The sequence below is a fragment of the Drosophila kikkawai genome, chromosome 2R (assembly GCF_030179895.1).
Source record: "Drosophila kikkawai strain 14028-0561.14 chromosome 2R, DkikHiC1v2, whole genome shotgun sequence".
Taxonomy (NCBI): Eukaryota; Metazoa; Arthropoda; class Insecta; order Diptera; family Drosophilidae; genus Drosophila; species Drosophila kikkawai.
Genome location: NC_091729.1, coordinates 25,541,351 through 25,812,069, shown reverse-complemented (window position 1 = coordinate 25,812,069; position 270,719 = coordinate 25,541,351). Strand labels below are relative to the sequence as shown.

The following is a 270,719-nucleotide window of genomic DNA, read 5'->3' as shown; positions in this document are numbered from 1 at the left end:
CAGAGCCATGTACTACATGTGACATGTGTGTGCAGTACGCACACACAGGGAGAGCGAGACGGTCGCAGATAAAGATACAAACACACATTCTGGCGGATACAGATACAGATACAGGAAAACCGGCGGCAAGGAAAACATCTTAAGAACTCGCCGTTCGCGTCTGCGTCTGCGTTTTCGTCTGGAGGGTATCCGTCGAGGCCCCCTCCTGATCCCGCCTCTGCTTCTGACCATATGTGTTTACCTATAACATTTATTAATTCAATCGACGGGCATCAATTTAAGCGCTGTCAACAGTCACAATTGGCGCTGACAACTGTTTGCCGCGACCTCCGCCCCCTCCTGGAGACCAGAGAGAGAGGAACAAACTGGGAATGATGGATGTGGGCTGTTTGCTCGCCGAGGGATTAGCTTACAGAAAATGGAGGGAGACTGGTCTGGGAGCGAGGACACGGAGGCCACAGGAGCCGAGTTGTCACATTATCCGCCGTTTTGTGGGGCCAAACCCAGGGGAGAACAAACAGAATGGCGAGCATGTAGACAGGATTTTCTCAAGCTGCCTGATGGGATACTCTTACTAGTCTGGAGAACTGGCCATAAATTGGTTAGATCTTTAATATAATTCAAAAATATTAACAGAGATTTATAGATTTACTGTAAGGCAACTTTTTCTTTATATTTCCCTTAACAAAACCCAAAACAAAACCCCTCTCTAAATAGTTTTATACATATTTTTTTAGGCCTCTAACAAACCCCCCTTTAATAGTGCCTATACCCAAGTTGTTTTCCCAGCAATCAAGACTCAAACTGGGTGCGTCCTTTTGGCCAATTTGTAGAGCCAAGATGTCTTCGCTTTCGATATATATTGTGGCCACAATATGGGATCGCTGCAACAAGTAAATGTTAATGTCTATTTATACTTTTGCTGTTGTCGCTGTGGCAAGTCAGTTACGCGGAGGCACTTCGAGGGCTTCCTTCGATGGGCTCTCGGTTGTCGGTTCTCGGTTCTTGATTCTCCCTTTCTGGGCTCTGAGTTCTGGGTTCTGGGTTCTGGACTGCGTGGTCATTTGTGCATGAAAATGAAAACAAAATCTGAAATACGAACGCAGATCGAGTGGCAAGGGGCCGATTTGTTCAGGGTGTGCTAAGGTATTATGTTATTGGCTTGAGGATGGGATGGTGTCGCAACACTTTCGATGGCACAATAAACAAATAGCCTTAGCCCCGGCCAGACCCTTGTGTTATCGCCACGCTTGGTCTTTATGGGTTCCCATAAATTCGCATGGTCAATGATACAGCCGAAATTCGGTCGTAAAGGAAATGAAATTATCAAAACTGGGACCCAGTTCAGTCGGTCACGTGGTGGTGGTGGTGGAGCTTTATAGGGCCGAGTCCGTTGCCGGGCAGAGGGATCCCCCGTATCAGGTGTGTTTTACTATATCCCTGTTAAGCCGTTGCCGGGTTGCCGGGGCCATGATAAGCACTGAAATCTGGCGAAATAATCAATTAATTTATGGAGTCCAGAATGCCGTGACAGTAGTCTCCCGATTAGCAGGCAGTTAGCCAGGTTTATCTCTAAACATCATGCAATCTTGGCTGGAGTAAATCCCTGCAATAAGCTTGTTTGTCGTACTCTTTGGGGGATATGTCACTGGGGGTGCTTGGTTACAGAAGATCGCATCGCATCGCCTCGGATCTATCTTATCCAAGCTGCCAGCTAGCGGGTCCATGTAAGCATCCGCTTTATAGCCACGCGGCGGATCCGATTAGATAAAGGCCACGAAAAAATGGCGATTGCCAAGGCCAAGAGTTTGTTAGCCGCCGCAAGATGTGGACAAACAAGAAAAGCAATCAAAAAAATAGGCAAAAATCCACAGCACAATATGTACTTGTGGAGCAGGCACCTCATGTGCCTGGCATACGGAGGCTCCTCCTCCTGAGCCTCCATCTCCTCGCCGCTCCACTGTTCTTTTCTTTTTTGGAATACATAATTGCGAATTCTTCTTTGGCCAAGACAATCGATCTGCTGACGCACTCCTGGCCGTGGCATTGGCCATCGTCGTTCTTGACGTTTGACAATCCGCCTCCACCCACTGAACGCCAGCACCTGCCTCCCATCTGCACCCCCCTGACGGCCATCTGCCGATTGACGTCGATGTGATAAACAGCGAAAAGCCTTTCACACCACGCACCTTTTTGCAGATATCTGACAGATACATATGTATATAGTGGCGGCGCATTCAATAGCACCCGAAATGTTTGGGGAAAATAATAATAAATAAAGATGATCTGAGATAGTAGAGATAGGAAAAGCCTCTAAAGCAATTTAATTCAACTCAAAGGGAAGGGTTTAGCGATAAATATTATACTATAAAGTTGTTTTTAATATTTTTTATTATAATTTTCAAGTAAACTTAAGCCAGCAATGAACTTGTTTCTAATTTTCCCATCGACTAAAACCCCCCTGTAATTATATTCACAACCCGCACTGTGGCACCTGAGTACCCCAGTACAGGTGCAGCTCCTCCGGTTCAATTGTGCGGCTATCGCTCGGGGCACGTGACATTTATAAATAGATTTATCCATGCAAAGTGGTAAAAAATAACAAGAGGCAACCATGGGGGCGTATGCGCAATGCGAAGGCCATTCTCGCTTTTCGGGGTAAACACTTGCGTAACTTAACCATTACCCTCTCTTCGGTTTGTATCCACACTGATCCCATCCAGTCTTCTTGCGATCTTTCCAGGAAATGGCCACACAGCAGACCAAGTCCCAGGACGAGCTGGCCGCCAGTGCGCTGGTGTCCAAGCAACCGGACAACATTAAGGAAGAGAATGAAGATGGCGAGGAGGAGATCGACGAGGCTGCCGTGGTAGTGCCCCCGGACAGCGGCTGGGCCTGGGTGGTGATGGTGGCCTCCTTCCTCTGCTGCACGGTGATCGATGGCATAGTCTTCTGCTCGTCGCTCATCCAGGAGCAGCTGATGGCCGAGTTCAATGTGAGCAAGGGCTATGTGGCGTTCGTCTCGTCGCTGCTCAGTGGTTGCTACCTGATGGCCGGTCCCTTCGTGAGCGCCATGGCGAATCGCTTCGGCTTCCGGGCGGTGACCATTACGGGAGCCGTGTTCGCGGCCATCTGCTTCGGGCTGTCATACTTCGCCACCAGCGTGGAGTACCTGTTCCTAATCTATGGCGTCCTGGGCGGCATTGGCTTCTGCATGGTCTACATCCCGGCGGTGGTGATCATCGGCTTCTACTTTGAGAAGTGGCGTGCCCTGGCCACCGGCGTGGCCATGTGCGGCTCCGGCGTCGGCACCTTTGTGTTTGCCCCCGTGACCAACGCCCTGCTGAAGATAGGCTGGCGCGAGACCCTGGCCATTCAGGGAGTCATCGTCCTGTCCTGCGCCGTCTTCGGCCTGGCCTTCCGTCCCATCCAGCCCATCACACTGTCGGTGACCAACGAGGCGGGCGCAGACGAAAAGGAGAAGAGCAAGCTGAATGGCCACGGCAACACGGTGGCCCCCACGCCTCAGCTCCATCAGGCGGCCTTCACCAAGCCCCTGCCCGAGGGACGCTTCGCCTACTCGATGCCCAACTCCGCCCACAACACGTACATGGGTGCCTCGCAGCGCCACCACTACCCCACCGCCCAGGAGATCTTCAAGGGCATGAACCTGGAGCGCCGGCCCTCGGGCACCGCGGCGCAGAGCAGCAAGGGCACCGAGCTGAAGCAGCTGAGGAAGTCGCAGCCCACAACGCCCAACGGGGATCCCCAGCAGCTGACCTTCAACCTGCACAAGGAGCTGACGACCGTCGGCGAGAACGAGGAGGAGGCGGAGAACGATAACCTGTTGGAGACGGAGGCCAAGCCGGTGACCATCCAGGCGCGCAGGCACACAGTGTCCGGCCGCCGGCCCCAGGACATTGGCAAGCGATCCGCAGCAGCCGCCCACGATGCCCACCACGGCCAGTCGCAGTCGTCCTCGCGGCCCATGTACCGTGACGATATCTTCTTCACCGGATCGCTGACCAGGATTCCCCAGTACCAGTCGCAGACCTCCCTGGCCTACCACATGTCCGTGACCCGTCTGCCCACCAAACAGGACATGCTGGAGGATCGCCAGAAGGGCTGCCGCATCTGCCCGGAGGCAGTGCGTCGCACCCTGTCCACCATGCTGGACACCGAGCTGCTCAAGTCGCCCGCCTTCATGTGCCTGGCCTTCAGCGGCTTCCTGACGATGATGGGTTTCTTTGTGCCCTTCTCCTTCCTGGTGGAACGCGCCGTGGCCGGCGGTATGGACAAGGAATCGGCCCTCGGGGTGCTCGGTGGCATTGGACTGGTGAATACCGTGGCTAGGATCGTGTGTGGATCGATTAGCTCGTTCCCCAGCGTCAAGCCGCTCTGGCTGAACAACTTTGCCCTGACCGCCGGCGGCATCGCTACCATCTTCAGCGGCGTCGTGATCAACTCGGCCTCCCAGTGGACCTTTGCCTTGTTCTTTGGCGTCTGCATTGCCTGCTTCTCGGCGCTGCGCTCGCTGATCGCCGTGGAGCTGATCGGTCTGGAGAAGCTGACAAACGCCTACGGATTCCTGATGCTCTTCCAGGGCCTGGCAGCCACGGTGGGCACGCCCATAGCAGGTGGGTTATCTTAATCCCTGAGAGCTTTTAAGCTATACTAACTTGGTTTTTTTCTCGACTTGCAGGAAGCCTTTACGAGACGACCAAGAGCTACGACATGGCCTTCTACTTTGCTGGCGGCCTCATCCTGCTGTCGGCCTTCCTCTGCTACCCCCTGACCTGCGTCAGCCGGTGGGAGCAGCGTCGCAACGAGAAGAACACCCCCCTGCCGGCCGCCTAGGAGAGGCAGAGAACCCCTGCCAGACAGCCTGAACACCTTGTCAACTATATCCGGTGGTGCGTCCTTGGCCCCGAGGAGCGGAAGCTAGCTAGCGAGAGCGCGGAAGCCTGTTCCGGAGTACTTGATACGTTAAGATTAGACGTAAGCGTAATGTTGTGCCTTCGGAGGGAGAGAGGAGTGTACATTGATGTTTCTATAAGCTTTAAGGAGCAGCTAGGCTTAGGTTAACCGAACACATTATTAATACTATTACTTTGTAGCCCGTAAGCAGCTCCTGTGCACATGGCTATGGCTGGGCCAAAAGTCGACTGCCAAGAATCGTTTTGTTGAGTTGTTTATCACGAGAAGGGAGGAGGAGATAGCGGCAGGAGTTGAGCGCATTTGTTTACCTTTGTAAGACACTTCGTTACATAGCTTAGATAGATTTATCAATCGATCGATCGGGTCAGTGCCCCCGCCCGACGCAAAGAAAAGCAAACAAACAATCAGCCAGGCGATGGAGGCATCTATCTGGTTTCTATATATAGTATATATATTGTACGATACAACAGAGACCGCCACATACTCAACAACACAATTATTACACTGCAAGAGAACGATTTGTTTTACATTTACAACCAATGATGACATCACTTCATCCCACAATAAAGACGATTTCCGATTAATACAAACTAAACGATCGCTATCGGTTTATTACTTTCGGAGCACAAAGTAAGCTTAACTAAGTGGGGGGATTGGGCGGTGACTATGAACAGACATTTGAAATGTTTTAAATGTGTGCTTAAACTTAAACTTAAACACTTTTGAATAAGTAACGCCTCTCGATGATGTGTCTTTGGTCATGGCACACTCCACTCACTACTTTTCCTGATTCAGTGAATTGATGAACTCCTCCAGCTTCTCCTGGATCATCCGCACTTTGACTACGAGGGAAAACACTTGTAACTATAAGGAACTAATTCAAAGTTGGACAAAACTCACTTAGTTCCTCCGCCAGCAGCACACGCTTGCCGGTGAGCAGGTGCGCCTTCTTCTCTTCGTCGTCGCTGAACTCGTCCAGCACTGCCTTGATCTCCTTGTCAAGCCGCCGCGCCTCCCGATTGATTACCTGCTGCCTCAGGGCATTGCCCGTTATCTTTATCACCTGCTGGATGCGCCAGAAGAGCACCACATCGCTGCAGGAAATCTGCAATTCAAATAAGTTAGAGCTCGAGTTAAACCATCTTCCCAAGGTCATCTCACCTCGCACTCGGCTCCCTGCTGGGTGTACAGGTAATAGGCCTTGCGACAATCCTTTGCCCTCTGCAACGCCTGCTGCAGGAAGTGTCTGCAAAATAAAAAGAATTTCTTTAAAAACAACTCTAGCGAGCTACAAACACTCACTTTCTGTAGACTGGGAACCATGTCTGCCTTATATAGTCCGTGTCCACGTCCACGTTATCACGCTGCAGGTTCTTGCGCACCGTCGTCAGCTCATCGTAGCTCAGAGTGGGCAAATGTTTCTACAATCATAATTGAGAAATGTTATCATCACCCAAAGAACAAGCAATCACTCTCGAGAACTACTCGTCTTAACTCGCAACACGATTGTCAATTAAGATTGAAAAGAACACAGCTTATTTCAGGAATTATCTCTGTTACTTGGAATTGCTTTAATTGTATTATAAATTTCAATCACTTAAACTAGTTTCTTATTTCTATTTTTATTTGGAAATCATTAAAAAATTAAACTGATTTACGAGTGGTTTTAAGTAGAATTATTATACCCTTGCAGGGTATTAAAATTTTAGTCAGAAGCTAGCCACGTATTGAAGAAGTCATTTCCAACCCCATAAATCATATATATTCTTAATCAGAATTAACAGGCGAATCTTTCTAGATAAGTTTGAGAGCAAAAATTTTTTTTTGAATTTTAAAAAAAAAATTAAAGGGGTTACATCGTTAAATTTACTAAAATTAACAAAAATTTTGATTTTTTTAAATTTTAAATTTAGTTTAAAGATTGGTTAACATAGAAAAAACTAGCATATAAAATCTTTCCGAATAGAATTTGATGCATTTTTGACTTAGTTATGAGATTTTTAAGCTTTGATTTGTCCAAAAAACTTTAAAAAAATGTGGATAAATAAAGAATTCAAATATTTTCAGTCTTCTTGAAGGGTCTTATTGTTATATTAAGAGAAGCAGTCATTTCCGACCCTATAAACTATATATATTCTTGATCAGCATTAACAGGCGAAACTTTTTTGCCATGTTAGAAGAAAAATAAAATTTTTTAATTTTTTTGTTAAATTTTATATTTAAAATTTGATCATTAAGATTTTCAAAAAACAAAAAACAAGTTTGATTTCTTAAAATTGTAAATTTAGTAAGCAGATTTGTTAACCCTCTGAAAACTAACACAGAAAAGCTTTCCGAATTGAATTTGAGGCTTTTTTGGCTAAGTTATGATCTATTTTTGATTCGGTGCCAAGATCCTATGGCAATCTGAAAGGGTATATCAATTTCGGCTTTCCGCAGTAATCGTAAAGTTCAGATTAAACTCAGTTTAATCACAATTACCCTCCCAAATAATTTTCAAATGAATTAAACACTCACCGAGTCCGTTTTGAGTATCTTGTCCAGTTCCCCCTTGACATATCGCCGCTTCTGCTGGTCCTGGGTGAGGTACTGCCAGTGGGTGAGCCGCCGCATCTGTCCAGGGCCAAACATTTGTGCCAGCGTCTCCTCCGTTTGCACAAGCTTGGCGTTCACAGAAGTCTCTAGGAACTTGACCGCCGAATCCCACTCGGACTTGGTGTGCACGAACCGATCCTCCAGTGTGTTCAGCTGGATAACGCGCAGCATATCGATGGCCTTGTCCTCCCAGCTGTGCCGCCGTATGGCCTCGTCCACCACCGCGCCTTTAAGCTGATCGAATATGCCGTCGTGATCCTGGGACTTCTTGGAGCGCTCCATCAGCGAGATGAACTCCAGCTGAAGGGCCTCCCAGCCGGCCTCCACGGACTTGGCGGGCAGAGCCTGCTCGGCCCACTGCCTTAGCTTGATGTCCACCATGGTGTTGAAGGAGTCTATAAAGAGAGCATCATTCCAGTGGTTAGTTTGGCAGAATTGGCACATGGAACCACAGGTTTGTGTGTATGGGTAATGATGATGGTAAACAAAGCCACAAAACAGTCGCAATAATAGCAGCAATTTGATTCAATTAGCCTTTGATTTTAGCCCGAATTCATTGACCAAATTAACGGATCTGTCATAAAATGGTAAGCAAACACGGCTCCAAACTTGTTTAGGCACAAATCTGGTTTCGTTACGTTACACAGGGGCGCTCGTAAATCTCCATACTTTCCGGCAGCAGTCCCCCACATGACTCGCAGTCTGCTTAGTCACTTATAAAACGCTCTTAATGGCATCGAAATCGGAGGAGTACGCAGTAAATTTACACGCATGATTCAGGCTAAGAGTTGGACTCCCAGGAGGAGGCTTTCAAACCGGTTCGGGGCATGTGATTCCCTTGCTTCCACGATAATTGCAAACTCAAACAAGAGGCACACGTGAGCCAGGTGTGCTTTCCCTTCTCCATAAAACCCAGAACTACAACAACAACAACGCACACTGGACGAAGCACAAGGCGGCGGCGGGTGATGGACGTGCCTCCAACGATGACGTTAAAACCTACAACTTAGCACTACAAAATATTACTTTGAGAACCTGACTGAGCCGCCGGCAGGTAGATGTTCTCGAACACATAGTTGGACAGCTTCTCCCACAGCTTGGCGTTGAGGGCGTCGTCCCACTTCTTGGCCGAGATTTGCGACAGCGTCACCACCTCGTCCAGTATCTCGCCCTTGGCCTTGTCGAACAGCTCGTCGCGTCCGGACTCGCGCAGCCTGCAGGGAGAAAAGCTTGCTAAAAGGAGTGCTAATTGGCTTAATTTCTCGGCAGTTCTCACCTGGGGAAGTTGTTCTTCCACTCGGTCTCCAGATTGAATCTGGTGGCCTTAAATGCATCCGCCTGCTGCTCAATGGTCTCACGCACCATCTTCCAGAAGCGATCGGAGACGGCCAGGCTGAGATTCCGGCTGGTCACCTGGTGGGGCATGATCACACCTCGGCGACTACGAAGGATGCATGTTAGTTTATGTGGCTTCCAACTCCCCTTTCTCGTTACTCACTGGAACAGCTTCGAGTTCTTGAAAAAGTCCTCCTCGTACTGCCTGATGGCGTCTATGCTGTCGTCCTTTCGCCCACGTCCCGTCACCACAGCATAGTAGCCCAGCGCCTTCATGGGGAACAGCTTGCCGGAGAGAATCTTCCTTATCCTGTCCGGGTCGGCCAACTCCTCGGCCAGATCCACTTTCGTCAGCACGAAAATGGTTCGCCGGCCCAGAGGATCGCACTGCATGACCAGATCCGTGACATTGCTGCGCTCCGCGTCCACGGAACCGTCTTGGATGCACAGTATAATGGCGTTGGGGTTGCTCATGTAGTGCTTGGTCATCTGGTGGATCGAATCCTTGGTGTCCGAGGCCATGTCCACGGTCATAGTCTGCGGGAGAGGTGCTTTAGTATATGGAAAACAGGATCCCCTAAGAATACTCACCGAAATAATGCCGGGAAGATCGACTAGAACCATGCGCTGCAGCCCGGGTCCCTTGACCGTCATGGAAATGACTTCATTGCTCACCGTCTTCCCGCCGCGAACGGAGGCCCGCATCCGGAACTCCACCTCCTTGCGCAGATCGGCCAGATCCGACTCCTTGGTGAGGTCGTACTCCCTGTCCGAGTCCCTGAACTGGGCCACATGATAGGGTCCTTCTGCCAGCGTGACCTTGACGGGGGCCCGGGTCATCATCTCGCCACTGCCGCGGGGAAAGATGCGCGCCTTGGCAATGGACTCGAGGACCGAGGTCTTGCCGCTGCTCTGATCTCCCACCACGACCACGCGCGGCAGATGATCGGCCATGGTGTAGCCCGTATCGTAGCCCGAGAGCTCATCCAAAACCTCAGAGTACATGTCGATGAGGGACTTTTTGATCTTCTTGGCCGAGGTCTTCTTGTTGGTCTTGAGGATGAGGAACTGCTGGCGCAGGTCGCGGTTCTCCTTCTCCATCTTCTCCAACTCCTTCTGGTACTTGATCTGCACATTCATGATCTCTGTTTGCAGGGTCTCCACCTGGCTCTGGAGTTTCTCTGTGAAAGGGGTTGGGTTAAGAGGAGTTTCCTTGATAAAAGAGAGTTCTGCACTCACCATACTTCTTGCGGCTCTCGTCGGTGGTGATGCCCAGAGCCGCCACAGTGGTCTTGGCCTTTAGATCCTCCTTGGCTGCAACAGAGTGGGGAGTGTGTGGGGGAAATATAAGTCTCGATTACGATGGGCAGGGTTCTCTCACTTTAAATTTGGTTTTTTTTGGGGGGCTGGGAGGGCAACCTACTTTCGACAATCTGAACTCCTTGATAGTCGGCCGCCTCGATGGCATCGTCCAGGCGATTGTCGAACCAGCTGCGCCATTCCGACAACTTATCCTCGCCCAGCTGCTTGAGCTTCGGATCTACAACACAAGCAAATGCCGTCATTCAGTGATGCAGTAGTGAGAGAGTCAGAGAACGAAAACGGTGCCATGCTGGCCAGGATTAATAACGGATTAACTAAGCAACTAAATGGTCATTTAAAGTGAGAGAGTGAGAGAGATCTTCCCCGGTAGAGCCCGGGATTAGGCGCCGTTTCAACTCACCTATATCGATGGCATTCTTCACCAGGCCTCCCACCTCCATTATGTTGCGGGAGAAGGCGTTCCACCGCTCGCCCTGCGGCATGGCATCCTCCAGCCACTTCATGTCCGGCAGCCCGTCCTTCCAGTCCTCGTATTTCTATCCATAAAAAGCAACACAAACTCTCAGTTTTTGCAAAAAGTTATATAACACCGCCAACTCACTTTGCTCAGGGACACGCCCCCGCCAATGGCGCCGCCCAGGACGAGGTAGCGCAGCTTAAGCGCTCCCCGCAGGATGCGCACCACCAGCATGCCGTAGCCGCGCGAGGGCGGAGGCATTTGCCAGCCCCGCGCCGGATTGCCGGCGAGCAGAAACTCCTCGTGGTGGGGGCCATTCCTCGGCTGCTGCCGCTGCTCGTGGGGCGGCCCTCGGCGTGCATGGCTGGTGATGGCGCAGAGCGTGGAATGATTGCAGCAGGCAACCTTGGTGGTGGCGTAGACAACAGCCTTCCTCGCGGTGCGTCTGCAAGGGAAGAACACAGCGATTCAGAGATGCGGCACGATGACGAAATCGACCGAGAGACAGGGGCGAACCTTTGGCCCTCGCCGGCGCTCGAGAGGCGCCTCCTTACCGGGATGTATGCTGATAGATGCGCAACATGATCTCGCTGGTGGGGGCTACGACAGTTTTCGCGCTGTTGGCTTTGTTTGTTTACGAGAATTAATCAATTTTCTAAATTTTGCAACATTTTTTTCCGCTGACCGGGGCTGTGTGACCAGAGTCGTCCTATTGACCGTCTGGTCACACTTTGCTAAAAACAGCTGGCTCCTCTTATACTCTTATACAACAGAAGGGTTCGCGTCCAGACTGCTCTTATACTTCACTGGGCGCGGAGCTGCCACTTAGTTATGTTTTGGCAGGGTGGCAGCCTTGCCGAATTCCAATTCAAAATTAAGACCGTTAAAAGTACATTTATATCTCCAAAGTCATAGCCAAAGTTCGGCATTTGTTTTAAAATATAATTACTATATAGTTATTCTCTAAAATATAAAAAAATTTAAAATTAATTTAAATTTAAAATCTTAAAAATTAATTTTTTTATATTACCCCCTCTCCAATTTTTAAAAAATTGGGTAAGTTGTGATGATTCTCATCAAAAAAAAAAGTTAATACCCAAAGCACCCTGTATTTGTACCCCCTACCGGAAAGCTATAGATCGATTAATATAAGGCGATTTAGAGCGGCAATGAACCGCGTAATATTTAATATCTATATTTTTATATAAAAATTAACTCTGCTTTTAATGGCTTTTCATCAAAGTGGAGCAGCAGTCGCTTGCCAGAATGGAGGCCCAGCGAATGCTGCTCTTGATCTCCATACTCCCGATCGCAGTAAGAATCAGCATTATATAATACGATGGAAAGTGACCCCGTAACCCCACCAGCTCCATGGACACGTGGAATTCAACAACCTGCGCTGCGTGGAACGGGACAAGCTTTTTCTGACCTTTGAATACTGCTACCTCAAGTCCGTCAATCGCACCTACAAGTACGCCTCGCTGAAGAGCAAGATGCTACAACTGCCCATCGTTAACACCGTGGTAAGCTTCTGGCATCCCGATCCCTCCTGGGCACACATCCTCCTCATGCCCCCTCCCCCCTAGACCCTGTTCCAGGTGAGGCAGCGGGAGAACAAGCGGATCCTGTACAACTTCGACCTCAAGGTGGATGGCTGCAAGTTTATGAAGGACCGCAGCAACGTCCTCGCCAACTACGTATACCAGACCTGGGGGCCCTACTCGAACATCAACCACACCTGTCCCTACAATGTGAGTGTTGTCCTGGCTCTACATAGGATGTCCTCAAACATGATTCTGACCGATTTCAGCACGACATCATGGTGGACAAGCTGCCGGTGCAGCACGTGAACAGGCTCGTCCAGACGGTCATTCCCGATGGCAGATACTACATGAACAGCACCTGGCTGGTTGACAATATTCCGCGGGCCGAAATCGTCGTTTATTTCACTAAGAGTTGATTGTGAAGAGTCGCTATTCAGTTTATTAATTTAATTTATGCAAAGATATATATGAAGAGATTGTTTCATTGGTTTAGATTTCTTACAATCCAAACTCTAGGAGATCTGTGGGGAACAGCTTTAATATTTAACTTGTAAAGTGATCAAACGATCGCCACTACCAACGGTAGAGAGGTGTCAGAATGGACTTATTTTTTGCACAGCTGTCCGAGCTGTGGCCTGCACCTGTTGTCCTGTCAAGTGGCTGCTAATGCGATTAGGGAGGGGAAACGAAAACGGCATTGGGATTCGTCTTGGAATTGGAACCTAGGAACCTAGCAGCTGCCAATCACCCAGCTCAATGTATTCCAACCTCTACACTCATCGCAGTCACACCCAAGAAAAACAACCATAAATACACAAAATTCACCTAAACACAAGCTTAGATCCTGCTGAACCCACCAAGATGCCGGCGGACATAGTCACTACGCAGCAGGTTGCCGACCAGCGCGCCTTCATCGACAACATAAACAATTTGGCGCTGTCCTGGTGGAAGCGCCTCCCCTGGTATCCCCGGATGCAGGAGTGCCTCTACCGTCGCATCGACCAGATCTACCTGGAGAGTCGTCAAATGTACGGCGATGAGCACTTCCTGCGCTACGCCACCCGCCAGCGCCTGGCAAAGAAGCACAGGCTCACAGCGGCCGATGTGGAGAAGGAATTGGAAACACGCCGGACTCTTGAGAGCGATGGCTGCCTAAATCTAGCGGTGCCAAAGACCACGAACGGCGAGTACGGCCGCTTGAAGCCCACCAGCCTGCACTGGTGCTAGTCGGAGTCCACCTGGAGTTCCCCGAAGGGAGCAGACACTTGCAATTAAACTATCATCGTTCGCTGACAATGCAACTCTCAATGGCCGTCACTCGTTACGCGATTTTTGCATGACCGTGCGCATAATTAACAAGGTGAAAATGTCAGTTTAATTCTGTTTCCCCCCCGTTGGCCGAGTGATCTCAGCTTTCCTACGCCGGAAAGTTCGCACAGGTAATTAAGTGATCGCGTCTGTCCACTCGATGAGATGACTTGCCTCGTTTGCTTGTTGGCCTGGAAGCATTTCTTTTCAAATTCATTTTCATGGCGCCCATCTTATTAAGGGAAAATATTTCGCATTTAAGCATTTAGTTGCATTGGAATTAATGATTGAAATGAGAGGAAAATCTAAAGGAAATCATCTAAGTGCATGTTCTATCTACTCAAGATGCAAGTAGCGATATTATAAATGCTTTATTAATGCATCTTACAAACTATTAATACGATTACATATTTAAACACATTTAAAGCGCATTTACCTATAAATCTATATCACTAAAAGATCAAATTATTACCTGGAAAAGCATAAGATGAATACATGAAATATGATCTCATTTTTGGGTAAATAAGATTTAAATTTAAAATGTACTATAAATAAAAAGTCAGCAAGCTCTAAAAATATTCTTGTTCTGTGGCTTCTCCCTGAGGTAAGGAATCTCCCTGAGAATTACCTGACCATCCCAAACTATTACCTTGATAAATGTGTCCATTAAGACAGGTGCTCCTCCTCCTCCTCCTCATCCACCAAATTCCCGACGTAAGCACAGGTGTGATGGCAGAACTTTCGCGCAGTATGATTTAAAAAGTTCCATATGCAAATTACAGCCAAAGTTTCCCTCTGTCCATCGGAGTGCACTGGAAAAGCGGCGGCGGAAAATCGGTGCAAGGAAAAATGCCCATGCAAGTGTGCAAATTACACAAAGAGAACGCGAACTTCGGGCCAAGTTCTGAACTGGGCCAACGCGGGGCGACTCTCATTAGACACATGACAGCATTCACAGGCCACAGGCCAAAGGCACCGCGAGGGGGAGGCGGCGGCACAGGTGGAGCTGCCCACCTGCGAATGCGTGTGAAAAATCAGCCAGCAACGGCCCACAAAATCGCCGCAGCTCGCAATTAAACGGTAGCGGATAATTGCTATCGAAGCCATAATGATGGCCAGATCAGTACTTACACACACTCGATAGAGACACACACTCGCACAGGCCGGCCGGAGTGTGTCTTGATTTCTCCGCTCGATTCTGGAGAGCTTTTGTGCCTTTCTGGGCGGCTTTTTCATTGTTTGCACATTTTTCCCATCAGCATCGATGCGAACTTTTTGGTAACCATTAAGGTTTTTCTGTTTTTTCGTTGAATCATCCATCAGTTAGAGATCAGGCGGCAGTGACTTACACTCTGTTTTTGGCAGTGTTTTTGGGCCAAAAGAAAGGAGGAGAGCCAGAACAGAGAGTCTGCGTTGAGTTCCATTCAAAATAAATAAACACAGAGACACCTACGAGGAGGAGTGGATGCAGTTAGGAGCTGTGAGTAGGTATTAGCAATACACTTGAAGAAATTGGTAAAAATGAATTTGATATCTATCATAACAAAGCGAAAAATGCATTAATTTCAATTCGAAAAGAAGTTTTGTGTTAGTTTTTATTAGTTAAAAAAAAACTGCTTACTTAATTTGAAATTTAAAGATATCAAAATTTTTGTCAATTTTTTAGAATTTTAATAATGTTACCCCATATCAAATTTTGAAAAAAAATTTAAAAACAATACTTCTTTCCAATTATGGCTAGAAAGATTCTCCTTTTTATGCTGATCAAGAATATATATGATTTATAGGGTCGCAAATGACTACTTCATCAAATAAATAAGTAATTCAATCAAACTTGACATAATTCTTGAATAATTCTTCCCCAATTTCCCTAGGTGTAGTTGCTAAATGGGCTGGACTTCTCCTAGCAGAGGTCAGGGGTCAACCCCTTTTGCTTTGTCCAAAATAAACAACATTTGCTGACTTCACGCCAGGGCTCAGACAGCATTGCTGATCCTATTAGTGCTCGCCCAGGGACAATGGCCACGATTGACTGACTGGCGCCATGTCTCAGCAAGGACTCAGCTCTCGCCTCGTCTCTCTCTCTTGGCAGAATAAGTCCAGGGATTAGGGCGTAAAAGGGACTTAATCCAGTTTTGCATCGTTCTCTCTGCTCCTCGCAGGTAGCAGGCAACAGGTCCCGGACCCAGCCAGCACACAGGAAAAGCCAAATAAAATAATAAAGAACTAAATACGAGAGACGAAACATTAAATAAATAAAAGTCAACGCCAGAGAGCTGCTCATAAACGCCGTAGTCTCGGCTTTAACTTCAAATTAAAACGCCATTGGCGCTTTGGCACGCATAGACCGAGGATTGAGTTTGGAAATGGGACTGGACTGGGCTTGGGTTTGGGATTGAGACAGGGACTCCGTCCAGAGCTGGGTCGTCCATCAAACTCTTTTTGGTTTGCCGCCGCCAAGCCAATTTGCCAATTTCATAAACTCGGTTTGATTTGCCGCCAAAAAGCATAAATAAAAGAAACTGAGAAGACAAAACGGAGAACCGCAAAGGGAAACTGAAAATAAAACCCCAAAAACGCCCCCAGGCCGGGCAGACAAATTCCGACTACTTCCATTTGAGAGATGTGTGTTGTTTTGGCGGAAAAAGGTGGCCTAGACCTAGGAAGGTAGCTTGGCTTAGGTATTCATCAAAAAGCCTTCATCCGAAACCAAGGGCGTAGGTATGCAAGGGAAAATGTTTATAAAATTGTGTATGATATGGAAATACAAATAATTATATTTATTGAATTAATAAAACGTAGACTTCTTATTACAAAATATTTAGAATAATCTTCTCTTATTAGAAATTCATTTTAGGTTGAAATGAAAATGTTTAATGGCATATTTCTATGAAATAAATTAATAAATAAATAAAGGACATACCAAAGCCATTCTGGGATTACAACTTAAAACCTTTTCTTATTAAAAATCAACTTAAAAATTAGTTGAACCTACTGAATACATTTCTAAAGAAACCTTTGAAATATTTAAGCTAACTTGTAATGAGATCTTGCTAGATTTTCCCCTTAAAATAACCCCAAAAATAGACCCAAAACCCCCTTTTAGTCACACTGCAGACATTGTCTTTGGCTACGCCACTGGGCAAATTACACTTATGGCCATAATTCAATCAGCGCATTATCAATCACGGCGGCTACTTGTCTTGGCCAGTGAGTCAAGTCAATCAGGCATCGGTGCTCTCGCTCTGGCTGTTGCCCTCCCGCTCGCACTTGAGTGTGAAACACGTTTGAAAGTCATTAACTTAAATGATTCACTTTCTGAGCCATAAATTTCGCCACTAACTGGCGAGGAGCCAGATCCAGAGCCACAGCCAGAGAGCCAGCTCAGTGTGTGCGCGAAAATAACGTCGACAGAAATGTCTTAAAAAATTGCTAAATAATCGCCTTAAATGAGTCTATAAAAGTGAACACCCGAGCAGCAGTGACTAGAGATCGTAGCCCAAGTCCAGGAGGAGACTCTCCAGCAGCAGTAGCTCTGTCCAAAAACCCACCAAAGTGAATTTTCATTGCCAGCGGAAGTCGTAAATCAATTTTTTCCTCTGCCGAAAAGAAGCCCAAGAGTTAGGCCTAGAAATCTAGGCAGCGGCGGCGGCGCCCAATTCTGGAAGAGAGATAGAGAGAAATATCCATCCGCGATGGATGCCTCCTATACCAATTTCGGCTAAGACGACAGCCATAATGATAGGGGCCACTTTTGCCGCCGTCGAAGCCACGCACGCTATGGCCAACAGACGCAGGAAAAGGGGGAAGAAAACAGTGCTCTAAGGGGGCGAGGAGGACGGGCCTCGCAACGGAAGGGGCCAACTTGTCAGAGTCTCTCAGACATTGTGTATTTGTGTTTCATCTACGTTTCCGTTTCAATGTTTCTACCAAGACGCCATCATGACAATGTCAGCGGCGGAGGCAGCAACAAAACAACACAAAGAGACGACATCTCACGCAGCCAAGGAAGGGGAGTTGGGGAAGTATTGCTGCTAGGAGGGGGGTATTAGAAAAAAAGATGGAGGTAAAAGCTAACTTGGAGTATTCAAAAAGGTTTTTCAAATATTTTATATCAATTTATTTGCTTCATAACTAAATATTTGAGGGAATAACAAAAGTAATTTCCCACAGAATCTATATAATTTTTAAATTGCTTTTAATTTACATAAAGTAAACACACATCTGCTATTTTAAAATAAATGAAAACTGTGGAAAGAACCCAAAATAGTCTTAAGTTTTACCCCGAAATAAAGGGAAATCCCTGAGGGGAGCGTTTGCAGCAGCCAAGGGAGCCAACAACGCCTCTTCTGTCTGGCCGGGATTAGACAAAAGGAGGACCCATTCCTACTCGCAGAGCCGCTGCCAAATGGGATTATCTATGAGCTGTGAAATCCCTTTAGGCGGAAATGCCCAAGGAACCCACACACACGGCACTGGGACAATGCAACAAGTGTTGCGGCAGATTGAGCAACAAAGGACTCATAATTGTGGCAGCCACACAAAGCGACACATTCGGCCAGGCCGCAGGACGAGGGTCGGGACTATGGCTAATGAGTGGCCGCTAAACAAACCATAAAGCAGTCGCAGTCGCAGTCGCAGCCATCCGGCACGCTGATTTGGCGGCAACTTCTTTCAAGGCCCACTTGACACTTGACTAGGATCTACTCCTCCTCCTACTCCTTGTGGTTTTCCCTTTGAATTTATGTCTGACAATATTTGGGAAATTAAATCATTGCCGCGGACAGTTTTATAGTCCGAGGGCGTGACGACAGCCCGAATCGAGGAGCGAGGGAGGTTGTTTCTAACAATGACCTGTGGGCCTCCGGCTCCGCTTAACCCTCGACTGCCTGGGACTCACGGAATGGGGCAAATTGGAAAAATGTCAATTATGCGCAATTTTGCTCAAGCAATTGACATTTGTTGCTTGTTGTTTGTGGCGATTGCGCACGCATACTTGCGCAAATAAATTGACAAATAGGATTTGCGTTTCTCTACGATTTTTTGTTATTTTTTTCTGTATTTTTTGTTGTATTTTTTTTCCATTTTGAATTAATAAATTGCCGCCAATTTGCCGCTAGCCTTGCCAGCGTGGAAAATCAGACCCAAACGCGGATCTGGAGAATATATCAGAAAACAATTCTATTGCGTTGTCTGTAAAAAAGCATATATACCTGGTACAGATCCCTAAATATCCAGGTTATCATTCCGTTTTTTTCAAATCGAGAGTAATTACATTTAATTGCTTTTTTTGCAATTGATTTTGCTTTGATCTTTGCTTTTCTGCTGAATGGATTGGGGGGTCCAGTACGAACAGATATAGATCGGGAACTTGTTTTCAAATTGATATATGTAGTTAGTGGGTACTGCCAGTTGATGGAAGTCTCTCTGAGTCATGGAAATTATTGACTTTGTTGTTTAATTATGAGTTTTCCCCATCAGAATACTTGTATATTTTTATTTTATAAGGAAAATTACAGCACAATCTTTCTTGAATCTTCGTGGAAATTTCCTCTGCTTTTGTTGAAGCCCCAAATATTATTCAAGTGCAAACAAAGATTAGAGATTAAGCGGATTGAACGAAGTGGAGCACTTGGGTCCCACTCCCATTCCCATCCATCCGTGCAATCCATTCATGAATGACCTCGACCAAAAATCAGACCAAAAAGCCAAACCGAACTGAATCGAAAAACCTTTATCGCAAGCGGGCAATCGAAACGGAAGTGGCGTTCAATTTATGGGTGAAATTATCCACTGAGAAGATTTGCTGAGCTGTGTAAATAAATGGAGAGAGGTCTCCCTACGATCGCCCAATTGAATTAGAAGCAGGGGGACTGGGACTGGGACTGGGACTGGGCCTGGTCAGGACTCATGAATGGCCGGCCGAGCAGGGGAGAGACAAGACCAAAGACAGGCCATGAGATCAGCATGTTCGAGAGTCCGCGCAGACCACTGAACCCATTTTCTCACCTGTTAGGGCTGTAAAGAGACTCGAAAACAACAATTTATCGCTGTCGAGATCGTCGCCTGCCTTGCTCCTCCTCGAGAGGGCTTCACTTCGATTGGGGGAACTCCGACTCCGACTCGGACTCCGTCTCGGAATCCATCTCCGTGTCCGTTTCCATTGGACTTCGATTGCATCGACTTAAGTTTTGGGTCTCGTTCGGGCAGCGTCATACGATTTAATTGCTTCGATTGTGTCAGCAGTTTTATGTATCTATATAGTACATGTCTTCATCGCCATCGGTCAAAGCATTTTGTTGCGGAAGGGGGCGTTTTGGCCAGCCCCTCTCCAGTCTCCAGATCTCTGCCCATGGGCGCTCAATAATTTGATGATCATAATCAATGCCCCTTGACTGACATTTGCTGCCGCTCAACTTTGGTTTCTTTTCGGCAACAGAAATAATAATAACAAAAAAAGTGAGCCTAACAAAAGGCTCTGAAACTTGTTGAAAGCCGTTTGATCCTTATAAAGAGGCGCTCTCCTCTCCATTGATCCTACCCGTCGAAGATGATTTGGCTTGAAAGTCGAGTGTTTATTCAGCCGCTTGAAAGGATGCCGCCAATTTGTCCTTTCCCCTGGTTTTCCCCTCTATAAAAAAAACCAGGATAACAAGGCGTGGGAGTCACCAGTAACCAGCAGTAACTAGTTACCCATCACCAGTCACCTGGCTGATGAGTAAGGAAGTCTGTTTCTGTTTCTGTTACTGTTTCTGTTTTTGTTCTGTGATTTCTATTTCCATTTCCAGTCCGTTGTCTCCGTCTCTAACTTTAATGCTCGCATCGCATGCGTAGGTTTTCTATGACGATTAAAACCCTCATATGTCAACTTGGCCCATTCATCATCATCTGCCAGTTGGAGAGAGAGACGGACCCATAGCCAGACTCTGACTCCGACTCCGACTCCGACTTGCGACTCAGAGGTAGCAAACAGTCGCCAGACACTTGGCTGATGAGCTCAAATCTCATCAAGAAGTGTCTGGCTGGCGGTTCGTAAACATATATCTCTGTCTCGGCTTTGATTTTGGGGAACTTACAGCACCTACTTCACCTAGCCGAGACACCAAAAGCGACTCCAAAACCCGGGGCCTGATGACTTAATTTTCATTTCAGCTAGCACTGATGGAAATTTCTGTATTTCAGTTTATTGATAGTTACTAGTTACTAGAAAATGGTGTTTAATTTAAGATAAAATATTTTAGCCAAGCTCATGAAGGAAAAAGTCTTATTCGAGTCTGTAACTTATACCATTTTCCATCTTTTAAATGTTTCTAAATATATTTTCCTAGCCTAGAGTAGCCTATTTTCTCACAGTGCCCTAGAGACACCTTTAACCCAACATGATCAGGTGGCTCTGCCTTTGGCTTTCAGCCTCTCGTTGCTGCTGGAGCTGTAGCTGAAGCTGGATTTAGAGCTGGAGCCGGAGCCAGTCGACTACTTGAGCGTCACCGCAGTGACACACGCAAGTGCTTGGCCTGTCGCTGGTGTACAACTCCTCCTCTGGCTCCTCCAGCTCCTTCTGCCCCGGGTTCTTGAGGAACCCTCGTCATGATGCAGCGCTTTTTCGGAGTTGCAGCGGACGCTGGTGAAGAAGATGTTACCTTCTGGGACTCCATGGACTCGAGCTGCCGTTGACTATGAGTATTTGCTGTAATCATTCTGGTAGCGCCTGCCGCAGTCGCAGCCGGAATAGGATGATAAATCTATCTTTTATTAGCATTTCAAACACTCCAGCCACAAGTAAGTTGTTTTTGGCCTGGCCTAATCCCAATTAAAACCACATTTTTCATCGATCCCATAGGAGAGACTGCGAGTGAGGCCATTAATGAGTGGAAGTTGCGTTTTAGGGGCCTTTTGTTTTTCGTTTTCAGGGATTTATAGGGCACTCACGAGGGGCAATGGGCGATGGGCGAAGAAGGGCGGGCCCCGTTTCCTGGGTGTCGTATATAAATCGCGTGCTGCACTGGAGGTCTTCAGAAACGCTTACGAGTTGCTGCCCCGGGGCCAGGCTACAGCCACAGTCCGAGCTGGAGTCCGACTCCGAGTCAGAGCCACATCATCAGCATCCGACTCGGACCGGGACCCCACCATTCATTCGGAAGAAGCCGGGCTCCATCCTCGCCTGGGGTCATCGGGCAGCTCCTGTCTTCCCGTCTCTCTGGGAGATGGGGAGACCGACCTCGTCGGCTGCTAATGATTTCGGTATTTTTTTGGTATTCCGTATTTCGTGTGCCAAAACAAGATTGATTTCCTGAAATCGAAACCTTGAGACGAGCAAAGTCAGAGAGACACGCAAGGGGCCACGCAGTGATCGCAGTGATAATGATGTCGAGAGCCAGTTTTTTCCCCTCTTTTTCTTTGTGGATTTGGGGTGGTGGCTACAGCTATCATGGTCTGGGGTTCCGAGGTTCGCGTCCCCGCCAGCGAAATGCAAAAACAAATTGTTTGTGGGTCAAGCAAGAGCCTAACAAGGAGGAAAGGAGGAGGGGGCAGGAGAGGATGCGAGATGCGGAGGGCGTTTCGTTGTTTCAAGGAATTCTCCAAGGGAAGAAGCAGAAACAGAAAAAGGATGAGCGCACGAGGATGAGGAGGCTGGAGCCTGCCCGGAGGCGGGGAACGACCTCGTCTGGGGCCCAGCTCCATCTCCAACTCCTGGCCGGAGAGACAGCACACGGAAGCCTAATGCTTGCCGTGTGATTTGTGATTTGTGCTTTTGGGCCTGCGGTTTCCTTGGAAAACGCGCCATTCTAGTCCTAAGTTCTGTGGCAATGACAAAGCGCTGACCGCTCTGGACTGGAGCAACTGCAGCAGCAGCAGCTACATCAGAGGCTCGGCTCGACGCGGCACCAGCAGCATGCTAATTTATGAAGTAGCAACTCGCAGCGACATGGATGCAGTAATTATAGCTTGGTAACTTGTTGCCAGCCAGGCCCAGCTTCGGCTGCGGCCTCATGAATGGAGCCCCAGCCGAGCCAGTTTGCCGTTTGCCAGGCTAAAACAGAAGCTGTTCTACTGCAGCAGCGAACAGCATCAGCCGCGGAATCAGCAAGCGTCAGGTGAACGTGAATGTGGACGCGGACATGGACTTGGACGGGAACGCGCCCACTCGGTTTGTCCGCCATCCCACCAAGAACACACCAAACGGCCAACAAACAAAAATAAGATGAAGGCGAGATCCTAATGGTCGAAGCCAAGAGGACTCTATTAAATATATAAATTATTAGAATTAATTAAATATTATTTTATTTGACCTATTTGGGAATATTTTTAGTTATTTAAACTTAAAGATATCCCTTATTTAATTTACTAATTCGCTGAGTTGTTTACCCTTTTTTTAAATTAAATATCTATTAGTTAAAATATAAATATCTTATAGCACACATACCCCTCTTTAGGGTATCTGACTCTGGAAAAAAGCTAAGAAAAAGGTCCTACCCCGTGGCGATTTGGCTGTTGATGGGTTGGCTCTGCTGACTGCTTGCTTGGCAGCGGCGGAAACAGCAACAGCCGCAGCAATATGAGGCAGCAGCAGCAACATAGTTTACACACCTACCGAGGCTGGGCTCCTCCAACTCCAGCTCGAGCTACAGCTACAGCTACAGCTACAGTGCTCCGTCTGCCGAACCCTCTGGCCAGCAACATGCACTTAACTGGTAGCCACAATGCACTTTATAATACCCGGGAACATGGCTCGCATCTCGGCTGCGGCGGCTGCTGCCCCTCCTCCGCCACTTGCTTGATAGATGCTTGGACGCGGACAACCCGGAGCGATCTACCAGGGGGCGTTGCTGCTGTGCTGTGCGGTGCCGTGCTGCAGTGCATCGGGGATCAGGCAGCGCAGATCGGAGATGGAAGTTGCAAGATGGAGGGAAGCGGCGGCGGCACCGTTAGCTGACTTGTGAGCTTAGGCCTCATTTGCATCGGGCCATAAACTCGGTGGCCCAGTTCTCGCCGCTCTAACCCGAATCCGCACTCGCATCCGCATCCGCAGCAGCGGAGTCCCATTGCGAATGCGAATCCAATTGAGGCGAGGCGAGCTCTGAGCCGGCGCTAGGCATCGACCTTGGATTAGCCAAATCCGTAGAATCCGTTCGCCGTAATCCGTTCCTTCCTGCAGAGCGGGCAGAACAGCTCATTAGGCCACGACACCACCCACCCAGGTAGGCAGGCTCGGGGACTCGAGTCGAGTCAAGGGTTCGCAAGTGTTACCAAAATATAATTAGCCAACTCGGGCAAATCTCTTTTTAATGCAGGCCCAGATCAGCGGGGGTGTTGCTCTCCAAATTGGAGCGTATCGGACGGAAGGAAGGGCGAAAAGTGTGAAAAGTCAAAGTCGATGCAGATTTCCGAAAAACTGAAACTGAAACTGAGCCGTGAGTTGTGGAATTAAAAGCGCAGCCGCCTCTCATCATCATCAGCATCATCCTTAGTCTCCTCTCACGCACAGAGGGAATTAAGCCGAGTTCTGGGTTCTTAGTTTCTTAGTTTCCAGTTCCCCGTTCCCAGTTCCGAGACATTAAAGACACCGCCCGTTGCTGAGGATTCTGTCTGTGGCGCCGGCCAGGGAGACAGTATAAATCATATCACTGGCAAACAAAAGGCCAAAGGATGAGAGAGGGGAAGCTGGCACAGCCCCTCATCTCTCGGCCGCAGCCTTTGTTAATTAATTGTGCTGCTCCGATATATGAACACCTTTTCTCGGCTTTACATTTTCTTTAAAAAGAATCCAAACTTTGCATTTTCGGAGAGAGAAATAATAATATTTACAGAAATGTTTTTTAAATAATTTGTATTGTATTTAAAATTCACAAAGTATTTTTTACAGATCAAGTTTGTTGCCTAAGTCTTTTGTTTTCTCACCTTAAAAACATCTTAAGGGGGGATATACATGTAAACCAAAATTTTTTGGGCAAATTTTTTTTTTGGTTTAAAAAATAGTTTATTATTTAAAGAATATAGTGTGTAAGTTTCATTATCGAATTCCAACTCTAAGTGCCTCAAATCAAGTATGCACGCAAGGTTCACAAGTGTTAACGTGGGCGCATCAAAAACTTTAAACGTCTTTTTCTCAGCTCCTAATTTTTGCATTTCTACCTATGCTCTGGACACGATTCACAAAAAACTATGTAACATATCGGAGTGAATCAAAAATTATTATGATCAGCATAAAATTATCTTCTATTTGAACCTACATGGTTGTTATAAAACGGAGTATTACTATTTTTTAAGAGGGTGGGACGTGAAAACTTATCACCTGAAAATGACATTTTTTCCTTCAAATCAAAATTTATTTTTTTTTGTCTTGATTTCTTTTTGGTTTTTTAGGTTCAAATAGAAGATAAAGGTGTAATGAATACAAAAAAATTTAGTTTACGGATTTCGGACAGGAATTACGAGCTCTATCGTGTCCATAGCACGGCAACTCAAAGCTCGAGGCGCTACGGCATATGTTCCATAAGTCCGCCATTTTGTAAAATATTGTTTATAACTAATTTTTTTTATCATCTCTGAATCTACTTTTAACTATATCCAAAGTTTCACGACGATTGCTTGACTATTTCTTATAAAAAAAAATTCACGAAAAATGGCCAAATTTTGACCGCTTACATGTATATCCCCCCTTAAATCAAAGCAACCCTTGCCTTTTTTTTTGAGGAGTTGCCAAATTTTAAAATAAATACAGAACCCACAAGACCAATTTATAGAGAAACTTTTCCTCTGGTATCCATGATCATAGCACTCACTCAAAGACCTCGGTGGATACTCCTGCTGCTCCTCTGCCTGCCCCTGCAGGAGAATGAAGGCAGGCAGACAGGACTCTCGCTCCAGCACCAGCAATGCCATCTTCACGAGGAGATCTTCTCCCGAGCCTGGCAACCATCGCCTCAACCCCAGCAGAGTGTCACCGCCAGGAAGACGCAGCCACCCTGGTGGTTCACCCTTGCCGAGAGCCTCTTCCTGCTGCTGCTGGTGAAGCTGATCCAGTTGTAGCCTAAACCTTTTCTGTAATTGCTGCTGTTGATGGTGATGTAAGGCCGACAATGGAGGCGACAAATGTCACACATGCTGAGCCTAAAAATCACACTGGATGCGGTTTTTTTCTTTGTCCCCCACATGATAATTTGCCGCGGGTCTGCGGATGAGCGGATGGATAGCGTTGGGCTTAGGTGATTCTAATTAAATTGTTCGAATGTTTCCAAGCGCGCGCGTGGAAAATCGCTGACAAATGTTTCCGTCAAAACAGGGTAAAAGTTTTCATTTTGTTTTTGTGTGTCGAAATCCAGGCACAGTGGGGCGAAAGAAGATGTTTGGTACAAAATATATAAAATGTAAAAAATACAATTCTTTTTATGGAAATAGAGGGCTCTTTTATCTTAGAAAAACTAGATATATTTTATTATTTTAATACTTTCTCACCACTGTACAGGTAAGTACCTTAAGTACTAGGGTCAGGTCAAAAAACCCTCACCCCCTGGGCACCCTATTCTATGCTAAATTAAACCCTACCTTAGGACACTAGCCAAGTACCTTTACCGAAGCCTCGAAAATAATTTAAAACGAATTAAAAGCGCAGCCGTTTGAAACCTCCCGAAAATTCAGAAAAATATAACCAAACTCCACCGAACCGAAGGCGCCCAATTGAAAATAGCAACAAGTTAATTTGTTGAGCTTCCAGTTTTTGTGGCTCCTTTTTTTTTTTTTTTTGGAAAGTCATTAGAAAAAATGTCGGAGTCGGCAATTTGAATATTTCGATGGCAGAGCGACTGGCGGGGCGCAACTCTGTCGGTTAATTTAAGGTGATAATTGCTTTTTAATGTGACACAACTAAATTTTTCCCCATTTACATGCGGCTCTTGATGTTGTTGTTGTTGTTGTGCCGGAAGTTTTTCGGGCCTGCGCATGTGCAGCCAAAGGGGGCGGGGGCAGAGAGACACTTGTTACGTCGCAACAACAACAATAATAAAGTGTCAACAATTATTTTCAAATTTCCAAACATTTCATTTCATTCTTCGGTCGTTTTTTTTCGTCGGTTTTAAGTTTTTTGATGTTTTTTTCGGGGTTTTTGTTGGTGTTTTTTGTTGTTATTGTTTTGTTGTTCCTTTCGAGTGACGCTGCTTAAAAGGTTTCCCAAAGTGTGAAATTGGTGAAGCAATCGGTGGGGAGTTTCCAAGGGGTGGCCATTGGGAAGAAGATTTAAAGCTCATTGAAGTGGCTGAAATATTGATATAGAGAAAGGCACTACTGGGGTATATATTTATAAGCTTTATAAACAAATTAAATCATACAAAATATATTAAAGTCCTATTTTTGAAAATTTCCTATTAAATTTTGTTAGATAAACAAATTATTATACACTTGCAGGGTATTATAATTTCAGTCAGAAGTTTGCAATGCAGTGAAGGAGACCTTTCCGACCCTATAAAGTATATATATTCTTGATCAACATCAACAGGGGAATCATTCTAAATATGTCAGGAAGAAATCGATTTTTTGGCCATTTTTGCAAAATTTCATAAGGGGTTGTTACATCATTAAAATTTTTGATTTTGATAAAAAAATTGAATTTTCAAAATTTTTAAATGAAGTATGCTGATTTATTAACTGTAGAAAATCTTGCACAGAACAGTTTTTCGATTTAAAATTAATGCTCTTTTGGCCGAGTTATAATATTTTTAATTTAAAAAAAATTAAGAAGATTTTTTCAATATAAAAAATTCGATTTTATAATACAAAATAATATTTTTCTAAGTCAAGGAATCATTTCCGACCCCATAAACCATATATATTCTTGATCAGCATTAACATGCGAATCTTTCTAGACATGTCCAGAAGAAATCGATTTTTTGGCCATTTTTGCGAAATTTGATAAGGGGTTACATCATTAAAATTCTCAAAAATGACCAAAAATTTTGATTTCTTAAAATTTTAAATTTGGTATGCAGTTTTTTTAAATTAATAAAAACTAACACAAAACTGCTTTCCGAATCGAAATTAGTGCATTTTTGGCTTAGTTATGATATATTTTAATTGTTACCTGCAAGGGTATACAAACTTTGGCTGGCCAAAGTTAGCTTTCTTTCTTGTTTCTATACTAATCTTTAAAAAGTATATGTATTATAACTCTATAGAATTTTGTATATTAATTTCACTTCTTTCTATAATTTATTTTAGCTCAAGCCTTCTCCTTCTTCTAGATCATGTTCGTTGTTTGAGTCTTTTGTTTAAAGAAATATATTTTTTTTTTTATTTCTTAATTACCTTTACCTTGTAAGAATTCACTTACCCAACATTTATTTCATTAAAACCACTCAACAAAATTAACTAAAATTAAGTAAAATAATTTACCAATCTCAGAGCAATGAAGCCATCAACATTCAATGGCTGAAAACTCAATCGAAATTCCTGGCCAACGCGCCAACCAGTTTCCCCCGCTTCCCCTCATCCACTACTGCCATTTTCCGGCCTTTGTGTTTCGGTGGCTAATTGGCGCAGTTGGCATTTCTGCCCCGGAGATCCCAGCGCCGGATGGAGCCACCGTTTGATCCTAGAATTCAATGAATACATCAACACGGGGTTAGGTGAGAAACTGGAGGAGCCGTGATGGCTTGAAAATTTATTGGCCCCGGCCCATGCCGGTGCTGCCAATTAACGCCGGGGATGCGAGAGCCAACTGTCGAGAGCTTGGTGCCGTAGCCACCAGCGTTGATCTTTGAAGGAGGCCGCCTGCATCTGGCAGTGCAGAGAAACAAATATTTGGACTAAAAATATCACCTTGTTTTAAGGAATAATACCACACAACATCACTATTTTATTAACCAAATTAAAGTTTTGATCTTGAAAATTATCACTTCCTTTTCCATAACTTCTTAATTTTCTTGATAATTTAATATATTTATTTTAAACATTTTATATTAATTTATATCTTATATCACTACAGCACTCTTATATCAACCAAGTTTTTTCCTCAGTGCCCTTGCCCGCCGAGACTAAAGTGGGAAGTGACTGCGATGAAGTCGTTGGCTCTCTGCTGGGAGTCGTAAACTCTGATTTATTTCGAATTGAATGTCAATACAGGCTCACGGGGCTCCACAGCTCCAGCTCTGGATCTACAGAGCCGCCGAGCAGCCGAACCGCAGGCGGTCCTGACCCAATTTGGCGCCTGCTGTGGCGCTTTCATTAGCCTCCTCGTACATCATAAACAGATTCATAAACTGCACTTCTCGGACGATCGGTTTATGTTTATGGCGTTGAAAGGCGCATCGAATGGCCGTCTCTTCGGCTGTCCCAAGTTCGAGTGTTTCCCGTTTCCGTGGTGAGGTCAGCCTGTAGTTTGATTTTTGCTAGCCGAGAACTCGGCTGTGCTCCCCCCTTTGGCCATTTTCCCCTGGCCCTTAGCCATTCATCCCCTTTGGTTGTGGGACTCATTAAAATGTAATTTGAGCGAGCGCCTTGCCTCGCATTTCATTTGGTTGCACTTGAAAAATTTCAAAAACCATTTGGGATAAATACATTTTTCATTGAAAAACGCTTTAAATTTTATTTTTATATTTATTATATATTTTTATTGTATTAAAATGGTTTAAAGGAAGGATATCAATATAAAAGGGCTACTAAACTACGAGTCTCAAATCTTAATTTAAAATGATTTCCTAAAGTTTTTCCTATAGAAAACTAAATTAAAAGAAAGTACATTTACCAGAATGTAAAAATAGTAAATAACAACGAAACTTGCGCTATTTGAAGACCGATTTTCTCCCAGTGTACGGAGGCGGCGGTCAAGTGAGCAGGCCAGGCCATCAAATGCGGCTCGGCGGCGGAGTCAGTTTCCATTTCATTGAGCCAAGAGCACCGCAACAGCAGTTGTTGGTAGTTAGCAACCCCCAGAAGCTAGTCCTCGCTCTTTTTAGCCCTTTGCTGGCGTCTCTGTCTTTCCATAGCGTTTGATTGATTTATGCGCTGGCCCTCTCGCTTGCTCACTCTCGTCCCGTTCGTCCCGTCATTTGTGGCACATTATTATTTAAATGATAAATTGTACTTGGGTCTTTGGGTTTTTCGTTCTTTTCGTGGGTGTTTCCGTGCGCTTTTCCCTGCCTCCTGCCTCGACTCCATCTTTTGGCCTTCCAATTTTCCGTAGATTTTCCTTGCGCGCAGGTCTTTCGTCTTCTCGCCTGAGAATTAATCGTCTCATTTGTCCAAATGCCCATGCTGTTGGCTTTAATTCGGGAATTAATGTTATTTGGTAATAAAATCGATTTGGCTTCCGTATTTGCTTGCTTCTGGCAGTGATTTCTTTTGGCCGAAAAGTGAGATATCAAAATGGGAAAAGCTTAGGAGCTTGGCTTTGGCCTCTTCCTTTTCCGGTGGACTTGTGGCTTTAGGTGTATTAAATGTAATAAAGTGGAGAGAAAGCTAAATGGTAAGGTCTTAGAGGGTCAAAGGGAGTATTAGGAGGACTGGGTCAATATGGGTAAAAGTCAGCAAGCAAATGAAATTCTTTCATTAGGTAATTTTATTTTTGGGCTACTAATAAACATTTATCGAGGCTATGAAATGTATTTGGGTGTTTTTTGAGCTTAAGAGCCTTATATACTTTTTTAGTTGTTGCTAAAATAAAGTAACTAAAGATAATTTTACAAATCAATAAATGTTTGTTAATCAAAACATTATTAATCAGGTTAATTAAGGCCTAGAGAGGCTACTTGGTTAAGAAATCCCCCTACCTCGGTATTCCCGTATACTTTGCTCTACACCTGCATTACTTAACCCCCATTTAAGCAGTAGCTTCTCCCATCTGATTGATCTGTAACCCCATTGATCTTTAGCTCATCTGCGACAAGTTGATAGATAAATTAATTCGCGCCGCGTCTGATTGACTTGCAAACGTGTTTGTTTGACATATTTGCACGTGCCTCGTGCGGCGGTAATTTGATTTTGATTTATGGCCAATTAATCGCATGGCCCAAGAGCGGCTCGGCACAACCACACACACCCAAGATACACCTGTATATTCCTCACAAGCACCGTCACACACACACGCACACACACATTTTGAGTGGCAGCAGTAGCAGTGGCAGTGACGGTGGCCGCCACCGCCGCTTAGCTGGTAGTCTAATCATAATTTGCATTTAATAAATATTTCATTAAGTAATTGCCACAATTACGTGCATTTGAACTGTGTTCCCCGCGTTCCATGCGGCAGCGTTCCCTTTAAATTAAAGCCAGGTCAGGCCAGCAGAAAATGTGGCTTAAGCCCGGTGGTAGTGCTTTCCGGATCGAGGGATTAACATTTCAATTGGTTGTGGTCTATAAAATCCATGGGTTTAACTTTTGTAAATAACTTTTTGTTCGCTTTTTGCGGCACTCTCTGGTTAATTGCTCCGCCAGTCCATCCGTCCGTCGTCTCTGCTCCTCATGAATATGCATTTTCCGTTTAGCGGAAATCCTTCTCAGGTGACAATTCTTGGCTCTTGGCTCTCGCGGAAAAGTCCGCTGTTCTCCGTCTGGGCGAATGAATGAGAAAAACTTGTGAATGAGAAAAACTCCGCTCGAGCGGGCCAAGAGTTGTCGCTTTTCGGCCAAGAGCCACAAAGCGACACACAGGGTTGTTGTTTGAAAGGACGCCATTTTGAATTGCCTATGCGCGCGCTCTTCCGGTCTCGCTCTCCCTGCCTCTCTTGCTCTCTCTCTCGTGAAGGCAGTAAGGAGAGTGGGCGTGGCCAAGCCTCGCTCAGCAGGGGGCAGGGTTCTGGCGAGAGTGAGCTAGAGAGTGTGTGTGTGGCTTGACAGGTGAGCAGGTTGGCCCGTTAGACTGGTTTAGCTGCTGCCAAATGCGGACACTAGGTGGCGCCACTAGTACTATACCCGAAAAGGAGCCTTAAAGTCTCTCAAAGTGTTCGAAATTTAAAGTTAAAGCCTCTGTAAAAAGTAAAAAAAACTTACTAAACTTGTATATCAAGCCAAGTTGTAATTATAAATAGTCTAATTTAAGCCTTATAAATAAATCTGACCAGCTAAAACGTAAACAAATCATTAGCCTAACTAACCCGTTGATTACCGCTCTCGTTGGGGCGTCGTGCCTCGTTCGATTGAGCTAAAAATAACATAAACAGAGACGGCGGAACCGAAAGAAGCCAAAAATTACAGGTTCAACAATCAATTTAATAATTGAGACCTTTGCATTTAATCAACATTATTTAAAACGTCAAAATATTTGCACTTTCCAGGGGCAGTACCCCTTCTTCCGCTCCCTCACACTCTCCTGATATTTGCATACAAAATGCTGTGAGTCCCCCGAAAATCCCAGGCCACGCCCCGCCCGCCGCCCTAGACCTAGACCAAAAAAAAGAAAAACAGAGACTTCAGGCTAGAGGCAGGAGTGAGCTAGAGCGAGAGCCCCCCTGCGGATGGGATTTATGGTATTGGTACGGTCTCAACACCAACCGCACGCACACTCAGCCACTGGAAAAACCAGTTTCGAGCCCCCTGATTGGTCCCGGGAAGGGAGAGTGGCTTGTAGTAGTCGCGCTGAGCTAGGGTTGAGCCGCTCTGATGCAGGCTCAGCAGGCGGCAGCCATCCCGCTTGCACAGTACGGCCACAGAGCGGCAAAGCCGCAAAGCAACACTGAGCGCCGAGGCAGCGGCTGCGGCAGTCTCGCGCAACCGCGAAGCGAAAACCTCACCTAGTCGTATACGCACTTTGTTCGTGGGCAGTCGTCGTCGTCGTCGTCGTCGTTGCCGTTGCTGTCGTTTCCGCTGCCAACCGAATTCCGTCGTCGTTTCCGCGCAGCACCGCTCTGTCAAATCCGTCGCGAGCCTCGCCAGTGATTCGATCCGACTCGATTTGATTTCATTTGATTTTGATCTGATTCGATTCAGTTCGAAGGAAATACGTGTTTCACCAAATATTTGCAATGCAGAGAAAGCGTTTGCAAGAGTGTTGAGTGCCCCCAAGTGCCGATAAAAGTGACCCGCGCCAGGCTGAGCAAGGATTTACGTGCTCAACTCAGCTATATAAAATATAAAACACTATAGTTTAACATCAGCCATCAGACACAAGTTTTAAGGCGGATCATATACCCTTAAGTCCTTGAATTCCTCTCTGCGCGCATCCCCCCAAACGGCCTTCAAAATTCTTGATAAAGTGGCCTCGATAGGCGCCAACACGCTCAACTTTACGGACCTCGGGAGCCCCTACGAGGGGCCTCCCAGCACACCGCAGTCCGGCATGGACGCCCCCGATGCCCCGCACACGCCCAAGTACATGGACGGCGGCAATACGGCGGCCAGCGTCACGCCGGGCGTCAACCTGCCCGGCAAGTCCGCTTTCGTGGAGCTGCAGCAGCATGCCGCCGCCGGGTGAGTGTCGAGATCAGGGGATCCCGTAGTCTGCCCGAAACAACCAGGAAAATATCTTGGAAAGTGGTCTAGGAAACCAGCTACTCCCGCGCAGACTTCAATTTTATTTTGCCAGCCTCAGAGTTATCCGAAACTCAATCTAATTTGTGGCTTATTTGCCACTCCCGTGGAGTTATTCACAGGAGTTCCTAGCCAGGGCGTTCCCTTTAACAATGTAATACGGATCGCTTTATGTGGATCTTGTCACAGATATTTGTCAATTACAAACAATTTATAGATAGTGTTAGCAGAAAATTTAGGAAAACCTTTTTAGTGAGGAAGGTGAATTAATTTTTTAATAATATTTTAAATGTTACTATATGTTTCACATTAAAAGAGAAAATATAAAATATTGAAAAATTGATTTATTAAATAATCGAATTTAAAAAATTTTGAAAACGTCTTTACTTTAAAATAATTAAAAGAAATTAAATAGGTCTCAAAGTTGCTTATAAACAAAGTATTTAATAGTAAAATAGAAACGTGTAGATGTTGTGAATTATTTTTAAATTAAAATAATATGTAATGGCATTTATAATGTCATATTAAACTCTTTTAGAAAAATATTATAAACTTTGTGTGTTCTAAAAATATTCTTTTCAAACCATGGAAAATTGAATAGTTCTGTTTGTATTCTTAAATAAATCAGATTATATTTATCAAACACTCCTTAAGTTTCAGCTAAAGTTCTTCAGTATATATTTTAAAACTCAAAAATATATATTAATTGCTGAATATAAAGTCAAATTCTTTCCCCTAAAATATATATTCTATACAGAATATAATATTAATATCTGCTGATGCCTTCACAATTTCCCCTTAGTCGCCTCGCATTAATTAAAGCCCATTGAAAGCTTGATTCTACGACAGTTTTGGGGATCGAACCCGCGCCTGGGGCCTCTCGCTTTATTATTATTATTTTTGATTAAGAAAATCACTTCAGCTGCATTTTCCGGCTGGGCAGTTCATGCTGGTGGTACCTCCGCTGCGCTCGCCAAACGGAAGCCAAAAATAAATTCAATTAAGTATAGTTTGCTGCCGGTCCGCGTGTGCTAAATAAAGCCTCTGTCTCCGGACATTTGCCGGGGGTTCGAGTTCGTATTCGGCTTTCAAGTTCCGAGTTCGGGTACGGCGGTCCTATTTACCGTTGACTCTGCCAACTGTTTGCAGCCGCAAATTGTTTTTCCCGACGCACGATTCGATTTTTCATTATACATATTTCATTGCATTCCCGGCTCTTGCGGTTTTCCCCGTTCTACTCACGTATCTCTCTCTGTCATTTGTGCGTGTTGGGCCCTTGAGCTTGGAATGCTTGGCTGCGCCAGGCCCAGCCCTCGGGAGTTGTCTCTGTCTGAGTCCCGGGCTTCAGTCTTGGTCCCAGAGTCAGAGTCTCAGGCCACGGAATGACAGCCATATTGCCATATCTGCTATATATCATACGATGCATACCCCTTGCCCGCTGTCCGTTGGCTGTCCATTGCGGTTTCTGCTGCATTTCACCTGACGACTCTGGGCTTCCGTTTCCGTGTTCGGGCCAAGAGGGCGACACAGGCAGAGAGAGCATTGAATATTTCATGCAGTTGGCCGGGCCGGCAGGAGCGAACATAATGCATGGGAACTTGCTCAACTGTTTCGCCGGCAAAGTGTTAACAAAATATTTACCAGGACTACAGTCGAAACTGAAACTAAACTCTGACATTTGTATTGATTTTCCTTTGATGTATTAAGCCGCATCCAGTTAGGCTTTGGGTTCTGTTTCTGTGGCTGGTTTCTGGGTAAATGAAGTCGTGGCAAAAGTTTTCCTGCCTCAGCGCCTAATTTTTTGTTGTGAGAGAAAAAGTTTCCGTTTCGTCGCTTTTTGCATTAAACATGAAACACATTTTGGGACCATTTTTTTGTGTATTCCTTCCGTTGAATTTAATAGTGAAAAGTGTAGACAAAACACGCAAGGAGCTAGGAGAACTCGTGTCCCCGAACCGGGCACACGATTCATTCAGGGTTCCCTCTATTTTTACTGCCACACATATTGATTATTTCCCTTGCATTTTCTAGGTACGGCGGCATCCGGAGCACCTACCAGCACTTTGGGCCGCAGGGCGGCCAGGACTCTGGCTTCCCGAGTCCGCGCAGCGCCCTCGGCTATCCGTTCCCGCCCATGCACCAGAACTCCTACTCCGGCTATCACCTGGGCAGCTATGCCCCGCCCTGCGCCAGTCCGCCCAAGGATGGTAAGTAATCCGTAGTCTCTGTAGCCGGGGAAGCACCTCTCTTGAAGATCTCCCTGACCAGGGTCCACTTCCTCATCTACGAGTATGTTTTTTGGCGACACTTGAGCTCGAGAGCTCAGCGCTCGCTCGCTCCTCGAGTGCCATTGTTGTCGTCTTCTGCGGGTTTGTTGTTTGCTCGTTGACTTCGAGTCTCCTCTCGGTCTTGTCTCAATTAGGCTTCACCTGCAGCCAAGTACGAGCACACTGTGTCTGGAGGTGTCTTTCACTTTCATCAAATGTCAATTTCAATGTTTAGACTCGCATCGGTTATAAAATCCACTTGTAAGATAAGTTTGCAATGAAGAATATTATTTTATAGGATAAACTAAGCTCAGAACTAAGCTTCCATATATTTATTTTCCCTTTTCTTTAATATATCTATCATAATCTTATCCCTTTCCGTAAAGCCCATCCAACTTACTCTGTGTTTTCTGTGGGAGAACTGTGCAATCTTTTTGTTTCATATCCACGTACTTGCAATTTTCCCATTTTATTTATTTTTTATGTCTTTCCTTTTTGTTTTTGTACTCTTTTTGTGTGTTGTATCTTTTTTTTTTTTTGGTAATTTTTTTTCCCAGTCTCTGGCATAATTGCGCGCTTGACTGTGACAATTTTGTTGTAGCAGCGACTGCCTCTCGTATTTTGTTGAACAATTTTGTTGCTATTTCGATGCGTTTTGGTTGAGCAGTTTTCAGGTTTTTTCGCAGTGAGTGAAAAGCAATTCATTTTTTAGCCATTGTCGCTGGCTGTGAACAAAAAAAAAACAAACAAAAAACGCCAACGCCATAGCTACAGTCACAGCCACAGCAGCCTCAATTGCTATCTTTAACTTTCGTCGCTCATACGCAACGTGGGCCCAACTGACCTTGATGCACTTGCACTTGAAATCATCCAGGAGAACAGCTGATCGTTAATCGTTAGAAGGGGCCAGCAATGGTCTTCGGCGAGAAAGAAATCCCCGGATAATTCTTGCCGGTTGCCAGTTGTTGTTTGTAACGATAATTGCAGTGTAATTAGGCTTTCGTTTGCCGTAATTAATTGCACCGCCTGATGGATGGATTGTTGTGTGTGTGTGGCGATGGCCGAAATGGTCAGGAGGTACTCCAGGGAGCGGGTGTCCGGCTGACTAATGCCGCGACTTGCCATTTTGTCATTAAGCGAGTGCAGCACGTGCTGTCCCTGTTTGGGCGCAAAAAAAAAAAAAAAAAAGAAAAAATACACAGCGACAGATACAGATACAGATTGAGATACGGACACGGAGTGTTGGCTCCTCCACCTGTGGCCATATTTGGCATTTAATAATAGTTCGTTTTCGAACAATTAGCAGCGTCAACGGTCGCCCATTGAACTTGGGCCGATGATCATCATCATCGCCACATCATATCATATCGTAGTTTTATGAGACCGTTGGTGTGGAGTGCTTTGAACTTTCGCTCCGACAATTAACACTAATTCGCTGACATTTACAAGTTACTTAACGAATCGATATATCGGCTATATCGCTGCTCTGCGGCTGCCCCCGATTTCTAAGCGATGCGGCTGCAATTAACTCCAGGTCCATAAATGTAACAGTTTCATGCATTCCAGCGCGGTCCGCGGCGGGAATTCGCTCATAAATATGCATACTCGGAGCCAGGCAAGCAAAAAAGGGTTAAGCGTTCTGCCGGCCATAATTTCATAGCTGATTATAAATTCATCAGTGCTGCAGAGCAGTTCCTGCCATTTACAGAGACTCACCGCTGCTGTTGACTCTTCCTTTCAGACTTTTCAATCTCGGACAAGTGCGAGGACTCCGGCCTCCGCGTCAACGGCAAGGGCAAGAAGATGCGCAAGCCCCGCACCATCTACAGCTCGCTGCAGCTGCAGCAGTTGAACCGCCGCTTCCAGCGCACCCAATACCTGGCCCTGCCCGAGCGGGCCGAGCTGGCGGCGAGTCTGGGCCTCACGCAGACGCAGGTGAGTTCAAAGGGAGCATTTATATTATTTATTTGGATATACTTTGGGTTTATTCTTGGGGCTTAAAAGGGTCTAAACTTGATTTATTAAAGCTATAAGAGTTTGTTTATTTTTTAATATTTTAAGCAGTGAATATATATATTTTTAAGGCAGTATTCTAAATGGAAAAGATCTAACCGACATTAATACAATTTCTCCTTCTAAAGATATATTAATGGAATCCGAAAAGGATTCCCTGGGCTACTTTAACCCCTCGAGAGGATCCTTTGGTCCTTCTCCTGGGCTGCGCCCGCGGTTAGTTGGCATTTTGCAAATTGAATTGTTGACATGTCTCTAATGTTGACTGACAAACGAGCAAAGACAACGGCCGCTGAGACAACGACAACAGCCACAACGACGACGTAACAATAGCGACCTCCTACGCCTGTGACCCTCTCACTTGACAGACACAACCACACACGCCACTGGGGCGTATGTGCAATATTGTAATGTTCTTTTTGTGTGTGGTTGTTGTTCGTCGTTCCACGTGTGTCAATGTCAATTTCGTGAAAAGTTTTTCAGTTGCTATTTTTCGCTGTGTGTTTGGTTTTTTTTTCGCTTTTTTTTGCACGCGCTGCTGCCCACGAAAGGGAGGAGGTGGTTGCCATTGTCACAGGCAACACCCACCCGACGAGGGGCAAGTACTCGCGTCATACCCAGCATCGAGTACTTCTAGTTTCTAGACTGCTGCTGCTCCAGTTAGTGCCTTTTCCAGATGATGATCCGGAACATAAAGCCGGAGAGCTGTAGCTGGTCTCGTGCTGGCGAGAATTTATTGATAGTGGGCGTGGGCTTCCTAATTGAATTAGTGTGCCACGAAAGTTCATGTGCTTGCCCAGAGAAAACGCAGAGAGACAACCACCAGACAGGCAAAGAGGGACCAAGAAGCACACAATACGGAGAGCTCGGAGACCCCTCTATATATGTGAGTTTGTGAGGAAAACTAGTAAAACAAGTTGAAGACCCTGCACCAAAGGCCGCTGTATTGGTGGCGTGGGTGGTACGTTGTTTATCAAGATACGAGTACGAGTACCAGTATCGTGCTCGTATTCGTTTTCGTATTTGAATATCAGCGGAGGAGTCGAGGCTTGAGTCTAGAACGGGCGTGCCACACGGCGGCTGTGTAATAAATTCTCCTGCTGAGCCAGGCCATTGTTAGTCACCCGAAAAAAAAGCCCAGGGAGGAGCAGCAGCGGAGAGAGACCCTGATTTCCCAAAGTCTGCTGGCAGCTGTCAATCGAGGCAACTAAGCAAATAGCCACGCCCTCGGCGCCCCTCAAGCGACACAATCAATTTGGTCTATCTCTGTACTCCGACGCCGCCGGCTTTAAGGGGTTAAACCGTTTGGCCAAAGAGCCCGAATTTATGACTGCCCTTTGAGGGTGCTACCAACTTGAAAGACTCTGCAACAGTGCTGCCTTTTTGTCCTTATTTTTTGGCTAAGAAATATGTCAAGCTTGCGGCTTTTATAGTTACTATTTTCCTTGAATTTTATTATACCCTTGCAGGGTATTATAATTTCAGTCAGAAGTTTGCAACGCTGTGAAGGAGACGTTTCCGACCCTATAAAGTATATATATTCTTGATCAGCATCAACAGCCGAGTCGATCTAGCCATGTCCGTCTGTCCGTCTGTCCGTCTGTCCGTCTGTCCGTCTGTCCGTCTGTCCGTCTGTCCACCTGTCCGTTTCTACGCAAACTAGTCCCTCAGTTTTAAAGCTATCTGAATGAAACTTTGCATATAGTCTTCTATATACTCTCACTGCTATATATGTCGGAACGGGCCGGATCGGACGACTATATCATATAGCTGCCATACAAATGTTCGATAAATTTTTAGAAAAAAAATTATAACATTGTTGTTTTTCAATATTTTTGCACCATTTTTTAGATATGGCCATTTTATATTATTTCTAAATTTTGGTAAAAATTTTATGAAAATCGGACGACTATATGATATAGCTGCCATAGGAACGTTTGGGAAATTAATAGGAAAAAAATTATAGCTTCGTTGTTTTTCAACGTATTTTTATCTACTCTGAGATATAGGCTTTTTTTATTGTTCTAGAATTTTGGTATAAATTTCATAAAAATCGGACAAATATATCATATAGCTGCCATAGAAGCGATCGGTAATTGTATAAAATATGTAAAGCTGGGAATGTAAAACTGTAACTGTCAAACTGTAAACATAATAAGTATAGGTAAACTGTAATGAAACTCTGTTTTGTGAGTATTTTCAACATTTATATCTTTAATATGAACATCAAAACCAATCTGCAAGGGTATACAAACTTCGGCGTGCCGAAGTTAGCTTCCTTTCTTGTTTTTTATTATTTTAGAAATGAACCACTTTTTATGCAGATTTTATTACCAACCGTTTTGCATTTTAACAGAGGCTTGGTTTACTTTTATTTAATAACCATTTGAGTTACTGTCAATTAGCATATAAAGCCCAAGTTATACTTTAGTGTCTGTTTCAATTTATGGGAATATATATTAGGGGTTAATGAGTGTAATATAAAATTACACATTTGTTTATCGATTTATTAACTTGAAAATATGCCAAGAAATTCAGACAAACACTTAAGAATTAAAGCTAACTTGTACATGTCTTATGAAAGTTTCTTGTTTTATTAAATGTTTCCCGCTATTTCCCTACTGTTTTCTTTTTCAATATATTAACATTGTTTCATGGACAACACTGCAACTGTAAGCCTGGGCCGCTTTCGCTTTCCGCAGAGGGCAGGAAACTTTGGCCGCGTGTTAATTAAAACCGCCCTCGTCGTTTTGAGCAACGGAAGTTTTTTATTGATTTGGCCAGGAGCAGGAGCTCCTGCTGGCCAGGGGCTAGTCCCAGGTCCAAGTCCAAGTCAACTCCTAGTCCAAGTTTGGTGTACCCCGAACACGCCAATGTTTGCGACGTGCAAACAAACCATTGTGGTGCTAGGGCCCTAAGATTTATGCGTTGCACAAAGCCAACACCTAGCGGCCAAGACAAGACCAAGCCAAAGACTCTTGCCAACTTAATGGCCTTCGGTGTGTGTGTGTTGTTTTTTGTGGGGCGTGTGTTATACAATTCGGTCTTCGAGTCTTGACAGCAACTTGTCCGGCTCTCGGGAGACACGTTCTAACACCTGCCGATCCGAGCCGATCTGTTCCGTTGCGATCCCAGCTCTCCGCGCCTGCACGTAGTATATAGTTATAGTATGGAAATATTGCTGTGGCACATACTGCTCTGGCTGTTTTACAACTTTTTTACTTTTGTACTTTTTTTTTTTATAATTATGGTAATTTTATTATGATTTTTTAGCCGCTGCTTCTTCTTCAGCGGCAAAAACTCGTTTGCCAGTTGCATCTTTCACTCGGCCACTTGCTGTTCGGTTGATTTGAAAGTGCATCCGGTGACTGTTAATGAGCTCGAGCTGGAGTCCGAGCCGAGACTCGTATATACCTAAGCTATAGCCGCTTATTCGGAGAATAATTAAGTTTCAATTAGAGCAAATCCCGGCTACTGTTTCTCCCTATCTTGCCAGCCGACTAATTGAATAATTACATAGAACGTTAAACTGGATTGCCGAAAGTTTTCAATACCCCAAAAAATAAGGAAAAAAAGCGAGAGCGACTTTAAGCGACTTACGTGTATGTACAGTCCCCTTTCAACAGGCTGCGCCGATCTTTATACCCCGAAAAAAGGCAAAAAAGCAAAGGCAAACTTGAAATAAAATAATAAAAATACTTTTAAACTGCGTGTTTATGAGCTCATATCGGCACATTTTGATCTGGTTCCTCCGCACTCCGAGGAAAGGGCGGCCACAAAAGCCACGAAATATTTTGTAGGAGGCCACGCTGGCTGAAGACAAAGGATTTGGCAGACGAACTGCCAAAACGGCGCTTGTGGGAGCAAAAGATCGCAGAAACTGGCCTTTAAGCTGGGAGAAAAATGTTGGTAGTAAGGGAATTCGATGGTTTTTTATATAATTAAATCAAAGAGGTGTTTCTTAATACTCTTTAAATTAAATAAATTAATTTCTTGAGACTCTAATTTATTTTTCAGATTAATATTTTCCATATTTTGTTTAAAAATTCTGCTGACTTTAAAGTGATTTTGTTAATATTATTTTGGTTTTTAAATTTATAAATTTCCTTGAATTTCTGCTGGTTCTACCAATATTTCACTGTGGCTGTGCCACTCTGCCCTGGCCTGTCTTCAAAAGTCAACAACGCCTGTTTTATGAGTCCGCCCGTTCGCTAGTGTGTGTGCCAGTGTGTTTTTGGGCTGCTGCTGCTGCTGTTATTGTTGTTGTTCTTGGCAGACACAGATGCAGACTTGGTCGGATGACGACGACGCAGCAGCATCAGCATCAGCAGCAGCAGACGCAAACGCAGACGCATCGCCCACGGTGCACACCTTCGCTTTGTGGCCAGGGTTCCAGAGCTCCTCAGCGGAGATAAGTCTGCTTAGCTGCTCCACCCCTAACGTGAAACGTGGCCCAGGCTCCGACTCTGGCCTGGTACTGCTCCAAAGGTCATGGACTCCGCAGAGAAACCCAAAATGATACTTCGCTGGAATTTTTAGCAGGCCAGCCTCAGCCAGTAAATACTTGTAACCGAATTAAAATTAATTTCCACATCAAATACTACACACACACAAACGCACACACACGCAGCGCGTTTTTTATTGTATTAAAGAAAAAAACTAGCACAACTTGATTTAAATAATACAAGTGTCTAGTTAGTATCAACTACTAAGCGGCGACTAAGCGAGAAAAAATGAAAAACTGGCTGACCGCATTTAAATGCTCGCTCGGCTCACGTTCGTTTATGCTGCTGCTGTTGCTGGTGCGAAGCTGACCGCAGCAGCAGCAGCAGCAGCAACTACAAGCAGCCACAACACATCGTATATCAGTGATTGCCTGATTTACGCGAGCAATGTCAATTAAATTATGGCACATAATACACATAATACAATGTAAATGTAACCAAGCCAGGCTCACGTCTTGAACGCACACGCATATTGCAGCAACAGTCGCAGCAGCAGCCGCAGCAGCAGCAACATCAAGTGCCGCAGCAACAGCTTCCTTGCTGGTACCTCCCTCCCTATGTCGAAATTCGCGCAACAGGAACTTTGAATTAAGTTTGATCAGTGGTGATGCTGGTACTACAACAGCACCAGCACTAGTGCTAGTACCAGCCACACTACACAGAGAAAAAAACTGTGAACTGAAATATTATATATTTAAAAATATAATATTTTTCACATCTTTAAAGTCACAAAATCATAGGAAAAGTGTCAAGTCCTTTAATGATTTCCTCTTCAAATTATATTTCATTGACTTACTATATTTTTTCTCTCTGTGTAAGAGCTCAGCGACGACAACAAACAAGTTGCCATTAACAATGATGCATGGCCTGAGAGCCGAGTCTCGCTCGCGGAACATTAGCAGCAGCGGGCTCGTTCCTCAATTTCTCACCAGAGATCTTCTCCAGCTGGGATTCTCCCTTTTCCCCCCCTTTTCTCTGATTCTGCGCTGACCGCATTTGCATTCGGGCGGAGAAGAGCTCAATCTAACGCCATTCAAGAGCTCTACGGCTACGGACTCATGTGGAGATGAGGCGGATGAGGAGAAGCTCAACACACACACTCGAGTGTTTACGTGCCGCTTGTGCAATCTCGATTGCAGTTGACATAATTCCCCGTAACAGGTAGAGATCTCAGATCCGATTCAAGTCACAAATTGACCCACAAAGCGTGCCAAAAACTTGAGCTTAGAGATGGTCAGTGAAAGAATCTACTCTTAAGGATAGGAGGTTCTTTGGTACAGATAATGTTATGTAGTTCTTAAATGTAACTTCTAGAGTATTTTACAATTGCATATAAATAAAATACAACCAAAGAGTCAAAAAGAAAGGAAAGCTCAAGTTGAAGCTGGAAAAAGACCATTTCCAATCCCTGGGCACCGTTTACAGCCTCCTGTGGCCATTAGCATGTGCTCAGGCTGAGACCATCAGCATTCTCTTTTCCACCCAGCTGGAGGTCCCTGTGCTGAAAGCGAGTTTCGCATTTCATTCACAATATTGGCAGCGCTTTCAAAACGCTCGAAAACTGGCTTCCACCTCGACTCGGCTCCAGTTGCTGCCCCATCCGTCAAGAGTGTATTTTTTGTCGATCAAAATCGTACGCAACGCTCGGAGGAAATTACAAAATGCCCGGGCAAGGCACGAGGAACGGGGTTAGCAGGCAGGCCGGCAGGCCAGTTATTAGCCAGGTGAGAGTATTCAAATAAATAAAATTTTACGACTATTGCGCATAGCTAGGCACGAGTGCGGGTATATATCTCGCACGGTATTGACCAACGAAACGTGGGGGGCTGAGTGGGGTTAATTACGGTCTCATTTGTTGACACACGGCGGAAAGGTAAACAAGGCAAGAGAGTCGCTGCCAAGGATGCCCCATGGTTGGCCAAGATTTCTCCGTCGAGATTATAATAATTATTATTTTATTGCCAAGATGATGCGGTGGCTGCAACTGGTTTGCCAGGAGACCTCCATGCCCTTCCTAGGCTGTCCAGAGGGTGGCTCTCCCTTAAGGTCTCATGTTATAATTGGCTCTCAAATTCTATAGATATCGAACAAGGGTTGCGTTGCACTTGTTTTTGGCCTTGTAAATGCGATGCCAATTAGCAGGACTCGAATGTCCTGTGCTCGGTACTCTGACACCAATTAAAGCGGGATTTCCAAGAGCTGCCAGAGACTGGAGATGGGAACTTGGATTTTCCTTGGCGGGTTTCCCCCCCAGCGACTAACAATGAACTTTTAACGCTTGGTTAACTCCGACTGGGCTCTTTTTTCCTCCGCCACTCTTTTGTTGTTTTTCAGTCGCTATCATGATCTTGCCGCTGTGAAAATGCATAGGAAAACTAACTGAACACTGAAAACTGTGTGTAAGCGACAAATAATAGTCAGTTGACCATGATTTCATTTTGCCGACTCAAAAAAAAAAGCAGAGAGACAGGGAGACAGGGGAAGAGAAACAAATACCATAATATTTAAATTACTAGCCCCGAACAAAAACCGAACAAAAACAAACGCCGTGAAAAGAATGCGCTTATATAAATTGCACAATTAACCGCCACACTTTTTTGTTAACGTTTTTCTTCTCTCCCCTCGCTCAGTTTTATTTTGTTTATTATCTGGTCGATCTGACCACAGCGAGAGAGAGAGAGGGGTCACCTCCTCGTTTAATTTTTCTGAAACTGAATCTGAATCCGTGCGGAAAATGCCTTCCTTCCAGCTGCAGTTGGGGACCAGCCTTTCGGCTTGGTCAACGATCATTATAATTGGGCCATCTAATTGAGCTTGATGGGAATGGAAGTCTCGATGGTAATTGAAAGTGCACCCACATTAGAAGTAAGTTTCCTTTCCCAAGCTCTCGCCAGGAGGGACTCCCCCACTTAGCTATAAACGCCTATTGTTGCTGCGAATATATTTATATTTCTTTCAGAGGAATCGCATTAATATTAAACAAGCCGCAAGGGGTTTCCCCCTCTGGGTAGTTAGTTAAACTCACTAAACTCTAAACAGCTGTCTTGTGTCTTGTAGAATTAATGACACAACTATCTAAGAGCGTCACCAGCTGCACAGCCAAAAAAAAAAATTAATCTAGACATGACTAAGTTCCTGCCGCGGAGTGTAGGGCAAAAACTTGGCTTCAGAAAGTTGACTAAGTGAGCGGGGAGAGACTGGCTTAAAAAAAGCAATACTCGTATTTTCGAACACGCCCCTCCGCTACCGCCCCCTGGGGGAAACTGCACTTGCTCGTCGTCATGAGTCGCTAATACTCGGCATTGTTGTTGCTGGCTTCTACCTTTGTATCTGCTTAGAATCTCACCTTGACAATTGCTGATCAAATGCTGCCGCCGATTTATTGTTGAACAATTTTTGTACGTCAGTTGCGCTGCGACGTTGTTGCTGCTGCTACTGCGACGTTGCTGCTGCTGCTGCTGATTTATTTTTTTTCATCATAATTTTTGCCCCGGCTGATGGATTACAAAAGCTGAACTGAGTCAGTGTTTCAGCGGCGAATTAGAATTACAAAATTTCAAGGCTTTGCAGGTGAATCAAAAAAATAGCAACAGAAATTCTCATTCGCAGTCGCTCGGGCAATTCGCAATTCCACGGCACAGAGGGAAAAATAGGGGAGTATATTAAGCATATTTAAAGAAATAAATATGATTTTAAATATAATTTAAAAATTATACAGAACAGTACTTAAATTATAGTCTGAAAGCTATTTTTCTTGACTTCTTGACTTTAGGATTTCCAGTTTAATCCCAGTTTCTCTCAGTGCATTGCATGCCAGTCTGTCAGAACAACTTTGAACGTTGCTTTGGGGCGTTTTTTCAGCGATCAGTTGGCTTCGGTCCGCCCGTTGTTCGCTTTTCAATAGTTTCGCTGCGAAACATGGGAACAGTTTCCGGAATTGACAACACAACTCGGTACAGCAGCAGCAGCAGCAGTAGCTTTGTTGCACAATGCCAGCCCGGCCGATCGCGTTAAGAAGTCCGAATCCGAATCGGAATCCCAACCCGAATCCGGCCGGATGAGCGTCATTCCAGCTGATTCCCAGCCAGAGAGCAGGCCTCGGTAATTGCTTCCATGAAAGCCGGGTCCCAAAATGGCAAAGTGGCCAGCGAATGGCCAAGCAGGCACTAATTGAGTTAGTATAATGCTCGATTTGTCCTTGGCTCTGGCTAACTTTGGCCGCTGGCATGCGGCTGCACTTGTTGCTCCAACTTAGCCAGAATCTCCAGCTCCAACTGCAGGCTCCGTTCTCTACTCTGCCCCGTTAACAACATAATTAAATCATATTTAAGCTGAAGTTCAACTCGAAAGCTCTCTTTAGCGCCGAGGAAAGCTGGTAAAATGAGCATCCGGCGATTGAGCAATCATCGGTTGGGGATCGCAGCCATGTCTATATAGAAAATAGATCGATATCTTTATTTATATACCATATCGCCGTCGTGGTCGTCGTCTGTAAAATTGTTTCACTCGTCGCTCCGGCGTTTCTCATTAACGGCCAGCCGCCGATGGCATCGTTTCAGTGCCAGTCCCAGTCCCAGTCCCAGTCCCGTCCAGTCCAAGTTAATTGCTATTAGAGTGGCTATAGAACGAGGATGGGCTGCGCGATCAGCGATCTCCAAAGGGGGAAGATATGTGTCTTATATAAACAGCACTTGGCAGCGGCCATCGTCTGGCCTTGCTTAATTGCATATTTATTGTTTATTAAGCAGCGTCTCTCTCCACCGCTGCCGCCGGCAAAGTGGAGCTCATAACTGGAGAGCACCTCGTCCTCCACTCTTCACTCACTTTTTACGCACACTGCCTGCATATGCATAAATTAATGCATCTAGCCGCGATCGCTCCAAGCTTCATTCATGGCGAACTGGCGACTCTATCTATGTATGTCCCTGGCGGGTCCCGGTCCCGGCTCCATTGATAAAGATCAATGGCATAGCTGCGGACGACATGCGCGGCCCCCGGGGGAACTGATGGACGGTGACGGTGACCCAAAAATGGTCACTCGGCTGCATACTTTGCATCCCAATGGCCACTGAGTCCCAATGAGTCCCACTGAACTTTGAAATGTAGCCGATACTTACACTGTGCGGAAAAAACGAAACCTATTTCATGTTTTTCTAAACTTTAAATGTATTTCTAAGCTTAAAAATAAATGTGTTTTATGAAATGGTACCTCAAAGTGGACTTAGATCAAAAAAGATAAATTTTCCTTTGAGATCAAATCACATTTTCTCTTGTCACATTTTCCCAGTGTATGTCTAAACCCCCAAACGAGTGGAAAATTAATAGGAAATTAATTTGTTTGCATCCTAGACTGGGGCTCTGGCTCCCCGGTAGCAGGTCCACGTGCTGCTGGCACAAGTTCACAAGTTAGCCACGGGGTCAAAGCTGCAGCACGGTCTCCAGCCGCATCTCAGCATCGATTTGCTTTCAATTTGTTTGTGTTTCTGTTTGGCGGCATCCCGTCCAGCCGGTCTGGGGTCTGGACCCCAGGTCCGAATCGGCGGCCAGATCGGTCGGTGTTAACTTGCGTTCATTTGCTAGCAGCGATGGAGCCGGAGCTGGAGCTGAAGCTGAAGCTGGAGCTGGGACTGGTGCTTTGGCTGCAGATGGAGTTGGGGAGCGGATTCAAGGCGTTGTTGCGTTGTTGGCCTTGAAGCCTTGGAGCGTTTTTTGTTGAAACTCTGTTGCTGCTGCCGCTTTCCTTTCTACTGTTTTCGCTTTTTTGTTTTATTTTTTGTTTTTGGGGTTTTCGGGAAGGCGTTGCCCAAAACAGCCCGCAACGATTTTATTTGGAAATCACTTTGGCTTGCAAGTCTCCTGCCTGCTCTCTCTCTCTCTCTCTCTGGCTGGGCCTTTCCTGGGCGTCCTCCGTCTCGCTCTGGCGCGAGTTGCTAACAAGAACGAAAGACTTAGGCAGCGAACTTGAAATGCGGCGTTGGCTTTAATGAGCTGCTGCTGAGGCTGCGACCGAGGATGGAACCGAGTCTCTCCATGCGGCTTGGAGTGTGCGTGACACTTGACTCTAGGGCAGTTCCAGGCCCTGGCCGAGGGGGAGCTGCGCGGAAAACAACAGAAAGAAAACTTTTTGTAGCGTTTTTTTCTGTGTTTTTTGCCACGACATGGCATTGTTGTATATGTTTCGAAGTCATTGCCTGCCCGCGGCGCTGCTGCTGCCGCTGCTGTTGCATTCAAAATTATAAACAAATTTTTTGCTGTTGCTGTTGCTGTTGCCGTGGAGCGTATAAACAACAAACAATCGCATGCAATGTACAAATTTTCCAAGCACAATGAAAAAGAAGAGAGAAAAAAAAAAAAACAAAAACGCCACGCCGACAGCAACAACAATGCGAAGAGTTTATAATAACAATAATAAAATGAAAATGCTACGGCCGGCAAGTTGCGTAATCCGTCAACCATGGCAGTCAAAAGAGCATGGAGTCGGGCGAGGAGAAGAAATATGCTGATGTTGCCGAGCTGCTGCTGCTGCTGCTGCTGCTGCTGTGGGAAGGAGGATCTGCTGGCTGGCAAGAAAACTGAGGCTTCTTCTGGCCTTTTGGGGGTGGATCCTACTGCCTTTCAGCACACGCAACAGCTGCTGCAGCAACAATCACAGCCCACACAACAATCGCGAATTTGCAATCGTTTTGGGCCACAGCGAGCCATATATCTACATATATATTAAATGCGTTTTTGTTTGGCTTTTACTTTTTCGCTTTTTAACTGTTCAGAGATAAAGATCGGGCATGAACATGGGCTTACCAAAAATACAGAAAAGCAACAACGGCAACGGCAACAAAATCAAAAGTGCCACGCGGCCGCTGCTTTTATGAATGACTGACTGACCGATCGACCGACCGACGCTGAGTGAGTTATACTGGCCGAAAGCACTTGTTGCGCCAACAAACTTGTACAGCAGCTTCACACAGCCAGACACTGGGAGAAATAAAGGGTGGGATTTTGAGAAAGTGTCTTCACAGTTCCGGGAGTACTAAAAAATGTGTTATATAAACCTTTTAAAATCATTTTTACGGATAATAGAACAAGTCTTAAGTCTTCTTATAAAATGATTTGAGCCAGGGTAAATTGTACATAAAAAAAAATATTTAAAAAATATTATATAGGAATTTATTATAAATTTCGTATATAAATTGGTCTCGGTCATAAGATATATTTTCCTTTAAAGTTTAGATACTTTTAAATATTCTTATAAATATATTTAGTGCCCCCACTTCGCTCAGTGTACCCTAGCTACCTGCCGTCGCGCGGCTGTTGACGAACAACTTCAGCGACAAGATCATAAATCAAAATTTTATTTTATTTCGCGCAGCAGCTCAGATTTTTAGCCCCCCTCGTCTCTGTCCCTCTGCCTCCGCTGACTCTTGGCCTCTCTCTCTATCGTCTATTTAAATTTTTATGGTCTTTGTGTTTTTTTTTTTACGATTTTTCTTCACTTTTTTTTTTGCATAAATTAAAAATTGCCGCGCGCTCGCGCAACGCGGCTTGCACGCGTTTTGCTGGCGATTGCAGCGCGATTAAAGTCGTTCGCTGGCGCGTGCTCAAAGGAGGAAAGTTAGTGGCCAGCAGAGACTGTCCAAGAGTAGGAAATCAAATCAAACGAAAGTGATGGCTTAGATCTTGGCCTAATCGAGTTAGGAGCCTGCTTTTGGCGCCTGCAAATCGCTTCGATCGAGCCATTAATCAGGCTGGCTAAGACAATGCTCCCGAGGGATGTCGCGTAATTCAAAGGCAATGCAAAGAAGCCGCCCGAAAAGTGTTTTTCATGTTAACCGCTTTTGGGGCCAGCAAATTGAAATTTCTCGCACCAAAAATGTGGCTGCAAAAATGCTAAAATCTTGTTGCACGGAATTTATGAATGAAAACCAAGGCAGCCGCTTAAGATCAGAGGAAACGGAGGGAGCAGGCAGCCGGGAGCAGCGAACATAACAAGCAACAAGCTGAGAACAATGAGGGGAAAACTCGGCCTGGTAGCCATAAATTTGTGGCAGCTACAAAACTGAGACCATTTCCAGGCCTCGCCATTTGTTGTTGCCCCCAGTCGTTGGGTTGGGAAAAAGCCATAAACATTTTTTGGTATTTTTAATGGAAATGCATTTGCCAAAGGTAACCTTCGCCGCGGAGGAAGTTTGCATACACTGCACAATAATGGGTCTTATCTTCGACTTGTCTTTAGGGAAATTGATTTAAATTAGGGATCTAATGTAAATTAGATACTCCCAAACGACATGTGTAAATATATATTATCAAATTCCCATCAAGAAAACAAATATACCAGCTCCTTAGAACAGAGTGTGCCTCAGCCTCGTAAAAACCCAGAGGGGAGTCTCTCCCACTGGAGATCATCTCGTGGTTCGCTTTGGGGGCGTTGTGGGTGTCATTAAGCCCAGGCATCCGTGTCCAAGCCGTGTCTGTCTCCAGTATTTACTCAGCTCAGCCCGCCGCTTGGCTAATAAAGCTGTAAGCTTTTCGGGTGTAGCAGGGTCAGGCGAAGGAGGTGCCTCCTGGTTTATGACTTAACAGTGGGGCGGGCGAGACTCCAATTGCGCCATGATTTATCAGGGAAAATACCTACGAAGCGAAGTGTGTTTTCCGCGGAAAATAGCCTCTCCCAAGGCTGCCCTGCCAGGGATCCCACACAAATCAATCGATGGACGAAGCCAGTGCCCAGCTGTGGCTATTACGGTTCTCCGTTCGATTGGCTTATCTTTTCCCACGTTTTAAATGCTCAACTGTCAAATGAATTAGAGTCTGTCTGGCTCTGGGTCTGGCTTTGGGTAGGGGAAGCCGCCCGAGGCTTGGGACACATTTGGCAATGCCCCGCGGAACCAGTTACCAGAGGAGCCGGCTCTCTGTGGCCGAGGCAGTGCCTGTGGCGAGTAAGTTTTATCGCTCCAACGGCAAGTGCTCGCAATTAGAAAGCCCACAGCGAGAGGCAAGCATCTCCATCTCCAACTCCAGCTGCAGCTCTAGCTTCAGCTTCAGCTTCAGCTCTCCCGGTCAGCTGGAGAAGCGCCTGCCATCGTCATAAAACCCATCTGTAATCTGCCTCCGTCTCTAGCTCCATCCAGACTCCTGGCCAGTCATCAATTCTGCGTCTGACTGCATAAATTATATGGCAAGTGACATATTGCGGAAGTGATCAAGCAAGTGTTACTGCCGCTGCTGCTGGCCATCTGGGAGCTCTAGACTCCAAGTGGGTTAAAAGGATAATGCCAGAGCAGACAGGCTTCGACACAGTGACATGCTAATTTCTTGTTTCTCCTTTGTGTTTCTGTATTTTTGCCATATTTGTCCATGCGAAAGTGGTACAAATTCAGAGACACAACACGGGACAGCACAACATGGGGACAGCAGCATAAGGCTGATTGACACTTGACAGTCTGTCTCTTTTTTCACTTTTACTCTCGACCAAGGCGGTTTTTTATATATTTTCTAGAGGGGAACTTGTTGAGTTGATATTTCGCTTATTTTATTTTGCTAAGCTGACAATTGAGAGGCTGCTGACCATTAGTTTTGACACTTGCTCAGCCAGCACACTTTTGCATCAAATGTTTCTTAAATAAAAAGCTGCCAAAGCGTAACTATTTACGTATTTATATATTGAGACAAGAACCTCGACAATGTCTTATCATTGAGCGCAGATTTTGCGCTTGGCCTGCCTTGCGTAACACATCGCATATGTAGTACTTTATAAAAGCTAAAGAGTTACCAAGGAAGCTTCCTTCCTTCCGCCAGACTTGATTCAAGTTTTCAGTAGCCGAAAAAATGTATATTATAGTATATCTGACATAACGATTCGCGCTTGATTGAGCACTTAAATGAAATGGAAATGGAAATTCGCTCGTCGGTTTCTACTATTTTCGGCTACTGTGGCCCGGCGACGGCTCCCAATGTCAATGATCCGACAATGGGCGCTATTAGCTCAGCTCGGTAGCTATCGGCTAATTGAAATCGATGGTTTCGGCGCTGGGGAATGCACATAAAAGCCGAATCTCCTCAACAAAAAAAAAATACAGCCGATTTTATGGGCAAAAAAAAAAAAAAAAAAAACAGCAACTAAGACCCAAGCAAAGTCAGTGAAATTCGCCGAGCGCTCGAGCGGCGCTACAAAAATCCAACCAACCGCGAAGAACGACCTTGAGCAAGTCTGGCCCGGCACAAGTTTATAAAGCTTTATATATACATCCAGCTATATGCTTCAGTTTGGCTTGATACGGTGCAAGATTGCAGATGAAAAGTGCGCATAGACAGCATTAGATACGCGCTGTTACAGCCCGTATCTTTGGGGTTGTTCGGCAATGAAAAGGTTGAGATACAGAGCAACTAGCCAGGTTCTGTGACTAGTTTCGGGTCATTTCGATTAATAATGAGGTGAGTCAGCTCTCAAAAGTGAAGTGTGCTCCACTCACCGCCGCTCACAGCTCAGCGAACAATTAGTTCTGAACGGAAACCGAAAGTATCTCTTGGCTAAAACACTTTGCCAGCCCCGATTGAGACACCAATATGTGTCACACGCTGCCAAAATCCATAGTTTATAGAGCCATTTTCCTGCCAGCCGCTTTTCACGAGCGCTCACTCTTAATTTCAACTGAAAGGCTGTTTGAAAAGCTGCCTAGTATCTGTATCTGTATCAGCGGCGTAAATGCATCTGTTAGCGGGCTTCTGTCGCTTTGAATTACCCCGCTCCGTTTTCAAAAAAAAAAACTAAAATCAATGCTAATTCACACGCTAATCTGTGTGCTTGCAGGTGAAAATCTGGTTCCAGAATCGTCGCTCCAAGTACAAAAAGATGATGAAGGCGGCCCAGGGGCCGGGAACCAACAGCGGCATGCCTCTGGGCGGCGGTGGACCAAATCCCGGCCAGCACAGTCCCAATCAAATGCACAGTGGTGAGTTTTGGGTTGACTACAGACGCCTTATAGGTCTATAAACTAAATATTAATTTCACTTTTCAGGCGGTAATAACGGCGGTGGCTCGAACAGCGGCTCACCCTCACATTATCTACCTCCCGGACACAGTCCAACGCCATCGAGTACACCCGTGTCCGAGCTATCACCTGGTAAGTAGCCTTAAAGAGAGGTTATATTTTAGGTAATCTTTTCATTATGGTTTTTGCTTTGTTTTTTCTTCAACAGAATTCCCACCAACGGGTCTCAGTCCGCCAACGCAAGCGCCGTGGGATCAGAAGCCGCACTGGATCGACCACAAGCCGCCGCCACAAATGACGCCGCAGCCACCTCATCCCGCGGCAGCGCTACATCCGCAGACGCACCACCACAACCCGCCGCCGCAGATGGGCGGCTATGTGCCCCAGTATTGGTATCAGCCGGAGACGAATCCATCACTAGTGACGTAAGTGTGGCTATATTTTATGACTTGCTTATTAATTTTATTGTAAACTGCATCCTTAATCCTTATAAAATATATCCCAAACTAACCCTGTAATCCCTCTCTAATCCCCAGTGTTTGGCCGGCGGTCTAACAGCATCCGAACCAGCTGCCCGCGGCTGCCTGGACGCAGCACCAGCTGAACCTGAACCTGAATCTGGAGCGGGAGCGGGAGCAACAGCAGCACCAGTCCCTGCCACCGCAGCAGCAGCAGCAGCACCACCACCATCATCACTCCTGCCCGGAACTGGGGCTGCAGCAGCATTTGCAGCTCGAGCAGCAGGCGCTGGGGGCAGCGCAGGCGCAGCATCTCCTCCAGCAGCAGCGGCAGCAGGAGTTCGCCACCGGCGGCAGCTCGTCATTGGGTGCGGGCGGGGCAGTGCAGCACACAATTTCTTAGCCAATATAACAAGCAAACCATGATAGCAACCTGTAAAATATCCATGATAACTGGCAAGTTAAGCGTAAATTTTGTACATTTTAAACGTAATCTAAATACCATTACACCAGCGTGAATAAAGTCGTTCTAAATACAAAAAAAAAACAGTAGTCTAGCTAAGAACAAAACGATACAAAAAAACACAAGAAAAAAATACTTAAACCGAGAACAGAAAACATTCCTCAAATCACATGGAAACGTGTCCTTTAATTTTGTTTTTAATTTAGCTAATTAACTATGTATAAATCTATCTATATATATATAAACTACATGTAGTGAGCAACAACAACAAAATATATGAAAAGCGTAAAAGTACATCGTAAAAATAAAAAGAAGAAAATCAGCTGTTGATCTTAAAAGAGTTTCTCTTTCGCGTGTTTTTTGTTCTTCTGTGTAGAAACGAGGAAACCCAGAAAAATCAGTAAAATCCGATCTCAAAATGCAAAAAGAATAATATGTATGCTTTCCGATTCTTTAAATGTTTTTATTGTTCTTTTTTTGTTTGCACCTAGAAGAGGAGGAGGAGGTTCATTTCGTTCTTTTATTGTGCAATATATATAATTCCGCCTATTCCGCCACAGAAAATCAGTTGAATCTACCTGCTTGAATTGTAAATTTTTGTATAGACCGCATTTTATATAGAATACATTATATATCGTAGGACTCCCCGCGCAGAAGAAGAAAGAATCGAACATCAAATGTCAGGTGAAAAAGGCACAATTCGAAAGGCGAAATGCCGACATTCGCTGCGTAATTATGGATTAAACGTAAATCTAGTTTAAGCGGTAATTAGTGCGTGTGTTTCACTCTAGTTTAATTTATACCAACAGCAGCTAAAAGGAAATAATTGATAGTTTAACAACAACCACAAATCGGGGTGCAAGTGTGCGTATGAATGCCAGCGAGTGTGTGTGCGAGTGTGACTGTGTAATTATTTAATAACAATAAACACAAAATCAAATTTATAAAGCCCGAAAAACATAAGAAACAAAACATGAAGATGTGCTAGCATTTAATTAATTAGTTTTAATCTAGAAAATGGCAGAAGAAAAACAAAACAAAACAAACAAAAATCACAGAACAAAGCCTAGCGACTCCCCTTTCCCTTTTAATTTTTAGTAATTAATGTAATTTTTAAATCAAATCAAAACAAAAGAGAAAAAAAAAAACAACAAAAACAGCGAGAAAAACTCAATAAAAAATAAAGAAAATTTAAATATAAAAGCGGCTACTGTCTGTGTGTGTGTGGAGGCTGTCGAGGGCCACTTTCAGGGACATTGGCTGTGGTTTCGCCAGGACTCCGCGCGGGGGGTAAAAGGATAAGGGAAAGGACTGGTGTGTGTCTGCGGCACATTAATGCATTACACTTGAAAAAGTTAAGTGGCAGTGGCGGAAGGAAGCTGGAAAATCTGTTCCATTAATCATGAAAGAACGCAACAGGATATGCCTGACGACGACGACAGGCTTTTACAGGCGCAATGAATGGTTCCATTATGTCCTCGAAGCGACATCGTTTCACTGAGTGAGAAAAAGTGGAGGAAAACACTGATTTACTCGCCTCGAATTCGACTGTTCTGCGAGCGAGTGTCTCATTTGCAGCCAATTAATTAGCTGGAAATGAAACAGAGAAATGAGAAACCCCCTCTCGAGGCATTCGAATGTCAATCACCGCAGGGATTCTAGATTTAAGGCTGAAGATTCACTCAGGTTGTGTCCAGGCTTCTGCTTAAAGGACCGGAGCTCCTCAAACCTCATTAAATCAACACCTTTTCGCCCAAAGAGAAGACAATGGCCAGTGCTGGAATGCCAGCCTGCGGAGAATTTTGCATTTGTGAGCGCAGCGAGGAGCGCTCTTTTTTGCGATTTCAATTTAAAATTTCAGCGAACCCAGAGTCCTCGCTGGCTCGCTGCTCTCAATGGCTTCTAATTGAGAGGGGCCATCGAAGGTGCGCAGCTAGGACTGTACTTAGCGTGTTTACATAAATTAGCAGCAGGACAAGTCGAACCCGAAGGCAAGGGTCCAAGGAGTCGCAGTCACAAGTCAGAGCCAAAAGCCCGGCCAGACTCGGAGTCACAAAGTCTGAGGAATTTCCTTGTAAAAATGACGCATACCAAACTTAGACACAACGGGGACATCCAACGTTGTTGCTGCTGTCATTCGTATTCGTTGGCCCGCGTTCCGAAACTCAACAAGGTTTTGTGTCAACGCCAACTCCCAGCCACCAGCCACCAGCTACCAGATTCAGAATCAAAAGCAGATTCAGCCTCCGACTCGGATTCGAGACGACACTGGGAAAAATATAAAGTTTATAAATAAAATAGGACTTTTTAGAGGTAAAAAGGAAATAAACTTGGAGGTAGATACTTGGGAATTATAAGAACTACATTAAGAAAATATGGTTTAGAAAGAGAGAATCTTTAAATTTTTTGGTATTCGTTATCCCTCGATTCTTGGCAAGATTTTCTCTAGGTTCACCTGGCAGTCAACGACGAAATTGGTATTGGTGCATCCATGAGTCCCGGCCAAATACTCGTACAATAAATAACGCAGCCAGGCAGGAGCTGCTGGAAAATAAAAAAGAGCAGAACTGCAGCCGCAGTTGAAGTTATTTGTGAAATTCATCCGTCAAAGTCGCGGCCGGTCCTGGGATCCTCATCCGCAGCTCCAGCTCCAGCTTCGGGCTCAGCCCAAAGCCCAAGTCCAAGCCAAAAACTCAAGGCAAAGGCAGAGACATAAGGCAAAAGGCAAAAGCCCAGTCGCAGACATTGGGTCTTTGGCGTAAAACTTGAAAAGCGTTCCTTTCATGGCTTTGGCCCATTGTTTTGAACTCGGGCTACTGGTCATGCATAGCTCCCCCTGCTGTTCCTCCTCCACCGCCTCCCTCTGGAGGAGAGCTGCATTCCTGCGCACCGTCCGCTCGGAATGATGAACGATGTGTCGCTGATGACCTGATCAAAGTGGAGCATCTGCACGCATATCGATTGCAGAGCAACTCCAGAGCGCTCCTTGGTCCGCCAGGGGACATCGCAGCGTCGCGTCGCAGGACGCTCTCGTCGCTGGCCAGGCAATGTTTTCGGGGACATGACATTTTTTGTCGTACCGTTTGCTAAAATAACTTTGTTAAGATTTTTGCAACTGGCTTTGGGGACCATTCTGGCTTCCAGCGAGCAGCCAGCAGCTCCCGGAGAGCGAAAAGGGACGACAAATTTGATGTGGCAGGGGGCTCAAGGGTCGGTGGGTTCCCGTCCCTTGAATTGCATTTCCAATGAGCCACATAAATCTCTTGGCAGCGACCCGGGCCGAGGAGTAGCAGTAGTAGTCGTGCTGTCGCTGTCGCTGACCGATTTTATGACAAATGTATTTTATGAACTGTCAAAATAGGTGTTGAAAATGAATTAATTTTTCGCCAGCTCTCCGCCAACTCCGACTGACATTCGGCGGCAACATCAGACCGTTGCCGTAATGCGTGTAAGGTCGCCTGACATTTGTAACGGAGCCGGAGTTGGCTTGTGTAACGAGACCCGGTCCAGTCTGGAGGGGATTGGTAGGGGGGGGAAGCCTCATTTCAGCTGCGCCTGCGCTGAGCTCGGCTCTATGAACACAGAAAGCCAAATGCCGAAATGCCGAAATCCGAAACTGGCAATTACGGCCGGGCTTCAGCTTCAGCTATAGCTCCGTGCTCTCTCTCTCTGTCTCTGTCTCTATCGCGGCACATAAATCCGCTAATTTAATCAGTTGGAGGGGGCGTGGCACGTGAGGCACGTGACAAGCGGCGTTTGATCTGGCCAACTCGGCGGAAGCGGCAGGGGAAGAGAAACGCAGCTGCCTCGAGGAGAGCAGGGGTGTTGGATAAAACTATATAGGAAGGGTAGGAGGCAAGGACACCTCCCCTAATGCAGATCTAATTGCTCAGATTTCTGTTGCCTATATTCTGGCATATGATATATATCTATGTCAGAGGACATACCAACCAAGATCTTTTCCGAATTAAATGCACATTTATTAAGGCCATAAAAAATCGTTTCCTTTACCACTCTTTTTACACCAACATTTTATATTATAATCATATTTCAACACATTTTTTCCCCAAGCTTTCACTTCCCCCGCTGCCCTCGAACATCACCCCAATCTCTGGTAATTCAGAATTTTTATTGCGACACATTTTTAAAGCCAAGTGCTGCTGGCCACTGCAACTGGCCAAATGTTTATTCTATGAAAACTAATCTTTTATTTATAGAGCTGACATTAGGAGAGGGAGAGGATTGAGGGCTACACGGCATATGATTACCGCTGAGCCGAGTGATCGCATGACGTTCCATAAATACATAAATAAATCTTAAGGAGCTCGGCCCAAGAGCAACCAGTTGCGGTCTTTCCCAAGCTTCCAGGCCGGGCCAGAAGTCAGGGCGTGAAACGCGTTTTCTGTCCTCATGTTTAATGCGAGAGCTGCTCCGATCGATCGGATCAAGAGCAGGCCAGTTCGAATGTGTTGGCCGCGACACCTAACACAGGTTTGAGTTCCAGCTTGCGCAGCTTCCAGCTCCCAACTCCCAACTCCCAGCTGAAACTTATGCCTGGACTCTGGGGACCCTGTGTAGCATACGCAATAAACACATTAACGTGTTATTTAGTTGTCAACATGGTCAGGAAGCTGCCTCAGCTGGGCTTTGATTCCACCGCCTGGTTAGCGGGAGAAAGGCCACAATGGGGACTTTGACTTCCCATCGGATCTGCCTTGCTAAATTGACTAAATCTCGGAGTCAGCCCGCATGGAAATGCCTGGAATTCTCGCCAATTGTGGGTGACTCTGTTCCCGCAGAGTCCATTCAGCTGGAGACAAAAGGAGTTGGATTAGAGATGACAGAACTTTATAATATATATTATTATAGTAGCATTGAAATGGTAAATACTTTTGATTAATATTTCTGTTAAAATACTAAGTTATATTAGCCTTCAAATATATATACAGATATTAACGATATTTCAACGATTCCTAAGTACTTCAATCTGCAAGATTTTCGATCCTCTCAGATATATGTACATCCCTAATTTAAAGTTTGAAACAACTACAAGAGAGGGTTGAAGCACGCATAAGCGAAAACAATGCCACGTCTGGCTGGTGGACTGGTGAAGCACCCTGGTTCCCCAAGTTCCCAAGCTCTGGAAAGTGCCGCATCATCCCAGAGCCGCCTTGAGATCGGTCGAGTTCCCTCTGAGCTGCGGGGGGATATGTCATAAATTGATTGACCCAAGTGCCGGTGCCGGTCCAGAATCCAGCAACCAGCGAGGGAGGAAGGTGTGGGTATAGAGAGCTGTGGGCTCGAATTGTCTCCGTCTCAGAAAACTGATTTATGATTATTTCGCAGACAATTAAGACAAATAAAACGCAGCAACAAGCCAAATTCAATTAAATCCATTAACGGGGAGAGCGAGTGGGGACCTCTGGGCCTCCCCACAAAGATTCCCGGGCTCTGGGAGAAAGAAAACGTTCCATGGGGGTTCCAGTTTCAGTTCCAGCATTATTGTTATTATTAATCCCGCCGACTAACCGCAGCGACAAAAGGGAACAGCTTGACCTCTGGAGGTCAATTAAATTGACTCGATTTGCGGACAACTGCCGAGCGGCGCTGAAACAATTCGATTACCACAAGGGGTACACACAGCCAGAACAACAATAACCACTGAGGAAGGCATTCGTCGCTGTGGAGAGTGTTTGGGCTAATCAAGATGTGGCTCATGCAAACAACTTGAACCTAAGGTCACATGAACACTCACACTCGGAGCACTCGGTCCGGGCAGAGCTTATTGGGTTGACAAATCAAAGTGTTTGGATATCGTCGAGCTCAGGGGTTGACTCTCTGCGTTGGGCAATCAATGAATGAGCTTCAACCACTTTATTAGGCAATGAAACTGGGGAGAGAGAGGGGGATAACAATGAAGAATATTATGAAAATCATGGAAAACTTTTTAATTTAAAAAACACTAGAAAATAACACTGTAAGTTAAGCTACATGCAATAAAAATGTGTGTTAATCCTTTTGCGTTCTAAATATATTCATTTTCCTGCCGCTTCTTGCTTAAAACGTATTAATAGATTGACCCATTAAATCGTTTTATATAATAACCTTTAAACCAGTTGCCTCCCCTTCTCTGATTAACCCGTGAAATTTAGAATCTGCCGAGTTAAGTGGCAAACCATTGGCTTTGATATCCCTCATTAAATTGCAATGCCTAACCGCACTCGCACTATCGATGACACTCCATTTCCCAAATGACCTGCGACCTGCCATCACCCCTCCCCAGCCATGGGTTGACCACAAAAGTTTGTGCAAACAATAATGAGCAAAGGCATCATCTACTATCCCCTCTCCCCCGGACATACACACAGGAAGGAAATAACGTTTGCCATGTAATGTGGATGGATGATGTGTTTGAAATGAAAAACTTTTTGCATTTTCCACAAAGAAAAATAGCAAACTGAAAAGGCTGAAAGCGAGTGAATTAAACTACGTGATATCATTAAAAATGCAGTAACAAACAACAAACAGGCGGCGGCAGTAAATAAAAAGGTGTCGCCGCCTGTCAATCACTCGGAGCGGGAGATGAGGATGAGCCCTCGAATGCAGCCTCCGAAGAGGATGAGGCTGCTCTCGGCTGAGAGGTGTGAGCCCTGTGAGTGTGCCCCCCTGCTGGCAGGAGCACTAAACACAGATCCGATAATACAAATGCATCTGGATTTGGGTATTTGGTACTGAGTGCAGCCGACCACGCCCACTTGAGCAGCGTCTTTTGTTTGGCCCCGGCCATGTGCACTTTTTGCGGATTATCGATGTCGCACTTTCAGGTTCGTAATAGATCAATTTTCAATCAATATGCAATATGCAGGGAAGCAGCGGGAAGCCAGCACTCTCGAGGGTTACGAGGAGAGAGCACCTTTCCCTATAGGAAACCCTCAAGCTGCAATCTCCCACAGAGACAGTGGCCGTGAGAGAGAGACGAATGCAACCGTCTAATTGCAGTTGGAAGAAGCTGCGGCGGCCAGAAATCGATTAGGAGGGTCAGAAGGAGAGCGGCAGCTAGTATCTCAAGCTGGAGCTGGAGCTGGAGCAGAACCTGTCCCAGTCAAGCCCATTCAGCTGTTGCCGCTGTTGTTGCCGTTGTTTTATTATTATTGCCACTATCTATTGATGGGGATCGGGCGATCCGACGGGGCAACCTGTTGCTGCGATCGCTCGCATTTTGTAATTTAATGCTCGGCTTCTGGTTAATTGCCACTTTCATTGTTCAGCGGCACACACACACTGGGAGCCGGGGCATTTCATTGATTCAGCGCAGATTAACCCGCCGGTGGCCCCCAACAGATTCCCGATCCGATGTGTGAATGGGTTTTGAGCTTTGGCTCAGTTTTGATTAATTTCACCTGAACTGCTCGCTGGCCCCATGGCTTGGCCACGCTGATGTGGGTCTAGCTGTTGCTCTTTGGGGATCTGTGACAGTCGGAGGAGCTCTAATCGAATTCTCCGCGCTTGCCCCTAACTTCCAGGAAATATTAATAGGATTTTTTTATGATTTCAACCAAAAGCTGTGAAGCTGTGAAGATTCTATAATGAAAAGTATGAAATTCAAAGGGAAACGAATCGCATTTATAAACTTGTGTGGGTTTCTTTCAGAAGCAAGGTCAGTTTTGACTTTAATTCTAATGAAATATAGTATCAAATATCTTAAATATAACAATTTTAGAAAGAAGGAATTACTAGGTAGCTTGTCATGGGACCTAGAAGCTTGCTAAATAGTAGATATAGTATAAGTAATCTTATGAAATATATAGTCTCCAAGTGTTTTTATTCCTCCGACTTTAAAGTCTTCCATAAACCAACTGGTTTCCTGGTGACTCTGATTTCCAACTGTATCCATATCCTGCAGCTGCCTGCATCCGTTAGGTGCCTCCGCCAGATGCCAGAGGAGTTCCAGCAACAGTAAACTCCAGGATGGCCCAGCAATTGTAAGCAACACCCCGGGGCGAGAGTGGGTTTTGTCAAATGCTGGCAGTTGATCGAGATCGAGGGAGGATGGGATGGGGTTCGAGCTCAGTCCCGGCAAGGGGTAACCAGTAACCAGCAACCAGCAACCAGCAAGCACCCTTGAGTAAGCGGCCCTTGAGAGGGCGCAACAAATGTGGCAGTGGCGCGTTCACAAGTTCAAGGCTTTGTTTCCACGCCGACTTCCGGGTGACAATTCAAATTGGATTCTCAAGACGGAATCGTGCACCACAGAGCCCGACTGCCGCTGCTGCTGGGCGGAACTCGCCACTCGCCTGCTGCTAGTCCGGCGGCTACTCCTCTCCAGAAATCCGCTCACCTTTCGCTGGCCTGGCTGCCTTTATTGTGTAATCCAAAACGCGCCGGAAATCAGTTCAGCTCAGCAGCAGCAAAAAAATGTATATATATATATAAAACTGGAGAAGAAAGCGGCTACGAAATTGTATTTTTGGTCCACGCCCATTCGAGCGTTTCTTGAACAACAAAAAGAAAGAAAGGAAAAAAACTGAGCCCGGGCGGATAAAACAATTGCATAAAAAACAGCACTGAGAAGGTGCAGCCTCTCGCAGGAGAGGAAAATGTGTGTGTATCTGCAAGATACATGCGCAGTAAGTAACCCTAGAAGCCGAGGACCCTTTGTTCCAGCTACCCGCCTCCCTGCTCCCTCCGCATCCCTCTGCATCCCTCTATATCCTGTGATGAACTGATGGATTTCTGCTGTCTCCTGTCGCATGTAGTATTTATTTTTAGCTGGGTTTTTGCATCTCAATACGCAGCAATTGTTGGCTTTGTTCGCCGCTCTGTTGCCGCTGTGTCGGATCAGTCAATTACGCAATTAGAGCGGGATTCCTCCTGGTGGCTGGTCACAACTCTTCTCACCTTCCCCGATCTCTCTGCTCCGCTCCGATCCCCCCTGCCCCTAGATGGAGGCATTTCACTTTCAAGGTCACCAGACAGTCTATAATTTGCCTTTTTTGTGTGTGTCCCGTTCACCCATTTCGGCAAACATTAAATTATCGTGTTGGCTCGCCTTTTGTTGCTGTGTCTTGTTTTTATTTTTTGGCCAATTTGCAATTATGTTGTTGCTGTTGCATGGCGTATATTATTATTATTATTACTTTTTAGCAGGGCGATCGAACTTGGAACACATCGAAGAGCTGAAGAGTTGAAGACCCGAAGACCTGAAGAGGCCCCTAAAAGTGATTGACTTCTGATTGACTTGTTGAAATGCGGAACAGGTTAACCGGGCCTCATTTTTGTCTCAGGGATTCATGTTCCATTACTAAGCGGTTACCGGAGAAGACCTTAACCTTGTAATTAGCCAACACCCAGCACTTGTCGGTCAATTTCTATTGCAATTAGCCTTGAACATTGGGCCAACTTGGCAACGGCTAAATTGTGTAATATATCTACCATTATTCAGTGCTTGAAATAGGTCGAGTTTTAAGTATCAGCTTAAGCTTTTTATCATGTAATAACAGGTGCTAAAATGTAGGTGCTTTACTTGTTTTAAAAACAAGTCGTAGGCACATTACAGAAGATACCTTAAGGCTTGTTTGGGACTTGTAAAGAAATTGGGTTATTTTACAAATTTAATTACAAATGAATATCATAAGAGATACTGCTACTTATGTATACTTTATGTATACTTCTAAAAAATTATTTATTTTTCAAGAATAGGAAATTGTTTACCCCAAAAACTAGAGTAATTTTTCCTTTTGCATTCGCTACGCACTGCAGAATAGACTTTGAGAAACTCTTAAATTCTCTTAAAATGCGGGAAAGCCGTTTGCATCTCTCGCTCGGCAGCTCTTGTGGCGCCCAAATCGAAATCAAGTCACGTATTTGATTAAACATGGCGACCGGCCATGTTAGACGCTGCAAATTTGCTGCTGGCCAGGCTAACGAGGCGCGGCGACAATTGCAGGAGCCGGTGGTGCTGCTCCCAGAGCGGAGACTCTGCCGTCACCTCTGCACATCCACATCCGCCTCAAAAGCGGATCGCAGTCGGTGACGGACTTGGAGTCGGAGTTGGAGTCGGAGTCGGAGCTGACGAGAAGACCATCAATGGCCTAATTGCACTTATTATGGCCACGACGGACTCACTGGGGCTAAGAAGTCATTACGAAATTTCTCATCACACTTTCAATGGCGGCACCAGCTCCAACTCCAGCCCAAGTTGCTCGATTTATAAATTGAAATTTGAAAATTAATTGAAAATTTCATGGCAGCTAATTTGAAATAGTTTCAGAGAGCCTGAGAGCCTCGAAATTAGCTTTAATAATCACTATCTTTTCTGGGAGCTTTGCGTAGGCTGCAGCGAGAGACTACCAGTTGGTAGCTTAGATTATCCATTGTATTCTTTTTTAAGACTTTGTTGCCGCCAACTGCACTGGAAAAAAGGGGTAGTGGGGAATTGGGAAAATTAAAAATGTATAAAAGAAATGTTTTAACGAGAGAAACATTTACCTAGCTACAAAAATTTAATATAAGTATTACGTATAAGAAGTCTCTCTATACTATTCTCTTAATTCTTCCCCCAAAAGACATTTGTTTTTAAAGAATATACTTTAATTAAGTCTTTATAAAAGCGGCATTAAAATATAAACAGCTTCTAAGAATTTTCTATAAAACTATCGTCAGAAAAGATGCCTCCAGATTTTCTGAGCGAATCTCACAAGTTAATAAAGATACAAATTTGTAACGAATTTAGAGGTAATATCTGTGATGTTTAAATTTAGAAAATAATATCTAGCTTTAGGAAGTAATTCCAACTCCATTTTCCCAAAAAACCTGCAGTGTTTGACTTTAAATTCAAACTTTTTCGTGGAAATTCGGCTTTCTGCTTTCTTATAAGCTTAAGCGACATATAATATAGTTAATCGAACGATTTGTTAGCCCCAAAATTATCTTTATAAATCACAATCTTTTAGAGGAGTTTTGCGTAGGCCTCAGCCGCTTAGCAACTCAGCAACTCGGCAGCTCAGCAACTCGGCACCTCGCTGCAGCTTATATACAGTGTATATAATTTGCGAGACTTTGTTGCACTTAGAGCTCTGCGACTCCCCGGGATCAGCTACACCCTTCCTCCGCACCAAGAAGTGGGGGGTTTTTCCATGCATTTCAACCGCAAAGTCAGCCAAAGTTGCCTTTCAGTCTTGCCCCTCTCTCTCGGTGGCTGGATTTCGGCTGTTGGCTTGGGTGGCTTTGGCCATAAAGGCAACACCAGAAAAAAAAAGCATTATAGCCACAAGCGTTCGCGTCGGCCATAATGCGAGCGTGGCTGTGGAAGTTGAATGCGAATGCGAATGCGTTACGTGCCTACATATGTAACTCGACAGGCACACACACGCTTTCTGCACGCAACATCAGCAACATGGCGTCGCCACAGCACACACACACTCACACTCACACTCACCTGAGCCAAAGAGAGACAGAGAGAGAGAGTGAGAGGTAGAAAGAGGAGGATGCAATGCTTTCATCGGAATTTCGTTGCCTGCATTTTTTTCGTTTGCGGCATCTTCTTTGCCTCTTTTTTTGCATCTTTTCCAATGTTTTTTTGCGGTTTAACGTTTTGTAAGCTCTCAACATTGTTTTATATTTATTTTTTGCTTGCTTAACTAATGCAAATGTTTTTTATATTAAGCTGAAATTCCTAGAGAGTGTGCTGACGCATATTAAGTATACGCAGAGAGCACATCAAATATACGGCGGCCATTTATGAAATTAAACTTAAAACTTGAAGCAATTGAGTTATTTTTATTCAAAGAAACTAAGCTATAACCATACTTTTAAGCTTAATTGGTTTACATAATCAGAGAATTGAGCATTAAGGAACTCTAGATGCCTTGGGGGTACCTCCAATCCCATCTATGCTTTAACCCCAATCGCAGGTGTGTAATGTCTGCTTTAAGAAGTCAAAATTATAGGAATTTTCCACCTATCCCGGAATATCGTATAATCAACCCGTTATTCTCTTATCTGCCATTCGCCAGAGACCGACCATACATGACCCAACTATTAGGCCAACTATCGCCTGGTGGCCATCAGTTAGTACCTGCCTCCTCCTCCTCCCACTTCCACAACCAACTCTGGCCAAGTTGGCGACGATGAGCGTTTGGATGATGCAGTGACAGCCGCTCTCTCGGATTCAAATTCAGCTTCAGCTTTGGTGACTCTGATTCCGATTCCGATTCTGACGACGGAATGCCATGTTAGATGGCAGCAAACATGCCGCTCGATGGCAGGCCAACTTAATTGCATATTTGCATAGGCGCACAGCAGAAAAACACACGAAATGCAGCCCGGCACACACACTACACACTGCACACCGCACACACACTCCCGGTGTAAGTAGAACACGACAGCAAAAAAAAAGGCAGCGACGCTCGGGCGCCTGCCTCTTACGGAATGGCAGATTTCGAGGGTGTGGCTGCATCAGGGAGCGGGAGCGGGAGCGGGAGAAGGTGGAGCACAAAAGTGGGGAAACCAATTTGCATGCAGCACCAGTACCCAGCACCCAGCACCCAGCTCTCCATCACCAGAGCCAAAAGCCAGAGAAACTGCAGCGAAACTGCAGCGCAAAACCAAGGAAATATGCCACCTATTTGTGCTCTTTTTTTTTGTTGTTGCTCAGCTCAGCTCTCTTCACTTCTTGTTGGAAAACCAATACCAATCCAATTTGGCCCAAACCAGCCACATATCCGACCATCAATCCGGACCTCTGCATCTATCAATGCATCGGACAAGGCAGCAGCAGCAACAGAAAAAGCAAAAGCATTCGCCAATCCATTCATTTCCATAGAAATGTGCGAAGATTATATGTTTCGTCAAACGCGAAATTGCGCACGAATATGCCGGGGCCACCGACTGCACCCCCTCCAGGTTCTTTCCTGAGGAGGAGGAGGAGGAGGAGTATGAGGAGGGGGCTGGAGCTCCCCCTCCTTGGTGTCATGGTTGCTGGTCGGTGGTGCCCGAGTTTGTTGTTTTTCTTACTTGCCTCCTCTTGGTTTGGCGGCGAGGCTGCACTCGTTTGGCTGCCATTGTTGTAGTGTTCGCAGCCGAAAACGGGGCGTATGAGTGCTATTTCTGCATCTGCAGCATCTGCATCTTCCCCTGATGGCATTCCATTTAGGTTCTTTTTTGGGTTTGGCCGGAATCATTTCTAATGGGGGGTTGAGGTGTCTATAGGAAGGCTAGTGTAGTTCTTAACTTCTGGTAAAAATCTTATAATTATTAAAAATTTATTAAAAGACTTGAAATGTATCTAAAAGATTAAAATTTTTGCAAAAAAAATATAAATTATATACTTGAGAAAGTTTAAACAATATTCTAAGTATTTCTAGATTTTTACGAGATGGATTTAAGGTATCTTAGGCGGTTTTCTAATATTTTAAAAGGTATATTGTTATAAGAAACCAATTAAGAAATAAGAACTTACCATCTGGCAAAAGTTACAATACCTTCCTTAGGTAATTTTCCCAATCCTTAGCCTAGACTCGAGGCATCCGAAAATGCGAAATCGATTTACCTGGCAGTCTGTTATTACTTTGAAATATTAAAACGGATAATTCATAACCAATCCGGATGGTACAAAACGAATTAGAGTGGACAAGTCACATGGGGCCCTTGTTGTTAATATTTTATGCCAATTTATTTTTCAAATTGCCAAGAAACAGACACACACTCACAGCAGAGTGCAAAAAATGCTCATATTACCTGGTAACTGCTTTTCTCCTGGGCATCGCACTTTGCATACCTTCGAAGCCGGTGTCTTCCATGAACTGTGCTCCTCTTCGCCTCCCCAGGTGCTCCTCCCACAGTGCCATGTGCGATGATTGTTCCCTTTTGGATGTTACGACCTTTCTCGTCACTTTGTTTTCAAATGCTTTCCCCTTTCTCCTACTCCTGTGAGAGGTCCAACCCATTGTTTCTCTCTAGTTTTTTGCCCGTCGTCTCTGGGGCCTTAGTTATGGGTTTCGCCGCTGCTCTTCTTTCCTTTTTTTTTAGAGTAACAATTATTCCCTAACTGCACTTTAGCAGCACAAAATGTCAGGCCCACTGAATGTTCATTATAAAATTCCATCGCCAGTTTCTTCGTCGTCGTCGCTTTTCCCCAGCTCACAAAACGAAGAAAATACTTTAGTAACGTTCGATATGTGCCGCCACGGAGGGATGCATGGCAGGTATGTACATATGTATATGGGATGTACGATGTGTATGTTTGCACATACAGAACGTATGCAAAGAATAGAAAAATTTATGACTGTGGCGAGGGCATTACGTGTCTGTCAAACATTTCCGCCAGAGCCACAGCCAGAGCCAGAGGTTCCCTGCTCCATGATGTTCGCCATCACGAAATACGAACCAAATACAACAGCAAAAGCGTATTACAACGAGAGGGAAGGTTGAATTATAGAAGACGAACTTTAAATGCTCTGGCTTTAGTTACATCATCTAAAAAAATATATATATATTCGTATTCTAGGGACTTGAGATCAATATTAGTTTCAAATAAATATAACTAAGCCAATAATGCATCAAATTCAATTCGGAAAGCTGTTCTCAGTTAGTTTTTATAAGGTTAATAAATCTGCTTACTGCATTATACTTTTTTTTAATTTAAAAATTTTAAGAATTTTTCACAATTTTAACGATGTAACCCCTTATAAAATTTTGAAAAAATGTCAAAAATTATTTTTCTTTGTAAAATAGCTAGAAAGATTCGCCTTTGAATGCTGATCAAGAATATATATGGTTTATAAGGTCGGAAATGACTCCTTCAGTGCGTTACTAACTGCTGACTGAAATTATGATACTTGCAAGGGTATAAAAATAATGAAAATTAAAAACAATTTATTTTTCAGCTTTTCATTCTTTAAAAATCACCATTTATCGACTTAAAGAAAACCTCGTTTTACATAGCTCCCAAATATATATACACTTTATAGAATCATATAAAATACATTTCAAATCCATTAAAAAAGTAATAGTACCCTCTGGAAGGACATTAAAAAGCACAAAATGTACAAAAATGAACAAAAAGTTAAAACGAGTACAAAAAGTTCTTATCTCGGACGCGAGAGGCGCGCACACACAAGAAAAAGGAGTGCAAAAACTTCCAACCCAGGGCCAAAACCCAAAAACCTGGTCAAAAGGGGGTGTGCCGGGCTTCAGGGGGTTAACACAGTGGAGAGGGGGGAGGGGAGGGTGCGGGAGTGACGTTAACCCACCATGGCCGCCATCATCACAGCCCCGCACGAAGCACATTCGCGACTCACGTCCAATGCGCACACCGCGTTTTGATTCGTTTCGCTTTTTGCATGACTTGAGATCGTAAAATTCATATTTTTCCTTTGTGTTGTAGCTTTTCTCTCGTTTTTTTATTATTATTTTGTTGCCTTTGTTTTTGTTTGGCTTTTGTTGGCTGCGTATGAGAGGCGAGCCAGCGCTGGTCATAATATTTAACTCTGCCCCTCGCCTCACCCGGGGTTGCTTTTCATTAGGTCCTCTCCATAGCTCCGCCATGTTGCCTGGCTGCCTGCCTGAGTCGCAGGAGCTGGAGCTGGACGTGGCGGCGGGGACATCCACCATCTTGGCTCGCCTCATTTGGTTCGTTATTGCTCATTTCTTTCCCCGGCCCCGCCTGACCGCCTGCCAGATTAATGGCCGCGATAAGGTCGCCGGCTGGTAGGTAGGTGTAGCCCTGGCCCAAGTCCAGACGCCAAAAGGCATCCAAGTTCCAGCTCAATATGGTAGCCCGCATAAGCCGAGCAGTGGGCTTTCCCTTCATCGCCTTGGAATGCGCACCGAAAGCCAAAGGGCACTGGCACTGGCATCGGGCTCCTCCGACCATGGAATGCTTATCTGCCAGCGGAGATCTCCAGCCAATACCGCCCATCTTTTATGACTCACAGTTTAAGAGGAGCCAAAATTCAGGCAGTGAGGAATGCTCACTCTGGCCAAGATCAAACTCGTGGATTTTCTTAACTTGGTAACTTCAGAACTTCCAAAAAACATTGACAAATAGTTGCTATAAATATTTTTGTGAACCCGAGCAAGGTCTTCGGCCACATGTCTTCGGCACCTTGAGAAAAATCCGCACACTTGACCCACTCTGTGGGATCCATGCGTCATGGCAGGTGACCCTGATCCTTGTTTGCACAGCTGGAGCAGCCGTGCCTTTTGAGTTCCCGGTGATAAAAGCAGCAGACTCAAGAGCTGGCCAACTTAGTTAATCATGGAGCGACTTAGATACGGATACTTCCTAGGTCTGCTACTCCACCTAGCCTTCCTTGGTACCCAGGGACAGCGCATCCAGCCCAAAATTGTAGGTGGCACCACCACCTCGCTCTCCAATGTGGGTGGCTTCGTGGTGAACCTCCGCTACGATGGCACCTTCTACTGCGGCGGCTCCCTGGTGAGCAGCAGGTACGTGGTGACGGCAGCCCACTGCCTGAGTGGCAACCAGGCCAGCAGGATAACGGTCCAGGGCGGCGTCAGTCAGCTCAGTCAGACGGGCGTGGTCCGGAGCGTCGCCAAATACTGGATACACAGCGGCTACAGCAGCTCCAGCCTCAACTGGGACGTGGGCGTGATCCGCCTGCAGAGTGCCCTCACGGGCTCTGGGATCACCACAGTCTCGCTGTGCACGGTACAGTGGAACCCCGGCGACTATATGCGCGTCTCTGGCTGGGGCGTCACACGTTATGGCAACTCCAATCCCTCCAACCAACTGCGCACTGTGCAAATCCAACTGATCCGCAAGAAGGTCTGCCAGAATGCCTACCGCTATCGAGACACTCTGACCGCGAGCACCTTCTGTGCCAGATCCCCCGGCAAGGATAGCTGCACTGGAGACTCTGGTGGCGGTGTCATCTACAAGAGCCAGCTCTGTGGCATTGTCTCCTGGGGCCTGGGCTGCGCCAATGCCCAATATCCTGGGGTGTACACGAGTGTCCATCGGGTGCGCAACTTCATCACCAGCTGCATGTCGAAGAAGTGAGCTAGCTGGCCGCCGGATGCTGTTACCCACTGCCTATTAATAGTTAGTTAAAATATTAATTAAAAATCGTTAAGATCAAGTGCTGCCTGTTGATGGTCAGGAAGCCCTTGGCCCGGCCCCAAACCGGATGAGTGATGGGCGAATGGAGATATCAGATATCAGGCTGCACTGTGGCTGGAAGCTGTTAAGAAAATGTTGTTAAGATATATTGGTAGTTAGGGATAGGTAAATAAAATCCATACCATAAAAGTATCTATGAGATAAGCATCCCTAGTAAATGCAACTCTAACCACTGTTCCCCTTAGACAACAGCCAAGGGCCTGGGCCATCGATGAGTGGCCACTTCCGATTGTTGACTTTGTTGTCGCGCGCTAATTCCAAAAGCGATTGCTGCCTTGATTTGCATCTATTACTATGTATAAGGTCTGCCCAGGAACCTTTCCTGTGTGCGGCGGAAGGAAGCTGCACGCTGATCAGTGATCATTGACCACCGCCGTGGCACGGGTCAGCCAGGTAAACTTTCATATCCCGTCGCAGTCACCAACTGATTGCAGCTAATTTCAACTAAATTAAGTGCAGTTAAAGCGCCACTTAACACGTGCTGGACGCGGATCGCGGTGACAGCGAACGGGGACCCGGCGGATCCAGCGGTTCGCCTCATTTGCTTAATTGCCAGGAGGTCGTTGATATGGATACATTTAAGATAAAACTGCAATTAATAGCGCTATAATGTTGTCGAAGGCGATTTCCATAACGGAATGCCAATCAAACGCAGTTTCCAATGCATTTCTTAGCCGTAATGAGCTCTGCCGTTTGATTGAGCACTTTATGGCTTCGGAATTAATACTGTCCTCTAAAGCGGAGGCACCGGGGTTCCTGGCTGTGTCATTCAATTCAATTTGGCTAAGTAAATGCGGCCCAAGCCCAAAAATAAAGTGCTAATTGAGGCGACAATAGAAAAACTTTGACCAATTTGCCAGCCAAAAAGGTTTTTCCATCGACAGATTGACAGCCACAAATACACAAATTATCCGAGGTGGAAACTGCCGCCCGCCGTGGCCGCTAATCAGCTAACGAAATTATTATTATTAAACTCGTTCGCTCATGCCGGCCAATTAGCATTCTGACGGTTTCTGGCCAATACAGACAGAACCCATAACCAATAAAAGATTGAACGAAAACTTTGCCATCGACCAGGCATATCGACAATTGAAGTGCAATTAAGCCGCGGCCCAGGTGGGGCTGCGGTTGCTTATTAGTTTATTACATCAACAACAAATCTCAACAAACGCTAATTAAGACACAAATAATCGAACGTGCCAACACTGAAAGCCAATAATAAGGCGTATTGTGTGCCAAGGGGGTTGCCGCTCAAGGGAGCCAGAGCTTCTGGGGACAGAACGGGGTGGATCTGGCCAGGCCAGGCAGCGGTTGCTAATGGGGCGGCCCAATAAAGTTGTCCCGACCAGAAAGGACACTCGGGCAACTCGACAAAGGACTATGCAAACGTCTGGAGTTTGAAAGGTGATGAGAAATTGGCTTGAAGAGCTAGTTTTTGCTTAAATTATTTCCTTATATCTTAGACCTTGTGTTTAAGCTTATGTTAAACATAAACTCGAGTGTTTTGAATAAAGATAATGAAGAAAATAAAACATAAACTTAAGAGTTTAGACACCACTCTTACTCTCTTTTCTTTTCTATAAATTCAATTCAATAGTTTCCCTAAATTTGTAGGATTTCTTTTGTTAAAGCTTAAACCTTACGTTAACTTTAACTTCAACTTTAACCTGGAGCCTCCAAGAATCTCTTTCTAGCCAGCAAGCTTACTTTTGATAACTATAGTACTGGGGATTTCACTTTTTTAATGTCTAATCAGGGCTTATTAGTATTATTTCAAAAACCATAGCTAACTGATGGTTTAAGGTCGAAAATACTTTAATATTTCATCACTAAGTCTGAGTCCTAGCCTTTTTTCCAACTATTTTCCATATCAGACATCCCTGCCTGTCGTATCCCTCCGACTTTTTGGGACCTTTCAGGCTTGCGTGAGTAGTTCGTTCGTCTGGAACAGGGATTGCTTGTGGAGTTGGGCCGGGAGTTGGGCCACCCACGGCCTGCGGTATTTGAACGACACGCCCAAATTGTCCAACTTGTGTGTGTTGGCAAAAGACACACACACACACACTCTCTGCAGCGGGCAAAGCTACGGGAGGGAGTTGGCTGTAACCCTTAGAGGAAACCAACCACCGCGCACAGCGAGCGACCGCAGCCGCAACCTGTAAAAAGTAAACAGCAGTGGCGGGGGTGGCCAGGATGGAGGGTTGTGTGTGCGGTGTGTGTGTGTATGTGCGGCAAATGGCGCGGCGCAGTGGCATGAAAATGTAACCGCAAATGTGGCTGGGCTGGAAGCAGGAGCAGCGGTTTGCCGGGACGAGGTGTAACGGTGACAGGAACAGGCGTTTGCTTATGTAGTTGCCGCTGGCGCTGTCTCTCTGGTCCCTAGTCCCGTGTGTGTCCATGTCCTGGCAAGGGTCCTTTATGCCACAGTTCTGCTTTGCTTGAACCCAAATACACACACACACACTCGCACACACAGGGGCAGGAATCTTTAGCAGTTCTTTGGGGACCTCCGCCGGAACGGAAGTGAATGGCACATTATGTTGCCACTGTTGGACTGCTGTCGTCATCCGGCCCGGGGTCGAAAGGACGTCCCAACATGGCTTTTTGCGGGGCTGTAATTGGATGGGAGTTGGGCTCGAGCTCCGTCTAGGGCTCCCTTTCCTCCTCTACCTTCGCCATTATGTACTTGTACGCATTAGAGCGACATAATGTGAGCGCTCTCTCCTCGAGGAACATCCTCCGCCTCGGCCGTCATCGAGAAACTCTGTTTAAGAAGAACTTGAAGCACTCTCCACTGCGGTTAAAGTTTCCATCTGAGACTGCCTTTTTCGGAGCGACTATTCGACTGAAAGTGGAGCGTAGGGCAGGGAGGGGGTCCAACATTGTCATCATCAAAATCCCATTAGCAACGTATTCAAATGCGTTCGAGTGTAAAACAAGCCGCATTCAGTGCACGCACACACAGCACATTGGACACATTCGAGTGGAGTAGAGTTCGGCAGTCATTCATTTACACTGCCGCCTGGCGACTGCCGGCACATTACGCATCCGTTTGCCCAGGACTGCTCCTCCTCCTCCTACTCCTCTGGTTCATTCAATTTGCATGGAGTCGGGTAGATCCTTTAAAATCAATGGCAATCCTAGCCTACTTATAGGCCAGGCAGCAGAAACCCTAAACCCCCAGCCCCGAGTAGGAGATGGAGTCCAGTCCATCATCCAATCACCCGTTGTCCGTTGATTCCAATTACAAATCCAAATCCAAATTTCGTCGCCTCCTCCTTTCTGCTCCGCGTCCAAATGTGGAGCACTCAAATTAGCAGTTGCCTCTGGGAGGTGGAGCCCCAGTATCGGGTCTGGTGTGTGTGTGTGTGTGTGTGTGTGTGGAGGGGTGTTTGCACATATGCCCAATATTTTTACCATTTCCATTAACAGGATTTGTAGTCCAGTTCCAGCACTCCCTCTAATTTGTAAATTTGGTTATTATGCCAGGCCAAGTGCGTTGATTAGGTGTCGTGTTTTGGGAGGTTTTTAATGGGGATTCAGATAGGTGAGGAAATAGGAAAAGGGGAAACAGTCAGGAGAATAAAGAAAACTACATAGATTGAAAAATGAATAAGATATATCTGCAAGAAAATACTGAAGAAATACAAAAACAAAATAAAGGTAACGCTAAACATTATCATGCAAAAACCCAAATTTGTCTAAATATCAAAATGCTTTCCCCTGAAAACTCATATGAAAACAGAGAGTAAGTAAATAATAAGGATCATGCACTTTTGACAATCATAAAATAATAATAATAGCCTCGAGTACAAAGTAATAGTTATATATATATCTGAAATCCATCTGCGTTGAACAATATAATCGTTATTTCCAAAAAACATTCCTCGCAAATCAATTGAATGGATTACTTAACGATGGCATTGACGATGATTCCCTTGCTTGTGTGTGGATGTCGACACGGAGGCATTATTGCGACATCCAGCCAACGACCCTGAAAAGCTTTAAAGCGAATTAGCGGACCACACGCGGCAGCCTGCCTCAGCCCAACCCCCCTTTGGACCGCCCACTCACTCGCAGACACTGGGAGAAATTATTTATAAGTAAGTATTTATAAAGAATTTGTAATAAACTTAAATTCTGTAATGCATAATTTCATCACTGACACGAAAAACCTAGCTATTAATTTGTATAATTTTCTAATAAACACCAAATCGCCAATAATAAATCATACTTTTAGTTGGAAAATGAAACCTAATTAAAGGCTACAAATTAATATTTCCAAATCCAAGTCTCTTGACTTTTCTCCCTGTGCCTGGACCACCCCCTTGGCATCCACTGACGAGCAATTGTTGATTGCAGCATCCTCGCGGGCAGCGCAAAGGGGGAGTCAGGGAATCAGCAGGAGAGCATATGGCAAAGGTCCTTGAGAGGCGAAACTCTGCCCGCTCTCCACTCTCCCCTCTTCTCGCTCCTGGCATATGCGTGCGATTTTGATTTTTATTTGATTTGATTGCGGCGTCAACTTAATTAAGCGACCAACTACCAACAATGGGCAGCAAATTGAAACAGCAGTCGGGCATTTGAAGTTCCAGGATCAGCAGGAGCGGTAGCAGGATGAGGAGGAGGGTTCCAAGAGGGCAAGACATTTGTAATTCCTTTTATTTCGCTGCCGCCAAAAGTCATTGAAACGTGTAATCTGCAGCACGTGCGCAGCGATGCCGCGGCGGCTGCCTCAAAGGAGCACGAAATGCGATAGACGGATAGACGTTAGACGCAGTCCTGGCTCTGGACTTTCGACTTTAAAGGGACGCCCCCGCATAACTCTTAGATCTTCGAGGCGGAGGTGAAGGCGCAATTAGCCCGGCGGCACAGGTTGCCACCTACCGGATGAGCGGGCAAGCGGACGAGGATGCGCGCCAGGATGAGCAGGAATCCGGCTGTTACCGACGTGGCCGTTCGCCGCCGCCTCCGTGTAATTAGTGTCAGTTGCGAAGTCACATTTGGGTGCCTCTGCCTGTGTCGCTTCCTCCTCGGCCCCTGCCCCTGCCCCTTGTGGTTGTTACTGCACTTGGGCAACGCCCACAAAAAGGAAGGCCGGCTGGACAAGATGGACGCCTGGGATGTGGCAAGGACAAGCGAGCAGGACCTTCCCCGGCCCCGCTCTCGGTCCCTGCTCATTCATGCATCCGTCCAGATAATTATTATAATTACCTGCGTGAGTGTAGGTTACCATAGACAAAAAAACAAAAAACGAGAAAAAGAACCAAAAAATGTACGAAAACAGAAATTTCCCGCAGCAGCAGCAGGGCACAGTGGGACTAAGTTATTGTGTTATTTTGCTTAATTTTTATTTAATATATTAAAAAGGGTATAAAAAACGTTGCGTTGTATAAAAATAAGAAAGAAAGATATCTTAGACGAAGTTTACCATAAATTTGAATTTAGCATAACTAAGCCAAAAAAGCATTAATCTCGAATCGGAAAACAGTTCTGTGCTAGTTTTTATCAGGTTAATAAATCTGCATACTAAATAAAATATGTAAAAAAATTTAATTTTTTGGGCAATTAACGATGTAACCCCTTATCAAAATTTAAAATTTTGAAAAAAAATAAAATTTTTTGTTTTTTTTTCCGAGATGTCTAGAAATACTCGCCTGTTGATGCTGATCAAGAATATATATGATTTAAAGGGTTGGAAATGTCTCCTTCATTGCGAAACAAACTTCTGATCAAAATTATAAAAATATGACTAAATTCAAAGGTAACATAAATTCAACTTAACTTCAGACCAAGTATTAATTTAATATTCGTGGTATTAAAACCTTTTCATCAATTGACAGACAATAAAAATATATATAATATATCACAGATCTAAAACTAAACTTCCTCTATTGTTCTTCAATAAGATGATCTACCTTTTAGGCAATTTATCAGTTCCCAAACCCAAATTGCATAAACCCATGTTGGGTTTCCTCTTCCCTGAGTTCATCTTGAGAACACATCCTGAATATCCTGTAGATTTTATCTGATTTCTGACCACTGTTCCTTGGCGGCATGTAAACAAAGGTCCATTCCTGTCGCTGTGACCTTTGTCCCTCTCAACGCAGCCGCCCTCTCCCTCTCTCTCTGTCTCTCCCCCGCTGTCTGCCTGCGTGCACTTTGCGTTTCGCATCGCATGACCCACTGCCTCTAGGGGAGATTAGGGTAGGAGAAGGGCTAGGTGTGTGCGTGCCTATAATTATCTGCCGTTAATAATATTCAAATAGCTCCTAAATATATCCGCTGCGATAGGAAAGTGGGCTTAGTCGCTAAGCGCAGCCATTGTGTCTAATTGCCGAGTGCGGTCCGAGACCCAAAAAAAAAGATAAAACTCGGGCTGTGGGTCACAGACCCATGAGATCCAGATGCCGCCTGTGATAGCCACTGAACCCAGAATCCGGCCGCTCTATCTATGCCTATATCGGAGTATATTTGTCGCCAAAAAACAAGGTTAATAACCCAATTGGCAGGCGAACCTCAGTGTGACCTCTGCAAGCTGCAGGCAGCCAGGAACCGAGACACTGAGGAACTGAGGAACCGCTAACAAAGCGCGGAGGCACGAGAAATTCTTATCATGCCGCGGCACAGAGAGAAACGCCGGCGGAATCGTCAGCGTTCGCATTCGCATTCGCGTTCTCTGCTTTGATCTGCTGCCGCCGGAGAAGGAGGGAGAGGAGCTGGTGGGGCTGCTGGGGCAGGAGCTGCAGCTGGAGCGGGCCCAGAGAGATGAGATGTCAACGTGGCTAGCGCGACTCGCCTGACTGGCCCGAAATTATCGTGCCTCTTTTTGTGGAGTAGGAAAACGGGTATATTGGGTTTTAAAATAAAAAAATTAATGGGAAAAGATACTTTTTCAATGTCTTAAAATTAAATGTAGCTAGAAGAGGTCAGGAAAAATTCGGACCCACTCTCTCCCAATCGAAAGACCCCTCGAAAACCCAGGTATTCTATAGTCGATAGCATTCTATTCCCTCCTCTTTTCCTTCACCTGAAAACTGCAACTGAAAGTTTGCATTCCACTTGTTTGTTGTTAACAAAACGTCGTCCGCCGTCGGCCACAAAGGAAATTCCTATTCCCATTCCCACACACCCAGTCCCCCCTCCGTCCGGAGTCCGTACGTTTGATTGGGATTTGAAGCTGAAGTTGAGCGGCAGCTGGAGAAGATGCGAACTTGTTCCTCCTGAGCCTTGAATGAATGCTGGCTAAATAGCTTTCGACAGGCGTGAGTACATGCGAGCAGGAACAGCCCGGGAAGGGGGGAGGGGGCCAGGGAGCCAGAACACGACCGATCATCGTCGGAGTGGAGTTGGCTTTCGGCCGGGATTGTGACACCATTGACGGGGTACTCGAGGAGTGCCGAATTCTAAAGTTGGCTAGTGACTAGTGGCTAGTGACTAGCTGCTAGCTGGAAACTTCAATGGACTCCAACGCTGACGCTTTGGCATTTCTGCACGCCGCACATTTCCCGCGGCGACGCACACAAGGTTAGCTGTAACGGAGCTCCTCCTGCCCATCACTGCTCCTCCAGCGGAGTCTTTGTTCCCGCGGCAACATTTGAAAAATGTCACATAGTTCGCTGCGACTGCATGCCGTCCTGATCGCCGTGGGCCTCTCCTCCATCTCCATCCCCTTCCCGCCCAGCTAATGACTCTGTTCTTAGCCACAAACACCTGACCGGACTCGCTCCTTGAGGCTAATTTGTTCACACGCCAAAACAAAAAGCAGCGGCGCCGAGTGCAGGCCATCGGCATCAATTAAAGCGCATAATTAATTTATTAGCCGAGCGGCGAGAAGTCGGCCACAGATATTGGTGGCCTGGCCACTTAGTTGGCCAATTGGCAGGCAGGTGAGGTGCAAATAAAATTAAATTAGAGCAATTAATCGCACTAAAATAATGTTGATCTTAAAAGAGATAATCCAACAGGGCAATGCTCTGATTTGTTTTAAATGTTTTATGTTGCTTTTAGTTTATAACAAACACGATTTGAAGCTTAACAATTTTAAAAATTTTTAAGTACATTAAGAATAAAAGTAATTCAAATTAATTATAAAATAATTATATAAGAGAAATTATTTTCTTCAATCGGTGTTTTGATTTCAAATTTTTATAAAAAATCGGGAAAAAATTTTAAAAATAAAAATGCTACGTGAGTACATCCGGCCACTTATCCTTTAACAAATGCAATATAGTTTTTTGAAATCGGATGTTTTGGTGGACAGTTAGGATGTAGTACACCGAAAACCAACTTTTTCTAGGGGACCCTGGAGATTCCTTATACCTCGTAAAATTAAAAATATTTTTTAATACAACAATTTTTTAAAAATCATCCAAATGTTGTCTTATTTTATGATATTTAATTCATTGGACTAACTTTAGCCGTTTCGCCACAACATTTTTTTGAAAAGTGTCTATTTTTGCACTGAATATTTCCTTGTCCTACAAAAACTGCTTCAATGTGCCTAGGGCCTATCCACACTGCTTAAAACTGCTTGTTAACTGCTTGAATACTGCTTACATAAGGACTCGCTCTACAAGCAGTGCCAGCAAAGGCGCCAATTTCAAAACTGAAAATATTTTACCTCTGTCCTTTTGGCCGAAATGTAAAGCCAACTGATTTTAGGTTTTCAAAATAACACTTAAATCTTTATGAGTTTTTCTAATCAAATTAATTTCTTGTGCTTTTTGCCATTACTTTTTACGATCGAATCCTTTTAAGCTAATATATGGCTGTAGGAATTTAAAGCGGCATCGAGTATATACTAGCCGAAGGCAATTTCCTATAATTCCTAGAAAAACAAAAGAGCAGCCATAGGAAGTATTTGCACGTGACTTTTATTATGAAAATTATCAAAGGGAGGAAACTCGGAGGACAATGCAAATTACCATAATTGGGCGTCAATATTTGAACAAGTTTATGACTTCCCCGTATTATGAAATCCATGCCACTGCCTTTACCCACCTCCTTTCTTTCTTCCTTTGAACGGGAGGGACATGTACACACAATTGTTTCAATAATTCAGGCAAATTGAATTCGATTCCGACTGACTGATTGAAAGGACTACGCACTGCGGCGGCTAACGCGTCGCGGGAACTGCACCACCGGGTCCAAGGATCCCCGGAAAGGTATGCACTCTAAAAAATATTCTTAAAATCTTAGAATAAGGCTAAGCCCCAGAATTTATTATTTCTTTAAAGGAGTTTAACATTATTCAGGGATTCACTGGTTAAATTAATCAAATTAATTCCTAATCCTTGGTCTCATTTTCTCAGCGTGCATTTCTGGACTTATGTCAAGCGGTCTTTCGATCTGAATTATTCAAAATCCGCCAGAACTCGCTGGGACACCTGTCGTCCCAACTGCGGACCAGAGCACGACGAGTAATTATATCCACAAATGTCGAGTTGGATCCCATATGCATATTCATTCGATTGCGAACCAAGTCAAGGCAATTTACTAAATCGTCGTCAGGCGAAATTTTCGTTGACATTCTAATGAGTCGTCGTCGTCACCGAAACCGATTCCGATTCGATTCGCTGACGGCTTTTCTGTGACAGTTTCATAGTTTTTCTTTATTTTTTCTTGTACCGAAATAATTTCAGCAATTTCAGCTCTTTCTGGTTTTTGTTTTTGAACTCGTTTTGGCTCGGGCTTTCAGGGGGGATGATGCGTATGCAAAAAAGCCAACCATGAAATGATTGCAGCGCATCGAACGAGCTAAAGCGATCTTGAAGATCAGCCACTGCCACGGCAACCACAGGCCACTTTGGGCCAATCCCAATCACATTGGCCAAACTCCACTTAAGTGTAATCAGAGTCCAGAGTCGGGGATCCGGACGAGGAGTCGTGTGGCACACTCCAAAGCGCAGCAATTGCAGCTCATTACGATCGTCATCGTCGTCAGAGCATTATCATTATATCTTATTCGATCCTAAGCGGTGTCTGTTGGCAGGAGCAGGAGAGCAGGAGCTCCTCGTCCCGAAAGATTTGTAACACCAATAGAGACCAGTGGGAGAGGGAGAGGAAGCAGCATTTAAATTACTCTTGGCCTGGTTTTCGGCCTGTTTTTTGGTCGTTTTTTTTCATACCGAGGGAAGCCTCTCAATTGGCACTTGGCGCCAAATTTGATTCGAATTTCACTTTCCTTTCAATTGCCTTCAATTTTCGTAGGCTTATAGGTGCACTGGGAGAAAGACCTGGTCATGAAGGGGAGAATATATTAAATTAAATCATTTATTGTTCGAAAACAAGATTTTGGAGATAGTAACCTAATTAAACCTTTAAGTAATTAATATTTTGAGCCTATTTAAGTTCATTTTTACACCTTTCTGCCTATATTTTTAATAGTTTTCTTGATTTCTAATTTAATCTAAAGAATCTCTTGCGTGGGCCCCAAACTTTTGCTCTCGACCAGGCCTAATTGAGTCATTAGCTCGCTGGTGACCTCTTGCCACTCCATTGGCTACACCCACACACATGCTCCCCCAGCAAGCCAGCCAGCCATCCATCTAGTGAGCCATCTGCAGCTGCTTTGCTCTGCCTGGCGAAGATGACTTGGCAAATCAACACCTCATCGGGATCGGGCTCGGGTTCGGAATGGAGATCAGGTGGAGGCGCAACCAAATGATTTCTCACACATCAATTTCTCACGCACTAAGTGAGCCACTTAGCGCACATCAAAAATCAATAATCGATTAAATAATTAGAAAATTGTGCAAAATTACAGTAATTTGGAAATCAATTCGTTGCATGAATCCATGGAGATCGCTCGGGTGTCAAGCCAGAGAGCCGGAGCATAAATAATCACATTATAATAAAATAATGCAATGCCCTCGTCGCAGGAGGAGCAGAAAGAAGGCTTCTCCAGCGCAGGCTCCAACTCCAGATTCAATTTAAATGGAAAACACTTTCCTCCCAGCCGGAGATCGCTCCAATTAATATTCGCAGCGTGCCGCGATCACCGCGAGCTGATAAAGTGCGGCTCATATATTTTGTCATAAATTTCAAACGCGCTCGACAGCTGCTCGGACTCATCAATCAGCCGCAGTCCAGGCCCGGTCTCCTCGTGGAGCGTGCGGACTTTGGCAAACACTCGATTAAAATCAACTTCAATTTGTAATAAATCAAAAGTCCTATCAAAAACGGATCCGCGAGGCCTGCAAAGGGTTGGGTTGGGGGCCATGCGGTGGCGGAGGTTTGCCAATGAAGAAATTTGCAGCGCCCTGTATCCCACAGCCGGGGCTATGGATCCCGAGCTGCTCGCAGACCCAACCCCCACATGATGAATGGTTATTGATTCGAGGGAATCGAAGGTGCCCCCTGCCCTGGGTTTTTTTTCTGAGCCACAACTGGACATTAAGTAGATCAACGTTTTGTAAGGCTCTCAGCAGTCGTAGGTGGGCCATGTCCAAAAAAGTTGGCTTAAAGAGAGTCTAGAAAAGAGATGATGGAGGGTTTTAAATTTTTAAAAAAGATTCAAAATCGAAACTAATAAGAATCAATGCTTCAACTTCAATAGAAGATTTTAGATCGATAGGAAACTCTACTGAAAACTCCATCAGTACTCATGCTCTCCCTAGATAACTCACATTTTCTTAATTATTACTTTTAAAATACGTACATTATATTACCTATGATCTGTCAAGCTTGATTAAAGTCCCCTGAATGTGCCAAAACTATTACCAAGGTGCTTAATTAATTGCTACTTTCGGACCCAACAAACCCAAGCTAATTGAAAGGAATTCAGCATTTGAATACCGTGTGCATTTGCCCCTGATTATGACATGTGTAATGAGCTTGAGATGGAGATGGGGGAGATGCCCCGAGCTTCTGTCATACCTGGCTGGCCTGTGATTAACCCAAGCCGCTCTCATCCCACATCCGATCGCGGGGCCTCTAGGAATCAAACCTAGAATCGAATCACAGACGGAATCAGCATCAGAAACAGAAACCGAAACCTGTCGTGAGGAACAACTCGTCAAACAGACACTCAATAAAAATGTCAGAAGTTGTTATTGTTACTGTTATTATGTGTTGTTTTTTCATAGCAATACCCACCATGCTAGCATTCAGATACATTGGCTATATGGCCATAGAGCTGGGCTAAGCTGGCGTTGATTTGCGGACTGACTCTGGGTCGTGCTCCGAGCTGCGGGACTTTGCATTCGCATGACTCATGGAGCTCTGCGGCTTGTGTCGAGATGTCGTGAGTTATTTTTTATTTTTTTTTTGCCAAAGGAGCTCCGTCACATGTGCCATGGTATAGTTGGTTATCTTGGCACGAAACGTGGCCCCTACCCATGCCACATGAACGTATATATGTACGTATATAGAAGGGGCTCTGTCGATGCCAATTGCAATGTGAAATGTTGCCTTGCAAAATGCCGCGCGTCAATATGCAAAATACACGCCGCCGTTGCCGCCGCGAGAATCAACGGCAAATGGCGGCCACAAAGGCAGCGCAGCGCAAATTGAATCGCAACCTCGGGGCAGAGAGTACTGGGATAGTGGATGGAGGTGGCTCCATTGGTCACTGGATAGAAGGAAACCAGCAGAGTGTTCTCTAGCGGCGCAGTTAGCCAACCGAAAGTGAAAAATAAAGTAGGGGGAGGAGGTAAGGTACTCTGTGCACCCCGGAAAACGCGGGGGAAATGGAAAACCCTGGCACGATTCCGTGTGATTTCTTTCCTCAAGCACAAACCAAGATGCCAACGTCATCTGAGCAGCTCTTAACCCTCTGAATTAAGAAATTTTCTCTAAACATGGAATTTTAATAAATTGATTAATTTACTAAGAACAATGAAGGGAAGTAACCCCAGAAAAGGGGAATAAATATTTAGGAACTACATTTCTATAAAACCCATTAAAGAATATTGAAGTTTCATTAAGAAATATCAATATTCTTCCACCCGCAGTCATACACTTGTATTATAATGATACAGTTCTCCAAAAAATATAACATTTAAAATAATATTTTATAAACCAAAATTATTTAAACTAAAACCTGGCTTTCAGTGAATTGAAATGAGTAGTATCTTTCAAGTTTCCCTCCTCTTTACCAATATTCTCAGCGGGTTAAGCTGCCCAGTCTTTCCCCTAGGCTAGTTTCCCTACATTTTCCGACACCCCGTTGGTCATGATTCGCCGCTTAGCGCCAAATCGCCGAAAATATCGACAAAAACGAATCGAATCGAGGCTCCGCAATTAGTCGATGCAAAGCGGCGGCGGCTTCGATTGCCCCTAGATGGAACTGCAATGCCCATGGATTGGATTGGATTGGATTGAATGCGATTGGATTGGGTTGCCGTTGTCGTGATGTGATTTACTTCGTGCCCAAGTCCAAACCCAAGCCGTGGCCCTAGGACTGTGCACGCAGGATGGCAAAGAAGCTGGCATCCCTGGGCCCGGGCCTTGCCCAAATTAAAGTGTCTGCAGACCGCAAAACGTCCATCAAAGGTGGCAGGCAGAAGGGCAGGCTAAGGTAAGCCAATAAAATTGTCATGCATTGACAAATAACATGGCCAGCCAGCCAGAGCAAGGCTTAGAAAAATAGAGACGGAGCAGCCAAGAGCCGGAGAGCTTCTCTGCCAAGAGCCCAAGTGTTTGGCCATAACGAAGTCAAGGGGAAAAATGGCGTTTGCCGCAGAAAAAAAACAAAACAAAAGGTAGAAAGACTAAAAACGTTTCTTCTCCTCCTCGCGGTGCCTCCGCTGGGCCTCTTCTTCAGAGTCTGGGTCTGGGCCCCGAGTCTGGCTGCATTGCGGCTCCCACGCCTTCAAAATACTATATGTTAACAAACACGCTGCCAAGTGGCTGACAGCTCTGGCCGGGAAGAGGGACAGGGAGAGCGATAGCGAGAGAGTGGGGGAGTGCTCGAGGTTGCAGCCAAAGATGGAGGCTTCTTCGGTCTCCAAGTCTTCGGTCTCTTCCAGTCTTCAAGGGCCCCCCTGCAGCATAATAACCCGGCCGAAGAAACCGAAACGTGCGCAGATTTCCAGCAGACGATAAAGCACAACGAGGCAGAGGCAGGCCAGCGAAATAAGATGAAAAATAAGCGGGGACAGGATCGCAGCTCGCATCCATGGCTGCTCCTCCATGCGGCGGCCATTTTATCCGACGTCTTGCCACGTTTTTTATATTTTTCTTTGGCCTTCTGCAGCTGCAGCAACTGCAGAGTTAAAGCCAAAAGTTAAAGCCAAAAGCTAAAGCCACTCGCATGCAAAGCAACAGCGCGGCCAATTTGGTACTTCTTTTTTGTTTTTCTTCTTTTTTCAAGAACACCAAGACAGACGGACAGACAGATGCAGATACAGATACTCGGTTCGTCGGAGAAGTATCTGTCAGATGGCTGTGCCGCATCTGCAGAGTACGGAATGCAACTCGCATCGATCAATGTTTGTCTTGGAGTCGGAGGAAGCTTGCATCTCCTCCCGCTCCTCGTTTGACATTGAGAGACACCGACACCTTTCGACTTTTCTGCTTGAACTTTGACATCTCGACTGGCAGTTCTCGTTCTTGGTTTCGAAGAAGGCAGAGGAGACCAGGAAAAAAGGGCACTGGTCATGCCCTGCTTGGTTACCTCACCGAATCTGCGTTTGCTGAGGGGTTTTTGGTTTTAAAAGAATAAAAGGTTATATCAAAGCAAGTAAAATAGGGAGAACCCATGGCTTAAATAAATATCAGTTCCAACTCCCTAAAATAAGCACATTTCAGACCTTCATGAAGCATTTTTCTTGACTTAGTTCCCTCAATAATCAATTGTACCTTTGATTTTCAATCAAAGCAACTCAAAGATAGACCCTTTGCTTTTCCTAATGGTAATGTCATCCGAGGAGTGAACAACAGTTACTCCAGCTTCCTTTGATGTTTGATCCAAGTGCCACTGCCAGTCGTATCTATTAGCAGGGTTCGTTACCATTACTTAATGGGCACGTATCCTGCGAATGGGCCTGGACCTGGGGGTCCGAGGATGGGCTTGGCCTAAGCCTGGACCTGGCCACATGCGAAATGCGTGTAATTAGCCGAAGCATTTCAAATTGCAAACTTGCAGCGCCGGCAACTGAGTTGCAACCAGATTGCCTTTGCTCGCACTCGTATAATTTCCGCTGGCCTGGCTTAGTTGAAGGTGTGTGTGTGGTGTGTGTGGTGTGTGCAGTGTGTGCGGTGCACTTTAGCTTAAGTTTCAGCGTTTTTGCATCTAATGATCGGTCTGGCGGTGTCTCTAATGCACACAACGGCGGCCTGGAAACTAGTTACTTCGCCGATACATCAATTAAATTTGCATTTTAATTTGACGTTTCGTTTTGTTTGGCTCTGAAGTTGATTTATATGGGAGCGGATCGGGGCAAAAAAAGCGGTTGATCTTGTGGCGGGGTTACGATCAAGCCGATCAAGCCGATCAGCCGCTATATAGCCCAAGATATCTCTGGCTAATATAATCTGGTCTAACTAGTAACTCTATTGCTTTTTTTGTGCAGAGCTTAAAGCAGCTGCAATGCCATGAGCTGTCAGCATTTCCGCTCGCAATTCGGGCGCCACCTGAAACGGGGAGTGCAGCTCGGGAGGAGTAGCTCGGAGTACCATGGAGCAGCTCCTGGTTTGGGGTCACAGACGCATGCAATTTGAGCCACACGGCGGCATAAATTGTTGCATGTTAAGAGGAAGTTAGCCCACAGCCCATAAACATTTGCTTTCCTGAGCTGAGCTCTGAGCTGCTGAAACCACAAAATGAAGGCGCGCAAAGACGTTTACATAACGGGTTAGCTGGGGCAACTCACCAACTAGTCTCCCAGTCCACCCCCACTGCCACTGCTACCTTCACCGGTGGCACATCCACCTCTGCTTCCTCTTCCAACTGCAACCGAAATAAGCACACAACCAGTCAACCGCAGACAGGTCCCGAAATAAAACACCCTAAACACCTAACACTGCCCTGATCCCCGCCAGAGATGAGCAAAGAGGTTACTTAGTAGTGGGAATTGTAGAGAAATGAAAGCAGTAAAGGGTCTAGAAAAAAATATATTTTCAGAAATTTAAACTACTAAAACTTCACGTTAAAATATTAATACTATTTCCTCCTCTAAATATCCCCTTCTTTTTGATACATTTTCTCTTCATCACCTGGCCATCACTGGCAGCCCTTGCTCAACTCCCACACCCAGTCCCTGTCCCAGTCCCTTTCCCAGTCCACCTCCAATCTCGACTTCCTCCCTTCTTTGGCAGCACTCGCACGGGGCATGCATCTCTGTCAAAATGCAAGGCGCGAATTGTAAATTTGCAAATGCCGGAAACGCAAATTTTCCAAACTTGTTACCTCAGCGCTCCGGCTCTGCCACAACAGCAACTTTTGGCCAAATATCAAGCCGCAGAGTTCGGAGTTCCGAGTTAACTGCAACAAAAACTACAAAAAAAAAAGAAGTTAAATTGGAAATTTTTGGCCCAGGGCGCACTGCGTTGGCGTTTGGCAAGTCGGCATGGCGAACTTTTGCATTACAATTGGCCATCGCCGGCGCTGCCGCCGTTAGTTTCAGTGATGGCCTCCTGGCACGCAATGCCTGCACTGTCCTGCCCAACCCCGAAAAACCACCCGAAAAGAAACCCACCCAATTCTGGCCGAAAAAGGATGCATCAATTTTGAAGAAGCGCAACAATTAAAATTTTAAATCTAAGCTTGACGCTTTCCCAGTGCCCAGCTGACCTATCATTATGCTCGGGCCCGGGATGATGCACTACATCCGCCAGGCAGGGAGTTGGAGTTCAACCATAATTCTTAACCCCAAACCGATCATTAGGCCTACGCACGAAGACGACCCCTGATCCTGATCGGATCCGAGGCAGACGCATATATCACAATCGAGAGTTATGGCCGCGGAATTCCAGCACGTATCAATCTGAAAAATGTTGAAAAATGTGCAACCTTTTGCATACCTATATACTCGATCTGTTTCTGGATCTCTAGACACCGATCCCTGCTCCACCGATCCCTGCCATAAATCAGTTGATCCTAGTGCCGCTGGGCACCATGATGTGCATATTCATGAGTTTGATTGAACCCATAAATCAGAGCCAAACCTATGGGACCTTTAGCGAGCTTGTGAAGTCGGGTAAGTCGGATCTGGCAGCTGGAGTGTGTGGACTGTGTGGAGCTTCACCTGCTCCGTTGACCCCTTGGGATCAGCGGAGAACGGTTGTGCCAGAAAACTTAATTAATTTGACACATATCAAGGGAGACGAGAGGCAGCTATAGCACATGAATATTTGTGGTTTTTGCCACCAAAAAATAAAAGGAAGAAATGCGCTAATGAAGCCAAAGCTGGGAAATGTGTGTTTGACTCGCCGTTTCTTAGACCCTAAAAGGTCCGTTGAGAGACCGCCAAAAACAGTCGTCGCCAGGCCATAATTAATCATGCAACAACATTCTTTTCTGGCTTTCTGGCCTAGAGTTCCGCTGTGTTATGTTACCTTTTTTCGCCGCCGAACCGGACCACCGAGCTAACTGAACTGAAAACGCAGTTAGCAGCAGCAGCAGCAAAAGCGCAAAAACAAAAGCAGAATGGCCATAGCTGCGAGTGATATTAACATATCATTATGATAGCCATTAGCACTTTTAATTGATGAGTTTTTGCTGCTGCTGCTGCCGCTGCCACTGCTGCCTGCTCCTCAGCTCCTCAGATCCCAATCCCCAGATCCCAATATCCATCCAAAACCCGGTTGCCAATCATTTGTCAAATGGCAAAAAGCCCGACGGAGTCGAGAACATCGAAAATGGCCGCAGGGTCAGCCAAGTAGAGACTGTAAAAACTTAGGTGGTCGTCTTCTTTTGCCGCCGGAGTGCCCAAAGTCCGCTTTTGGTTAAAAAACAATGAATGGGGTGAATGTGATGGAGTTGTCCAAAATAGTCAATAGTTTTTTAACCAAAAAGAGTATCCAGAAATAAGCACAACTATCGTAACTTCATTTTCAGCAAAGTCTTTGGGCCCACAGTGATCAATATGGCTTTTAATTTATTTTTTAATTGTCACACAATAATAATATTATTTTCAGTTTCTCAGGAAATTATAAGGAAAAATATCATCTATTGAAAGGAGTTTCCTGGTGGTAACTCTGTATCTCCGTGTACCAGAAGGTAATAATTTTTATACCCTTGCAGGGTATTATAATTTCAGTCAGAAGTTTGCAACGCAGTGAAGGAGACGTTTCCGACCCTATAAAGTATATATATTCTTGATCAGCATCAACAGGGGAATCATTCTAGATATTCCAGGAAGAAATCGATTTTTTGGCCATTTTTGGAAAATTTTATAAGGGGTTACATCATTAAAATTTTTGATTTTGATAAAAAAATTGAATTTTCAAAATTTTTAAATGAAGTATGCAGATTTATAAACTGTAGAAAATCTTGCACAGAACTGTTTTCCGATTTAAAATTAATGCTCTTTTGGCCGAGTTATGATATTTTTAATTTTAGAAAAAAATCAAGAAGTTTTTTAATATAAAAAATCCGATTTTATAATACAAAATAATATTTTTCTAAGTCAAGGAATCATTTCCGACCCTATAAACCATATATATTCTTGATCAACATCAACAGGGGAATCTTTCTAGACATGTCCGGAAGAAATCGATTTTTTGCCCATTTTTGAGAAATTTGATAAGGGGTTACATCATTAAAATTAGCAAAAATGGCCAAAAATTTTGATTTGTTAAAATTTTAAATTTGGTATGCAGTTTTTTTAAATTAATAAAAACTAACACAAAACTGCTTTCCGAATCGAAATTAATGCATTTTTGGCTTAGTTATGGTATATTTTAATTGATATATGTAAGTTCATCAATTTAATTAAAGTTTAATTAAAAGAAAACGATCATAGATCCTACCTATCAAAAATAAAGATTCAAATTCAAGTCAAGCTTTAAGAATCTTGCCACCAAATATGGGTAATTCAAGCACTTTTGGTTTCTGAAATCTAGAGAATAATAAGGACAATCCAAATTTTCCCAGTCTTTTTTCTAGTTGCCCCCCCCCCATTGAGTAATCCACATTTAATGGCAAGTAAAGAGCAGTGTAGAAATTCATTGATGAATTTTGAAGCCGAGCCTCAATTTAAGTTAATGGATCCGCGGGCTCTCGGTTCCGAATCATCGGTTTTTTCTCTCTTTTTTCTGATTCATGTTGCATGTTTTGTTTTGGTTTTTTTTTTTTTATTGTTTAATTCTAGTCTGAAATTCCAATGAAGTTGCTCCCCGAAACATGCAATTAAATGCCACAAATGTCTAAGAACGTTTACCGTTAGATGACGAGGTCTCCAAGGAGCTTAGTTTTGGAAGTTTAGGAGTAGTGTGCCCTCGAGGTAATTCTACCTACGATTCGGGGCCCTCTTCAAAGGCTTCTTCTTGGGTTTTTCTTAACCCAAAACACGCCTCCCCTTTGGCACATGTTGGACACAAGCCCTGGACCGCGGGGACCCGCCTCCAGACGCGGCTCCAATTAGGCGGCAAAGCCAGTCAAGGATGCGCCTTCTGGACAGGATGTGTTAGAAATCGTCGGCAGGCAAAGAGTCTTGGCCAGCGAAAGTTGGGACCACTCTGCCCTCTGGCGGCGGCCTTAACGGAAATGGAAATGATCGCAGCCAGGCAGGACCAAGGGAGATCTCGGGGGGATCTCTCTTTGGACCCCTGGACCAGGCAATTAGGCAGCGCCTTCGCGGACGTGAGCGAGCCGAAAGTGCCAGATACATCAAAAGTGAACGCAATCCATCATCTGGCGAATCACGGCGTGATGAGAGCAGCGCCGACAACTTCCCCCAGCTCCCAGCTCCATCCTTATGACGGCCATGGCTTATGATGATGACCAGGAGAGTGGCGCGTTCGCAGCACGAGCTACAGGGGTTCCTTTTGCCGTTAGATAGTCCAGGGAAGGGAGGGGGGATCACAGAGCTCGCTTGGAGCTTGCTACCTCAAGGTCACAATTAATTGGTCACAGCAGATATGAAGACTCTTTCTAATTCCGCCGCCTGATCTACTTTCGGCGCAGACGAGGAACGAGCAAGGGGCAGCAATTAAAACAATTACAGGGACTCTGTCTGGCCCGGAGAGGAACCGAGCTAGGGGGGATAGCTCTTCGCTGGAACCGCACGCCCATTAGCGACAATCAATCTCGGCCAAAGCTCCACTTCCACTTCCCCAAAACTCAGCAAGTCGCTGCGTCTTTTTTCGGTTTTATACTTTGCGGCGCGAATCGCGTAGTTTCCTCTCTTTTACTTTTTATTATTTACGAATGCCACTTGCCAGATAACCCATAATTATGAAATTATTATTGGAGCGCCAAGCCAAGCCAAGCTCGAGATCGAGACCGAGACTGAGACTGAGACCCAGAGCCAAGACCCACCAGTCTCCGCCAAAGCGAAATGTATCTCTGGTGCCGTCGGAAAAGCAGAAACCATTTGGCGTCGCGGCGGCACAGGAAGTTTTCTTGTTTTTTTATACAAAGCCCCCGGGCCCTGGAAGTTGCACAAAAAAAATGTAACAACAAAAGCAGCCGAGACCACCTTAAAATTTTGTGTCGTTCGATGAAGAAATTGAGATACCAGCGGAGAATAAATTTCCAAAAAAAAAACGTACTACTTGCTGCTTAAGTCCTCCCTCATTTGGTTTTTAATAATAAATTTTATATGCAAAACTGCCGCGGGGAAAAGCAAACAAAGTGTCCAAAAATGCAAGCGGGAAATATGAAAAATTTCGGGGCAGACGTGGGGCGTTCTAGGAGCCTAAGTTGGATATTTATTAGGGTCCTCTGTTTCATCTGCCACAGCAGATCCTGGGTCCTGCACATGCCGTTATGAGGGTTCTTAACCGAGAATGTCCTGCGGCAGGCAGAACTGCAACCTGTTTGGAATGTTAATTTGTTTCTTGAGAAGAGCTGCCATAAAAATAATTAAAACATTAAGGGTCAAGTGTTGTCTATAATATCTATTAGTTTGGTGAAAATTTATAATTTTATAAAGAGTATTTATGGTACAAAGAAATTGTACGTATAAATTGCACTCAAATAAATATAAAATCCGTGTTGGGGATCATAAATCATAGAATAGAATAATTAAATAATAATTTAAAATAGAGAGAGATACTTTGATATAATTTGTTTGATGTTTACAAGATTATCAGAGTTTTGTTTCATTTTCAATAAAAGATTTCCAAAAACATAACAAAAGAGTAAGTTAAATGGATATTACTAGAGTCGTAACAGTATTCATATTACTAAATAGAATTAATCTAAACTTAAATAGATATAATATTATTAATAGATATTCAAAATAATATAGTTTAATGTATTTTCCATTGTTTTATATTAAAGATAAAGCTCCTAACGAACTCCGCTCCTAGATCCACCCAAAACCCAACTACAAAAGGCCGACGGACAATGGGAAAAGATGGCGATGCTGCAGCCTCGCCTTGAAGAGGGGAAAGCCAAGAGGAAGGAGCAGGAGACGAGGCCCAGGATGGGGTGTGGGGATGATACTTTGAATGCGAGCAGGAGAGAGATGTTCATCGGAACGCATGTTCTTTGAAAATTGCCCATAATTATGCGAACGAACTTCAAACTGATTGTTTCTACCGGCAGCACCGAGAACTGGGAACTGCCGAGGAACTGAGAACCCAAAACCGACTCAGACTCAGGCTCAGACTCAGGAGATCCATGGACCAACCGGGCCGCCGCGCTGTCCGAAAAACGCGCGACTGCTGCTGCATGCAACGTGGCCGAGGGATGCCGAGATCGGGATAGCTCTGGCCATGGGTACCCGGGTCTGGGGTAAGGCTATGTGCCCGCTTGGGCTGCAGTGAAAGAGAATGACTGTAATTACGCATCACTTTTTCTTAATTTTCATGCAGCATCTTGTGGCTCTGCCTCCTCCTCGTCGCCGGCGAGAATGGTGGCCATCTTTTTGTCGCTGGGAAGTGGAGTTGCCAACGTATTTGGGCACTGAACTTGACCCACAAGACGAGTTTGCGGCTGAGTTTTAGAAAATTGCTCGTTTCGTCGTCGTCGCTCGTTGCGTGCATGCGAGCGGCGAGCGAGCGACTTGAAAACATTTTGCGTGTTGTATTTTGTGTTGTCCGTCGCTTCCTTCAATGAGAAATCTAATTTAAAAGATACAAAATTTTAAATTATGGGGTTTTCTTGGCTGCCAAAAATGTTTCTCGTTTCTCCTGCCCTTCCCACATGCCCATATATGATTGCTTCTACGTGCTGCGAACGCAGAGTCTGGGGCTTTTTTGGGATGCGGATGCGACGGATGCCATGCTGCGACTCGGCGATACGCAATTTTGTGGCGGAAATGTCAAAAGTGGGGCTCAGCTGCCTTATAGTGTGGTTACATAACACAATACGTAAACATGGCTCAGAACGCGAGGCTCTTCAGCGTCATGAAAAAGCTGAAAGCCAACTTTTAAATTTGAAAGCTTGGCGGGCGATAACCGTTGATATCTGAATATCGGTATCGATAGGTGCTGGTGCAGCTCTGCCATTCTAAAAGTTTGCAGCCACACTGGACATTGTTTTTGTTACGTCATTTTGCCTGTTCGTTTTTGCAACGCAGTGGCAACTCGTTACGTCATTTTGCCTGTTCGTTTTTGCAACGCAGTGGCAACTCGTTACGTCATTTTGCCTGTTCGTTTTTGCAACGCAGTGGCAACTCGTTACGTCATTTTGCCTGTTCGTTTTTGCAACGCAGTGGCAACTCGTTACGTCATTTTGCCTGTTCGTTGCTAGAGGTGGGAAAACTTTAAAACTTCGTTTACATTGTTTACATTGTTTTTGATGTAACTGGCTGGCCATGGACGACCCCGCCGGCATGCCGGACCTGGCCAGCGTCTCCTTTGCCGAGGGCGAAGTGTCCTGCTTCCCGAGCTTCCGGCAACAGGTGAAGCACTCGCTGGACCTCTCGCTGGGCCAGAAGTCGTCGGAGAACCTCTTCGCCGCCGACCAGACCCCCACGCCCACGCGCCTGATCAAGAACTGCGATGAGGTGGGTCTGTTCGAGGACCTGCAGCACGTGAATCCCTTTGACATCGGGTTCCAGCGGGCGGCGGAGCAGAATGTCAGTGGCAGCACTCCCAGTCGCCCGGAGGCGCCGCCAATCGAAGGTGAATCGCTGCACACGCCCCAGGTATACCCCATGGAGGCGCCAGCGCCTGGTAACTCCGGGGTCACGCGCAGCGACAGCTGCAGCAACGTGGACGTCGAGCAGCTGCTGGCCAGCACGGGAGTCACCAGCGAGCAGCAGGCAGAGGCAGAGGCAGGGCCACCGCCGCTCCAGCTAATCCAGCCACAGGTCATCACCTGGGTGCTGCCAGCGCAGTCAATCAATGCCCTGCCGCCAGCGGATTCCCAGCGCAGCAAGACCTCAGTCAGCAGCACCAGTCGCCCCTATATCCTCCCCAAGCCCAGTTCAAGGTCATCTGGGAGTGCCAGCAGGCGACCAGATCCCATTTTGGTGTCCTGCAATCCACCGCAACCAGCTCCGGAGCCGAGCAGCGCCAGCCTGACCCCCACCTCCCAGCTGCCCATCAAGGAGCGGCTCAAGGCCATCCTGCACAGCAATAACAGCAGCAACAGACGCCACTTCTCTGCCCCCTCGAAGCCGACGAAGCCCAAGGACAGGAGTCGGGACGAGGACTGCATGGAGAGGCGACGGGCAGCCGCCAGTCGCTACCGCAACAAGATGCGGAACGAGCACAAGGATCTGCGTCAGCAGAATGCCCAGCTGCAGCAGGAGAACCGGGAGCTGCTGGAGAGGATCGCCCGCCTGGAGAGGGAGCTGCAGCAGCACAAGAGCCAGAATAGCTTGGCAGATGGTAAGATAGAAGACTTTTTTTAGTAGAGTATCTCAATTCCTGGTTAATCGCTGGTAAATCTTTTAGTAATGGCCAACCAGCTCCAGATTCCACCCTCCAGCATCCATTTGCTCATCAATATGCCCAATGTGCTAGTGCCTTCGCCTGCGGACAGGAAGTAGGACCCAGAAGATGCCTTTATTTATTTTATTTTCACGATGCCATGTAAATATTCCTAGCCTAGAATTTATTTGTACCTTAAGGCCGCCATTTGTTATGCTAATTAAGATTACGAGACATTGTCTCCACGTCACTTGGCCGTCAGTGTGGTCTCTGAGCTTACAATGTCGGTGAACTCGCGCTGGATGTCCAGGATGGAGCTCTCAATGTCCGCCAGCGGGGAACGAAACGGGCCAGAAGAGGTCTTGGGCGAGCGAAGCTGTTCCATAGTCATCTGCATATGAGGGAGAAAGAGAAGTTATATTCACTCCTAGAGAGCAGGAACCTCCTGCACCGCGCTCACCTCTCTCAGATCCTGCTGCAACTGATTCCGTTGCCGGCACAGCTGCTGGATGTTGTCGTAGTACTTGCGAGCCAACGGAGCGCCGGCCGACTCGGAATAGTAGCGCTGGGCCAGGAGCTCCATCTCCTGATTGCGTATCTCGTCCTCGGCCAGCTGCATCTGCTGGTTGTTGCGGCGACGCTCCCGCTCGATGCTGTGCATGAGCAGATCGATGTCCTTCTCCATCTCTATCACCTTGCGCCGCTGCTCGGACTCTTGCAGCTTGCTGATGACCTCGCTCTTGCGGTGACGCACCTCCATTTGGTAGGTGAGCAGCATCTTCCGCTGGCACGTGATGCGCTCCTCCTCGCGGTGTATGGTGTCCTGGTAGAGCTTCTCCATCTCCTTGATGCGCCGTGTATGCTCCTCCTGCTTGAGGCCGTTCTCCAGCCGCTCCATGATGTGCACCTCCTCCAGCTCGAGGTGCCGAATGCGGGCGTCCATCTCCTGGTTGTGCTTCAGCAAAGAGACGGCCTGCTCCTCCTGCTGATCAATCCACTCGCTGGGGTACTTGAGGAACTTTGGATAGACGCCCTTCGGAATGGCCTCGAAGGGCTGCATAAAGCGCTGCGGATGCAGCGCCAGCTGGCACCTGGCCATCAGCCTGCGGGCCTTGGAGAGCAGCTTCCCGATGTCCAGCGGGTTCTGGTCGTGGAAAAACGAAAGCACGGATCGTTGGTCAGGCAGCCGGATGATAATCTCGCGATTGATCAGGTTGTAGGCTACCACCAGAAAGATGGGAAACCAGGGCGGCTCCGAGACGATGTTGTCCCACAGCACCAGCCACTGTTGCTCCTCCAGGACCTCGGCAAAGGCACTGCTTAGCAGCGGCCAGGCGTAGTCCTTGGGCAGCACCTCCTGGGCCTTGTAGAACTTGCACAGGCCCTCGTCCAGATGCTGCAGGAGATTCTCGCACATGGCCAGGTAGTTGGCGGGCGGCAGGGGATGAAACTCGAACCACAGCTGGAAGTGGTTCAAGATGAGGGTGGCCAACACCTCGAACGAGACGAGACCGTTCTTGGGCAGCTGCTTTACAAAGGGATAGATCAGGTGCGGCATGAATTCGGCGTGGGCCAGGACCTTGCACCACTGGGAGAGGCAGCTCCAGATCTTGATCACAGATCGCCGCTGAGCGTCATTGCGAATCTTCAGTTTCTTGGCCTGGTTCCGGAGCACCAGCGGCGAGCCCAGCTTCAAGAGCGCCTGGAATTGCGAACCATTGCAGGGCAGATCCATGAGGGACGTCCAGATCAGGAACCTGTACTTCTCCGGGTAGCAACCGTACTCCTTGAGCATGCCCCGCAGCCGTTCCGGCTTGAGGAGATGGCGCAGCTCCGGGTTCATGCAGCCGCTGGCCCTGGAGGAGACCAGCGGAAGGGGCAGCGGTGCTGGATTCTTTAGGATCTTGGTCTTGATGTGGTCGAGGCAACGGGTCTGCACCTGCAGACCGTTGAACAGGCGGCATGTGGACCACACATTGACCTCCCCGCCAGCGGAGGTTATGCTCAGGAGCTTGCCATCCCTGCTCAGACTCAGGCTAATGGCCTTCGAGGGCTGGACAATCAGCTTGTGGTCTGTATTGGCCAGGTCCAGCATGACGGCCTGGTTACGTCTCGTGATCCCGAACACCACACGCTCCTTGGGCTGGCTGAGAAAGGCCAATTGGCGGAGTTCCAGATCGGTCAGGCGGTAGAGCTTCTCCAGGTCGAAGGACGCCGTGCTCAGCAGTAGCAGGTAGCCGTCCACGGTGCTCAGGCACATTTTGTTGCCGTCCGGCGTGAAGCAGTAGCTCAGCAGCTGGCCATCGGCAAAGTCGTGGTCCTGGCAAGCGAACGTAAGGTCATCCTCCAGATCACTATCATCGGAGCCACGCAGAGAGATCTCAGGAATCGATTCCCCTGCCGGCAGCAGTCGCAGCTTGCGGTTCCTGGCCTTAATGGGCTGGGCCATCCGGAGGGTGCTCAGCGTAAGCGAGGACCAAACGTGCAGCGAGTCGTTGGAGAAGCCGATGAAGAACTGGTCCGAGTTGGGCAAGAAGGCGGCGAACTTCAGCGTGTAGCGCGACTCGTCAAAGTCCAGCTGGTGGGAGACCTGAAGAGACTGCAGATTGACTAGGAGAGCCTCGCGCCCGAAGCGCATCAGGACGTTGGCGGCACGGGGATTTCTCAGGCGATTGCTGAACGTGATCTCGTCGGGCGGCGAGCTGCCCACCTCGCCTTGGCTGCCCAGAATCGAGTTGTCCACATCAATGATGAAAATGTGGCCCTCCTTGTTGCCCACGATGTAGTCGCTCCTGTGACGCGGCGACGGACGAATAAGCCTGGCCTTAGGGATCCGGAAGCCCAGGCGCCAGTAGCGTTTACTCACAAAGTCAAAAACAAAGACGTTGCCACTGGGATAGAGATACAGATTTAGAAGGACTCCAAGTTTTCGGGGATATTCTTACCGCTTGTCAATGACCACCAGTTTGTTGCTCAGCTCGTTGAAGCAGCAGGCGCCGATCTGGATGCGCATCTGCTGACCCTCTTCCTTGACCGTATGGTGCACGGTGAGGATGTTCCTGGGCGAAACAGTGAAGAGTTAGTGAAGAGTTCCGATGCCTCAAAGGGAGCAGACTCACCCGGACTCATTGTGCTTCAGCTTGAAGGGATACTTGCGCATCGGCTCATCGCTGAAGGGCTGGTAATGTGTAGCGTTTGCCTGCGTCAGGGTCAACTCGGTGTCGGCAGATTCCACGGATTCCTGGTCACTCCAATCCTCAAGTTCTATGTCCTCCTCGGTTAGCTCCTCCTCTATAAGCGAATCGCCGTAGTCCTTGTGCTCCTGTGGGTCGCCTTCGATGCCATGCAGGCTCAGCGAGGGAATCCCCGTAAAGTCCTCCGCTTTTATCTCCTCCTTTTTTACAATCTTATCCATTTTTAATTACAATTTAATGACTTAATTCTACCAACTGATCTGTCAAAGGACACCCGGAAATGGGCGTAGCCAGACCAACAAAAAACAAGTTAGTGGAAGAGGAAACACTTGAAATACTGTTTTAACTTGTATATAAATGTTCAAGACTGTTAAATTAACAAATTAAAAGATGTTCTTCGGTGATAATTCATCACATTTAACTATATTTCTTAATTCGCATTGTAAATAGAGGCTCTCATGACGGCGTTGCCAGATGAAAATTTGACTCTCCACCTAAAAAATCTCAAAAAGTTGGTATTTTTTAATGAAATATTCCGTTTTTTTGTAATATATAATATTATTAATAAAATTAATTTATAATTATTTTGTATTTTTATTTAATTTTTATTATATTTTTCGAATATTTGTGTTGAAAACATCGAAAATATCTAGGATTCAATAATGCGTAAAACCCCCTAGATAACCCGAATTAATATTTACTACTGTGTTTATTTCGTTTGCGTTATGTTATCTGGATACACTGATTATATGAGATTGGTTGAATGACTGCCGGAGACTTTCCACTGCGCGATGGCTGGACTTAAAGCGATCCTCCCTAGAACATGCTGCCGTAGGGCTCTTCGTCGCGCATGGCGTAGCCGAATATGGTGCCGTAATTAATGAGGTTGCTGATTATCGTCAGAGTGCACGCTGTCCAGGTGATCTGGGAAGGAGATTCAACGTATCAGAAGCGGTTTACCCCATTCAAGACACAGGGGTACTCACCACTGAGGCGTGGGCGAGGACGATGGGCAGGGCGAAGGCGCTCAGCACCATGCCGGCGGTGAGGAAGAGTGCGAACTCCGTCTTGGGGTTGGTCTCCCCATTTGGAACGGTTCGCTTGGCTATGAACACCGGCAGCACGGACAGTGCGTAGAAGAGCAGCACGAAGAAGGGATAGAAGATCTTGGGCGTGGGCACCGCGCAAGCCAGGATCAGGAAGGTCAGGCCCATGCAAGTGAGGAATGCGCAGATGATGAGGCTGCAAAGGGAAAACTCATAACTAATCGTTCAGAGGCGGGGGTGGGCCCAGACTTACGCTGCAGGTCCATCCCGGGACAGGTGGCGGATCAGAGGTGAGTGCAGAGAATAGATGGAAAACTCAGTGTTAATTGGGCCTTAGAGGTCTTTGCATAATTACCCTTACCCTTTAAAGTGGCCATTGTGTTTGTTTATTTCTCCTTTGTCGCCTCACAGCACACTCACAGAGTGTAGTTCGTTTGGTTTTTCAGTGTGACTGCAAATGGCCAGCTGAAATACCAAAATTGTGTATAAGTATATACCAGAAAAATACCAAAGAGTCTAAATTAGTAGATACATCTTTTTGGTTTGGGACTCAGATAAGGTCCTTAAAGTTCCTTTAAGTCCCCTCAAGCTTTCGTTATTAATGACAGGCTTTTCATGAATGGGTAAAAACTGAAAGAGAAATGGGATAGCCCTAGCTGGTTTTATTTTTTATACCCTCTAATTTGAGCTATTTCTATAATTTAAAACCTTATATACAGGCTACGTCCATTGATTAAGGACCAATCGTTTAATATTTGTAACCTGTAGTCTTTTGATGAATGACCGAATCATAATAATCCAATAATCTGCACTTAAGGACTCTCCACCTCCACCCTATCTTCCATCTTTCACTGGGGAAAAAAGCTCTACTGCTGCAAATTCATTGATAAAAATAAAGCGCGCCCTATCCCAAGCGAAAAAGCTGCGGGAAAGGGAAGGAGTGGGACGAGATCCTTGGGGTCGGGGACTTGTGAGTGGCAGCCACCTGCTAGCTGTCGAGAGTCGAGTTCGCTTCGGCTCTTTATGAATGCGCCAGTGTTTACTCAAAGAACCATGGGACGTGCTGAGCTTTCCACGACCCGTGAGCGCAGGCGCCTCCTCGGGCTCCACCACGGTGCCCGTTGCTCTGCCCCCAAAAGCTGCCCGCAACATTTAACAGCGCGGGGGCGGACCTAACATTTGCGTCACAGCTTCTGCTTCTTCTCGGAGCACTCCACTCGGTGTCGTGTCTTGTCGCGTCGTGTCGTTCGGGTTGCCGCCGCCAGGCTCATTCAGTTTCTTCAGTATAACGGTATACGTCGACGGCACAGCAACGCAGGCCCAGGAATCAGGAGGTCGAGTCCCCCAAAATCCCCAGCTCCATATGTCCATATGTCCGCAGTCTTTTCGCCTGCAATCTAAAAGAAAAGTGCAACATTTGACCTTTCCGCCAGCCGGTGGCAGTGCCAAGTGCATCCGTCTAACGGTCAACGCTCGAAAAGTGTCGAAAAAGTGGCGTTAAGCAACGGTAATTGCTCGAAATATTGCACGCCCACGCCGCGAAAAGTTTGGGGAGCAACCACCAGCAGCTGCCACCAAGAGTGTGTGTGTGTGTGACTACCCGAGTGTGTGCAAGTGTGAGGGGGTGTCGAAAATCAATAAGCCCCGTCGACGACGTAGTCGTTTTGGCCAAAAGCATCAGCCAAGTGTAGCAGCCCCATTAACCGGCCATATGGCAGAGGCACTGCATTATTGTTAGCCAATTTCGAACTACAGAAGAAAAAAAGAACACACAAGAGACACTAGAGGACCGAAGAACTGAGGAGAAAATCGAATTTTGCAAGTGCAAGATGGCGGCTCGCCTGGAAATCACCGTTAGCTTCGCCCTGGCTGCAACGCTGCTCTGCTGCATAGTGGGTCACTGCGAAATGTCCGTTTACCCAGGTGAGCCTAAAAATATCACACTTCAGTCGCCCCCCAACCACCCAACACACATATAGCCAGCGTTAGTTTTAAGTTTGGGTGCGTGGTGAATGGCGCAGGAAGTAAGCAGCAGTGCGAGGAGCAGGAGGAGGCGAAGGGGGCAGGCCTGAGTTTACCACCTCGTTTTGTGTATCCCCTGCACTAGATACTTGTATAGTATATACTTGAGCGAGGGTATGTCCTGCCTTCGTGTGTCGGTGTCGGTGTGAGTGCGGGGTATTCACGAATCAAACCAAAACACCCACGCTCTTTCACTTCGGCGAAAATTCAAGTGAAATGCAGCGTCACAAACACATACAGAGACAGGAAATACACACAAACACACCACCCCCCTAGCAGCTGGAAATTTGCAAGGCGGAAATCCGGCAGGAAAACTTGCAAATAAAGTCTATCAGTCAATCTTTGGTTATTTAAAACCTTAAATATTTTTAATTTCATAGTCTATTGCATAGTTTTCAGTTACTTTAACAAAGCGAAATGCTTTAAAAACTCCCTAAAAGGACCTCCTAAGAACTATTTATAGTCTTCGCTTTTTATAGCATACTTTTCGACACCTGCCCAGGTTGATTTCCAATCACTATTAGTGCGTATTAGACCCCTGCACCACATAACTTTCTTGATTTGAGCGCAACAATGGAGACCAAAAATAAAACCAACAAAAACAACAACAACCGATGGCAATAAAGTTTCGGAAGCACGTCACAGGCTTCGGCCCCCGTCTGTATGGTGGTCTCCCTCACACCAAGGATCCCTCGCTGGGCGCGTGTGTAATTGGTCTATTTTTAACCTCTCCGGCAATAAAAACGGACTTTTGTTTGTCTATTTCGAATCGAATCCTTTCTGGAACTCGCATTGGTGGGGGGGGGTCAAGGAGGTAGGGTCAGACCTTCGTGCTGCGCTATTTTCGACCTTTCGGTCCTTGCCTTCTATATTCTTAATATTTTCCGAGCCTTGCGCTGACACGCAGGCCACCGGCGGCGGCCGCAGGCTCATTAACATTAACATAATCACCTTGCCCGCCGCGCCCACTAATGAATCCGCTTTCCTTCGCAGGACTACGCCGAAGACCCATCCAGGCACCGGTGATGGATCCACAGAGCGAGCAGGAGTATGCCTTCTTGGCCCAGATGATGGAGCAATACGCCCGTCGACGGCTGCAGCAGCAGTTCGACCAGCAGCTGCACGAGATCAACCTAAAGATGGACCGCCAGCGGCAGCTGCTTGAGCGGGAACGATACCGCCAACGGCAGCAGGAGCTGGAGGTGCGGCGCGAGCAGGAGGAGGACTACGAGGCCAATGGGGGCAACAATCTGGAGCAGCAGTACGATCAGTACGACAACGCAGAGGCGGAGGCCAGCTATGGCAGTCCGTTGGAGGCGGTGCCGGATGTCCAGCAACCCCCGCCGCTGTACCTGCCTCGCCTGCCCAACCTGCCACCGCTGCCCAGTTTGCCCAAGTCGTCGCCCGGCCGGAATAGTGTGCTTAGGGATCGGATTCCCTTTGCCGTGGGTCCCAATGATGCCCGGTTTTTCGACAACCCGAACGACCCCTCGGGCGAGCTCGATTCACGCGCCCTGGAAGACTACGAGGAGTATGCTCCGATAGAGCCCACTCCCGAGGTGGCCACCGCCTCCAGCAAGACCAAGATTGAGGCCCCAGTACCGGCTCCCGTGCCCGTGGAGCCGCCGAAGCTGCTGGACGCGGCCAGCGCCAACTTCCATCGCATCAATCCCCAGTCCGCAGCTGCTGCGGCCGTGGCCGGAGTGAATCTACCGCAGGGCAAGGACGTATCGCCGCACGAGCTGAATGCCCTGATCAACAAACTGCAGAAGCAGAGCAAGTCCCCGCACCTGACCCTAGTCAACGATGGCGTGGCCAGCCAAGAGCAGATCGTGCTGCGCCAGCACCTGGGAATGAACAGCGAAATGGGAGTGTACATCGTGGCCCTGATAGCGGGCGTGAGTGCGGCGGTGACCGTGGGGCTGCTGGCCCTGGGCGTGACTTGGTAAGTATCCCCCAGATCCTTGGGCTACATATTTCAGACGATAATCTCTGAATCTTCAACAGGTTCCACAATCGCCACAAAGCGGCTGCGGATGTGGAGTATCCCGCCTACGGGGTAACGGGTCCCAACAAGGATGTCTCGCCATCCGGCGACCGGAAGCTGGCCCAGAGCGCCCAGATGTACCACTATCAGCACCAGAAGCAGCAGATCATCGCCATGGAGAACTGCCAGGCCACCGATGGCAGCTGCAGCCTCTCGGACGTGGAGAGCGACGATGACAACGAGGAGGGCGACTACACCGTGTACGAGTGCCCCGGCCTGGCGCCCACCGGCGAAATGGAGGTAAAGAATCCGCTCTTCCTGGACGAGACGCCGGCCACGCCGGCCAACAATCTGTCGACAGGTGGAGCAGCAGCAGCTGGGGCAGGTGCCACCAATAACAACATCACGCAGGCCACTCCACAGCAACCGGCCACGCAGAAGAAGGGAACGGTAAAGCCGAACATGAATCTGTTGAATGCCGCCGCCACAGCTGCAGCAGCGGCCGCCGCCTCTGCATCGGCAGGCGGAGCTGGAGCGGCCGGAGCTGAGGAGCCGAAGCAGAAGCGCAAGAGCAAGAAGTAAGGAGGAGCCAGGCGAAGCTTGTTTAACCCAGGAGCTGCGGCGATGGGTAAAGTTTGACTGATCCATTGTCAGCCAAGAACACACGAGGCACGGAGAGGGATTCGGAGACAGGATCCGAGCAGGTGTAGATGCATTCCTAACAAACAGTCCGGGGAATCTAATTCCAGGAGCAGCCACAACCCACACACACTAGCGCAGTCCAGAGGCCACGCAACAGTCTCTGTCTGTGTAATCTCTTCCCGTTAACGCATAAGTCCTGTAACGTAATCGCATTGCTATGCAGTAAGACTAGGCCCCCCCCAGCACGCCCCCAAGGACCCCCCAGGAACTTTCCATCCGCTGTCAGTTGCACAACTCGCTGCTGATGTGACAGGATGTGCGGCAGACAGGTGGAATTACGTCGAATTATTTGTATATCAAACTTTTTTGGAGAGCGCAGAAGGAGCGCGGTGGGAAGCTAACTAACATATTATATTATTATAAATATATGTATACACACACACACATATAGATATATATTCATGTAATTATTGTATCATATATATATATATATATATATATATTATACACACGAGGGCGGACACCTTTTTACTTACCCCGTCTGTCCCTGGCCCCCGGCGTGTGCTGTAACTATCTTTTTCTCATTTTTACTACGCTTTGTGATCGATCCTAAATTATCTGTGTCAATTTAGAAATACAATTCTGGTAAATACAACCTGTATGCATGCAAAAACATATTATATGGGAGCGAGGAGAAGAGGATTATTTACAAGTAAAACTTAACAATAATTTCCCCCGCACACATTCATGTAAAGTAAATGAAAAACGACTGATAACACCACACACAAAGATAACACGCGCGCGTCTATTTGTACAAAAAGAAACGAATCGAAAATGATAATGAAATCGAATGAAGGAAACAATTTATTTACCGATTAGGGAGAAAGATTAGCAAAACAAAACCCAAAAAAAAAAAGAGGAAACAAACTATCAGCGGAAACGATTCCCAGCCCCAAAAAAGAAAGCGAACATTTTACTATTGTATTCTCAATTGCTGTAAAACTGTAAATAAACATGGATATATAGGACATGTACATGAACTTTAGACGAGAGAGACGAGGACGAAACGTAGGAACCATTGCGGCCGAAAACAATACACTGAGAACAACTGAATTGAAGAACTTGTGAGTTCAAAAACTAGCTAAACACTACAACCTAAAAACAAAACACACCATGAATAATAATATTAATACTATATGTTGACTAGTGGAAATATGCAAAGCATCTTGGAGCATTGAAAATTGAGAATTTCGAGAAATCTTAATCGAAAACTGACTTAGCCACAATAAAAAGTGAAAGGAGACATGCAAGCAGCATACGTTGAGTTTGAAATATATATTTTATGGTGTTTGGGGGGGTCCCCCTCAAACACGACAAAATAATCCGAACTCAAGGCGAGAGAAGAAAACGAGCAAAATTTAATTTATTTATGTATGATAACCGGTAACGACACAAATTATACAATATGCATACAGAATAAACTAAACTAACCCAAAATATGTCGAGTGTTTTTATTTATTCTGGTGGTTTTGGTAAAGCCAGTTAACTTGAATTAATTAGAAAAGTAACGGTCAGGGAAATTTTTAAATTCAAGATGGGGACCATTTTTTGATCCCATTTAAGCGAAGTTTTACACCTTTACCTTTATATTATAAGTGTGACCAAACGCTCGGCAAGTCAGAAATACTTTCAGTGTTCCCCCAAAAAGTACGGTGGTTATTCCAAGCAAACAATCTGCGGGCACATTAGTTTTAAAAAAACCGTGTCGCGCACTTGTTCTTGACGTAAGTCCGTAAACTATTAATTTCCCGTGATAATAAATCGGCCTGCTCGGTGCCTCGTATTATGTAAAGTGGGCGGGAGGGGACAGATAGCGCTGAACTGGAGCTGGAGCCTTTCCAAACATATGGAAAGTGCTTCCCGTGTCCCAGTGTTTGTGTGTGGTCAGTGACTCTGTACGTGTGTGTGTGTGTGTGTGTGTGAGTGGGGCTTCCGTGTCGCAAGCGGAAAACAAATGAAATTGATGGGTTTTGCGTTTGAGTCATATGCATGCTTATGAATGTGCTGTCCATTAAAGTAATTCTTAATTCGATTACCGCGAAGTCGCCCTGATTGGATCGCAGTGAGTCGCCAGGCGAAACCCCAACAAATATAGACAATGGCGTAATTGAGATCGCTGCTCTCAGCTCGCTCTGCTCGCTGGCTGCTGTGTGCTAATTAATTAATTGCTCATACTTGACCTGGACACTGAACAGAAGCACCAGCGCCAGAAATATGTGTACTCCGAGATGAAATGGGCGAAAATAGTGCGTGTTTAGTTTACGTTACGTGAGCTAGGGACCGTCCGCGTGTGTTGGTAGATATGCTTCCAGTGTGTGTGTGTGTGCCTGCCTGTGTGTAGAGTTTCTCTCGGTAGCTCAACTCATTTAATTTCTTTTTATTTACTCTCCGGTTCACACAGATCAGGTTTTTTGTTGTTCGGTGCAGCGCAGGCAGCTGCATTCCTTCTCGCTCTCTCGCCCCCTGGCTCCTACTCCTGCACCTGTGCGTTCTCGACGGCTAGCTAGTGTGTGTGTGTGTGAGTGCACTTGCCACGCTTGACTTGCAGCAGGGCTGTCTGCAGGCGACGCGGAAATGCCATTGAAGGCGACGGGGACGGCAACACTCCACTCCGACAGCCAGTTCCAGTTCCAGGCCCGATAAGGCCAGGACGGGACCAAACAGAGAGATAGCCAGCGAGAGCGCGGCGTAGAGATTATTTGCATAGACTTCTGGATGGAATGATGATGTTGTGATGGGCTCGTGCTCTTGTACGCGGCGGCACTTTTTGCTGTCGATATGCTTCCTGCAAGTGGTGAGTATGCCGCCTTCCGGGGATTATTTGAAAGAGCTCTGTATCGTAATCTGTAATCGCTCTGTGTGCCGCAGATAACGATCGTGGAGCGGCAGGTATTCGACTTCCTCGGGTACATGTGGGCTCCGATACTGGTGAACTTCTTCCACATTCTGTTCATCATATTCGGGTTCTACGGCGCCTATCACTTTCGCGTCAAGTACATCATTACGGTGAGTGCCCCTAAAACGCATTATCATATCGCCATCGACGATAACAGATAACCCCAATTTCCTTTGCAGTATCTAATTTGGAATTTCCTGTGGATCGGCTGGAACGCCTTTCTCATTTGCTTCTATTTGAATGTGGGGCAGTTGGACAGGGTGAGTTGCGCCTGCTCTAGATTCCACTTTCTTTGCTAATTATCCATTTTTCGGGGGCCTTGTAGGATAGTGACCTGCTCAACCTGGGCACCGGCAGCGTCTCCTGGTTCGAGGCGAACGGCTATGGCTGCCGGCCCACCTACAACATGACCTCTGACGATCCGTTTCGGCCGCAGCGACCGGAGCGTGTGGAGGACTGCCTGCTGGACTATCCGCTGGTGGAGACGGTGCAGGCGGGCGTGCAATGCGCTTTGGCGGTGAGTTGGTGCCGCTCAAGTGGCCGGAATTATGTAAATTGGCTAAATCACTGCTCTGCTTCCACAGCTGCTGGGCATACTGGGTGCCATTCTGATCAGTTGCATATTTCTCGATGAGGACGACAGATGTAAGTGGCGTTCGCTCGCTCTCTACTTCATGCTCGACTCCATTAACACCCGAAACTGGTCATGGTCTAACCCCTCCTCACTCTCACTTACTATAATCCCATTATTATCTCTGTGCACTGTGGGTTTATGTGGTATCTGTGTGTGTATATTTCCCCTCTATGTCACTTAACCTGCATTACTCCCCTGATTACCCGCCCCGAAATGTGAAGCGAATGTTTGTACCAAGCGAAATAGTGGCGAGGAGAAGCGTCACCGAGCCAGCAAACGATTGTTTATTGTTATATCAGTGTTGTCGATGTGTAAGCTATAATATGGCTCTAGCCCCCACCCATAAACCCGCACCCTGGAATGCGACTATTTTGATTTAAACACATATTTATACATACATATATATATATATATAGTGTATACCCAACATTAACCAACACATTGTGAACTGTGTGCGCGAGAGCTCGCCATTATATACATATACTCGTATTGTAATCCATGTTATGTCCAAGTCCAAGTCATTCACTCTCATAACAATCAAGAAAATCCCAAACAACGACACTGTGCAGCGAAAATGGATGGAAATTTTGGAAGGGAAACTCGGGCGAAGACTGACTCCTGCACAGTGCCGTCGTCGGATGTTTGTTCTCTTCTACGTTAAAGCATCTTAATCAATTTCTGGTTTACAGTCGATTTCATGAACGGCGACGCCAAGAGTCCACAGCACACCGTGGTGCATCCCATGTACGTGAGCTATACAAGTATTCCCACAACATCTGCCAGCGCCACCATGCAATCAAACAAGCATCTGCAGCTGCAGCAAAACTCACTGAAACTCTACCACCCTCATCATGCTGCTTCCGAGCAGTTGCAGCAGCAGCAACCAAAACTACACCAATTCCACACCAACAACAGTAGCCACAACAACAACAACAACAGCCAGAACTACCTGCTGAGCAGCGGCAGCAGTGGCAGCAACAATAATACCCTACTTAACCATAATCTCCGGCAGCGCGCCAACTCGCTGCTGCCGCTGTCGCCAGACACAACAAATAACCAGAGCGCATCATTCCAACAACAACAACAACAAGCCAACAAGCACCCACACCTAACACCCAGCAACAGCAGCAGCCTGCGCCGCCCACGCCACCACCATAACAACCCATACCACTTTGCCAACAAGGGCGCCCCCATCAGCCCCAGTCCCATGTCCGCCCAGACCACGCCTTCGCTGTCGTACGCCTCGCTGCAGAACTCCAATCCCTACCTGGCCGGCGGTGGCAACACCTCGCTGAGCAACAGCAACTACAGCATCTTCCAGAGTCCTGACTCGATCCAGGGCAGCAGCAGCTTCTCCCACTTTGCCCGCATCCACCACAAGCCAAAGCCACCCAAGTCGGGGCTTCCTGTTCAGGGAGGAATTGATTCCAAGCTGGCCTCGCCTGTCCGTCCGCTCGAGCGCCTGTCGCGCAACCTCGAGGAAGACGAGGACAACTTCTCGCTGCAGCAATTCGCCCCCGGCGACCATGGCGTCACCTACGTGCCCTTTCAGAGTCCCACGCCCAATGGCCTGTTCCTCGGCGAGAACAACAATGCCCAGTCTGCCGTCTTCCACTTGAACTCTCGCTCCAGTTCCAACAACAATGCCTATCCCTATGAGCAGAACGGCCTGCCCTCGCCCCTTCGCATGGCCCGTCGGCCCACGCAGATTCCGCTGCCCACGGTGCCCATGCACAGTTGCCTAGAGATGGAGCCTGACGACGACGAGGAGGAGGCGGATGGCGAGGGCGAGGACGGCGTCCTAACGCCACCACCACCTCCGGTTCCAAGGCCGCACATCTTCCACCAGCGCCTGGGCCAAGCGCCCTATCCCGATCTCTCGCCGGAGGTGGCCGAGCGCTATGCCATGCCCACCCAGTTGGGTCCGGCACACGGACACCTGCCCGTGCCCCACGGTTCGCCCATGGTGCGTCGCAGTAATCGCCGGCCAAGGCCACCGATTCCGGTGAACTTTTGCGACCAGATACGCGCCCCTCCTCCGGGGTATGTGGTGCGGGCCCAGAGCGACGACCGGCTGGTGGAGCAGACGCAGGGGGAGGCGGAGGCAGCTCCGCACGTAAACCGGCGAAGTGGACGCAATGGCAATGGCCAAAAGTCCCGTCCCCGCTCCTTTTGCAACTCCATAGTGGGCGTCCAGGCCTAGAGTACGTCTCTCCATCTCTGACTCTCTTTTGATCACGCTCTCTAAGGAGCAGGATGTTACTAACTCCCCCACACACACCCTCACACTACCCATTCAGACATACCAAAGACCTTATAGTGTTCAAGATGCGTAACGCGCATGCATTTGGCTCTGCGTTAAGCATCTTGCAGTTTATGCTGTCTTTGGACACACCTATTTGCGTGTTACTGTTTCTTTGTTGTGCCTAACCAGCCGGCTACCATGCCCAGATCTAGCTTCGGACGAGCTGCTGTCTTTAGTTTAAGTCTAAGTACCATATTCACACGCGCGTGCATACATTTAGGGGCTCTTCCCCGGACCCGGCCCGAGCTGTGATAGAAAAGTCGGAGGGAGAAGGAGGAAAAGTCGCTAACAAATTTTATGTTGATCTGTGATAAACTATAAACAAAAACATGAACATGAACGACAAACAAACGAACGATTATTTCACAAAGCGAATGAGAATGTCACAAACTATCGCTATCATCCCGACGGAGGGATGATGGACGAAGAGATTTGTCGATGATGAGAATGCCAATTGCAAACAGAGATGCCTTGGATGAGAATGACGGATTGTAGTAGAGATTAGACATACATATATTGATGTGTTATGCGAGGGAGAGCGCAGCCTCCCCGCAACAGCCGCTGCCTTTTGTTGTTTAACTAATAATATACATATATATGCTATATACACATATTTACGATAAATTACAAACTGTACTACGATGCAAACGTTGCCTATTGGGTTAAGTGCGAGATTCGCTATACGAAACAAAGGTTTATAGAACTGTTAAGTCCTAGTACTAAGTATTAAGCTTGAGGCATTACCGCGGAGCAGATCCAAACCTACGTAGCCTAGACTCTATTTACCATTTACTGTTTAGATAGACTCCCCTGTTTAGACCTTGATCTTTGCGAGATTCGAAGCGTTTCCAATAAAAGAAGAAAACAAAAGAACTGACTCTTGCTCCTCCTCTGTAGTTTGTCCTCTTTCTCACCGGTAGCTGGCTTTCCGTAGCATACTTGTGGCTCTAACCCAACGCTAACTCTCTCGACTCTCCTCCGATCGTAGCTAATCCAACTTGTTTAACAACAGCTCCTCCTCCTACAATCATAAAAGCACACACTCAAGCTAACCCCCAGGTAACTCTCGTATCTCTTGGAAATAACGCTCCAGCTCTGCTGATCTCTGACTGATCCAATCTCGTTCTCCTCCCCCCCACCCGACGCAGTGAAGCATATTAGCAAGCAGTCCAAGCACCGCCAGTCTCTGTATTCCATCGAGTTTGGCGGCAGCAGCAGCGACACCATCCGGCACGGCGGCCACTCCATGGCCCTGGGACTGGGCGATCCGCGTGGCGACCAGGACGGCGGTGGCGAGCTGAGTCCCAAGCCCATGACGCCACGTCGCGTCAAGCGGCGCTCGGTGATGGCACGCGGCACGCAAGGACGCCAGTCGAGTGGCGGCGGCAGCAGCAGCAGGCGCTCGCATCACGGCTCCAGCGGCACCTTGAGATCCAAGCATGGCCACTCGGGTCACGGCGGCGGCGGGGCGGACAGCAGCAGCGGCAGCTATGTGAGAAGCAGTACGCGCAGCTCGCGAAGAAAGTATCACCAGAACCCGGTGACCAAGATCATTGACCAGCAGCTCCAGCAGCATCAGCAGCTGCAGCAGCAGCCGCACCTGGGTTCCTTCCACCGCCAGCAGCAGCAGCAGGACAAGCTCTCGCTGACCGCCTCCAACCTGCAGTCCCTCAACGACGACATCGTGAACAACACCAACGTGTCCGGCAGTCAGCTGGGCAGCCTGGGCAAGAGCAACCGGCACTACTACCACAGCTATCGCAAGAACATTCCGCTTGACCCCATCTACTACAACACCAACGGCCAGGGGGCAGTGCTCGAGGAGCCAGGCTCGCCGACCCTGCCACCACCGCCGCCTTTGCCGCTCCCAGCGCCTGCATCATCATCATCTATTCTGCAGTCGGGCGGAGGACACTACAATCCCAGTTACCAGCACTCCACCACCCACCTAAACGACGTGGGCCACGCGCCCGACGAGATGTACAACAATCGGCCGCCCTCAGTGCGTTCCAGTTACTCCAATTTTCACGGTTCCCGGCCATTGTCCACCGCCTACGGGAATGCCGCCGGGGAGAACGTTTTCGCCGGACTGAACGGGGCCAGTGCCAGTCCGCCGCAGGCTCCCTGTACGCCGCCCCTCTACCAGCAGCATCCCATGCACATGCAGCAGCAGCAGCAACACTATCTTCCGCCGCCGCCCATGGACCCGGCGCCTGCCTACGTCAGCGCCATGAGCTTCTCCAAGCGGACAGCGTCGCGGGAGAGCATCCGCTCGATGGCTTTCCTTAACAACGGCCCGCCCGCCTACAATCTGAATTACCACACGCCGCCCGACTCGGAGACGACCATGTAGAAGCGTTCGGTGGCAATCTCGCCCAGTCCGTCCTCTGTCTCGCCCTCATCCAAAATGGATCTCGGAACACCACCCAAACAATCATCATCATCACGGCCAGTGCTGTCATTGCTATTTATATTCTTGTGCAACAAGCCATGTTCATACCCACTCTGCGCTTTAACCACATGGAAACTGTCCACTCGATCCGTAAGCTAACGATATGTGTAGTGCCTAGAGTAGACGTAAGATTCTGTCGTTTTACCAAAGTGCCTTTGTAAATAAACATTTAAAATATGTATGCGCGAATGAATTGAACTCAGCTTTGTTACATTGTAAAACCATTGTGGAAATTTCTTCGCAAAAGGTGTACTCTTTCGTTTTAGAGAGACGAATACCTCCCGCAGGGATCCTGGCAAAAGTCAGGATGGGGACAAAGTCGTTGAGCTTATTGTTCTTTTTTCTATTAAGTGAAACAGGCGCTCTACATTAGCAGAGTCCTTGCACCAGGACAACCGGGCTTTGTTGTCTTCAAGTAAATCTGAACCCCTTCTGTCAAGATCTTTTTTTTAAGAATCCCTGAATATACCTACTTGAAATCACCATAAAATATGTTCAAATATTTTATTCAGAGGTTAAAAAATAAGGTACCAAAAGGTGTAAGTAAGGATTATTTTATGTTGGGTCTAATCCCTGCGGCACACTGCAAAATCACAAAGAGAAGCACAAAATTTCAGTAAAAACTGCAAGAACTCATCTCCTGCTTTATGTACTCACACTCATCGGCATCCCAGCCCGGCTCAATTTCCAGCTGTTTGTTCCGCTCCTTCAGCCAGGTGAACAAAGGAGCAAAGTACTCCAGGATGCCGCGGCCACTCAGCTTGCGCTCTCCGGTGGCTATCTCCATCACATCACGCCAGTGACGACTGGAGCCCAGCTTCATCATGTCCCGCATCTTCTTGCCCGCCTCCTTGCTGCCGTAAAAGTCGCAGTTGTGCAGCGGATACTCCGGATCACCGGGCCTGTACTGGCCGCTAGCCAGGCAGAAGGAGCGGTAGAACTGGAAGCCCAGAATCTCGGCCAGGAATTTTCTGTGGGCAGAGAGTAGCTAATAAAAGGGTTTCCAGATATTCTTTACAGGGGCTGACTTGGTGTTGGAGGTTTCCGGATTCAAGCCGCGATAGAACTTAAAATCCAGATCAAAGTCCTTGTTGTTGCGCTGCTTTGGTGGCTGAACGCCAGCGAACTTGTCCTGGAGATTCCAGTAGGCACAGTTATAGTCCTTAACCCCAATGCGGCCGTCCATCACGTCCACGAGGAACTTGTCGTTGATAAAATACTGGGGCACGGCGATCAGCGTGTGCACGCCCATGCGAAACAGCCGGTTGAGCGACTGCTCCTCGGACAGGCTCTTGTTCAGCAGGATGTGCAGCCTCTCGAGGTGACGCGGTGTGCCGGAGGCCAGGATCGCCGTTTCTGCTATGGCGGCGCCAAAGCCAGGACATGGCTCCGTGTCCAGTCCGAAAGGCTGCGACAGCTTGTAGATATTGTACTGCAGTTCCGACATCGTACCGTGGATCTGCATCATCTTCTTGTAGTCCAGCTTGGGGCAGTAGCGCAAGGCCACGTCCGGCGGAAAGTAGTACACCTGGGACTTGCATTCCAGCCCGCCATCGTCGTCGTTCATCCGGCGGGACCAGCGATCCCAGAAAGTACTGGATTAGGGAATAGGGAAAGTTGGATGATTTCCAGAGTAAGTTTAATCCTATGGGATTAGGGGATCAACTTACGCGGACTGGTTGTTGAGTCCCAACGACTCGAAGAACTCGGCAGCCTTGCGGTTAATCTTAACGGGCGTCACCAAGACCTCTTCGAGGCGACGGTGGACCGAGGGCAGCTGGTGCTGCCGACTGTGATGCGGCGTGCGGAAGAACTGATGGGGATACCAGTCCTGGGACAGGATCTGGTCCATCACTGGAGCGGAGATGGCGCCGTCGCTCTTGGTGTCCGCCTTGGGGTAGAAGACCTGGACCTCGTGTCGCAGATAGGCATGCAGCTCCCGGTAGAGGGGCATAATCTCCCAGACGACCGCTTCCAGCTCGGCCTGGAAGTTCTCCGTGTCGTAATAGAGGTACCAGGTGCGCGAGGGCGTCACGTGGCCATTGTAGGTGGCAGCGATTCGCAGCAGGCGCACATAGTCGATGAACGTGGACTTGGCCAGCTCCTTTTCGTTGATGGTCTTGCGCCAGCTGAACCAGCTCACCAGCAGTTCCTCGTACAGCTTGCTGCGCATATTCTTGTTCACTATCTGCGGGTACATGGCCAGCGGTCCGCGGACAGAGCAATCCTCCTGCGGACAGACTATCTGCCCACTTACAAAGTTGTGCGTCGTTCTCAGCAGATCCTTGGCCTGCTCGTAGTCCTTGGGCTTCAGTCCCTGCAGCTGTAGCTTGGCCAGGCGCTGCACTCGCCTGCGGAGCAAAGGATCGCCCAACAAAGCCACTGGAACCCTGCTCAGATTGGCCGCCAGGTCGTACATTAGTCGGTAGGTGTCCGCCTCCACTTCCATCTTGCCGCTCAAGGCCTGGCCGCCTGTCAGCGGCGACTTGCCCTTGGCCGTAAGCTGCAGGAAGATGCGCCGCTTCATGTGCCAGATCAAGTGCATGCGGTCGGTGGCCTTTTTCAGGATCTGCTGGGTGGCCTGCTCATAGCCAGCGGTGTGATTGGAAGCCCTAGTGGGTGCTCTGGTGGTGGGAGTAGTAGTACTGCGGGGAGGAGCTGAAGTAGATTGGGTAGAGTTACCCTCTCCTGCCACCATCGTCAGTAGGACGAGGACCAGAAGGGGCAACCACAGCCAAAAAATACGCATTTTGGCCTAGGCTGGCTTCCGTTTCCCGTTTCCCGATAAGCTTTATCTGGGACACTTGCAACTGCGATCGTAGCGGGGGAACTTTGCTTTCCGCGTTCTTTCGTCTCTGGCGGAATCTCGACGAGAACTGAGCTTCCAAATGGGCTGCCACTCGGACTCTGCCAGCTTATCAGTGGCTCGGCTTATCTGGCATTACGAAAGGGAGCGGCGGCTTGATCCGCGGATCTACGCCCCGGCCAACGTTGCGTATGCGTCACGTGCTGCACATTACGTATACGCGGCGTGTGCCGAGCGACCTGAGGCGGAAATCGAAGGCGGGCTGGAAAAGGGGGCCGCCGCACTTGGACTGATGAACAGCGTCCGTCCGCATGCCGCTGGTGCTGGCTTTGTTAGCCAGTGGCCCATATTCAAGCTTAATCATTTTGACATTTTACCCCGCAGCAGGGAAAAGCGGCGAGGGAAGGAAGCCTGCGGTGCAGCAACAGCCAAGGAATACGACCAGGAATATGGGGAAGTTATGGTCGTGTGGCATGAGCGTGCCAGTGTGTGAGTGTGGCATGTGGCACGGCATTTGTTTATGCCGGCTGACCTGGAAGAGAGGAGAGAGCGCGAGCGACGAAGGCAAACAGCGAGGGAGAGCATTTCCCGACGAGTCCTTTTTTAGGCGAAAATACAGGGAAGTTCGAGTGTGTTTTTTCATCGCTCTGCATCGCGGTCGCCCTGCAGATTACGTCAAACGGAAAGGAAAACCCGTTAGCCGAGCTCAGTCGCCGACGAACCTTAGAGCCGAGCAGTCGCCATGCGAGCGCACTTACGTAGAGTGGGACACGGCCAAGGAATATATGGTGAAAAGCAGTGAAAAGCCTGAAAAAGGAAATACACAGAGTCACTCGCTCACGCACACGTGTGCGAATACAGTTACAGTTTACAGTTACTACACTCACTAGTACAGCCACATAAGTGCATTTCGGCGGAGGCAGCGGGCAAAAAATTCTTCAGCGCCCAAAAATAGAGTGAAATGTGTGCTGCACGTTGTTGTTGCTGCTGTTACTGCTACTGCTGCTGCTGCTGCTGCTACTGCTAGGGATGGGGGGAGGGGCCATCGGGATACAACGGAAACTAACCTACATTTTCGCGCTCTTTCGCACGCTTCGCTCACACACACACAGCCATACGCAGAGGCGAAGGGGCCATTGTATTGTGCTAACTCGCTCGCACTCGCCAGTTGGTTGGCAAAAGAAATCAACAGTAAATTGTAATAACACTTCTCAGTCTGCTTCTGCTGTGTGTGCGTGTGTGTTTGTCAAACAATGTGCGTGCCCAAAGTTTTTTCCTTGCTTTGTTTCTGTTTTTGTTGCTGGTTCCGTTTCATTCCCACCCCCCCGCATTGTTGCACAGTTGCGACTAAATAAAAATGTTATTAATGTAAAATAAAATCAAATAAAACACAGCAGCAGTAGGAGCAGGAGCAGGAGCAGCGGAGCAGCAAAACTAACGGGAGTTAGTGAGTGGAAAATGGAACGCGAACGCGAATGGAAAGTGAAGTGCAAAGGTATAAGTGTGTAAGCCGTATGTGTGTGTGTGTGTGTATTGCAGGCCCAAGAAAGTGAAATACGAAAATAGAAATAGAATAGCGCACCGTATACGTATACCAAGTAGTGCAAGCACACACCAGCGATTACATAAAGCCCCGCTATCATCCCGACAACAACATCCATACACTGCTACAACTGCAACAAACGGAGAGTAAACAACAATTAAACGCAAATGTTTAAAGGTAAAATCGAACATTCAAATGTGCGAGAGTCCTGTATGACTGTATGTTCAGTGTGTGTGTGTGTGTGTGCGGTGGCCGCCCACAACTACAACCGCAGTGTGGCGGCGGCGGCCGCGGAGGCAATGGTGGCATGAGGATTGGGGCCATAAATTAGCTCTTGATGTGCACTTAACTAGGCGGCCACACTTTTTGTTTCGTTTCGTGCGGAGAGTGGAGGTTGGCAAGGCGGGAATGTAGCAGGAGTCCGGAGTCATACCAAATTTGTAGCACAACTTTAGGGGCCAACTGGCAAAGCTCTGCTGCTTGCCTCCGCCGCACTTTTATGGGCCAACTTTAAAACCAGCAGAGCAGTGCTGCTCTGCTGTGCTGTGCTGGTCACGCCCAGAAAACAGCAAAACCGAAAAGCGAGCAGGGGGCAAGCAAAGTAAGCAAAGCAAGCAGCCAGCAGCAAGCCCAAGGGGAAGACCCGCCGTAAAATTGTAAGCCAACAAACAACACATTGTTTAATGCCTCGTGCGCCGCTCTTATTGTTTGTAATAAAAGTATTTTTCACGATTTGTGTGTACGGACGGACCAGCTGCAGGTGGATCTCTTTTTCGGATCTCCTATGGCGCTGCGTCTGACTCTCCTCACCTGGCCTAATGGCATCTCCTGCTCCCTGCCTACCTGCCTTTTCTTGCTGCGAGCAAATTTCCGCCAGCAAACATCAACTGCCATAACGAGGGGACGGCACGGGACCGGTGGAAACTTGATATTGAATATTTTATGGGCGCCTTCATCTAACGCTTTTCCATTTTCGCGTCAGTTGCTCGCTTGCAGACGTGTCAAGAAGTTGGCGAAAAACACAAAAACACAAACCCAACACAGGAAGCAGGCCTACAGATACGATACTCACACATACCACAATGCCGGGGAGCAGCAACAAAGCGCTGAGCAATGAGCAGCATCCAAGCATGTCGGTCCTCCCTCCCACACCATCGCCCACGCAACCTCATTGCTTTTTGTTGGGCGCCATTTATCAATTCTTGGTATCTCACTTTGTGCGCGCTGGGCTAGTGTTAGTGTGTGTATGTGTTTTGCTAGATTGTCTGAGAGGGTGTGTGTGTGTGTGTGTGTGTGCCATAATGTTAATTAACTTTATCTCCTGTAAGCTTTAAGTCTTAAAGCGGCGCTCAATCTGTCCCTGTCCCTTCTTGCCCAGGTGTTTATCTCTTCTTCCGTTACGCACATTACACATACGTAAGGCGAGTGAGTCGTTACGTATACGTACTGTATGCCCGTGTGTGCGGCGTCCTGAGCTAACGGGGATTAGCGCTTTGCCAATTACCGTTACATGACACGACGCATAGCAATTGCCGAGAGAACGGATTTAATTTAGCCCAAGTCTTCACCCCGGCAGTCTTACATAAGCTTAAATCTCTCCACTCTCACACACATTTCTTTTCCTCTATTTCTTCCATTTACCAAACAGACGCATCACAAAATGTAAAGCAATAATCAACACAACAAAGCCAGCCAAAGCTCTCACAATAGAAGTAGAAGGAGAAGATAAAGCGACAAAGGAGGAGGAGGAGGCGGCACGAGCTGAGGCGTCGGCGATGCCAAATGCCATTATTGGAAACTGTCGTAGTCATAAGATTTGCATAGCACAAGCAATAGTCGGCATAATGAAAGGCCCAAGCGTGATAAGCGTGACAATATTAACGGTAAACTGAGCGATCCGGTCGCCTGATATAGTGTGAGACAGAGACAGACATACGTATGCACAGTGTTCGAAAATCGAGTGACAAGCCTTGCTGGCGTGAGTGCCAGGAAGAGCGCCAGAGAGACATGCTGCAGCAACTGCCCTAAGGACCCCCCAGCTAAAGCAAGAGCGAGCTAGCAACAGTAGCAGCAAAGGACGAGGAGGAAAGAGCAGCAACAACCAACCAAACGACGACAATCAGTCAAGATGAGTGATGATCAAACGGCGTCCAACGATGAGAAAGGTGAGTCCCAGTTCCCAGTTCTCAGTCCCAACTACTAAGCCCCGATACCCGCTATTGATAGTTTTCCCAAGCCCAAGCTGCTGCAGCCCCTCGGCCCGACCTCATAAATATTATTCTTGAGGTGTCCAGGGGGAGCGGCGGGGCTAATGGGGCCAGGCCATCAAATCTGTATACGAGGGCATATGCATTGAAAGCCAGTGCCGGAGCAACTAGAGGGCAGGTGTCAGGGGTTACCTGCTCTGGCTCCACCTGCTTCTTGGGCCCATGCTCCATGACAGCGACACCTGCACGCCAACTAAGCGAAACACGTGCACAGTGGGCGCCACCGCACACAGATGTGGTGGCACGTTCGCTCCTTGGCTCCTTGGGATCTTGTGGCATGTCCTTGGTGGATAATCCACGCCAAGAGCAGGCGACAAGGTGCCATTTGTGATTTTAAACCCAAAAGGGACTTATTTACTCATTTTTATGTGGTAATAGACAGCACGCGGATTCAAAGCTATGAATAAATGGGCTTCATCGAAGTAAGGAAAAGTAATCATCATTTGCCAAACGTGCTAGGAGAATGTCTATTAACTTATAAGTTCAGCAAGTTACTGTGACTTGTTTACCAGAGAGTTAAGAACATTTAGTTAATCTTTCTTGATTGATACCTTGGTAGCAGGCTATCAGGAGCTATTTTATAGGGCATATATAATATGTGAGATGTTTAAGGATTCCAAGATTTCATCGGATTCCTAAAACTTGGCCCTTTAACAAATTAAGCCAAATATATTATTCCCCATTTAAATAATACAAAAAACATGATTGCATTCCGTTTTCAAAACGATTATTTTGAATTATGGTTGTCTAGAAATGAACACATTTTTGGCATACATCGTTCTTTCTGATGGCCAAGTAAACAAAGCAACAACCAAATGGTAAATAGTGGATTCGACATCAGCTTCTTGTTTCGGCTTGAATCCTCTCGTGCAGTGAAGCCACCACCCACTGTGCAGGATACGGAATGTCGACGGAGGGAGTGGCGGAGCGGGAAGGCATTTGTGCTTTTTGTGCGTGTTGTGCGTTTTCCTTGCCACTTCCTGTCCCGGAATCCTGTCCTCCTCCTGTCCGGTCGTGCTCATCAACATAATTAAATAGCATTGCTCATTGTGTGCTGGGTCTGGGTCTCTCGGCCTCGGCCCCAGTCTGGGTCTGGGTCTTGGTCTTGGTCTTGGCCAATAAAACGAGAAGGGAATCGAAGCGGCTTAATGGCGGGACAGGCCGACCCGACCCTAAGGCCATTTAAATAAATGATAAACAAATCGAAAAACGGGAAGCGTCCAGCAAAAGTTTTCGGCTGATGACTGGCCATAAGTTACGCAACCGTTTTGCAGGCGCCGATAGAGAGCGCAATTTGTCCTCTCTGTCGCTGGAGGAGGCGGAGGAGGAGGAGGCGGAAAACGAGTAGGTCTGGGGCAATGGTGGGCGCCATTGTCAGCGGAGGATATTCATTGGGGAGGTGAACAATGCACAAAGGCCATGTGCAACGGGCGCTGCCGCCAGCCAGCTGCGGATTACGAATATGAACGGAAACGGAAACTAATTAAATATGTAGAGCAATTGCTGGGCTGCATCTCGCTTTATCCTCTTCACCCGATTCACTTTTTCCACTTTCTGTTTGTCCGGTCCGCTTCGCCTCACTGCTGCTTCTGTTCCTCGTTCTCATCCTGCTGCTGCGTCTCCTCCAAATTGGATTTGGTTTTGCCCAGGGCCAGGAAGCGAATGGGGCACATAGAAAGTGCTGCCACCCCCTGCGAGGAGCTCGCCGAGTCCAAGTACGAGTACGAGTCCCAATCCCAATCCCATTTCCATTTCCATTCCCGTCACCATTGAACTTGTGCAAAGGTCTGCGCAGCTGCAACTGCAACTGAAGCAGCCGCGGCAATGGGAATTGCCACTGCAACTGCAACAATGGCTGCACTTGGAGAAAATAATGATAATTAGCCCAGTAAATATGCAATAACTCAGAGGAGCTTAAAGGTGCTCATTTCTTTGAGGCCTCGAGACTCTTTTCATGCCTTAAAATATGTATTTAAGCAGCGCTTAAATATATTTATTTGTATTATTATATATATTTATTAAGGTGCTTTTATTGACCTATTTTTCTACCTTCAATAAAACAGCAATATTTCTTCGCGTGATGGGTTGCAACTGGTTTTTTTCGGGGGAAAACCACGACATTGCACGTTGCTAGTTGCTAGTTGCTAGTTGCAAGAGGCTAGTGGCTTTTAAGTTTTCTGTGTCTGTGTGCAATTTCCTTTTTGTTTTTGGGCGCTTTGAGAATGACTTTGCTTCCGCGTGAAGATGCTTTGAGTGGCGAAGAGAGCGAGTCCCGGGCCTGGCATCTCGGGGATTATGCAATACGGGGAAGATGTGCGTTGCTGTTGCATCTGATGTTAATGTGCGACCGCCAACCGGTTGCCCAGCGTCGTCACAGTCATCTTAGTAGCAGCAGCATCACCATGATCATGATGATGATCAGCAGCAACAGCTCAGCAGCATCAGCATTGGCCCTCGTGGCTCCAGTGAAAGATGTAATCCCAATCGAGAGATGACTCTCCAGTCCGCTGTTAATGAAATGCAACTCGAGTGCCCCTGCTCTGCGCTCCCAATTCGAACTCCGTTCGCCACAGCATCGTGATTATGATCGTCATTATGGTTTGATTGGCAACAGATTGTTGCGTTGGTGTCCCGCTCTCAGCGCGGCTAGTTCCTTATGTAAGGTCCCCCCTTTGTTTACAATCCGAGTCGAGTCGGTTAAATGTGTATTAATTATTCGGCAACGATGGAATCTGCCGAGTCGAGCTACCAGCTGGCAAGCGCCGCTGACGAGCTGCCAAGATGATAATCAGCGACGTAATCGAAATTGCCGCATGGCCCCGATTCCCAGTCCCATTCCAATTTGGACTTGGACTTGGCTTCGTATTCGGATTCGGATGAAAATTGCGGCGCTCAGTCACTCAATGCTAATGAAAACTGTAGCTAATCAACGACGAATGCATAACAGATGGGGAGGCACTGAGCGGGAGGACTGGGCAATGGGTGGTGGCCAGTGGCCATGACCTCTCCTCCGCTGGCAGTTCGTCAGTCGTCTCTGCTGATGCTGAAACAAAACCCAGAGCATGACGAGATATTTTGATGCTGCGCTGCAGGCGAGGCTTAACCCAATAACGGCTCGAGAGCCACTTTCGCAGCTCGCTGCTGCTCCAAGAGCCCCCATCGCGGGAAGCCGAAGGAGTAAGGGCCCAGAACAGAACCCGTTTCGCCCGCCAAGCAAACAACATTATCGGTCTAATTTCCGGCAGCAGCTTGGTTCCCCCCTTCATCATCTTGTCATCAATGGGTTAATGACAAACGACCTGGCCAGCAGCCAAACCCTTGGCCAATCCGTTATGCAAGTCCGGGCCACAATAAGGAATTGCCAATAGGAAGTCCGTATCTGCATAAACATCCATAAACATGAACGTAGTAAACAAAATACCTAACGGTTAGCGTTTGGATCGCGCACAACAATAACAAAGAGCTCTGGGCCAAAAAAGAAAAAACTAAAACTGGTCAAGTTGCATATTACTACAGTTTGAATTTCGATTTTAACCATTTTCGGCTATTTTCGGCCATTCCAGCCAGCCCACAAAAGCTTAGGGCCACTCAGATTTTCTCTCAAACGAAAGTGGAGCACCAGAAGCCACTGCTCCACAACGGAGAAAGAGAGAGAGAGTGTGGAGCACACGGAGAGAAATGGCTTACTACTAAGCACTTTAGCATTTGATTTGATTATCATATAAAAATATGGATAAATTCCCATTTAAAGAACTGAAATATTTCAGCCTTCCTTAAGGGTCTTATGAGTTAATTTTGTGAAGCAGACATTTCCGACCCCACAAATCATATATATTCTTGATCAGCATCGACAGGCGAATCTTTCTAGCCATTTCCGGAAGAAATTTAATTTTGAGCCATTTTTGCAAAAAAATGAAAGGGGTTACATCATTAAAATTCTCAAAAATGACCAAAAATTTGGATTTCTTAAAATTTAAAATTCTGTATGCAGATTTGTTAACCTGGAAAAAACTAGCATAGAAACGCTTTCCGAATGGAATTTGCTGCTTTTTTGACTTAGTTATGATATTTTTAGGGCCTTGATTTGTCCAAAAAAATTATCATATAAAAATAATGATAAAGAATTCTAATATTTCCGTCTTCTTAAAGGGTCTTATGATTTTATTTTGTGAAGCAGACATTTCCGACCCCACAAATCATATATATACTTGACCAGCATCGACAGGCGCTTCTTTCTAGCCATGTCCGGAAGAAATTTAATTTTGAGCAATTTTTGAAAAAAAAATGAAAGGGGTCATTAAAATTCTCAAAAATGACCAAAAATTTTAATTTCTTAAAATATTAAAATTAAAGTGCAGATTTGTTAACCTTCTAAAAACTAGCATAGAAAAGCTTTCCGAATTGAATTTGACACTTTTTTAACATAGTTATGGATTTTTTAAACTTTGATATGTCCAAAAAATATAATTCTTTGGTTCAATATTTATAATATATAGAAACAATACAAGCAAAAAGTATAGTATGATTAGTATACGAATCTTTCTTACCGTGTAAACTGAGTGAGAGCGAGAGTTTGGTATATTTGCAAAGGGCACATGCTGGATATGATGTGAAAGGTCAACACTCTCGCGATCGCAATCCCCGCGGAAAGGGAGAGTGGAGCGAAGCTCCAGCATAAAGCACAGCGAAGACGAAACAATGTGGCCTTCAATGGGTCGCGGTCGTGGCTCCATTCATCTCTTGTCGTCGAAAGAGATTATCTCTGCACTTGCTCGGTGGCTCGGTGGCCGTCGCGTCTCGTCTCTTACATAACCCAGCTCCCAGCTCCCAGCTCCAGACTATAAAACGGCGCGCGGCCACGATTGCCGAATCATTTCCAGTCAGTTCAGAGGCGAGTTATCATCCGAGAGTCCTTGGCAACGAATCCAACCACATGGCGGCCCGTTTTATTGTGAGTTTCCGGCTGAACATCTTCTCGTAACGTTGGACCCTAACCTTCCCTCTCCCCTCCTTAGATCAGTGCGCTCCTGCTGGCCAGTCCGGTTGTATGGGGCAAGCCCACATTCGGACGCGAGCACGTCCACATCCGCATCCATCTTCCGGAAAGCGGTGGGGATCATGGAGGCCACGGAGGTGGTGATTTCGGTGGACACGGAGGTGGTGACTTTGGAGGGCATGGAGGCGGTGGCTATGAGGTCCACTCCCACGATGGCGGTTACAGTGGAGGAGGAGGCGGCGGCGGCGGCGGTGGTCATGTGGCCACATATGCTGTCATCACGGAGAATCACGGTTACAGCGCCGGGGGCGGCGGTGGCGGTCACGGAGGTCACAGCTCCGGTGGATATAGCTACGGCGGTGGACACGGAGGATCTGGCCACGACGACGCCAAGATTGCTGCCATAGCCGCTGCTGCAGGTTCCTCCTCTTCCGACCATGGACATGGACACGGACACGGAGGCAGCGGTCACGGTGGAGACTATGGTGGCCACGCCATTGCCAATATTGCAGCCATCGCCGCCAGCTCGGACTCCTCTTCCCACGGAGGCAGCAGTGGTGGATACGGAGGCAGCAGTGGAGGCTACGGAGGCTACAGCGGAGGAGGCGGCGGACACGACGCGCAGCTGGTTGCTGCCGTGGCTGCTTCCAGTGACGGACACGGCTCCTCTGGTGGATACGACGCTGGCTCCTCTGGCGGCTATGGAGGTGGCTCGTCCTACAGCGGCGGCTCCTCCTACAGCAGCGGCTCCTCTTACAGCAGCGGTGGCTCGTCCTACAGCAGCGGAGGATACAGCGGTGGACATGGTGGTGGCTACAGCGGTGGACATGGAGGCGGCTACAGCAGCGGAGGTGGCTCCAGCTACGACACACAGGTGGTGGCTGCTGCTGCTGCTTCCGGCAGCGGTGGTTCCTACGGTGGATCCTCTGGCGGTGGTGACGGATACAGCTACTCGGCACCAGCTGCCGGCGGCTGGTCAGGATCTGGCGCTGGATCCAGCTGGTCTTAGACAGCAAAGTTCGACCCTGGCCATCATCTGGTCGTCTAGTCTATTCTATAGCGCCCTCATGTCCTCCAGTTCACTCCATCCGCACGGAACTTAACTTATATACGGCTCATCCATATATTCCATACATCCTCACGCAATGCCGATGTACAAAATAAACCATGTTAGTGTAATAATTTAAATCCGCCTTTGATCTCAGCTAAAGCTCTTCATTGTTAGGTTTTATAAATAGTTGGGAATAATATTCTACGTTTGCTGAAAAAAGCCCCGTATGCTCCTCCCCAAAACACAACCACCTAATATAAACTCCGATATTTTAGATCATTATTTGTAAAAAAAAAAATTAAGGCATAACTCAAGATCAGATTCCATATAACTGGGGAGTCTCTTTGTCCCGTCTGCGGCTACTCATTGCGCGGCTCGATGAACCGACGGTTGACCAGATCATAGATGGTGAAGTAGAAGGCGCTGGTCAGTGCCGACTTGATTAAAGTCGGTATTATTCCCTTGTAGAATCCGTGCAAGCCCTCCGTCCGAAATGTGGCCCAAATGCATTGCAGCACCGTGGGGCAGTCGGGGTTGCTTCGTGAGCCATGGGGATCCTGGTTGAGGCTCACCAATTGGATGCGCTTCCTGAGCAGGTCCACCGGATAGATCAGCGTCTTTGCCACCACTCCGGCCAGGGCGCCATTCACGAACAGATATCCGCCGTGGATATCTGTGCACAGCCCTGTCCGGGCCGAATGAACCCGGCATTCTTGGTGTTCCTTCCCCGCCAGCACCCACGAGTTGAGGTACTTGTAGATGAGAAAGTTAAAGCCCACCAGTGGAAACGTCTCGGCCATGGTAAAGGGCAGCCCCGTCATCACGCCCCTCAAGCCGAACTTGCGATACACCATCCGAACTCCCTCCAGCGGATTCATGCGACTGCGCTTGGAGTTCGGATCCACTACCACCACCAATGTTCGGACAACGTCGAAGGGCTGGGATGCCATGGCGCCCATGCAACCCGAAAAGCCGCCGCAGAGGAAGTGACGCAGCGAGGGACGATCCTCCAGGTAAGTCACCGTGCGCGTCAAGTTCCGAAATCGCTCGTAGGACCAGTACTGGACAATGGCGTAGGAGATGCTCATAAACTGGCCGGAGGAATGGCCGCGCATCAGGCCCCGGGCTCCCTCCTCGGCGTATAGCTTGCGAAAGCCCTGCAAGATGCCGCGGTACTTCCACTTGCTCCTGTCGCTGAGTGGCTCAACCTGGACCTGGAAGAGGATTTTCAGAACGTCAAACGGATGCGTAACAACCCGCGTCATGGCTCCGGTCATGGCCCCAGCAACAGCCTGCATCACTTGAATCTGCAACGGGTATTTATCACGATCCCGCTCCATTAAACCGTATGCTGTATGAGTGCGGCCAGACTCTAGATACTAGTACTTTGAAAGCACATCATTTATAAATTTACGCTGCCTTGCAGCCAACTAAGATCAAAAATTTAAAAACAGTCAAGTCAAGTCATTTCAGAAAGATCCCACTCTCTGTCTTGGTTGCTCTCTCTCTTCTACGCTTGGGTTGGGTCATGATAGAATTAATTCTATCATGGGTTGGGTTATGTATGGCATGGGAAATAGTTCTCTCATGGCGTGCTGTCTAAAAATATTGTGATATTATAGAAGATATCAAAATATCTAAATGAACATTACCTTTTGCATATTATTTTGTTAACAACTGATTCTCCCTTTACTGATTAGAGTTTCCTTTCGAACTTTTGTTGCAGCTATCGCCAAGCACCAGGTCGTCGCGTACACGCAAAAGTCCCAGGTCAAGCATGAGAACCGGCACATCCAGCTGGTGCGGGAATACGGCTTCCATCCGCGCACCAAGGCCTCCGTGGAGGATGGCGACGTGCTGCCCCGCAAGTTCGAGCCCTTTCCGGAGCACATGTACGGCAAGCCGCTCGAGGAGATTGACACCTTCATCTACGAGGAGGTGAGTGTGTGACTGACTCTCTGCCATGGCGCACTGCGCTCATTATCCGCAGACCCGCCGCTGCCTTGCCCGCCTCACCCCAGTTGGCCGCCCCATTGGCTCTAATTAAAAAGTCACACGGACGCGACCCAGTGCCCGTGGATCCGTGGGGTAGGGCAGGGTACGGAGGATTCCGGAGGCGGTAGCAAGTGCAAGTGGCACAGCGGAAATGGAACGCGACGCGGCCTGCTGCCTTGCCTTGCTTTGCTTTTGTTTTGATACCTTTTTTTTTCAAGTTTTTTGCCTTCTGTTGCATTTTGCCGAGCATTGTGGGCACAAGTGGATATGCACTTTCCGTGGCCAAAGAGTCCGGATACGGATACGGGGTTACCGGGGTTAATGGAAACGCCTAGAACGGCCCTCGTGGGGCCCTTTTCGAGAGCCGAAAAGGAAATCAGCGTAAATGCCGCGAGAGCGAGAGCGCTCGTTAAATTTCAAAGGCGGGAATAAATTTTTGGAGCTACATCAAACAAAGGACACACACAATACGGCTTGGCCACTGTGTGGGAATATGGGTCATGTCATGCACAGCACAGTCCTCCGCTCCCTGCTCCCTGCTTTCTGCTCCGGGCAGCAAAGTTGACAACCGTATTTACGTGACTCAAACAAAACTGGCCCGTACTCCGCTGCCGCAGCAGCCGCAGCGGACAAATTATAGGCGAACATGCAAGTGTACTCAAGACTTGGCGGCTTTCAGGTTTCAGTTTTCAGCTTTCGGGCCCCGGCTCTCCGCCAGGCAACCACGTGTCGTGGCAAAATAATTCACAGGATAGCATAGCGCGACTGGGCAGAATAAACATGCAAGTGACCAGGGTACGGCAACGGCTGCAATATATAATGGGAGGTGGAAATGGACTTTAGTGGGGGGGCGGAGCCATAGAGCCATGAGATGAGCGTACCTGCGACATCTAGTGATGTGTTTATCGACCGACCGGACATACATCCCTCCGGTGCCGCTGGCTCTGCCTCCAAAGTCCAAGACAAACACAGTCCAGGGCAATCTATAATTAAATCTTATTGGCCGGAGGCTTAGAGTCGTCCGGCCGAAGCCCGAAGCAAAAGGCAAATATAAGCTGGCTGCTGGCTTCTGGCTAATGGGTCACATCTCCCACGACGACGGCGACCAGAGCCTGTGTTCCATATTCTGTAATTAAATCCTAGCTGTGGATTCAACCAAAGTTGCTTGACCAAATATCAATGACAAGCTCAAAAATTCCCCAACTTAAATATCTCAGTTTTATTTACTAAAAAATCTCTCCGAGATATCTTAATTAAATCTTACTAAATCATAGCCAAGACCCTTCAATAAATGCCAAATTAAATACCTATTCATTTTGGTCAAGTTATAGTCACTAGGTATCGCCGAGTTTTCCCCTAAAAAGACCAGAGTAAATCCTCTCGAATCGAGGCCGAGCAAGCAACTGAAAACAAGTCAAACAAAGTGGCAAAGCAAGCCCAAGAATCCCTGCCCATTTGCTGGCACTGCCAGGTGGAGGAATCAAAGTGCTTAATTGCATTTAATGGCACTCACTCCTGGCAAACACGTAGTCTCTCTGTACGCGATAAGACACAGCCACAGCCACAGACGACTCTGCTGCTGGCGTCGCCGCATGTTTTCCTCAAATGCCGAACAAGGGCCTCTAACACAACTTTTCATTTCGGGCACTTAAAAGTACACACGCTTATCCTTAAGCTCTCCCCGCCTCGCCGCAAGCCCCAACCAACCAAGCACAAGTGCCCTCGCTCATGCAAATTTCCAGCTCCAGCACTCGGCCCACAAAATGGTAAATGGCAAACTGCCGCCCAATCGTAATTTTTGCTTGTTACATTAAAATTTCTGCTTACTCGGCTGAGCGACGTTTATGTGTGTATTACAGTGACAAACGACCTTCAGACAAGTGGGCTTCCAGGGGGGCGGGGGGCTGGCCGGCCGAGGCATCATCCTCGTCAGAGGCGCACATCATCTGCATATATAATTGAGGAAATCAGGGCGCTAATGAACAACCTGGCCCGGGCGGGAGCAGCTTTCTCTGCGCGTTCAGGTTCAGGTTCTCCCCTCCGGCGGCAAACAAATCGATATTTCCGAATGTGGCCCAAGGAGCAGGGCAGGGCAGGGCAGCGCAGAGCTGAGCGGAACGGCATGACGAGCGCACGACACGCGCTCCCTGGAGGCCAAGAGTAGTGTAGGGAGCTGGTCCGATTGCGGCCTGAATAATGGCATTAGCCGATTACGGGCCTCGGGCCATGCTCGAGATGATCAATGTTTAATGCCGTCTCCAGATTCTAGGGCTCCAATCCGCACTGCTGCCGGCTCATCCAAATGCCGAGAAAATATGTAGCAATTCTGATAAAAACGTGCTCACGCACGCACACTTGCACACACATTCACATATAGACACATGATTCGCGCGAATGTGGTTATGTCGAAAGAGCACGCTTACCTCTCCTCCCTCTCGCTCACTCTCATTAATAACGCAGGCTTTTCCTTCATTTGTGGAACTTTTGCGAAAATCCAGTAATTTATTGGAAACAATTTTTACGTGAAATTTCAAAGTGAATTTTAAATGCACATGTTCGTTTGTGTGAAAACTGGTCTTGCAAAATTACATGTGGGCCCCGCAGGCGGGTCGCCCAGACGGCGTGTTTCGGTGTGTCGGCTGCGGTCAAAAGTTCCTGCAAGCACAGAAGGCGGAAAATCGGGATTAGCATCTGGCAGGGGTGCTCCCGGGGGCTGCTACTCACCATTTAGTGGGCGATGGCGCTGCGATTACTTGGACCTTGCACGCATCTTCCTGCGCTTACGCTTCAACCTACGCATACGCTTCTTACGCCACTGAAACAATAGAAAGCGCACGGTTAATTGAATTGATGTTGTGCCCGTAGTCACTCGAGTTTAGTTTTCTCCACTTTCAGTTTTCTAAATTACCTTAGCTCTCATTTTCCTTCTGGTCTGGTCGGAACGACGATTTGAGAACGAAAGAAAGAACGAAAAGCGGAAGTCGGCCTCGTTGACAGCGCAGAGTCAGGGTTGCTTTTTGGGTGTTATACCAAATATCAATTTTCAATATTTGATATTCTTGGATTTTTCCCCCTTGGTCACTCTGAATCAAAGCAAAATGTCAATTTACATGCTTGGGGTCGAATTCTCGTTTTGGGGTAGAATTCTCGTGTAGAGTGTAAAAAAGGAAGTATATCAAAATACCGAAATCTCGATATTTGGTATTTTCTCCCTGGTCACTCTGAATTTCAAAGTAAAATGTCAAAACAAAGCTTTACACGCTTGGGGTAGAATTCTCGTTTTTGGTCGAATTCTCGTGTAGAATGTAGAGTGTTCGAGAGCGAACCGAACGCTGCTTCGGCAGCCTTCGGCAGCACCTTCGGCTCCGTTGCAACCGAACTTCGGGTCCGTTGCAACCGAACCGAGGGAGAATGTGTTCGACGAACGTGTTTGAATGTGAAATTTTGTTTCCCTGGTCACTCTGAATTTCGAAGCTAAACGTAAAGTGTCAAAACAAGTTTTACAGGCTTACAGAAAACAGTGTAAAATTACCTGGTTGCTCGAGCGAAGACTCTAACCACTTCTGATAAGACAACAATATTTTCGAACTTCATACACTGTCAGAAAATTAGAGGGACTTAAGAATATGTACCCTTTTCAAAATAATTTGGGATCCTGAAAAAAATTTAAAATTATTTTAATTAAAGTTATTAAACATTAAATTTGTACTTTCGGCGCCGGAGTAATTCTTTTTTTCATGGAGAAGCGGGGGGTAAATGTTTAAATATCATTGTTAAAAAAATTAAAGAACTGTGAACGCGGAAAACGCAACAATTTTAATTTAAAAATAGTATTAAATTTAGTATACAGATTTATTAAACTTATAAAAATTTTAATTAAATGTAATGCTTTTTTTGTGTATAATTATTCTGTTTTTATACCCTTGCAGGGTATTATAATTTCAGTCAGAAGTTCGCAACGCAGTGAAGGAGACGTTTCCGACCCTATAAAGTATATATATTCTTGATCAGCATCAACAGGGGAATCTTTCTAGACATGTCAGAAAGAAATCGATTTTTTGGCGATTTTTGCGAAATTTGATAAGGGGTTACATCATTAAAATTTTTGATTTTGATAAAAAATTGAATTTTCAAAATTTTTAAATGAAGTATGCAGATATATTAACTGTAGAAAATCTTGCACAGAACAGTTTTCCGATTTAAAATTAATGCTCTTTTGGCAAAGGTATGATATTTTTAATTTAAACAAAATTAAGAAGTTTTTTAATATAAAAAATCCGATTTTATAATACAAAATAATATTTTTCTAAGTCAAGGAATCATTTCCGACCCCATAAACCATATATATTCTTGATCAGCATCAACATTGGTCATTTTTGAGAAATTTGATAAGGGGTTACATCATTAAAATGAGCAAAAATGGCCAAAAATTTTGATTTCTTAAAATTTTAAATTTGGTATGCAGTTTTTTTTAAATTAATAAAAACTAACACAAAACTGCTTACCGAATCAAAATTAATGCATTTTTGGCTTATTTATGATATATTTTAATTGTTACCTGCAAGGGTATACAAACTTTGGCTGGCCAAAGTTAGCTTTCTTTCTTTTTTAGCTTTAAGTTCCCCAAAAATTATCTATTAAAAATATGGATAAATGTTAAAATTTTATATTATAATTTCTTTCAGAAGCTAGGGGTCATAAGGGGTCATTTCCGACGCTATAAATTATATATTCTTGACATCTTGTTGATTGAATTAATTTAGCCATGTCGGCAAAGAACAAAATTTTAAAAGGGTTGTTAAAATTTAAAACAAAATTAATGCTTTCGAATTACAGACGTTCTGCGTGGTGTCCAAGCGGTTTCGCAAGAACTACATCCATCGCTTCACGGGCACCAAGAGCCTGTTCCTCTTCCACCCATGGAGCCCGGCGCGGCGCGTGTGCGTGTACATCGCCACCAACCAGTTCTTCGACTACTGCGTCATGGCCACCATTCTGTTCAACTGCATTTTCCTGGCCATGACCGAGACGGTGGAGGAGGCTGAGTGAGTATAGATGGTGCCTGTCCAAATGTCCAAAATTAAATGCCACCCACTCCCCCACAGGTACATCTTTCTGGCAATTTACTCCATCGAAATGGTCATCAAGATCATTGCCAAGGGATTTCTGCTCAACAAGTACACGTATCTGCGAAACCCGTGGAATTGGCTGGACTTTGTGGTCATCACGAGCGGCTACGCCACCATCGGCATGGAGGTGGGCAACCTGGCGGGGCTGCGTACCTTTCGCGTGCTGCGCGCCCTCAAGACGGTGTCCATTATGCCCGGATTGAAGACGATCATCAACGCGCTGCTGCACTCCTTCCGTCAATTGGCGGAGGTCATGACGCTGACCATCTTCTGCCTGATGGTCTTCGCGCTCTTTGCCCTCCAGGTGTACATGGGCGAGTTGCGCAACAAGTGTGTGCGCCAGGTGCCCCCCGACTGGACGAACGTCTCGCATGCAGACTGGCAGATGTGAGTGAGTGTAGTTGAGGTGAGAGACAGCGGCTAATCTGGGTCTGTGTTCCCTGCAGCTGGGTCAACGACACGGACAACTGGCTGTATGACGAGGAGGAGCTGCCCGTGCTGTGCGGCAACCTGACCGGCGCCCGCCACTGCCCCTTCGAGTACGTGTGCCTCTGCGTGGGCGAGAACCCGAACCACGGGTACACCAACTTTGACAACTTCATGTGGTCCATGCTGACGACGTTCCAGCTGATTACGCTGGACTACTGGGAGAATGTCTACAACATGGTGAGTGTTTGTCCCTTCCGCTCTTTTCTTCTGCTCATTCCTGGATTCTCGCAGGTGCTAGCCACTTGCGGCCCCATGAGTGTCTCCTTCTTCACGGTGGTTGTGTTCTTCGGCTCGTTCTACCTGATCAACCTGATGCTGGCCGTAGTGGCGCTGAGCTACGAGGAGGAGGCCGAGATTACGAACGAGGAGCGCAAGAAGGACCTGCTGGATCACCGCGACGACTCCACATTCAGCTTCGATCCCTCGGTGCTGAATGTGAAGAAGCTGAACAAGAACAACAAGAAGAAGATTGATTCGCGGAAGGGCGTGCTCCTGGCCTCCTACAGCAAGAAAAAGACGCGGCGAAAAAAGGCAAAGGGCGGGAAGGAGGGCAGTGGCAATGGCAACGGGAACGGGAACGGCAATGGCAGCAACGGCACCGATCCCAAGTCCCCCTCGGCCACGCCCAGTCCCGGGCGGAGTCCACGCCACAGCGCCACCACACCGGAACGTCCATCGGCGCTGACTTTGCAGGCCCAGAAGCAGTACCAGCAGATGGAGCAGCAGAGCCAGCTGGCCAAGGCAAGCGGCACCGTTACTGCCCCTAGCTCAGACACTGCCACTGCCACCGCTCCCCCGCTGCCGCCCAAGGCGCGCATCAGCTTCCAGGACAGCGGCGTGGGCGTGAAGAATCCCAACATGCTGTATCCCTCGGACTACAAGGGCCAGCTCATAGCCAGCAGTCGCCAGACCAGCTCCAATTCCAGCGGCGTCAATCGCGAGTCCTCGCAGGACGACTCCGGCGTGGTGGACGATCACGAGGAGCAGGACACGGTCAACGAGCTGGGCCACGTCTCTACTGTGGAGCTGGCCCTATCGCCGCGCGAAGTGCGGCTGATCAAGTGCAACGGGAACATAGCCCGCATCAAGAACCACAACGTGTACGCCTTGCACCAGGAGTTCTCCTCAGAGGTGGTCGTTATCGGTAAGTTTGGGGTGGTCTCTCTTACAGGATAGGTTTAATAATCCCTCGTAGATGATCTGCCCGACCGGAACTGCGATCGCTGCGTCCACTGGTGCACTGACTACGAGAGCTGGCTGCAGTTCCAGAACTGTCTATACAAGGTGGTGCGCGATCCGCTCTTCGAACTGGCCATCACCCTGTGCATCGTCCTAAACACCGCCTTCCTGGCCATGGAGCACCACGGCATGAGTGAGAGCTTTCGCAACGCCCTGGACGTGGGCAACAAGGTGGGTTGGAGTTGAAAAACTTGGTTCCCTGAAAAGATCTACAGTTCCCCGTGCTCTTGCAGGTCTTTACATCCATTTTCACCTTCGAGTGCATTGTGAAGCTGATGGCTCTGTCCAAGGACTTCTTCCTGTGCGGCTGGAACATCTTTGATCTGCTCATTGTGACGGCCAGTCTGCTGGACATCATCTTCGAGCTGGTGGATGGCCTGAGTGTGCTGCGTGGGCTGCGATTGGTAAGAGCAGGGAGGAAGTGGGTGCCGCTTAGAGTAGCTTCTATAAATTTCGATTTATGTCCTCCAGCTGAGAGTGCTGAAGCTGGCCCAGTCGTGGACCACAATGAAGGTGCTGCTCAGCATTATCATCTCAACGATCGGCGCCCTGGGTAACCTCACGCTGATTCTGGTCATTGTCATCTACATATTCGCCGTCATCGGCATGCAATTGTTCTCCAAAGACTACACGCCCGAGAAGTTTGACCCGGATCCAGTGCCCAGGTGAGGCTGGAGAAAGAGTCGTCTGCCATTCGGGCTTTTTAAGTTCCTTTTATCCTTTCTCAGATGGAATTTCAACGACTTTTTCCACTCGTTCATGATGATCTTTCGCATTCTGTGCGGCGAATGGATCGAGCCGCTCTGGGACTGCATGCGTGCCGAGGAGGAGGTATGACTTGGCTCACGCACACCCCCCCAGTTTAGCTTTAATCCCTGTGCAATTCCAGCAAGGAGCCTCCACCTGCTTTGCCATATTCCTGCCGACGCTCGTCATGGGCAACTTCATGGTGCTCAACTTGTTCTTGGCCCTGCTGCTCAACAGTTTCAACTCCGAGGAGCTCAAGTCGAAGAAAGAGGCAAGTCCAGATCCCACCAGTTGATCCTTACGTTCGTGAATGTGTCTATAAATGTCTATGTCTATGTGTGTGCCAGCAATGTTACTTAAACAACCGAACAACTAAACTAAACTCAAAAAAACGCTCGAAATCGGCACGGGAACCGGAGGCTCACCCCTCGCCCCGTGTCCTAAACGATCCCCATAAACTGACTGGTTAAGACGATCGATGGTTAGATCGATTCCCCATGTTTGACTTGAATTTGCCTTGCACTCTTGATGTGGTTTTCGGTACTCGTATTTCCATGTATTTGCGTATTTGTGTGTGTGTCTCCGAGTGTGCGATGGTAACACACACAACCCCCTGGATCGAATTGCCATTTGAATTATACACCATACGATCTGTGGCACTATGTTCTGTTTTCAAAACGAGCAAATTCCATTATGATTTTCATGTATTTCAAATTCACTCTAGCTAAATTCTCTGTCACCATCGCTCCTCTGCATTGTGTTACTAAACTGTTACTAATTAATTAAAGACTAATAAAACCCCACCCAACACAGGGATTACGTCTCTTTGCTGGGTTTCTCAGTTCGGCCATTCCCGAATTGTGTTTCCATAGGGTTTGTTCTGAGAGCATGCAGGTCTTTTTCAATAACTATTTTTAAAGGACAATCAGACTTACTAAGAAATTATCGTAAATTGTCTTTTTTCGCTTGGAATTTGAATAAAATACTTCGTTTATTTTCGGTGTTTGGGCTTTTTTTAATTAGAGTCTATTGACTCACTGAAAATTAGCTGTAACTGCCTTGCTGACAAGGCCATAAATCCTGAAAATTTACAAAATAAATTCTGATATTTAAGGCAAAAATCCTTGATACAATAATATATCTAATAACAATATCTGTCTCCAGAACAAATCTCTCGTTTAAGTCTATATGTAGGTCTTAATGTGTAAAAACAATATCTACATGCACTTAAGCGTACTCCAATTAACCAATTTCTGTTGTCAACTTTGCACAATGCGTTTAAATCTAAACTTGACACACAAAACACACACACGAAACACCGAACTCTGAACACTGAACTCTCAACTCTCAACACCTTACACTGAAAAAACCCCCAAACTGATAAACCGAAAAACTAAAACCTCTTAAATACACACTGAAAACCGTTAAACAGATTTTCAAGAAGAAGGTAATTTTTTATAAACTAAACCGTTTTTAAACTTGCTTTAAACTGCTTGCCTCGTTTGCGTTAACCCAAAAAAAAACAAAACGTATCTAAATCCAGACAAACTGTATGTGTAAATATAGAGATCAGACTATATAGTATAATCTTTTGTGTTGCCTGCCCTTAGCGTAAACCGTGTTCAGTTCTGTATATGCATTGGATCCCCAATTAACCGTAAATCGTAATCTATGTAACCATATATATCGATGTCTATTCAAAAAGAAACTTGTTGTAGCGATCTCTTCAGTTGAGTAAACACTCACCCCACACCCTGTGTCCCACTGCGTTCTAATGTGTCTCCATGTCTCCTGTACCCCGAATAGGAAGTGGGCGAGGAGTCCAAGCTGGCGCGGAGCATTGAGCGCGTGCGCGACCTCATCCGCAAGAAGCGGCAGGAGCGCAAGGACCGCAAGGAGCGGCAGTTTGCCGAGAAGTTCCAGCAGATCGTGCTGGACGCTCAGCAGCAGGCTCAGGCACAGGCTCACTCCCAGCAGGCTGTGGTGGGTCTGGAGCGGGGAGACAAGGCGGGTGTGCTGGCAGAGACCAAGTTCCACAGACTGAGCTATCAGGTAAATGATTCCCCAGGCTCTGTTGCTCCAATATCTAAACTATGTGGCTTTCAGGAGTCCATGAATCGACCCGTGTCCGGCTCAGACTTTGGCTTCCAGATACCCTTGCACGACGGCCTGCACACGATCGTCGACGGAATGGAGTACGACGAAGTCGTGGATCTGCCCGAGCAGATCCAGCTGCCGGCCCATCCACTGCCACACAACGCAGACTCGCTGCCCCCCACCTATGAGAGCGCCATGATGGCCACCGGCGGCGCCAATGGGAATGGGAACGGCCAGAATTTGACGCCCTTCTTGCAGGCGGAGCGGCGGCTGCACCACCAAATCTCCTCGGGCGTGAGCACGCAGCAGAACGACTCGCGCGACGAGGCCACCTACACGGAGTCCATAGAGCTGCGCCTGCTGGGCCAGTACAACTCCACGGACACGGATCCGTATGTCAACGACCAGCGCAGCGGCTGCGGCTCCTTCAATCGCGGCGACTCGCTGCAGGACAACTCGTCGCGGCGCTACGGGAGCGAGGACCACGACGAGGCCTACCTCAAGTACCAAAAGTCGCTGCTGACGCGGTCGCCCAGCTACCGCAAGTCGCTGGATCGCCTCTCGCAGTCCAGCGGCCAGTCGCAGCGATCGCTGCTCAAGTCGGAGGAGGCCGAGATGCGGCGGCACTCGAGCGGCCAGTCCCTCACCTCCATATCGATCGAGCAGGACGAGTTGCTGTCGCAGCAGGGCAATCTTCGAGAGGAGCTGCTCAACTGCGACCAGAAGGAGCTCTTCCAGTTTCTGCAGGAGGAGGATGGCAAGAACGTCAGCTGCATCTCGCAGGCCATTCGATCGCGGCGCCCTTCCAGCGGCCAGCTGGGACAGTCGGAGAGCGAGCCGCTGGTGGAGCACTCCGAGTTCGACAACATTATCCAGAGCTTTGAGAAGGAGCTGGAGGAGATCAAGCGCTCGACCACCTCGCTGGAGCGCAAGCTGTCCACGCTCTCGGAGCCCTCGCCGGCGGCCGATGAGGCCACCAAGGCCATAATGGACCACATTGCCATAATTACCGGAGCCTCGGAGCGCTCGGCCGCCGACGAGGTGGTGCATCCGCTAAACCCCTACGACAGCTACGACCTGTCCACGGTGCCGCGGCGCTCGCAGTCCGTCAGTGCCGCGGCCCAGCGCCAGTCCGTGAAGCTGAAGCGGCGCAGCCTGGAGAAGCAGCGCAAGATCGACGAAGACTTCAGCATCTCGAACGAGATACGAAAAATCTGTGATCAAATCCACGCGCCATTTGTGGCGATGGAGGCCATGGCAGTGGCAGCCACCAGCGCCAGCCAGGCCACCGGCTCAAGCCAACCGACTACCCAGTCGCCCTTCCTCCGGCGCAAGATCGACCCCTTCACCGTGCAGTTCGATCGCTTCAAGCGGCTGTCCCTCATCGAGCGCGTGGAGGAGCTGCCAGAGGAGGAGAAGCCCATCTCGACGCTGCGGATTGAGTCGGAGAAGATGCCGCGCAAGTTTCTCCATAATCCCATGCGCGACCAGCTGCGCCTGGACAGCCTCTCGCTGAAGAGCACCAGCTCGTACGAGAACCTGCTGATCCAGAAGCAGAAGCTGGGCATGGCCACGCCACCGGCCGTGCCCGCCACGCCGCCCACCTCCCTGAAGTCGAGCATCGAGCCACCGACACTGGCGCAAATTTCATCGCTAAAGGCCACCCCGCCGCTGGCTGCTCTCACCGAGCATCAGCAGCACTTTCATGCCACGAGCATCCAAGCAGATCCCACTCACGGTCCCGGCCACGCCCATACCGCACGCACCCACGGACCGACGGCACATGGTAGTCATGGTCCTGCGGCCGGGCATCGGCGACGCCCGGAGCATCCACAATCGACGCTAGACAAAGCCGCATCCTTCCAGTCCGCGCGCACCGAGTCGCACAGCTCGGGGGCGGCCGACACGAGCTCCTCGGCCCTGGCCCTGGCCCTGAGCCACAAGACTGACCAGGAGTCGGCGCAGGCGGCGCCAGAGGCCACGCAGAAGCCGTCGACATTTACGCGACTGACAGAAAAACCATGGCATTGTTTGGTTTCCTACGTAGACGATCTCACTGTCGGTGGGAGACGTAACTCGCAGGGAGCTTACAATGATCCCATGACTTTTCCGAGCTTCGGGGCCACGAAGGCGCCCAAGGTGCCCGACGACTGTTTTCCACAGAAGTGCTACGATCAGTGAGTATCCTGGGGGTTATTCCCACACTGATGTCTCATCTTGACTCCCCTTTTAGCTTCTATTTCCGCTGCCCCTGGTTCATGAGCTGCATGGACACGCAGAGCGCCAAGCACTGGACGCGCGTGAGGACGGCTGTCTTGACGGTTGTCGATACTCCGGCCTTTGAGTGGTTTGTGCTAGTGTTGATCTTTGCGTCGAGTATCACGCTCTGCTTCGAGGACATCAACCTGGACAAGAACAAGACGCTCAAGCGGGTGCTCTACTGGATCAACTTCTCCTTCTGCCTGATATTCGTCGTGGAGATGATCCTCAAGTGGCTGGCGCTGGGCTTCTCCAAGTACTTTACCAGCTTCTGGACCATACTCGACTTTATCATAGTGTTTGTAAGTGGTCTTGGAGAGTCCTCTTGGAAAGGAACCTTATATAAAGATTCTACCTTTTCCAGGTGTCGGTATTTTCGCTGCTCATCGAGGAGAATGAGAACTTGAAGGTGTTGCGCTCGCTGCGCACCCTGCGAGCCCTGCGCCCACTGAGAGCCATCTCTCGGTAAGTTGCTGCGTCCAGAGTCGGGCTTCTCTTTCGATAGGTTGCACCACCACCTCAGACATCCGTGGAAGAAGGCTCTCTCTGTTTCTCAGCCTAGGAACTTTTGCTATTCTCAACTTCTATAACTACTACTACTGTTTACTCTTTAACGTCTCTCTTGGCATTTCCGGAGAGAAGATGGGATCAGACCGAGCGAGGCGATCAAGCTGTGTTGAGTAGGAGTGGCAAAGATACCGATAATCGTACTGTATCGGTAATTGCCGCAGAAACTGATCTATGAAGCGATATAATGACGTTGCTATAACTCAATATTCTGTTTGATATATCGAACTACTTTCCCACTGTTAAAAGTTTTAGGTTTTTAATTTTAAAGATTACATTATAATTGGTAAAAGTACAAAATATACAAGCAATTTTCGTTTTATTAGGACCTTGCAGGCTAGGATAATTTTAATCAGAAGCTTGCCAAGCCATGAAGGAGCCATTTTCGACCCTATAAATCATATATATTCTTGATCAGGATCAACAGGCGCTTCTTTCTAGCCATCTCGGGAAGAAATCCAAAATTTTCAATTTTTTTACAAATTTGATAAGGGGTTACATCATTAAAATTCTCAAAAATGACCAAAAATTTTGATTTCTTAAAATTTTAAATGTAGTATGCTGATTTATTAACCTGCTAAAGACTAACACAGAAAAGCTACCCGAATTGAAATTAATGCAATTTTGGCCAAGTTATGATAGATTTTAAATTCGATGCCATGATCCCATGGCAAACTGCAAGGGCTTTGCAAAGTTAGTTATATTTCGAAATTCGATATATCAAGCCTTACGACATTGTCAATATTTATATATGTATATTGAGCCTGATATTTTGGTCGATATATCAAACAAGACTTTATCTCTCGATATAGTAAACTTATAGTATGGAGCAGTGTTTAATACAATTCCGTCTTCTTTATGGATTTCGAATAGAAATACGTACTCGTAGAACACGCATTGCATCGTCCTCGCCTCCTGTCCTCTGTCCTCGTGCTCGAATCTGTGTAGCCCGTAGCTAAAGCCTTCTCCTCCGCCTCTGTATCTCTGTATCTGTATCTGTATAATCTGTATATTGTAGATGTGTACATACGTTTAGATATTAGCTAAGCTAGAATAGTTGGCAGACGAGATCGACCCACTCTGAATCCCACCTAGCACTGCCTCCGGCCAGCGTCCATCTTCCCGTATCTTCTCACCGCCCATTTCTATTCCAGGTGGCAAGGAATGCGGATTGTAGTAAACGCTCTCATGTATGCAATACCATCAATTTTCAATGTCCTTTTGGTTTGTTTAGTTTTTTGGTTGATCTTCTCCATAATGGGTGTTCAGTTCTTTGGTGGTAAATTTTTCAAGTGCGTCAACGAGCTGGGCGAGTTGCTGCCAATTACTGTGAGTATTCTGGAAGGATTGGATTCTTGGTTACTTTCCTGCCTTTACTTATACCTGCTTGCTTGGCTTGGCAGGAGGTGAACGACAAGTGGGACTGCATCGAGCAGAACTACACGTGGATCAACTCGAAGATCACCTTCGACCATGTGGGCATGGGCTACCTGGCCCTGCTGCAAGTGGCCACCTTCGAGGGCTGGATGGAGGTGATGGCCGATGCCGTGGATGCCCGTGGCGTGGACCTGCAGCCGCAGCGAGAGGCGAACCTGTATGCGTATATTTATTTTGTTATATTTATCGTGTGCGGCTCGTTCTTCACACTGAATCTGTTCATTGGAGTTATCATTGATAACTTTAACATGCTCAAGAAGAAGGTAAGTCCTCTGGCCTATGCCGCTGTGTTCCAGGACCACCTGAACCGTCATCTGTACATACGCTACACCATCATCGATCGAACCATCTCTGTGATCCTGTGATCGCTCTTAACGTTAATCATTAACCATTTACCATTAACCGATAACCGTTAACCTCTAACCTTAACCGTGTTACTGTGTTGCTGTGTTCTTTCATATGATTGTGCGTTACTCTTACCTGTGTGTGGACTGTACATATATTTGAGATATAATTATAAATGTTCATTCTGTTCTCATCACTCTTATATAGTATGAAGGAGGAGTGTTGGAAATGTTTCTCACCGAATCTCAAAAACACTATTACACGGCCATGAAAAAATTGGGACGAAAGAAACCACAGAAAGTTATTAAGCGACCTATAAATCATTTTTTAGCTATGTTTTATGATTTATCCAATTCGAGAAGGTAAACAAGCCCCGCCCAATCAAACCCTGAAACCCCGAAAACCAATCTAAGCTCCAGAAAATTACGTATATCTACTTATAGTTTTTACCTATACTATCCTAGCCTATCTTAGTCCAGCTCTGTCTCTACCCACTCGTAGTTGTTAGGCCCACGATCTGAACACAAATCTCTCTCGCTCTATATAGACTGTTTCTGATTTGGTGATAAAACTTATTTGAACACTTGGCGATTCCCCGGCATTTTTGGTCAGAACTCCGGTGCTTGTCCCACCAGCAACAAACACCGTCAAAAATGCCTCTCTTCTGTAATCTGTAATCTATAATCTGTAAACTATTCTATGTAATTTTGCATACTTCTCAACGTTCTGTAGAGCACCTTTTACTTGCTATGATGCGACCAAAGACAACATAAGGCATACAATAACTTATGTTGTCTTTGATGCCACTTTTATCCCCTTCACCTAAGAGACATGTCGGACTTACCGCACTCTGAATGAGTAGCATGTTCTATCTAGGATAATTAGATGCCTCCCTTTGGCCGAAAGGCCCACCTGTCTCGGAAATACCCTCCCCCAACCAGCATGTATAGTTAGACTTAGACCTAGTTTTAATCTCTCTCTCTGTAGTAGGGTGCTCCCCGCTGCCTGTACATATGACACCCCTTCCTGGGGAGCACCTCCTCTTCGGCCTGAAGCCCGAAGCTAGTCTACGAGTGTGTCCACTGGGATCTAATCAACTTTTGTGATGCGCAGGTTCGAGATCGCGATCTTTGTACTGATTTTTCTCAACATGCTTACCATGGGCATCGAGCACTATGATCAGCCGCACGCCGTCTTCTTCATCCTGGAAGTGAGCAATGCCTTCTTTACCACGGTCTTTGGTCTAGGTAAGAGGATTCGATCTCCCCCTGGATATCCTTATTCTACTGCCTGGATATCCCTTTCCCAAAACAGAGGCCATTGTGAAAATTGTGGGCCTGCGCTATCACTACTTCACGGTGCCCTGGAACGTGTTCGACTTTCTCCTGGTGCTGGCCTCCATATTCGGCATCCTGATGGAGGACATCATGATTGATTTGCCCATCAGCCCGACGCTGCTGCGCGTGGTCCGGGTGTTTCGAATCGGACGCATACTGCGCCTGATCAAGGCCGCCAAGGGCATCAGGAAGCTGCTGTTCGCTTTGGTAGTGTCGCTGCCAGCCCTCTTTAACATCGGAGCCCTGCTGGGCCTGATCACCTTCATTTACGCCATCCTGGGCATGTCGCTGTTCGGGCACGTGAAGCTGCAAGGCGCCCTCGATGACATGGTCAACTTCCAGACGTTCGGGCGCAGCATGCAGCTGCTGTTCCGGCTGATGACCTCGGCCGGCTGGAACGACGTGCTGGAGTCGCTGATGATCCAGCCGCCCGACTGCGATCCCTTCATCTTTGGCCAGACGAACGGGGACTGCGGCCACCCGCTGCTGGCCATCACCTACTTTACGAGCTTCATCATCATCAGCTACATGATCGTGATCAACATGTACATTGCCATTATCCTGGAGAACTTTAATCAGGCGCACCAGGAGGAGGAGATCGGTATTGTCGAGGACGATCTGGAGATGTTCTACATTCGCTGGTCCAAGTATGTGTCTTCTGAAGCCTAGTTATAGTCCGAGTTGTAGTCCACGAAGAGCCGATACTACATGGTTGAACAATTGATTTACTTGCAGATATGATCCACATGCCACCCAATTTATACACTTCTCGCAACTGTCCGATTTTATTGCCTCTCTCGATCCACCATTGGGCATCTCGAAGCCCAATAATGTCGCGCTAGTGTCATTTAATCTGCCCATCTCGAAGGGCAATAAAATACACTGCCTCGACATTTTGCACGCGCTCGTGAAGCACGTGCTAGGTCATGTCGAGGAGACCGATAACTTCAAACAGTTGCAGGAACAAATGGATGTCAAGTTCAAGAAACAGTTTCCAACGCGCAAAGAATTGGAAATTGTTTCGTCGACGCGGATCTGGAAGCGCCAGGAGAAGGCGGCCAAGACCATACAGACGGGCTGGAAGGAGTATTTGCGGTACCTACGAGACAGCCTTTTCCCCAATCGATAATCTTTCCTTACTCTATTTTACTCACTTGTCTATGGTGCATGTCTCTTCGCAGGCGGAAGCGGGAGAAGGAGCGCTCCAACTCGGGAGACAGTGCCACCCAGAACTCCAGCCCTGGCGGATGGCAATCGAAGCTCTCGGCTTTGAATTTCTTCCACCTGCAGGTGAGAGGAAGTCTATTAAGACCAGCAAAGGTAAGCTCTCACTCTATTACTTTGATGGCTTTTATAGGTCAGTCGCCGTGGCACTGCCTGCAGCAGTCGCGCCTCTTCAAGGAAATCCTCTCGCGCCTCGGATGCCTCTGATCTTAGCGAGCTGGCCGGACCCTGGCTCAACTTGCCCCTGATGCTCGTCTCGGGGGCCGATGATGTGGTCAAGGACATCAAGCAGCAGAGCGACGAGCTGGGCAAACGGTAGATATCTCTGGTTCCATTTACACCCAATACCGTACACTTTACACACTACAAACTCACACCAGACACAGACACATTCCATGTATGTTTGTGTTTCATGGCTGCGATGAAATTTGAAATGCAATTTTTAGACGAAAACGAAAGCTTTCCATGCCCATGCCCACATACAAGAACATCCGAACATCGAATATCGAACCTCAGATAAATTAACGTTTTGTGTGTCCACAGTGTGTATATGAACTTGAGCCCTATTTCTAGCATATCCTCTTGTATCTCCCTAAACTATGAGTCCCTGCTCGCAGACATGGTCACTGCCGTTCTCAGGAGTGGCTCCCAGCCTAGTGGCTTGAATTACCTAGGTAAAGGCAAACTCCCATCCCCATCATCAGCTCAGGCTAACTACTTTATATAACCAACAATTTATGTACAATTTTAAATCTAACAACAGACAATCAGAATTCAATAATCAGTATCAAAATGCAACAAGCAATTTACCAAAAACCAACTTCTTTTTTAGTTATCGACTGTACCTCATACATACTCTCTCTCTCTCTCTCGTTGTGTATATTCAGCTAGCTATTTTTTGTAATAAAACTCAAAAACAACTATCTAGAACTCGCCCCAGTCGATCACTGTATACGTATAAGATCTAGAAACTCCATTCCAACTCAACTCATTTAAGCGAAAGCAAGCAAAAACTACCTCTACTCAACATTCAATTCAAAAACAATTCTATAATTATTCAACAACTACCTATCAGAACAAGAAACACAGATAAATTTCGAGTAATTTGTTATCTAGTACTCGCTCCAGTCGTATTCTATCTAGTAACTCCATCCCAACTCATTTAAGCGAAAGTCTGACTAAACTCTACAGCAACTCTCTATTCAACAAATCTCCAACAATTCAACTACCTATCACAGATAATTCGAGTAATATATGCCCATGTTAAGATCATTTGTAAGTAGCGGCCTATCCAAAGAAGCCTCTCTGAACTCTAGTATCAATACCAATCCGTAGACCACTCCCACACTCCGACTTCACCTCAGATGAGCCTCTGTGAATGCGCTGTTTGAGTTACTTTTCGTTCATATTGGTTGCCTGCCCTCTCCTAGATCATGTAATAACCTATAATATAATATTAGTTTTAGCGCGTAGCTTGCTGTGTCACCCAGGTAAATTGGAGTTAGCCGTCTAAATCTCATACCGAATCGATCGTCCATTGCCATGTACAGCTTCTTAGCCTTCTTTCGTTTGTAAGTTCGTCAAAAAATTGCAGCTAACGTTGAAACGAAACAATGCCCGACCTATCGAACCTATATATACCCGAAGACATTCTACATCCCCCGATGACAAAGATGACAAGTTATGCTTATGATTGTTACTGTTATTATTCCAACTATTACTAAACTATTAACTATTATTAGCGGTAGCATATTTGTGGAAGCGCCTAGAGCAAGTCGTCGCCGAAGCTTTTATAATTTCTTTTTGCGTCATCAGGATGCTGTCGATGACAGCTTAACCTCACCTTCAGTACATAGAAAAAGTAATTATTGACAAGTGCCTAAAGCCTCAACTCTCTCACCTAATCCACGTAACCGTAACCGTAACCGTAACCCATCTCCATTCACTCCATTCACCTCACCCAGTGCACTTTGCCCCCTGTAAATACGCTCCCCCTACTCCAACTCTCTGTGTGTACATAGCCACCTGGAGGCAGCACCTTGCACCACAGTCTGACCTCTCATCGGCGGCTCTGCCGCCTCCATCGAGAACGCACTTCATCGAATCGAATCCTAGTTATTAAGCCTCTGTTCTTGACTCATCATATCTACTGTTGTTACTCGCTACGATCTCTATCAGTCTATCTATCTGTCTCTTGACCTACCTGTCTGTCCACACAACCCTCGTACTTGTGCGTTGTGCCCGACACTAATGCGTGCCTTTCACCCACGACAGCCGCTATGAACAACAACAACAACACGACCAACACCACCTCAACCTCCGCCTCCACCTCTGGCACCGCCACCGCCCCAGCCTCTGGTGCGGCAGCCACCTCCGACAGTGGCTCGGCTCCGGCTTCGGCTCCAGCTGCGTCTGCGGCTCCCTCACGTAAGCGCGCCTCTAGTTTCATACGCAAGAAACCGCCCCTAGAAAGAGGTTTGTCAGCACAAAGCGCTTTAAGAGTTAACAAGAACGCTTTTGTCTGTATGTGTTAAATGTCCGTGAGATTCTCCCCTTGTGCCGTAAAGTAAGACTCCCCCCTTTCCCTTCCAGCCGAGGCCCCAGCCCCCGAGGTGATCGTCACGAAGCCCTCGCCGGACCAACAGACGCATCCGCACTCGCACTCGCTGGGCCTGCGGCCGGACAACGCCACGCTGGTCCACGTGCTGGTGCATCGCGAGAGCGAGGAGTACAAGGAGGAGGATGAGAGCAGCCCGTCCTCGCCGTCCTCGGCAAGTGGCAACGGTAATGGAAAGGGCAAGCAGCCGCCGCCCCAGATACGCATCAGCACGGGCTCCGTGGAGGGCAGCATGGACACGTGTCCGGTGCCCACGGTACAGATAATGGTGGACAGCCCCAAGGATCCGCCGCGCGGCGACTTTAGCGCCGAGTTTGCACCAGCACCAGCACCAGCCATTGTGGACGTGGATGCGCCCATCGATGTAAATGTGCAGGGCGACACATCGCAGGTGTTCTACGACTACAATCCGGAGAGGTGCACTGGCGGCCAACTGGACGAGGAGGAGGAGGAGGAGGAGCAGCAGACGGAAGAGGCATCTCTAGCGGACAGACAGAGATGACCTTCGGTCAACACTCCGCAACGGGATCGGGAGCAGCAGCAGTGCTCCAGCACAAGCAGCAGCAGCAGCAGTAGTGCCAGGAATAGCTCGTCCTCATCGTCGTCGGCGGCATCAGGAGCTGGCCCTTCGGCTCCGAGGCGTCCAAGTTGACAAGCTCCAAACTGAGTGCGTATCCAATGCCGATTCCTGTGTGCATTTGTGCCGAGTGTCGCGACTCGTAGTTTCTTAGGCTTAGGAATAGGCTTAGGCGCGGGGCACGCCCCTTTGTTATCATAGTCGATTACGATTACCTATATAATTATATATGCTAGTCGCTTTATACGATATACATACATATTAGTACGGTTACAGATACAGATACAGATACGGAACTATCCAAATTTATACATACCATATATAGATCGATCTAAGGAGAAATCAATATTAACTCTATGTTAACAAGAACGTGCATTAAAAACCGTTGTAGAACTCGCGAAGTCAAATCAAAAAGTCAAGAGTCGCCATCGCCATGTTGTCACAATCAGAGATGATGATGATCGGTAGTTTACTGACCGATTGACCGACGTATGTAGCTGTAGATGAGATCGAATGGGAGGAGGGGAACGAACACACAGGGAGTTCCCCTCTCCCAGTACACATTTTCGAAGGTTGTTTTTGAACTATACAATACCTAGAGAGAGATTGGCATTACTTAATGTAAAACTAACCAACTATCGCGGTTAGGTCTAGGCTCATTACTCGTAGTGTTTCTTTTGCGATTATTGATTATAAGTTATCCTGCATATACGGAACGGAGTAGAGCTGGCAAAGAATCGATTTGTCTTGTTTTTTTATATACGAAAATGATCTCAATATGTGAGTTGATCTCATTAGTTTAATCCTTAAAAATATAATGGATTTTCTGCCAGCTCTACAACGGAGGGTATATGTGGATATAGTATCTAAATACATTTTGTACATATGCCAAAGGAAGTATTTTAAACTAAAGAGCTATTACTACGTACATACATATAGAGACATATAGCATATACATATATAGCGGGGACATATGACATTAGTTAGAAACAATTTATTGAAATATTTATAAAGGGATTTTCGTTGCGTAGCGCAGACAATTGCCGATGATGATCGATGATTACCGATAGCGAATATTATCCATTACCGATTGTTCGAAGTACAAAAAGCGAAGTATTATTAGTAGATTTGACTATTTATTATTGTACATATCTTATGCCCCCGTCTCCGCCCCCGCCCCAAGCTCGCTCTCCTTCTTCGACATCCTTCAACAGTAAGAAACTAAGCCAAAAAAAAACAAGGTCAAGTGATCACTACTCACTAACTAACACACATATTTGAATCAATCTAAAGTCCCAATCGGGATCTAGCCACTAAACACTGCACTAGAATCGATATCGTTACCAAGAAACCAATCCAGAGAAACCCGAAATCAATCAGCAGTCCTACCTAAGTCAAGTACCCGCGAGAAGGAAGATCTTTTTTGATCAGTTTAGTTTAGTTTAGTTCGATTCCAAAGTTAATCAAAAGCAGGATAAGCAACTCCTATACAAAAAGCAACCGACAAGCTTCCACGAGAACTCTATATATATTTTATTGAAATCAAAATGATTTTCACTTTAACGACTCTTTGTACGACTCTCTCTCTACGATAATGGTTAAGGTCGGGCCACGTTTCCAAGAAACTCGCCTTTCGTTTGTGTTAACGTTTTTAAGTGTTGTTCTCTCTTAAGTCTCCATTGTGATCGCATTAAGTTTACACACATCGAACTCTTTACTCTATAAAGGATCAAGTGCTTACTCCAGTTCCAACTCCACATTCATAACTTAACAACAGACAATCAGACAGCGATTGATATAGTAAATTGATATAGTAAACTCTATGGTACCAATTAAATCGTTTTCTCCAAAAACAAGAACAAAGCAAACCAAAATGAAACCAAAAACGTACACACAACAACTTATTGTGATTTTAACTGCAATTTTTACACAGAAAAATGAAACATAATTTTAAATTAGAATTGTTAACAAAAACCAACAACAACAACAACAACAGACAGAAACCAAAACACTCGTCAATTAAGTGATATTTAATATTGGTACGTACTCGTATTCGATTGTACATAAACGAACTAACGATTATGATAATGAAGATAACGAAATAGCAATAGAATCTCTCATCCTCAGCCATTAAAAAAGAAGAAAACCTTAAAAAAAAAATACTAAAACCAAAAGAAAACAAAAAAAAAAATGCAAAGAAAAGCTTTAATTTTAGTTATCTTCAAAAAAAAAGAAAGATATATATAAAAGATTAGAGAGCGATGCGAGACTAGTTGGAGCGATGCAATGATGCTGCAGAAACGGGATTAAAGCTGTCAAGCCATCGATGGTACTACGGGATTCGGATTCAGATTGGACTGGTTTTTAAACTATCGCGATAATATCTTCTTGTTTGTCATTTATTCTTTGTTTTTTTATATATTTTAAATTACATGTTTAAAGAAAAGCCATAGAAAAATAAGGAAAACAATAAAACACAAAATACAAAGACTGGAACATTTTTATAAAATTTCTTATTAATACTTTTTATTTATTAACATTTTTTTAAAGAAAATTTCTATCAAATCGTTAATGAAACCCATTTCTTTTAAACTCTTTTATTTAATAAATAACAAATTAATTTAAAAATTAGTATACTATCGCGTTAGGATCAGTGGCCTGTAATAAAACTCAAATATATCGATGTTTTGACAGCTCTACGGGATGTGTTTAATTTAGTCATAGAGTATAACGACAATAAAACGAATGAGGCATATATTCAATTATATAGACGTTACCGAGAACATCCCAGAAACCAACTCAAATCAACAGCGCAGACAGACAGACAGAATAACAGACACCGCAGGCCAGTAATTAGCAACAATTTTAGCTCTTTAGATATTATATTATCGAATCGTAATCGTAGATGCCGACGCTTTGCTCCCGAAAGTCAGCTCAAAATGGCGAAACGAACCAAGCGAAAGCATCGTAAACGAAACAGGAGCGTACAGAACCGAGTCCTGTGCATTTAAAGGCTTTTCGGGACCCTCGGGATCTCAAGGACAATGGGGCTGGGACACAGAGATATACAGATACATATACCTAAAGTTAGCAATATTGCTAGGTTTTGATTAGGCATGCCTTACAGAATACACGATTTTATTTATATAAGCGTATTTATTGTTGAGATTAAAGTATATAAGCAGGGTTAACGTTTCATTGGACAAACAGAAGAAATACCAGAAATACGATAATACGAGTAATAGCAAAGGATCAGAAACAGAAACAGACTCAGAACCGAAAGCGGAACCGGAAACAGAAACAGATTACAAGTTGTAGCAGTTGTTGAAAAAATATGCTCTGAGAACTAAGTCAATTATTTTGATTTGCCGCTTTTAAGGTCATAGTCCTAGTCCTAGTCCTGTAGCTAATGCGTAATCAAGTCAAGTAAATTTGTGTGGAACTAAAGCTTAATATTAATAATTCGTAACTAGCCTAGCTTAACTCATTGCCTGCACTCCACTCGCTCCAAACACACGCTCCAAGCTGGTTCTTTTCATTGTTTTCCCTTCGATTTCCGTTGCTGTTTGAGGCCATAATTAGGCAGAACAATTTTATAAACAAATTATGAACGCTTGATTTGCATAATTTTCCACTTGGATTTCTATTGCCTCGCTCGGTCTTAGGTGCGTGAAGTTTTTTATTTCGGGCTCAGTTTCCTCAGCTCTGACTTAAATAAAATCGATACTTATTAACGACGACGCACGGGGAGATACGATTAAGAATCCATTAACCATAATTGGTGTGTGACTAACGCACACTCACACTCACATTTTGAACCGAATCATATCAAATCAAAAAACAAAACGAAACAAAACCAAAGTAAAGGGAATAACTAAGCGAAAATCGAAAAAAGATAAAGAAATACATCTAACATTTGAAATTAAATATATATTTACTTGGGTACAAGAGAACGTACAGTAAAGATTATTCGTTTATACAATATTTACTGTCTATATAACCATTATATACTAACTTACTTACTGACAATTATTAAGGGTTTTGTTCAATTTCATTATTCGTATGTTAATAAAAACAATTTCCGACTAATTCGGGTTGGCTCCTCTTCTGGAAAGGCAACTTCTATTCCTATCCAGGCTCTCTGTTAAATGCAAGCACGGAATAAATACTTATTCTCGGTGGACACTCAGTGGCGCTCCTGCAGCAGCTGCAGCAGACTCTCCAGCTTGTGCTCGATGAGCTGGAGTCGTCGGTCGTTGACCTGCTCCCGCTTGCGCCGCTGCTCCGCCGTGTTCTTCTGGTCAATAAGAGCGAGGGATAGCTTGACCGTGCGTCCATCGATCTGGGAACACTTGCCCGTGAGCATGGAGCAGCAGCAGGGCAGTAGCAGCAGCTTGAGCGGCGGATCCAGCAGCTTCTTCTGCGGCTGTGAGGCACTGGAGGTGGGCACTTGCTGGAAGCTGCCCTGCAGCTTGCTGTTCAGCGTCTTCATCTCGTAGGGATCCTGCATGGGAATAAGAACCTTGTTGCCGTCGTTGGGCAGCACGGATATCTGGCGCAGGCTCAGGTAGTTCGGATAGATGTTCATCAGCCTCTCGTAGATGCTTCTGAAGGGCTGGTTGCTCACCAGGAAGCCGGCGCTTCCGTGGCCAGTGAGGACCTGCTCGTAGCGACTCAGCATGTTCGTGCGACAGATGGCGCCGTTCAGCTCCGCCTGTGCCTTGATGGCCTGGTAAGGATTGGAGGGGGAAATTCATTAGTTATGGAACCCCGGGGGAAATTAAGCCAGATCTCACCTGAGTATCGCTCACGGCCAGACCGTTGAGCAGGTTGAACAGGACAATGGTCATGAAGAACACGAAAAGCAGGAATATCAGGTAGGTGTAGATGCTGGTGAACTTGATGTCCCCCGCATCGAACTCTCCCGTCAGCATCACGATCGTCTTGATCAGGGCCTCGATAGGCTTGGTGAACGTGTTGAAGTCCCCGTCAGCCTCCGCCTCCGGCTCCTTGGTGGGATCTGGAGTGGTGCTGTTCATCTGATCCACCACTGCCGGCTTGCCGAACAGGATGTAGAAGCACAGACTGAAGGTTAGGACGAAGATCGAGTAGAGGGCGAAGCTCTTGACGAAGCTGCTCGAGACGGCTCGCAGCATGAGCATGTGCGTCGATATGGAAAGCACGGGCAGGGAGCCAACCAGCAGGCAGAACTCCACGGAGACCAGCAGGATGGTGAACACGGCCAGGACGCGTTTGGTCTCCTGATCATAGCTGGACTCGATGCAGGTGAGGATCGACAGGCAGATCAGGACAAGTTCCATGAGATTGGTGATGGACCAGAAGTATAGCACCGGCGACATCAGCCACTGAATGACCTCCCGGACAATTAGATAGGCGATTCCCAGCCAGGACAGGGCGCCAAACAGATGGGTGAGGGCCGTGTGCTCGCTTTCGTGGAATTTCAGCAGAGTGTGTGTGATGATGGAGGCGGTGAAGAGCGAGTAAAGCAGGAAGTTCAGGTAGAACATTACGGACAGGCGGTGCCACTTTAGGAAGAGGAAACTCGAGATCAGCGGGTGCTGGAGCAGGTGGCGCAGCTCCTTGGCCTCGGCAATATAGGCGATGGGGATCATCTCGTCGTGAAGCCGATGGGAAAGAGCGCGCGGATTGCCCGCCTGGCCGGCGGCTGGGTCCCTCTCCTGGCGGATCAGGTTCTTGTAGTTGAAGATGATCTCGAAGCCCTGTTCGCCGGGTTTCTCTCCGTTCGTGGTGATGCAAGAATCCAGGTGTTCCTCGAGCAGATCCGGTGGCATATCTTCGATCGGCAGGTCTCCCAGGGCGCTCTTGGCACCTATGTAAGCTCCACGCTGCAGCAATTCCTGCATGGCCCGGGTATTGCGATACTTCACCGCGTAGAAGAGCGGCACCAGACCCGCGCGGTCCGCCTCGTTGATGTCTACGCGATCGCTGGCCAGAAGCACCTCGAAGCACTGCTGGTAATTAAAGTTGTCGTACGGCGCCTCCTCCAAGTGGCTGATCACTGCGTTCAGCAGCCTGGAGTCGGAGCTGATCCGTAGCTGCGGGTCTTCCAGCAGACGAGAAAGTGCTCTCCAGTTGCCACAAATGGCGGCAATCTCGACGAGACTTGCACTGTTGGCCTTGCTGGGCTTTGAGTTGACGTTGATGCCGGTGGCGAGGATGGCTTCAAAGGCTTTCTGCTTGCCCCTCTGGATGCTTTCCTTCAGCAGGGGCAGATACTCCTCTTGGTGGGCATTGAGCTGGTTATCTGCCAGGCCCTTGAGGTTCTGGTGATACTCGGCAAACTGCTGTTCGAACTGGGCCTCATCGCCGTCCCGCAGAATGCGCTCCAGGGCCTGTAAGTCAAGCTCTGGTCCCTTCTCCAGCTGCTGAGGGAGTTGCAGCTGCGGAAATTGCGCCTGCAGGAGCTGGCGGACCTCTCCATTGCGATAGCTATCAATGTCCACCATCGGCTGGCTGAGGAGCAGCTCCACCAGCTCCAGCTTGCCCGCCTTCACCTTGTTCTTGCGCAGCACGTGATGCAGGGGCGTAAAGTCCGACTGGTCGACAATATTTGGCGAGGCGCCGTAGTCCAGCAGGAGCTGCATGCACTGCCGGACATCCACGGCGTTTTCCTCGCTGAGATTCTTAGCCAGCGAGTGGAGGGGCGCCAGCTGGCCATACTTGCGGTCAACATGGACCTTTAGGCCGGGACGGTTCTGGAGTAGGGCGGCCAGGTTGCCGGGATCTCTCGAGTCGGCGGCAAAATTAATAGCAGCTTTGTTTAGCATTTGGTTGATCTGCAGGAGGATAAAAGGAAGAGAATGATAATCTAATGCGGACACAGGATATGTGGACTACTCACATAGTTCACTTGACTACCGTGGGCAATGCAAGCCTCTATGAATTCCCGGCATCCTTTTGTGGAGAGCGCCTTCTCGTAGATGCTGGTGTGTCGCTCATCCTGGAGATCGGCCTGGGCACCGCTGTCCAAGGCCGCCTTGAATCTTCCGATGTCCCGCTTGGCCAGAGCGTCGCTCAGCTGGGCCTGCGGATCGACGAAGCCGCAGTTGTTCAAGTCCATTTGTGTATTCTGCAAAGAGTGAGTGAGGGCGGATGAGCCATGGTTACCAAATTAATGGGGCAAGAGCCCGCATTGCTCAGTCAACTTCTGACCTGACCAGCTATTTGGCAGCCTAAAACCTTGGAATGCTAAGACAATAGCTGGACTTGACAAAGCTTCATGCTACGATGATTTTCACACAAGCCGGCCAGCCCGGCCAGCAGCCAGCAGCTGTGGCCGGAGATGGAGCCGAAAGCTGCCCTACTGGTTTCTGGACAAGCATAATCTTCGCTTCGGAGGCGGCAATTAAAGAAAGCGTCTGTAAGTGGTTTTCGTGGTACGAACTTCGGTCTTAATTTGCTCCCCATGTAGTTATTAAATTATAACAATGCCAGAAAAGACAACCGAGGTCGGGGAGTACTTGATTGGCCTCATACGGATACATACGTATTGACCGCTGTCTTGGGTAGGGGAGTGATCCACAATCCGCAATCAGGTTTTGGTCTTGGGGGCCATCAAAACCTAACGATCGTAAAGAATAATCATAAAATAATCGACACATCAGTATCAATTAGCCATCAATTTGTTGCGCTTTACGCTTTGATAACTCTTCTGGAACTCGGGGCTTCCGAAGATGGGGGGAGGAGATGGAGGGGGAGCCCTGGGGTGCTGAAATCGCACGATTTATCGGCGGCTTTTGGGCTAAATTTCAAGGCGGCTTCTTCTGTGGGATCCACACAGTTCTCGAGTCTCTGCTTTGAGGCTTGAAATGTGTGAGAAATCGGCTAATCACACTCGAGACAGACCTGGCTAATTTGAATATCAGCCACCGCTGATTATGTATCAATAGCCAAAGAATTGGTAATCAGGAAACGATGAGAGGGCTTATGGATGTTATTTGGCTTAGCAAATTGGATATTGTAAGACGATGCCCCGAGGGGTGGTCCCCCAAAAAGCCTGATAAGATAAACAGAATCGCACAATCACCTTCCGTAATTGGCTCCAGTGTGTTTGTTTTTTTTTTTTTGTGTCATACTATTTGTCCACTAGAACTTTTATTTGTACAAGCAATTATGGACAAACAGCTTCATTGTCTAACCAGCCCAGTCCAAAAAAGCTGTGGACGACAGTTGACAGAAAGAATGGCGTAATATTCAGTAATTGCCGGAAAGCTAAAAGCCAAATTCTCCGCTCCAGCATCCGGACGAGTCACTAACACCTGGAATGCACTAAAAGAAAACCTGTCCCCGTCGATCAGGTTTTGGCAACAGGAAAAGCACAAAAGGAGGCCAACAAATAATTGCACTTAACGGAAGTTTTGCACAACTCTCAGCTGCAGAGAAAAAAAAAGAATGCTGAAAAGCCTGTCTTTGTAGTGATCGAAGTTAAGCGTAGTTAAAGCCAGGTTAAAACGATACATTTTAAATAGATTCCCACAAAGAAAAGTGTGAAAGTTAACACAGATTTACGACAAACTAAATGTCATTTCCAATTTTAAACACTTATCCAAATCTGTATTTCATAATTTTTTGGGAAAATCAAAATTTAAAAATTCATTAACTAAGCCAAAAATTCATTAAATTCAATTCGGAAAGCGTTTCTATGCTAGTTTTCTTCAGGTTAACAAATCTGCATACAGCATTTTAATTTTTAAGAAATCAAAATTTTTGGTCATTTTTGAGAATTGTCAAATTTGTAAAAATTTTGAAAATTTTTGATTTCCTTCCGAGATGGCTAGAAAGTTTCGCCTGTTGATGCTGATCAAGAATATATATGATTTGTAGGGTCGGAAATGACTCTATCACTGCGTTATTAGCTTCTGAATGAAATTATATTTCAAATATAAGAAAGCAAAAACCTGCTGTGTACAGTCTTATGGTTTATTCTTGGCTCCAGATTTGGACTCTGCACTCGCTGCTAAATCTCAATCCTATAATCAGTCCCAAGAAACAGAATAAAGAAAAGCACAAAGAAATAAGAAAAAACTTTAAGCAGACAGGAAAAAGAAAGGGGGAAGGAGTTGATATATGTGAAAGTCTGGAAATGTGTCAGCCAAAAGGGCGATATGTGTAAGTACATCCGCAGATTGCTATTTGGAAGGAGGATCGGGGACCATGAACTGCGCCCTCATTAATACTTCACGAGTGTCGATAAATCGAACATCGTGTTGCTGGAATCTAGAACTCGGGAGACCCCGTTCCATGGCGAAAATAATTTAATTAGCTTTTCCATAAAAAGTCTATAAAGTCTGTGTTTATTAGCAAACTAAACATTTTGTTTACTTTATTTAGTGCGCTTTTACTGCATTTAATGAAAAGTAATGCTCGCCTGTTTGTTTACACTTGGATTTATTGCTAAAAAAAAGAGGAACACGTACCGAGAAATTTTAAAAACTAAAATAGAGTCTAGGAGTGGCACAAAAACAGCGATCGTGAACCAGGCCAGTTCATCAGCCAAAGCGAGACTTGAACCGCCTCGCAGCTCCGAAATTGTCATAAAAACTTCATAATTAAGATGGATGCGTGTGGATATAGATGTAGATACAGATACAGATACAGATGCGGATGGGCTGACTTCATGCTGAAGTGAGCTTGTGAAGCATCCGCAAAAAAAAAACCGAAAAGCAACAGGCAGCTAAATTTTGTTGTACAGAAAAAGCAATGTTTATACGTCAAAAAAAAAAAAAAACTACAACAGACACACATGGAAATTGTTAAATAAGTGGATAGCCCTCCTATTCATGTGCTCTATATATTCTCCCGACCGACCCGCTGTGCACTTCATAAACAATTGTCTGGCCAACGTCATGGAAACACAACAAAAGATCTGGGGGAGGGATGTGGATCCAGAAACAGAGCTCTCCGCACGATTCAGTAATTTCAAATAATTTAATTAAATTCCAACACACGCTCTCTCTCTCGGAGAGTTAATTGGTATGGAGAATTGGGGAAAGAGTGTTAACAGATTGCCCGATGAGGAGAACAGCAACCATTAAATCCTAATCAAATAACTAATAAGCTCTGACCCCTCTGAATCTACGCCGCTGTGCTGTACGAAGAGTAGCAAACACGAATAACCAAAGGCCTCAGGGGCGGAGCCAAGTAGACGAGCGAATGAAACAATTCTCCAGAGGTTCATATATACGACGATTGTATATTCCAAGAGGGAGAGGGATCCCTAACAGGCCTAATCGATGGATTATCTAATTGTAATGGACAATAAAAAATGCAAATTCAGTACATGTGCAGGAGGAGGAGAACCCAGAGTAGAACGGAAGCGCTGGACGCCTTAGTTCCATGCAAATGACGGGGCTTGGATTGTCCCCAACCCAGTTAAGTAAACATGGGTTCAATTACGGCTCTTCCACGACGCAGCCCCAAGCCTGCCTGGTCAGCAAGAACATATTTTTTTGTTGACTTTGAAGCCACTCGGGTTTCCAGAGTAAACTCTTGACAAGGCACTTCAGAGAACTGGCCACCGCCTTTTAGGGCATCAACCCACCAGGTCGTGATCAGTGCCCACCAGGCATTAGAAAAGCATTTGGTTTAAACTCGGATGATGTCACGGACCAAGAATTAATTAGGAATTAATCATTTATCAAAATGCAATTCTTTCCAAATTGATTAATTAGCTGCTCGCGACGTCATTTTTATTGAGTTTTTTTTATATTTTCGCCGTGGGCGCCGTTTTCTGCAGTTTTTTAACCTTGGCTCGGAACGTTAAATGTTTTAAGAAACTTGTTTTCACTGACGCCGTTTTTGTTGTAGAGTGGGTTGGAGGAGAGGTGATCTTTGCAACTGCGGTTTACGTTTACTCATTCCTCTTATATCCCACACATATCTGCATTACACATGATTCATTCACATTTACTAATAATACACGCTTTAATTTCTTCCCCAGTCATCTTGAGCTTGGTTTTGTCACAGCATCTAAGAGATTTGCATAATGATTTTGGCGGTGATTCATCGTTTGGTTTTTGGAAATATTGCTGGGATTTTCTAAAACCACCTTTTTTGAAAACACTTTTTTGTAGAGTTTTTTTGTTTCACGAAACACAAGCACTTTCCGCGATCATTACCTTCTTCGTGGATATTCAAACTGCAAGTGAGTCCGCGATCGGTGTCAGCGATGTTGGGGCTTGGCGCGTTGTTGGGGCTTTTCAAATAAAATCGATATCACGAAGCTTAACAGAGCTTGCGACTATCGATATATCGCAATGTTAGGCAACTTTTAGGAGAAACTGTTAAAGTTTATGTAATAAGGCCCCACTAAATACTAAATACTGGTCGAGAAGTTTAAAACTTAATACCTAGGGAAAATCGTTAAAAATATTTTTAAATTATTTCTCACCTGTATCTGCAATCCACACTTTTCTTCTATAATTTAGCTAACCCCATAGAATCGTTTAACTAAAATATCCCTAAAAATGCTTTTCTAAAAGAAATGTCTATTTTTCTTAAATTAAGAAATTTTCACTTATTTTTAGGGCCATGAGAATTTTTTTCTAAATTTATGGACCAGCAAAACGAGTACAATTCGCCCTTATTAAGAAAGAAATTAAATATAACTCGCCCTGAATATGAAAAAATAAAAAAATTAGAAAATTGGTCTTAATTTTCCCGTACCTTTCAACATTTTCTTTATCTTAAAACATTTTTCTTAGTTTTAAAAATATTTTTATAAGTCCAGAAACTTTCAATAGATATGTATAAATGCTATTTATTACTTTAAGAAATCAAAACATTATTTATGGTAACACAAATGCATATTGTGTTTATCTGAGATTTATTTATTGTTATGTAAAAATGCTTGAAAAAATTACATTTTGGAAATTAACATGAATTGTGTTTATATATAAGTACGTATGCTAGAGTACAATGTATGATTTCGTATACAAAACACCTGTAAACATTTGCCCTGATTTACGAATAAGACTGATTGGGATCTCATTTGCTGGCCAAGAATCCGTTCCGCACAAGATCCACTATCCCCAGTTTGAGGCAGACCCAATAGGCTAGACCCGAGAGGATGCAGGTCTTGCAGATGCGATCCAGGACATACATGCTGCAAAAAAAGACCAAAACAAGTGAGCAAAATCTTGGCAAGATGATTACTGAAAACACCTACAATCTTAACTGGATGCGGGACTTGGGCAGGGAGGTCAGCGGTTCCTTCATTACGTACTGGCGTCCCCCCAGAATGCTACCTTTCATGTACTCATAGTCATCGACGTCGTCCGTGTTGATCCGGAAACTATTCAGGGAGGTTTCTGGTTAGACTGAGCTTTTAATTCTCAAAGTGAAAACTCACATCTTCCGATCGGCGGCGCCTAGTTCCTTGTATATCTGCTCAAAGTGCGTGGACTTGAAATCCCAGTTGCGAGTCGTGAAGAACTGCAGCACCTCCAGACCCACCGCTATCTTCGTCTGCACCCGGATCATGCTGGAACGAGAGGAGAGAAGAAGGCATCATCAACCCAGCTCCTGGCCCACGATCTCATAGAAGTCATACAAGCGACGCTGTCCGAAGATCAGCAGCAGGAAGTCGATGAGGTAGGCCGGCAGCCACATAAACAAAATGCTGCAAAGGGTGTGGTAAAACTTGCTAGTGGTTATGTTGCCGTCGGGATACCAGAGTCCGACTTCGAAGGGATACTTCAGACCCAGGTCGCGGCCCACTTCCATGATCCACTTCCAAGTGCGCTTCTTTTCATCCTCCACGGTCAGGTTGTACACCGGGATCTGCAGAGGTCTGCGACGAAGACGAAGGTTCATCATTTGATTGGCTGGAGAAGCATCTTCAAAATTTACCTCTTTTCCGAGAGACTGCTGTGGTAGGGCAGCAAAATCAGGCCGTTGATGGCAATGTCCACCGGAATGACCTCGGACTTGAGTTCGCCATTGCAGATCATGGATCGGATGACTCCCTTGCCGGCGCCAATCAATACGCCCGTTGGCCCGTTCATGTTGTCCACCCAGCCAGGCAGGGGTTCAAAAATCGCTGGCGTTACTGCCGGAGAACACAGAGAAGACGTAAGCTAGGCCCACTTGTAACGAGTCGCGATAAGGTACAAGAACGACGCCGAAGAGAAACAAAGTGGCCCGTGGGCTATGTATATGTGTGTGTATACTCAACAACCTAGGATCATGTTTATTTGGAATCGAAACCTCGAATATGCGTAACTAAGACTAAGCTAAATGACTAAGTAAATGCCTGTGACCACCAAACAAAGCGAGCTCTAGACTCAGAACAAAGCGAGCACCCCCGTCCACTTCAGGAGGTAGTAGAAAAAGAATCCCACGATGAGGGTCTTGCACACGACATCCACGACATATTGGCTGAAAAAAACAAGAAGCAATTCCCATTATTTGGCTTCTAAGGAAAGTCCTCTGAGCTACTCACATCTTCATGTGCAGGCGGGCCTTGGGGATGTCCTCCTCCTTCTCCTTGAGTATGAACTTGCGGGCTCCTTTCGCACACTCGATCATGTACTCCTCCTCGGTCTCCTTAACATCCATGTTCATGTTGAAGCTGAAAGGGAAGATACATGAGCCCAGGAACAAACCCAAAGAATTCCAAACACTTACATGGCCTTGTCCTCCTCGTTGAGCTTGTTCCACAGCGAGGCGTAGTTATCGGAGCGGAAGCACCAGGCATTGAGCGTGAAGAACTGAAGGACACCCAGACCCGTGGAGATCTTCTCCTGTACCCTCAGCATGCTGCAGGTAAAAAAACAGCATTCAGTTTCACATTCAGGCTAAGAGGACTACCAAAGGCTACTCACAATCTCTTCTGGCCAAGAAGCAGCATCAGGAAGTCGAGGAAGTAAGCGGGCAGCCAGTGGAACAGGGCCACATTGAAGTTGTGGTAAAAGGTGTTGGTGGTCACGCAGGGATCCGGGTACCAGAGACCCGCGTTGAAGGGGATCTGCTTGTTGATTCGCTTGCTCATTTCCACCACTGTTCCCATGCACATCTTCCGGTGATCGGCATTGGTTATATTGTAAACGGGCACGTTGGCCGGTCGCTTGGCCTGCTTGTTGAACTCGTAGGGGATGACGATCAGTCCATTGATGGCATAGTCCACGGGTATCACTTCAGCCTTGTTCTTTTGGTTGACCAACACGGAGCGGATGACGCCCTTGCCGCAGCCGATCATGAGGCCGGTGGGTCCGTTCAGGTTGTCCACCCATCCGGGCAGCGGCTCGTAAGCAGCTGGAGAGACTGTGGAGCAAGGCGGGAGTTAATTAAAGGCGACTAACTCCTCTGATAAACGCTACATACCACGAAGCCCAGGATGATGGTCACCGAAGCCGTGTTAAGTGTGTTAGAATGTGTGTGGTTTTGAGTGTGTGGGATGAGTGTGCGAATAGGAATAATTTTGGAAAGGGGACAGGAGAGTTTGTGAGGGAAGTCTCCGACTCTAATTGGTCTGTAGGGGTGGATCGTGTTCGTGTAGGGGTTGTGTTTCTGTTTGTGTGGTTCGTGTTGTCTCTGGAGCGGATGGTCCTCAGCACTGAATCAACACACTTGGACACTTTAAGCACAGACACATAGACTACAGTACACAGACACATCGCACCTTGGGTTTCTTTTAGCTCGATTTCTCGTTTATTTCACATGAAACATAGATATTCACTTAAAGTAGAAATGAAAACCAGATCCGGAATCCCCGGAGTTGTGCCCCAAAGCGAACCTAAGCGGAGATTGATTGGAAATGCGCGCAATATGAATGGGAATTGGGCTCGGTCTGCACCTGAACCTCCCTCCAGTCAGCACCTCTCAGACGCCCAGGAGACGGGCCACCAGACCATAGGTCCAGTAGCACAGCGAGCCCACGATAAGCGTCTTGCAGGTGCGGTCCAAGATGTACATTCTAGAAATGGAAAGGAACGGGAGTGGGGTGCTCAGAGATGAAGGACTCTCGGGGTTGGGCTCGCTTACAGCTTCAGCTGGAGCCTGGCTCGCGGCAGGCTGTCGGGCGACTCCTTCATCAGGTACTGCCGACCGCCCTGGACGCACGACTCAATGTACATGGGGACGGTTTCCTCGGGATCCATGTCCATATTGAAGCTTCGAGCGGAAAATTAGTAATCTCAGGCCCTTCTTCTCTCACTTTACGCTACGTTACGTACTTTTTCCTGTCCGCCTCGTTGAGCATGTCCCAGAGCGAGGAGTAGGCCTCCGACTTGAAGTACCAAGCACGCATCGTGAAGAACTGCAGCACCTCGAGCCCCACCGAGATGCGGTTCTGGACACGGACCATGCTAGGCGCGAGAAAGAAACGGAAGAGGAGGTCAGGTCAGGATCTCCATCCAGGAGCCACCTTTGCCGCCACTTACAATCGCTTCTGGCCGAGCAACAGCAGGATGAAGTCAATGAAGTAGGCGGGCAGCCAGTGGAAGAGTGCAACGTTGATGTTGTGGTGGAGCTTGTTGGTCGTTATGCACCCGTCCGGATACCACAGGCCTGCCTCCATTGGGTAGCGATAGCCGATCTCCTTGCTCATCTCGATCACCTCGCCCCACTGCATCTTTCGGTGGTCGGCGCACGTGATGTTGTACACCGGTACCTCCGCCGGTCGCTCCCTAAGCTGTGCGAACTGGTACGGGATCACGCACAGTCCGTTGATAGCATAGTCCACTGGGATCACCTCGGACAGGTAGCGCGTGTCGATCAGCATGGAGCGGATGACGCCCTTGCCGGCGCCCACCATCAGGCCGGTGGGTCCGTTCAGGTTGTCCACCCAACCCGGAACGGGCTCGTAGGCCGACGGCGACACTGGTCGGACAATGGTGGAGTTCAGACTCTCTTCCGGGAGATCGGAAGCGTGGTGGAGGTGGATGCGCGGATGCGTGGCGTGGCGAAGCCATTGGTAGTGACAGGGCGCAGCGTGAGCGAGGGCAGGGGCTAAGCGAGGGCTGTTTCTTCTGTTTTCATTGCATGCTCATTGAACTTTTTGGTCAATGACGACGCCAGTGGCGGGGCAGTGTGTGTTTAAGCAATGTCTTGGGCCGCTCGCCATGTAATTCGACTTTTTCTTTTTGTTTTGTGTTTTTATTTTTACAAGCTCATGTTGTGGTCTGTTGTTGTTTGCACTGTTGTGGGAGCTGTGGCTGGAACTGAGCTGTGCGGTGGGCAGTGTGTGCGAGCAGGGTAAGCACATGGGAGCACCCCACTTGGAGGAGCACGCGGCCAATTGAACGGTAGTGGCAACGATGTCGCATAAAAAACACACGGAAAGCGCAAATACACGGGACAAATTAGCGGAGGGCGGCAAGAAGCGACTTAAAACTAAGCACCACACCCCTGGCTGCTAAATCGAAAAAATCCGCAAACTCTGCGGACCTTTGCTCGCCAGTTAGCAAATGGAGACGCAACGCTTCGATATTGACTCTGTTTATGGGGTTATTTGCCCAGCTAAGCGGGTCAGCGCCGCCTTGAACCCGCCCCCAGAAGCTAGCGAGAGAGGCAAGTGTGTGCTCCTCCTCGAACCTATCATTAAGGGGAGCGATAACGAGGAAATATTTGTTTACGTCCCGTTTTTTCCCTTAAAGGGGTTTTGAACTAATAGATTTTAATAATATATAATAAGGCCTAATGGAATTTATTTTTTCTATGGTATAAATGGCTCTAACTATTCCACATTGTAACTATATTTATATATTATATATAAAACAAAGTAAAATAGGTAAATTTTTCTATTGAAACAGGAATTAAACGTTAATATGCAAAAAGAAACTGCAAAAAATATATATTTGCAACTAGAGACTATATTTCCTAGGCCATATATCACAAGAGCTCCTGAAACACCAACCCGCCCACTTATAAATTACCCCCAAGCCTTAATATAATAGTGTTATTTTCTTCAGATTTGCATCAAGTCAGACAAACGGGTTTCAGTCCATACGTCAGTCAGTCTCCCCACCTCTATTTCCCCTACATAAAACTGTATAAATAACGACCTTTCAGGTTTGGCCAAAAATTGGTAATAGAAAAGTTTAATTGACTGCCAAGAGTTCGGACAGATCGTGCATTCCCGCAGAGACACTAAAAAAGCCTGGCCAGGTGGCCAAAAAAGAAATAAATAATACACAAGCCACAGACTTAAGCCGAGAGATAAGCGAAGGCGCATGATTAGTTTGCAGAGGGGAACCTAACTCACTCCCGGAGGCTATAGCAGTCTCCAATCCGATGGAATTTCCATCGCCAGCGCCAAGCAAGCAAAGCCCCCAGCCAAAGGCATTGGACATGGGGAATTAATGGCGCAAATAAATCGAATTGCTGCAAAAGCCAAAGCACACGGAAAGCACCACACAGAGAGGCGAGAGGCAGCTGGAGCCGGAGCTCCTTAGTCAAGAGGTCACTTACCGATGCTGGGGCGGGCGATGATCACCGGCATGGACTCGTAGTGGTCGCGCACCAGCAGCTCCGCCAGCCGCTTCGAGTAGGTGTAGGTGTTGGGGTGCGGCTTCAGCAGATCGGGCGTGATGGCATCAAGGGTCTTCACGTCCATCCACTCGGCCAGGCGCATGAGGTCCTCGGGCTTGTGCGGGAAATCGTACACCTTCTCGTACATCACCTCTTGGTCGCAGTTGCAAAATGCCGTCGACAGGTGGATGAAAGCCTCCAGTTGCTTCATTTGCTTGGCCACATTGAGGGCGCGCCGAGTGCCCAGCAGGTTCATGTCGACGGCGTCGCGCAGATTACCCTCCAGCTTGAGAGTGGCCGCCATATGAAAGACGATGTTGGTGTTCTCGGTCACGTGCTTTAGGCTGTCACCGCTCAGACCCAGCACTGGAAAAGGGAGGAGAGCTAGAGTCTTCGTTTTTTAGGGAGATCTGGAAAACACTCACAATCGAAGGTCACGTCGCCCTGATAGATGGTCACCTTCTTGAGCATGTGCGGGCGCTCGTCCTTGATGCGTTGGAAGATGGGCAGCTTGAACATCTCCTCCAGGCGCGTCTCCGGGGTCTTGCCGCGCTTGGGGCGGCAAATGATGATCACCTCCTTGAGCGAGTGACATGAGTAGAGAAGCTTCTCCAGCAGCACCTTGCCCATGAACCCAGACGCTCCAGTGATGAAGATCGTCTTGTCCTTGTAGTACTCCTGTACGGGCGATAGATCCACCGTCATCTTGCTGCAAAAGAGACAGGAATGGGGTTCAATTAGTGGACTGGACTGGACTGGAGTGCAATGGAGTGGCGCAAGAAGCATTCCGGGAAAGCGAAAACCAGTCAAAGGAAAAAAACACTGGCGATTGGCAAGCCGCAAGTGGCGCAAGCGGCCCGCCGCTACACAAACTGGGGCTCGCGATTCTGGCCACGCGTGCCCCTCTTGCCACATCCAGACTCAGACAGTCGGAGTCACAAGCAACCTGCCGCAAACGGGTTTCCATTTGGACTTTCGGTTTCCATCGAGTATTTGGATTTTCGATTGCGCCTGCGGATTCGCATTTCTTTGCTCCGCCTTATGCAACGTCGGGTAGCTACCTCGACTGCTTTTTATATCGTCCCCACTCCCGCGTCCACTCGGAGCGGGGATTGTGGCAAGTAAGGTTGCCCAATCTGCATGCGGCGTGGCCTGGCCTGGCCCGGCTTGGCCTGGCTTCGATTGCAGCTGCGTTACACTTGGCCAGATCTACGGCATGACCAGATCTTCGCTTGAAACAATCTCGGACTGTGCCTTGCACTTTGGCCATGTCATGACATTTCACGCAAGACCGAGTGTGTTGGTTTACCTGTTGATTCTGCGGCCTGGCCAACTGTGTCTGTATCTTAATCCGCCGGAGAGTGTTTACCTTCTCCAGCGAACCAGGCAAAAATGGAAATTGCAAGGGAGCATGACGCAGCTGCTCCGCCTGCACCTTGAACTACAACCACCTGCTGTAATCTGGGCCGGAGAAGAGCTCGCCAGCTCGATGGGGCGGTTCTCCTTCATCGCTTGGCGCTTGTTACTTTGCCGTCAGTTTTTGGGGCTTTATTGCCAATTAAAACGCGACCGCCGAATGTGTGAAAACACAGCAAGAGCAGTAGAGCCGCCGCCGAGCCAAGTCGAGAAACAACCTCAGATCGCTTGCACTTATGCAAGCCTCGAGTTTTGAGAGCCACCGCCGCCGCCGCCGACCTGGCCAAGTTGTCAAACCCGAAGTCATAAGCATAACACACATAAACACAGAGCCTAGCTTGGGCTGGAGCTCCAACTGAAGCTGAAACTGAAACTGAGACCGAAGCTGAGCCTAAAACAACGAAGCTTCATTTGGTTGACTGCAAACGAAAGACTTAGGCAACGAACTTGATCCATATAAGCGACGCCAAGGAGAAAGCAGTTACTATAAACATTTGATAAGAAATCTAAAAATAACTAAGGGGAATTCTGTTAATAGTACTGGCTTAAATTATATTAATATTAAAACTCATAAAGAGAGACAGCTTATGCAAATAAAAGAGAATGAAAAAATTGCAAAGCTATAAAAAATATATTTCTTAAGTAAGCTTCCTTTTTAATATACGAAATATACTTATCCTAAGTAAACGTGATAAAAATGCAGCCATAACTCTCTCTCTCTCTCTCTCTAACAGATCAAAAAAGTTTTAAATTTAACCTTAATATATCACTAAAACTGCCCCTGTGATTGACGTACTTCATTGAAGTGCATTTATATTTCTTTTTAAATTTAATTTTTTAAGGCCCCTTAAGATCTCTGCCTTCGGGCCTCAAAAAGAAAAAAAAAAACTGACCCTATTCAAAACGTTTTGCAAAATCTGTTGATAAATTAAAGCTATTTTTGTTGCTGCCCCTCCTCCGTTTTGTCATATTTTTATTAGAGACCAAACCGGTATGGCTTTCGTGCCTAAGTAAAGTCACATTTTCGAATCTTTAATTAGCCAGCAGTGTAACTGTGTTTATTGATGGTGTGTTCCTCTTGTTTACAGACGGCAACCTCGATGAACGTACGTAGCGCTTTTGCAAAGTCGGCTGCAACCTCAGAACTTCGTCTAGGCTAATATCTAAGCTAACGATGTTGACGATGATGGGGGGCCATTAAAATTTTCCAATGCAAAGTGCAGGCCCCAATCTGTCTGCAGTTAATAAGACTGACTGATTGACTGATTGACTTGCTGGGTGACCCCTTTCCAAAGGTTGCAGAGTGCTGATGTAAGCAGAGGAAGAGCTCAAGCTGAAGCTGAAGCTGAGCCCGTGTGAGCGTGGAGGATCATTAAGAAGCCACTTGTGGCTGAGACATTAAACCATGAAATCGAACAAATTTTAAATGTTTGGCAATTCTTCCATTCCATTGCCCATTTGGCCTTAGGTGGACAGCCTTAGCCTCAGTTTCAGTCTCACAAAAAAATATATATACAAAAAACCCCCCTCAATATGTAAATATCTATTGATACAAAAATGAGATGGAAGTCGAGATACACATAAAATTAGCAGAAGAAGAAACTGAAACGAAAACTGAGACTAAAAAGGGCTCACGGAACTTGGAAGTATCCAAATATCAGACGGCGGCAGTTCACGACACGACCCTGACACAGACACAGACGGGCGATCTCAGCAGTGGGTTATCCACTTAATTGTGGTCAGATTGGCATCTAGAGAGGCATTCGTCGCAATTAAACGCTTCGCTGGGCAGCTAAACGCCTCGAGTTGCAACCAAATTGCCCCGAAAAAACAATGAGAAACCGTCAAGGAGTTGGGCAGTTGATCTTTGGCCAGATGAAGTCAGTGTGGTTGGATGGAGACCACCAGTCAAGTGTTTCAATTACCTCGGGTGCTTCGGATGCTCCTCAATTAAAACGCTTGCAATATTTTTAAATCAAACACGTCACTCGCGCACGCTTAACGATGCGAGACTAAGTCGAACTGGATTGGATCGGAGTCGGAATCTGAATCGGTATCTGAACGTGTTGAGCGGCGGTTGTGGAGGAGGAACGGCTCGATGTGCACGCTGCGACGCTCGAAAGAAGACTGATCGCGGCCAGCCTGCTGCTTGTCAATATGAATGGGTTTCGGTTTCGGGTTTGGAGCGCTCTGTGGCTCCGTGGCTCCGGGATGTGGCAAACCCAAAACTAAAGCTAAAACGCAGCCGAAACGAAGCAAAAACATTGACCAGGTTGGTGTTGTTGGCACAGACATAAATATCTATTAGCTTGGCTAATCTGGGCGGAACTCGTACTTAGTTGTCCCCTGGCCAAGCACTTGGGTGGGGAGGAGAGTCCCTCCCTATAGACAAACCCAGACAAACATATTTGGCCACAGTTTAACTCTCTTTGGCTATTGGTTTTTGCTCTGGCGGAGGAGACGTCAGGGCTCTAGATATATTGGGCATGAATATGCATTAGGGATGCAAAATTAGCTTTGGCCACGGATCGGATCGGATGAAGTCGGCGGTGTCCATTACACAATAGCCAATGGCCCAGCTTTGCATTCGCAGCCACCACGGCGGTTGTTGCTGATTTCCACTTTGTTCGACTTAATTAGGTGGTTATCAATCTCCTATGCAAATGGCGCGTGTTGCCCAATGCCGCGAATATGGGTAATCAGTGCTTAGTCTTTCCTGTGATTTTTGCACACATTAAATTATGCATATTGCCAATATTGTTGCAAAAAATTGAATGCCCGTTAGTATTGTGCCTGTTTGAATTTAACCGCCACCGCCGGATATGATTTATCGACAGTCGAGCTCACAACCAGTCGGACGTCAACTTGTAGCTCAACGATAACCAAAAATCGATATATTGATAGCTTAGAGTGTGTCACCACTGCAGTGGTCTGGTCACACCGCCAAATTTCCCGTCGAAAAAGTCGCAAATTTTATTCGCCTAAAATAAACTGCAACATGGCCGAGCTGGACGATTTCTTTGCGAAAAAGGACAAGAAGAAGGGCAAGAAGGCGACCAAGTTTGTGACTGCCGATGAGCTGGTGAAGAGCCTGGAGGATGGCAGCAAGCGCGAGGTCGTCAAGCCCAAAAAACCGGAAGCGGTCGCTGGCGGCGTGGCAGCAGCAGCAGCAGGCGAAAACGAGACTAGCGCCAAGGTGCCAGAGTCCGTTGCGGTGAGTGTGTTCTCTGTGGTATGATGAAGTAAGAGCTAATGGATAACCATAACCCCCTTGTTATATCCGCCTGACAGCCCGTGGAGGAGGAGTGGAAAGAGTTCGAGGAGGAGCAGCGCAAGGACTACAGCGGCCTGAAGATAGGCCAGCTGAGCACCATGTGAGTTTCTGCCCCTGCCCCCGTTTGCGTGTGTATCAAAATCACGATTATTTCACTCGAATCTGAGCTCGAGGCTTTCATTTCACTTTCCGTTTAACCCATCAATATCGCACCATTGCACAAAACTCGCCTTCTCTAAAGCAACTCGCCTCATCGCAGAACCGCCACTGAATCCGCCGAAGCGCGGGCAGCCCGTGTCCCCACCGCTCCCGATGGCGGCGGCTACGACGAGGAGGAGGAGGACAGCAACGGCTATGACAACGCCGAGTCCGGTGAGAAGCGCGTCGGCCACGGACCCTGGAAGAAGGTGATTCCCGCCGAGGAAGTAATGCAGATCCCGGTGCCGGTGGAGGTGGAAAAGCCATCGTCCAAGGCCTACGTTTCACCCGCGTTACGTTACAGCGTGAGTAGAGATGGCAGCTGCCCGATCCGAACCATTAACTTACCGTAACTCTCTTTTGTATTTGCAGCAGCAAGCTGGCTTGGGGAGCGCACTGGGCGGCGGCTCCGTCGGCGGTGGCCTGCGTCCTCGACGCGCCGCCCCGGACATAACCAACACCGAGTTCTTCCCAACGCTGAGTGCAGCGCGCCCGGAGGAACAGCGCAAGAAGAAAAACGAACCCGCCTTCGAAGAAGTACGCCACGGTGGCCGCTTTCAGCGTGTGCAGGAGGCCACGAGTGCCCCGGTGGCGGCCGCCAACCGATTCCAGTCGCTCGATGATGAAGCCAGCTAGGTTTCAGCTACTGCTACTGATGATGCTGGCCGCGGGAGCCGTCGTCAACCGTCACAGTGTCAACCGCTGCCGAGCTCAAGTCATCCAGTTCCAGGGGTTCTGGGCCAGCTCATGCGCTCCTTCTAGGCTTCTTGATTCATCTATATTTCTCCCCCCACTGCTACTATACCCTATGCCACCACAGCCACAAACTACTATTGTTCATTTCGTTTTGCATTTTTTGAAGTATGGAATCAATGTAATAGAATACGAATAATAGCCATGCGTTGAAATCCGTTTATAAACGTTACTTTTTTATAAGCGCCTCCTCGTGTCCTTGTCTCACTCGTCGTCCGTGTTGAGGTCCTCTGGCTGGCTGTCCAAGTAGCTGCAAGAAAGGGTGGCGTCAGTCAGTAGGAAAGATCGTCTCGGGCCGGCACAGTGCGTGCTAACTTCTCGCTGTACGGCTGCTCCGGCGTGTTGTGGTACGACTCGAGCTGCTCCTTGGCCAGCAGCTTCTCCGGGAAGTTGCGAATCAGGTACAGCCAGCACTGGACGGTCCTGCAACGGGGAAAGCGGGTGTAGTCTTCAGCCAGACTACAAGCTCCTGCTGTGCCACCTACTCATCCTGCTCGGTCCGGATCGGCTGTTCCTCGCGGTCATAGTAGTTGGGGTAATCCTCCAGCTCGTCCAGTTTGCCGAACATGGCCTGGTCCACCTCGTAGATCTCGCCTTGTATGTGCTTCCCCTGGCCGGGCCTGGCCAGCAGGAATGGAATGTTGTACCGGGTGCCCACCACCAGGGGAAAGCGCACCTCTGTGGTGCCTTTGCCGAGGAACCGGGACTGCCCGTTCTCCTTTTTCGTCAGCCAATAGTGGTTGGGCTCGCCGCGCTTCAGCGTGCCGTACACAAAGACCCTCGCCGCCATTCTTCTCATGGAGCCACTGCCGCGTGCGGCGCTTCCTCTTCGCCGCGAAGCTTATCGGTTGCTCGGTCTATCGGGGCCACAGATCTGCCTCGGAGATTGCTCAGTCGACGTAACCCGCCCGCTTTCTTCTTCTTCCTGCCATTCGCAGCGCAACTGGTTGGCTACACCGCGAGAAATCGGGTGGGGAGCCGGATGCGGGGCCAGTGGAAAAGTACCTCGATTAAAGTAGCTTATATAAGTGACAGCCAGACGGTTTTCCCTTGAATTGCTTCAGTTTATTTTTATTCTTTTTAATTACAAACTAAGTTCGCTAAAATCTAAATAATGCATATGGTACATCGGATATCAGTGTGTATATCAATTGCCAATATAAGCGCGTATATAAAGATCCGTACACCTGGGCGTGTACGGTCTAGAAATGCAACTACCGGTAACATAAGAATAGTGGCCACTCCCCTCGAGGGAGCTCAGATGCTTAGTTCTGGGCCTCGTAGCTAAGGTCGTCCTGCGCCGGGTGCTTGTGGGTGCGGCGGTGGCGCATGATGTACGGATGCGTGGTAGAGTTCTCGTAGCTGGACAGGTACGGCAGGTTAAGCAGCTTCTCCGGGTACTTCTGCAGCAGGTAAACCCAGCAGGGAACGGTGCTGAAATGAGTGTAAATATAGAAACAGATGGTCAGATCGGTTTCTACGTCGGAGCCGACGTCAGCACATACCCCTCGCCCACGCCAATGTTCATGTCCTGCTTCTCGCGCGTGTAGATATCCTCGCAGTCCTCCAGGTTGTCCAGGGAGTTGAGCATGCGATCGTCCACCTCGTAGATCTCGCCGGTTACGTAATACCCCACGCCGGGCTTGTTCAGCAGGAAGGGAATGTTGTACCGGGTGGCGATCACCAGCGGAAGCTTCTGGGTGGTGGTGGCCTTGCACCAGAACTTGGCATGTCCGTTGCCAGTGCTGGCGAGGATCGAGTTGCTTGGCTGTCCGTACTTGAGGGCTCCGTAAACGAAGAGCTTGCTCAGCGCAGAGGTGGCTTTCTGCAGAGTGGGTGTGGCCATGGAGTGGCAGAGAGCAGAGAAGTGGGGTTAGGTTAATGATCCGCTCGATAAACAGGTGGTAATTGGGTATCTGGTATCGGGTGGAAGAGTTTCCCACCTCACCTATTAATATCAATCAATGCTGGCTTATCGGAGATCAGAATATTTTCCACTCGCCCAAGCCCGGCGAAGCCCCCCCGCCAAGTTCCCTGATAAGACGGACGCACACGCGTCGCCGCCGTCTGCTCCTCCTCCTCCTGCCTCCCTGCGATTATAGCGGTGCCTCTAGTTGGGTGTTTAATAATAGAATCGAAAAGCAAGCGCTGCTCGCTCAGATGAGCTGGCCGGGATGGCCCTAACCGGTTTGGTGCATTTAACACTCATTAACACTCATAAAATGTTCTGTTTTTGGGGCTTTTTTTTGGTGTGCGTGCCTGGCAAACTGCGCAGCAGCTACGCCTCCGTCGGGTATGTACTTAACATATCTCCAGATATCTCTATATATGCGCGTGATTAGGGGCAGGAGGGATAATTGCTAAATCGGGCTAATCAATGTTGTAAGTGGAGAGCACACGCAACCCGCCAGGCGGCCTCCAATCAATGTCATTACTATGAAGCATTGCATCGCCACCGCCGCAGCCGCATCTCGCCGAGTTGCTTACATAACCCGCCGAGCAAGCACACATATGTATATGGTCATGACACGAAATAAAATAGTTCTTGGAGAAATCTATAGCCTGGAGAGCACTTCCTGTTTGCTATAATCTACTGTCAACTTGGATTTTCCCACGCTTTCGCAACGTAGAGGGCTGCCCACTTGCCAAGCAAGCCGCCCCGCAGGACGAAAAGGATGCGTACATATACCGGTATACACAAGAGGTGTGTACACACACACATTGAATGCTTCTTCCCCGAGTCCACGTACCTTGACTTGTCCCATATTTTTCCTGTTTTTTTGTTTTCTGGTCGAACCGCCTTGCAGGTAATTAAAATTGCAAAGTGCTGCAGTTGCAAAAGAGAAAGAGCTCTTGGGGATCGGGACGAGGAGCGCAGGAGCTTCCAGCCAAAGATTGAACCGCGCCGATGGACAGCAAAACTCCAACTGAAACGCGATGGAGAACAATCGGAACACGAGTGCCGCTGTCGCTGCTGCTGTTGATGCCTCTGCTGGTGGTGGTGGTGGTGGTGGTGGGAACAGTGGAAATAAATGTGGAAATTTTAAAATTTTTAAATGATTAATAATGTTAAGGAATATATATTTTTATAAAATTTTATATCTACTATTTGGTACAGATATTTTTTTACTATAAAACTTAAAAAAATATTGAAAAGAAATATGCCCGAACTTTATATTTTATTACATTTTATTTTTTAAATTTTAAAAAATTTTAATAAATATTTAATTTAGTATTTAATAAACTACATTCCATTTTATATCAAAATAAATATCCATATGTTAACGGGTTTTAAGTCTTACTTTTCTTTTCTCTAACAAATAACCTAAATAATTTAATATTTAATTTGTTTAATATATATATATATAGATTTATTTTAGTATTTAATAAACTGGATACTAATTTCCCACTATGCGATGTCGCCAACAACAAGAGGCCCGCCTCCAATGGAACAACAACAAAATAAAAACACGCCACACGCGCAAAGCTAAAAATGACGCCGCCGCCGACGTCAACTGCGCTGCTTTCTTGGGCTTGCTTGCTGTGGCTTTATCTAAGAACCTGAATACCCTGCACTTGGAGCACCCTGTGCTGGAACACCCCAATTTGGAAAGGCAAACATGGGGATTTTAAAACTCAGTTCTTATCGCAAATAGAAGCAGCTCTTGTATACAAACATTCATCCCTCTTGGGTCAATAATAATAACAGTAATAACAATAAAATAAAATTTTAAAAATATTATTCTTATTATTTTTAAATTTTTTACCCTTCCCCTTGACATTTTCACTTTCGATGGCGACGCCTATGGAGAACACGTACGCATGCCTCTGCCTAGCTTCGCTCTTGATTCTCCGCCGATCTGCCTGGCTATCGGATATATACACATAGTATTTATGTAATTAATTCAAATTTTTAGGAAGGCCCGTTCCATGTGTCTGATCTGTTATAAACAATAACAAAATCGCTATGTAATTTGGCTTGGAGGGAGCGGCAACAACAAAACTTGTTGGCCAAGCTTTGTCTTCCGCTCTCGAAGTCTTTTTTTGGGGAGCTTGGGGCTCTCTCTCTCAACTAGTACCCAGCAAAGGTGGGGTATATCGGTTTGGGGACAAATTATTTAATTAAAAGATAACTAATTTAATTTAAATAAATAAGAAATCAGAACTATATATTTACAAACCGCGGAAATGCAGCAATTTCGGCTGGAAGACGTTAACGGGAACCTAAAACAGCCCCCGGCTGTTGCAGCTGACTTGATCCCAGAGTCAATAGTCCCTGGAGCAGATGCCGTTGCGAGCATAATGGAGGTGCTTGTGCCGGCAGGCACACAAGTTGGGCGCGAAGCAGTAGGCATGGGGTCCACAGTCACTGGAAGAGATGAGCGAGAATAAGTAGAGGCTACAGTTTGTCAGAACTTAAAACTCACTGATCACAGATGGGCATGCACTGTTGCCCGTGGAGCAGGGTGGCCCGCAACTCGTAGCCCTGGGCACAGGTGCACTGGCCGTCGGTGGAGCAGGTGCCATGAGTACAGCGCCTGCAAAGGACATCTTCCTGTTACTCCACTCCACTCATAGATAGCTCACTTACCCCAGGCAGGGATCCAGAAGACGGGCAGCCCTATGCCGGCACTTTTGAAACAGAGGATCGAAGTAGTAGTGCCTGTCCTTGCGGCACACGCAAAGATCCGGGGCGGCACAGTAGCCACCGGCCGCCTGGCAACCGGGCAAGCACTCGGCGGCACAGACCAGTCCGTCCGGATTCGCCCCCATATACTGGTCGGCACACGGGCAGGGTCCGTCCTCAAAGCAGATGCCGTTCCGGCAAACAATGTTGCAGCGTCTCACGCACTGGTGGGTATTAACCACCAGCATCTCATAGTCGGAGCAGAGCGGTGGTGGCTCGTTGATCTCCCAGTAGCCGTAGTCGTAATAATAGTGAGCCTGCACCAGGGTGCCTCCCAGGAGCAGCAGCAGGAAAGCGATCCGACGCGACATCTTGGTCAACTGAGAGTGATCTACCTGGCGGATTATGTTCCGGCGACGAAAACGAGAGTGAAAGTGATTTCCTCAGGCGGCGCAATTTGTGTGCGGATCTCATTACGGACTCGGTCACGATCGTTGTACGCAAACAGAGTGCGCCCAGCCAGATGACGCAATGGCCCCCAGTGGCCGCGGTCAACTGATAACCGCTCGACCGGAGATTGCCCCGATCGGAATTACAGCAGAGCCATTTGCATCGATCGAATCGAGTCGAGCAGACGCCGACGCCGCATTACTCACTCACCCGCTCGGCCAGGGAGTGGGGGAGTGGGGCTGCCGCTGGTGGAGTTGTCGAATCGGATCCAACTCGATCATGTGTGTGTGCGCGGAGAGCGAAATATAACCAGGGAGAGCACTTTAGCGGCCCGATTCTGGAATGTCTGGATTTCCGCGCTCTCGATGTTGCGGCAACGGCGCCCACATCTGCATGTCGGCACTTGGAGAAAATAAGGGAATTTTATGATTGATTTTGATTCTTTTAAAAAACTTTTTAACTTATTTTCTCAAAAAACACATGCACCTAATTGGTTAATATAAATTTCCAGCTGCCCCACCGCTGCGTGTTGCCTTAATTGAAGTAAGACTTACTTTGTAGTTCGGTCAATTTATGGTATTTTTAATCATTAATTAATATTAGTAAGAGTTCTTTGTCTTTACAAATCAGACAATACATAAAAGTCCCCATTAAATATTGTTATCTATAATCAGTGCACTCCACTTACATACCTTGAGAACGAGGGATCAATGCTCTATCATCACAAAGCATTTCTCGCAGTGCTGCAATTGGGGCCTGGCTCCGTCGCCGTTTTCGTCTCTGTCTGGGAACCGGGGGACTGCAGCTGGCTTTAATGCGCCCCATTCATTCAGTCGGTTGGTGTCGGCGAGCGATGACGCAGTGGAGCAGCAGCAACGGCAACGGAATAGGCGACGCCTGCGCGAACGGAAGTCCAGAAGAGTGTGGCACAGAGTTTGCCAAATAGCCACCGCCGCTGGGGGGGATTAGCGAAAACGCCATCGAGGCAGCAAAGTTCTTTCATGTGCTCTTTCATTCTTTCTTTCTCCGCTTCGATTGCAACTACAAATTGAGTACTTGACGCGACCGCTGGACTGCCCACCCCCCACCATAGCCCATCTTCAGCCCCACCCCCTCCTCCAGCAGTGAGCGTGTGTGTGCGGGGTGAATAACATAAAACAGACAACAGACGCAAAAGGCGAGCGCATAACAGCGAACGGCGAAAGCATAAAATAAACAATTCCATTTTGGGCTGGTCAGCTGGGAGGAAGTTCTAGCCCCGGCGCTGCTGGTGGTGGCGACTGGCGTGGCGGCGGTGGTGGGTGACGCGGTTGTGGTGCCATAGCTGTGGGTGGGTGTGGGATGTGCGTGCTCAGACCGAGCGAGAGCCAAACGCTTAGAGTCTATTATCTATCCGGCCAGTGCTGACGTCGCTGGCGATCTGTGAACTTGCTAAAATCGGAATCTCGGAGAATCTGCCAACATGTGCTACGTTATTATCACCAGCGCCAGCCTGGTGTGGTTCCTCTGCAGTTTGGTGGCCGACATGCTTTTCGCCGTGGCCCTGGTCACGCCCAAGTGGCTGCTGGGCCCCGCCCAAGCCGCAAATCCTCGGCGCCAATCATCGGTGGGCATCTACACACGCTGCAAGGTGATGCAGGAGGGGGGCTTTCACTGCGGTCGCTTCGACCTAGACGGACTGGCCACGGACAGCAGCGTCTATCCCGGCGAATGGAAGGCTGCCATGTTCTTCGTCTCGCTGGGCTTTACCCTTCTGTCGCTGACGGTGCTGCTGACCCTGCTCACCTGTTGTCGCCAGTCGGCCTTCGGCAAGAGCATCCACAATATGACCGCCTGCGCCCAGGTGGTGTCAGGTGAGAAACCAAGTGCTCCGGTGCCCACCAGCTTCAACACAATGACGTAATGCCCGTTTTCTAGGAATAAGCGTGATGCTGGCCCTCTTCCTGCACCCGCTGGGCTGGCGAGCGACTCGGGTCCAACGCCTGTGCGGCCCGGAGGCGGAACCGTTTTATCCCGCCGATTGCAGCATAGGTAATTCTATTAAATTCCCCGCTGACCTAACTTAAACCTGAATCCCGTTGCAGGAATCTCCTTTTACTGCGCAGTTATCGGCGTGGTACTCACCTTTGCGGCCGCCGGCCTGAGCCTGAAAGCGGAGTCTTCCAACATGCGTTCCCGTGTCCGCCGGAGCGTGGAGTCCGGCAGCAAGCTGGTCTGCATTCCGTAGCTGCCTCCGCAAATAAGGAGCACAATCTCTGGCTTAGAGCGAGCATACTTAACTTCATTCTCGAATTATCTTTAACATTAGCATAAATAAACGTCTAACTTTTCTATTGTAAGGATACGAGGCTTTCCCTCCAGGGTTACTTGTTGCGCCTGCCCTTGGCCTTGCCGGGCGGCTTGCCCTCGACATCTGGCTTGGCCTTGGGTATGTAGACGCCGTGGTTGGTCTTCTTCAGGTGCGCAAACAGCTTGTTCTTCGAGTCGAAGACGAGCCGGCAGGTGACGCAGGTGTGTTGCGGCGTTGTCGCCTCGAGATCCTCATCGCCGCCTGGTGCCGCCCTGGCCTCCTTGGGTGCTGGTTCTGGAGCTGCTTGCTCTGCTGGCTTCACCTTGTTCGTTGAAGTTGTCTTTTTGCTCTTTGTCTTCTTGGAGGCCTTCTTGCTGCTCCAGTCGTCATCTTCGGATTCGCTCTTCGTCGCGGCCTTCAGGTCTATGGGCTCGTCTGGACCATCGCTGGCTTCCTCCGGCACTTGCTTGGCAGCCGCTTTCTTGGACTTTTTATTCTTTTTGCTGCGCTTGGTCTGCGTGGATTCCTCTTCGCTGAGCGCCTCGTCGCCGGATAGGTGATCATCGGCGATTTCTAATTCATCCAGAGCCTCTTCCACTCCGTTTAAACTGTCTTCGTGGGAGTCATCGCCCTTGAAGGCCTCCTCCTCGGCCTCCATCTCCTGACGCATCCGTTCCACGTTCTCCCGGTGCTTCTTGCTCTCCTCGTGATTGGCCCGCGCCTTGGCGTTCTTGAACGTTTTGTTGCACGCCACGCAGTAGAGATCGTCTACGTATTCCACTTCCAAGGGATCGGCGTCTGGATCGCTTTCGTCTTCAGAGTCCACGTCGCCTTCATCGTTCTCTTCGTCCTCGTCATCCGTGTACTCGTCCGAGTCACTGCCATACTGCTGGGCCAGCTGTTTCAGCTGCTCCTCGTAGCCCTCGTTGTAGACCTGATTCTCCCTGGCGGCCGCGAGTTCCGCCTGCCGCTTCCGCAGCTGCTCCCTGCGCTTCTCCTCCTGCTTTACGCGATTGGCCTCGGCCCGCTCCTCCAGCACGCGTCTGTAGGCCTGCACTCGGCGATCCCGCTTGCGAACAAAGTTTACTAGGTTGCGCACCTGCGGAGAAAGTGGGAAAAAAGGTCAGAAAACAGAGACTTTTAGTTTGAGCACCGTGGTCACCTCCTCGTTCCGTTCCTTGCGGGCCGCCTGGACGATCTTCTTCATCTCCTTCTCCACCTTGCGCAGGATGAAGCGCTCCTTGATCTCGCGGACGTCGTACGGGCAGAGCCACTCGTAGGTCTTCTTTGTGCTGTAGGCCTGCCAGAAGGCGTAGAAGGGACCCACAACCTCCTCGTAGCTGCTATCCGCATTGCCGAACTCGGGCGCCAGACCAAGGTGGTCGTCGCCGTCCATGAACTCGATGTCCTCCGAGGCGATCTGGACAAAGACGTCGCCGTAGACGCGGTAGAATCCCTGCGCGTCGTCGCCGAAGCCCTTGTAGCAGCTGCTGGTGAAGTACTGGAACACATCCAGGCAGTTCTCTGCGTACTCCGAGTTCTTGCCGCGCAGAATCTGCTCACGGTGGTTGTCGTACCAAGAGCGCTCCTGCGGGTCCGACAGAACCTCGTACGCCTGCTGGATAAGCTGGAATCGCTCCTTGGCCTCCGCCAAGCTGTCTGGGTTTTTGTCCGGGTGCCAGCGCAGGGCCAGCTTGCGGTAGGCGGTCTTGATGTCGCCATCGTTGGCGTCTCTTTGGAGTCCCAGCTCCTCGTAATAGCAGCGCATGTTTTCCCAACGATAAATTTTACTATGCAGTGTTGGACAACGCCACCAGTCAGCTGGCGTTCCGGCTGCTGCTTTGGCGCAGTGCTGCACAACGCCGCGGGCTTCGGCAAAATTTACGAATAAATAGTTTACTTTTAGGCTGAACTCGGAAATTTAACGGTTTTTTTACGTGGAAAACTTGTTGCGAAAATATAAACTGCCTCTATCTGAATAATTTTACAAGGACTGCCTGCAGCGACAGACAGCTTCGAATTCGTAACGGCTCGTGTGCACATCCTGGCTGCGCATTCCGTCATTAGCTTTTTTTCTTTCGACGGCGGCGGACGCTTTCCTTTCGCGCCGGTCCGCGCATCATTAGTTGAAATTCTGCCGCACGCTTTTCTCGCAACCACCGAAAAGTTTATACATCACATACCAATACATAAAAATATAAAACAAAAGGAATAAAAAGTGAAACGTAGCATTTCTACGTAAGAGCACCGGCAGCTAACGGGACTTGCCGTTCTTCTTCGAAAAGCCCCTCTGCTTTTTTCTTTATAATTTCGCCGAAAACATTTTCGAATAATTTGCATGAAACAAGAATCGAATCGCAGTTCGACTATTGCCAATCAACAATAACAATATTCGCAAAGTGCCAAAGCATCGTAAAACATTCGAGTCTGCAGCCGAAAAGGGAAAATAGCTTGACATAAAATTTACAGTTACGTGGGATTTACAACCGAGGATGAGACGCACACAGACAACCCACACAGCCAAAGACCCACTCCCACACGCACACACACACACACAAACACAGTTACTTCATCGCACAGCTTGAGTTCGTTTTGGGGGTGGGAGTGGAGTCCTTGAGGCTAGCATCCATCGTTGGGCAGGCTTACAAACAACCCCCAACTCGGCCTGAACGGAACTGAACTGAACGGCAAAAAATAACCGTCAACAAAAAACAAACAAACACAGAGGCCCAGGAAGTGTGCCTGCGTGTGGGTGTGTGTCCGTGTTCGTATCCGTGTATGTGTGCGCCGTATAGGTTTACCGTTGGGTCCGCCTTTCATCTCGCTCGCACAATAAAAGGAGGCGTAAAGGAAGGATATTATGAGGCGGCAGACAACGTCGGCCGCATTTGCGAATAAGGTAATTTCGCATAAAATGCCAACACACACACATCCCCCACTCTCGCTCACACAGACACAGGAGGAAACTATAGAAAATGTGACCCTGCTTTTGTGCCGGATTAAATGGATTTCCTTATCAGCGCAAAGTGGTCCCAGGAGTCCGTTTTTGCTCCATTGTTGCAGCGAATTGCATTTGCCAGTTAGCTTTTACCCTCCATCCTTCCTTTCAGTTACGCCAGCAACTAGAATCCGTCCATTTCGACTAAGACTAACGGAACTGAAGGATGTTCGGGTCCAAGCTGCGCTCCTGGATGGAGACGCACATCGTGCGTCCCCGCAAGAAGGGCAGCAAGCATAAGCAAGCCGCCGCAGAGGCGGGCAGCTCCAGTTCCGGCCATGGGAACGGAAAGAAGGCGGGCACCCTGCCCCCGCAAGGAAGCAATCTCACCAGTCCGGTGCTGACCAGCAGCGGCAGCCACAGCATCGCCAGCCCGGTGCGGAGGCGCGAAGTGTCGCCTATTCAGTTTCACGTAAGCGGGAGTCGTCCATGAAAACGTTCAATTCTGATACCCTCACTTCCACAGCCCCCGAATCGTCGCTATGGCTGGCAATCCCCGGATGACGACTCGTTCGCCATTACTTCGCCCAAGTCGGACAACTTGCTGTACGCCCCCAACTGCTATCAGCAGCCCCTGCAGGCCCAGCAGCCAACACATCACCTGAGCGTGCCGAACAGCAAGGACAGCTTTGGCGCCGACAAGTCGCCCATCCGGGTCAACTGCTCCTCGTCATCCATATCGTCGTTGTCTTGGTCTACCGGCTCCAAGGAGCCCTCTTCTGGGAGGCAGGCCACCTTTAGGGAGCAGCCTTCCAATGGGGATTATCACATCCCACCCGAGGAGGAGGTGGAGTACGAAGAGGTGGGCGCTCTGCTGCTCCGCCCTCCGCCTCCCATAGCGGATCATCAGCGGCCACAATCCGAGAACCTAGGCGCCATGCGACTCATCTACGAGGATGAGCCAGTCAGGCAGAGCAGCAACCATGTGCGCTATGGCCGTCTTTTGCCCTCAAAGCTGGCGCCAGCGCAGCTGGGCAGCGAATCTCTGGACAACTTGACCAGTACGCCGCCCATACCACCTGCTCCGCCCGCAGGGTCACGGATGCGGACTCCGCGGGGGGTGCAGCGCAGCAACTTCATGCCAGGACCACGGCCCCACAGCCTGCCCTCGCCGGAGAGCGCCTACTCCACGGGCTACTCCACCGACGGCACCTCGCCGTGCGCGGCCAGCACCAACAACCCGCCAGAGTACTACATCAACATGCGTTCCGGCACCCACTACTTCCCCAAGAGCGTCAACTCGCTGGCCATCGAGGCGCAGCGCTACAAGTTCGGCCTGAACCGCATCGAGGAGATGTCGCCGATGGATCCGTTGCCCAAGAGCAGCTTCGGCCTGGAGGCATCGCCCAGTCCGCTGGCCCTTCGCCAGCAGCCGAAGCTCTTTGAGTGTGAGTTGTGGGCGTGGAGTGGTGCCGCCAACTGAGCAATTAACCCCATTTCGAGTCCCGACTTGACTGGAATAACGCCCCACTTCGCTTTGCCCTCTCCCCTTTATTGCAGCTCCCTCGCCGAGACAGCGCTGTCGCATAAGGACCAATCCCTGGTATAACACAGGAGAGCACTTACCAGCCCTGTCGGGCCCCGCGCGCATGGAGCTGGATGCCACCAGCACCACCTCCACCACCTCGTCGGGCATTAAGTCGAGCAATGAGCTGGAAGTTCCGACTGCGGCGGCCAAAACAACAGCAAACAAAGCCACCCCCAGCGGCAGGGGCACTCCCAGCAAGTCGCCCCGAGTGGGTGTGGACATTGCTGGCGGTGGGGTTTGTGGTGCTGGTGCTGGTGGTGTGGTTGCACCTGGAACAGGAGTCGCTTACGAGTCCGAGGGCTCTTCGTCGTCGACTGAAGTGGAAAATCTGCATGCCCCGCACACCATAAAGCGACGTCACTTGGAGCAAGTGGAGACGACAACCACTTCGGCTCCTGTGGCAGCTGGCGGGGGGACGGGTGCCACCACCACCTCCTTTGTGCTCAGCGACGACGAGGCCACCCTCAACGAGATGATTGGGAAGTTTGACGAGAGCTACATCTACGAGAAGGAGACTGACATACTCAGGTGAGCGTTGCAGTGAGGCCAACTTCAGTGGCTTGCTCACTTTCCACTTTCCCCCCAATTTTCCCCTCCGTTTGCAGCAGTGACTCGGATCCCACTGACTGCTGTGCCTCGGAGTTGGATACTGGACAGGATGCGGGCGATGAGTGCGACACGGACGAGCTGTTGGACATCGACTTTATAGACACATCATCCATGCAAGAAGTGGTCCTGGATCGGCAGGATCTGGCACGTAATCTGGGAAGCTGTCACTATTACCCCCACCAGCCCATGAGCCCCATGCTGAAGCGGAAGTCGTCAACGCGTTCGAGGCGCAAGAGCGGCCAGGAGACGGTCGATGGCTCTCAGCAGCGGCGACGCAAGCGGTTCCTAAAGACGCGCAAGAAGAGCTGCGAGAACCGCGAGAAGCTACCGTTCTCGCCACTGAGTGAGCCTCGTGGAACTCGCAGCGTGGGAGGCACGCCCGTCTGCTTGCGCCGCAATCTCCTGGGTCCCAGGGAGAGGTAGATCCTTTTCCTAATCCAAAATTGTTTTCTATTAAAACCTTGTTTATTTGCAGGATCTACAAGACTTCGCCGTTGTCGAATCGCTCCAATTCGCTTATCTTTGGTAGCGTTAATGAAAAGAACTCGCTCACCATCGCAGAGAGCGAGAAGGCCCTGCTCAAAGCCGACCTGGAGGCTGACATGAAGTACAAGCAGCTCATCATGGAGGCCGAGTCGTTGCTGGAGTCCATGAAGAACAGCTTGCAAAGGTAGGAATATTCAACTTGGAGAAAAACATCGTAACTTAGGCTTTCCTTTTTAGCATTCCCAGAGACACACCCGTTGCCAGTCCACGGCGCTTGAACCCCTTGGCTAACAAGCGCGTCGAGATGCTTAAGCACAGTGAGGTGGACTCAAAGAAGCAGGCTCCGCCCCCCAACAGCACCCCGCTGGAGCATGAACTGGCCGCCGCGATCAATAAGCGCATCGAGATGCTCAAGTTTGAGACCTCGGGTGCTGCTGCCTCGCCACCCAACAGCCCCAAGCCGGGGCGCTGCAGTCCTCGCAAGACGCATCTGACCAACTTCATGAACCAGAACGCTCCACCGGAGCTGCCGCCGCGCAAGGCGAACAACGGCAATGCCCCCAAGGCGCCGCTCTCGCCTCAGTTGCAGCTGAATGGCAGGCGTCTCCAGGAGAGTCCCAAGGGCAAGCGGCGAACCATGATGGTGACATCGACCACCACGACTACAGTGATCAGCTTCAACGGCAGCGACTCGGAGATGGAGTGCTGCGTGGCTGTGGAAGATGTGGGCAATCACAACTACTTGCAGGATCAGCCGAAGCCGAAAGTCAAGCTGGATACCCAAGCCCAGAGTCAGCTGCAGGCCGAGTCCCTGATCAACAACAATTTCTATTGCCCGCACAGCGAGCCACTGAAGCGCAAGGTCTACAAGGGTAGCTCCTCGTTCGAGCGGATCAAGAAGAACTTTGACTTGGAGTTGGGTGAGTAGATGGATGATGGTAATGATCCCTCTTTCTAACGACAGAAATTGCAGAGGCAAACGGGCGGAGCAAGTCACACGAGCGCTCGCAGCTTAAGCTCTCCGCTTCTGTGTCGGCAAAAAGCTCCATGCAAGACGTGACACTGGACGAGGCCAAGGGACGACAGGTGGCAATGGGAGGCGGCAGCAAACAGCAGCTCATACTGAACACGATTGTGGATCTGAAGCGGAGCTTGGAGCACCAGAGCCATCAGCTGAGTGGCCTGAACGGTGAATAGAACTGAGTGAACTGACTACTAGGGCTAAGATCGTCATCATCGCACGTAACCATCACGCATAATCTAGACCGTAATGATAACTAAGTTAAACCAAGTCCAACCGAATCCCTCAGACTAGACACGGCAACTGAGCGCAATAACTTTCTAGCTGATAAGAGAAGACGACTATTTACATTGATGGAAACACTCGGCGAGTGCCAAGTAACAGGAACTATGGACTGTAGCAGAAAGTTATTACTTATTATCAAATATCTGTAGAATTTGTAGTGAATTGTTTGTAATGTTTGTTTATTTTAACCTTTTTGTTGCTTGATTCATTCATATTATTAATTTTCTATTGTTTTTCTATATCGTATATAATATAACTTTTCTTTTTTCACTTAGAACGGATGTACCAAGCGGAGAATGTGTTTAGAACACCGACTCCCTGGTTGTCCGGCGTAACTATCTCAACATACTAACCAGCCCTAGCTTGAATACGTTGCTCTTAGTCAATAACTCGTAATACTCCTTAGTTCCACGTCGAAATTCCTCTCTTTTTCGATGCATATCTACGCGTACACTTAGAGAACTTAACTTAACTTATGGTAGAACCTCTCACACTTAACCATTATCAGCATTATCGTCGAACATTCGGCCGTGTAGTCCTTTAAGTAAAGCATATATTATCCATCCAAACTGAAAATTGTTTAGCCAAATTGTTTGTACGTAGTTTAATGGAGAAGAAAAGACATTGTTCCACTGTTCTGTTTCCTTAGTTAAGTAAATGAAGGTTGATTCTGTTCCCAATGCCAGACATTGGTTGAAGCTGGCGTTGGCTTATAATGATTGTAATTGGTTGTAATTTGGATTTATAGAGTTATGTATTGTGTTGTGTCCAATTAATATGCATATAGACGCTATAGAACCCACACAGAGCATACATACATACATAATCTAAGTCAATACTGTAACGTGATAATAAACTTAATGAAAACCCCAAGACCAAACACCAAGCCATTGGCCGAGTAGTAAGTATATTAGTTGCCATATATACGTATATAGCCAAACAGTTATACCTTTGTAGCTTTGCCCACTTGTGTTCTCCATTGAAATTGAAATTGCAATTAGTTTTCATTTTCGCTTACGTACTTGCGTTTGCGTACTAGTGCCTGCCATTAGGGGAGCAGGAGGCGGCGTAGTGGAGTGCTCCGGTGTGCTGCCGTGTTAAATTTACTTAATTAGTTTCACCCGCGAAGCGACACTTGAACATCGGACATCGGGGCGCACCGAGCGAGCAGTGACCGCTGTCGCGAAAGACGCACGCCGTGGAATCAAGAAGTCGGGCTCGATCCACTGCTAACGCGTAGTTCCCCTCCAGCCTGCCTGGCAGTAATTTATGCGCCCTAGATTCCAAATACTCAATTGGTTTTCCGATTTGAGGCAGCCGCGACCTTAAGACAATCCAACGAGCTTTTTGATACGATGACTTACCACACTTTACACACACTCCGCAACCTGGGATGAGACTGCAGCCAGATCCACGACGGTACCACGCGTGGTATGAGTGATATTCGTTGTTGTTGTGAACCCATTATCCTATCACAGCATATATAATTATTGAATTACCGAACCCATGTACTTAAGACGTCAATAAAGGACCAATATTTTGAAATGCCTGCCTGATCTTGATGGGGTTTTTTCTGGCCCCGTCATTGTGGAATTTCCAGAGACGCCGCCGCCGCTGATCCCCGTTTCTTGTCATCTCGTTCGTTATATTGCGTCTGGCCGGGGGTAAAAATAAACGTCAGACAGGCAGTGTTCTAAAAATCCCCAGAAAAGCATCAACAATGGAAAATTAGCAGACAGATCATGGACTTGCTACGTCTCCGTCTCAGCTGCTAATTATGCAAATGGGTGGCACGGGAGCGGGTAAGCAGCGAGGCGAGGAACTGCCCGGCGGAATACCAATTGGCCAGGCCACGCTTAAAACATAAAATCAGCATTAAGTGGGGTCCGAAGCATGGCACGGGCAGAGTGCCAGAGTCCACAAAATGGTTGCTGCTGGTGGCCCACTAAAGGAGGCACGACCGCTGGACCGGAGATGCCACTCGTCCTATATATGGCAAGAACAGGTTCGGCTTCCACAAGGCGGTGACCACTGGCAGGGGCCGGTCCCAAATTGACTGGAGAAGGGTGTAGTGGAGGTGCCACACAAGATATTTCAGATATTTCAGTGGGAAAATACAGCATAAAAAAAAAAATGAAACTATTTTCAGGGCATTATAACTTCAGTCCGAAGCCAGTAACGCAGTGAATAAGTCATTTCCGACCCTATAAATCATATATATTCTTGATCAGCATTAACAGGCGCGTCTTTCTAGCCATCGGGGAAGAAATAAAAATTTTTTCGATTTTTTTAAAAAAATATAAGGGGTTACATCATTAAAATTTTCAAAAATTGATAAAATTTTTGATTTCTTACAATGTTAAATTTAGTATGCAGATTTATTAATCTTCTAAAAACTACCACAGAAAAGCTTTCCAAATTGAAATTAATGCATTTTTGGGTTAGTTACAGATTTTTTAAACTTTTATTTGGCCTGGGTAGGTATTTCCTGTTCGGGTATTGCCCACTGCGTAGGGGCCAAGGCCCTATCCCGTTCCCCGAAGGCACAGCAATTCCGGGCCCATCTAAGGCTGCAGTTTAGCTTTCGATCTCGTCTTAAAAGCTTTGGAACTTTTGGCAGAGGTGGGAGAGGAAGCGGGGGCACAAAAGGGGTTGTTGTCGTTTTTGTTAGCCGTCATGTTGTCTGTTGACTTGTTGTTGCTGCTTTTTAACGTCTTTGTCGATTATTGTTATTATTATCGAGATTCTTGTTGTTGTCGTCGGCTTGCTGGCTTTTTAGTCATAAAATGTTACTTTAGTGTTGGCTCGCCACCGTCTCTGTCCTCTGCCGCAGTCTCGGCAGGCGCCGCATCGTCGCAGCGGGCAGCGCAGTCGCTGTTTTTAGCCATGAAGGTCATGCCCAGGTGTGTGGCATTCAGATTCACCTGAGCCCGGACCGAGAGCCCGCGTCCGAAGTAGAAACCGAAACTGAAACCGACTCGGCGGCGAGCCGAACTGCGGCTGCGCTTGCGCTCAGCGCAAAACAGGTGCGGGCAGGTGCGAGGAGGGGAGGGGGGAGGGATTGTGGAGGCACGTTGTTGTTTTGGCAGTTATGAAACTAGTCCAATGACTCGCTTCAATGTGTGAGCTTTTGCCGCCTCTTCTTGTAAGCATGTAAGCACGCGCACACACAGCGCACACCGGGCGTATGAGTGATCTCTTCTGTTTGGGGGAAACTTGTGGGCCAAATGCATCTCGTTTCGTTTCGTTCGTTCCTCTTGGCCAGTTCTCAGCGTTGCGTCAGCCACCACCACTCCAGAGTTTCGCAACGCGAGCTGAAATGTGCGCAATACCAAAACAATTGACGCCTCCCTCGGAGCGGGGCAAGCCCAGGCCCGGAGTTGACAAAGGAAAACAGCTCCGTCATGCGGCAGTGTGCAAAAATTGGCTCAGTCTGCTGCGTAGCTGATTGTCCGGTTCTGACGACGGCTCAGCGTCCGAATGATAGGTGATCACCCTTCTGCCCTTCGGCTGCTTCTTCCGTCTAAACAGGTCACAGTTGCCTGTGGTCACCCAACGGTAGCCGCTACACATTGCTACAACCCGAACTTCCACAGAGCTCCAAGAACCCGTTCTCTTTACACTGAAAAAGGGAATTTTATAAATAATAAACTGCTTTGTAATACATTTATTTATATTTATTTTTGTATTTTATATATTTTTATAAATTCAATTAGGTTATTGCAACTTAGTGGACAAGTTGGCTAAAAAATATATGTATTAAAAGACACACAATACCTTAAAGCTGCTTTGGGAACAATTAAAACAGATGAACCTAAACTACAATTAAATTTCTCTGTTTCTTTCTGTGTACAATCGCTCACCATCCAGTGCCTCTGTATCATTGGAGCTGGCTGTTTTGGAAAGCCTTCCCGCCGACGTCACAACAGCTCTCTGAACTTGGCCCACCTTTCTGGGAGTGCGTGTGTGTGCTCCCCTTTTACAGGTGTGTGAAGCTTGGAGTGGGCCAAGCTAATTAACTTTGAGGGTGCTCAATTAGCGCTTACTCCCCTTTCAGCCGGAGATTGGGTTGAGAGGTTGTCGCAAGCCTGGCTGCAACCCGGAGCAGCAGGGGATCGCACAGCGAAGGGGACTTACCTCCGCAGAATGTTCGTGAATGAATCTCTTTTGGCATGATTTAGCGCTCCGTGTAATGTGTCCAAGCTCTCGGCTCCCGCTCCGCCAGTCTGTGTGTGTGAGTGTGGAATTTCGAGTTTTTGGACTTTGTACCAGTGGCTGCTAGCCATGAACCGACGCGTCGCCGAGCTGGCCGCCAACACAGGCCGCTCCCCGCATCACCCGTAAAATCGTGAGGTATCGCTTATGAGCTGTTTGTGCTGGCTGTGTTCCATCTATCGCGGCATCGCAGATGGGCCGTAATTGTCCAGCATAATGCGGAATTAACGGGCCCCGATTTGGTCCCAGAACCCCAGCCAAATCGGACGGACGGCGTCCGAGAATGGAACTGGAACCAGGAAGTCGGTTACTGGGGGAGCACCTCGCGGCCCTAACGGAAATTATGCGAACTACGAGATCGATTAGGCTCGCCTCGGCTTCCGCCTCCGATCTGGGGTCAAACGGAAGTGCTTCACGATATTTTCGGACCCGACCCCACATGCTAATCTCTGAAGCTGAAGCTGCTCCGAGTGCCGTTATTAATTAATTTCTCGTTTCGATTTGCATGCCGCCGAGTTATTTTCGGATCGCGGCAGCGGCACGTGACAGAATTTGATTCCGACTTGGCGGTTTCTTTGGCTGCAGCAGCTCAATGCTGCAGAACCGCAGCACCAGCCTTGGAGACCGAGGCTTAGAGAGCTCGGAGCTCGGGGCTGGGAGAATTCGGACCTTGGGCAGCTTGGCAGCGCTTGACCAGTTACACAGAGGGCTTAAACCGCTGACTCACGCCGACGACAGCGACTTTCTTTTGATCTCGGCTCTGCTGGGTTTATGCTAATGCCGAATCAGATTCTTCTTCTTTTGCTCAAGGTTCAGGTGGGGTCAATAAACGGAAGCGAATACAATGAGCGGCGCTGTTAGAGTATCGATCTTCGCCAAGTTATGATACTTCCGTCTATCTGCTCCGCCTCTGTCCGGGGTTAAGGCGAGCGCCAACAACAAGCGGAAGCCAAAAGCGAGCTAGAACCGTAAACAAGTTTTTTTTTTTGGCTCACAGCAGCCAATCCACCGGGCCAAAATAAATGTACGAAAAAATAAACTGAAACTGAAACTGAGGCTGAGGCTGGCGCAGTTCGCCATCGACTTGATTCACCATCCCCAAACCCCTCCCGCGATGCGGAAGCCTTAGCAGAGCGCTAATTGATTGATGAGAAGAAGAACTCCGTAGAAATCCCAGCCGGACTCGGAGGCGGATTCTCTACAGTGGGCCATGGCATGGCGCTGAAGGAAGACCCTGGAAACCGCTCAAGTGGAGTCTGCCGATAAGCACGAAACAAGTTCATGGCTTCCATTCAGAGTGCTCGCGATTCTCGTCGTCACCGCCAAGATAAGGCCACGTCCAAGAGCACACAAATAGCCAAAATAGAAACAGAAATAAACACTAACTAGCAGCTCAAGTGGCCGCGGCGAAAAGCACAATTAACTTGGCCCAGATACATGTACTCACCGGAATGGCCTGACATTCTGAAGCAGATTACCCCATTCCCCATAACCGCTTACCACATCGCAGCTCCCAGAAGACGTAATACTGTGGCAAGTACAGCTCTCCAAGAGCTGAAGAGTCTTACGCCGCCGCCCTGAACTTGAGCAGGGAATATATAACCCCATGAGTCAGACGCATGATCGATAGTTTATTCACGGACACAGGCTATGAATCGGCCGGTCGGGGAATTATTTTGTAATTGCAGCACTCCTCCAGGTCTTAGGCACACATTATCAGTAGTACGCCCCGATAAGGTTGCCTCACACCTCTCAGCCCGAGTGGGGAAAGTTTCCCCTGAGTCTGCCTCTCCCTCAGTGTTTATTCCGAATGAAAATCAGCAGAGGAATAAAACCAGTGACTCTCCAGATGCCGCGGCACGCGTTTGCCAAAATTAATAGGCCGGGAAACGCGATAAGATAGGGCAGTTTCCGACTTGGATTTACGGGGAATGTTCAAATGGGCATCTAAGATACGGTAAAGGAAGGGAACGATCAGATAACAGAAATATATATTTATCCAAGTACGTCAATTCTTTGTTTGTTTGCCAAGTTCAAGATAGAGGAGCAGGAATCGAAGAGTTTATCTAGGAGAGATTAGATTGAAGGTACTTTCCAAGACTACTACTTTATTGAAAACAAGATACGATAAATAAAGGGGCCAGGCCAGTAAAATTTTATAGGAATGTGCCGGGGTTCGGTTAGCGCGTCTTCACTGTAATCTATATAGCGCATTTACAATGGCCATTGCCATAGCCACCTTTCAACCAGCAACTGGCCTTTGTACCCATCGCACGAGCCCCACAAAAAGTCGCAAGTCGACAAATTCAGCTCCGTCGGCACTTTCTTTCTTTGTGTCGTTGCCAAGCCCCAAAAGCCCGGCGACCAGAAGAGAGGAAACACGAGCAGGTGGAATAATATATACATTGGTATTTTCTAAGTAAAATTTATTTATTGTGTATAAATAATTCTCTTTCTTAGCTCTCGCACAAGCGCTATTAACGTTAGTAATTTACAGTTTGCTCTGCGACAGCGACACGCGGTGGGATCTCTCGTCTCTCGGATGCGGGTTGACTGTCGGCGGGGATCTCCGCCCTGCCCCGCCTCCGAAGGATCAAGCCACCCACCGAGTGACGCTGGTGGAGGAAATCAAACGAAACATAACGGCACAAATAGTTGGCTTAAACAATTACAATAACAATTGTGGAATATGTATATATATATTTTGCATTACGGACTAAGAGGAGAGTGGGGGCGGCGCCTGATCCGCCCGTCGCCCCATACCGTTGCCGCTGACCCCCCCACTCCCCCTGTGTGTGTGTGTGTGTGTAATTTAGTTAGAAATTAGATTTCTTGTACTTGTTGAACAGTGTGTTTGCTTGCAGTTCCCGTAGCTAGCTTCTCTATCCAATAAACAATATATACGAGGGACTGTGGGCTGTGATTTAGTCTGTCTGCTTAGTCACTTCGATTTTGATTCCCCTTAAAACCCATAAGAGAGATTAAACGAAGAGGCTACCAATCTATACACTAGAACGAACATATTGTTGACTTGTTAATTTGTTGCTTTCGGCTTGGGCTGCTCCATCCACTACTAGACTACCAATTACTCCTCATCATCCTCAGTTATACATTTATACAATCGATCCTCATCGTCTGTCTTACTTTTAGCACCCCCACGAGTTACATATACATAAGCATATACATAGTAGATACAGATACGGATACGGATATAGTTACAGTTACAGTTACAGTTAAAGAAAGACCTCACACTTGGTTTACTTGATACTAATGAGAGTAAAGACCCGCCCGCGACTATGGTATGAAGGTGGCTGCCCCGACTTTGAGCAGGTGTAGGGTTAGGGTTTGAAGAATAGGAGAAGAGTATAGGAGGAGAGGGACGTCCTAGACGGGCCCAATATCACTTTGGTATCTGGCGGTCAGGTAGTTGGCCGCCTCTGTCATTTGTTCCAGGCACTGGTACAGACCGTTCAGATGTCTCCGGCAGCGCTGTGCCAGCTCCGTGGCCTTGTCTCCGGAGGCCTGTTTCGATTTGGCCACATCCACGATGTCGCTGCCGTCGGTGCTCTGCGCATGGTCGCTCTTGTTGCCGTCAGACTCCAGGCCCGAGTCGTTCTCCTGCGAGATGTCCGAGTCAGAGTCGCTCATGTTGCTCACCGAATTGGTGGACATCATGGAGGCGGTGGAGGTGCGGCGCACATGGCCCTTTACACCGCCGCTCGAAGAGCCATTGCCTGTGGCTGCGGCGGTGCTTGTGCTGGACTCAGTCTTGCTCTCGCTGGGATTGCAATTCGAAGTGGAATTGGGACTGCTATTGAGCTGTTGCTCACTCTGCTGTTGGTGCTGCTCGTCGTCCTCCTGGTTGGCGGTCCAGAGCAGATCCTTTTTCAGCGAGTTGAGCATGTTGTAGAGATTGAACAGCTCGGAGGCGCTGAGGAAGTCTTGCACGTTCTTCGAGTGCGCCGCTCCCCGCTTGCCCTGGGCGCTGGAATTCTGTGTCAGCTGGTTGGCGGTTGTGTCCTTGCCGGTGGTGGCCGGGATGATGTCAGTGCTGTCGCCGATCTGCCGGAGAATAAGCAAATGGGAATGGCCGGAGATGAGTACGAGTTGCAGGCTGATTTAATGGGTTTTAAGGGTTCCTAGGGGTGGGGGCGTTGCTCTACCAACCTGTCGATCCATGAGCCTGCATGGCACGAGTATGGTGTCGTCCATAATGTTGACAGTCTTCACAAACTTCTCCATCACGTTGACGATGCTGTCTTTGGAAAACTGCTGTTCATCGTGACGGGCGATGCGGCGCAGGCAGTTCCTGAAAGCAGAACACAATCAAAAGATGAGCTTGGGCTTTGGCTTGGGCTTGGGCTAGCTAGCGAATAGTAAACCAGTGGAGCGTGTGCATAGGGAAACCAGTTTGGGACAATAGACACATGATTGGGGACCGTGCCACATCACATAACGCTAGGCCAGACCAGACCGGACCAGACACTAGCCGTTCGTTCTCCAGCGTCGTTAAGTCTACCGCGTTCAGACTTCCGCTACCCGAAGTCTTCTTTCTGGGCTGGGTGCGCCGCTGGCTGCCGGGCTGGCTGGTCAACGTGGCGTATGATAGATATGAATTGGTTTCTATGCAAATCAGCGATTCGCCGCCGTTGTCGCAAATTGAATTTGTATTTTTGGATTTTGTATAAAACAAAAAACCTGTTGGTGGTGCCTTCTTTTGTACCTGACAGTGCTCGTGTGGCTGTTAAAGATTTCTATTTTGGTCTCGAAAGCCAATTTAACCCCGGCCACGTGCTGGACGCCTCCAGGTGCCAGGGCAGGCGGGCAGGCAGGCAGGCGAGCGTCCCAAGTAATAACCGTTATACAATCCTTGCCGGTCTCATTAACGTTAATTTCACGATGAGATCGCGTAACATCACCCCGGTCAAGCCCCATAAACATCAACAATTGACAGCCATTAACCCCCCGGAGCGAAAGCATCTCATTCGAGCAGGGGACCTAGGTTGGTATCTGGAACTGGCGCGGCCAAAGTCTAGAGAGCCAGTCTTGGCTTATCGCCGCCAGACGGCTCCCAGACGAACGGATCGGTGGAGTTGCCTCCGCCCCCCATTCAGTGCGCCCAGATTGGCCAGCGCAGCCGAATCTACGTAGCCAGCCAGCCAGTGCGGACCCGCGTGATCGCAGCTAGTTGACACAACCGAGTGCCGAGCGCACTGATAAATTTAGTTTTAGTGACTGCGCCATTTAAAGACCTCTAGCCTAGGGAGCTCGCCACCCCCTGCCTCGCACCCCGCGGCAAACACACTTAGACAATCTAGATATCGATGGCTGAAGTCTAAGGAAGGGGCCAGTCGGGTAGGGGTGGCCACGCGAGTGCCGCGTGCTCCGTGGACTGCCTACCACTGGCTGCTCCGATGACCGACATCGTTGAGAACCAGAACTAGATGGGGATCTAGAGCGAGGGCGGCCAGTGGGGCGGCCGTCTACTTTGTACGCGGTGGACGGGTGTCAAGGCTCTCTAGCCCACGGCCAGACGTCGTGGACGTCGGTTTGTCGCCTCAGAGTTATTCCCATTGACTAATTACGCTAATTGTGGCGTTGAATTCCAATCGTGGAAATCACGGGCTCTGGGGGGAGAACGTAGGAATGCAAAAGCAATTACCATCTTATCAACTATATTCGCTCGGGCACTCGCCAATCGACGCTCGACACTCGACTCTCGACACTGGCGCATAATGGCACATAGTAGAGATTGCCAGAGATTGCTGTCCCACGGAATTCTAGACACTCAATCGCCACACTTTACTTTCAATTATATTTCATTAATTGCGCTGCTTTAATCCGCTGGCCAGTGCTTGCTTAGATGGGTATAATCAGGCGACGCCCGAATGTTGGCCACGCGCCAGAGTGTCCACCATTGCTATTGACCTTTTGTGATGCGGGAAAACACACAAAAGAGTCACCATTGTCACCAGTTCTTTCTTCCTATTGATCCCGCTTCCCCATCTCCGCTCCCAAGAATCTAAACGACGCCGGCTGGGATAACACGCCACACGTTGCTAGCCAATTGGAGGGCCTGACTATAGCACACCTGCCTGACTGCCTGCCCAGCCGCTCCCTCCCACTCGCAGCTGTGTGAGAATTGGGCTAAGCTTTGCCAGCGTCACGCGACATGCGCGGCAAGAAGAAGAGGCAAAAGCGGCAGCGGCGTCGGGAGAAAGGTGATGTACCGTATACAACGCCAAAATCAGGCGATTATTTTCATTCAGCGGCAGCTGGCGAACAGCAGGCAAGGGGTGGGTGGGTGGCTCATGTGGCAAGCGTAACTCGTAACTCTCTCTTTCGCTGGCCGCTCTCTCTTTATATTTTCTCTTTCGCTGCCGCCGTGTGGCGTGATGTTTTCTGAGCGAACTGTACAGAGCAAGAGACGCCTCCCCCCATCCTCCGCTAACGACAACCAGCTGAGCATGATGAATGAAAACGATGCTCTGGCGGTGCTCCGTGGCTGTCTGTCCGCTATGTTTTGTGGTATTTCTCGTATTTGCAATGTTGGGCAATGGCGCATATACATATCAACATATACACACCAACCATACCCATGTATATTTTTTGAACCGAATTGACCAATATTTGGTTTGTGTTTCTGCCTTTAACTGTGTCCCCGCCTGACCTCCATAGCGTCCCCAGCCTAATCGATATTTGATACGCCCGCAAATTTGATATTCTACCTACTCTTTAACCGGGTTTGTTTGGTTTGTTGGTCGCTGGCCATTGGCGGCCACCTGAATATCGCGTCGTTCGCCGTTCGCCCCGTTCAAGGCGACACCTGCGACACCTCCAAGCGTTGTGTGTGCGCCGCCAACTTGGGTGAATCAGAGAATTTCCAAGATTTAGCAGCCCCAAGGAGGCCGAATGAATAGTTATTGGTCACATATTAAACGAGACAGCATAAATCCATATCTGGCGATGAGTAATAGTGACTGATAACTGGGCGATAGCGACAAAATCGCTCCTTATCGCCCTCATCCGAGAGCCGACTGTGATTTTTAGCCTCTGTTGGGCTCAGGCGAAGCATTTAGGCAAACAAACAGACAGCGTACACACACAGGTGCACAATGTATAGCCGATTGTGTCATATCAGCGGGACGGACGGGACGGCTTGGCTGTTTCTTTCGTGTTTGAATGGCCGCCGAAAATCGTACGATAAATTTCTTGTATCTTGTTTTTTTTGTCGAAATGAAACGAAAGAGAAAACGTAAGAGGGGTGCGGTTGGCTGGCGTTTGAGAGAGCTCGGAGAGCCGAAATCGAAAGAGAGCCCACCAGGGCGAGAGGGAGGGATGGGGTGAGTGTGCCCCGTCCAATTTAGCATCGTTTTGATCAAATTAAACTTAAACGCTTCAACTAGCGAACTGGATTCGGACTCGAGGCTTACCGACTTGTCTCCAGCTTGGTGAGGTCTGTGTATCCGCTCATGGTGGCCGAGTCTGGGTCTCCGGCTGTGTATTTGTGGCGATGATTCGCTGCTGCTGCTGCTGCTACTGCCTGCTGACACCGCAGGTTATAATTGATATGAGAGATTTTCCTTGGGTGACCAACACACGCGCACTTTCACTGACTGGCGACTGGCTACTGGCGACTGGTGGGTTCTTGCGGGATTACGAAATCTGGCTGCAGTCACAGGTGGATTGGATTGGACTGGCTTTGGACTCGGCTTGGGTTTCTATGTCGGATTAGCTGCTGCCCCGGCGGAATGGCTGTGCTAAGTGCGATGCCTCCAAGAAGTCGCGGTCGTTTTATGCCAAAAATTTGCATGCACGCACTGGGCCCGTTGCGAGCTCGGTCCAATTGAAATATATGTGGAATTCTAAACAGTCTGTGCGCGTCCGCAGCCGATTTACAATTTTAATTGCACGACGACACGACCAAAGAGATTTTATTCAAAATTTCGGAGAGCGAGTTGCTTAAATAGCTGCTTCGGGTTATCGCTATCGATGTTTTGAGAAAAGGCACATCGATTGGTGCGTATCGATGTTCGGCTGCTGGTCACACTTAAATCGATAGCAGATCTTTCGTGACATTGGTGTTGCCAGACGGAGAACGGAAATTTGAAATTTGGCCGTTATAAAAAGAATTGCTTTTAACATATCTTTGGATGAACTATTTAGGTATATAATTATCAAGAAATCATAAAGTCAGTATAATAATATAGCCCATATAATTTTAAACACAGGGTAATTATGATTTAAGAAGAAATAATGCTTCAACGAGTATATTTGTTTGCAATTTGTCCAATGTTTACTTATTCTTTTTAAAGCTTTTTTAAAAATCTTAAAAATCTTCATGTATAATTATCTGTATATCCATATTCTCGCACTTACGAAATATACAATATATTCTTTAAAGAACAAAGAGTGTAATCAAAGGCAATTTTTACAATCAACCAATACAGATTTTAACAAGCTCTTGAAATAAACATTTCCTGTTTGCAATTTACAATTTTTAAATAAAATTGGAATTTTTGGGGTAGCTTGTTATGCTCTAGTCCCGGACTCCTTCCCAACTGGCCTGTTGGCCAGGGCTTTCCTTCGGTGAATTTTCCTATCGGAGCTGTAGCCTTTGATGGTGCAGAGCTTGCTCCTCCTTGAAGCCTATGCAGAAATGGATTAATTAAAGCAAGGACAACGTACTCCAAAGTGAAGGACTTACTAAAGAGTTCCCTACGTCCATTTTCCTAGCGGAGCTGTAGTCTTTTGATGTCCTTTCGTTTAGCTAGCCGCTGGGAGGCACGTAGCGGAGTTCGCTCCTCCTTGTGGCCTGCACACGAAAGGGAAGGATTACTTAAGACATGTGCTCAGACTAGAGGTAAAGGCAGCACTTACTGAAGGCCCGCAAAACGACAAGCGGGGAGCCGCCCGTCCGGCGGGGTGAATCATATCCAACCTCTCCTCCCAGCATTGCCGAGAAACTTTTGACACATCGGTACATCTCAGTCACCTGGTCTCGCGTCAGCAGATCTAGCATGTTCAGCTCGGGGTCCCAGTAGAAGGGGAGCCAGCCCTGGAGCAAACACTCTGTGAGTTCTTCAAACATCTGGGGAGTATAGATGATGCAGTTAGGAGTTAAGAGCCCGAGTTTGTGATCCAATTTCGCCATACTTACATCGCTCAAAATCACTGTGAGTGGTTGGAGCCAGTAGTGGGGTTGTTCTTGCCTAATCTTCCAAAGAAATAAAGTTTTAATGTAGTAGCTCTTAAGGTTACTTAAATTGGTCTTTACATCGCGAAATTTCTTAATCAGCCTGATTCCGTCCAAGCAATGGTTCATGTTCTCGCCGCGAAGCATGACCTTCTCAGCCTCGTAAAAGGACGACCGGAACGAGACCTGATCTGTGGCCATTTTCAGGGGCTTGGGAATCGCATCCCAGTGCGAGAGATTGGCGCGCCTAAAGTAGGTAAGCTGTTCGGCGGCTAATACGTTCTGTTCGGCGCCCAGGCGGATGGCGGGCACATAGTCCACCGAGTATTCGAGATCCCGCCCCTCCACGACGATGGTGTGGGCCGGCCCACAGGTCTTGTACTTCAGTTTTGTACCGTCCAGCTCCACGCGATTCGCGATCCGATCGAGGGCACGACTAAAGTGGCTCTGCAGCCATCCCTGCAACAGGTCCACGGCGAGATAGTTATTCAAAACGAGAGAAAGGAGCAGTTTCCGGATGCTCTGGCGATCCGCGCGGGGATCGTCCTTAAGTAGTTCTAGCACGCGCGTCATATCGAGTAAAACGTTTCCCGGCCTAGTCGAATCTCGCGTCACGACGATACTCTCATAGTACGGTATTTCCAGTTTGAAAACTAAATCGAATTCATTGGGTTTCGCGATCTTTAATAAATCTCCCGAACTACCTGCGAATATAGACGAGTAAACTACGCGATAAGTAACGGAAAACGCGACGCGGTTGCAACGGATATCGAACGGATAGGGAACGGCGCGGGGCAGGATATCGAGTTACGCGATAAGAACGGATATGATTACACGGCACGGACACGGTTAAGTGCTTCTGCCAATCTGGCAGATAAAGTATATATACGTTTTTATATATTTATTTTAATATATGTATTTACGTTGTATTATTCAGTTTTACTTGGTTTTAAACGATTAAGTTTATAAGTAAATTTAATAGCAGGATATTAAGCAGTTTTAAAAGCTATAGTTGTTCTAAACGGACATGATTAGTCAGACTCTCCTGGTGATACTGATAGTACTTTATCAGAAATGTCTTCTTTACTGCTTTGTAAACTGTTAACTAAAATAAAAATAAAGTCAGCAAGGCTTAAAAAGTAAAAAATATCAAAACGTACGAAGTTTTCAAAATGCTTACAGAATCCTTTAATATTCAAATCAAATAACATTAAAGTTAGGGTCTAAAATATACTATACTATACATATGTACATACTTTGAAGACCTTGTCTTTTCCTTTCGGTTATTCATCGTTATCTGCCAGATTGTTAGAAACGACATTAGACGCGGCTACATGATTACGACGCGAATTTACGAGTGTTTTATTAACAAGAATTTTATCGGTTATGGTTTTATTACAGAATGACTCATGTGGATGAACTGGCGGGTTAGGGAAAAGGAATAAGGTTTTGAGGCGTATTCACTGGAGCCTGGACAGCAGGCACATACCTTCCAAACTTAGTTCCACAATGAGGCTGTTCAGCTGGGGACATTGTCTCAATTCTTTGAATATTGTAGAAGTCAGCTCTTCGAAGTGCTTACCATATATCTCGGATTCCCGTCTCGGGATGGCGATATACTTACTTAATACAGTCTGAATCAAGTCCTGAGAACTCAATTTTGGGTTTTTAATTACCTTACGCATTGGCATTGTGCTGTTTAATAGGTTGAAAAATTGCAACTGATCGTTGGGACAAAAAGAATATATCTGAGAGCTTGCAGGCAGTATGACCGTCTGAGAAAGCTTTTCCAGATTATGGAACAGCTGGAGCCGCAAAGCATTTTTAGTTATGGCAGCAACATTTAAAATGGTATTTTTTAAAGATACGAGATTTTAATTAAATAAAATTCAAATTCTTTAGATAAACGAGTGAGAGATACATTATCTGCTTTGTAGATAGATTTACATAGGTAGATAAAGGAGCCCAACTCACATTTTAGCCCTACTTTCAGCAAACCAATTTTAGTTGAAAGCTGGGGTTTAACCCGATCTGTTGTTACCAAAAACTGACCCCCTCCTGGTCTTATGCATCGCTTCAATTAGTTATCCACAAGTCCACACGTTTTGCTTGGCTATTTAAGTCCACTTACAGCTTCGATATTACTTAAGCCAAGAGACTGCCCGGCAGACCCATATTATAAATAATATAAGCAAGCTTAAACCCCTAAAAGTTGATCAACAAATTGTCTTTCAAGCTAAACTTACCCTCTAGCGAGCAGCATTAAGAAACGGAACAATGATCGTTTCACGTTTGTACAAAATCATTTCGGCCAAACTAAAGTTTTGTTTTATTCAGTTGATAACCAAGTACTATCAATATTGTTGTGTGCCCCGCCCGACCAGCGAGGCCTGGACTACTTAGTGACCCGCGGTAGCAGCCTTGGCAGCGATCTCGTCCTCCTTGGCATGCAGAGCAATGAGCTCCTGCTTCTTGGTGGCAATACGCTCCTCGCGGCGCTTGCGGGCTTCGCGCACCTTCTGTCGGCGGGCCTCGGCCTGGTCAGCCAACAGCTTGCTGCGCTGCTTCTCGGCCTTCTTCTTGTGGATGTACTCCATCAGGACACGCTTGTTCTTGAACACATTACCCTTGCACTTCATGTACAGGTCATGGTACAAGTGCCGGTCGATCTTCTTGCTGTCGCGGTACTTCTTCAGCAGACGTCGCAGCACACGCTGGCGCTGCATCCACAGCAGCTTGGTGGGCATACGGGCGTTCGCTGTACCCTTGCGCTTGCCGAATCCGCAGTGGCGTCCCTTCCGGCGCGCCTCGGTGTTCTTGCGCACCCTGTAGCGGGAGTGGACCACGACGGGCTTCTTGATGATCAGACCATCCTTGATCAGCTTGCGAATGTTCTGGCCTGCAAATTAAACACGGAAGTAGAGGTCAGTTCACAGCTCTGCACACACGAACAGCGGCGGAGGGTTTACTTACGCGAGTTTGTGTTGGCGATCTCGTTGATCTCATTGGGGTCCAACCAGACCTTCTTCTTGCCGCATCGCAGTACGGAGGCTGCGAGCCTCTTCTGGAGTTTAAGAGAACTACAAGACACAGGGAATGGGTTAGTCGCAAGTCGCTATAGCAGCGTGCTGGGTGCCAGCGGCCGTATCTGTGTGCGTGTAGGTGTGCGGCGCACGTTTGGCTATTTCACAATTCCCACGGCGAAACTGAATTATCCAAAGTCCCATCATCGCACACAACGTCGCGGGTGTGTGCCCGCACACTCCGCACACGTTTTAAGGCCGCAAAGGCGCCATTTCGCGCATATTTACTAAACTCAAATATACCTCATGCTGTCGGAATCCTCGTCGTGGAAAGAAAGAAAAATTTGACAGCCGGAAGTGAGGGGGCTGTCAAACTATCGATTGAGCTATCGATAGGGCTGACGGCTCGGCTCTAGCCCGCAATATCGATTGTTTTCAAACTATTGCGCTGGGAATTAAAAATAATTATGGTTTTCTACGCTTGCAATGAATTATAACTTCTCCCAAAATTGGAACACCTTCCCCTTTCCCCACTTTCTACCATTTAAAAGAGCTGCAAAAACAACGATGTTTCTATCGATACTATCGGTGTTTTTAAAAACTTTTTTTATTTATTTAAATTGTTACTTAAAAAGTAAAGAAAGAAGGGAAATTCGTGGGGTTTTCACAATTTTCCTCTTGTGTTATAAACAATTTAAACATTTAGTTAAACTTTTGCAAGCAGACCGTATTTTTGAAAAATCGAACGGCGGTCACACTGCACTGCCTGCAATAACAACATAATATTTTTAAGCTAATTTCGCGCTGCAAAAAGTGCAATTTACGCAATGCAGCACACGCTCAGACGCTGCCTGGGCATGGCCCGGGCGCCCCTGCTCCGCCTCCACCCCAGTGCCACAGTCGTCGCCACCTGCAACCGGGAACCGGCGGGGATCCCCAGGCGCAACCTCGCCTCGGTGCCGCAGGAACAGAACAAAAAGGAACCGGACGCGAGGGAGAGCCCCAACCGCCTGCCCCGGCTCATGGACTTTCCCGAAATCGTGTGGCCCTCGGCCCTGAACTCGCTCAAGAACTGGATCACCATCCAGTTTATCATCCGGCCCTACTTTGACAGCGAGTTCCAGCTTAAGGATTTCATATACGGCGCCAAGCAGGCCCTGCAGGTGGTGTCCTCAAGACTGATGGGCGGCGACCTGGACTCGCTGGACAAGCTGGTCTCGCCGGAGGCAATTGCGGAGCTGCGACCCGTGATACAGAAGCTCTCGATGACCCAGCGGCGGCAGCTGGAGATAAGGGAGAGCGACATCTACCTCAGCTTCCCCTACCAGGTGGGCATCATGTTCGACGAGGCCAACGACAAGCTGCAGAAGCGCTTCGTCGAGATCACCATGGTCTTCCACGTGATGCGCGGCCTGTCCGAGATGCGGGAGCGCGGCGAGGAGATTCCCTGGAACATGGGGTGAGTTGAACACCCAACTTGTCTTGCAAAATCCCGGCTTACCTCTGCTCTCCTGTAGCACGCTGCCCGAGTACCAGGACAAGGTGTTCATCTGCAACTACCGCTTCATTAAGGAATTCACCGCTGGGCAGCAGTCGGACTGGACCATCAACGTGGCCAACCAGTTCCGGGCCATCGACCTGATCAATGAGACCAAATAGCACATGCTCCCGCCACCCTAGCCCTAGATATTAGATGGTCATCCCGCCACCGCCTTCGTTGGAATAAAAGTTTCGTTGCCGCATTTAGGTATAAAAAACGATGAACTTTACTGTGAATCTCGGATTTAAATTAGGTTCATGGTGGAATGAGTGCTTGGAGCGGTATGTGCTTGGTGCTTAGTGCTGCTTCTTCGCCGCGGCCTCGTGCTTGGACCTGTAGATGCCCTTGGGATCGTACTTCTCGAGCAGAAGATTCCACTCGCCGGCCCTGCGAGCGCGCAGGAAGTTGATCACCTTCTCGGAGTTGCGGCGCTGGATGGGGGTGCACTTGGAGCAGTCCGATTGCAGGGCGTCGGGCAGCAGGCGCTTCAGTTCGCGGCCCTCGGGCGTGCACGGGCCCTTATCCATCAGGCACTTGAGGTAGTTGTTCAGGACCCGGTCGTTGCCCAGCACCTCGTCCACGTTGACGTTGTCGAACTTGTTGGTGTACTGCTTCTCGGGAGCGGCGGCCGCCAGACCGGCAATCACGCAGAATACGATGGCTAGGGAAGCTTTCATCTTGACGTGTAGCTGCAAAGAGAGAGAGGAGAGAGTTAGAAATGGTGACGCCGAGAAGAATGCTGGGATGCGGCAGCAGGCGTCGCTGCGTCTCGGCTTCGACGAGCAAAATCATCCGAGGTGAGTGCTGCGCTGCCCGCTTTGTCGTCATGCATTATTAATGGCCCTTGGCATATATATCGCATATGCATACTAATTGGCGTTCGTTTGGATTCAATATTTTACAAAGAAGATTTCACAATTCCCATTCCGGAGTCCACGACCACGTCGCCCTATCCGCTTTCGACTTCTATGTTGAGCTCTGTTGCTTTGCCAGCTCGCCCCGAATTTACGCAATCAGCGCGGAGAGCTCCCAGCGGGATTCCTGGCTTGTTTTGGATTTCCTTTCGGCTTTGTCTACTCACTTCTTTTCCGGACCTTTTCGGGCTAACGCTATCGATGGAGGCACAGCTTGGATTGCGAGCAGTTAGCCTGGTCGCCTGGCTTATATACCAGGAGCTTTAGCGGCGCTTACACTGAGCGCAATTCCCAGCTCCCCAGCTCTTCGGGAAGCTTTCGCAGGCGGGCAGCGGCGGCGGCCGAAGCCTCGACGCCGAACCGGATTTCGGATGTCGGATTTCGGTGACTGACTTAAGGTTTTGTGTATTTTTTTTGTTTCTGCCGAATTTCGGCAAGTCCAAAGGCGGGCCAGCGGTTCAAAGGGTGGAATGGAAATGGACGGAATGGGAGTTTTACGATATCACAGATCCATCTCTGCGCTCACCCCGCAAGCCGGCAGGTTTGTTTACCCGCTCACGTACGGAATTCGTAGGAAAAGCCATTGACGTACGTGAAAATTGAAATTTACATGTTGATTTTGGCCAGTTGGGGAGTGGGACTGGGACGGGATAAAGCTTGAAGCTCGGTTTCCTACTCTTTAACGATCGCATTTGTGGCGACTTGTTGTGTCTTGGTTGCTGCCGCTGTGTTGTAATCACTTTTATGCATTTTCATTTCCCTTTTAATTATCTATCTCGCTGGCTCTTGGAATCGCACGCACCAGTCTAGACCAGATTTCGAAAGCTCTTTCGGCGTGGCTCGGCTTGGCTCGATGTGTTTTGTTTTGGTTTCAGTGCAGTCGTAGCCTGATCGATTTCAACTGGTCTGGGCTTCGGCTTGGGTCTGAGCCATGGGGATTTACCCGAGCCCGGCACCGCACTCCCCCCGGTCTTTGGCCAGGTGGACAGCGCAGCGTGACTCTGGGTTTTTCGGCCAGACAGCCAGCAAGGCAGCCAAAGCAGAGCCATCGCTATTCTGCGCTAATGGAGCCAGCCCCAGTTCGCACTGATAATTCTAGCTGGCTCTGGTGGGGCCAACAATAAGTGGCCATAAAACCAAAAATACAAAAATACACTTTATTCCCTCGTATAATTATGAGCAGTCGCGCCTTAACGACTGTCTCTTGACGCGGGCGATTCTACGGATCATCGCGCGGTCGCATCTTGGACCTGGGGGGTCTCGGAGGTCTAGGAAGGGGTCAATAAATCACCTGCGCTGTGACATAACACTCGTGCCAATTATACAAACAGCTTTCGGTCCGTCCGTCCCCGGTGATTAACATGCGAATTGGGGCATCCTTAGCCCCCAGGTATCGCATCGATTTATGCAAATCGAGACTGCTCCGAGTTGCTGGAAAGGAAAAAAACTCCCTACTCACTGACGGGGGAGGAGCGAAGGAGGAGAGGAAGGGTTGCTTACCTTGAAGCCGGCCAGGGCATCAGCTCCAGCTCGGGCTGCGAGAAAAGATCATGCGACATGTGCAGGTTCAGGTTCAGGAAGGAGAGGCGAGCAAGGCGAAATAAAGTAAACAAACCGCAAAGTACACAACGGCGGCGGTGGCGGCGGCTGCGGCTCAAGAAATACTAACAATAAAAAATTAATGTACAGATTTAAAAAAAAACGCAAAACACAAATAAATCTTCGGCCAGTACGTGCCCAAGTTTTCATTGTCAAGCCTCAGAGCGAGGCAAATCAAACGAGAGCCGCGACCTCAAACCAAAGCCGAATTGTCAACAAAGGGAGGAGAAGCTGGGGCAGCTAAGCGAGCCGGCGGAGGGCAGCCGACCTGGCTGGAAGCTGGGACGGCTGACAGATAAGGTGAAATGAGGCACATTCAATTTTCAACTTAATCGTTATATTACGTAACGGCCAACTACTGATAAGTGCATCAGAGTGGCACCTCTAGCCTAGCCTAAGTCTGGTACAAACATATATACACGCGGGTCTAGTCCGGGAGTAGACACTACTTGACAGCCAGGTCGGAGAGCTGGCCGGGGAGGGTATGTTGCGCAAGGGCTGAGGTCGGCACGAACCTTGTCTCCAGCATGATGTTCCGCGTTCCGCCGCCGCACGCCTTGCGATAGAGGTCCACGTAACCCAGGTCGCCGCAGGCCACTCTGATGGCCTTTAGGAGGCTCCACACGGCCAGCAGCAGGAAGAAGCCCATGCAGTAGGGTTGCATGTGCTGCACCACGTTCACGTTGAACCACATCAGGGCCACTACCAAGAAGGGTAGCTCACCCATTTCCTGGAGAGAGAAAGGGTCAGGATCTCGGAGGAATCTCTGTGGAAGCGGAGGTACTTACAAACTCGTACCAAAAACTGGGCACCATCATATTGCTGTACCTCTTCAGGCGCCGGCTGAAGCTGCTCAGGTCTGGGATGGGAATGTTCGACTGGAAGCGGTACTTCTCCGTGACCGGTATACCCGTGATCGGCTCCAGGAGGATGAAGGGTTGGTGGTCCTCGGCGTTGGGCGTGTATCCCTCGTAATGCTCGCTCCAGTTGTAGCTGGTGCCGTAGAAGTGCGGCATTGAGAACGCAGATGGGGCATCGTCTGTGAGGATAAGAGGGTCAGGTTATATCCTTGCGTCTGGAATATCCGCAGGACACGTACTTATCACACACTTGGAGACGTCAAACATGCCGTCGTACAGCTTGTACGCGTAGGTGGTGTCCAGGCACTTCGGTGGCTTCTGGAGGGCCTCAAGCAGCGTGTAGCGGTAGGTGTTGACACCGTTGTAGACCTCCTGGCCGTGGTAGTTGAGCGGGAGCACTCGGCAGGACTCGATGGCGACGACGTCGAGCGGCGTGTTCGGCTGGACGAAGGGCGGGTAGAGGGAGTTGTCGAGGGCGCCAGTCACGTTGTACGGACACTCCTCACTTTCGTAACGGTAACTGTTCGAGGACTGCTCCTGGATGACGACTTCGTCGTTCAGGGCCTCGATGCGAAAAAAGTTCTCAATACCGCGCTCAGGGCCGATATTTACCGTGTATTCCTCCCTCTTGTCCTTGAGAGCCTGCGGGAATAGCTTAGCGATGAGAAAACACTGCTGGGGAAGGGCTTGCCCGGAACACTTACGTTGTGCAGGACCGCGACATTGGAGGCCAAGTTGGAAAACCTTGAGAGTCCTTGGAGCAAAGGTCGGGTGAACTCCCAGAGAAAGTAGTAAATGGAGTTGGTCACGAACTCGTCCTCGCTTGCAAAAATGGCGTCAAAACCGAGAGCCGAAAACGGTGCCTGGTGCTTTAGTTTCGCTGCGGCCCCCAGGAGAACGTTGTTGGTGGACGTAATGGTCCAGTTGAGCACATCGGGAGCCACGCTCTCCTCCGGCAGAAACTCCACGATGCGATAGCGGTGCTTGCTGTACTTCACGTGTGTCGCGTTGCGCTCCAGGATGTCATTGTAGCCCACTATATTGTAGGTAATGGGACCGATCTCCTGCACTTTCAGCCGAGTGTCGTTGCCGGCGAGGAATGCCTCGGCGTTGGTAACGTTGAAGACGTAATTCTTGAGCTTGCCGAACGGGGAGTTGATCCAGCTGTCCATAGTGGGCATTTCCTGGCGGAAGCGGACATGCTCCCTGGCCACCAGCACGCGGTAGTCCACGCTCAGTGACGCCACAAACAGGTAGATGCTGCCGGCTCCTAGGAGCAAGCAGAGCACAATCTTTACGTACTGGAGAAGCGTCATGGCTTAGGCTTGGGACGGATGAACTGGGACGGAAGCTGGGAACTGGACGCAGCCAAGACTGAAACGCGTCCGATCGGGGGAAAACACGCGATCCGTTTAAGTCGAATTCCAAATGCTTTCGGCAATTGTTTTACAGTCACTTATCACCACCAGCATCCAGCCTTCCCCCAGCTCCTCCTCCTCCTGCTCGGCCTGGTCTCGGGATCGGAACGGAATGAAAACAAAGTGTATAAAATCAAATAGCGGAAAGGCTATCAGTTAGCTGGACCGAGAGCAAATTCTGGTTCCCCCTCGGGCCGTCTGCGTGAATAGCGGAGATAATGACGCACCTCTGACCCGAGCATAGAATTAACGCTAATCTTGGTCCAAATATATGCTACCATTTTTCCAGAATGGCCTCGGCGGGCTTAGGATTACTTCAGAGGATTCCAGGCATCGCTCCCTCGGGAACTCACTACAGAGTATTCGATCAGCAGACCCCCTCGGGTGGGGCCAGGCCAGCCTTGGACGAGAGCAGGTGTGGATGGCCTGGTCCCTGGTCTTGTGGTCCCAGAGGTTGTGCCTTATCAGGCACAGACGGTCCGGTCCAGCGGGGCTTATCACTGACGCGGTCAGTTGACCGTGCAATGAAACAAATGACTCGCCATAAAAAGTCTGGCTCTGGCTTCAGCAGGGCGTCCAGCGCACTGATATGCAGCCTGGAGTCCCGGCGTATCAATAGACAGCTTAATGGCTATGCTGCTGAAATCCGGTCTGGCCTTAGTTCGAAATTGGGCAATAGAATAACTATAAACATTTAAATTTTCACAATGAATATTAGGGCTACTGATAACGCCCACCGGCATTGTTGGTATTAACTAGAATTTTATTACTTTTTTATTTATTATTACCCTAATCACTCTCGTACTTTTTATGGCTTATGACACCTGTGGAGGCCTGGGAAATCCGTAGCTCGGAGCCGATAAAAGTTATGAATGTGTAGATGTTCCCTACATAGCATACTTTTGGGATCCGTACTAAAGCCACAACTTAGTTTAGCATGGAAACCAATTGCAAAATTTAATTAGATTATAAATTAGATTTATAAACTAGACTAAATACGGGAAGCCAAATTTGTATACCCTTGAAGTTTGCCATTGGATCATTGCATCGAATCAAAAATCAATCCTAACTCAGCCAAAAATGGATAATTTCAGTTCGGAAAGCGTTTCTATGCTAGTTTTCTTCAGGTTTACAAATCTGCATACCAAATTTTTAATTTTAGGAAATCAAAATTTTTGATCATTTTTGAGAATTTTAATGATGTAACCCCTTATCAAATTTGTAAAAAAAATTGAAAATTTTTGATTTCCTTCCTAGATGGCTAGAAAAACGCGCCTGTTAATGCTGATCAAGAATATATATGATTTATAGGGTCGGAAATGACTGCTTCACTAAATAAAATCATAAGACTCTTCAAGAAGACGGAAATATTAGAATTCGTTATCATTATTTTTATATGATAATTTTTTTTGGACAAATCAAGGCCCTAAAAATATCATAACTAAGTCAAAAATGCAGCTAATTCCATTCGGAAAGCGTTTCTATGCTAGTTTTTTTCAGGTTAACAAATCTGCATACAGACTCTTAAATTTTAAGAAATCAAAATTTTTGGTCATTTTTGAGAATTTTAATGATGTAACCCCTTATCAAATTTTTAAAAAAATTGAAAATTTTTGATTTCCTTCCTAGATGGCTAGAAAGACGCGCCTGTTAATGCTGATCAAGAATATATATGATTTGTGGGGTCGGAAATGAGTGCTTCACTAAATAAAATCATAAGACCCTTCAAAAAGATGGAAATATTTGAATTCATTATCATTATTTCTATATGATAATTTTTTTTGGACAAATCAAGGCCCTAAAAATATCATAACTAAGTCAAAAATGCAGCTAATTCCATTCGGAAAGCGTTTCTATGCTAGTTTTTTTCAGGTTAACAAATCTGTATACAGAATCTTAAATTTTTAGAAATCAAAATTTTTAGTCATTTTTGAGAATTTTAATGATGTAACCCCTTATCAAATTTGTAAAAAAATTGAAAATTTTTGATTTCTTTCTGAGATGGCTAGAAAGATGCGCCTGTCAATGCTGATCAAGAATATATATGATTTATAGGGTCGGAAATGACTGCTTCACTAAATAAAATCATAATACCCTTCAAAAAGATGGAAATATTTGAATTCATTATCATTATTTCTATATGATAATTTTTTTTGGACAAATCAAGGCCCTAAAAATATCATAACTAAGTCAAAAATGCAGCAAATTCCATTCGGAAAGGGTTTCTATGCTAGTTTTTTCCAGGTTAACAAATCTGCATACAGAATCTTAAATTTTAAGAAATCAAAATTTTTGGTCATTTTTGAGAATTTTAATGATGTAACCCCTTATCAAATTTGTAAAAAAATTGAAAATTTTTGATTTCCTTCCGAGATGGCTAGAAAGGCGCGCCTGTTTATGCTGATCAAGAATATATATGATTTGTAGGGTCGGAAATGACTCCTTCTCTGCTTTGTAAGCTTCTGACTGAATTTAAAATACCCTGCAAGGATATTTACATATGTAGAAATATTGAACACCCATTGAATTATGTGCAGTTTAAAATTATATGGAATTATCAATGGAATTCTGAATCTTTCTAAATCGTATAAAGACTTAGATATATATAATTGTGTTTTTTAATAGCTAAACAATAAAAATTCTGCTGCTACCATTAGCATTGTATGTTTCCTTTGGCAAGCCATTGTAGGGACCCCAAACAAATTAATAATCTCTCCCTAAATGGGAGGCTTTAGCTCTAGCTTGTATGGAGTCAGAAATAGATTTTGGCCAATTGTCTCATTAAAATAATATCGTAGTTTATTGTACACACATTAATGAATATAAATTGTACACTCAATCGATAGAATTATGTATTTATTGAATAGAAATTTCCGATGCGGAGCTTGTCCGGCATTTTCGGCCTAATGAGGCACATTTGTATTCGAGAGGACGGAACCTTTTGTTTTATTTGAGAAACGTTTCCAGTGTTTTGTGACTTGACTTGTGACGGCTCTCTCGCCCGTCCGGATATCCAATTTAAACGAGGGGTTTAATCTGCTAGGACAGGGAAGGCTTCTGTTTTGGTATAACAAATCAAAGTTTGAGTCGAAGCTTTGAGCCTTAAAGCGATCACGACGGTTTTGTAAGACTACACATCCAAATTTTCATAACGATTACTTAAAACGATAACCTACATACAATACAATAGATACAGATACAGATACAGATACACATACAAATACATACAAGTCTTCCCAGCTCCATTTCTTCTAGACTACGGATTCGAATGGGAGGGGGGGGAACGGGAATAGGGGACAGGGAAACGGAATTGGGAATGCGGATGGGCTTGGGCTAGTCCCAGTTCCTAGCTAAAGGCTTACACTACACTATAAGACACCCAGAGACCCCTCGAACTGCGACCAGACTCCGACTAGAGCGCCTAGTATCTGGCGGCGGGTTGGTTCTCCTTGTTTTGCTTCTTGTTCATGTCCACCTGGGCGGTGGCCAGGTAGTTGGAGCCCTCCAGGTGCAGGGTGCTCTGCCGGTGCGAGTTGCGGATGAGGCAGAAGGTGGCGAGCAGCAGCAGGATGACGCCCAGGGCGCATAGGCCCAGAATGAGACCCAGGCGGATCTTGGGCGGCACCTGTTCGGCGAAACGCATCAGGTCGGTTACCTCGTCGGGCAGGTTGTCGATGCCCTCCTCGAACCACAGGATGGGGAAGATGATGTCTGGGAAGTTGGCCACCTGCTTGATGTCGAACACCTGGCTTACCGCCAGATTGATCTGGACGCGGCCACGCACGCGCAGCGTAGTTCCCAATTTCTGTAGGGGGAGAGAAAGGAAGAGAGGTCAAGAGAAGGGGCGTCCGCTTGGAGCCTGAAGTCTTACCGGCTGGACGTCGAAGAAGAACTGGTGCAATTCCTTCTGGGGCGGGGAGATGCCGTCCACTTGCGTCCTCAGGCTCTCATCGGCCAGGTAGAAATGCGGGAAGCTCAGCATAATGGGGGAATCTAAAGGAGAGTGAAATTAGATAAACCCTTCTTCTGAATTAGGAGTAACAGGGGAATCCCGCTCACCATATTGGCACAGGGAAACGTTGAAGAGGCCGTTGGGTGAGCACGAGGGTTTGCCGGCGGGGCAGAAGCACATGTTGTCCGGATGGCTGTCCACGTCGGCGAAGACCCACTCGGGCGGGGTGAAGCGGTAGCCGGGCACCTCGTTCGAGGTCTCCACCTCCTTTTCGAAGACCAGGGGCAGTAGGCGGCACAGGTCCTTGTCGTACACGTGCAGGATGCGGTCCTTTTCGATGTGCGGCGGGAAGATGGAGCCGTCGGTGCCCGCCAGACTGTTGCACGCATCGGTGGTCCAGTGGGGCAGGTGGGTGCGGCCGTTGTAGTTGTCGATGATGCCGTATTTTGTGATGTCATCAACGCCCGTGTTCACGGTGATGCGGTCGGAGGAGGTGCCATTCTTGCCGTACAGCAGGCCAAACTCTTCGTAGGGTAACTTCTGCTCCTTGGGTACCACGTCCTTGGCCAGTTTGAGGAGCGGATCCTCGTAGCCCCACAGCAGCTGTCCGACGGAAACCTGGACGAACGGCTTGATCTTCAGGATGTCCATGATGCTGGCCATGGCCAGTCGCAGGAACCTGCGCATTGCAAGCTCAAAGTTAGTGGCGGTCAGGGTCACGGTGGAGGAGCACTTACCTGGCCGCGTGCTTGCTCTGGGAGGTGGCGCTCAGCATGGGAATGTTGGGCACAATCACGACATCGTCTTCGGGGCCCACGGAGAGGTCTTCGCGGAACGAGTAGATCTTGCGCAGGTTGTAGCTCAGCGTGCCATTGTCATTCTCCACGATGTTTACCTTTTCCCAGGTCTCGCTGCAGATCGGGATGGGGTTTCAGATCGAGGCCGGCATCAGCTAAAGATACCACTTACCTGTAGACATAGGGTCCCACCTCGTCGACAATGGCCTTGGAGCCGTTGCTGAGGAAATCGTCGGCATTGGTCACATTGTAGATGTACAGGCTGATCCTGGGCTCCACTGGGGGTTTGGCCCACCAGCCGAAGGTCTTGGCGCCGGGGCGCAGGGCCACCATGCGGTCCACAACGGCATTGATCAGCACGGAGAATTCACAGGCCACCACAATGCCGCCGATTATCAGTGCCGCGGCAATGACGATCGTAATCCCTGGAAAACCAAAGCGATTGTTGAACAATTGTGTTCACCGAATGCATAAATTAACGCGGCCTCTGGGATGAGTCAGCCGGGAGGGGGATCGATCTGGTGTTGTCATTGGGCGGGGACGTGGAAACGTGGACTTGATCGAGGCAAATATTTAGGAAGAACGCTATAAATATTTATACGGCCCAGGATGAGTCCACCTAGGGTGAATCACTGCCCCTCTGACCTTTATTCCGGGTTATAAAACCTTCCAGAGCCAGTGACTTGTCTTATAAATATCCAGCAATTATTTGTGATTGAATAATTACAATTCGATCAGAGAACTGGAAAGTCTACTTAAAATAGAATGGGTTATAACCGGATTCCGAGAACCCTGGCCGAAGAAGACGACCTCTGAAACAGTTCTACTACGCAATAGCTCCAACTCAGGGAGTGGGCTATGGGGAAAGGTCGGAATAGTAGGAAGCTCCATAAAATGGCCAGTTTATCCTATCCGGCGCACTTTGAGCGGCTTTAACGTAAAGTAATCCCCATCCGAAGACCAGTCTAACCAGTCGCCAGGGCAGAAACTACGATATACAAGTGTATATATAGCCTGAGAGCGCAAACAATAACAAAAACAAGAATCGGGCACGTGGAGTTATAATCCAAAGCCAGGCGAATCGCATTGACTGGGCCGCCGAGCGTACTTGTGATTCCACCTCCCATTGCGTTGTGCATAATTTGCTGGACGGGATTATTAGTAATAATTTATTACAGAAATTAAGTCGGAAATATCCAAATGGAAATTTCTTGCACGGCAAAAATGTAGTTATACAATCAGATGTTAATGTCTCCCGGATCGGCATCATCATACTTACACCACTTCCTCAGGTATGTGCTGGACAGTTTGGTGCACAGCTTGTGCTTGGGCCCGTTCATGGTGTGGCTGGGTTTGGGGTGCTGTGGCTGGTTGTGCTAGTTCTGGAAGAGCAAAACAAAAGCATTCGTAAAGAGACCTAGAGATACTGGTTAAGTGGTTGTTTTGCATTGTTAATCTACAATTAAGAACGAAGCCAGATAAACTGGAATGCAATCGCTCATATCGCTGGCGGGTCGCGGCCATCGCTCGATGTTCATGATCTTGGGGGCCCCGATCATGGTCCCCCAATTCTCCCACAGGTAGATCTCGGGGAGATGACAGCGGAAGAGTGACAGAAATGCCGCTGCCGATGCCTCGACCTCAGACACGTTTTTGGGGCGTGTTGGCCTTGTGCTGTTTTGACATCGCTTCGCTCGTCGATGTCGATGTCGCTGTCGCTTTGTCGCTCTGTCGATGTGCGGTTTCGCCCAAAAGCTGATTTATCGCAGAGCACAGCAGCGAGAGAAACCGATTTGGGGGGACTGACTCCGGCAGAACCTTCAAGTCAGCACAACCTGGTACTGCTGCTAATTGCCAGCTGTACCTGTTGCTCCCTTCCTGGCAGGGTTTACCTTGGAGCTCTGCTTGGGCAATTAAACGCTCTTTAATGGGTCGGCAGGCTCTGCTCAGCTTCGCTCGGCTCTGCTGCTACCGCTGGGACCTTGACCGGGGCCAGGGCTACGCCAGAAACATGTATCTCTCAGGTGCGGATTCGTGCGTAAACCGAAACGTTTACTATTGACGATTCCAGGCAGGCCATTATTCATATTCATAAAACAAAGCTAAGCAGATTCGGATTCGGATTCGGAGACGGATTCGGCTAATGGCTGGCCATTTGCAGGCCCCGCACGGCTGGAGACAATAGAAACATTTTAATTGATCCCCTGACGTCCGATCCGAACCGATACTGTCCCGCCTAGCTGCATACAAACGGACTTACAACGCCTTATCGCAGCCAACTCCAGATGGAGCACGTTCGCACCTCGGACTGGTCTGTGCTGTTCTTGGAGTCTGGCGGAAGCAATAGAAGCGCTTTTATGATTTCTCCAACGAGAGATTCGGCTAAAAAGCATTAAACTTTGTACTTTGAGTTCGCTCTACCCTATCAGCGCACACACACTCGACCACAGCTACGAGTTTATTATTTGCCAAGTTTACTGCGCTTTCCGAACGCCACAAGGTCGCACTCCTCCGTCTCCGTCTCCGCCTCTCGGAGGCTCTGTCGCCGTCGCTCGAACGCACACTGGGCCGGGCTTAAATATTCGTACTCAGGCATTAGGCTGCGATCCACCACCATTGGGCAGTTGTCGACGACGATGCCCATCGAATACTAATTAGCCCATAATTATTTCACCTCAAATGAATTTTCGGTGACACTCGATCGGGCCCAGCATTTGGGCCATTAATCAATGACTTCAGCTCGGGATTGGGATTTTGATTAGGATTTGCATTCAGTTAACCATATTTTTCTGTTTAAATATCAGTTGTTTTGGTTTGCCTGCTAATTGGGGGTCTGTATTCACGGCCCATTGGCCCGCTGAGCCTTGCTTTTGCAGAGCCGAGTGGCTCTGACTCAGACTCAGGCTCAGATTCGAAGTTAGAACCACAGCTTTGTTGATTGTTTTGGTTTCCTCTTATCAGCTTGAAAGGAATGGGGAAACCCTAGCCGCCTCGGTCTCAGCATTACCAGCAGCGGCTCTTGGCATTCCAATGAAATGCGGCACAGCTGATGTAATGGTCTTATTTTATTTTGGTTTCACTTGTTGTGGCTTTTCAATTAGCAGCTCCAGCTGCCTGGCCAGAATCAGCAAGCTTCAATAGAAATTTACTTTCTAAAAACACACGTTTTGTGCGCGGATTGAACCGAAAGCGGAATCACGGCCAGTACATCCGCCGCGGCTCTGGGAGGCGTAGAGATCCAGTCGAGCCGAGGAGCCATGTCTCATAATTTCACTGCGTTTAAGTGTTGCACAAATAAATACAAGCGGTAGCAGCTATTTAGTGTGAGCAATTACCCTGACCCAATTTCGGGGCGGTTGCCACTGGCGTCGACCCGGGCATACCCTGCACTACGCTACAGAGGGTATTCGTTGGGTTAAGATTTTCCACTCGAAACGACTCGAGAAAGCCCTGCGAGCGGAGTGAAACTCAAAGGTGCTCGACTTTAAGTCTGTTCCAAAGTTAATCGACTTCGAAATGCAATAAATACTGCCAAGGCAATACATTACGATCGGTTAAGTGCCTTTGGCTAATAGAGAAACCTTGTTAAGCTGGACATTAAGTAGAAATTTACTGCTTTGTGATAGAAGTAACGAATCTTACAGGGTTTTTCTGTGCGAAAGGGTATTGCAGGAGTCGCTGCTCAGTCTTCGACCGAAATTCACCTGCATTTGATAATACAAAACGAAATGGCTTTTAAATTTGTGCCTTAAACAAGGTAGATGTCGCCGTCAATGGCGTGACTGACATGTGCGGCGGACTCGCGAGTGGCTCATCTTGGGCTGTCAGTAGGTCAGTTTCGCCGCAGTTACACCAGCGACCGTCGAGGAGTGTGGGGCTGGGGCTGCTTTCGCAGTGAAATGTGTCAACAGAAACAAAACCAGGCAATTGTCACCTCAATTTACGATCAACGGGGAACGGCCCCGAGCCCTAGACCTACCGCTGCTGCTGCTGCTGCTGCTACTAATGCCATGATGAAGATGATTCAAAGCTTCGGAGGTTTGCTGGGTTGCTGGGCAGCCCTCTCGGCCCCAGCTCTGGTGCAACCTTCGCATAATCGTCATAGTTATGTGGTCAAAAAAGAGAAAAATAAAGCTTGCAGCAGCAGGCCCCTCTATTTATTTATGTATTTATTTATTTATTTATCTGAGGTTTCTTGCCAGCGCACGCTTAGCTTCGGATCTTGTATCTTGTGTGTTTTCGGTAGACTTTTTATTTGATTTCGCTGTGTGCCGCTGGCTGGCTGGCTGCTTCGTGGCAGCTCTGCTCAGCCCAGCTCGACTCCGCTCGGCTCGAGTGCAGAGCAAAATTTCACTTTTTCCACACAAGTAATCATAAAACTATGCACGTACATCAAATGCGCTTTTGGCAGGGCCGCAGACAGCGTTTAGCGGCTGCCTCAAGCCTCAAGCCTCCAGACCCAAGACTCCAACACAAACAAAACAAAATCAAAGCCCCCCCCAGAGCCCCTAAAGCATAATTCAATGATTTTCCGCTTTTGTAGCGAGGCAAAGTCGCTGGCGAAGTGGTTTCATTTTGGCTGACTGGGCAAGGTCTTGCTCAACCAAGAGCCATGATCAGAGCGGAGACGCAGACGGAGATGGAGTTGGATTCGGCTTCGGATTCGAATCCGAATCCGAATGGGTACACTTGGAGCCAAGGGTCGGTGGTCCATTGATCGAACTGCAGCAATCGGACTCTCTTGCAGCTCCCTGGAATGCGACCAGTCGCTGGCTGGACAGGCTGGACGAGCCGGACGGTAGCTGGAGCTGGAGTAGCCACAAACCACAGGCATTTCCAAATGGCCACTAATACGAGTACGAGTACACACACACACACGCCGGGGCACTCACACACCGGGACAACGCGGACAGCTCACTCACACTGGGGGGGACTTGGCACGGTCTTGCCGCTTAGATTCTTGCGCCCGGACTGGAACTGGCAACTAGGGAACTGGGAACTTGGAGCGGCGGTACGAGGAACTCACGACAGGTGGAACGTCTCAATTGGGGGTGACCGCCGGCAAAAAACGTCAACGACTCGAACGCTCGCAGTGCCGCCGAGTAACTGAAGTCGCCGTCTTCGAGTGAAGCCCCAACGTAAGATGTTCAGGCGGCGAAAGCTCCCAGCCAGAAGCTTGGCTTGCTGCTCGGCGTTGCGACAAAGCGAAAACTGGAAAACCTGATAAACAGGTAGAGGCGAGCGGCGACGATTGGCCGGTAGCTCTAGTGTGCGATTGTGTCTGTGGCGCTGCAAAAGCGAGAGTAAACGAACGAGGAGAGCTTTCCACTGCAACGCATGCGATAAAAGCTCGGTCCGATCGAGATCGGGTGAGCCGAGGTGGACAGCGGTGGCCAGAGGTGGACAGAGGTGAGCCGGAGCCCCGTTGGCAGGCTGATAAACAAGTTTGTTGCTTGCATTGAAGTCTTTCGTTTCATTGCGTTGCATGGCGCGTTCCGTTTTGAACCCGAACCGAAGCCAAAATATCTCATTGATTGCGCTGCACCCGGGCCGATTATGATAGCTGCTGCTAGTGGCCGCCATGGAGTTGCATGTGACTCATGCAATTGTTGCCAAACCCCAGCGACGACAGGTTGCAGTCAAAGAATGTAAATAAAGTTGGGAGTTCCAGCGACGATTCAACGATCCAGCGGCGAATGGTTGATGGTTATTGTGCAAGTTCCCCCCTCTTGGGGCTGGTTCTACTGGGAAATGAGCGAATCCAGCTGTGGAAATACAAAAATGGCAGCTTGCTGCATTTGCATAAACCAATCGACATTACGGAGAAATATGAATTGGAAATTTTACTCGAGAAAGTTCTGGCTAATGATAACAATTTCCCAGCCATGAATCAGGGGCAAACTTCTGTATATCTAAATAGTTCCCAAAGAACTGGAAAACACAAGGAAAGTTCCAATAATCCCCTTTGATTTCAACAAATATAATGTCTTTACTAGAGTAGTTGAAGGTAATAGTTTTTAAATAATAAAATTTAAAAGACTAATTGGTAGTATAAGATAATGAGCCAAAACGTAATAAAGAATGTTTAGAAATTCCCTACCCTTGCAGTTTACCATAGGATCATGACATCGAGTCTAAAATCAATCCTAACTCAGTCAAAAAATCATTAATTAATGCAAATCAAGAATATATATGATGTATAGGCTCGGAAATGACTGCTTCACTCATAAGACCCTTCAAGAAGACGGAAATATTAGAATTCTTTATCATTATTTTTATATGATAATTTTTTTGGACAATTCAAGGTCCTAAAAATATCATAACTAAGTCAAAAATGAAGCAAATTCCATTCGGAAAGCGTTTCTATGTTAGTTTTTTCCAGGTTAACAAATCTGCATACAGAATTTAAAATTTTTTGAAATCAAAATTTTTGGTCATTTTCGACAATTTTAATGATGTAACCCCTTCTGAAATTTGTAAAAAAAATGAAAATTTTTGATTTCTTTCCGAGATGGCTAGAAAGATGCGCCTGACAATGCTGATCAAGAATATATATGATTTGTGGGGTCGGAAATGACTGCTTCACTAAATAAAATCATAAGACTCTTGAAGAAGACGGAAATATTGGAATTCTTTATCATTATTTTTATGATAGTTTTTTTGGACAAATCAAGGCCCTAAAAATATCATAACTAAGTCAAAAATGAAGCAAATTCCATTCGGAAAGCGTTTCTATGCTAGTTTTTTCCAGGTTAACAAATCTGCATACAGAATCTTAAATTTTTAGAAATCAAAATTTTTGGTCATTTTTGAGAATTTTAATGATGTAACCCCTTATCAAATTTTTAAAAAAATTGAAAATTTTTGATTTCTTTCCGAGATGGCTAGAAAGAAGCGCCTGTCAATGCTGATCAAGAATATATATGATTTGTGGGGTCGGAAATGATTGCTTAACTAAATAAAATCATAAGATCCTTCAAGAAGATGAAAATATTTGACACAGAAAAAGTAATTTTCGGCATTAAGCTTACTTCCCTGATTATATTAATATTCATGAGCTCAATAATTTCAAGACACTATTTTGTGCACTATAGCGAGGCTCATCTGCCCTATCACGGCTGCACTGTAAAGTAATTCACATTCTGGACTGGCAATAGCAAATGCTCTAGCTATGTAGAAGGCGAACCAAGACATTATCGCCCAGTAATTTTCGACATTCCTCGTCAAGTCCAACCACAACTACCCACCACACCCCACCCCACACACCGCCGCACCGTAGCCGACTCGACCCGTATCCGAAGCTCGACTCCACGGCGACTTTGCATGCCAATAAGGCTAACCGGGTTGCATGCGACCTTTCTGTTTATGTAAACTGTCGTACAAAATGGCGCATTTGTGGCCGTAAGTGATGCAATAATGATAAATAATAGCAAGCCCACTACGCATCATATATGTTAACTCAACTGTCGTGGCGTGGCGTGTCATCAATTGCGACAGATGACCTTCACCCCTACTCCCGTCCGAACTTAGGGTCAAGCTCTACTCACTAAACACAATGTCCCATATTTCCATCAAGGAGATGCGTTCCGGAAGGGCTTCCTTCCTTCTCGGCTTCAAAATTCGTCTCTTTTGCTAATAATTTCGGAATTTTTTCGTGTAGGTGAGTGTGATGGAAATTACTTGGCACTTGACGACCCGGCAACCAGGTTGATAAGCCGGCCCGTTCTCCTACGACTGATAAGATTCTCCTCTAAGCGGCCGTTGAGGAAGTGGTCACTATATAGATAGAGATTCCGGACTGGGCCTCGGACACACTGCGCTAGCTTAGCGACTGATGACTTAGAGCCACTTAGGCTGTCACCTGAACTTAAAAGCCCACCTAAGCTAGGGTCTGGAGAGGATGGGAGGGTGGCTGAACAGGTAAATATATTGCAGTCAGCGCGGCGGTTTGGACAGGGCCATTAACTAGCACGAACAGATTAGGATTGAGCTATTGAGTTATTGAAAACCCAACCGCGTCATCGGCCCGCGAGCAAAACAAAAGGTTCAGCGGGGCTATCAGTCGCTCAGTCGAACAAAACACACCGAGGCACTGGCTCCGAGCAGGGATTCGGATTCCGGTGCGGCCGGGGAACGGCAGATGAGTTGTAAACTCTTGACTAAGCTGATAAATGCCTGGGCACACAATCGTGGCCTGGCCGTGGGGTTCAATAACTCGGCTTCGGTGGGGGTTCTTCTAGCCGCGCACAGCGATCGTGCCGGGAGTCGGTCCCGACAGTCCGAGAGCCCGATGATAAGCCAATCTAAATATATCCAAGAGTTGCGAAATTGAAACAGAGAAATGAGCACTGAGAGTGGGAGAGATGGGAGCACCTATCCCGATGAGCTCCGTCTGCACTTCCCGCCGCCTTTGTTAACCGCTCGAGCAAACAATATGCAATTCTCCAAGTCAAGGGTTCCAGAACGTCTTAAGTGCTCAAGTGCTAATTAAACTGTTTTTTCAATTCCCTTGAGCAAAGCGTGCGCACACACCTATGAATAGACCCAGAGCTGTGGAGTAGGCGATAAAAGTACTATAGAGGAGATCGTGGCACTAGGTAATACTGCTATTAAAACGTTTACTAACTGCTCGAGCGCTTCTTCGGTTGGACTGTGGACTTGTTAAAAATTAAAAAAAATGAGAAGCTGTTAGCTGCCTCTGGCAAGCTGAGGTTTATATACCCTATCAGATCCAACAAAATCGATTAAGGAACATGGCTTAGACAAGATTATACTGATGGTAATCAGAATAGATTTATTATTAATGATACAATAAAATAGAAACCCTCAACGATCATGGGCTCTTCCTTTTCTACATTTACTTAATAGATCTTCAAAACAAAAACAAAATATATTATTTAAGATTATTAATAAGTGTCAAAAACTCTCTCCTTATTATTCTCACAGTGTGGTTCTCTGGGGAAACAATAAGCCAGTTCGCGATCCAGTTTGAGGCTCTCTCTTCCGCTCCATCTCCTAGCCCGGCTATAATGACGAGGCTGGAGCGGAACGAAACAGCTGGGAGGCTGCATCCATCTGGTTCTGCCATCTCTCGTCTCCGCCGAGAGTGGTCGCCATCAGTGGGTTCTTTGTGTGTTCGCTACGATTAAATTTGCACTTTGTCTCGCGGCGCACGCACAAAAGCCAAAGCTGCTACGTAGTAAACAAGAGATCCCGATTCCCGGCAGCGCTGTCGCCGCCAGTCGCTCGTCCAGCAGCGGTAATCAGCAATCGTAGCTGACCGCCCGCTCTTATCACTTGCTGCCCGTGCCAGTGGCAGAGACGCCGACTGCGACGCTGGGGCAACGTCGACGGCGACTGCGAGGAATGAGGAAAGAGGAGCGACTGCGTCGCGCTGCTGCCCCAGCTGCTGCTGCTGACTGCCAGGGCGAACTGATTCCGAGCGTCGTAGTAATAACTTGTTTGGTGGGCAGTACGCACCATTCCAGTCTAGCGGAGAACCAGTGCTCCAGTGGAAGCCCCAAATCCCCGCGAAGATCTAATCGGAGCAGTAGATAGTGCGTGGGTCGGGACCGAGTGCTTCGAGGTGCAATCAAACCTTAATCAAAATCCGCGGGCAAGTGGATCAAGCGGTGGCTATATAGAACAGCGATAACCGACCGAATTCCTCGCAAATTACCCGTAAATACTCCGGATTTAATTGTCGCTGTTCAGCTGGGAAAACTAAGCCTCGACTGGAAGGGGGGGGGAGAAAACAACACTGGAAAACCAGCTCCAACTCCAGCTGCAGCTCCAGTTAATCGAAGCAAGAGAAGAAAAAACAACAACAACAACAAAAAACAATAACAACGATCGAGCTGACAAAAGAGAACGGCGACAAAACAAAGAAGCAGGCGAACAAAGGCACACAGAGCAACAAAAAGAACAGAGCCCCAAGTGTGGAGAAGTGGAGAGAAAGAAAACGAGAAGAAGCGAGGCACGGATACAAAACAAGTCGGTCGCAGTCGCAGCATAGATACAGATACGGATACAGCCGCTGCATCCACTCGCAGCATCCACTAGGAGGAGAATCATCACCACTCTGCGGGGGAGGAGGGGGAGTAATAATATTCATCAGCCAGCTCAGCAGTGTTTTTTGTGCTGTGCACACAGCGTAAACACGACGAAATTGTTAATTAAGACGCCAAATGTTTGGCAGTCGTCGAAAGTGCAAAGCAAAGCAGCAAAACAGCGAGAGAGCGCCAGATAAGAGGTGTGTGTGTCTGGGAGTGTGGGTGCACTCTCCACTAGTGCCCGTGTGTCTGTGAGTGGGGTTTCGTTTCCATTTCGTTGCGAGCACGTTTGCCCACCACCTCAAAAAAAAAAACACCAAACAGCTGTACCGCAAAGCTCACGACAAGTGCATGCCGCCGATCTCCGCTCTTCGCTCTCGGGGCCTCTCTCACACACCCGCATCACGTTATCAGTCAATGGCACTTTTCTGCAACTGATTCCGGCGAGCGGATGAAAAGGGGGGCGGCTGCGGTGGAAACCGGGAACCTTCGTCTCGACAAGTCTAGCACCTTGCCATTGGAGTCTTCCAGGCGGTAAGTGTTGGTGTCAAGTGCAGTGGTATTTGGTGATAGCGGAATTTTTTCCCTAGTTCCCATCAGACTTGACTTTAGGTGTCCGGAAACAGACTAGGCTAAATAAGTTAATGCTAAAGGTTTGGTAATGTTATGCATATGTAGGAAAGAAAACATAGTTCTTGGTCAGATTAGTTCATAAGGTAATCACTACCAGGTTGGCCACAAATCCTCATAAGCTAAGTAGTTAAATTCGAAACTATTATATCTACCAATAGTGGGTTAAGTCCCAGCTCCTACAATCTGTTTGAATTTCAAGAGGATTATACAAAATGTTTACCATTAGTTTAATAAATTTATACAGGGACAAATAATTGCATCGGGTTACCTCCCAAAGCTCATCAGTTCCACCAACTATCTATTAGATTGTAGTCACATTATAATCAATAGAACCCCCTCCTAGCGTTCGTGTCACATTCATGTATAGCCCAAGAACGATCGTTAATATTGGAAAATTACTACGCTCAGGTTGCGCCTTATCAGAGCCGTTGACCGACCCGCTTTCAAAGTTGGCAAATCAGAACTTACCCCATGGTTGCCAAAGCTCAACTCTATGCACATACACTTAATAGCACACCCTGATACTTGTTGTCTCGATTAATTTATGAATTAATGCCTAGCACATACTACTGGGACCACGAATATACATATGTGTTCCTAGAAGCTGCTGATAAGAACGAGAGTATATAGAGCTGAACTTTGATTTCAGCACGGGCAGAAGCAGCGATCGCCGAGCAGCATGCGAAGGCTCTGGGAATATAAGCACCGATTAGTTTGTGAAAACATCTGTAATCGCATGGTTAAGAATCCTCGAGCCGCGGAAGATTGCTCCGAGAATCGAGAACAACGAACCACTGACTAATTATAATCGATCCTAGCACCAATTAAATCCAACAAATACTATTGCTCCTAGAGGTGTTATAGGTACGTCGCAGAGACTCTAAAATAGTGATACAATCTAGTTGTTGTAGTTGTGCCTATGTGTTCATTGAACCCGAGTTTAAGTCCCAGAATCAGCCTGATAAGCTAGTAATCTACTGCCAAAGCTATCCCTTTGAGGCGCCACGTGTTTGCCTTTCTACAGATAGCTTATGGGAGGGAATAAGCACATATCGTGGAGGCTGTGGCGTAATATTGGGATTTACATAAGCCCCCGATAAGAACTCTTCCATTTACAATACTTTCAGCTCTGCCCCAGATACACCCACAATGCCACGTGCAGCCACCAGCAACCCTGAGGTTGCTCACCAAGACTGCGATCTCACAGTGGCCGCCATCAGGTCCAAATCCAACACACTCAACTCCCAGCTGAACAGGGTGGGCACGGGAACCTTCGGGGGCTACGCCATGGCGAATGGGGCCGCGAAGCCAAAGCCGGTGCCGCAGATGATACTGGAGGCCTTGGGACTGCGAAATCAGGCGCAGAGCCACGAGCCAACGTCCAAGGATATTGGAACCCTGATAAGTGAGTAGAGCGCCGTTGATAAGCCGGGCAGCTCGATTAATCCGCGTCCTTCGTTTCCCCCAGTGCTGGGCGTAATGTTTCTGCTGTTCGTGATCGGCGTCACTGGATTCTTCGTGATGTGGTTCACCGAGTTCTACAACAACACAATGCTGGAGGTGAGAAATGCTACTATGCAGTCTTTAATACTACTTTCCAGCTAAATCGAACTAACCCACAGAATCTGATTCTGGCCGAGAATTCGGAAACGGCCAGAGACTGGCTCAACCCAGACCCCAAATTCGACACCTTACTGAAGGCGCACATATTCCATTATCCCAATATCGATGACTACTTGGCGGGGCGGGCGGACAAGATAAAAGTCGTGGACGTGGGTCCGCTCACTTACCAAGAACACACTGTCAAAGATGAAGTTTCCTTCAACAATAACTTTACGGTCACCTTCAGGGTAAGGATCATGCCGACATTCACGAGTGTTGCCTGGGCTCAACCATGTGATTCCATTTCAGGATCGCAAATCGTACAAGTTTCTGCCGGAAAAGTCGTCTGTTGGGGAGGACGAGGTGCTGATGGTTCCAAATGTGCCACTTATCTCAGCAGCTGGACACGTAAAACGCATGGCGTACGGCGATCGATTACTCGCCGGCTTCTTCATCAAACAGTACAAGGAGCCGCTCTTCAAAAATCTAACGGCCTCCGATTTTCTCTGGGGTTACGAGGACAAGATCATCAAGCTGAAGAGTCTGGGCATGGGGAAGAGGCGCTTTGGCCTCCTGATGAACGTAAGTGCCAGCCTCTGAAGCGTTCATTGCCCGGCTTTCTAATAGGTATCTTTCCTTAGCGCAACGGAACCAGCGTGGATTCGGTGCAGCTAAACACAGGCGAGGACGACATCAGGAAATTCAGCATTATCACCCAGTTCAATGGGATGCCGCAGCTGGACTACTGGGATGGCGACGAGTGCAATCGCATTGACGGCTCAGAGCCCTCAATGTTCTCGCCGAACCTGCTACAGAATCGAAGCATCATAAATGTGTTCCTTCAGGTCCTGTGCCGGAAAGTGCCGCTCCATTTCGAGAAGGAGGTTACCATCTTGAACAACATTGATGCGATTCGCTACAAGACGCCCATGAATGTGTTTGCCAAACCCGAATTTAATCCAGCGAACGCGTGCTACTGCAAGAACACGGAGATGTGCTTCGAGAGCGGGGTGATCAACGCCACCAAGTGCTACGGGGACTCGCCCATCTTTCCCTCATTTCCGCACTTTTTCACCGGCAATAAGACGTACTACGATCTCTTTGATGGAATTAAACCCGTGGCGGAACTGCACCAGACGTACGCCGATATCCATCCGCGCTTTGGCTTTCCCATCGGCGGAGCCTCACGCGTCCAGATCAACATCATGCTTGACAAGACGCCATTACTGGAAAGTAAGTAGGGCTTAGAGGACATCCTTTCCCCTTTACTCACGATCCTATCTATTCCAGATAAGGCCGAGCGCATAGCTAATGCCACCATACTTCCGCTGATCTGGATCGAGATCACCGCGGGTGACTTCGGTGAAGATGTGCTTCACACACTCTTCATGACCACCTATGGCCTGGACGCCATACAGCTCGCTCTCAAGTACGGCACCCTTCTCATATCGGTGACATCGTTCAGCCTTATCATCGCCGGGGTCTACTTCCTGAACAGCCGGCGTGAGGAGCAGCTCCAGGAGAGTAAGTCATCCGCCGAGCTGGAGGCGTTGAACAGCGGAATCGTCGTGGTGCAGCACGTCAACATGCCGGTGTCGGTGTAGCTAGCCATCCATCCGTGTGATCGAACAGTGCCATTAGTTATTTAGTTAGGGGCGGGTACGGGGGAAAGTTGTTGTTTTTTCAACTTGATGAGATTTTCGAATTTGTCTGCGCTTATCCTAGAATAGTTCTTACCGAATAAGAGTAAGCTTTAGTCTACAAAGAGTCGCCAGTTACCTTTAGTCTGTAGTTATCAGCTGTATATATGTTGTAAAAACAAAATGTTCAATAAACTGTTTATGACTTGTAGCGGAGCCTTCTATAATCTTTGAGTAGATTTATAAACCTCATTAAAAAAAAATGAATGGTATATAAAAGACGAACCACTACCTAATTGCTTTGAACTACCCAAAGAAAAATCCAGTTCATGTAGCAAATATTTTATTGTTTAGTTCTAAACAAAAACGAAATTCGTATATTAGCTGCGTGTTCAACATTTGATTTTCTGGTCTGTTCAGATCTCGATTTCTGTTTGAAAACCGTTTTTTTTAGTTGTTAAATGCATGAATTACATATTGCATCGAGTAGTACTCTATGTGTTCTATGTTAGGTAATTAATTGATGTGGCAATGAGTGTCCTTTTGAGGCTCTTGCTGGCTCTCTGCAAGCATTGAGTCATTGGACTGTTTGTTATATGGACTTCGGATTCGGAGGAGGAGCTCAAAGTTAATACGTTTCTTGGTTGGTTTGTGTTGTATAATTTTACGTTTATTTTCGTTGGCTGCCCACAAAACTGCAGCCATTCGAGGGATGGGGAAAGTATCTTATGTGTTTATGGTTTTGTATAAAGTGGGAGTGTTTTACAACATTGTTTTTTTTTTTTGTATGTTTACGTTTTTTCGTTATAAAAATGTTGGTTTTGTTTGTTTACGTTTTAATTTAAGTATGTATAATAGTTTATATAAAAAATAACAGAGAAATTATATAAAAGAAACATTAAAGATAATCGTTTATTTCGCTCATCATCTTCACCTTCCTCCGCCTTCTTCACTTCCTTATTCTCTTCCAATTTCGCTTCTGCTTCACCTAATAATTAACGCGTCAATTGCCAGAGTCCTCTCCATCTAGGGATTCATCCTGCACCGATGAGCTGTCGTCTCCACCGCCGCCGCCGCCGCCGGTGCGCTTTGATGAAGGTGTGCCCGTGAGCCGGCTGGAGCTGAGGCCCATACCGCCGGTGCGTCTGGGAAGGGAAAGATCGAGACGGAGGATTAGTACATGTATTGGCCTGGACTTCTGGGTGAACGTGCAGAGTGCAGGGGCAACAGATAAAATAAAAACAGATAGGAAAACGTTCTATGATCTATTTTGGAGGGAAGTTGAAGGAGCGGCATTAAATCGCACATTTTGGATTGGTTTGGTGTGGTGTTCTGTCTGTCCTAACATGCAGAGAAAAGACGATGGAAGGGTTCGGTTGACATTCACTGGATTCTGCGGATTCTGCGGACTCTGCGGCAGCACTTACAGCCTACGAGAAGAAAACGAAGCGAATCGAAGCGAAAGGAAACCTAATGCAGACCCTCACAATTCATAATGAGTGCGGCATCCTTTTTGGGCGAGTAGGCCTTGGCCTTTTCAGTCTCGGCCACTTGTATGGAGCTTGAACCAAAGACAAATTTCAAAACAAAATAATCAAAATGCAACCCAGAAAAAAGGCCCAAGGAGAAGACTCCCCCCACCCCCATCCAGGTCCAGCTCTAACGAATGCATTGCCTGACAAGGGGCTTCACTCACCGTAATTTCGTTTTGAGTGAGTTAATCTCACGGTTCATGGCCTCCTGCGATTCAATCATGTCCTCGCACTCCCGCTGGTACTTGCGCTTCTGCGTCTTCTCCTTCTGCAGCTCCTCCTCGGTCTCGTCCAGATTGCGCTTGAGTAGCTTGATGCGGCTATTCAGCTGTAAGAACGAAAAAAAATTTAAGTAATATATAAATTTTGCCAGGAGCCAGATTTTTCACGGCTCACCTTATCCATTTGCTCCTTGTGCTGGTCGACGTGGCGCCTCTCGTCCTCGATGTTCATTGTCAGCTCCTTGATCTTTTTGTCCATCTTACGGTTGGCCTTCTGCTGCAGCAGCCGCTCCTTGCCCTCGTTCTCCAGCTGCTCCTCCAGGTTGGCAATCTTGGCCTCGAGCGTGGCAATGGTGGCCTTCACCTTTGTGCGCTGCGCCGTCTCGATCTCGGCCAGCTTGGCCTTCAGCTCCTTGTTCTGGCGCTCAAGAAGGGCGCGACCGTTCTCGTTCTTCTGCGAGTTGGACTTCTCGTTGGCCAGTTCGGTGGTCAGCTGCTCGATCTGCAGCTGCGCCTTGCGGCTGCGGTCCAACAGCACCTCCGAGTTGGACTGCTCCTCCTCCAGCTCCTCCTCGAGAGTGGCAATGCGGGTCTCCAGGCGGCGCTTCTCGTCGATCATCAGGGATCCCTTGTTGGCATTGTTGGCGATCTCCTCTGCCAGTTCGTCGCGTTCCGTTTCGGCGGCGCGGCGAGCCCTCTCCGAGCTGGCCAGATCCTCGGTCAGCTGCAATACTTCCGCCTCCAGGGCCTTGACCTTGCGTTCGGCCTCCTTGCTCAGCGCCTGCAGCTCCTCCTTGGCCGCCTTGGCCTCCTCGGCATCGCGCAGCGCATCCTTGACCTGCAGCTGCAGCTTCTTGGCGTGCTTCAGGGCATCGTCCTTCACCTTGTTATGCATCTCCATGGTGGTTTCGATCTCCTTCAAATCGCCCTCCAGCTTCTTCTTAGCCGCCACAGCGGCGGTGCGCTGCTTTCGCTCCTCGTCAAGCTCGGCCTCGAGATCGCGCAGCTGCTTGACCAGGCCGCGGCGCTTCTCCTCGGCGCCCTCCTCCTTGGCCTGCAGATCGCGGTCGAACTGGGAGCGCAGGGCCTGCATGTTGACCTCCAGGCGCAGCTTGGCATCCTCCGTCAGCTGCAGATCGTCCTCGAGCTCCTCGTTTTGTGCTTTCAACTCCGCCAGCTGCGACTCCAGCGCCCGCTTCGCCTTCTCCAGCTCGTGGACGTTCTTGTCGGCGGTGCCCTGCGTGTTGGCCAGGTCGTCGAGCTCGTTCTGGAGCTGCTTCCGCTTGTTCTCGAGGTCCTCGATCTTGTCAAAGGCCTCGTCCAGCTCGCGGGACACCGACAGCACCTTGGTCTCCTTCTCGCGCGCCTCCCGCTCGGCAGTGTCGCGCTCCTGGGCGATCTGCTCTGATATGGCTTTCTCCTCGGCGAGGATTTTGTCGAAGTTCTTCTGCTTCTTCTCCAGCTCGAGCACCTTCGTGCGCTGCGCTTCCAGCTCGATGGTGGCGTCCTCCAGCTCCGACTGAATCTTCTTTTTGCTCTTGTCCAGCCGGTCGTTCTGGGCGATGAGCTCCTTGACCTGCCGCTCCAGGGCCTCGATGTCCTTGTTGAGCCGCTTCTTGCCCTCCTCCAGCTCCTTGGCCAGATCGGCGTCCTCCTCGGCCTTCTTCTTGATCTCCTGCATTTGGGCGGTGACCTCGGCCAGTTTGCGTTCAAAGTTCCGCTTGGCCTCCTCATCCTCCTCGAGCTGTTCCTGCAACGCCTCCTTTTCGGACTCGATCTGACGCAGCTTGGAGCTGAGGCCCAGCTTCTGGCGCGTCTCCTCCTCCAGCAACTGCTGAGCCTCAGTGAGCTGCGACTCCATGTTGCTGGCCGATTTGACGGCAGCGGAGGCCTTTAGTTCCGCTTCCTCCAGCTGATTGGTGATGTTCTCTGCCTCCTGCTGCAGCTTTGTGCACTTCTCCTGCAGCTCCGAGCGGGCGCGTTCGATCTCGGCCAGCTTAACCTGAGGATTAAGTGGACAGAATTGGTGAAGGAATTGTGTCACTGGGATGTGTAATGCGGTCTTACCTGCAACTCGGCTATCTGAGACTCGGCCTGCTTCCGCCGGCGATCGTTCTCCTGCCGCGAGCTATTAACGCTACGCAGCTCGGTAGCCAGGTCTGCATTCTCCGCCTCCAGGGTGCCCTTGGCCTTCTCGAGACCAGCCTTAGCCTTGCGCAGGTTCTCCAGCTGGTCATTGATGCTGTTCAGCTCCTGGGAGTGCTTGTGCCGCATGTCGGCCAAGACGCCCTCGTGGTTGACCGTCTCCTCCTCCAGCGACTTCTTCAGGGTGGCCAGCTCTTGCTCGCGCTTAGAACGCAGCTCCTGCTGGGCTGTTATATTTGAGAAAATTATTATTTGTGATTCCACTGGGAGAGACTCGAAAACCTACCGGCTGTGGTGTCCAGGGAGTCCAGCAACTCGTTCTTCAGCGCCTCGAGCTCCTCGCTGAGGTCGCGACGCACCTTTTCGGCCTTGGCACGGGCCAGCTTCTCGGCCTCGAGATCCTCCTGTATTTCGGCCAGCTGCGACTCAAGCTCGCGCTGCGCCTTCTGGGCAGTGGCCTTGGTGGCCGACTCCTCGTCTATCCGCATCAGGGTCTGGGTGAGCTCCTCCTCGCGCTTGGCCAGCTGGGCCTGCATCTCCTCCACCTGGACGCGACGCTCGTTGAGCTGTTCTTTGAGGTCGGCGACCTCGGTCTCAATCTTCCGCTTGGTGCGATCGGACTCCTGTCGCACCTGCTGATCCTTGTGCATGCGCTCCTCCAGCTCTGCAATGGTGGCCTCGTGCTTGGCCTTGAGCTTGGCCAGGTGCTTGGCCTTCTCCTCCTCCTCGGCCAGCGTCTGGGAGAGATCGTTGGCGCGCTCCTCCAGCAGCTTCTTCTCCTTGAGCAGCTTCTGGTTCTGATCGTCGGTGATGGCATGGTCTTCCTCGTGCTTCTTAATCTTGGCGTCGAGCTGCACCTTCTCCAGCTGCAGCTTCTGGCGAGCGGCCTCCTCCTCCTCCAGCTGCTCCTCCAGATCCTGGATATGCAGCTCGAGCTTCTTTTTCTCGCCGCCAAGGGCCAGAACGCGCTCCTCCTCCTCTTCGATGCGGGTCTCCAGCTCCTGCATCATGTCCTCCAGCTCCTGCTTGCGAGCCATCAGACGCGAACGCGACTCCTCAGCCTCGGCGCACAGCTCGATCTCGGCCTGCAGCTGCTCCGCCAGCGTGGTCTTCTCCACTAGAGCCTGCTGATACTTGCGCTCGTACTCCTGTGTGTTCTTCGCCAGCGTGTCCAGCTTCTCGCGCACCTGCTTCAGCTCGTCCTCCTTTTGGACAAGCTTCTCCTCCTGCTTGGTCACCTCCAGCAGGGGCTTGACCTTCGTGTAGAGACGCCACCACTGCCAGTTGCGGAGCTTGAGATAGGCGGCGCAGTTGCGCTGGATGATCCGGATGGCGTTGAGCTGCTGCAGCCGCTTCTGGTAGTTGCGGCGGGCCAGGAAGCCACGGCAGAAGGCCTGGAAGTTGACAATCAGGTCGGAGATCTTGAAGTCACGCTCCTCCTCCAGGTGGGCGAGGACGCCGGCGCGGAAGAAGATCTTCGACTGGCCCACTCGATAAAGGTTCGAGTCGAGCTCCAGCGCCTGGATCATCTTCTCGCAGGCCTTCTTGCCGTCCATGAAGCCCTTGGGAATGACGTTGGGCGTGAGCAGTTCGTAACGCTGGCGGAACTCCTGGAAGGGTATGCGATTGGGGAAGCCCTGGCGGCAGATGCGGATGCCCTCGAGGACGCCGTTGCAACGCAACTGGTCGAGCACCAGGGGGGCATCGATCTTGCCGGCGCGCTTCTCGTGGTTCGGTATGATACAGCGCACAAAGTTGGGGTTCGTGTTGCGCAGCGTGTCCATCAGCTTGGCCAGCTGCTCCTTGTACAGATGCGACACGGTGCGGAACATGCCCTTGCGCGTGCGGGCCCCGAACTGGGTGTCGGTCAGGGCCTGCTGTGCCATGCCAACGATCTCCGCATCCTTCCAGATGTTCACCACGAACGGATCCTGCGAGCCCTGCAGCAGCGACACGATGTTCTCGTTCAGCGGGTCCATGTTCTTCATCAGCCACTTGGCGGCCGAGTAGTCCACGCGGCCGGCATAGTGGACGATGGCGAAGTCCGCCACGCCGCGGAAGTCCGTCTTCATGAACTTGGGGTGCATGGAGTGGGCCGAGACGAGCTTGTCGACGAACGTCTTGTCGGTGGCCTTGGGGAACCAGCACTCCTCGTCCAGCAGGGCCATGATGCCGCCGGGTTTGTCGATCAGGTCGATTGTGGGCTGCAGGTCCAGCCCGAAGTCGATGAACTTCCACTCGATGCCCTCGCGCTGGTACTCCTCCTGCTCCAGGATGAACATGGTGTGGTTGAAGAGCTGCTGCAGCTTCTCGTTGGTGTAGTTGATGCACAGCTGCTCGAACGAGTTGAGCTCGAAGATCTCGAAACCGGCCATATCGAGGATGCCGATGAAGGAGGCGCCCTGCCGCTTGGTGCGGTCCAGGGAGCGGTTGATGCGGTTCACCAGCCACTTGAACATGCGCTCGTAGCACGCCTTGGCAATGGCCTCCACGGCAAACTCCACCTGCTCCTTGGTCTGGGCCTTGGTGACAAAGTCGCGGCCCACCTTGATGCGTGGCGTCAGGAAGGCTCGCGTCATGTCCGTCACACTGAGGCCGAGCAGGTGGGCGATCTTCTGGGCCACCGTGTTGTCTGGGAGCGTGGCCTGGTCGTTGTTGCGCTCCTGTCGGAACTTCATGCTGCCGAACAGGAGGACGGCGCTCACGATGCGGAATATCGAGTTGAAGTCCTCGGATGTCATGCCCATGATGTTCATCGACTTGACCGTGGCCTGGAACTCGGCATAGTCGTCCACGCCGGGCACGGGCAAGCTGCCGTTGGACAGGAATGCATACGACTTGACGTCATCGAGTATGAACTTTTCGCGCTGCTCCGGCGAGGCGCCCGCCAGCAGTTGGTAGAAAATATGGAATGTTCGTTCGTCCTTCGCTTGACGAATGGCACGCGACTTCTCCAGCAGATAGGTCTCAATGTTGGCCCCCGAGATGAAGCCGGAGGCATCAAAGTTGATCCGGATGAACTTGCCCTGCAATGCGATTAATGAGTGATGCATTCTCTCCTCCTGTTTGGAGCCACTTCGATTCAGCACTTACGAAACGCGACGAGTTGTCGTTCTTGACGGTCTTGGCGTTGCCGAAGGCCTCCAGAATGGGATTCGCCTGCAGCAGCTGTTGCTCCAGCTCGCCCTGTGTGTGTGGAGATGGGAGGAATGTGTGTGAGAACAATTGCATTACATGAAATATAGGTTACGGGTTAGCAACAAACAAACATACACAAAGCGATCTACACACAAACAGACAAGGACACGGTGGATGACATCACAAGCGGTGCTTAGATTACATTTTAGTCTACAGAAACATGCAAAAGGAGAAAGCAAAGCCATGCAAACAAAAGCGGGAATCTCAACTCTAAACACTGGACGATCTCCTAAAGCTTGTCACGGTCGGTGGTCATCTGGAGTTTACCTCTGGACCACCGCTGGAATTACCCACTTCCAGCATCTTCACTCCATTGGTTACCTCGATGGACGACTCACTCTGACCCTGGGTCACAATCCTTACCCTTATGTACTTGTTTGTGTTCACGGAGAAGTTCTGCAATTAGTTGGGAACGGGATTACGGGATGCGGAATGGGGCTTTTCGAGCTTTTCTCGGGCAGATCTTTATCTCCAGTCTTGAAATAATATACATATGTACAAAGAAATTGTGGCTACATTCCGCAACAAAATAAAATCAGCTCAACGACGAAAACATAAAGGCATACGCCGCATACGCAACCATCATATACAGGGGCTATACTACACATGGTTCGTTTTGGTTTTTGGCAAGACGCATACATTACCGCAAATGTCTCTTGATGACTACTCTAAAATGGCGTTGGCATATGGAGTACAAGAAGGGGGCAGAGCAGAGCAGATCGGATCAGAGCAGAGAGATGAGATTGAGTAGATGTTGGCTTGGGTGGTGGGGCGACAAACAAGGGAGACACAAAACGAAGAGGGGGAGAGTTCATTTGGAGTGGGTTAATACTTAGATTCAGGTCAAAGAGTTGATGAAATGGGAAAGCGTAGAGCCAAAGATAATATAATGAATAATATGCATAACGCGCTACACATTTTTCTGTAGCTCCTGACGTCAGCTCGAAAAATTCAAGTGGCGTTACGCATCTTGTTTATTATATCATAAGGGAGCAAGAAAGGAAACTAACTTCGGCAAGCCGAAATTTGTATACCCTTGCAGTTAGCCATTAAAAATCGATCCTAGCTCAGCCAAAAATGCTTTAAATTTCAGTTCAGAAAGCTTTTCTTTTCTATGCTGACGAAAATATTTGAATTCTGTAAATGGACATTTATCATTGTTTTTATATATAAATATTTCGGACAAATCAAAGCCTAAAAATAGCATAACTAATTAAAAAATATATTAAAATCAATTCGGAAATGACTCCTTCACTGATTGGCAAGCTTCAAATTGAAATTACAATATCCTGCAAGGGTATAGATGTTAGAGACAAGGAAGGAAGGTAGGAGTTAAAGAAAAGATGGGCATTTTCTTTTACAAACATAATTTAAATTAATTTGGAAACATAAAACGGGATAACATTGTCAGAGGGTCATTCCTCGAATACTTACAATGAGCACGGCGGGATTCGGCACCTGTCGGAGTTGGTGGTTTGTAGTCAATTGGAGTGTTGGAGGTGGTGTTGAGGTTCAAATCGGTTTGGTTGTAGATTACACATGTATATACACCGTGGAAAATGTACAAAACGTTTGCATTTAAGGATATTTTGTAGCAGAATTCAGTTGAGAAGTGGAGACAACAACCAAGTGTGTGTGTGTGGTGTGTTATGGTGTGGCGTGTGTGCGTTTATTTATAGGTGTGGCATAGTTGGGTGGTGTTTTTGTGTAGTAGGACATGAAAATAAAGAAGATCGATCAATAAATAAAAATACATATGTATATTGGAGGCAAATCTTTTGGCTAATCACCTCTCAGCTTGAAGCAAAAACAGAAGAAAATGGAAAAAACAACTAAGAAAAAGTCGAAAAAAACTCTCTCAGACAAATGCAAAGTTATATCGCTGCCTTTTTCCCCATTGCTTCTGCTATCTAAACTGATAAAAAGTGTCTCTCGCTCAACACAAACTAATTTCTAATCACACCGAAATCAATTCCCTTCGTAGCAACAACTTCCGATGATTCAGTGATGGTCGTTGCTGTTGTTTGCCTTTGCCATATAGTATCACCTATCATCAGCGTCTATTTATGGGAGTTGGAATCACACAAGTGCTGAGCCCAAGCACTTGTAATCAGTAGTTTCCATTTACCTCAAGTTCTTGATAGACTAACTAATGGGCTAACTGAGCTAGAATTTTTACTGTGCCTTTATCTTTGCAAAAACAAAAGATTCAAGCACTTAAATTTAGCATAAGACTAACTCCCCGAGTATATATTTGCAGCTTATCACGTTCACAGCTGCCAAGTCAGCTAACTAAAGTCAGCATCAGGCTCATATATGGCAGTAAACGCATAAAACATAACACAAAGTGTGTTTGGAGCTCAAGAGCAGCTTGTTTGCGCTCACAAGGATCGACTGTGCATGTCCAAAATATACACACTGCTTGGTTTTTTTTGTATCAACCCCAATTATGGTTATGGCAATCCCAGCACAGTAGCGAACAGGGAGCTGTTCCCAAGAAAATCATCGAAAATGTCGCAAGCTTTGCGATTTAATTTCAATTTCAATTTTTTGTTTTATCAATTGCCTTTTTGTCAGCAGCAGCAGTTCAATTTCAATTTCTCTTTTTTTATGGTGTTTATTTTATTGCTGTAAATGACAAAAATTTGTCAGCAACTTATGGCTCTTGATTAATGAAGTGTGCTCTTGGTGCTGGCTGTGGTTGTGGTGGGGACTCACCCTACATAAACCAGCTGCCAGATATTAAAGCGTAACCCTCCGCCATATGGGGAGAGCTTGCTGCTCTTTTATATCTAGTTCTACATGGCGAATGGCATTGTGATCACCCGATCAGTGAATCCAAAATAATGGTAGGAGGAGAGAGAACATTTGCTCAGCACTCCTACTAAAGAAGTCAACGGCTTGCAGGCGTATTAAAGGCAATTCGCCGCCGCCGACGATAAACACATTCGATTTTATAAAAGCATCGTCGTAGCTCGTTTGTCTAATTAATTACAATATAAACCGATTGCCAGAGGCTTGCGTGCCAATAATGTGAATTTAATAAGCAATGTACGGACACAAAGCCCCAACTGAGTGCCTCCGACGCACTCACCCACAAACTGGTGGCTATAGCTTTGCATTTGCCTCAATACCTTCTGAGGGATATGGACGCATTTCGCCCCACTGCCCTTGCCCACTACTACTTACCGCACCCGAGCCCTTGGGCTTGGAGGCTGCCACATAGGCCAGAAACTGGATGACCTTCTTGGTGTTCTCCGTTTTGCCAGCACCCGACTCGCCAGTACACAAGATCGATTGGTCTTCGCGATCTGCAAAGGAAGAGGGGGGAAAAGAGTGTGAGTGAGAGTCGGTAAGAGGGGATAATGAGGGGGCCAGTGACACACTTCTGCAGCGCAACAATTCGGCTGAGCCATCCAAAAATGAAATTAAAATGTAAAAAGCCAAGCTCAGCTTGAAGTTTCTGTTGACCCAAATTCGAGCGAGCAAAAACAAAAAGCGAAATAAAATAAGAGAGAGGTGGAGGGGAAAAATGAGGCATACATCAATTGAAAATGAAAACAAAAACTGTTGATTTCAGTGTGTCTGCGTATCTAAGAGATACACAGAAACGACGGCTGGCAGCGGCAGTAAATTGCTGTAGCTATTGATATGGCGCCAATGATCCCATCTAGAATACGGCGAACTAGATTTGCACTGCAGCCACCCGGCACCCGGCAGCCTCGTCATCCGATCCCAGCATTGAGCTAACCACAAACTCGGGCAGCAGCCAGTAGATATATCCCCACTGATTGCCAATAGATTTGGAGGCATGGAGCAACATCACGACCCCGTACTTATTTATTATTATGGCTAAAGCCGGTCGCATATTTATACATACTACATTCAATATCCAACCATAAATGGGCTGAAATATCTAGCGAATATATCTTGACACGTCATTTTATGGGTATTAATTGAACGCTTTTTTGTGTATTTTTTTGCTAATTTTTTTTTTGAATAGTTTTATGCAATAAACACATGATCATTTCAAGTAGCAATTAAATCTTAAATTGATCATTAATAAAAATTATTTCAACATAAAAGCATTTCCTGTATGTATAATGCTGCATAGAGTTAAAGGAACATTTAAAGACTTCATCTAAACCCTGGAAATGGTTTTACTCTTGTGGAAAAACAAACAAATAAAACACAATTAGAATTATCACACCTACACTATTAAAAGTCGTAATAGATAAAAGCTGAGAATCTAATAAATGAACTTATCTTTTCCAAGCAATTTTATAGAAAGAAACCCAACATAGAGAAGCCAAAGTTTGTATACCCTTGCCCATTTGAAACGAGTCATAACTAAGGCAAAAATTCATTAATTTCAATTCGGAAAGCTATTCTATTCTATTTTTTTCTAGGTTAAAAAATCTGCATACTGAATTTTAAATTTTAAGATATGAAGATTTTTGCGAGTTTTTGAGAATTTTAACGATGTAACCCCTTAAAAAATTTTGAAAAAATTTAAAATTTCTTATTTCTTCCCAAGATGACTAGAAAGAAGCGCCTGTAAATGCTGATCAAGAATATATATGATTTATAGGATCGGAAATGTCTTTTTTCATTGCATTAATAGCTTCTGACTGAAATTTTAATACCCTGAAAGATAATAAAAAAGTGACACTCCCAAAATAAATTTCTGTACAGCAAACAACTGCCAAAAATTAAATAAAAGCAAAAACATCTGTTCAATGGTACCCGTATTCAAATATATATATATAAACATATGCAAGTTATATATATATACTGCAAAACCACAGTCAAAGTCAAGGCGTGTCACTATATCTCTTATGACATTGGCACATTATTATGTTCAAAATATGCCATGGAATGGAAATGGAATGCCATAAAAAATGCAGTTTGCCGGAATCGCAAGATTTGCCGGAGCTTCAAACAGATAAAGGTGTTGTCCAGTCGCAGATTGGATTGGATTGTGGTGCGTGTTCCAGGGCAATGGAGTCAGAGGTGACTTAAGGCTTAAGGCTGCTCGCAGCGCCATAAATCAATGAAACTGCGGCCACTCCCCAAAGGGAGGGGGTGCTGGTGCTGCCTTTGCTCACAACAAATATTCAAGGGAAATACAATCGGGCAAATGTGCATAAACAGAAATTTATTAAGCGTCAAATATGGCGAGCCAGCGGGGACTGAGTGAGGTGACGATTTGTTTAAACTTTTCAAGCCCAGATGATGATGATGATGATGGGGCAAACAAAATGCTTGCTGTCCAAGCATAGCCGGCTTGAGTTTTGCATCCATATATGGCCATCACACGTACACGCAGTATTAGTTAGCCAAACTCAAGCCTCAAGTCTCGAGCAGGGGAACACCTATAGACAACAACAGCAAGATGTGCCTGGCCTCGGGACTGGAGTTGCTCCGCAGGGTGAGTCATCTCCCGGTGCGACGTTACGCTTGGAACGGACATGCAAACCATCGAAATTCACTGAAGCCAACAACAGCTATGAAAACGAAAATGAAAACGGAAAAAATTGCCATTTGCAAGCAAATGCAAGCGCTGAAAGAGGAAACCAGTTTATGGGGCTGATACTCTGATTAGGAGCGTCTACTCAGTCCCAGGAACACATTTCCAGGTGATTCATTCACCGGATTTGTTCAGCTGAAATTCCAGGAGTTCTTTCATATGTTTTCTTCATTCTTTTTTTTAAGAAAGCATTGAAAAATTTACGTAATTCCTGGAAATACTCGACCTGAAAGCAAACTTGGCCAAACCTTATCTTATCTGCAGCAGTTCGCCCTCTCGGGGGTTGAGTAGCATTTTCGCTTGTTTATGCGGAATGGAATTTTCGATAACGCAGAGAAATCGCAACGCGGGGCAAACAAGAGGCGGAGGAGCAAAAGAGCAGATACTGCACCGATATCGGGGCCCTGCAGTTGGCTCCAAAGAGAAAAGGGAAAGTAAAAGAGGATATTACTCACCACCCAACATGTTTCTATAGGCACTATCCGTTATTGCAAATACATGCGGAGGCACTTCATGTCGCTTTATGCCCTTGTACCGCTCCATTATCTTTTCGGTGTAAATGGGCAGCTTCTTGTAGGGATTAACCACAACGCAGAAGAGACCGGAATATGTCTGAAAGAAAAGGCATACGTTTAGTAATCAGTTTTTACTTGGTATTAAGACTAATGTTATTAAATTGGTAAAAAGATCTTAAATGAATATAATAAATATATGAAACATATATTTGGATTATGGTTCGCTAAAGGTGATGGTAAATAGTAGAGTCAAAAGATCAAGGATAGTGTCATTGGTGGTCTTACTTTAAAGGAAATCCCCTTGCCAGGTAGATCATGATCAGGGGGCATATGCTGGCCATTGTGTAAGGCTTGGGATAACGACTGCCTCCGACCGGCGACTGCTGATGTTCAGTGGCCTAGTTAGTGTGGCCCAAACACACACACACACACTCGGCTCGCGCCCGGCTATCTGGCTAACAAGACATGTGCTTTTAAGTTGGCCAGCACCATAAACAGCGAACGCATGTAGCTGTATCCGCTGCTGAATCTGTATCCGAATCCGTTGGTGGTAAGGTATCTATCGAGCGGCAGCCTACATAACTGCGATTGCGATTGGAGCTGGGGCTGCGGCGTGGGCACTAAGTATGCGGCTTGGCTGTTTGTTGTACCATTTAAATATTCAAGCGAGCATTAAATGCGAATGCTGCAGACTTGCCAGAGAGCCTCGGAGGAGCTCAACCCACACAGATCATCGAAATGGAAAGTAAACAGGGTTTCTCTACCCTCTTCAACTCTTCAACTCCAGCCAGCCGGGGAGGAGGGGAAGTGACTCAGGCCCGGCTCTTTCGCCCCGAAAATCCACAACAAAATCACGTCTTGCCAATCAGCTACGTTGTGTGTATGACTGTGTGCGTGTGTCAGGCATCCAAAAATGGTATAAGAAAATGTTTTTTGTTTCGGTCTCTGTTGTTTCTTTGCTGTTTTTGGCATTCGTTTAGAAGTGGCCGTCACTCGTGACGCCATTTGCTCCGCTCGCTCCTGACTCACGGCCCTCTAAATCTCTGAATCTATGCTGCTCTGAGTCATTATCCTGGCGAGTGGTGCATCTGTGCCCGCTGCATATCATCAATCACGACGGCCTGCCCTGATCTTGAGCCCTATATGGCCAGATTGTGAAATGTATACAAATTTAACGACAGTGGCAGAGCAATTAATTGAACAGCAAAATGAATTCGCTTGGAAGAGCAGGGGTGAGTCTTACGGCAAACGTGAAATGTTTATCAATGTAATCCCCTACTTATATACATTTTTAACTGCGAAAAATGTACCAGCAAAGCAAGTGTAATTCGTCCTTACATATAGAAAGGTACTAAACTAAGCGAATTTGATATAAAATGCCTTAAATTCATTAAACTTTTTCCCAATTGTAGAACATACGGAGAACTACCCATCTCTAGGTGTTTGGGGAGAAATTCAGAAAGTCCATTAGATGGACAGCCATTCTAGCCAAATAAGACGCCTGAAATCTTGGGCATTTAGTGGATCCGCTTTCGGACTCGGCTTTCGGGCCTTATGTGGTCAGCAGAACGCGTTGCAAGCGGAGCAAAGCAAACAAGGGCAAACGCGACGAAAAAACGAAAAAGCAAAGGCGGCGCCTTTTATGTTAATTACGTCGTGCCCAAAGACACCTCTGCTGTCCGGTCCGCTCCGCTGCCCGGCAGCCCCTTTGGCGCCGGCTATTAGTGCCAATATTTGTGAGCAAATTGCCCGGCTGATATGCGGGAATATAATTTATCTGCCACACAGTGCACGCACCATGTGGCAGGCGGCACATTGGCACCCGCCCGTGGCCGACATTCGAATCTGGCCGACTCTACTAGCTCGAGTGCCACAGCAAAATCCCGCACTAATCTGCCACCCGAGATGCCGTCCGCATCGATTCCCTTGCCAGTTCAATTAGCGAATCCCAGTGGCAGTTAGAATTAAGCGAATTAAGATAGCACCAGCCAGAGCTCCCGGCAGCTGCCAAGTCGCAAACGTCATCCGCTTGTCGCCGCCGTTCTTTTGGCATCGAAAATAAATATTAAACATCTAGGTTATATCATTTTCTTATAAGAAATTATATGAGGAAAAGCACGTTTCGATATATAAACGCTTCATAATCTTCAACTTAGTCATCAGCAGCCGAGATACGTGAATTTTTAAACTGTTTATTAAACGAGAACTAAGGTCGTTGAGACGTGAAGTTCAGTAAACTGATTTTACCATTATAATTTTCTTTTAATCTGAGATATTTACAAACCTTTAAAGGTCTTGGATTTAATATTAACAAAAATATAAATGTCTCATTTCACGTATTTTCTGTTGGTTGAAAGCAGAATTTCGATATTTTGCGACTTGGCTGCACTTGAGCAATTGCACTTAGTCACCCGTGGGACATAAATCAATTAATTGCACCAACAACGGCCAACAAGTTGCAAATGTTTTGTGAAATATACATATTTCAACCCCAATTACGCTGGCAATCGAAGAGATCTGGAAGTGAGCAGGGGGATGAGGACACTAGTCCACGACTGGGAACACAATTTTCCGTCCAAATCAATTTGCTATATATTTTTCGTGTCAAACATATTGGCCATATTTGCTGTGGTTTCCAAAAGGTGTTGACAATTTGATTTGCTTAAAGACAATGCTCGTTTTGAGCAGTAAACTCTCGGTGCTACGATTGTTAATTAAAGTCTATTCAATTGCAAATAATTCTAGGTAGCACAAGCAAAAACTTATGTCGTTGGCTAGAATCCTCAACCAATACTAGAGATTTCCTTCAGTTTTCCATACCGAGTACCCACTGTGTGCTCAAGGGTGTGCGTGTGTGCGTCCCGGTGCAATAATCATTCTTCTTGCCGACGACGCATATTAATTAAGCTACATGCTACCGGCAGTCGGCAGCTGCCGTGCGAATTAATTTAAATGAAATTTAAAAGTCGAATTAGATGTCAACAAATTATAATAATTATGCCGTTAAACGCAGCGCGCCCACAGCTCTGACGCCGTCTCGCTCCCGCTCCCGCCCCCTTTGCTTCGCCCACTTCCAAGCGGGTCGTGCAACAAGTTAGCGGTTTGGCCGAGAGCGCGTCAGCAACAATTGGCAAGCGAATTAAGTGGGGCATCGGGAGAGAAGGGAGAGCAAGGGCAAGCGGAGGTAGGAAAAGAGGGCAAACAGAGTGCGTGGCATGATTGTGTAAATTGTAAACTGGCGCACAAAATTGGCCGACAACAACAAGCAAGAAGAGCAACAGGCCAAAAGACAATGCTAAGTGCGCTGGAGCATAACGGCCAACAACAATGTAAACAAATTTAAAGCAGTTTGCGCCCACATTAAAAAGCAACAGCAACAACAACAACAACAGCCGTTTGGGTATTAAATTAAAACTCCGAAAGCGTCGAGAGAGCGAGAGGAGCGAGCGAGCAAGAGGGGCCGCGGATAAGTAGCAGGCGCAGTACATAAAATATGTAAAAAAGCGGCACATAATTTGTTAAAAAACAATAAAAGAGAAGGAAAAGAAAAAGGAAAACAAGCCGCAAACGAACCTGCCACATGGCGGCGGCGAATGACAGAAGAAGCAAATGAAGAAAGAAGGCGCATGGGCGCAAAGGGGAGCAACAAACACCCACGGGCCCAGCAAGCAAGCAAGCAGCACCAGCTGAAGCCAAGTAGTTTGGCAACATATTCGCTCAGCAACATGTTGCCAGCAATGTATCTTTGGGATGAGGAAATACAAAACGGATCTCATAACGCGCTGCTAACTAACTACGATCACGAATAAATAAAAATTATGGTTTTCTTAATTACAAAATAAGGAATTTAGATATTATTTTACCCAAGAGGAAAATAATATGGGAAAGCCCAAATTTGTATATTCTTGCAATTGTAAGCTTATTTTGTGTTTGTTCTTTTTTTTAATTAAATTTTGTGTTATCAGAATTAATCGTTCCCCAAAGATGACTCTAAATTTATTGAAGTTTCACCCAGAATGCTCATTCTGACGAGTTAAGGCAGGGAATTTATTACCCTTTTGGGGGAAATACATAAGTTATGTGACCAGATAAATCGAATTCAATTGGAACTGCAATTGAATACGCTAACTTAATGATTTATACACAAAGTGTGAAAGAAAACAAGGAGCAGCAGTGGATGGAATTTATGGATCCGAATTCAAATGCGCCGCATGAAATCGGTTTCTCATTGGATCCGAAATTAACTCGTTGGCTGGCTTTTAGGTTTTTGGCGAATTGTGTGGATTTGTTGAGAGGAAACGCTTTTGGCATGCCAATTAGCAGCAGCGGAATCAAAGGAGGGGAAAGGGAGTCCAGTGGACGGCCATAAATCCCATACAAAAAATGCAACCAAAAAAGACCTGAGTGATTGGCTTCAGAGTGTCAAATATTTGCGTAGCTTTTTGAATAAATATACATTCGTATGAGGAATACTCTCCTCCGCCGAATTTTCAAAGGGAAGCCAGCTGTTTACTCAGCGCCATCATCATCATCATTATTATTACGCTAGCCGCGTCACATTGCCGGCAGCTGGCACAGCGGAAACTTTTCCGGCGGCCAAGACAAACATTCCAACTTACGCCTACAAATTCAAGTTACTTACATAGATCAGGCCAGAGTAATATCTGTCCTTGATGTTGTGCAGCACGGAGGCCTCGTTCAGGCACGTCAGCTCGGCCATGTCCTCGACTTTGTCGAACTTTGGCGGATTCATCTTCTGTATGTCGTCGCGTAGGATCATCACCCGCTTGCCGGTCTCGGCCAGTTCCACCTCGACCTCGTCGCCATGCTCCCGCTTAATGCTGGCAGCCACGAAGCCCTGCAAAGAAAGTAGAGAAAACAAAAAGGAATTGGTTAGTTGTATATTCACATTCGCTGGGATCTGGGATCCGGGGTTGGGGTCTGGAGAGGGAGAGGTAGATAAACAGTTCGCCTGTGTGCCATTTGTTCAGCTCAGCGGGTAGGCGATAAACACAACAAGTGCAACACCAGAGTTTCAGATTCAGATTCCGATTCTGTTCCCGTTGCATGCGCTGCATGAGACAAGCGCCAGAAGAAGAGCCACTCAGCCTCACGCTCTCCGAGGGCACCACAACTGCGCCAAGTCAAGTGGCCAAGGCAGACAGAAGCACCGAGCCAACAGAACAACGGGAGGCAGATGCAACTGTCTGTCTGCTTGTCTGGCAGCCTGTCGCCTGCTCATCTGCCTATGTGTTCCCCTGGCCCCAGCTGGTGTCTACAATCCGCAGCAAGTTCAAGGCGCTGAATTTGACTTTAAGGTGCTTAAAACAAGGTTTTTCGTACTAAGCTTATAAGCCTATAATTAAGCAATAAATAATTCAGCTAGTGAGTCACCGGTTAGGCTTCTTGGGAATTTCCCCTGCCCAAAAATCTGCACTGCACTCCACCAAATTCAACGGAACACAAACACACGTCTTGGGAAAGCTGCGTCAACATTGGAAGCTGTGCTGTGCCTTCAATTAGAAGTCAAGTGAAACGGCAACAACAACAATGGGGAGTAGGGAGCATGCCGCGTGCAGCATGCAGCAGGCAGCCCGGTGCAAGCAGCACATTGACATTAATCAAATCAGGGGCAACCCGTAATTCAGTCATTAAAGGGTAGAGAGTGAAGTGCCGCCGCTGCAAACCAGAAATGCATTAAAACCAACAACTGTACTGGAGAGCAGGGAACGGGGCCAGCAGCAGCAGCAGCAGCAGCAGCAGGAGGAGCATCTGTAACGCATCCCAGCCCAGACCGGGTCCATTAAGTTAAACACGCACACGCCCCAGCGATCAGATTCGGAAAAGCCGCGACGTGCTCTTTCCTCGACGGCTGCTTGGCCTGAGGATCGACTGTGTGTTGTGTTTTGTTATCTTGGCGCTTTTCCGGTACCAGAGATAAACAGTCATAAGAAAGTCGTTATTCTCGGGGCGGATATGACGGATGTGAAGCCATTTAGACCATGTAACGAGTGCATTTAAATGCCAAGCAATTAGGCGTGAAATCAACACTATTAAACAGCCTTATCCCTCATCATCTGGCCATAGCGAATTTCCTTGGAAAACTTTAACCATTTGATCGGCATTAGGGGAGCCATTCAGCAGTGATTTACCAATATTCGAGTGCCTTTTCGCATTTACTTTCACTGTGCCAAGACTTATTTCTGGGGCTGTTCCGCCTCCACCTTCCACCAGTTCCCAGTTTGCGAACTGCCGCTGTCAGCCCCGTAAACATTTGCACATAAAAACGTTTGACAGTTTGGACACACCACATACAAGACTTTACGACGGCAAAAAATACGTGGAAACGATGAGTAGGAAAATAGTGTAACTGCTTCGCGCGGATCGGTCCATGAATCACGATCTCGGAATGCCCACAAGAGATGAATTGGAGTTATTGAGCCAAGGAAATTAGCAAGAGTCAGTCAGCCAAGTCAAGCGGCAGCATGGCAGCGAGGAGGAGAGCTGGGGCATATGAGGTCATCAGTCTCGGATTCTCTCGCGAGCATCGAGCATTCCGGGCAATCGGTGGAGCGAAACCAAAGAAAACACAAAGCAACACCTACGAGAGCAATTGATGGTGGGGTTAGGGATGGGGAATAAGAGACCCAAGGAACAGAGTCAAGTGTAGAAGCCCTTGCAATCCCTGTTCAACTAATTTGGAACCTTGAACCTGCCCAGGGTTCCTCCAACGACAGCGATCTATATTTGCACTCATTATTTACTCTGGCTAGCGAATGGTTTTCGCCAACTCGGTTTGTTTACATTTAACCGAAAATGAACAACTGAAATAAATGAATAATGAATACGCTCCTCCTGCCCCATCTCCTGACGTAATCCAGAAGCGAACGAGATGTATGGTATGTATGAGGCCCATAACAATTTGTTACTCTTTTATTTTATTCCTTCGCTTAATCGATCAACGCATATTCATGTGTGTACCCACACACTCTCGCCGCGGAGGAGAGGGTAAGAAATGTATATTACACATTCGACATACGTGATACGAGATACGAGGCGCAGGTTCGTTGACCGTAAACCGGACGGTGGAGAGTCGAAAGCTGGCTACGTTTGTCGTCGTCGTAACCGAAAAGACACACACACACATTGCCAGAACCGAGACCAAGAAGCAGGAGGAACAGAGCAGGGAGAGTGGGAGTGGCAGTGGTCACAAACAAAGTCCAAAGTGGTTTCTGTTGGTTATAAATACAAGTAAGACACAGACACGCTCGGATATATCAACAAGCGATATCGTGCGCCAGTGTGGGTGTGCGGGGAAGCGGACTGAGCGACGGAGACCCTTAATGATCGCCGGTCGTTACAATCGATTCGATTCCCTGGGCATGACGAAGGTTAAGCCGACTTCAATTTGGCTAACAATACGAAAAGTTTCGATGCTGCTTAAGGGGATCAGATCAGGAGCTGGGGGAACGTCCGAAGAATCAACCCCCAAGATAAGAAGGGATTTTGGGAAAAGCCCGAAGAAATGAATATGATATAACGGCGTCGAATTCAACTCGAATGTTGTACATAAATCGCTTTGACTCGACTCGACTCTCTGTGCAAATACATGAGTCATGGGCCTGAAATATCAAGCCCACATGACTGAGGAAAGTATCGCTGGGTGATCAGTAAACAAAATTTGGTCACCAACAAAGAGTCCCTTGTTGGCTCTCACTTCCCAGGTAAATAGATAAATTTGGATAGTGACACGTACGCCAGACTGACATCCAGCAAATTCCCCTTGCATTGTGCAAGTTGGAACAGTTGCTGGAAGCGACGAACGGAGTGTTGACACAATTGGCGAATACCCTTTTGGCCGGGTTCGAGTTCGGGTCCGTTCCCGTTAAACTATAGCTGTGGCTGTGGCTGTATCTGCCTCTGTATCTGTATCTGCTGGGCATTCCAGTGGAGCAACAGTTTGTGTGCTATATGCAAATTTCTTTACATTTCTGCCTGTCTCATGTGTCAGTCCCTCAGCCTTTTCGTCTGGCTGGCGGTACCACCAACCGACCAACCGACCCGCCGACTGACAACTCATGACAATCGAGAGCGTTTGCGAAGCCGTGCCGTTTCGTATTTTGTGTTTTTATTTCTTGACTTTATCTCTGGTGCCGCTGCTGCTGCTGCTGCTGCCTTTCTGTGAGATTCCATTGTAAAGTAAATGTCTGTTTAAATGATCGCGTAATTACACAAAAATGTGAAGTTGTTGGCTTTGTTTTCGTCGTTCTTTTTATTATGTATTATGTGAAGTCACCCAAAAGTGCTACCATGCTATTATCTCTGGCAAATAAAGCAATTACCCAAGTGCCGGAGTCGGAGTCGGAGGAAGGGGGCAGGCCCCAGCCGTGGCCGCTAATTTTATCTGTTTAGCTTTATGGCCTTAGAATTAGGCCTGAGCGAGAGGAATGCAGTTGAATGACACCTGAAAGAAATCATCTTCATCAAAGAGGAAAGGCTGAGCAGAGAGGGAAACAATCAAAATTAGCAAAACAAATGGCCAGCTTTGTTATCATCTCTCTGCCGACCGAGTGCCAGCAGCAGCAGCAGCAGCAGTGGGCGCTGAAGCCTCTTTGGGCCAATCTCTGTTTGCTTCCACGCTCGGAACGCTGCCACACACACGCAGATCGAACACACAAATACCCGGCCAGAGATTAAAAACTTGTTTGGCCCGTTCCCGGTTCCCACTCTCTGGCTCTCCCTATCTCTTGCGAGGAGTGAGTCAGTGAGTCGCTGCTCTGGGCCGGGTCTTGCCTTTGGTCTGCATGCAAATTGGGAGTATGGCGCAGAGCCTCTTGGCGGCAAACCATCGCGGATTTGACCAATTCAACCGTTAAATCCCCGCTGGCCAACTAATGTGATGATTTCAGCATCCACGCATGAATCAGCCGAGCGTCGGTCGTCAGATGTTTACTCAATTTTATCACCGCGGTGTGAAGGTAATGAAAAATTCGAAGAAGTTGTTTTAGTTAACCGAATTTTATAAAAATAAACGCCATTGCAATCGTGACTCATGCCCCAATCGATGAATGAGCAGCCCCTGCGATAAGAGCTCGAAACAGGGGACAAACAATGCGCAAGCTGATTAGAGTTACGGGGGAACTTCTTTAGCTGGAACCTGCCAGAATAGATTACTTATGTCTGGCTGGTATTAATTGGAATAATAACAGACACTGAGGAAAGCTTTTGAATCGAAAACTTTAAGTCTGTAAAATCACGCCTAATAACCTCGTAAACTATTTGAAATCGCCCTGCAGAGGTTCCACTGTGTGTAGCCTTTGCGCTCACGTACAGAGCTATCAATTTGCTTTATGTCAGGTAATTTAGGGTTCGGGCGTGGTTCCCGCACTGAATCAGCCATTATGGGCCGGGGTGGAAAAACCAGGCGAGGATCAGAGCCTGCCTGGCTGGCAGATCTACAGGTCCCTAGGAACGGGGGAGGGGGAGGCAAGGGCATGGGTTAACTCACCTGATTCTCGTGCGGCACCCACACCAGACGCTTCTGTGTCCACTCGGCCTGTGTGGCCGGATCGTTGAACTGGTTGCGCTCCACCGAGAGGTACTTGAGCTCCGGATCGTTGCGATCGACTTCTTCCGACATTTTGGCGGCGGTTGGACCTGTGGCGCGGTTTAATTAGTCTTTCTGCTCGTTCCTTTCCGTAGCGTGGTTGTTTCTTGTTAGTTTGCGGCTTGTAATCGGCGCTACGGAGGCTTCACACACTTTTCTGTCGGACAAAACAAATCGATGAGAACAATGAGTGCGCTGTTTCCAACTCAATTCGGTTATTCCACTACGAACGCGAACGGCGGCCATTCAGATACAATATTTCGCATTTATCTCGGGAGACGCGCGTTCTTTATCTTGGAAGTGCGGCACAAAACGGAGGCGGCGAGAACAGCGGCGCGGCGAGAGTTCCAAAAGGGAGAGCGCAAAGAAAGACGGAGACGGAGAGAAGAAAAAAATATGGCCACACATTTTCTTAAGCCAACGTCGCTCGGTTACGGGCAACTGGCAGGGGGGAGGGGTAACAAAAGGAGGAGCAGGAGGTGATTTAGCGGAAAATAGCGTTACGTTACGTTGCGAGTTAACCAGTTTGCATTTCCAAAGATGCAGTCGGCGGCCACAAACGCCGCTTGGAAGCCTCTTTTCTGGATACTCTAATTTCGGCTCCGCTCAGTTTTCGGAGCAGGTATAAGCGCGGCCATCATCCTTTCCTTCTCTCGCTCTCTCTTCGCCGTCTTCTCTCTCTCACACACAGGCAAGCCCCACACACACACGCGCAATGTGGACGAAGTTTTCGCATTTCGCACATAAATGTAGTTTTTTATGCTCCCATTTCACCGCGTCAGCACCGCGTTTGTGCAAATTCAGCCGTATCCGCCGCGAACGCCCGTATTTCGAACTGCATTTGCTGCGGGGAGCGGCTGCGGCGTCTCTGCCGGCGGCGGCGTCATGTCGCCGGCGACTTTTGGGCGTTGGGTCTGGGTCTGGGAAATAATTCGCATGCATCCCGTTGTTTTCGCCGTTTTTCCTGGCCCTTTTCCGCACCAACGCTGCCCGAATCGCCGCCGATCGGCGCATTTGCGTGCAAACCGTGCTGCTATTATTTGTTTTAGGCGACAGCTGCAGCCCCAGCTCACACCAACGCACACACACACTCACTCACAGAGACTCTGTCGAAACACGTCCGCTCGCTGCAACTTTTTTTTTGAATTTAATTGTTTAAATTTGTTGATATTGGTAGTGCAGTGTTGCCGGGTGTGCTTCCCCTAAAAAATCCCAAAGGTTGCATTTGCGCCTAAAAAATCCACACCTGATGTTCGAACCATATTTGAGACTGAAACCACATCTTATCGGAGACCAGAACATAATATCGATAATATAATATCGATTTTTTGAAACGTCTGGCAACGCTGGTCGCTCGCTCAGCCCGTGGCGCGGTGTTGCCAGACTTTTCGTTTCGATTTCGATTTTTGGGCAAACAGATATCGCGATAAGAAAATATCGATATATTGACACTGTGGAAGTCATCGTTAGTCGTTAGTTTGAAAAAAATTGTTCAACGGAACGGTGTGTTGCGGATAAACGCAGGTTCGCGGTAAAATTCGAGCGTTTAAGGCGAATATTGTGAAGCAATACGAGCGAGCGAGCCAAGTTAGTTATTATTTTTCAATTCCTATTAAGTGACTCTGCCTCTGCGCGCGCGTTTCCCGTTATTTATACGGCATTTTTGGGCCAGAAGACCGAAAAAAACAGTGTGTGTGCCTGGCGCCAGTCTAAATCGCTTAATTAACTCGCAATTATTGCTGGCGCCTTTCTGGGAAAACAGTTTGTTTTGCCGTTAAAATAGCAACAAATAGTGAGGGCTCAGGACGCGCGCAGCATCCTTGGCAATGACGTCATTCGCTGGCTGACCAGTTTTGCGTGTGTGTGTGTGTGTGTGTGTGCGAATTCGTATGCGTGTGTGTATGTGTTGAAATTAGAACGGCAGCAAACTTTGCTTTGGATTTTGGATTAACATTCGCGGGAATTGACATGCTATATATCGCTATATAGTCTTATGTTTGCTTTATCATTTCTCGATTCCAGGATCTCGAGTGTCGACGGCCGCCTGGAGACAGAGAGGTGCACGGTGCACCAGGAACTATTGGCTCAGGTAAGCAGCTGCATCTCCCTTGCCCTCGCCACAACTGGGTCAGAAAGCGGATCCACTCCGCCCCGCTCCATTTTCCACAGAATCAGGGTCTCCGGCTCTCGAATTGAGGGTAAACTGAGCCGGCTTTAAATTCCGCAAAAAGTGTTCCGAAACTGGGGGTTCCTCTGGCTGTCTTCGGGCCAAATAATGAATTTTTAATGTGTGCTAAGAAGCGCCGAGCCAGAAGCGCCTCCTTGCCAGGAAAACGCACATAAATTACATTGGGAAATTCTTCAAAGGCAACCATTTTTTGGGAGGCTGTAAATAATAAAGGAGCAGACGGGCAGCAGACACAACAGGGCTCGGACTCACCTTTCTCTCCTTTAGTTCTCTGTCTGGCTCTCCCAGGAATACGAGAGGACATAATCAAAGGCTTTTATTGCGAGGACGCCGGCCCAAGTGGCGGCCCGGGGTGGGTTAGCCTGGGTTTGGATAGGTTGGAAGGGGGGCAAACCGGCCGGAAACTCTGGCACAGACACTTTTCCTGCTCCGGGAGTCTCGTGACGGGCACGTTCGACCTAATAACCATACGTTCCGGGGCCTTTATGACTCCGGAGGGCGGCAAGTGCTTCCGTGTTGCTTTCGAAGGGGAAAGAATCGATTTTCGATGTTAATCGAGTTGAATACCCTGCGAAATCCGGCAGGAAGGGGAGCACTGCGCCAAGTCCGCACTTTGAGACCCACAAACTCCGTTTGAAAACAAACTCCAAGATGAGTTCTGGATAAGCTTTCGAGCGTTTCTATTCCATTCCTTCTTTTTTCGGGCAGTTGCCAGGGGACTTGAACCTTTCTTTCGTCTCGGTTCGGTTGTCTGCCATAAAAACTTGTTTTATTTACACATTTCAGATGTTGGGACTTTGCTTTGATTGCCTAGTGATTGCTCTTCCCTAGCCGTATCAGGGTATTATAATTTTAGTTATAAGCTTGTAGTAGACATATACGCCGCCGCGCCACGCCGCCGCCGCCGCCGATTTTTGCCTTATTTGACGCGCCGCCGCCAAATTATGAAAATAACGGCGCGCCGCGGCGCGCCGCTGGTGCGGCATCGGCGCAGCTTCAGCGCGGCCTTCAGTGTCATTGTTCTTTATAAAACTTAAAAAAAAATAAATAACTCATTAAAATGGCCTTTTTGCCTTATTTGACGCGCCGCCGCCGCCGGTTCTTTCTGACTACTACGCCGCCGCCGCCGAGTCATTTTGACCTCTACGCCGCCGCCGATGCCTTTAACCATCGGCGTAAACCTCTAGCTTGTAGCAGTAAAGAAGTTTTTTATATTTAAATCATACATATTCTTGATCAGCATTAAATGTCCATCTAAAAAATAGCAATTTTTCTAAAATTTTGCTGATCCAATTGCAAACTTCGAAGGTATACAAACTTCGGCGTGCCGAAGCTAGCTTCTTGTGTTTATTTATTTTTGCGCATTCAGATGGCATTTGAAGTCGATTTTGGTCGCTCTTGGTTAAATGCTATGTGATATCATCTTCCAATCAGCACCTCTGTGCTAATATTTGGTCTTCCCCTGCCAGCCTCTTAATAATCGCACCTCATTACCGGGACAAAGCTATGAATTTAGTTCGGGAACATGTGGAATTCATTCGAATTTCCGCCTGGGGACTTTTGATATTAAAAATTTCTGCGCCGCGGCAGTAAATGTAAATACCCATCGCTATTTCGAGTGTCCCCAAAACATCTGACAGTCGTCGTCACACTCACAGGCACCACGGCGGCGGATACTCCAGCCCGAACTGGCATTGAAATGGCGCCAACTTGGCGTTGGCTTGGCTAACGCCTCCTGGCCTCTTCCTCGTCCTCGTCGCCGCCTTCCTGCTCCTGTGTTGGCGCAGAACGGGTGGGAAACGTATTTGACGCACGCAAACAGCTGGGCCAGAGGGCAAAGGACACCCGCACGAAAACAAACAAATGCTTAAGGAGCAGTAGAGCGAAGGGCAGGACGAGATGAGAATGGGGCTGGCAGGCAGGCAATTGTCTGCTAAGGCTGCCAAAGGGGATAATGAAAGCTCAGTGAGAAAGGAGGACGAAGGAGTAGATTGTGAACAAAAGTCGACAGTTAATTCCTGCTCCGATGTCGTTGCCCGAACGCGGATCCCGCTGAAGGTCGCAGGACTTGAGGCGGTGCACGATGAGTCATCCTTGCTTTCCATTTGTTGTGTCAGCTCTTTATGGCCCCGAAAAAATAAAAGACAAAAGGAGGCCCTGGCAGCAGCAGCAACCCGGGGGAACATCGTAAATTTCCCATTGCCAGCAGTTGTTGATTATGAAATTTTATTCGCCCGCCCAATTAACTCTCGCCGAGCACGCGATGGCCCACAAAGGCGGCAAAACGAGGCTCTCGGAGATACTACTACTCACTCGTTTATGCAGATAGTATGTCGCCCAGCTGGCTTTCAGATTGCGGTAGGTTGACTTCGACCAAGAATGGTGCATTTAGTCCTCGCATGGGCTGGCTGGGAAGACCTTCAATCACTCCCGAAAATGAAAATCGATTTGGCTTTGATGGACACCAGGCAGGCATGAGGGCGGGAAAGGTCGTGCACTCGCTGTCAGAGGTCAACTCCAGTGGTGTTGATGAGCTTCTAGTTTTGTTGGGGGTTGCCGTGGCAAAGGGTTGGAACAATTGCTTATTGGATTTTTCGTGTGATATTCTTCCTCCCACATCCCAGCTGAGAATTTCTCAATTTATTCAATTCCATTCATTGCTGCGCTCCTCCGTTCAGCTATCAGCCATCAGCCTAAACTCAACGTAATTGGAAATTTTGCACACAATTCTCTTTGGCGGAGAGGAGCAGCGTGTCAGCGTGTGTGATGTCATCAAATCGAAGATTGATATTGAAATGTGTGCGGGACCTTGAACCGGTTCCCACCTCCCCGCTTCCAGCGGCGCCTAGTGATTATGAGTCAGTCGCTCATTGATTATTTCGCTATGCTCGTGTATGTAGAAAAGCTAGAACCGCCTCCTTTTATGGCGTTTATTCTCCGGCCTGCTCTTGAGAGGTGGCATCTTGATTGGATTAAATTGGTGGATATTGGATGATGATTGGGACTGGGGCGAAGGTAGCGAATCCGAATCTTGTTATTCGTAGAACTTCCTCATAGCTAAAGCCCACAGGAAGTGACAAATAGTTTGAAATCCCTTAATCATTAGGAAAGCGGCTAGAAGTCAAGTATTGAAGGTTAATTTCTGCGCTGATGCTGCCTCATTCACCGGTCTGTTGACTCACCTCGCTGTCACCCTGGGACTGGGATGGGCGGACACAATCTAGAGCGACTGGCAGGCTCCTGCACCTGATGGCTCTAAACGCCATAACGCCAGCCAAAACAGACACCTTTGGAGAATTCCGTGAATGAATCACGTTCGCTGGGATTTCGTTGACGACTCCGACTTTTCTCCCTTAACTTCTGTGAAGTGCATTGGAATGAGCCGAGCGTGAGCACGGCCCTGTGAAGGAGATCCAGATATGAGCCCAAGGACGAGGACGGGGACAGGGACAGGGACGACGATGACGCGCCGAGACAAGTACGCAAAAAAGAAGCTAGGGAAAAATACGAGGATGATGCCTGCGAGCCAACTAGCAGCGGCAGCTGCTTCTTCTTGTGGCATTGTCCTCCGAGGCATCCTTGTGTGCTGCTGCGGTGCCACGGAGGGGTGGTTTGGCTCAGTTCTCGGCTCGGTGTCTGGCCCTGCTTACAGCATTACACGTTCTCGTGCCCGTGCCCGTGCCTGTTGCCACTCGCAAATCGTGAATCGAGGCTTCTATTTTTCGGGCAGCGCACATCCTGCACATCCTGCAGACGGCAAACGGGCGAGCTGGCAGACAGGGGGTTGGCCCTGGCATGCGCTTATTTCGTTATTTTATTATTTTTCTATTTCTATTTCATTCCCTACTACGCCTTTGTTGCTCGTCGTCGTCGACCTCTGTAATGTTGTTTGGTGAGCGTGAGTGGAAAAGTTGAGTGAAAACGGTCCTCGGATTGAGCAGAGTCCTTTGGCACAGTAATGGCCATAATATTGAATATATTTACTTTGTTTTGTGGCTGCCAATTGAAACGACTTTCCCGGCGGCTCCATGGGAATTTCATCTGCATTTCCTCTGGATGGGAGACAAGTCCCAAAACGGAAATTATCCCAGGCGTTCAGTGAATTTTCTGGTGTTTGCCTTTCCCTGCCCCCCCAAATGCCACAAAAATAATGCAACCACAATAAAGCGCCGCAGGCACTCAGTTGCCGTTAAATTCGTAAACCGCACGTGTCCCGTTCCAGATCCTGGTCCTGGCGCTGGTCCTGATCCCGATCTGATGATATTGGTGCCGGTACACCCGTTGCGCGGCGCCCGCCGCCAATTATTTCAACTTTTCTGTAAACAAACAAAGCAAACAAAGCGAGGCACATAAAATAAAAATTAATTTCCACAGAGAAATGGTTATTTGGGCCGGCATTTCTCCACGCTTATCCTGCGGCGCTGGTAATGTGGAAACCACCCCGCAAAGGACCTTCCCGGCTCGGCTCTCTGTTGCGATAAATTTTGAAATTGCCCACATTGTTGTCGGACTTATTGGCTGCGCTTCGGGGGCGGCTTGGCTGCAAGTCACCCTTCTTCGATTAGGGGAGAAGTCAGTCACATGGCCTGCATCCTGGCCATTAACATACTCGACACTCTCACACTTCCTTCTCTGAGGTGGCTTGCGTGCCTTTGAAATAGCTCTCTATGCCGCTTGTTGCTGATTCTGAAGAGTTTATGGGTTTTTTCCAAGTGCAAACAATTTAGCTTTCGCATAACTTCAAGTGTTGAGGCCCGGGGGAAGCGAGGGCTGGTTAGAGAGTCCCGAAACCTTAAGTTTCCCATCAACTTTTGACAAATCGCAGTGCGTGAAGTTTAAAGATACCTTTCTCCTTTCGGCACATTCAACTCGACTATTACTTCCACCATCGGCAATGAAAACCCTGCCGGCTTTGTGTGGCTGCGCAATTCAAAGACGTCATTCAGAGGCCGACTTTTCACTTTCCTTCGAGGGTGAATCCTGCAAGGAAGGCGGAAAGTAGAAAGGAATCGTCAGCCAGAAAAGTTAACGCTAAATTTAAAATACACAAAAGCTTCCCTCTTGCCCGTCGGAGTGGGAGTGCGATTCCAGATTCAGGTTCAAGTCCAGACCCAGACTCAACCTGGAGCAGACCGAACTCCTGCGCGTCTTAACTCACCCACACAAGCGAACAACAAGAGCCCGAGGCAGCGAATTCGATATGCCCGACCCCAGACTCAGCCTCCTCTGGCTCCAATCCGACCTTCCATCCTTGCTGAATTGCATTTTGCAGATGGAATTTATGAAGCCGCGGCCAAGGTGAGCCCCACGATTCGATTTGAGCTGCGGCAGCTGCTGATAAGAGAACCAGCTTAAAGCTACCCCGAAAAGGAGCTCTGGGGCTGGAACACGCCTTCCAGATCCCACACAACCCAGGGAGAGGCATAACGAGCAGGAGAACATACTGGGTATTAGCGATAAGTGCTTGACAACAACAAATGCCAGAGTGACAGCACAACATGGCCAAGGAGAATGTCCCGGGCACAATGGAAAATCAATAGACGGTCTCCAATAGCTGGCACTACACGCAGTTTGGATGGAGGAGTGTCCCCAGCCCGGGCACGAGTCCCCTGCTGGCCGATGTCGGCGCCATGTCATGTCAGCAACTGTCCTATGTTTGGGCTCCTGGCCTGCCACTTGACACGGTGTACTGGCTGTCGGGTACGTCGTTGTTGCAAATTAAAGGCACAGGTTACATAACTCTGTTATACAGACCGCTCGCTCTCTCCCTGTAATAGAGGAGTCGCTCTGACCGTACCAATTTTCCATGCGGCTGGCCACCAATTGTTGCTCTACGAAAACTAGGCAGCGCCAAGAGTCCTGCCTGCCTGCCAGTGTAATTGGCCGGGTTGCCAGCCGTAACTTTGGGGTCTCTCCTGGCTAATGGACTGGGTCACTGCAATTGTGTGGTATTGATTTATGGAAAGCACTCTAGGAAAGGGGGAAGGCGAGCTGATTGAATTGATGGCGAGGTCGACGGCAGAAACCACAAATCAGAGTAGAGAATTCTCTTGAATCTACTAATTCTACGAGGACGTTCGGACCATCAACACTGCACACAACGAGAATCTTATCTTGCACTTTGTCATTCTGCCTGCTCAGCTGCTTTTGTCAGCTCCACTCCACCTCTGGCTCCCGCTCCCGGTGTCGTGTCACATGTGGTGTGCCACATTTCTAAGCGTCTGCTGCGGACATTTACATCGGATCGAGGGCTGCTTTCGGAGAGCTTGCGGTGCGATTTGGAATTCCAGCAAAAACAGAAGCTGGAGCAACACACACGACTGTCGTTTGTCGGCTCCAATTAAAATGCCGTTTGTCTGATTCCGGGGTTTGTTTGTCCGGTCTGGATGTCTGAATCGCTGAGCAGCGGTGCAGCGTAATAATGGACTTCCTCTGACCTCCCCCGAGCAGTGCAAGTAAAAAGTATGGCGCCAAACAATCAAGCCAAACATCTGCATCTCTGCCCGATATGCGATACGGGGGCGTATCTGCCATCTGTAATTATACTTACGGCGAGGCGGCCTAAACCAATTATCGGCATCAGGGGTTGGGTCTCATTATACTATATGGGAAAACGTCTTTGGAGAGTTCCATCGGCAGCCTTTAAGGTGCGTCACCACGGCGAAAGTCCAGTCCCTGTCAATCAGTTGGCGGTGGGAAAGAGCCGACCTCAAAAAATGTGAACTCTTCACACCTTAAAAGGCCCGCTGTGAGGCCTAAAAGTCTAACGGTTCACGACTCGTGGCATTTCATCGTTTACCTGCAACATTATGGCGTTTTATGGCCTGGCCATTAAATATTCCTGTGTTTCCATAATTAATTAGCAAATATATATATTTTATAGTCCTGTAATTCGACGGCCATAGTCATTCATTAGGGGATATGGGTCACGTCACAATCCATGCTCCTATCATTGATTAAGGGGGCCTATCCAAAGGGCTTCCTATCTTCGCATCGTTGATCAAGCCGGCAGTTGCATTTCCCTTCCATAAGCCCCGATTTCCTCGAGGCGGCCTCTTTGTTCTAGCAACTTTGCGGAACTCTGCCTCTTCTGAGTGGCCCCACGTGCAGCGAAGATTACGCTTGTTGACTTTTAGCGGCAAACTGGTTTCGTCTTACCTCTGGGAAGCAATGGACAGTGCCACCACATATGCCACAAAGGCAAGCTCACGGACCGGAGGAGGGACTGCCGGAGAGCCGCTGCAATTAGTCTGGCTCAAGTCGTGTCTAACGGTAACCCACTTTCCATGTCCCGCTCCCTCATAACTATCAGTTTGTTGTACTCCAATCTCTAATCGCATCAAGCTCGTGAGATTTGGCGTCGATAGTGTCGGCTCAAGTGATAGATTACCATGTGGAAGCAGCTTTGGCCCCTCAATGGATTTTTCATCGTTTTGTGCTGTGGCTGTTTACCTGGGCTTGGGGAGGGAATCTCGCCTTTAATGGCTTTTCAATGTTTCGCCTGTTTGTTAATTAACATCATCACATTGAATTCCAAAATAATAAAAATACTAATAATACACTTCACTGTCCATTTGCAGATTAATTGGCTTTTGGAGTGCACACACAACTGACTGGTGAGTTTATGAAACCTTACTCCACCTGCGTTAGGAAATGGCCATCCCGCTGACTCCCTCGAACTCCCTCCCATCGGAACTTGTCTTTTGATTTGTTGCCCAACTTATATGTGCAATGCCATAAGTGCATTGCAAATCCATTTACGGCTGGTTTCCAATACTCCTCCTGGAGGTGGACCTGCTGCTACGGCACCTATTCGCGCCGTTTTTGAGTAAACACCATCCGGGGGATCTGTGACTGCGGCGGCTCCTTATAGGGCCCGGGAGTGAGATGTGCGTGGACGGACGGTGTGCTGCTTACATAACTTGAGCAGTCAATTAGGCAGTGCCGGGTATGGGCTTAAAACGACTTCATTACCATCAATCTTAATTGAAAAATCATCGGAACTGCTTATAAATTCAGCGAGAAGATGCCCTTCCAGCGTCGTCTCCGGCGATGATTTGCGATGCTCCATGGCTGCGCCACAATTTAAGTGGCCAAAGTTATGGGACAGGCTGCCAGCAAACAAGTCGCGGATAGAGACATGCTGCCCATAAAGTGGCTGCGATCCAGCGCTTGTATCTGCCCCTGCCTTTGCATCTCTATCTGTGGCGGGATATCTGCATCTGCATCTGCATCTGTATCTTGTTCTGGTTCTGCATTTGCATCTCCGTTTGACTGGCTTTCTCAGCCTCTCTCTGGCTCGTTTCTGTCGCGTTTTGTGCCGAGCAAATTGTGGGCAATCATTGTCAATTTACAGTGCACATGGCAGAATGACTTGGCCCCTGGCGGCAGTGCGCACTCTGTGAGGATAAACTCCACCCGGCACAGCGGAGCAGTGTTGCCGGCAGCCAGGCCCCACTGCACCCGCATGTCAGTCATATCCAGCGCACCTTGAACTACAACTACAAGCGGTGGCGACGTCGTCGTCGGCTACTACTGGCTCTGGCATGACGACGTCGTCGCTGCTTTCCTCTTTTTTGTGGGACACTTATCCGAGCTGTGAGATCAGCCCGGGCTGGGTTGCTCCGTTGCTCCGGGGGTCGTGTTGGGTTTGTTTACCTTGTCTGCGAATTGGCGAGCCCTTGCTCCTCTCTCCGCTTTCAGTTCGGGCTTTTTACTTATTTTATTACGTTTATTTTGTAGGCACACAAATTTGTATTTTTTGTGCGTCTGCTTTTGGCGTTTACTTATTCGTGCATTTGTTTTGAGTGCCTGTCCCGGTCGCTACAACTTTTATTGCTTTCATTTATGGCTATTTGTTTTGCTGCTTTTTGTGTGCGAAAATAATTCAAATTGGTCGAATAAATTGGATAGTGAGGTGAACCCCAAACATGACGGCAGCTGGGCTTGTGATTAATTTACTCGGGGTGTCGCTATGCATTTATTTATTCAGATATACGGTCCGTTTTTGTGTGCTTTAAATCTCAATAAAGGCATTATGTCAATTGCCGAATAAGACGATGTTGTCTCTCAGTCGCTAGCTTCTTGGCATCGGGAAGTAGTGGCTCTGACCCACTGCAAGCAACCAAAGTTGTGCCCTCTAAAGTGGAGCAGGGAACACCGCTTATCGCGTTTAACGCCCCGTATCACCCCAGCAGAGTGCACCCTCGCACCACCCACGACTTCTAGCGCAAGAAGCCTCCACTCCAGTGGAGGAGGAGATGTTACAGGCCATTAGGTGCTCGGTCGCATCCATGGGATGTTGTCAAACGATGTCATCAGCAGCTAGCTGTGGATGTCGATGCCAAACATGGAGCGTCGGCAATTTCATTTCATTTAATGTCAAGTGTCTGACACACATTTTTGCCCTCGTAGCTCGTATCTGGCAGATCATCGGCGATTATTGCGCTGGCGAACCTTAATTAGAAATGCAGTGACTTCACTCAGACCCAATTATATAATTACACCCGGCGGGCGGGCGGGGCGATCTGCAACTGCACCGGGCACTACGAATGCTTGGGCGTGGCCCGAAGGAGCACCTGCTGGCCAGGCCATTAATGGTCTAAGTCGGCGTGACGCTACCACTTCAATTGCTTCCATATTTGCGCTAATCGTGCTCTAAATTCCCATTGTGCAACGGGGTAAGGCAAATTGCTTTCGACTTGGTCGGGGTCAGAGCACTTTTCATTTGCATTTGCTGAGCTACTGCAAGCCCTACCCCCAGGCTTGCCATATATTATTAGGAATATTATATATATTCCACCTTTTTCAGCTTCGATGATAGATAGGCAAATTTTAATAGTGAGTGACCTCACTGACGGATATGCTCCATAAACCCCACAAACACGAGAGACACGGAGCACAGAGACGCACATTAAACTAACTGCAAACGCGAATTAAATTGCTAGAAATTGAAAGTGACACTGCGAGCTTGAATTCCGCTGCAGGCCATTTAAAACCTAAAAATGGAAACGTTCTTCTATTATAATAAATTGCGACAGATATACAGCGTAAAATTGGAGCAAAAGAAGACTGAAAGCGGAGAGGGGCCAGCGATGGCAAATTACCAAAGCAAACTGGGAGGGAGTTAAGCCATAACGAAATGCAAATTGCCAGCTAATTACTGAAAGGGAACGGACAGGCAGTGAGGCAGGCAGGTCTCCTTAAGCCGAAAGTATCAAGTGACAAATGTGCAGAGTTAGTGCTCAAGGCGACAACACTTCAAGGGAGCCCTTATGAGTGAAGTGCCTGTTCTTATAGCCATTTTAATTAATTTACAAATTGGAATTCAATGACGGCGGGCAGCCCTGATTGAGAAACGAACCTCGTGCAGCCCACTTCCATGGCCTGTGTTTGTATTCGAGTGCGGAATTTGTGTCGAAGGCATCGTCGTGTCATCACTGGGCGTTTTTGAGCGATGTTCGACGATTATTGATGGCCCCTGTCAGAAGTCATTGCCAAGAGCTAGGCAAACACACTTGTGGGAGACGACGACTGTGGATGCGGATGAGCTGCTGCTGCCGCTGCCACTACAACATCCATACAGTGTGTACATTCCATCCATAATGAGTGGGGCACGCGATATGGCAGTTAGACAGGTCTGGCGGTCACTGGTGCATTGCTAGTCCCTGGGATGTGCGTAACCTGATGCCTCTCCTCCTGTCAATGAGGTGCTAATGGAGGCTCCTCCGCGTGCCGTTGCGGCATGCTGCGTTCCATGCTCCACTGCCTCAGCCTCAGCTCTCCACTGGGGCTTAGATGTACAGTTACTAGTTGGAGTGCTAGCCACAGTCGCCGCATTATGAGTTATTATGGTAAACAATTGCAACCACTTCCTTCTGTGCTCTTGTTTTGGTCGTAATCTGAGGAAACGCACATCTCTACGCTGGAGCTGGCGAAGATGTAGTGCGGTGGGCACTGATACGTGAGAAAACATTTACATGCCAGAAAGGGTCGACAAGTTTCCCCGGCTAGATCTGCAACACGTCCCCAACATATTCCATATCTAACCCCAATTTTAATAATTAATTAACCAAATTGCAAAATAAACGACAAAAAGTGCCGGCAATTGCCAAGGTCTGAGCCAAAGCTAGCTGGCTGACTGGCTGTCGTGCTTAACAATAGATACAGATAAGCCCCGCTCACGCAACTCGAACTGCTGGAAGAACAATACTTCATGTATACACAATTTGGAGATACATTGTGTGCGGTAATTACGTTCTTTGGCTCCGTTTCTGGCCCCCAATCTCGATTTATGAACAAATGCTGACAGATGCCGTATATATTCCAGCTTAGGAGCGGGGCAAAAAGTGTATCTGGATATACAGCCGGCAAAATGACGCCATGAAGATAAATCTAAAAGCGGACAGAGCGCCCCACAAGTGACCTTGATATTCATCATATTTGATGGACTGTGATTTACATACTAGACGCTAGACTTGGGGAGGATTATTTGAATACAGAGCCCAAGATCAATCAGATCAAATCACTAGGCAGAAGAATCCACAGCTTCAGCCGAGCTGCAAAACCAGTTCAAGCTAAGTTTTCACTTCATAGCTCTTGTATTTTTTGGCGGTAACAATTTGGGATCAGCACGTGGCTGGCTGGCTTTCATAACGCTCAGCAGTACCGGTTTTGAACTGTTTTTCCATTTTGTATTATTTTTTGCTCTGGCCAGTTCTGTGGTGCTGCGACGATGACGTAGCTCCAAGCGCCCGAAGCACATGTGGTCTGCTCTCAAACGGCCCATGACCAATCGGGGAAACTGCGCAATCCAAAGTGGGGTCAATGTTTCCACCGCAAAGAATCTGAAATAGCACCAAACAGAGAGCCGAAATTGCTTTGCCTGGAGATTGAAACTGCGGCGGAGCCTGTGAGGGAGCATCGCGCATTAAATTATTGAATTCAATTAGTTTGTCTTCAAGAGCTTCGAGTGGCTTTTATCTAGTGCCCCTACTTGGGTCGCCGCTTCGTGCATAATTAAAAACCAATTATAATGAATTACTGTCAGATGTGGCCTGGCCTCTCCTTTGGCCTGGCCTTGTGCGGGGATTGGTTTTCCATTCGGTCCATCAACGAATAGGATCTTCTATGTTACATTTAGCATTGCAACACATGTAATTGGGAATAGATTTAGACTTTTACAAGTTTTTTCTTACAACAGATACTACTTTAATTTGGAATCGCATTCCGTAATAGTATTTAATTTTTTTATGAGGCTTTTGATCAATTATTGCGGTGCACAAAATGCCTTTTTAAAAACATTTTTCACGCTTAATTGCCTTGAATGACGCCACTGAGAGAGAGCTCTGAATTAAAATTGATGACAAATTTATTAAGCATTACGAATTAATTAATTAGCCGCTCATTCGTTTGCCTAATTTGGATTTAATTAAATATTTCCCTAATTTTCTCATGCATTTTTTAGCCTTTTTAGTATGCGTATTTTTGATATTTCAACATTTGTTTACTTTTCAAAAACGAAAACTGGTTTAATTTCTAAATGAAAATTTATGAGCTCGAAATTTGCATCTCGAATACGGAATACTTGATAACTTCTGAAAACCAATTGAAACCAGGGTTTGATTAAACATAAACCAGTTTAATATTGTATAAGCGACCAGTTTTAAGCCTCGACTTGAGCCCAGTTTCCCAGCATTATGGGAAACAATAACACTTTGGACAGCCTCAGACCCGGTCACCGTCAGGTGGTAATTAGTGGCTGGCTGGGCGAGGGAACGACACCCTCTACCTGTTAGACTAACGAGTCGATCGATCGATTGGTCCATTAAATTAATTGAGTGTAGTGAAAACGCTTTGCAAACATTGTAAATTCGAGCCGACGAAGGGCTCTGGAGACGGGGCAAACTGCCTCTACCTTTGCTGTCCATTGTCACGTGCCTCCCGTGCCGACTGCATTCGATTTAATGGCCTCACCAGCCGGTAGCTCGGTAGCCGACCAGCTCCAGACGCCCTAATTGATGCAACATGTAAATGGGCAGGCGACGGGTCGCCTGCATGAGGATTGGGTTGGCCCGGGGCTGGGGTGTGAAATCTTTGGGCAGGGTTTGCGTCATACGCAGCTGCTCAAATACTGGCCGTGGAATGAATCTGTGAAGTCACAGCCTGTCGATAATCGAGCCGATTTCTTTATACCCTTGGGGATGATCCACAGTTTGATTATTTTGGGGTAGAATTTCATAGACCATTTATATCAAAATATATTTTAAAGAATTTATTATTTTGTAAAAGCCATTTTTTGGAATTACATATTCCCTCAACGATCTCGTAATCACTAAGTACGATCCCCGTAGGGCATACCCTGACGGAGCACGTGTTCTAGAGCGTCAGCTTAGCTCTGGCCGGGCTCTTTAATTAAGTTAACAACTGTTTTTGTAATGCAGCCGCAGCCGCATAGTAATTTCCCTCAGCCAGTCTCGTTTGTTGCTTTTCGGACACGAAAAAGACTTGAAAAAGACCGACATGCCTGGCTTGGATCTGTTAACTTGCTTTGGGCCGTGCTTGGCTGGGATTTAGCACAGAACACGAACAGTCGATGGCGCGGCGTGGGAGGAACATGGCTGCGGCGTCACCTGCCAGATCAGTTGCTATAGAAAAATCTTATAAGCAATTATAAGCGGGAAATAAGATTTGCATTGAGCTGTAGCGATCAGATTTCAGTATAGATTAAAGCTTCTCTGCTGGACGGGGGTCAGTCAGTCAGTCACCGAGTGAGGAAATGCCAGAAAGAGCCGCACGCAAGCCGAACTATCAATTAAGTCACCAGGGAAATTGAAAAGCTGCAATTGAGCTGAAATAACTTCAGGCGAGATTGCGGACGTACATTTTTACCCTGGCATGCAAGCTGCAAATATTTATCGAACTGGAGTAATACCATTATTCAATCAGCTTTTAATTAGGCCAAGAGAAAGAGAGTGTACTGGGTAGTTGTATAAGACAGTATACATGACTTCGAATGCATCGCTAACTATCTCCGACTTGTGGATAATTGCTTAATCAATGTGAATTGATTTTGTAAGCTTATGTTAGCTCCATCAGTCTGTAAATTCCACTACTGTGAATAGCTGAGATTTTAGGTCAGTCTAATTCCTTCACAGTTGACCCATGAACCGCGAGGCAATTGCTCTGAACGAGCCTTACAAGAATCTCTGATTTATTGCCTAGATTCTGGAGAAATGAAACTTTAAGGCCTCGCAAGTAATTGAATTTTCCCGACCCCAAGTCCACATCAATTACCCGAAAAATCAGGGAATGGGCTTAGCTTTTATTCACTTATTTCGGCTGCATTCCCATGCTCATTTCAAGGCAGCATCACGTACCGGCGTTTGCCGGGAAAAGTTTGCAGGCCATTACGGCCTTTTAATGGTTTTCTAATTAATTTCTGTTTACAAGTATTTCAAGGCGAGTGCACTGAACTCTCGACACTTGCCTGGCGATAATCAAAAGCTGGCGAAGTGAGAAATCAAGTGTGGAAACGGCCGGACGCCGGATCATTGTAATGTCAAAGTCATAAAGCACGGTGGTGCCCAATTGAGCTGATTGAAGCGCGGGTCGGGCCCTCGTAATGGGATTGAGAATGGGAATATTATGGATATGGGAATGGGAGTGGCCTGGCTCGGTGCAGCAACTATAATTCATATAATTCATAGCCACTAGCAGCTGAAACAATTGTGTGCAACCTCGCGTTGCACATGGGCAGGCGAGCATTGCGGCAGCGGCGGCAACAACTTGTTGCAACTCTCGTGACCATGAGGGTCAGAGTCAAAGTTCAATAAAATCCAATTAAAGTGCCGCAGAACCCGCAGACCTTTCGCCGGCCCTGCAGCTCGTAAATCCAAATAAACCTGCAACCTGCAGAGGCAACTGAAAACTAGAAAGCCCAAGACAAAGTTGCAAGCCATGTGATTTAATAAAAGGCCACGTGAACTTTCACCGGCTCTGGCTCTCTCTCTCTTTTCTCCTCGCGACTCCTCTCCCGGCTGGATCGGATTCCGCGCTGGCAGAGAGCTCAATTGAATTAATGCAGGGTGCAGGGAAGGAGCTGCAACTATGCTGGGCCTTAAATAAATTATTTTTCCCCGCCGCTGGCTTTGCCTTCGCCAATTTGCCGGGTCTTCGCCCGGCTATTTTTAGCATATTTATTGCATGCGCAAAAACAGGCCAACAATGCGGTCGGTCGTTGGGTGACCAGAGGTCAATTTATGCCTCGAAATGTGGATCTCCATAAACTGCTGCCTCCTCCTCCTCCCCCGGCGAGGCAGTGTTTTTATGACAGTTGCTTCCGGCGTTGGCCGGTGGAATGCCAAGAGCCATTCCTCGCTGCCGCCTCAAGTGGCAAGAGCTGTGCGTCACCGCAGAATAGCTTAACTTAACTGGTTACTCACCAAGTTCATCCGGAAGGAACGAACCCCAAGTCGTTAAAAATAGTGCAGAATTTCATCAGACCCGCTGAAGATCTAAAGAGTTCTTGTAATCTCTTAATGCTAACATGCTCTGGCCGGTGCAATGCCTCAGTGTCAATGCTAGCCACCTGGTCCATCAGTCAAGAGTCGTCGGAGCGAAGAAACCGCGCGAGCACAAAGCCAAGAGCTTGCTGCCACCGTTCCTCCTTTCACCGCTCCAGAGCTGCTGCTCTCATGCATTATTTAAATTTTGACTCACGGCACTTAAACTCCTGACACTCGAAAGTTACTTGGCCCCGGCCAACGGTCGGTCGCTCCGTCGCTTGGCGCAACTTCTCCCGGGCTCGGCTTTTGAAACACTATCACAATAACACATCATTTGTCAGGGCAAACAAATGATGTTGCATGTAACCTTATCATCTCATATCCGTTGCAGACACAGTGGCTTGAATGCCGGACACCTAGGGTCAAACGAATCACCTCGGGGAAAGCTGGGGAGCTGGGAGACACAATAGAGCATAGCGTAGACGAAGACACATTGCCGACATGCTGCCGTAGTAGATGTCCTTTGCACTCGTAGCCGCAAGTCCTGCATGCCCGTGTCCTGTTCACAATGCTTGCTAATGAATAAACATGGCGTCCGTCGCTGCACCAGCCTTTGTGTCCCGCCGTCCCGCTGCTCCCGCTTGCGTCACCCCACAATGAAGTTATAAAGTTACGTATACGCCGTGCGCCCGTACGAAAGTTGAGCAAACAAGCGACAAATTTATTGGGAATACTCTCCTCTCCAGGGGACAGCAAGCAGACGAAAAGCGTGTTTATGCCCCCTTCCCCGGATGGACGACAGGTCTGTGTTGTGATGGTGTCGGCGACATTGATGCCGCTAATGACTGGGGGGAAGAGTGGAGTTTCCACCGAAGCCGGAAAAGCTGTTTGGCGCAGACACGCCCACTTGTCCGAGAATAAACAACAGATTGTTTATAGCCCTTTAAGCTTTTAATGGGACGCCCGGGGTGTAGGAGACTCGAGAGGCGACCATGTGAACTTCCGCCTTGTCTGGCTGGCACACAGCCCATTCGGGAGAGGAAGGACATTTTGGAAACAGACTGTTTGCATTGTCGACGGGGAAGTTGGTTGAAAGTCACTTAGAGAACTTTTTGTGGGATGAGCGGCAGCTTAATTTCCGGATTTACACTTAGTCAAGTGGTCGAGGCCATATACCAAAGTAATCCCTCTCTCTATTTCCATTTGCAGATCTTTTCCCACCTCATCTGGGCACAAACTGGAATGACGAGAGTCCCAGTCCCACTACAACGAAGTACAATCAGCAGAATGGCCTCAACAAGTTATTTAATAGGCTTCAGCTGCCTCCTGGTCCTCATCCAGGCATTGGTTCCCGCGCACGCTGCCGTGCACTCGGTGTTCACCCACAAGAACGCCTCCTCGTCCTTGGGCCAGTTGGTTACCTCGAGCACCCTGGTCTGGGAGAGCTACGACCCCAAGGACGCCACGCAGTTGCAGTTTGCCGTGGAGGGCGGAAAGTACGTCACCGAGGATGAGCACTATCCCATCTACGTGTGTCGTGTGCCCATCGATGGCTTCCAGGTCTCTGGCCACACCGAGAAGATCCTGCAGAGGCACGTCTGTGTGGCGGCTCACTATAAGCACGGCAAGTACGACAACTTCGACGTACTCATGAATAAAGGACACCTGGGCAAGGTTGGCTGGCGACACTGGCGCAAGTTTGATGCCGGAGTGCCGGTAGGCGCGATCCGCATCGGAGACGACTCCTACATCGGACGCCACAGGGCCTCGCATGAGCCGAATAAGGATGGCATAGTCACCCACTGGGGAGCGGACTTCAACTTGGGTCACTTGGAGCCCGAGGGTCTTGGAAAAATCCGAGTAATTGAGAATGAGCGCGAGAAATACTACGTCGATGGCGAAGTTCTGGTCGAGACGGAGCCCTTCCGCTACGAACTGAAGGACATAAAGCTGGACCGCTTGCGCACCGAAAGGCGAGAGAACCTCACGGAATTGGGTAAGTTGTAATCTGTTTTTGGATTTGAGCAAACTAATTGAGACTGCATTTACTTCACAGCCACCAGGAGGCTGGAAAATCTGGGAGACAAGTACAGCACCGTGGAGACCGTTCTTAGCTACACCTTTGACTACAAACAGAATTGGGGAAACCACGAGGGCGTGGCCCGGGGTCTGCCCACCAAGATCTTCGAGAAAGATGTGTCCGTCCCAGCCGAGATCAACTGGGGACTAAAGCATGCCGAGAAACGATCAGAGAACAAGGCTGTTCATACAAAACTCTGGCCAGGAACGGCCATCAATGTTACGCTGCGCGGCAACTATGTGACCCTGGAGGCACCGTACAGTGGCAAGCTTTTTGCTTTTTACTACGGCAGCGATGAGAGTGTTTCCCGAAAGATCAGCGCTGAGGCAAGTACTTGGGCCCCTTGGCAAAGTCGAGTTCTAACGTATTTCCACCATTTACAGGTCAGCAAGAGCTACTTGAAGGATGTGAAGCTGGAGTTCAGTCCCGTCTACTGGATTGAGAACGGAACTCTTGTACCAACAACGACAACCACAACGACAACATCCACATCGACCACGACGCACGCCACCACGACCAGCACCAACGAGCCCACGCCCATCCACGAGCCCCCGCTGGTGCATATGAAGGATCAGGGAGTGCAGCACTCGGGTCCCGACACGCTGGAGAAAACCCTGCACGACTCTCCCTCCAGCAACGAAGTCAACTCGCACGATGCGCCCGAGAACATGTCCTCGAATCCTGGCAAGGACGTGGCACTGGCAGGATTCGGGGTGAACGCAGCTGGCTCGATCGCCGCTGCTGGCACGGCTTTCATGGCGCTATTTCTGTCGGTCCTCCTGAGTCTGTAGAGGGAATCGAGCTCCGGGCTTAGCATAGCGTTTAATTGTTGTTGTTGTACCTGTTGTACCCGTCTTTGAGAGCGAAGAGAAGCGAAGGAAAGCGCAGATAAGCAGAGGAAAGGAGTTAGGCATATAGGAAATAGGGAACCCCTAGAACTGGGAAAATTTTGGCGTGAGAGCGGAAATCGAAAGTTGATATTTTTTATACTTGTCCCCAGGCTTCTTCTATAACACGCATGCAGTTAGCGAAGGAAACGAAACGATCAAGAAGATGAACGTAATACATTCCTAAACAGAATCCCTCACAAACGGAAATGAATCAAAAGTATAAGTTAAAGAAACAATTATATACAATATATGTATACTGCATTCGTGTAGAAATATTTTAAACACTTTAATTTGCATTGCAAGTAATAATGTTCTATGATTTCCAATGGCTTCTCATTCTGTTAGTTGATAAGAGCCGTAATTCGTAACAAGTAGGAAAGGTACTAAAATTGAATTGACCATTGATTTAGGGATGATATTATAAATCGCGCTCTATAATACGATGTATGTATATGTCTAAAATGTAAACCTATGTAAAACATAAGTACGAGTATGTATGTATGTATGCTATTGTGTAAGTGAAACACTCCAAATATGTACATTAGAAAACCCCTTGAATTTAAATATCATTTGCTTTGTGAGCTTTTTTTTCTTTTTGGCCGTTTGCTGACCCAATCGGCTTCAATTTGAATTGAATAACTTCGAATGAGCAATGAATCTCCTCCCATTTCGTATAAAATATAAAAATAAAGCTTGTAAATTATAAACTGACAGACAACCCAATTGGTTTTCTTTAGTTGCTAAATTGGAATTATATTTATAAGTTATTATCCCAAACCTAGCCATGGTTAGAATAGCTTTTTAGTAGTTTTTAATTTGTAGCCTAAAACCTTCTAACGACCAATTTATGAATCTTTACAATCAAACGTGCAGCTCAGTGGGGGGCTTCGAACTGAAGTTCAGTCAATCTCATGATGTATTCTAGGCACACAGATTTCTACAACCAAATTTGCACTACAGGTGACACCTGCACCTACCTTTTATTTCATTTACCTAGCGAGGTGATAGTTACCCACAAGTAAATCAAGAAAGCCAGTCCCCAGCCTGTTCGGGAGCCGCTGACTGGTTTTAAGTTTAAACAGCTGATGATTAGCCAGTAGGGGCCATGTTATTTGTATTCTCATTTGATTTTTGTTTATGTTGTTATGTCTCGTCAATTTAAATAACCAATTAGCATATGGAAATGCCAGGCTGTCTGCCGGGCTGCCGATTAAAATGCAAAGCACGAAGCGTCGAGCCGCTGTGATAATGAAATATATGCCCAGTTTTGGTACACATCAATTCCTCCACTCGTTCTGCGCTGCTGGGCCACAGACCCCAAGGCGGTTTTTTATAAAAACCAGAACGAAAAGTTGTTTCGCTTTGGAGCTCTCAGCCTGACATTGTTGTTCAGTTTGCGATATTTTTAAAGCGTGACCACATGACGGCTACTTTTCTAACGAAAGTTTCAATAATGTATCCATATATTTTGTCAGGCTATGCCAGTGGCAAATATAGAATAAAGTAGTCTGGTTTTAATCTTATAAGGATGGAAATGTCTAAATGAATATGCCTGAAGCTTAAAGGAATTGGTAAAGTCTCTTTTAAGGCATAATTAATCATTTTAAGTTTACAAATTATTCTTTATTTTTGGGTAATATTAATTTTTATATATTTAAAAGCCAGCTATAACGGGGTTGTTAACCCCTTAAAGTCCAATATGAAATGTTTCCAATATCACCATGCGATTATTGA

The 270,719-nt window shown here is 47.5% G+C and overlaps 35 protein-coding genes and 1 long non-coding RNA gene across 63 annotated transcripts in view; 17 read left to right on the top strand and 19 right to left on the bottom strand.

Moving 5' to 3' along the window:
• LOC108072330 (monocarboxylate transporter 14) overlaps positions 1 to 5,533 on the top strand; it is a 9,317-nt gene extending 3,784 nt beyond the window's left edge. The window contains exons 3-4 of one of the 2 annotated variants that reach the window (XM_017163413.3): positions 2,724 to 4,637; positions 4,703 to 5,533. In XM_017163413.3, the coding sequence (XP_017018902.1) occupies positions 2,747 to 4,637; positions 4,703 to 4,857 (2,046 nt within the window). In that variant the 5' untranslated portion in view covers positions 2,724 to 2,746 and the 3' untranslated portion in view covers positions 4,858 to 5,533. The remainder of the gene's footprint in view (positions 1 to 2,723; positions 4,638 to 4,702) is intronic. The other variant, XM_017163412.3, reaches the window with a different exon arrangement.
• Positions 5,519 to 11,362, bottom strand: Opa1 (Opa1 mitochondrial dynamin like GTPase). Of its 4 annotated transcripts, none has more exons than XM_017163408.2 (14): positions 11,203 to 11,362; positions 10,793 to 11,093; positions 10,592 to 10,727; positions 10,292 to 10,408; positions 10,108 to 10,182; positions 9,460 to 10,049; positions 9,032 to 9,405; positions 8,810 to 8,974; positions 8,560 to 8,747; positions 7,456 to 7,928; positions 6,241 to 6,359; positions 6,100 to 6,184; positions 5,839 to 6,043; positions 5,519 to 5,780 (listed from the first exon to the last, which is right to left on the bottom strand). In XM_017163408.2, the coding sequence occupies exons 1-14, from the start codon at positions 11,229 to 11,231 to the stop codon at positions 5,716 to 5,718; spliced, it is 2,922 nt and encodes a 973-aa protein (XP_017018897.1). In that variant the 5' UTR covers positions 11,232 to 11,362; the 3' UTR covers positions 5,519 to 5,715. The 4 variants fall into 4 exon arrangements, with proteins under 4 accessions (XP_017018897.1, XP_017018898.1, XP_017018899.1 ...); XM_017163409.2 differs by having other exon boundaries at positions 8,569 to 8,747; XM_017163410.2 differs by lacking the exon at positions 10,292 to 10,408.
• Positions 11,363 to 11,914: 552 nt separating this feature from the next.
• Positions 11,915 to 12,608, top strand: LOC108072234 (uncharacterized). Its single transcript, XM_017163296.1, has 4 exons — positions 11,915 to 11,962; positions 12,016 to 12,171; positions 12,235 to 12,399; positions 12,459 to 12,608. Exons 1-4 carry the CDS (start codon positions 11,915 to 11,917, stop codon positions 12,606 to 12,608), a joined length of 519 nt encoding a protein of 172 aa, XP_017018785.1.
• Positions 12,609 to 12,946: 338 nt separating this feature from the next.
• LOC108072264 (uncharacterized) lies at positions 12,947 to 13,920 on the top strand. The gene has a single exon (XM_017163332.3). It carries the CDS (start codon positions 13,054 to 13,056, stop codon positions 13,417 to 13,419), a length of 366 nt encoding a protein of 121 aa, XP_017018821.1. The 5' UTR covers positions 12,947 to 13,053; the 3' UTR covers positions 13,420 to 13,920.
• An 11,277-nt stretch (positions 13,921 to 25,197) lies between these two features.
• LOC108072292 (uncharacterized) lies at positions 25,198 to 25,866 on the top strand. The gene has a single exon (XM_017163359.3). The coding sequence runs from the start codon at positions 25,267 to 25,269 to the stop codon at positions 25,528 to 25,530; it is 264 nt and encodes an 87-aa protein (XP_017018848.1). The 5' UTR covers positions 25,198 to 25,266; the 3' UTR covers positions 25,531 to 25,866.
• Positions 25,867 to 32,394: 6,528 nt separating this feature from the next.
• On the top strand, positions 32,395 to 53,968 carry Dll (homeotic protein distal-less). Of its 3 annotated transcripts, none has more exons than XM_017163475.2 (7): positions 32,395 to 32,895; positions 34,987 to 35,162; positions 36,964 to 37,157; positions 52,545 to 52,686; positions 52,753 to 52,857; positions 52,934 to 53,150; positions 53,262 to 53,968. In XM_017163475.2, the coding sequence occupies exons 1-7, from the start codon at positions 32,765 to 32,767 to the stop codon at positions 53,278 to 53,280; spliced, it is 984 nt and encodes a 327-aa protein (XP_017018964.1). In that variant the 5' UTR covers positions 32,395 to 32,764; the 3' UTR covers positions 53,281 to 53,968. The 3 variants fall into 3 exon arrangements, with proteins under 3 accessions (XP_017018964.1, XP_070140415.1, XP_070140416.1); XM_070284314.1 differs by lacking the exon at positions 32,395 to 32,895 and adding an exon at positions 34,589 to 34,709; XM_070284315.1 differs by lacking the exons at positions 32,395 to 32,895; positions 36,964 to 37,157 and having other exon boundaries at positions 34,988 to 35,162.
• Positions 53,969 to 69,904: 15,936 nt separating this feature from the next.
• LOC108072235 (seminase) lies at positions 69,905 to 70,669 on the top strand. Its single transcript, XM_017163297.1, has one exon. It carries the CDS (start codon positions 69,905 to 69,907, stop codon positions 70,667 to 70,669), a length of 765 nt encoding a protein of 254 aa, XP_017018786.1.
• Positions 70,670 to 93,577: 22,908 nt separating this feature from the next.
• Positions 93,578 to 95,092, top strand: Atf-2 (Activating transcription factor-2). 2 transcript variants are annotated; one of them, XM_070284637.1, is made up of 3 exons: positions 93,578 to 94,684; positions 94,751 to 94,888; positions 94,952 to 95,092. In XM_070284637.1, the coding sequence occupies exons 1-2, from the start codon at positions 93,664 to 93,666 to the stop codon at positions 94,843 to 94,845; spliced, it is 1,116 nt and encodes a 371-aa protein (XP_070140738.1). In that variant the 5' UTR covers positions 93,578 to 93,663; the 3' UTR covers positions 94,846 to 94,888; positions 94,952 to 95,092. The 2 variants fall into 2 exon arrangements, with proteins under 2 accessions (XP_070140738.1, XP_017018928.1); XM_017163439.3 differs by having other exon boundaries at positions 94,751 to 94,976.
• Positions 94,857 to 98,141, bottom strand: LOC108072346 (TBC1 domain family member 31). The gene is made up of 4 exons (XM_017163437.3): positions 97,846 to 98,141; positions 97,672 to 97,785; positions 95,187 to 97,617; positions 94,857 to 95,117 (listed from the first exon to the last, which is right to left on the bottom strand). The coding sequence occupies exons 1-4, from the start codon at positions 98,139 to 98,141 to the stop codon at positions 94,974 to 94,976; spliced, it is 2,985 nt and encodes a 994-aa protein (XP_017018926.1). The 3' UTR covers positions 94,857 to 94,973.
• A 469-nt stretch (positions 98,142 to 98,610) lies between these two features.
• On the bottom strand, positions 98,611 to 99,162 carry LOC108072349 (leptin receptor gene-related protein). Its single transcript, XM_017163440.3, has 2 exons — positions 98,907 to 99,162; positions 98,611 to 98,844 (listed from the first exon to the last, which is right to left on the bottom strand). The coding sequence occupies exons 1-2, from the start codon at positions 99,132 to 99,134 to the stop codon at positions 98,737 to 98,739; spliced, it is 336 nt and encodes a 111-aa protein (XP_017018929.1). The 5' UTR covers positions 99,135 to 99,162; the 3' UTR covers positions 98,611 to 98,736.
• A 1,077-nt stretch (positions 99,163 to 100,239) lies between these two features.
• LOC108072347 (uncharacterized) lies at positions 100,240 to 105,105 on the top strand. The gene is made up of 3 exons (XM_017163438.3): positions 100,240 to 100,889; positions 101,982 to 102,933; positions 102,996 to 105,105. Exons 1-3 carry the CDS (start codon positions 100,796 to 100,798, stop codon positions 103,555 to 103,557), a joined length of 1,608 nt encoding a protein of 535 aa, XP_017018927.1. The 5' UTR covers positions 100,240 to 100,795; the 3' UTR covers positions 103,558 to 105,105.
• A 212-nt stretch (positions 105,106 to 105,317) lies between these two features.
• NKAIN (Sodium/potassium-transporting ATPase subunit beta-1-interacting protein) lies at positions 105,318 to 112,157 on the top strand. 5 transcript variants are annotated; one of them, XM_070284636.1, is made up of 8 exons: positions 105,318 to 105,401; positions 106,079 to 106,471; positions 106,546 to 106,683; positions 106,753 to 106,833; positions 106,899 to 107,090; positions 107,158 to 107,218; positions 107,897 to 107,951; positions 110,661 to 110,823. In XM_070284636.1, the coding sequence occupies exons 2-8, from the start codon at positions 106,412 to 106,414 to the stop codon at positions 110,671 to 110,673; spliced, it is 600 nt and encodes a 199-aa protein (XP_070140737.1). In that variant the 5' UTR covers positions 105,318 to 105,401; positions 106,079 to 106,411; the 3' UTR covers positions 110,674 to 110,823. The 5 variants fall into 5 exon arrangements, with proteins under 5 accessions (XP_070140737.1, XP_017018917.1, XP_017018919.1 ...); XM_017163428.2 differs by having other exon boundaries at positions 107,897 to 109,411; positions 110,661 to 110,795; XM_017163430.3 differs by lacking the exon at positions 107,897 to 107,951 and having other exon boundaries at positions 110,661 to 112,157.
• A 297-nt stretch (positions 112,158 to 112,454) lies between these two features.
• Ance-5 lies at positions 112,455 to 114,827 on the bottom strand. Its single transcript, XM_017163432.2, has 4 exons — positions 113,635 to 114,827; positions 112,993 to 113,559; positions 112,622 to 112,935; positions 112,455 to 112,547 (listed from the first exon to the last, which is right to left on the bottom strand). The coding sequence occupies exons 1-4, from the start codon at positions 114,711 to 114,713 to the stop codon at positions 112,531 to 112,533; spliced, it is 1,977 nt and encodes a 658-aa protein (XP_017018921.1). The 5' UTR covers positions 114,714 to 114,827; the 3' UTR covers positions 112,455 to 112,530.
• A 660-nt stretch (positions 114,828 to 115,487) lies between these two features.
• NaCP60E (Na channel protein 60E) lies at positions 115,488 to 147,208 on the top strand. The gene is made up of 29 exons (XM_070284632.1): positions 115,488 to 115,558; positions 116,310 to 116,490; positions 117,962 to 118,478; positions 126,354 to 126,565; positions 131,459 to 131,667; positions 131,728 to 132,138; positions 132,198 to 132,417; positions 132,472 to 133,384; positions 133,436 to 133,650; positions 133,713 to 133,883; positions 133,951 to 134,144; positions 134,208 to 134,310; positions 134,369 to 134,497; positions 135,659 to 135,673; positions 136,033 to 136,278; positions 136,333 to 138,500; positions 138,557 to 138,884; positions 138,947 to 139,047; positions 140,304 to 140,478; positions 140,553 to 140,849; positions 141,139 to 141,293; positions 142,045 to 142,178; positions 142,246 to 142,915; positions 143,004 to 143,363; positions 143,450 to 143,558; positions 143,626 to 143,807; positions 145,235 to 145,353; positions 145,767 to 145,967; positions 146,085 to 147,208. The coding sequence occupies exons 3-29, from the start codon at positions 118,442 to 118,444 to the stop codon at positions 146,609 to 146,611; spliced, it is 8,601 nt and encodes a 2,866-aa protein (XP_070140733.1). The 5' UTR covers positions 115,488 to 115,558; positions 116,310 to 116,490; positions 117,962 to 118,441; the 3' UTR covers positions 146,612 to 147,208.
• Positions 123,374 to 124,741, top strand: LOC108072353 (uncharacterized). The gene is made up of 2 exons (XM_017163444.3): positions 123,374 to 123,531; positions 123,596 to 124,741. Exons 1-2 carry the CDS (start codon positions 123,514 to 123,516, stop codon positions 124,583 to 124,585), a joined length of 1,008 nt encoding a protein of 335 aa, XP_017018933.1. The 5' UTR covers positions 123,374 to 123,513; the 3' UTR covers positions 124,586 to 124,741.
• On the bottom strand, positions 124,880 to 126,178 carry Tpc2 (Thiamine pyrophosphate carrier protein 2). The gene has a single exon (XM_017163443.3). It carries the CDS (start codon positions 125,965 to 125,967, stop codon positions 124,987 to 124,989), a length of 981 nt encoding a protein of 326 aa, XP_017018932.1. The 5' UTR covers positions 125,968 to 126,178; the 3' UTR covers positions 124,880 to 124,986.
• On the bottom strand, positions 129,085 to 129,685 carry LOC108072355 (uncharacterized). Its single transcript, XR_001770615.2, has 3 exons — positions 129,531 to 129,685; positions 129,347 to 129,437; positions 129,085 to 129,277 (listed from the first exon to the last, which is right to left on the bottom strand). It is a non-coding gene; the product is annotated as an uncharacterized lncRNA (long non-coding RNA).
• Positions 147,209 to 150,596: 3,388 nt separating the features above from the next.
• pain (transient receptor potential cation channel family member painless) lies at positions 150,597 to 157,916 on the bottom strand. The gene is made up of 4 exons (XM_017163467.2): positions 157,846 to 157,916; positions 153,570 to 153,797; positions 151,483 to 153,504; positions 150,597 to 151,415 (listed from the first exon to the last, which is right to left on the bottom strand). The coding sequence occupies exons 2-4, from the start codon at positions 153,786 to 153,788 to the stop codon at positions 150,873 to 150,875; spliced, it is 2,784 nt and encodes a 927-aa protein (XP_017018956.1). The 5' UTR covers positions 153,789 to 153,797; positions 157,846 to 157,916; the 3' UTR covers positions 150,597 to 150,872.
• A 619-nt stretch (positions 157,917 to 158,535) lies between these two features.
• Positions 158,536 to 167,820, bottom strand: LOC108072384 (fatty acyl-CoA reductase 1). 4 transcript variants are annotated; one of them, XM_017163486.3, is made up of 8 exons: positions 167,539 to 167,814; positions 164,623 to 164,906; positions 164,138 to 164,563; positions 159,578 to 159,776; positions 159,279 to 159,518; positions 159,078 to 159,209; positions 158,895 to 159,020; positions 158,536 to 158,831 (listed from the first exon to the last, which is right to left on the bottom strand). In XM_017163486.3, the coding sequence occupies exons 2-8, from the start codon at positions 164,900 to 164,902 to the stop codon at positions 158,714 to 158,716; spliced, it is 1,521 nt and encodes a 506-aa protein (XP_017018975.1). In that variant the 5' UTR covers positions 164,903 to 164,906; positions 167,539 to 167,814; the 3' UTR covers positions 158,536 to 158,713. The 4 variants fall into 4 exon arrangements, with proteins under 4 accessions (XP_017018975.1, XP_017018976.1, XP_070140547.1 ...); XM_017163487.3 differs by lacking the exons at positions 158,536 to 158,831; positions 158,895 to 159,020; positions 159,078 to 159,209; positions 159,279 to 159,518; positions 159,578 to 159,776 and adding exons at positions 159,881 to 160,105; positions 160,170 to 160,298; positions 160,355 to 160,486; positions 160,552 to 160,990 and having other exon boundaries at positions 167,539 to 167,800; XM_070284446.1 differs by lacking the exons at positions 158,536 to 158,831; positions 158,895 to 159,020; positions 159,078 to 159,209; positions 159,279 to 159,518; positions 159,578 to 159,776 and adding exons at positions 161,075 to 161,642; positions 161,711 to 161,839; positions 161,902 to 162,033; positions 162,109 to 162,547 and having other exon boundaries at positions 167,539 to 167,820.
• A 655-nt stretch (positions 167,821 to 168,475) lies between these two features.
• LOC108072334 (protein CDV3 homolog) lies at positions 168,476 to 170,021 on the top strand. 4 transcript variants are annotated; one of them, XM_017163420.3, is made up of 4 exons: positions 168,476 to 168,827; positions 168,905 to 168,987; positions 169,129 to 169,390; positions 169,461 to 170,021. In XM_017163420.3, exons 1-4 carry the CDS (start codon positions 168,612 to 168,614, stop codon positions 169,719 to 169,721), a joined length of 822 nt encoding a protein of 273 aa, XP_017018909.1. In that variant the 5' UTR covers positions 168,476 to 168,611; the 3' UTR covers positions 169,722 to 170,021. The 4 variants fall into 4 exon arrangements, with proteins under 4 accessions (XP_017018909.1, XP_017018911.1, XP_017018908.1 ...); XM_017163422.3 differs by having other exon boundaries at positions 168,479 to 168,827; positions 169,147 to 169,390; XM_017163419.3 differs by having other exon boundaries at positions 168,483 to 168,827; positions 169,458 to 170,021.
• LOC108072339 (putative gamma-glutamylcyclotransferase CG2811) lies at positions 169,917 to 170,781 on the bottom strand. The gene is made up of 3 exons (XM_017163427.3): positions 170,324 to 170,781; positions 170,154 to 170,261; positions 169,917 to 170,088 (listed from the first exon to the last, which is right to left on the bottom strand). The coding sequence occupies exons 1-3, from the start codon at positions 170,635 to 170,637 to the stop codon at positions 170,043 to 170,045; spliced, it is 468 nt and encodes a 155-aa protein (XP_017018916.1). The 5' UTR covers positions 170,638 to 170,781; the 3' UTR covers positions 169,917 to 170,042.
• A 100-nt stretch (positions 170,782 to 170,881) lies between these two features.
• Positions 170,882 to 172,756, bottom strand: Tina-1 (Troponin C-akin-1). The gene is made up of 3 exons (XM_017163426.2): positions 172,589 to 172,756; positions 171,344 to 171,663; positions 170,882 to 171,272 (listed from the first exon to the last, which is right to left on the bottom strand). Exons 1-3 carry the CDS (start codon positions 172,601 to 172,603, stop codon positions 171,104 to 171,106), a joined length of 504 nt encoding a protein of 167 aa, XP_017018915.1. The 5' UTR covers positions 172,604 to 172,756; the 3' UTR covers positions 170,882 to 171,103.
• Positions 172,708 to 175,358, bottom strand: LOC108072337 (wnt inhibitory factor 1). 2 transcript variants are annotated; one of them, XM_070284770.1, is made up of 4 exons: positions 174,430 to 175,358; positions 174,266 to 174,376; positions 174,020 to 174,207; positions 172,708 to 172,827 (listed from the first exon to the last, which is right to left on the bottom strand). In XM_070284770.1, the coding sequence occupies exons 1-3, from the start codon at positions 174,834 to 174,836 to the stop codon at positions 174,105 to 174,107; spliced, it is 621 nt and encodes a 206-aa protein (XP_070140871.1). In that variant the 5' UTR covers positions 174,837 to 175,358; the 3' UTR covers positions 172,708 to 172,827; positions 174,020 to 174,104. The 2 variants fall into 2 exon arrangements, with proteins under 2 accessions (XP_070140871.1, XP_070140870.1); XM_070284769.1 differs by having other exon boundaries at positions 172,776 to 172,830.
• Positions 175,359 to 175,749: 391 nt separating this feature from the next.
• Positions 175,750 to 177,142, top strand: LOC108072335 (LHFPL tetraspan subfamily member 2 protein). The gene is made up of 3 exons (XM_017163423.3): positions 175,750 to 176,768; positions 176,833 to 176,946; positions 177,000 to 177,142. The coding sequence occupies exons 1-3, from the start codon at positions 176,378 to 176,380 to the stop codon at positions 177,140 to 177,142; spliced, it is 648 nt and encodes a 215-aa protein (XP_017018912.1). The 5' UTR covers positions 175,750 to 176,377.
• A 29-nt stretch (positions 177,143 to 177,171) lies between these two features.
• Positions 177,172 to 179,131, bottom strand: LOC108072333 (dnaJ homolog subfamily C member 21). The gene is made up of 2 exons (XM_017163418.3): positions 178,368 to 179,131; positions 177,172 to 178,304 (listed from the first exon to the last, which is right to left on the bottom strand). The coding sequence occupies exons 1-2, from the start codon at positions 178,971 to 178,973 to the stop codon at positions 177,279 to 177,281; spliced, it is 1,632 nt and encodes a 543-aa protein (XP_017018907.1). The 5' UTR covers positions 178,974 to 179,131; the 3' UTR covers positions 177,172 to 177,278.
• Positions 179,132 to 179,300: 169 nt separating this feature from the next.
• Positions 179,301 to 184,509, top strand: LOC108072388 (uncharacterized). Its single transcript, XM_017163495.3, has 8 exons — positions 179,301 to 180,104; positions 180,316 to 180,615; positions 180,670 to 181,591; positions 181,704 to 182,259; positions 182,337 to 182,759; positions 182,816 to 183,010; positions 183,064 to 183,746; positions 183,800 to 184,509. The coding sequence occupies exons 2-8, from the start codon at positions 180,370 to 180,372 to the stop codon at positions 184,021 to 184,023; spliced, it is 3,249 nt and encodes a 1,082-aa protein (XP_017018984.1). The 5' UTR covers positions 179,301 to 180,104; positions 180,316 to 180,369; the 3' UTR covers positions 184,024 to 184,509.
• Positions 184,510 to 190,756: 6,247 nt separating this feature from the next.
• On the bottom strand, positions 190,757 to 196,335 carry LOC108072331 (uncharacterized). The gene is made up of 3 exons (XM_017163416.3): positions 195,781 to 196,335; positions 192,515 to 192,656; positions 190,757 to 192,409 (listed from the first exon to the last, which is right to left on the bottom strand). Exons 1-3 carry the CDS (start codon positions 195,819 to 195,821, stop codon positions 191,732 to 191,734), a joined length of 861 nt encoding a protein of 286 aa, XP_017018905.1. The 5' UTR covers positions 195,822 to 196,335; the 3' UTR covers positions 190,757 to 191,731.
• Positions 196,336 to 196,583: 248 nt separating this feature from the next.
• cGlr2 (cGAS-like receptor 2) lies at positions 196,584 to 199,226 on the bottom strand. 2 transcript variants are annotated; one of them, XM_070283804.1, is made up of 5 exons: positions 199,033 to 199,226; positions 197,508 to 197,559; positions 197,228 to 197,438; positions 197,055 to 197,162; positions 196,584 to 196,996 (listed from the first exon to the last, which is right to left on the bottom strand). In XM_070283804.1, exons 1-4 carry the CDS (start codon positions 199,074 to 199,076, stop codon positions 197,080 to 197,082), a joined length of 390 nt encoding a protein of 129 aa, XP_070139905.1. In that variant the 5' UTR covers positions 199,077 to 199,226; the 3' UTR covers positions 196,584 to 196,996; positions 197,055 to 197,079. The 2 variants fall into 2 exon arrangements, with proteins under 2 accessions (XP_070139905.1, XP_017018787.2); XM_017163298.3 differs by lacking the exon at positions 199,033 to 199,226 and having other exon boundaries at positions 197,508 to 199,006.
• Positions 199,227 to 199,827: 601 nt separating this feature from the next.
• Positions 199,828 to 201,011, bottom strand: RpL19 (ribosomal protein L19). The gene is made up of 3 exons (XM_017163417.2): positions 200,870 to 201,011; positions 200,517 to 200,623; positions 199,828 to 200,442 (listed from the first exon to the last, which is right to left on the bottom strand). The coding sequence occupies exons 1-3, from the start codon at positions 200,872 to 200,874 to the stop codon at positions 199,943 to 199,945; spliced, it is 612 nt and encodes a 203-aa protein (XP_017018906.1). The 5' UTR covers positions 200,875 to 201,011; the 3' UTR covers positions 199,828 to 199,942.
• Positions 201,012 to 201,304: 293 nt separating this feature from the next.
• On the top strand, positions 201,305 to 202,323 carry LOC108072363 (m-AAA protease-interacting protein 1, mitochondrial). Its single transcript, XM_017163457.3, has 2 exons — positions 201,305 to 202,025; positions 202,084 to 202,323. The coding sequence occupies exons 1-2, from the start codon at positions 201,394 to 201,396 to the stop codon at positions 202,223 to 202,225; spliced, it is 774 nt and encodes a 257-aa protein (XP_017018946.1). The 5' UTR covers positions 201,305 to 201,393; the 3' UTR covers positions 202,226 to 202,323.
• Phk-3 (Pherokine 3) lies at positions 202,309 to 203,652 on the bottom strand. 2 transcript variants are annotated; one of them, XM_070283917.1, is made up of 2 exons: positions 203,547 to 203,652; positions 202,309 to 202,795 (listed from the first exon to the last, which is right to left on the bottom strand). In XM_070283917.1, exon 2 carries the CDS (start codon positions 202,781 to 202,783, stop codon positions 202,403 to 202,405), a length of 381 nt encoding a protein of 126 aa, XP_070140018.1. In that variant the 5' UTR covers positions 202,784 to 202,795; positions 203,547 to 203,652; the 3' UTR covers positions 202,309 to 202,402. The 2 variants fall into 2 exon arrangements, with proteins under 2 accessions (XP_070140018.1, XP_017018947.1); XM_017163458.3 differs by lacking the exon at positions 203,547 to 203,652 and adding an exon at positions 203,188 to 203,519.
• A 1,287-nt stretch (positions 203,653 to 204,939) lies between these two features.
• On the bottom strand, positions 204,940 to 206,879 carry LOC108072240 (scavenger receptor class B member 1). Its single transcript, XM_017163301.2, has 4 exons — positions 206,184 to 206,879; positions 205,719 to 206,121; positions 205,408 to 205,658; positions 204,940 to 205,349 (listed from the first exon to the last, which is right to left on the bottom strand). The coding sequence occupies exons 1-4, from the start codon at positions 206,793 to 206,795 to the stop codon at positions 205,065 to 205,067; spliced, it is 1,551 nt and encodes a 516-aa protein (XP_017018790.1). The 5' UTR covers positions 206,796 to 206,879; the 3' UTR covers positions 204,940 to 205,064.
• Positions 206,880 to 209,670: 2,791 nt separating this feature from the next.
• emp (epithelial membrane protein) lies at positions 209,671 to 219,350 on the bottom strand. 4 transcript variants are annotated; one of them, XM_017163463.3, is made up of 7 exons: positions 219,194 to 219,333; positions 212,926 to 213,028; positions 211,819 to 212,071; positions 211,587 to 211,760; positions 210,957 to 211,528; positions 210,769 to 210,890; positions 209,671 to 210,702 (listed from the first exon to the last, which is right to left on the bottom strand). In XM_017163463.3, the coding sequence occupies exons 2-7, from the start codon at positions 212,984 to 212,986 to the stop codon at positions 210,319 to 210,321; spliced, it is 1,566 nt and encodes a 521-aa protein (XP_017018952.1). In that variant the 5' UTR covers positions 212,987 to 213,028; positions 219,194 to 219,333; the 3' UTR covers positions 209,671 to 210,318. The 4 variants fall into 4 exon arrangements, with proteins under 4 accessions (XP_017018952.1, XP_017018951.1, XP_017018950.1 ...); XM_017163462.3 differs by lacking the exon at positions 219,194 to 219,333 and adding an exon at positions 216,673 to 216,799; XM_017163461.3 differs by lacking the exon at positions 219,194 to 219,333 and adding an exon at positions 216,569 to 216,752.
• A 1,665-nt stretch (positions 219,351 to 221,015) lies between these two features.
• Positions 221,016 to 225,784, top strand: LOC108072313 (lysosome membrane protein 2). 2 transcript variants are annotated; one of them, XM_017163385.3, is made up of 7 exons: positions 221,016 to 222,232; positions 223,459 to 223,736; positions 223,800 to 223,891; positions 223,954 to 224,181; positions 224,243 to 224,515; positions 224,575 to 225,166; positions 225,224 to 225,784. In XM_017163385.3, the coding sequence occupies exons 1-7, from the start codon at positions 222,150 to 222,152 to the stop codon at positions 225,535 to 225,537; spliced, it is 1,860 nt and encodes a 619-aa protein (XP_017018874.1). In that variant the 5' UTR covers positions 221,016 to 222,149; the 3' UTR covers positions 225,538 to 225,784. The 2 variants fall into 2 exon arrangements, with proteins under 2 accessions (XP_017018874.1, XP_017018876.1); XM_017163387.3 differs by lacking the exon at positions 221,016 to 222,232 and adding an exon at positions 222,996 to 223,195.
• A 115-nt stretch (positions 225,785 to 225,899) lies between these two features.
• Positions 225,900 to 249,524, bottom strand: zip (myosin heavy chain 10). 3 transcript variants are annotated; one of them, XM_070284699.1, is made up of 13 exons: positions 249,421 to 249,524; positions 248,223 to 248,478; positions 243,357 to 243,572; positions 238,655 to 238,811; positions 235,859 to 235,980; positions 234,104 to 234,127; positions 232,937 to 233,065; positions 232,565 to 232,657; positions 229,758 to 232,497; positions 229,394 to 229,698; positions 227,502 to 229,328; positions 227,270 to 227,433; positions 225,900 to 226,718 (listed from the first exon to the last, which is right to left on the bottom strand). In XM_070284699.1, the coding sequence occupies exons 2-13, from the start codon at positions 248,352 to 248,354 to the stop codon at positions 226,577 to 226,579; spliced, it is 6,051 nt and encodes a 2,016-aa protein (XP_070140800.1). In that variant the 5' UTR covers positions 248,355 to 248,478; positions 249,421 to 249,524; the 3' UTR covers positions 225,900 to 226,576. The 3 variants fall into 3 exon arrangements, with proteins under 3 accessions (XP_070140800.1, XP_017018873.1, XP_070140801.1); XM_017163384.3 differs by lacking the exon at positions 232,937 to 233,065; XM_070284700.1 differs by lacking the exon at positions 234,104 to 234,127.
• A 279-nt stretch (positions 249,525 to 249,803) lies between these two features.
• On the top strand, positions 249,804 to 269,703 carry uzip (beta-pore-forming protein unzipped). Of its 2 annotated transcripts, XM_017163454.3 has the most exons (6): positions 249,804 to 249,908; positions 250,344 to 250,410; positions 258,090 to 258,125; positions 267,225 to 268,011; positions 268,072 to 268,421; positions 268,479 to 269,703. In XM_017163454.3, the coding sequence occupies exons 4-6, from the start codon at positions 267,258 to 267,260 to the stop codon at positions 268,884 to 268,886; spliced, it is 1,512 nt and encodes a 503-aa protein (XP_017018943.1). In that variant the 5' UTR covers positions 249,804 to 249,908; positions 250,344 to 250,410; positions 258,090 to 258,125; positions 267,225 to 267,257; the 3' UTR covers positions 268,887 to 269,703. The 2 variants fall into 2 exon arrangements, with proteins under 2 accessions (XP_017018943.1, XP_070140292.1); XM_070284191.1 differs by lacking the exon at positions 258,090 to 258,125.
• The last annotated feature ends 1,016 nt before the right edge of the window (positions 269,704 to 270,719 follow it).

Bases quoted from the DNA above. Each gene is read 5' to 3' on its own strand.
- LOC108072234 (XM_017163296.1), top strand. From the start codon at position 11,915: ATGGAGGCCCAGCGAATGCTGCTCTTGATCTCCATACTCCCGATCGCA. The intron at 11,963-12,015 runs GTAAGAATCAGC...TAACCCCACCAG, and splicing joins TCTCCATACTCCCGATCGCA to CTCCATGGACACGTGGAATT. The intron at 12,172-12,234 runs GTAAGCTTCTGG...CCTCCCCCCTAG, and splicing joins TGCCCATCGTTAACACCGTG to ACCCTGTTCCAGGTGAGGCA.
- LOC108072384 (XM_017163486.3), bottom strand. From the start codon at position 164,902: ATGACGGTGGATCTATCGCCCGTACAGGAGTACTACAAGGACAAGACG. The intron at 159,519-159,577 runs GTAAATTTTGAA...TCTTCGTCGCAG, and splicing joins AGCAGTCTCTCGGAAAAGAG to ACCTCTGCAGATCCCGGTGT. The intron at 159,210-159,278 runs GTATGACTTCTA...CTCTCGTTCCAG, and splicing joins ATCTTCGGACAGCGTCGCTT to CATGATCCGGGTGCAGACGA.
- LOC108072333 (XM_017163418.3), bottom strand. From the start codon at position 178,973: ATGCGCTGCTATTACGAGGAGCTGGGACTCCAAAGAGACGCCAACGAT. The intron at 178,305-178,367 runs GTGACCACGGTG...CTTTCTCCGCAG, and splicing joins GCAAGGAACGGAACGAGGAG to GTGCGCAACCTAGTAAACTT.
- LOC108072347 (XM_017163438.3), top strand. From the start codon at position 100,796: ATGGCGGCTCGCCTGGAAATCACCGTTAGCTTCGCCCTGGCTGCAACG. The intron at 100,890-101,981 runs GTGAGCCTAAAA...TTTCCTTCGCAG, and splicing joins CGAAATGTCCGTTTACCCAG to GACTACGCCGAAGACCCATC. The intron at 102,934-102,995 runs GTAAGTATCCCC...AATCTTCAACAG, and splicing joins CTGGCCCTGGGCGTGACTTG to GTTCCACAATCGCCACAAAG.
- LOC108072363 (XM_017163457.3), top strand. From the start codon at position 201,394: ATGCAGCACACGCTCAGACGCTGCCTGGGCATGGCCCGGGCGCCCCTG. The intron at 202,026-202,083 runs GTGAGTTGAACA...GCTCTCCTGTAG, and splicing joins GAGATTCCCTGGAACATGGG to CACGCTGCCCGAGTACCAGG.
- Dll (XM_017163475.2), top strand. From the start codon at position 32,765: ATGGACGCCCCCGATGCCCCGCACACGCCCAAGTACATGGACGGCGGC. The intron at 32,896-34,986 runs GTGAGTGTCGAG...TGCATTTTCTAG, and splicing joins CAGCAGCATGCCGCCGCCGG to GTACGGCGGCATCCGGAGCA. The intron at 52,687-52,752 runs GTGAGTTTTGGG...TTCACTTTTCAG, and splicing joins TCCCAATCAAATGCACAGTG to GCGGTAATAACGGCGGTGGC.
- NKAIN (XM_017163428.2), top strand. From the start codon at position 106,412: ATGGGCTCGTGCTCTTGTACGCGGCGGCACTTTTTGCTGTCGATATGC. The intron at 106,834-106,898 runs GTGAGTTGCGCC...GGGGCCTTGTAG, and splicing joins ATGTGGGGCAGTTGGACAGG to GATAGTGACCTGCTCAACCT. The intron at 107,219-107,896 runs GTAAGTGGCGTT...TCTGGTTTACAG, and splicing joins TCTCGATGAGGACGACAGAT to TCGATTTCATGAACGGCGAC.
- cGlr2 (XM_017163298.3), bottom strand. From the start codon at position 198,116: ATGACGCGCGTGCTAGAACTACTTAAGGACGATCCCCGCGCGGATCGC. The intron at 197,439-197,507 runs GTAAGTATGGCG...TATACTCCCCAG, and splicing joins TCACAGTGATTTTGAGCGAT to ATGTTTGAAGAACTCACAGA. The intron at 197,163-197,227 runs GTAAGTGCTGCC...TTTCGTGTGCAG, and splicing joins TGTCGTTTTGCGGGCCTTCA to GCCACAAGGAGGAGCGAACT.
- RpL19 (XM_017163417.2), bottom strand. The intron at 200,443-200,516 runs GTAAGTAAACCC...TTTAATTTGCAG, and splicing joins GATCGCCAACACAAACTCGC to GCCAGAACATTCGCAAGCTG.
- NaCP60E (XM_070284632.1), top strand. From the start codon at position 118,442: ATGAGTGATGATCAAACGGCGTCCAACGATGAGAAAG. The intron at 134,145-134,207 runs GTGAGGCTGGAG...ATCCTTTCTCAG, and splicing joins GACCCGGATCCAGTGCCCAG to ATGGAATTTCAACGACTTTT. The intron at 140,479-140,552 runs GTGAGTATTCTG...TTGGCTTGGCAG, and splicing joins GCGAGTTGCTGCCAATTACT to GAGGTGAACGACAAGTGGGA.
- Tina-1 (XM_017163426.2), bottom strand. The intron at 171,273-171,343 runs GTATGTGCTGAC...CACTCATTTCAG, and splicing joins AACATTGGCGTGGGCGAGGG to CACCGTTCCCTGCTGGGTTT.
- LOC108072313 (XM_017163385.3), top strand. From the start codon at position 222,150: ATGAAAAGGGGGGCGGCTGCGGTGGAAACCGGGAACCTTCGTCTCGAC. The intron at 222,233-223,458 runs GTAAGTGTTGGT...CAATACTTTCAG, and splicing joins CCATTGGAGTCTTCCAGGCG to CTCTGCCCCAGATACACCCA. The intron at 223,892-223,953 runs GTGAGAAATGCT...ACTAACCCACAG, and splicing joins ACAACAACACAATGCTGGAG to AATCTGATTCTGGCCGAGAA.
- LOC108072334 (XM_017163419.3), top strand. From the start codon at position 168,612: ATGGCCGAGCTGGACGATTTCTTTGCGAAAAAGGACAAGAAGAAGGGC. The intron at 168,988-169,128 runs GTGAGTTTCTGC...CCTTCTCTAAAG, and splicing joins ATAGGCCAGCTGAGCACCAT to CAACTCGCCTCATCGCAGAA. The intron at 169,391-169,457 runs GTGAGTAGAGAT...TTGTATTTGCAG, and splicing joins CACCCGCGTTACGTTACAGC to CAGCAAGCTGGCTTGGGGAG.
- LOC108072235 (XM_017163297.1), top strand. From the start codon at position 69,905: ATGGAGCGACTTAGATACGGATACTTCCTAGGTCTGCTACTCCACCTA.
- zip (XM_070284699.1), bottom strand. From the start codon at position 248,354: ATGTCGGAAGAAGTCGATCGCAACGATCCGGAGCTCAAGTACCTCTCG. The intron at 229,329-229,393 runs GTAAGACCGCAT...CTTAATCCTCAG, and splicing joins CTCAGATAGCCGAGTTGCAG to GTTAAGCTGGCCGAGATCGA. The intron at 227,434-227,501 runs GTGAGCCGTGAA...TCGTTCTTACAG, and splicing joins ACAAGGAGCAAATGGATAAG to CTGAATAGCCGCATCAAGCT.
- LOC108072388 (XM_017163495.3), top strand. From the start codon at position 180,370: ATGTTCGGGTCCAAGCTGCGCTCCTGGATGGAGACGCACATCGTGCGT. The intron at 182,260-182,336 runs GTGAGCGTTGCA...CTCCGTTTGCAG, and splicing joins AAGGAGACTGACATACTCAG to CAGTGACTCGGATCCCACTG. The intron at 183,011-183,063 runs GTAGGAATATTC...TTTCCTTTTTAG, and splicing joins ATGAAGAACAGCTTGCAAAG to CATTCCCAGAGACACACCCG.
- Phk-3 (XM_070283917.1), bottom strand. From the start codon at position 202,783: ATGAAAGCTTCCCTAGCCATCGTATTCTGCGTGATTGCCGGTCTGGCG.
- LOC108072292 (XM_017163359.3), top strand. From the start codon at position 25,267: ATGATCATAGCACTCACTCAAAGACCTCGGTGGATACTCCTGCTGCTC.
- uzip (XM_070284191.1), top strand. From the start codon at position 267,258: ATGACGAGAGTCCCAGTCCCACTACAACGAAGTACAATCAGCAGAATG. The intron at 268,012-268,071 runs GTAAGTTGTAAT...TTTACTTCACAG, and splicing joins AGAGAACCTCACGGAATTGG to CCACCAGGAGGCTGGAAAAT. The intron at 268,422-268,478 runs GCAAGTACTTGG...CACCATTTACAG, and splicing joins CCCGAAAGATCAGCGCTGAG to GTCAGCAAGAGCTACTTGAA.
- pain (XM_017163467.2), bottom strand. From the start codon at position 153,788: ATGGACTTGAACAACTGCGGCTTCGTCGATCCGCAGGCCCAGCTGAGC. The intron at 153,505-153,569 runs GTGAGTAGTCCA...ATCCTCCTGCAG, and splicing joins ACGGTAGTCAAGTGAACTAT to ATCAACCAAATGCTAAACAA. The intron at 151,416-151,482 runs GTGAGATCTGGC...AATCCTTACCAG, and splicing joins TGGCCGTGAGCGATACTCAG to GCCATCAAGGCACAGGCGGA.
- Atf-2 (XM_070284637.1), top strand. From the start codon at position 93,664: ATGGACGACCCCGCCGGCATGCCGGACCTGGCCAGCGTCTCCTTTGCC. The intron at 94,685-94,750 runs GTAAGATAGAAG...TAAATCTTTTAG, and splicing joins CCAGAATAGCTTGGCAGATG to TAATGGCCAACCAGCTCCAG.
- LOC108072240 (XM_017163301.2), bottom strand. From the start codon at position 206,795: ATGACGCTTCTCCAGTACGTAAAGATTGTGCTCTGCTTGCTCCTAGGA. The intron at 205,659-205,718 runs GTACGTGTCCTG...TTATCCTCACAG, and splicing joins CGTCTCCAAGTGTGTGATAA to ACGATGCCCCATCTGCGTTC. The intron at 205,350-205,407 runs GTAAGTACCTCC...TTCTCTCTCCAG, and splicing joins CCAGTTTTTGGTACGAGTTT to GAAATGGGTGAGCTACCCTT.
- Tpc2 (XM_017163443.3), bottom strand. From the start codon at position 125,967: ATGGAGCGGGATCGTGATAAATACCCGTTGCAGATTCAAGTGATGCAG.
- LOC108072335 (XM_017163423.3), top strand. From the start codon at position 176,378: ATGTGCTACGTTATTATCACCAGCGCCAGCCTGGTGTGGTTCCTCTGC. The intron at 176,769-176,832 runs GTGAGAAACCAA...CCCGTTTTCTAG, and splicing joins CTGCGCCCAGGTGGTGTCAG to GAATAAGCGTGATGCTGGCC. The intron at 176,947-176,999 runs GTAATTCTATTA...ATCCCGTTGCAG, and splicing joins TCCCGCCGATTGCAGCATAG to GAATCTCCTTTTACTGCGCA.
- emp (XM_017163463.3), bottom strand. From the start codon at position 212,986: ATGAACGGGCCCAAGCACAAGCTGTGCACCAAACTGTCCAGCACATAC. The intron at 212,072-212,925 runs GTAAGTATGATG...TTGGTTTTCCAG, and splicing joins CACATACCTGAGGAAGTGGT to GGATTACGATCGTCATTGCC. The intron at 211,529-211,586 runs GTAAGTGCTCCT...TGCAATGCGCAG, and splicing joins CAGAGCAAGCACGCGGCCAG to GTTCCTGCGACTGGCCATGG.
- LOC108072264 (XM_017163332.3), top strand. From the start codon at position 13,054: ATGCCGGCGGACATAGTCACTACGCAGCAGGTTGCCGACCAGCGCGCC.
- Opa1 (XM_017163408.2), bottom strand. From the start codon at position 11,231: ATGTTGCGCATCTATCAGCATACATCCCG. The intron at 10,728-10,792 runs GTGAGTTGGCGG...TTTTATGGATAG, and splicing joins GGGGCGTGTCCCTGAGCAAA to AAATACGAGGACTGGAAGGA. The intron at 6,185-6,240 runs GTGAGTGTTTGT...TTTATTTTGCAG, and splicing joins TGGTTCCCAGTCTACAGAAA to ACACTTCCTGCAGCAGGCGT.
- LOC108072339 (XM_017163427.3), bottom strand. From the start codon at position 170,637: ATGAGAAGAATGGCGGCGAGGGTCTTTGTGTACGGCACGCTGAAGCGC. The intron at 170,262-170,323 runs GTAGGTGGCACA...TCCCCGTTGCAG, and splicing joins ATCCGGACCGAGCAGGATGA to GACCGTCCAGTGCTGGCTGT. The intron at 170,089-170,153 runs GTTAGCACGCAC...CCTTTCTTGCAG, and splicing joins GAGCAGCCGTACAGCGAGAA to CTACTTGGACAGCCAGCCAG.
- LOC108072349 (XM_017163440.3), bottom strand. From the start codon at position 99,134: ATGGGCCTGACCTTCCTGATCCTGGCTTGCGCGGTGCCCACGCCCAAG. The intron at 98,845-98,906 runs GTGAGTACCCCT...TCTCCTTCCCAG, and splicing joins TCCTCGCCCACGCCTCAGTG to ATCACCTGGACAGCGTGCAC.
- Ance-5 (XM_017163432.2), bottom strand. From the start codon at position 114,713: ATGCGTATTTTTTGGCTGTGGTTGCCCCTTCTGGTCCTCGTCCTACTG. The intron at 113,560-113,634 runs GTAAGTTGATCC...TCCCTAATCCAG, and splicing joins GGACTCAACAACCAGTCCGC to TACTTTCTGGGATCGCTGGT. The intron at 112,936-112,992 runs GTCAGCCCCTGT...CTCTGCCCACAG, and splicing joins CCGGAAACCTCCAACACCAA to AAAATTCCTGGCCGAGATTC.
- LOC108072346 (XM_017163437.3), bottom strand. From the start codon at position 98,141: ATGGATAAGATTGTAAAAAAGGAGGAGATAAAAGCGGAGGACTTTACG. The intron at 97,786-97,845 runs GTGAGTCTGCTC...TGTTTCGCCCAG, and splicing joins CTGAAGCACAATGAGTCCGG to GAACATCCTCACCGTGCACC. The intron at 97,618-97,671 runs GTAAGAATATCC...TCTCTATCCCAG, and splicing joins CTGGTGGTCATTGACAAGCG to TGGCAACGTCTTTGTTTTTG.
- LOC108072337 (XM_070284770.1), bottom strand. From the start codon at position 174,836: ATGTCGCGTCGGATCGCTTTCCTGCTGCTGCTCCTGGGAGGCACCCTG. The intron at 174,377-174,429 runs GTAAGTGAGCTA...TGTCCTTTGCAG, and splicing joins CTTCTGGATCCCTGCCTGGG to GCGCTGTACTCATGGCACCT. The intron at 174,208-174,265 runs GTGAGTTTTAAG...CATCTCTTCCAG, and splicing joins TGCATGCCCATCTGTGATCA to TGACTGTGGACCCCATGCCT.
- LOC108072331 (XM_017163416.3), bottom strand. From the start codon at position 195,821: ATGAGCGGATACACAGACCTCACCAAGCTGGAGACAAGTCG. The intron at 192,657-195,780 runs GTAAGCCTCGAG...TTCTGCTTTCAG, and splicing joins ACCAAGCTGGAGACAAGTCG to GAACTGCCTGCGCCGCATCG. The intron at 192,410-192,514 runs GTTGGTAGAGCA...ATTCTCCGGCAG, and splicing joins GCAGGCTCATGGATCGACAG to ATCGGCGACAGCACTGACAT.